The sequence below is a fragment of the Chelonia mydas genome, chromosome 23 (genome assembly GCF_015237465.2).
Source record: "Chelonia mydas isolate rCheMyd1 chromosome 23, rCheMyd1.pri.v2, whole genome shotgun sequence".
Classification (NCBI taxonomy): domain Eukaryota; kingdom Metazoa; phylum Chordata; order Testudines; family Cheloniidae; genus Chelonia; species Chelonia mydas.
The window spans coordinates 1,281,776-1,553,230 of NC_051263.2; the positions used below are offsets into that span (position 1 = coordinate 1,281,776).

The window sequence follows — 271,455 nt, forward strand, 5'->3', positions numbered from 1 at the left end:
ACCGGCCCCCGCACCCCGGAGCCGCCAGCGTCGGAGCCTCCCCCCCCCGGGCGCCGCGTGCCGGGGTCAACGCGAGGCCCCTGCCACGCCCCGGCTGCGGGGGGCAACGATCCCGAGCGTCGGGGTCGAGACGGGCGAGCTGGCACGTGGGCGACTTGAGGGGCATCCCACGGGACGCCCTGCCCCCCGCCGGCCTCCCCTGCCCGCCCAGCCAGGTTCACCAGCCGGCGGCCGCTGAGCTACATCACGCGCGGATCCGGGGTGTGGAGGGTCGCTCAGCTCAGCCCCAGCGGTGGAGGGAAACCACGGGTGAACAGCAGTCACGGCCCACCCCAGAGGTGGCTGCATCTCGGTGCTGGGCAGGCGATCCCTGTTTAAACAGCTGCTCCCCGCCAACCCCAAGGCAGCTGCAGTTCCCCCCTAGGTAAGTGCGGCCTGGGCCCTGTCGCTGAACAGCCGCTGAAGAGCTGCCACGTTCCACCCCAGAGGTGGCTGCATTGCAGTGGCTGAGAAAAGCGCTGTGTATTGTATGACTGCTTCTGGGTATGACAGTAGCACCCAGAGGTCCCGACCGGGCTGGGGGCGCCCCGGTTGTGCTGGTCGCGGCACAGGGTGAGAGACGGCCCCTGCCCTGAACAGCTCGGTGCGTCGGTATCCTCTGTGCCGGAGGAACGAGCCCAGGGCAGATTTTCTGGTGTCTTAGCAACAACGAGGCAGAGCAACGTGCTGATTACAGGATTATTGTTCTCGGCACACGGAGGTTACCGCAGCCGCAAGCGTAGAGGCCAGAGGGCCTCCCGGGTCCTGCCATCCTGCCCCCCAATCTGTTCCCAGCCCACTTGCGGCAGAGCCGAGGAGAGCTTGCTGGTCCCCGTCTCCCTGGCCCCCCAGCGATACCGCTGGCTTTCCCGCGGCCTTGTCCGGAGGAAGCAGGCACTGGGCACGCTGTGGCACCAGCTCCTGCTTTCCCTGGCCTGGGGACGCCCGCGGGAAGGGCAGCTCGCTGAGCCCAGAGGTGTGGGAGGCTGGCCGGGCACTGGGCCGGAACCCAGGAGACCTGGGGCTGGTCCTGGCTCTGCTACGGCTCTGACCGAGAGCGGGGCCTAGCGTTGGGCAGGGCGCCACGCAGAGCGTGGGGGAGGGGGACTGGAGCCGTCCAGAGTCCCACGGGGTGTCAGCCGTGGAACCAGGGATGGATCCCAGGCGTCCTGAATCCCAGGCCTCCCCTTGTTCCACCTGGCAGCACTTTGGGGCAGGGCCTGGGCCCCCTGGCACATCCTAGCTGGGGCTACCCCAACCCACGGGTGTCCCAGAGGGAGGTCTCACCGCCAGGGCTGCCCTCTGGGGCTGGGGGCACCCGAGACAGGTCACTGCGGGGGCCCCGGGCGCACGGCAGGCAGGCGTGACTCTGGAGCGGTCCCTGGCGGGGCTGCTCCCACCCAACCCCCCTCTGGCTGTTTCCCTGTCAGCCACCACCCGTGGCAAACCAGCCTGACGGGTCCGGCAGCCGGCTCCAGCCCGCTGGGTCCCAGCACCCAGCAGCGGGGGTCAGGCTGCTCCCAGCGGTGGCACTGTGAGGGCAGAAGCTATGGACGGGGGCGGGGGTGGCTAGGGAAGCAATAGGGCAGCAACTGGGGTGTCTGGGGATGGAGGGACAGACATAGGGGAGCCCAGACACACACAATGGGGTGGGCTAGGGAAGGAATCAGCTTCCTGCCCGGGGGCTCCACCTGCCCCCCGGGGGGAGTGGGTGGGACAGCCGTGCTGAGCCATGTGGGGCTGCTGATGGGACCTTGCCGGGTGGGTGGGGGAATCCGTGCTGAGTTGGGGCCCCAGGCCGGCCACACCCACAGCCACCCCCCAGGCCAGAGCCAGCGATCCAGCCTCAATATTCAAAGAAGGATCCAGGGAGAAAATTCTTCTTTCTGCCCATCCTTCCCCGGAGTCCAGCCAGCCTGTCACCCCTCGCCAGTGTCCATCCATAGAGCCTGGGCAGCTCCAGCCGTGGGCCTCTGCCTCTGGGCACCGCCAGCCTCCCGGCCCGAGTACCCACACCCAGAAGAGCGGGGTGCTGTCGATGCCACAGCCACCCCCTCCCCCCGTTCCTGGCTGCGGGAGGCAGCTGATCCACGCGGGCAGGGCACCCGACGTATCGAACAGGAGAGTCAAACAGCAGCAGCGTCTCCTGGGGCCGTGACGTGGCACCAGCTTTATTACAGACTTGGCTCCGGACGCAGGGGAGGGGCGGCTGGAGCTGGCCCTCCGGGCAGGGATCGGAGCCACCTTGCGCCGCAGGGTCCCCTGGGCCCCTCTGGGCCTGGCCCTGCTGGGGTGGCGCCGGGGGAGCAGCGCTGGGCTGGCACTGAAGACAGAGCCGCTGGCTCACCAGACAGGCTCTGCCGCGGATCAGAGCCCTGCCCTTCCAGCCCCTCATCCCACCCCCACGTGCAGCTGGGGCTGCTGGCCCGGGCCGGCCTGCGGCGCCCCCCTCCAGGCCAGGGCCACGCTCCCGAACCGGGCCTGCCCCCGCGGCTGCAGGCTGTGCACGTTGTTCTGGTGGCTCAGGGGGATGACGCCGCGGAAGCTGGGCGGCTCGGGCGGGTGCCGGGGGGCCCGGTGCAGGATCTGGTAGAGGACTCGCTGGCCCAGGGTGGCCTCGTTCTGCCCCTGCGTGACCTGGGCCACGCCTGGCAGGGACTTGCCGCTGTGCCGGTCGGCGGCCCCCAGCTGCCGGATCAAGGCGCGGCTCAGGGGCCGCTGGAGGCTGTAGAGGTCGGTGAGCCGGTGGAACTGCTCCCACCAGGCCGGGGAGAAGGGCCCGTGGCGCTGCTGGAGGGCGAGCAGCACCCGGTAGAGCGCCAGGAACTTGTCCTCGCCCGGCAGTCGACGCTCTCCCACCGCGGTCCCGCTGGCGCCGGCGGCCGGCGGCCGGTCCGGCAGGTACAAGTCGACCTTCTCCCACTGGCTGTCCACGGGCACCGCCTCCTCCTGCTCCCGGGGCCTGCCGGGCCCGGGCTCACGCTGCTGGAGCCTCTGGTGCCGGGCCTGGGCTCTGCCCAGCTGCAAGGCCGGGGGCTGCGTCTTCCGCCAGGCCTCCTCGCCCTCCCTGGGCGCGGCCAGCTCCAGGCTGGACTGCCCCGGCCGGGCCACCTGCTCCCACCAGGCCCACTCCTGCCCCATCCTCTCGGCGCTGGCCTGCAGCCGGGCCTGGGCGGACGCCAGCAGCTCCTTGGCCAGGCCGGGCTCGGGGCCAGGCTGGGCCTGGAGCAGCTTCGTGGACACGGTGGCCTTGGGCAGCTGCTGCCCGGGAATGGCCAGGAGGGCGCAGAGTGACACTGCCCTGCCCAGGTCGTCATCCTCCTCTCCCAGCACCTGGGCTGCCATGGCCAGCGTGGACTCCAGCGCCACCCTGTGCTCCACGGACGGGCACTGCCCGAGGGCTTGGAGCCGGCCCAGCAACTCGGCCAGGTCGGTGCTCTCCAGCCTGGCCGGGTCGGCCAGGGTCTCCAGCAACGGCTGGATTCTCTCCCAGACCTGCCCCTCGGCCCCCCCAGCGACCGCCCCCGGGCTGCCCCGGGCCAGCTCTTCCTGCTGCACTGCTGGGGCCTCGCACGCCCTGCCGCCCGGCACCTGCTCTGCCCCCTCGGCCAGGCCCCCCTCGGCTGGGGCCCCCTTGGCCAGGCCCCCTTCAGCCCTTTCGGCCCAGGCCCCCTCGGCCTCCTGGGCCAGGTGCGTGCCCAGCCTGGCCACCAGCTCCTGGGCAGCCGAGGAGCTGTCAGGCAGGTCCCAGAAGACGGAGCTGCTGGACTCGCCGAGGCCCCAGGAGCTGCGGCGCTGGCCCAGGGCCAGGCGGGCGGACGCCAGCAGCTCCTCCAGGGCCCTGCGGTCGTCGGCCGACGGGGCGACGCGCAGAGTGAGCAGCTTGCAGAGGTCGTCGCGCCAGCGGGCGCTGTCGGGGCCGTACTGGCGACTGGGGTCGATGAGGAAGGGGTCGGAGGACTCGGGGCGCATGGCCTGGGCCAAGGGCTGGCTCGGCTGCCAGGACAGGGGCTCGCCCGGCTGCTGCTTCTGCAGCATCTGCCTCTTGAGTGTCTCCTGGTAGAGCTTGGTGCGCGGGTCCTGGCGCGGGCCCAGGGGAGCCTGCCTCACCCTGGGCAGCTTGACCGTGGGCACCTTGGGGGACAGGCCGCCCGGGGTGCCGGTTGGGGGCTGCTGTCTCTCCGCCTTGCCGCCGGGGCCCAGCTCCTCGCCGCCGGGGCCCAGCCCCTCGCCGCCGGGGCCCAGCCCCTCGCCGCCAGAGCCCAGCCCCTCACCGCTCGGCACCATAATGGGGGCCGTGAGCCGCTGGGCCCTGGGCTGGATCTGGGGCAGCTTGTCCTGTGGCGGGCTCTGCTTCTTCGTGCCAGGGGCGTCTGTGGCTGCACCTGGGCAGGGTGGAGACGGGGTCAGACTGGCAGTGAGGGGGGGGACCCTGACACTCAGCCCTCCCCCCCGATGGCGGGGGTGCCCCCCTGGCAAGGCCGGGCCTGCACACACGCCCTGCTCTGGGGAACAGCGCGCCCCTCGGGCTGCTGGTGAGTGTGAGGGAGTGTCCCTTTGCCCCTCCGGGGCTCCAGTCGGGGGAGAGAGGGGAGTTGGCCCCCCTGGCTCCAGCTGGACGTACCAGAGCTCCTGGGCAGCTGGGTCTGCTCAAAGAGCTGCAGCCTCTTGGCCTGGCCCTGGGATGGCTCCACACCACCTGCCTCTGCGGCCAGCAGCTCTGACGCCTTGAGCCATTGGATGCCAGGTCCCTGGCCCCTGGCCCTGGGCTCCGGGCACTCGTCCGCCAGGTGCAGGTTGTCTGTCAGCCTGGTCTCCACTTGAACCAGGAGGATCTCCAGTTCTGTGACGCTGAGCGGGGCTGGCGCCCACCCCAGCCCCTCTGCCTCAGGCCCTGGTGGCTCCAGCCCGTACGGCACATACACCCCGCTGATAGTGACGGGCCTAGGGCAGGCAGAGCGGAGAAAGCGGGGTGAGGGGCATGGCGGGGGGAGCCCAGCGCCAGCCTGCATCTGATGTCACTCGAGGGTGGGTCTAGCCTGCTGGGACCCCATCCCCTGTCCGGGTCAGTGCGGAGTCCCAGTCGCTGACAGCGGGAGTGGGGCTAGGAAAGCCAACCTGTCCTTGCACAGTCTGGTGGAGTCGCTCAGCTGCTTTAACGGGCCCAGGCACCGACCTGCAGCAGCCGTTGGCTCCCCTCGCCCTGCACGTGGGGTTACGGTGACTTTCTGCTCCATTTCTGCTTCCCATCTTCCTGGTCCTGTCCTGTCCCCTGGGCACTAAGAGCAGCCTCAGGGCTGCTCTAACTCACATTCACCCCAGGGGTCCTGGGGGGGGTGGGGCAGAGACTCGCCACAGTGCAGCGTGACCCAGCTATGGCCCTGATCCACCCCTATGAGCCCGGGGAGGGGAGACAAAGAATAGCCACAGTGCAGCACCCTCCAGCCACGCTCCCGCCCCGCCCCACCGCCTCCACTGGGGGCTGGGAGCAGGGCCCTCATGCCAGCCCCACACCGCCTGGGGAGGCTTGTCAGCAGGGGGATTCCCACAGGGCCGGTCCCACCAGCGCTTGGCACAGAGGGGCCTGAGTGTGACCGTGAACCGGGGGGCGGAGAGGGAAGGACGGGCCCCAGGGGCACTCACGGCTGCTCCTTGGCGGGCATGGCCTGCCCCTTGATCGCCTTCCGGAGGACGAACTTGTCGGGGATGCCGGCAACGGTGGTGATGAGCGAGTGGGCCTGGTCCCGGACCTGCCTGTCCGGGTCCAGCAGGGCCTGGGCCAGCGGCACCACGTCCCTGCGGCTCAGCAGCTCCATCTCGCCCAGGGTCTCCCAGGCCGCCCGCCGCATCTGCCCGTTCTCGCTGGAGGTGCCCTGGTAGAGGCGGGCGGCGGCCTCGGCCTGCAGCAGGGGGGGCAGCACGTAGGCCTGGCTGATCTGCACCAGGGCGGCCGTGCACAGGCGGTAGCCGGAGAGCGGCACGTCGTCCAGCTGGCCCAGCACGGCCCGCAGGACGGCCGCCAGCGTCAGCTCGCTGGGCTTGTGCCTCAGCCAGTTCTTGGCCGCGATCTCGGCCAGCACGTCCTGGGGCAGCTCTGTGTCCACGAAGGACGTGGGCTGGTCCTGCAGCTTCTGCTCGGCCTTCCCCTTCTCTGCCGGCTCCTCCCGCCACCGGGACGCCGCCGGCTCCTGGACTGGGGCTGGCTTCCGCGGCGGCAGCCGCCGGCGCGGGGTCACCTTGAGGGAGCACTGGAGGTGCGGGGGCGTGCCCAGCGGCCAGAGCCAGGCCCTGATGACGGAGTTGGAGACGTAGCCATCCGGCCTGATGGGCCCTGGCCCCTCTGGCAGGAAATGCCTCTGGAGCTGCAGCGCTGGCTTCCTGGGCGCCTGGGGCTCCTCGCTGCCGGGTGGCTCCACCGGAGAGGGCAGGGGCCTCTTGGTGCATGTCCGAGCGGGCCGGAAATTGGGAGCGAGCTCCGGCGCCCTGGCGGGGGCCTCTGAGCCAGGAGAGGCACCTCTCTCTGTCTTCGCACTGGCCACCACCCTGGCCACGCTCTTGACCACCGTGACCTCCCGGTGGCTGGTGAGGGCCTCCATGCCTTCGTAGCACTTGGTCTTCTCACCCGCCCAGAGGTACCTGGGCACAAAGACCGTGTCGAAGGACAGGAGGAAGTTGGGGAGGAAGGGCAGGGGGTCCTCGACTACGTCGTCCCCCACCCTCCGGGCAGCCAGCGCCTTGAGGTGCCTGTGGGGCAGGTACTCCAGGCAGGAGACGAAGTAGATGTTGGTGCCGCAGCCCTCCAGCAGGTCACCCCGCAGGCTGGCGAAGCAAACACAGCTGAACTTCAGGCTGGTGTCGAAGTCCACCAGCAGGACGCCCGTCAGGGACCATACCCGCACCGAGCCGTCCGCGGCCCCCGTCAGCAGCAGCCGCAGCGGGTGGCAGTAGTCCAAGGAGGTGATGGCACAGGAGTGCAGGGGGCAGGTCTCCAGCCAGTAAGGGTTGATCTTCCTGGGCACCAGGGCGGCCTGTCTCCAGAGCCTGAGCCGGTTCTGCTCGGTCAGGGCGCAGAGGTAGCCTGGCAGCAGCAGAAGCCTCTGGATCCGGCAGTCGGTGCTGGGGATGACGACCAGGGGCCGGAGCGCCAGCTCGCTGCCCGTCAGGCCCACGTTGGACAGCACGATCCGCTCGTCCGCGCCGTAGGAGCAGAGGAAGTTGGACTCCGGGGAGCAGTAGGACATGTCCGCGCAGGCCGAGAGGCTACACAGGGCGCCCACCGCCCCTTTGTGGATCTGCTGCTCCGCCAGGTGGTGGGCGTGCTGGGAGACCAGGCGCACGTGCCCGCTCTGGTGCCCGCTGAACACGAAGCCAGCGGGCTGGGTGCCCAGGCCCAGACGGCAGAAGGCCAAGCACAGCACCTTGTCGTCTCTGTTCTCCGTGGTGCGCAGGATGTACTTGGCCGGGCAGGGACAGGTGGTGGTGTCCAGGACGTAGACGTCGGCCGTCCCCACGGTCACCACCAGCTCCTCCCGCTCCGGGTCGTAGGCGTAGTCCAGGGCCTTCTCCAGCCGGTGGAAGGGCCAGGTGAGGAGGAGCAGCTCCCCGGTGACGGGCGAGAGGAAGCGGGTCACCCCATCCTCAGTGGTGGCCAGGATGCGGGCTCTGCCGGGGCCACAGGTTACCCGGGCCAGCCTGCGCAGGCCGGAGCCGGCGGCATTGAAGAGCCGGTAGAAGCTGTGCAGGGCGTGGAGGGAGAAGCTGAACTGCGACCGGCAGTAGAGAACGCTCTCGGTGACCAAGCCCAGCTGGAAGACAGGCTCGCCCCAGGCCAGCCGGCGCAGCAGCTCGCAGGTGCCCAGGCCCCACTCCTTGAGCAGCCCGTCCAGCGACGCCGTCAGCAGGGTGTGCGCGGCCGGGCGGCACACCACGCTGGTCACGGCGCTCAGGTGGGCCTTGAACTGCCGCTCCTGGCACCCCGTCTCCAGGCTCCACAGCCTGACCTGCCCGGCCAGGTCGCCCACGTACAGGTGGCCCTGGGGCCCGTGGGCGGAGCAGCAGGTGAGGGAGACGCCCTGGCTGAGCTGGAAGGCCCGGGTCTCGGCCCGGCGCTGGCAGTCGTAGAGCCGGATGGTGCTCTCGCAGAGGGCCACCAGCGCCCGCGCGTCCCGCTCCACGCTCAGGCAGTGCACGAACTCTCCACCGGCCACTCTCACCGCCCACGAGATGCTCAGGCCTGGCACAGGCCCCGGGCTGAAGGCCCAGAAGCTGATGGCGCCGATGGCCCCCGTGACCAGCTCGCCCGTCTCCGGGTTGTAGCACATGCTGGTGACGGAGTGCGGGCAGCGGACGGCCGCGAGGAGCCGCAGGCCCTGGCTGTGGTCCCCGAAGAGCCGCAGGTGCAGGTCATCGCAGTAGGTGACCAGCAGGCGCAGGCTGGGCACGTGGGAGACCTGCAGCACCTTCACCCGCTGGGCCATGGGGACGTCCTTCTCCACCACCGCGCTCTCGTCTGCCATGTGCTGCAGCCAGACCCGGGCCTGCGGGGGCGTGCATCATCAGGGCAGGGGAGCAGAGCAGGTAGGCCGTGCGTGCGTGCATGTACAGCACCTTGCACGACAGGGCTCTGCCTGCGTTCACAGCACCTTGCACGACAGGGCCTTATGGATGTGTATGTGTGTGTACAGCGCCTTGCACGACAGGGCCCTATGTGTGTGTACCCCTATGGATGTGTATGTGTGTGTACAGCGCCTTGCACGCCAGGGCCCTATGTGTGTGTACAGTGCCTCAGACAACAGGGCCCTACGTGTGTACATGTGTGTACAGCACCTTGCACGACAGGGCCCTGCGTGTGTACGTGTGTGTACAGTGCCTTGCACGACAGGGCCGAGCATGTGTGTGTGCAAAGGAGGGGCCCTAACCCTGCCCCAAGGCCCAAGCATGGCTGTCATAATTGATCATCAACCATCGGCGATCAGTGAGGGGCTCTCCACCCCCAGCCGGCGCCCAGCCAGCGATGAGCAGCGCCCGCGGAAATGCCGTCTGTGCTGGCCGATGGGCGCGAGCCAGCAATCGGTGCCCAGCCATTGCCAATCGCCTGGCCATAAGCGCGGGTGGCAGCTGCTGATCCGTTCTCAGCGCTGAGTCACTGGCCCTCGGCAGCTGGGTGCAATCGCTGGCGAGCGCCGGCCGAGGCTCGGTGCGTGGCCCCCGTTGGGAATCCCCGTCCCTAGTCAAGGCTTGGCGGTTTAGTGTCAATAGTCGATGGAGCCGCTCGAACGTCTCCACCCGAAGGTTTAGGGTTTTTAACCAAATCAGCTTTTTTCCAAACGTGAAACTTGGGGGTGAGTTGTGGGGGAATGATCGGGGGTTGGTGACATTTGCCCTTTTTTGCACCGTTTCCTGCATTTATTTTTCCCCCCCTTGCCATCGGCAGTGACAGTGTCTCGGTGTAGTGCACCCCACCCTGTTCGTACTGGAGCAGGGGCCGTTTCTGCGAAGGAAACGTTTCGAAAATGGTTTGGGGTGAGCAAGGCAGGCAGAGGTTGGATGGAAAATGTGCCTTATTCGAAACGGTTCCTGCTTCTCCAGCAGCTCCCCTCTCAGAGTCAGAGCCGGGGACGTGAGAGACAAGTGATGCAGCTGCTCCTCTGAGGACAGGACTGGTGGGGAAACCGAGGCACGGGGGAAGTGCCTTCCTGACAGTCAGAGGCCGGTTGTCTGACTCCCAGTGTGGGCTGAGCGGGGAGGCAGGGACTCCTGGGTTCTGCGCCGAGCTGGGGGCGGGGAGAGGAGTCAGTGGGGTTAGAACAGGGGGCTGGGAGCAGAGGGCCCTGATCACAGCATTTCAGGCTCCCCCAGCCGCTTTCCCTGGGGCAAGGGCAAGAGGTGGAGGACGCAGCCCCCCATGCGGCAGATCGTGGTGGAGGGCATGAGGGGCACCAATCCCCCGGGCGCAGCTCGGGTGGGGGTCTCACCTGGTCCTGTTTCACCCCCGGGCCCCCCCAGGAGAAGCAGACGAAGATGTTGGCGGTGGCAGTCGGGTAGAAGCAGATGCGGGGCATGAGGTGAGGGTGGCGGCTGGCCCGGTACACGAGGGAGGGTCTGTCGCTCAGCAGCACCGGCGTCCCGGGCGCCGCCTTGGGCAGCTCCTGCGTAGGAAGGAGGGACAGTGAGGGCGATTTGCCCTGGTGCCTGTGACCGCAGGTGCTGCCGGCTCCGGCCAGCATGGGGCTGCCACCTTGGGGGCTGAGGGGGTGCAGGTTATTGCCAGCGATGGAACCCCAGAGGAGGGTGGAGCAGGACCCCCCGCCCCGGCCATGGCACCTCTCCCCTCCAGCTCCCTGGAGAACCTGGCGACGTCTGTCACGCTCAGGGCAGCTCTCCCTTCTCCGAGCGACAGGCTCAGGCTCTCTGCAGACCCAGGCAGCGTTGTTGGAACCAAGGCCCAAATCTCGCTGGAAGGGGGGTGCGGCGTCTGTACATCAGCCGGCTGCTGGGGTGTCTGCCTGGTTCTATGGGTGCATCGCTACAGGAAAGGAGCAGTGTGGAGCAGTAAATGGCCCCCCGCTTCTCCCAGCCCTCACCCCGTTACCTTTGGCATCTGCAGCTTTTGGGAGATCTGAGATTTCAGGTTCTTCCATGTGGGGATGATCCTGGCAGCTCCCAACATGGCAGCGCTGGTGTGGGGCGGCTTATCCCGCGCGACTGCAGAAGCCAGGAGGTGACGTCGGGGAGAAGCAGCAGCTCAGAGCAGCCTGGCAACCGGTGCGAATTCCCTGCTGGGATTCTCTAGCTGGAGAGCAGGTGCTGCCCGGAGAGCTTCCATGGTCAGTACGCCCTAGTGGGGTCAGGCCCCGAGCCCCATTCCCTGCCCCCTCCCCAGCCCCGAGCCACCCAGTCCCCGCCCTGGGGCTGGTCCGGGGCTGGCACCCCCTAGTGCGGACAGTCCCCGTGCCCCATTTCCTGTCCCCCCCACTCCGAGCCAGCCAGTCCCCGCCCTGGGGCTGGTCCGGGACTGGCGCCCCCTAGTGGGGTCAGGCCCCGAGCCCCATTCCCTGCCCCCTCCCCAGCCCCGAGCCACCCAGTCCCCGCCCTGGGGCTGGTCCAGGACTGGCGCTCCCTAGTGGGGTCAGGCCCCGTGCCCCATTCCCTGCCCCCTCCCCAGCCCCAAGCCACCCAGTCCCCGCCCTGGGGCTGGTCCGGGGCTAGCGCCCCCTAGTGGGGTCAGGCCCCGTGCCCCATTCCCTGCCCCCTCCCCAGCCCCGAGCCAGCCAGTCCCCGCCCTGGGGCTGGTCCGGGACTGGCGCCCCCTAGTGGGGTCAGGCCCCGAGCCCCATTCCCTGCCCCCTCCCCAGCCCCGAGCCACCCAGTCCCCGCCCTGGGGCTGGTCCAGGACTGGCGCTCCCTAGTGGGGTCAGGCCCCGTGCCCCATTCCCTGCCCCCTCCCCAGCCCCAAGCCACCCAGTCCCCGCCCTGGGGCTGGTCCGGGGCTAGCGCCCCCTAGTGGGGTCAGGCCCCGTGCCCCATTCCCTGCCCCCTCCCCAGCCCCGAGCCAGCCAGTCCCCGCCCTGGGGCTGGTCCGGGACTGGCGCCCCCTAGTGGGGTCAGGCCCCGTGCCCCATTCCCTGCCCCCTCCCCAGCCCCGAGCCAGCCAGTCCCCGCCCTGGGGCTGGTCCGGGACTGGCGCCCCCTAGTGGGGTCAGGCCCCGTGCCCCATTCCCTGCCTCCTCCCCCCCGCCCCGAGCCAGCCAGTCCCCGCCCTGGGGCTAGACAGGCGCCAGCACCCCCCAGAGGGGACAGGCCCCATGCCCCATGCCCCGCCCCCCCTGAACCAGCCAGTCCCTGCCCTAGGGCCAGATGGGAGACGGCGCCCCCCAGAGGGAACAGGCCCCGTGCCCCATTCCCCGCCCCCCTGAGCCAGCCAGTCCCTGCCCTAGGGCCGGATGGGAGCCGGCGCCCACTAGAGGGGACAGGCCCCTGCCCCATTCCCCACCCCCCTGAACCAGCCAGTCCCTGCCCTAGGGCCGGATGGGAGCCGGCGCCCCCCAGAGGGGACAGGCCCCTGCCCCATTCCCCACCCCCCTGAGCCAGCCAGTCCCTGCCCTAGGGCCGGATGGGAGCCGGCGCCCCCCAGAGGGGACAGGCCCCTGCCCCATTCCCCACCCCCCTGAGCCAGCCAGTCCCTGCCCTAGGGCCGGATGGGAGCCGGCGCCCCCCAGAGGGGACAGGCCCCGTGCCCCATTCCCCGCCCCCCTGAACCAGCCAGTCCCCGCCCTGGGGCCGGATGGGAGCCGGCGCCCCCTAACGGGGACAGGCCCCGTGCCCCATTCCCTGCCCCCCTGAGCCAGCCAGTCCCTGCCCTAGGGCCGGATGGGAGCCGGCGCCCCACAGAGGGGACAGGCCCCGTGCCCCATTCCCTGCCCCCCTGAGCCCGCCAGTCCCTGCCCTAGGGCCAGATGGGAGCCGGCGCCCCACAGAGGGGACAGGCCCCGTGCCCCATTCCCCGCCCCCCTGAGCCCGCCAGTCCCTGCCCTAGGGCCAGATGGGAGCCGGCGCCCCCCAGAGGGGACAGGCCCCTGCCCCATTCCCCGCCCCCCTGAACCAGCCAGTCCCTGCCCTAGGGCCGGATGGGAGCCGGCGCCCCCCAGAGGGGACAGGCCCCTGCCCCATTCCCCGCCCCCCTGAGCCAGCCAGTCCCTGCCCTAGGCCGGATGGGAGCCGGCGCCCCCCAGAGGGGACAGGCCCCTGCCCCATTCCCCACCCCCCTGAGCCAGCCAGTCCCTGCCCTAGGGCCGGATGGGAGCCGGCGCCCCCCAGAGGGGACAGGCCCCGTGCCCCGCCCCCCTGAGCCAGCCGGCGCCCTGTTCGCTCTCAGCGTGAGACGTTTATTCTGGTCTCTCAGGCGCACAGAGATCTTTGTGGGTGATGCCGTTGGGCCGGGGGGGTGCGGGGTGAAAGCCCCTCCCAGCAGAAGAGGACAGCACACACTAGGGGGGTCAGCGGCATCTGCCCCCTGGCTTGTGACCTTGGGGGTCAGGTTCCCGCGCGGCCTGGGGCAGCCCGCCTGGCGCCCCCCTTTTCCGCTGGCCGCGAAGGGGCCCCGGCCTCACTCAGCCCAGCACCGCCGGTGTACGGGCAGCCTCGTCCCGGCCCCCGGCCCCCCGGGGCACCATGGGCGGCCGCGCCAGGGGAGCCCTGGTTCGGGGGGCACCAGCTTCACCTGCCCGCGCGGCTGCAGCCCCGTGGCCGGCACCGCAGCATTGTGACATCACCCAGCTCCGACCAAAGCACCCCTGGCCGTGGAGGTATCCATCCACAAGAGAAAATAGTCCCTCTTCCCTCCCCCGCCTGCCAGAAACCAGGGAACATCATCATGTAATGCAAAAGCAAGGATCACCCTGTACTAATTAGCACGTAGTTAGGGTCATTAGGCAAGGGCTAGATTGTCAGTTTCCTGGTGTGTGTCTGTCCAGCACCTGGCGCAGTGGGGGGCCTGGCCCTGGGCTGGGGTGGTGCTACCGTAATACACCTAATAGCAAGAGAAATGTACAGCGCCTGGCGCAGTGCGGGGCGGGGGGGGGGCTGGACCTGGGCTGGGGTGGTGCTACCGTAATACACCTAATAGCAATAGAAATGCACAGCGCCTGGCGCAGTGTGGAGGGGCTGGACCTGGGCTGGGGTGGTGCTACTGTAATACACCTAATAGCAATAGAAATGCACAGCGCCTGGCCCAGTGGGGGGCCTGGGATTCCTAGGCACCAAGATACTCTGCCTATTAATTATTAATAATTAATGTAGTTCTGTGTTAAGTACAATAGTTTATGGGCCTGTCCGGTCCCAACTAGCCCCTCCCCCCGCAGCTCCCCATTCCTGCCAGCGCCAGGACGGAGCCTCCGGTTCATTTCCTGGCGCCCGGGTCTCCCCACCCTCGCTCTGCAGTGATGGACATGGCCCTGCATGGGGCAGGGCAGCCGATGCTCCGCCCAGCCTGGCCTTGCACACACCCTGTTAGCCCTGGGGCTGCCCCCTCCACCGGGGGTCGTGTCCCGTAGCTGGCCCCTTGCCACTAGGATACCTGGCCTGATGGATCGATTGGGATTCAGATGTTGACATCACGTTCTTGCCCCCAATTCCCGATCCCGCCCCATCTCTGGGCCCCACCCCCCAGCAAGTCTCCCCCCCAGGCTCCTTTGCACCCCAGACAGATCTGCTCACTGAGCAGACCGGCATCTCCCGGCCGGGCATCTCCCCGGCAACAGCAAAGGGACGGCCCAACTGTGGGTACCGCTGGTTGCCCAGTGCACCCTGTGATAAAGCAGATTAACAGCAGGGGGCGCTGCACCCCCCCTCAGCCACAGCCAGGCCCCTGGGGTAGCTGCAGGGGCAAGAATCCAGGACCTACCTCCCCTGGGGTTTGAGCTGGCGGTGGTGCCAAGCCCTCGTATAGGCACAGTTTGCACCAGGGCACGGTGATTGGCACTGTCACAGTTTACACAGCCATGATTTATACCTGTGCAAAGTGAGGTGGGGAGCTGGGAGCCAGGACTCCTGGGTTCTCTCCCCGGCTCTGGGAGGGGAGTGGGGACTAGTGGTTAGAGCAGGGGGGCTGGGAGCCAGGACTCCTGGGTTCTCTCCCCAGCTCTGGGAGGGGAGTGGGGTCTCATGGTTAGAGCAGGGGGGGCTGGGGGAATAGAGACATTTCTTGAACTCCAGTAGCTGCTGTTGCGTTTGGGGGCGTGGGGCGGGTGGGGAAGAAAGCATGAACACGGCCAGGCAGAGGGAGGCACTGAACCCAGCCCCCTTTGTCTCCTATGCTGTTCTGGCATTCCCCCTGGGCACTCGCTCCATGCCACGCCTGCCAGCTCGTGCTGCAGGCCATCCGACAGGAGAGCCGGGCACGGGTCCATCCTGCTCCGCCCTGTTTGGCCTCCCAGGGGTTCCCCCCACCCCTGCCCACACTTTCGTGTAAATTAGGGATTTTTCTCCCGGTGGGTAGATTACTGCTGGGCAGCCCCCAGATGGCTCCTTCCTTCCGCTAATTACTAATTAGGCTCAGGGTAAAAGCATGAGAGGGAGGGGAGGGCGGGCAGGACTGTGTGCAGGGACTGAGCTGTCTGAGCTGTTTGTCTCTGCTAGCCTGGGGGAGTTGGGGGGGGCACCAAAATCTCTCCTTGGGCTGGATCCGACCAGAGCAGCCAAACTCCCCCCCGGCCCCCATCGGCCTCTGGCACCACGGGGAGGGGGAGCAGGGCGCCGCATGCTGCCCCAGACGGCCGGATGAGCCAGGCGCAGATTAGCCGGGTCATGCCGATTCCCAACGGCACAGACTTCCCTCTGCAATCCTTTAATGGGGGGATCCATCAGCCTGTCAGCGCCGGAGCTGAGCGGCTGGGGCGGTGCGGCAGGACCCCGCTGGGGGCTGGTCACTGGCCCAAAGCTCTGCTGTGATGCTCGGGCCCTGGCCCCTGGCTTGCACCATCGGTTAATAATGGGTTGCATGGCTGCAAAGCACGGGACAAACGCTTCCTGGGCAGCCAAAGGGAGTTCGGTGCTGAGGATGGTCCATGGGCTTTGGGTGCATCGTCCCCTTCATCCACTTAGACAAACCCCAGCCCGGGTCACTAGCTGTAGTTTGCCCTTTTACTTCATTTGATGAATGGACTTTTCACACTCGGGGGAGGGGGACAGAGCATTTTTGCTGAAACCTTGTGTTAATTTACTTATTAATCCAGTAGGATGGCAACACCCCCCCCCCCCCCGATCAGGACCCCCATTGTGCCAGGCGCTGCACAGACCCTGACTGCAATCTGGGCCCTCACTGTGCCAGGGGCCGCCCAGACACAGGCCTGGCGCCAAAGAGCTCGCAAATTCATCACGTATCTTAAACCTGCTTTAAAAGAGGGCAATCCCCTGCCCGCTGTCCGAGCTCATGCGAACGCTGCTACGCGTGTCTCCCGGCTTGTCCCAAGAGCAGAACCAGGGCAGCTGAGGCAGGCACCTCAAAACCCTTTCCAGGCTCTCCCCCCTCCTCCAGAGGATGCGCAGAGATTTTCAACCGTGTCTTTCTGTAGGAGGTGTGAACCGGTGACAGGACCTAGTTTGCAGCAGTGTCATTGCTGGATCTGTGCTTAGCAGAGTGTCGCCAGGTCACGGAGCGAGCCTCTTTACACGCCCCGGGTCAGAGCATTGCTACTGGTTTATTAGACTGAGTGAAATCGCTGCTCCCGCATTTAACAAGCCAGGTGTGCCGAGAGGCCTAGGCAGGGGAGCTGGGGTGTGTGCGGGTGAGCGTGTCTGGGTACTGAATGAATGGTAACCAAATCTCTGTCCCCTGTCTGCTTTGCTGGGTATGTCACCGGTGCACTCATTTTTCCAGGACAGCCCCCTCCCAGATTTGGGGAACCAGTGCTCTGCAGTCGGACTTGTTATCTTTCTCCAGTGAGGGGCGGTCAGTCGCCCTGCAGCTGTTAGAAGACCCAGGAGGGTTACCAAAGAATCGCTGGGTCATAACTAGCCACTCATTTGTGGCAGCTGGTTATGACCTGCATCCCAGGTCCTTCCAGGACTGGCCACATTCACCTCATGATGTGCATAAAATCTCCTCTTTCCCCCCGATTTCACCAACATTTGTCCCTGTCCAATCGCTTGCTGGTGTCTCACCCTGGGGGTATTTTTTGAGGTTCACCAGAGGGGGCGAGGGACAATTTTCAAACCGCTCGAGCCAAAGGACGCGGGTGGTGACAGTTGAGCAGGAGGCTGTGGCCAGAGGGACGGCTGGTTATGGGGAAACTCTTCCCTTGGCATTAAGTGAGGTGCAGGAAAATCCAGGGGATGCTGGTGATGTTGGTAGCCCCAAGGAGGCAGCGGCCATGCCGCTCAGACAGCATGAAGTGGCCTGGACCATCCACCAGAGACTCCCTGGCCATGGGCCCTGCAGCCACTTTGGGCTGCCCCCTCTGAGGTACAAAAGCCTGGGGTGAGCATTGAGCCCACCCACCTGGCAGCTAGCAGTGTGCACTGGGCACCCCAACAGGTTCCCAGGACAGCTGCCTCCACCTGGGGGCGATCCTAGGAAAACCTGGACAGCCAGCAGCCATGCTCCCGGGGGCTGGGGCAGATCAGGGTGTGGTGGGGGCATGCCGTGCTCTCATCCTTCTCCCATTCCCAGGACCCACAGAGGGCCGAGCTGGAGTTAGAGCAGCCTAGGCGCTGCTCTAATTTACACCGGGGGCCAGGCAGGCCCCGGGCCACCCCCAAAGTCAGGGGGAGGGAGCGCAAAGGTAAGATCAAGGAAGGATTGTCACCTTCATCCGACAGAGGAGGGATGGGGCTCAGCAAACTGGCGGGTCAGCGCCAGGAACTGGAGCTGGTCTCCTGAGCCCCACTCCTGAGCCAGTCTCCTGAGCCCCGCTCCAGGCCAGCCCTGGGGGGATCATGTCTCAGAAGGGGTGAGGAGTGGGTTCATAGACACAGGGGGCTGCCAGGCAGCCCCCGCAGGCTCCTGCGGCAGACAAGACACCAGACTGGCTCTAATAACAGCAGGCCCTGGCCCTGCAGCACGGGAGCCGTGCCGGGGAGCCAGGTGCCGGCCAGCTGTTAATCCTCAGGGCGCAAAGCGATTTGCAGTTACCACAGAGATGAACGGCTTTGCTCAGTCGAAATGCTAGGTGCTTTTACCGCAGCCCCCGCCCTGGTAGCGGAATCATTCCTTCTAGCAGCAGGCTGCTCCTTGGACAACCCGTCCTCTCGGCTTGGGGAGGCAGCGTGGTCTCGTGGATGGGACACTGGGCCTCAGGACACCTGGGGTCTATTCCTGCCACTGTCCCTGTGTAACTTTGGGCAAGTCCCTGTCTCTCTCTGGGCCTCAGTTTCCCCTTTGTCCGTTCCGGCCGTGAGTTCTTCAGGGCAGGGACTGCTTCTGGCTCTGTGTGTGTGCAGTGCCTTCACAATGGGGCCCTGATCTCGGTCAGGGTCTTTGCAGCGCCTGGCACAATGGGGGTCCCAGTAATACCAACATTGCCAACCCCAGCAGGACTCAAGTGGTACCCTGGGCCCTGTGTCAGTCCCTGTGCCTGGGGTCAGCAGAACCCCACATCGCAGATCCCTTCCTAGGGGGCAGTGTCCCTGCACATGCTTGCCAGGTTCAAACCGCAGCCCGGACGCCTGGCTCCTGTCTACAGTAAATCCCGTTGGACGGGTTCCGCAAACGCTTTCCCGCTGCTGAAGGAGAGCGGCAGGGAGCGGAGAGCTGAGCAGATCGGCCTGAACCCAGAAAACCAAACCACGGTTCTAAGTAAAACTGTATGGGTCGGGTTTTCTCCCCAGGACCAAGAAAAGTCTGTTGGCTCAAACCCAATGTTTTGTTCAAGCTGTCATTTTTCTCCAGTTCTCACTTTGGGTCGGCTTTGGGTGTTTCCCACTTTCTTTTTTCCAAACAGCTGAATTGCAAAATGCAAAGCTGTTGAAAAGTCGGGGCGTTTCTTTGCAAAATGGCTGAACTGAAGCATTTTGACTTTTTAGAATTTTTCTCTCATATTTTTAATTTCTCGCTATTTGCCGAATTCAGCTCAAATTCGTGAAGTTTCAGAGACACAAAAATACAATTTCCACAATTTATTATTCGCCAAAAAGGTGTTGCCCGACTCTGCCTTGCCAGCAGCTGCAGCTCTGTCGTTTTCCCCGGAGCTGCTGACGAGGCAGCCAGGGTCCGGCTCACCCGGGAACCGGTTCTCAGCCGAGGCACTGGGCCTGTGGACCCACAGCGATGGCTCGGTTGGGATTTGGTCACCTCAGGTCCCCCTGGAACTGGATCAGAATGGCCCGTTTCCTGCCTCCTTTGCACTGGAGTGTGACCGCAGGTGTGTGTTAACCCCTCCCCCGCTCGCCCCGCGAAACAACGGGGGGTTAACCCCTCCCCCACTCGCCCCACAGACCCAATGGGGGTTAACCCCTCCCCCGCTCGCCCCACGTACCCAGCGGGGGTTAACCCCTCCCCCACTCGCCCCACAGACCCAATGGGGGTTAACCCCTCCCCCGCTCGCCCCACGTACCCAGCGGGGGTTAACCCCCAGGGATTACCTGGAGCAAGTCGGGGAGGGGTTAACCCCCGCTGGGTACGTGGGGTGACTGAGGGAGGGGTTATCCCCCATTGGCTATATGGGGCGAGTGGAGGGGGTTAACCCCCAGTGATTACCTGGAGCAAGTCGGGGAGGGGTTAACCCCCTCCACTCGCCCCATATACCCAATGGGGGATAACCCCTCCCCCGCTCGCCCCATGTACCCAATGGGGGTTAACCCCTCCCCCAGTCACCCCACGTACCCAATGGGGGTTAACCCCTCCCCCGCTCACCCCATATACCCAGTGGGGTTGCCCACCCTGCGCTGTGGGGCGGAGGCTCAATGGGGTGCGTGGCCCTTTAAGGCCTGAGAGGGGCGGGGCCAGCTCCCTCCGGTCGGGCAGCTCCCTCTAGCGGTGGGAGGTGCTGGGGGGGCGGAGCCCGTCCCTCCCTTCAGCCCCGCCCACTCCCCGCCCGGCCCCGCCCACGCGGCGGGTGAGAGCACCTCCCCCGCCGCCTGTGCCCCTCCCCCGCCGTGTCCTCGCGCCCGGCCGGCTCAGGTCCGGGGTGTCCGCGCGCCGCTGCCCCGCTCCCATTGGCCTCTGGCCGCGCGCCGCTGCTGACCGGTGAGTGCCCGCGCCGCGGCCGTTGGGCTTCCGCTCCGCGCGCGGCCGGCGTCTGAGCGGAGGGGGCGCTGCCCCCGGTGCGGGGTGGGGGGGCGGCCCCGTGTGTCCATCGCGGGGGGGGGGCGCTCACCGCTCCCCACCGGGCGCTGCTCCGAGCCGCTTCCTGAACCCCCCGCGGGCAGCTGCGGAGCGGCGCGGGGGCTGCTGGGAGCTGTAGTTTCCGGGCGCCCGGGCGGCCGTAGCGAAAGGCGGGGGTGGGCGGCCGCGCGGACTACAGCTCCCAGCAGTCCCCGCGCGGCCAGCGGCTGCCCCGCGGGAGGGGGTCGTTCGGGGGCTCCGGCTGTCCCGTGCGAGAGGGGTAAGGTGGGGGGGCCTCCGGCTGCCCAGGGCTGTGGGGGGGCCATCAGGCCGGGGGGGGGTCATTGCACTCTGCTTGAGGAGCCTTTGGGGGGGCCGGGATGGTGGGGGGCTCCTGCGCCCCGTGAGGGGGGGTCATTGCACTCTGCTTGAGGAGCCTTTGGGGGGGGCGGGATGGTGGGGGGCTCCTGCGCCCCGTGAGGGGGTCATTGCACTCTGCTTGAGGAGCCTTTGGGGGGGGCGGGATGGTGGGGGGCTCCTGCGCCCCGTGAGGGGGTCATTGCACTCTGCTTGAGGGGCCTTTGAGGGGGGCCGGGATGGTGGGGAGCTCCGGCTGACCCGTGGGGGGTCATTGCACTCTGCTTGAGGGGCCTTTGGGGGGGGGCCAGGATGGTGGGGAGCTCTGGCTGACCCGTGCTGGGGGTCATTGCACTCTGCTTGAGGGGCCTTTGGGGGGGGGCCAGGATGGTGGGGAGCTCTGGCTGACCTGTGGTGGGGGTCATTGCACTCTGCTGGAGGAGCCTTGGGAGGGGCGGGATGGTGGGGGTCATTGCACTCTGCTGGAGGAGCCTTGGGGGGGCCGGGATGGTGGGGGGCTCCTGCGCCCCATGGGGGGGTCATTGCACTCTGCTTGAGGAGCCTTTGGGGGGGCGGTATGGCGGGGGGCTCCTGCGCCCCATGAGGGGGTCATTGCACTCTGCTTGAGGAGCCTTTGGGGGGGCGGGATGGTGGGGGGCGTCATTGCTCTCTGCTTGAGGAGCCTTTGGGGGGGGCCGGGATGGTGGGAGGCGTCATTGCACTCTGCTTGAGGAGCCTTTGGGGGGGGCGGGATGGTGGGAGGCGTCATTGCACTCTGCTTGAGGAGCCTTTGGGGGGGGCGGGATGGTGGGAGGCGTCATTGCACTCTGCTTGAGGAGCCTTTGGGGGGGGCCGGGATGGTGGGGGGCTCCTGCGCCCCATGGGGGGGGTCATTGCACGCAGCTCACGTCCCTGGGCTGCAGACGGGGATCTGAGCACAGGGCAGCGCAGCGTTTGCCCAAGTCACGCAGACAGAGCCTGCAGCCAAGGCAGCCCCCTCCTCGCTGGGCCCTGCTGAGCTGGCGGGTTCACCCTTCGGGATTGCGGGGGCTGGGGCACGGGACCGTTTCAGCCGGTCACAAGCCGGTCACATTCACAAGCCGGAGGTGGCAAATGTAAAGGTAGGTCGAGTAAAGCGGTGAGAGTGTCCAGTTTGTGACACAGCGCCCTCACCCCCCCCAGCTGCAATGTTTGCCCAATTCATTAGTAGCCTCTGCAGGAGTCCTTGGACCTAACTCAGATTTGTGGCGACAATCGACTATTCAGCTAGTGGGGATGTTGCCTGTGAAAACAGTCAGGTCTTTGGTGGTTTGTGCTTTTTAAACCCAGCCCTGATGCCAGAGGGGAAAGACTGGGGTGCACAGTGCTACGCCTTGCACTAAATGCAAATGGTCGTTGCGCTCCTGTATTGTGTTACAGGCATGCAGAGTGGGGAGGCAGACACACAAATGGTTAGCTGTGGTATAGACTTCCCAAGACTTGGCTTTGCTTCCAGGCTATGGCAAGTTATTTGAATTAACTTCTCCCCTGAAATTAAAGTGTTTTCCTATTTCACATCAGTTTTGCCTGAGCCTTGCTGTATAAAATTAGTGCTGTGCAGAGCTCGGGTTAAAGCTTGAAAGAGCTGGTGGTAGCTCAACCCTGTGATGTGAATAACACTGAATGGCTCAATAAGTCAGTGGGGTATAATATCAGTGGGCCAAAGCACCATGAATGTATTTCACATTAACAAGTGCTTTATTCAGGCCTGTCCGAATGAGGGTGCGTATTAGATGCTTACCTTCCAGATGACGTTAGAGTTTCATCTCCTGACTTTCTGTGGATGGGGGGTGTATTTGGTCTTGCTAGACATTCTTTTAAAAACGGCTCTGCCTGTGCAACTGAAATAATTTTCCACGTGTGACAGGAATCAAAGGGCCAGTGTTGTAAGAGGAGCTGAATCAGCTAAATGGAAGCAGAACAGACAAAATGACATTAAATAGGAAGATGTTAAACTTGCTAGCTTTGCCTGGAGGTATTGGCTCCATTATGCTGTATAAGTAACAGCTGCAATATGAATAAAAGCGGGGAGGGGGATCAGACAGCATAAGCCAGCAGCAGGATTTATGGTATTAGGGGCAGGGGGCTGTCAGATGCAGGCTTAATATCACCCTTTTGTTTTTACAGACATGTCCATGCCCTCCAGACTCTCACAAGGGGGAGTTAAGTGGCTCTCCCAGTGCTGTGATAGCATGGAGCTGGGGATTAAATGAGATCTGAAGGTAGCCTGCGGTTCCAAGGAACTGCACGGATAGAGTGCTGCTTGCAGCCATGCAAGGCAGAGATCCTGAAAGACATTCATGTGTTTATGGAAACTATATAGATCAAAGAGTACTAGAGATGAAATTGCTGTCCAGTCTTTATAGACTTGAAGTAGGAAGCAGCATGCCCAGTAAGTGTCCTCATGATTGGGCCCCTACTTTGCAACTTCTTGCAGCAGAAATCAAATCTTGTACATGTGTTGTCTGCTTAGTACGTCCAGATCTGAACTGGCTTTCATTGATGTCAATGGAAATACTCTCACTGCATCAAGATCAGATCCTCTATGCCTAAGTAATACAAAGTTTCTCAGTTTCTGCAAACAGAATTTATAGCAGAAGCCATCCCTCCCATTTGAACATCAGACAGTGCATTTCACTTCCTTTGTGGTGGAAACTTTCAATCTTACCCATCCTGATACTCAGACACCTGTGTGGTTCTTCTAAAGCTTCCTGGAGTAGTAGTGAAGGTGTCAGAAGTGCAGATAATGCTAGAAAGGCAGCAATGTTGTTTTCCCAGGAAACGATTGTTCAGATATATACATGAAAATGAAAGGGCTATAGAGGATAGCCAGGAACTGGAATTACATCTTGCATTTCTGAGTTGCAAAACGGGAGTAGTCTGTTCTCCAACTGATGGCTGGTGGATTTACATATACAGTTCTCATTAACATTAATGGGAACAGCTGTACATCAATGTCTCATTTATTCATTTTATTAAGTGTCCTGTCAAATCAGATCATCCCCCAAATTACCTTTAAAAAAAATTGGCTTTCAGAAAAATCCAGAGACCAATGGAAGTGTAGTACATCATATTTTTAAAAATCCTCCCAGCGCTTCCAGCAGTTGTTTTCAAACAAACATCCCTGCAGACCAAACACTGCAGCCCTGAGCGCTTCAAAGTGAAACCTACATCTTTGTTTTCTATTGTCCAAAGCAATCAGTAAATAGAACTTAATCTTTGTATTCTAGTAATCTGGAGCAGTGGGAGCAATTTAGGTAGGAAAGTGTGTCCCTTTCAATGAAATATGGCTGCCTCTAAGGATTTATTCTGGGGTAACATAAAACCACTTGATGAAAACCACAACAAGAAAAGGAGGACTTGTGGCACCTTAGAGACTAACCAATTTATTTGAGCATAAGCTTTCGTGAGCTACAGCTCACTTCATCGGATGCATTCCACGTAGTGAGCTGTAGCTCAGGAAAGCTTATGCTCAAATAAATTGGTTAGTCTCTAAGGTGCCACAAGTCCTCCTTTTCTTTTTGGGGATACAGACTAACACGGCTGCTACTCTGAAACTTGATGAAAACCGTTTCTGGAAATACATTCTCCTTGGATGCAGTCACCTTTGTTAGTGGAAGTGTATCTTTACACTGAACTTGGCTCTAGTGGAAAAGTGCCCGGCTCGCGAGTGAATCCTCTCTCTCCATAGATCAGGTACCATGTAGGCAGAGCCAGGGTGACATTCTGAACCATGCTGCTCTCATGCCAGCATGCTTGTGCCTCATTCTGGCTGGAAGAGCCATCCTTTGGGATGAAAGGGCAAATCATATTGGTGTCTTAATGCCGTGCTGAGTCTGACAAACATTGCATGGCGGTTTTGGTGACATGGTCACAAACCTGCTGGGAATTGGGTTAGGACCTCCTCCAACTCGTTTCGCACAGCCATCGGATGATGGATGACTTCTGGTTGTTAATTCTGCTTGGCTGGATCTGAATCAGTGACCTGGAGACTGTGGGAGTGGTGCTCAACAGCCTGTTTTGGTAATGAGCGAATTGCTTTAATATGACACTTTTTTGGAAGAGGATATATGTGCTGCTTTAAATTCTAGAATCCTGCAGAACGTGAGCTTAGTGCTGGAGTCTGAATGTCCCCTTGCGAATCAGGCTGAGCTGAAATAATAATGGTGCAGCTGGTGCCATACTCCTAGCCGCGTTTTGGAGTAATCTGACCTGCGGCAGCTAATGTGCTGTGGCACTGTTTGTTTAGTCCTGACAGCTTTCACACTTGTCTCCCAATTTTGAACATTGGGCTGATACTTGTTTTCACACATGCCATTCAGCCCTCCTGCCTTATCCCCTTTTCTCTGCAGGGCTGTGTTTCAACAGGCTGCATCAGAAACCCCTCCAGAGGCGCACTGTTGTGGTGCCGACTTGTTTTCAATTCCATAACAACACTTGCCTCGTCCGCTGACCTATTTGTGCAGGCACCAAAAGAACAGTGAGCACGGCTGTTTACTAACTAATACTGTTACAGATGGTGGGGGCTGAGAATGTGCGGAGGGGTTTTGTTCTTGGCAGTAAAAAGGCTCCTATCTTTGTTACGGTTATACGAAAGGGGAAAAGAAAGCTGAGCCATTTGAATGAACTCTGCCTCTGTAGTACTGAAATGCTGATGGAGGTTGGTTATCGCTCTGCCATCAGTTATACGCCTGCCCGTTGACTTCATGGGTGTGTGGAGGATCCCAGTTCTGCCTTCACTCTGGCAGCACAGACGTTATCCTTAGTCTATACTTTCCACTAGTCCTCATTTTTCTGCTGCAGTAGTGCCTTGATCAGAGTCCTGGTGTGCAAGGCACAGTGCACACACCCAGGCCTGCTCTACAATAGCTATTTTGAACTGGTATAGCTATTTTGGTGAGGGGGTGGATTTCTTTATCAATGTAGTTACACTGGTACATCCCACAGTGTGGGTGCAGTTCTATCAGGATAAAGGTACCTTACACTGCTATCACTTATTCCCCTTCCCGTCAGAGAATAAACTATTCTGGTATAAGCACTTTTGTACGGATAGAACTGCGTCCATAGGTGTAGTTTGACTTTTCTGTTGGGGAAGGGCTTAATACTATTTATAATAGGTATAGCTCTAATTTCTGGATTTACCAATTGTTAGTGGTACTTAAATTACAGTGTACTTGAAATCACAAATACCGTGTACGTTCATTATTTAATCACCTTAGTTTTTGTTTTAACTTAATTATTCGCCATGTTTACTAGCTACCATTTAAAAATCAACATTGGCATAAAAACAAATTCTTAAATAAACAGAACCAAGCACTTTCATGTAACTATGAATCACGCCTCCCTGGTTTGAGAGATACACAAACTTGTGATGCACACACCAAACCAATCCATCGCTAAAACCTGTCCCCTTTGCCCCGTGCCTAAGCATGCTCCACTCCCATTCAACCTTCCCTGGTCAGTCAATGCTCAACGCTGCCCAGCGCTTGGGACGCACCTCAGAGCTTGTACTCGCTTGCTACAATGTTACCGGTGCTGATTAGAAAGTGGCCCCTATGTCTAGACAACTGTGTTTCTGGGGCAAGTCTCTTATTTTATATGCTACTAAAACTGAAACGACCCGAAGCTGGAGCTCTGCTGTGAGGGTCAGGAGCTGCTCTTAGGCAGCCCATGTGGGGAAACTGATCTGGACACACAGCGCCTGGCATTGCTGCTCACCCCCGAACGTTCCTCTGTAGAGAGGAAGCAGGGCCAAATAGAAGGGAGAAATCTGGCCCCTTCCCATGCATCACCTCTGTGATGTATCCAGTTTGGGGGGGGGAGCAATGCCCCCCATAGCTCCTGTCAGTGTAGGTAATCCACCTCCCTGAGAGGTGGTCGCTGTGTTGGTGGGAGAAGCTCTCTCTCCTTGACCTAGTGCTGTCTACACGAGTGGTTATGTTGATATAACTATGTCACTTGGGGTGGGTTTTTCACACCCTTCCCTTCTCTGTGCCTCAGGGTTTGGCTACACTACAAAAAAAAACCAAAAACCCTGAGGCAGCATGTCTCAGAGCCTGGCTCAAATGACCGGGGCTTGCAGGGCTTGTGCTGTGGGGCTAAAAATAGTAGTGTAGACATTCTTGCTCAGGCTGGATCCTGGGCTCAGGAAACGCCCCCCACCCCTTGCTGGGTTCCAGAGCCTGGGCTTGGGTGGGAATGTCTACACTACTATCTTTAGCCCTGTTGTGTAAGCCCGAGTCAGTTGACCTGGTTCTGAGATTTCCTGCTATAGGGTGTTTTTTGTTGGGTGTTTTTTTGCGGTGTAGATGTACTCTCAGTTTTCCTGCCTGTTACATGGGGAGCAGGACCCACCTCGGCAGCAGTTGGGAGGCCAAACTCTTTCTGTATGCAGTGCTTTGGCATCCTTGAATGGTTGATGCTGTTGCATGTTGGGTAGATGGGGTTACTTAACCATTCCCAAACTCTGTGATATTTCTAGAGCCCCTTTTCATGTTGTTACCCTAAAATTAACTGGCCCATATCTTTTCCCATCGCCATGGACTTATGTTTTGTTTTTATTTTTCTTTGAATTCAGAGTTTCCTCAAGTTTTGACCCAGCAGACGATGGCACTCCTGCACCTATAGGATATTCATTTAGTGAGCATTTTAGGAAACCCCTTTTGTGAGCTGGCTGATGCAGTAAAATGCCCATCAACTGAGTCTACGTAGCTTCTTACCAAGTGTACGCTGCATTGAGAAATTCTTGCTTTTTGCTTGGGCTCTGAGCCTCAATTTTATTTCAGATGTTTTCTAATGATGGGGGGGTCAGTGATTTCCAAACCCTGTTAAAAAGTGGTTTCCCTGTTGTGGGAAATCTAGAATATTCTGCATTTCATTCTGACACAGAACACTTTTTTGGTAGAATTTTGGAGTTTCCCATGGAGATCACAGTCTAGCCAGAATCTAGCCAGTTACTGTGCCACAGGGGAAACCCTGGATGTGTAGGTCTGTATGTAGTCAATTCCACGGAAGGAAGTGCAGTCCAAACGCTTTGGCCTTGGCCCCTTGGTAATGCAGAGGTGAAAGGCTCTCTTTGCTGACGTTCTCTAGTTTAGTTTCCAGGCCGTGCTCTTCCCACCAGTGTGACGTGTGATAGCCCAGCACACCTACCAGGAAAAGCCATTGTTGCCTGGTAAGCTCTTCTCTGGAATGTTCGGCCTGTTCAGACTTTCAGACGCTGATCCCTGCCGAATAGTCACAAACTCAACAGGAACTGTTACTTGGGATTACCACCAGGATTCTAATCCAGTCACTTTACACTGTTCCTTTGGAAATAGCTGCCTTTTGAAACCTGTTTTTGGGGTTCCCTCTGTGTTCTGTTGATCGGAATTGGTTACAGACTTACGGTATGTCGTCCATCCAGAGAGCCCACATGTTAACAAATGCCCTGTTGAGACTGGTGCTGCCAGGCGTTGCACTGCCTGGGTAGCAAAAACACTTCTCTCATGTACTTGGGAGCTTATTGCTTGCTGTTCCTTTGAGGTTTTTTCTGACTCTATCGTACAGGCTTCTTTCTAAAACATAAAAATGAAACCTTGCTAGTTCGCTTTGTGAAGAAGCTGCTGTTCAAACAAAGTCTGTTTTCCTTAATGTACCTATTGCACAATACGAATGCGTTAGGATAATGGATCGGCTAGTCTTACCAGCCTCTAACACCACATACCTGCTATAACAACAGAAGTCTCAGTATATTTGTATAGTGGCTTAGTATACAGGAGGTGAAGTCTCAAATGTAATTGGTCCCTGCTCTGAAGAGCTTGCCTTCTGTAAGCACACCATGCTGACAGGCAGGGCACGGGGAGTCAGGAGACCTAGGTTCTCGTCCCAGCTCTGTTAAATGATCCACGGGGCGCCCTTGGGCATGTCCCTTAACCACGCTGAGTCTCAGCTCTCCATCTGTAAAATGAAGATAACAATTCTTCCTTTGACTTGTCTGTTTATACTGTAAGATCTCTGAGGCAGGGACTGTCTCTTACTTTGTATACACATGATGCCTAGCATAATGGGGCCCCGATCCCATCTGGGGCCTGTAGGTGGTACTTTAATACAAATAATAAGATATTGGAACAGGCTCCCACTCACTTGTATGTGTGCCTGTTCCATTCATCTACTGCTATCTTATGTGCCTGCACGCCTCTTTGAGACCAGATTGGCAATTCAGTCGGCACTGCCTTGTCACGTGGGAGGGCTCCTAAGAAATGAGGGGTATGAGGTAGCTGTAATAAACATAACCTTAAATCAAGAAAACCTTGCACTCCATCCTTCACTAGCCCCATTGTGCACGTTGCAGCTCATGCTGTTTGCTGAGCCAGAGATTCTCCTTGCTTTCTTGAAACTCTGCGATACCTCTATGAAATATCTCTGCATGCGCTCTACCTTCCATGGTGTTCAGTTTAATGTAGACTAATGCAGTTGGCTGACTGTCTTTTTTCCTATGTGTTGTGTGTGGGGGAGGGAGTGGATATCAGCCTCTCTCTCTCTCAATTGGTATTCTGTTAGTGGAAGTACACTCGGGAACGTAGGCATTAGCAGGCAGCCCATGGCTCAGAGTTCCCTGACAATTTAATAGGCAATATTTCTTATCCTGGAGATGGACAGATTTTAATTAAATGGCGAACTAGAGGAACAAGGTTATTTAATAGATGACATTTCCTCATCTGCTTCTGTCTTCTGCCATCATCGGTTGACTCCAATAAGAAAAAATATCTAAGGGAAGGTTTCCCCTGGCTTTAACAAGGCGAGGTCAGCGTGCCCCTCTCACGCCTCCGAAACAGTGTGGCTGAGAGTTTCCAGATGGGTCTAACTCCCCCTGAACTTCATATTTCTAAAATATCTGCTCCAGCTCACCTTCAAGGTATGGGCAGGTTGCAAGAATCAGTGAATGTAGGTCTCTGGTCTGGGTTATGCAGGAGCCCAGGCTAGGTGGTCATAATGGTCCCTTTTGGCTTTCAAAATCTATGCAACTCAGGCCAAAGCCTATTGAGCATCTAGATGAGTTGCTGCATTTCCTCCTCCAGGGCCAGGAGCTGCTGCTGTTCAAGGAATCTTAAAATTACAGTAATTGGATATTCCAGTTGATCTGCCTCCAGAATTGGACAAGTATGAATCTGCCCATAGTTACAAACCAGTTGATATATGTTGTTTTTAATTTAGTTTGACACCCAACATGAATGCTGGGTTATCTCCAATTACACTGTCTCCATCAGATAAATAGATGGAGGTCTAGTTTTCTAATCCCAGGCTCAGTTTGGAGAAGAAATATGAATGAATAGCCTCTGGGCTGTGTTGTGCCTCTCTGCGGAGTGGGTGCGATGTCCTTTCCCAGTGTTCTGCTGATGGGCCTGAATTATGGCTTTCTTCCCTATTGTAGCTCTGATGTTTGACCATCTGTTTGATGTATTTTCTTTTATAAGAAGAAAATTAATGGCATCCTGATTGCTCAGCAGTGGGGATTATTTGGCTTTAACCAACCCTAATTAATCTCAAAATCATGAACCTTTTAGTTTAATTACCTTGCTAATTCTCTGTTTGGAGGCTGCAGTGTTAGCTGTTGACTGTGGTTTTTATTCTGGGTTGGCTTTTACCTGCATCTGACTTTTGCCAGCTGGTGCACCGCCCCCCTCACCCCCTTTGTGTCTGTATGCAAAGCTCAGGTCAGACTTCAGGCAGCAGCATTCATACCCAGAAAAATTAAAGGCATATAAAAGAGCTTTGTCAGGCAGATTTCCTTCTTGGCGTGTCTGGTCTGCGTTGCCCCAGGTACTCCGGCTCTGGGTGAAACCAGGACATGGCTGAGCTGGTGAGGGAGTGAATGGGAGCTCTGCGGCAGACAAAACAGGGCTGGGATTCGGGCCACCGGAGTTCTTAGTCTCTTCACTCCCCTTTTAAAATGAGGCGAGAACCATGTCAGAGTCAGTTGTGTAGCTTCATTGAGAAGCACTTTGAGATTCAAGGATGAAAAGTCTTTATGTTCCTATAAAGTCTTTACACTAGTGTTTAAGGCAGGAGTAAATCTGTGCCTTTTAAATCTGACAGGCACATCTTACTTCCTTGGATTTAACAGTTTCAAAAGATCCTACAAGAACCTGCCCTTTGGTGCTTCATGGATATTCTAGTAATTTTTACTGTCAGCTGCAAATTTGCTCTGTTTTTATGGACTCTGAAATATAGTTATAAGCATCCACCCCATCTGCTGGGTGCCCATCCCATGGCTAAAATACCCCATAATACAAAAAGACCCTAAGGACTCTGGTCGCTGAGCTTCGGTACCAGTAGGAGCAGCTTCAAGCTGCGTCTGCATCAGGAACAGCGGTACTGTCAACAGGGCACCTAGTGCTGGCACTGACCTCAATACCTACACCTTCGGCACCTCTTACTCCAACAGGCTGTGACGGGGTGCGACTCACCACTCCAGTTCCTCCTGCTGGCTGTCACAGGGATTAGCTTTTCTTGCCAGTGCGCCCTCTTCTGGCAGTGCCTTGCCGCCGTCACTTCTGCTCTGGGACCCATGTCACTCCCAGGACCTCTTCAGTGACACAGCCCTCCAGCCATGTGACGCTCTGGGTTTCCCGCTTCTGGGGGCTCTGCAATATCTGTCCGGCCACTTCTGCAGGGGGATGGGGGGGACCCGGGCCACCCACTACTCTGGATCTCAGCTCAGGGACCCTGTAGATGGCCACCACTTGCTGCGTCCCCTCCGAGTCCTCTGTAGATCTCCCTGGGCCACTTCCCTGCAGCCCCAGCACCCTCTTTGCCCTTGTCTCAGGGCCTCAGCCTGCAGATCTCTGCAGCCCACCAGGAGCTGCCTTTAGCTCCCTGGGTCTCTGCCAGCAGCACTGCTCTGTCCAGGGAGTTTGCTGCCTTCAGTCTGCAAGACAGCCAGTCCTCCCTCCTCAAGCTCCAGGGAGTGACTGACTGAAGCTGCTCTGCAGCCCTTCTTATATGGGCCAGCCCAGCCCTGATTGGCTGCTCCTCACAGCCCCTCTCTGATTGGCTGCCTCCTGCGCAGCCTCCCAAGGGCTCTATTAACCCCTTAGAGCCCAATGTGGGGCAAGTGCCCCATCACACAGGCCATTCGTAGTAACGACCTTCTTGGTACTGAGTGCCTTCAAGGCGTTGGTGCTTCCTGAGAGGCTGCTATTAACACCTGCAGTGAGGGTTCGCCCTTTGATAGCAGCTGCTGGCTGGACACTGGTGCTGAGTGGTTCTGAAGCACAGGTAAGGGAGCTCCCTATAACACATCCAGCAACCCCTACAGAAACTCAAAGATAACGTCTTCCACTCCACTTCTGAGGGTAGTAGGAGAGCTGCTCCTGGATGCTGTCCAGGATCCCATTCTGCTTATGGCTCCATCTCATCTGAGAGGGATTCTAGGTCCTTTTACTCTTGCAAGCAAAGGGTGTTGGAGGGAGACAATCCCTTTGGTACCCCACAGTGGCACCCTGCTCCTATCTCCTAAAGCTCTCAACCCTGGGCAGATTGGATCTTGTAGGGGTTATACCTGACAGAGACCCTTCTCCATGGCTCCTTCAAGAGTAACTCCAGTAAGATCCCGTAGGGTGCAGCATCATCATCAGCCCCAAAGACCTTGCGGCAAGTCTGAGCAACTGCCACCATCAGCTGGCAGAACTCATTCCAGTTGCTCTCTCTCCTTCATGGCCCAGTGAAGTCATGGCTCCCTTCTGACAAATAGAAAACTCTTCAAGACTTGACTCGAAGGCTGGCAGATGCTCTGGAAATCCCTGTTGAAATCCCATAAGCTTCTGGATATTCTCCACTCCTTGATGCCAGAGAGGTTGGCAATGCCAATCAGTTGGGGGTTTGCTGGCCAAGCACAACACCTGTGGCTGATGCCAGCATCAGCTTCTTGTACATTCAGGAAAGCTGACAAATGGCATCAGGTACCTTCATCTAGTTTTGAATGTTTTTACACACGTCCAGTGCTTGGTTCGCTGGTTGCAACAGCTACACAAGTAGGATCTAGACAACGGGGAGCCAAGACAGTGCCTACGGAGAGAGAACTTAAACGTCTGGACTTGTTCTGGAGAAAGGATTACTCCTGCCAGACTCCAGCTCAGAATTGCCAGCTACCAGGCATTATTGTCTAGGTATGACTACCTTCACTGGCATAAGGTGAGCGAGTTTGCGAACAAGCACCATCAGGAATCTAGAGATGAGCATAAATGCCTAGGAGCAGCTAGTGGCACGAACCTCCCTCCAGGCAGCGATTGATGCCTCCGATATCGCTGCAAGGTCTGTGGCAACTTCTGTTGTAATGAGAGAGGTCACCGTGTCTACAATCTTTGGGAATCCCCAGGGAGGTGCAGAACACAACTGGTGGTACTGAGCTGTTCAGCAATAAAACAAAGGAGGGGGTGTTCCTTGAAGGACTCCTGGGCCTCTGTGTTCTCTAGGTATTTAGACTCCACAGCCTAGAAGAAGACTGGGTAGATAGCAGACACGTTATAGGCAGGTTCCTCAACAGCTCTTGGAATTTCATAGAAACAGTAGTTTCATAAACGAAGCCCCTCAGCTTCTTCCTCGCCAGTTGGACAGTGTGGTTGAGGACCACATGACTCACTTCTGAATCCACCCTTTTTCTACCTCATTTGGAGACCGGTTATTTTATTGTCTGGGCCACTGGGTGCGGGAAATAATTGAGGTGGGACATTGGCTCCAGTTCCAGAGTCCCCCAACCCTCTTCCCTGACCTCCTGCAAGTCCACTCTCACGAGAGCCTATCACAACAGGAAGTGGACTCACTTCTGTCTCTTGGGGTGACAGAAGAGTTTCTGCCTCCATTCAGGGGTAAGGGTTTTTCGTCTCATTTTCTAATTCTCCAGAAAGAAAGGAGAGCGATGCCCAGTTCTTCCTTCATTCGTCTGAGAGCCAGGGCTTCCCCCACTTCTGGAGCAGCAGTTCTGCTGCTTTCTGTGTTTTGTTTCAGTGGCAAGTATGTCATGGCAGGCCCCACCATCCGTTGTCTTCCATAGAACAAAGTTACCGTACGGGCCTATCCGATATTTTTACCTAATGGGATCTTTGACTTCCCTCTAAAAGAGATGGAACATTTACCAGTGTTCTTCTGTAAACCACACACCAGTCAAGGGGAGTCAGGCTTCAGACCTTAGATGCACTCAGGGCTCTCTCCTTTTACCTTGGTAGAATCAAACAATTCAAGGTTGTTTATTACTTTGCGGATAGGGTAAGGGGTCAAGCTTTTCATTCCCAAGGCTTTCCAAATGGGCCTCTGACTGACTGCACTAAACTTATCAGCTAGCTTGTCTAGACTGCTAGGCAGGCTCTCGGCTCATGCAACTAGAGCCCCGGCACCATCCGTGTGGCCATCTCTGAAGTTTGTAGGGCAGCTACCTGGGGATTGGTACACACACTTACAAAATACTCTTCCCTCTAGAGGCCTCTAGGTCTGATGACTGCCTTCTGATCACTGTCTGATTTACTTGTGTGCCCACCTCATACCTGTCAGGTTACAGTTTGAGTCACTAAGAGTGGACCCACCTTCCTTCCCTGCTACTTTGGCCTCTGATAACACCTGGATTTTGTGTTGATGAAGGAACTGAGGGGTGATTGGGCTTGCTTCACCCTTTGTACTCAGGGAGTGGGGGTACGAGGGTGGCGTAGGCGCAGCCCCAGTGGACAAAAGGTTCTGGTCATGAGCACCTGGGTTCACATGGAGCGAGAGTGGAATATGAATAGAAACCCCGCTTGAAGAGCCATGCTTATGCTAAGGTTGGTAACCGTTCTTTAGGGCTAAATCCAGCACCTTTCATTCCACTTGGAAGCTTATTGGAAGCCGATGCATATCACAAAGCGCTTGTCTAACGTGGTCCGGATGTGCAACTCTGTGCAGCATTCTGCCTCAGGTATGGTATGTGCATGGCGCCATGGAGAACGTTACAGCAGTCCGATCTCTTGGTCTGAATCAGAATGTCCATCAGCACTGAGTGAGTTTCTCTCAGCCCCCAAATAACCCTTCTCTTACATGCACAGGCCACCCACTGACATCAGCCTCATTGTGATGCAGTGGGTCCCTTTTAGTGCATACCTGCCAGAAACAAGAATTCCATGTGTCAAACATGTGAGGTGCTTCCTCTTCAGTACGATGAGCACAGCAATATGAACGTACAGCTGCTGTGCCCCACGAGATGATGATTAACCCAAACAGCTACTGTTTCGTTTTTTCTGGATTCCCCTCGATTGCAGTCACCTCATGCTTATTTACAGCAATTGGGAGGCTTCCTCGCTTTACCAAGTAATGGCGAATTAGAGGCAAGATATATATTATTTTTAAATGCTCGGCCTTTATGCCAAAGCTGCGTAAAGGAGCCACTGAGCTAGCAAACGTTGCAGGAGGAAACGCAGAGTGAGGCAGAAAATCAAACTGTGTAATAGGCTGTCTTGTCATGAGCTTCCATCTCCTGAAAATGCAGATAATTTTCAATCTGTAATTAGTCTCGTGAGCCAGCCAGTTAGAGGCACCCTCCTTCAAGAAAATATCCATGGCGCTTTTGCAAATGCTTTAGATTGGACTCTAAGTTTCAGCAAGTGTTTGCTAGCAAAGGTAGCAAATGGCGTAGCTCTTTAACTCTTGATCCCGCAATGTACTCTGCCTTTGCGTTAATGGACATCACTGTGGGATGAGGTCCTTACTCAGCAGCTGTCTCCAGCAACCCAGCCGACATCTCGTCATTCCCCTGGGTAATACGGGGTGTGTGGGTGGGGTGAAAAGCATATGGCGCAATTTAAAGGTGATGCCCATTAGCCAGGTAGCATGTGCTTTAATCACGTTATGTCCTGTGGTGCAGGGGAGGGCAGCGGACAGGTAACTGGTGAATTGCTTCCCATGGCAGCATGGTTCAGCGATTAAAGCATTGGACTGGAGTCAGGGCACCTCGGTTCTGTTTCTGGCTCTGCCACTGATGTGTGAACAGTGTTTGTCTTCCCATTGCATGACCCCTCTTCCTTTCTAAAGCCTCTGGTGAAACCTTTCTTTCTCACTGAGACTTTTGGGGCTTCGCTAAGGAAATCTGCCATTCGCCTGCAGCAAACATCGTTATATGTTTGTATGTATATCGTTATATGTACATGTTATAGCATCCACTTAACATTGGCTGGCCTTCGTTGTTCGTTGCATGTTGTTCTTATTCTTGCCTAAATTAAAACAGATGTTGCCATTGGCCTTTTCCTTTCTCAGTTGCTCTCGTGACAAACTAAGCTTGAATCACATGTGTCAGGGCATTAGATTTGTAAACTGGTCTCCAGAGAGCTGTGTGTGTGTGTATGAGAGAGAGAGAATACGTTGCATAGGTTTGTTTTTTGTGTAATGATATGTAATGGGTTTGAAGTAACCTTTATACAGGGCATGAGCGGTAGCCCACAAATGGGGGAAGCCATGGATGAATTGGGGATTGCTTCCACTTTTGGAGCGGGATGAAATGTGGTGTTCTGGATTGGTCTTCTGATTCTGTCTTTGGGAGGAGAGGACCAAGGAATTGACAAGGTTTAGAACGGACCATTTGACTCAGCCTGTCTTGTAGCACAGCAGCATTTGATACTTTGCAGCTCCATTTGCAGTTCTCCTGCTAGGCAACCTGCAGGCTGGCAGCACTCTTCAGACTCTTCAGTAGTGAACTGTCAATCCTAAGAGCTGTCCAGAGCTAGCCGGCTGTGACTCAGAGGAGTCTAAGAAGGCTTATTTTATCTCCATAGAAATAGCCAGCCACTGCATTGTCACATTGATGGCAGAAGTGTCTTTCTGGTCAGCGACGGGACTAGACTGTTGGAGAGCTTGGCTGCCACTTAAGGAGCGTTGGATAAATGACCAGGGAGGAGTATAAAAATATTGCTCAGGCATGCAGGAGTGAAATCAGGAAGGCCAAATCACACCTGGAGTTGCAGCTAGCAAGGGATGTTAAGAGTAACAAGAAGGGTTTCTACAGGTTTGTTAGCAACAAGAAGAAGGTCAGGGAAAGTGTGGGCCCCTTATTGAATGGGGGAGGCAACCTAATGACAGAGGATGTGGAAAAAGCTAATGTACTCATTGCTTTTTTCACCTCTGTCTTCACAAACAAGGTCAGCTCCCAGACTACTGCACTGGGCAGCAAAGTATGGGGAGGAGGTGACCAGCCCTCTGTGGAGAAAGAAGTGGTTCGGGACTATTTAGAAAAGCTGGACGAGCACTAGTCCATGGGGCTGGATGCGTTGCATCCGAGAGTGCTAAAGGAGTTGGCGGATGTGATTGCAGAGCCATTGGCCATTATCTTTGAAAACTCATGGCTATCAGGGGAGCCATCCCGGATGACTGGAAAAAGGCTAATGTAGTGCCCATCTTTAAAAAAGGGAAGGAGGAGGATCCTGGGAACTACAGGCCAGTCAGCCTCACCTCAGTCCCTGGAAAAATCATGGAGCAGGTCCTCAAGGAATCAATTTTGAAGCACTTTGAGGAGAGGAAAGTGATCAGGAACAGTCAGCATGGATTCACCAAGGGCAAGTCATGCCTGACTAACCTAATTGCCTTCTATGACGAGATAACTGGCTTTGTGAATGAGGGGAAAGCAGTGGACATGTTATTCCTTGACTTTAGCAAAGCTTTTGATATGGTTTCCCACAGTATTCTTGCCAGCAAGTTAAAGAAGTATGGGCTGGATGAATGGACTATAAGGTGGATAGAAAGCTGGCTAGATCATCAGGCTTAACGGGTAGTGATCAATGGCTCCATGTCTAGTTGGCAGCCGGTATCAAGCAGAGTGCCCCAAGGGTCGATCCTGGGACTGGTTTTGTTCAATATCTTCATTAATGATCTGGAGGATGGCATGGATTGCGCCCTCAGCAAGTTTGCAGATGACACTAAACTGGGTGGAGTGGTAGATACACTGGAGGGTAGGGATAGGATATGGAGGGACCTAGACAAATTAGAGGATTGGGCCAAAAGAAATCTGATGAGGTTCAACAAGGACAAGTGCAGAGTTCTGCACTTAGGACGGAAGAATCCCATGCACCGCTACAGACTAGAGATTGAGTGGCTCGGCAGCAGTTCTGCAGAAAAGGACCTAGGGGTTACGATGGACAAGAAGCTGAATATGAGTCAGCAGTGTTTCCTTGTTGCCAAGAAGGCTAACGGCATTTTGGGCTGTATAAGTAGGAGTATTGCCAGCAGATTGAGGGATGTGACCATTCCCCTCTGTTCGACATTGGTGAGGCCTCATCTGGAGTATTGTGTCCAGTTTTTGGGCCCCACGCTACAAGAAGGAGGTGGAAAAATTGAAAAGAGTCCAGCACAGGGCAACAAAAATGATTAGGGGGCTGGAGCACATGACTTATGAGGAGAGGCTGAGGGAACTGGGATTATTTAGTCTGCAGAAGAGAAGAATGAGGTGGGATTTGATAGCTGCTTTCAACTACCTGAAGGGGGGTTCCAAAGAGGATGGATCTAGACTGTTCTCAGTGGTGGCAGATGACAGAACAAGGAGTAATGGTCTCAAGTTGCAGTGGGGGAGGTTTAGGTTGGATAGTAGGAAGAACTTTTTCACTAGGAGGGTGGTGAAGCACTGGAATGGGTTACCTAGGGAGGTGGTGGAATCTCTTTCCTTAGAGGTTTTTAAGATCAGGCTTGACAAAGCCCTGGCTGGCATGATTTAATTGGGGATTAGATCCTGCTTTGAGCAGGGGATTGGACTAGATGACCTCCTGAGGTCCCTTCCAACCCTGATGTTCTATGATTCTATGACTTCTGGCAACAGCTGATAGAATATCACAAAACTGTCTTGAATGAAAATGGGGTTCCTGAAAACCATGGAGAAATTATTTGTATTCCGGTAGCACCGAGAGACCCCGATGGGAGATTGGGGCCATGTTGTGCTGAGGGCTGCACAGACACAGACTAAGAGATGGTCCTGGCTCGAGGAGCCTGCAATCTAAATAGCAGAACAGAACTGACGGTGGGAGAAAAGTAAGGATCATTACCCCCATTTTACAGAAGGGAGACTGAGGCCTAGAGAGAGGCAGTTACTTTCCCAGGGTGACACAGTCTGTGATGGAGCTGGGAATTGAACCCACGTCTCCTAATATTACTGAAGTGAAGATCCCCTCCTCCTCTTTGACTGATTTATTGATTTATTTTTAGGGTTATGGGACATATTGACTAGTGCTTTAGGAGCCTATGTGGTGTGGGCCTGAAAATCTGTTTGCTTAAGAAAATCTGCCATGATGTAGCTAGCTATCCATATCTGTCTGAGAGTCAAAGCAGAGCTAAGTGTCTCTGACCTTGTGGCCGCAAATGAAGTGGCTGTGCTCACAAACGCAATTACGTTCTTTCCTCTAAACTCGATCAAGTCCTGAGAGCAGTGAGCTAGATAAGTATTGCTCTTTATTATGCCAGAACCTAGCTCTCTCGAGTTTTCTGAAATAGAAGCTGCAATCAAATTAGATGTAAAATTATCAGCATTAGAGTCTCTATGGGTGGATCTGCTGACCTTGTGACCGTTTCATGGCATCTCTTTCCTTCTCTGGAGACAGTGCTCCAAGAGAAGCATGTTGTAGATTTGCAGTGTGGAGTGACAGAATGAGGAACTGCGCTTTGCAGGCTTTCCTTTCCCAGTCCGACAAAAACTGCTTCCTTCCTTCAAATCAGAAAGCTGCTACCTTGAGTTGGGAGGAGGCTGGCACTAGGGATGTTAAAATGTTAACTGGTTAACCAGTAAGCGTTAGTCTTACTGATTAGCCTGCCTTAATCGTTAACCCCCTGGCCCAGCCCCATCCCAAGCCATGCTGGCTGGCGGGATCAGCCCCAGCTGCTTAATCGGTTGACCATTTAAACGAAATATTTTTTAATCTTTGAAATGGTATTTACATCCCTAGCTGGCACATCAGTATCATAAATAACCTTTACACTCAGGAAAGATAAGACTTTAGACTATGAACGCCTCTTCTCCTGGCCTCCCCACCCTGATTGCATCAAGGATATTATTTGCAGCAACAACTTGGAATGCAGAAACTCTTTTTCCTCCTCTGAACTGCAGTAAAAGTGCCTGTTCTGAGTTGTTCTTTTGCACAGGGGCATAGGAACTCCCTTCCTCCCTGTATAAACTGCACATGAAGGTGCTTTCTGAGGAAAGACAATAGTGAGAAATAAATGAACCAAGGGCTTGTGGGATAAACGTGAAATGTGCTTGCTCTCATCTTGGGCTTGTGAGGATGTATAAAGAGCCTATTCATCCCTGTATCCAGAGCAGAGGTTAAGCACTTCCGTTCAATATGCCGTTATGAACACTAAGTCTTTAATAGGAGAGGAGTGGTACAGACATTCCTACGCTGCAAGTTAACTTAGCCTTTAAACTAAAATTAAAGTAGGAGCTCTTGTGACAAGGGCCAGGGAGAGACGCAAAGGGCAATTGGTCAAACTGTTTTGAAACATCCACCCTTGATGTAGGAAATTGCATAATGTTATCAGGCCAAGGGCTAGTCCTTTAGAGTAGCTGGGAATAGTTTTGTTGCGCTAAGATTGTGTGAGGTGCTCTCTTACCACTGCCTTGACACATGGCTTTATCACAGGTTTAAAATATTTCTCTGGGCACAGGCTGACGATTATGAAGCCTCAATATGGGAGCAAACTTCTTAAAGACTTAAGAAACAAAATGGTTTCTTATGCCAATGTTGTGGTTAAAAAAAAAAAAAGATAAGTCCTACTAGCTGAAAAATAAAGGGCAAAACAGTTGACAAATTTAAGTGATTATTCTGTAATCTGATTTCTGCCGGATGGCTGAGGCTTATCTATCATAGATTTCCAAAGTGGGCGCGGGGGCTGCTTTTCATAAAGATAGGTGCTGTACATATCAGTTTTTACTTTAAAAACTGTCCCAGTGCTTACTCCAAAGGAGGTACATTTTCAGCCAGAATTTCCTAGATGATCTGATTTGTCTTTTGTGTAGTTAGAAACATATGTGTATACCTGCACACATGGATTTGATATTCTCATGCACCAGGGGTTGGTTGCTGTTATCAAAGTGTGTTTGGCATGTCTTTAAGGCGGAACTGTGCCCCTGAAATGTTGCCACTCACCCAATTTGCAAATGCTTGTCAGGTTTGACATGGAGCACTTATTTGGGAAGTCTGCTGCTGTGCGTCAGTATGGTGACCTTGCAGTAAATGGGCATGAGATCCTCAGGGGACACAGATGAAACATGTCACTTTCATGTTGCCCACTCACACTGCAATTTGTCCTGGATTCCAGTTGTGCAAATCAATTCCAGAGATGTTCTGTGGATGAAAAAGGAGGGCATTTCTTTGTAATATATTATGAGCTGTTACTAAGAACACCTGAGATTGCTGAAAGGTTTTAGAATTTAAACAATCTTGTTTTCTTTTCCCCATTCATACTCTCTTTACTTCTTGCACTTCACCTGCCTTGGGCAGTGAAAACCAGGTCACAGCATTCAGGTTCTCATGACCCAGCAATGTCCGGGTTGCAAAGGCTACAAAGGATATGTTTCAATTAAAACAAACTGCTTTAACTGGAATTACAACATAATGAAGCACAAAGTGTCAGATTCTTTGTCATCCTGCACCTGTGCAAATTGAGTGTGAAACAAGACCAAATCAGAATGCCATTGTTTGTATCCATTTTGCATAAGTGAAAATGAGGGCGATGGAGAATCAGAGGCAACCCTTAAAAAACAAATCCAAAAAACCCCCACAAGCTAAAAAACCTCCTCTTTTTAACCAAACTGAATACTTGTATTTGTTTAGCCCCAACCTACCTGAATTGAGGAGACACTGGTTCAGTCATGTGTAACTTTCTCCTGTCTCCAATACTCACACACTCACTTTCTCTTGCTGCCACAGTCCAAACCTGCTGCTCTTCTGGAAAGCATTGGCATGGCTTGCAGTACAGATGCCCTCTCATCACAGCTGCATGATAGACTAGTTTGATGTGTACCCTGATGCCATGACAATCCCTGAACTCTGGCCAACTGCTCCTTTGGCAGGCAGGGGCAGAGATGCATGCACATTCTCTGTTGACTGAGAGAAGAGTGTTTCATGGCACGCTACCATGTCAACAAAATCTCCTGGACTGTGCATTTTTCTCTTAACTTTCCCACCACTGCCTAAGTGCCGGTGGGAGTACTAGCAAAGAGCAGGCCACTGGTGCTGTAGCCGCTGTGCTGGCTGGGTCTGCCCAGAACAGGTCTGGATGACATGGCTTACAACACGAGTAGCTACCAGTGTCCTGTCTACACTAACAATAATGAGGAATGCTTGTGCAGAAGTGACCTTGCAGTGCCCTAGCTGGTGGGCTCTGACTTCCCTTAGAGCTGCGGGGTCACACACTGCCTTGCCCATCCCATCTCGGTAGAAGAAATGAAGGTCCCAGCTAGATGTGGAAAAGGTTGAGAGCCATTTTATTGAAGCATTGTGAAGTGGAAGGTTGTGAACGTACTCCATTCCACCCCTCCTCCACCTGTAGCCAAATGTGAGTGACAAACCCTTGATTTCAGTCTCCAGCCGAGGAGTGCATCTGCAGAGCTTTGGTCTTGGATCTGCTTCTGAAAATGGTGTAACCATGTCAGTGCATGGATTCACGAAATGCAACAATTTACCCTGGGCCTAGGGTAAAAGCTGACTGAAGTGTAGCTCCTGCTGCAGTACCTGTGGGGTTGCTGGCTGTATTGGTGCACTTGCCTCAGTCTCTACAATTTTTATATTTTTTGGCCTAATTGTACTGATCTAGCACAGAATTCTCTTCTCTAAGGTCTTTAGTGCCAGGCAATGTATTTAAACCTCAGAGTGAGCGAAGAGCACAGAGAGTAGGGGGGAATGCTTATTAATTAACTAGCTCTTCACTTACGTTGATGCTTTGCATAAATGCTCTTTGGAAAACAGGAAGGACAAAAAGGTCAGGTGTGTTTGCAAGGTTGGCGCGTGATTGTTTGCTAGTGGCAGTGCAAACCTGCCAAAAGCCCTTTGCCCTCTGTCTTGGGGAAAACACAGCTGGGCCTGATTCTCTCTTGTCCTGCGCTTTGTATGAGTCATTTTCCCCGTTACAAAGCCCTGCCTTCTGATTTGCGGGTGTGTTATGCTTGCTTTGCCACTGGTGTGAAAGCACAGTAGATTTTTTGGTGTGTTCAAGGTCACACTCATGCTGTAAATATATTTTAGAGATTGGTTCATTGGAGCTGACTAAAAGGAGGGAAATGGCTGTTTGATTTAGAATAAGGGGGGTGTGTGAATTCACTAAGTTGGCACTAGTGGCTGTCCTGTGGCTGCCATCACGACTTACAAGTTTATTGCAACCTAGCCTCTAAGTGCCATAGAATTCCGGATGCCCTGATTAAGAGGAAGGATGGCCCAGTGGTTAGAGCACTAGCCTGGGACTTGAGACATGGGTTCGAGTCCCCTGCTCCGCCACAGACTCCCCTTGTGACAGTGGGCAGCTCACTTAGCCTCTCTGTGTCTTGGTCCCCCATCTGTACAATGGGGATACTGCCTGACGTGAGTATGAGGATAAGTATATTACAGTCTATGCGGCGCTCAGTTATTACGGTACTGGGGCCAGAGACGGACTCAGACGAACAGACTAGGAATATCTTGCAGATGTTCCTAGGTAGAGAACTTCAAAGCAAAGCTGAAGGTGCAGGAGAGACCTGCTCAGCTTTCCTGTAAACATAACACACACGTTTTATAAGGCTTTTTGCAATAATGTATTCAGAATTTGGGTCTTAGTGAAATTAGAAACCCTTCCCCTTGCAGAACAGCTGTTCTCCTTTGCTGAGTTTCTGCTGTGGAATAATTTCATCCTAGAAGAAGCAATTATCGCAGCCTGGGCCTTGTCTGTAAAACCAACTGTGTTCTTTCCATACGTGGTGATATCTGAGGGCTTGTCTTTGCAAGTATGCTAAGCAGAGGCACCTCTTTCTATTCCTTGGCAATGAAACAGGACAGTTGTAGTTTGTCTGCAGCTGTCTGCCTTGTGGAACTTTTGGAGAACTTACCCAGAAGCCATTTGTTGCCCCAGTAAAGTGATGTCCCATCAGAACTAGACATCTTGGGCTCCAGAGGGCTCTGGCACAGCGTTCAGATTGTTTGGTCGTTCACAAACAATAGATTTGAGGGGCACAGGTCAGATCCTCACCTGGTACACGTGGGCACACCTTAAGTCAATGAAGCAGGGCCCATTTCCCTCACCTAAGGATCTGGCCCTCGATGGGATGTTGTGGGTACTGAGAATCTCCATGTGTAACCTGTCATTTTAAAAAATGAAATCTCTCCTCTTCCCAAGCCAAGGCTGCAGCAGTATCTAAAACGCCAGCAACCTCTTCTCCTGCACTTCCCCCCCCCCCAGGGATAGGTCTTGGTTGCCATCGCAGATTGAACCCTCCCTCCTGCCTCTCGTGGCAAAATTGATCCCACTTTGCTGTCTGCTGAAACTCTTGGGAATTTCAATCGCCTGGTTGCTCAGAAGGGAAGAGGGAGCCTTCTGATCAGAGCAATGGGTTACAGGCACCAACAGGGGCCAACATGAAGTTGGCAGGTCTAATTTTAAGCTCGCTAGCCCTGACATTGTCCCTGTAAATGCTCTTGAAATATTCAAAAGGGTACATGGTTCATATCTGTGCTCTCTTGCCCCAGCTAGGCTAGCTGCAGTTTACTTTACAAACAGGGTATGAAAACAAACCTCTGGGATATATTTTCATGGGCTGCTGAGGCTAATTCCAACAGTAGCTCTATCATAAGGAAGGCATCCTGAGGCTTGTGACAATTGAATGAATCCCTGTGGGGCTGAATGAATTGTTAAACTGAGATGCAGTAGTCTGTAATAATCTGAATTCCCTGTTGATAGGGGTTGGCCTTCTGTGGCCAGATTAGGTTTTCCACGTGACTGATACTTCAAACAGGGCTGTATTTTCTTTCTACAACACTGATTTTTACAATTCATATTTGATAAAAGCTGTTCTTTGTGAGACTGGATCACTTTGATCCACATCCATACTGGTTTTTCTTTTATCGAGATAATTTATGTCACAAAAAAAGAAATAATACATTTGTTTCATTCCTAGATAAGGGTTTCTCCTTCCCCCTTTTCGTTTAAAAAGGAAGAAGGCTTGACTCTATTTTTCTTTCAGTTTGGACTACAAACACTTTTCCACTGAGGGCTAAAGGAAGGTTAAAAATATATTCTGCATGTGCTCTGTAGAGCTTTCTGTTAGAGGCATAAAAATTCTAGTGCTGTTTATCAAAAGGTCTGTGGTTAATAATTAAAATGTTTCCCCCCAAACTAGAAGAGTTTTTGAAGTGCACATGTCAGTGCCTGGGTATCTTGCCGAAATATCTGCTGTGTCTGCTTGCTGTTGCACTCAGAGTACTCCCTCCCCCTGCTCAAGGCTTTTTACCAATTTAACTCAGTGCATTTTTAGTTACTACTTTACCTAGAAAGGGCTCGATCCTGATTTCAGATTTGAAGTTGCAGCTGCCACCAACTCCGGAGCAAATGGCAGGACACATTTCTCATGGACTACGTTCTTTATTTTCTCCTCTTAACCTTACTGGGAATCCTATCTGTATAGGATAGGGACACAGGTCCATGCTCAAGAGGGGACACAGGTCCATGTTTCCTAGTGAGAAATTGGAATACACAAATGAGTGAGTGTGGGAGAAGGAAGATTGGGTGGGGTTTACTCCTAGTTCTGTGCTGAAAGGAGGGGAGTGCCTTGGCTGCCAACTTCCTTAAGCAGATAAAGCAATACAATTTAATAAACAGCCTTTTCAGAGAAGGTGATCTCATTGAGGAGTTGTTAAATTCTGGGAGACCTAATCTGGTAGCTTTTGAAGTCTGGGATCTTTCAGAGCTTTCTGGAGCAGGCTGGTTCTGCGCTGAGTGAGATCCATAATCACAATGAATTTATACATCTTAGTTTCATTTTGAGCTCTTTAAAACGATTGAATCAAGTTTTCCATAAACCTAAGGGAAAACACCCTCCACTGCGCATTTTGTAGGAAATGAAAACTCCACTTTCTTTTTGTGCTCCTTGTGTTAATGCAACCTACAAACTAACTTGGTGTTTCTCATTGGTCAGTATATTTCAGGGGGTGATCAGAGTGTTAAAAAGGCATAGGTTAAAATGCAGGGGTGGGTTATGTGTATCTCTTTGTGTGCTTGTCCACACAGGTTTGCTGTTGCACAGATGTCACTGCAAGGGTGCGAAAAGGACCAGCACAAATCAGTTTTTACGCCAGTGCAGCACACCAGCCTAGCTACCGCTGCGCAAAACAACTCTTGAGCAGACAAGTCTTGTTAACATCTCATTGTAAAAAAATGTCTGCAGACCAATCAAATGTCCTCGCTAAACAGTGGGCCTGAGTCTCTGCTGCCCTGCACTATGTGCAGGCATTTACACCAGCACAAAGTAGGAGTAATAAGCTGTCACATCGGAATACCGCACTTTGCATCGAGGTGCAAGGCAGAGGAGAGTCAGGCCCACTGGCTTCTAAAGAGTTGCTCTTAGTAGGTTAGAGCCCAGTGTCCTGTCTGTACGCAAACCTACACCAGTTTAGTTTAAACCTGTGCAAAGCCCCGTCTGGAGACTCTGATTTCAGTTAAGAACGGCTTGTTTAGGGTTAGTCTAACTTTCTTCCTAATTGATTTCAGCTAAACCAAACTAAGCCTGGTTTAAACTGAAATCAGAGTGTCCACTCAGCCTCCTGCACCAGATTAACCAAGCTGGTTTAAAAGTTGACTGTGAACCAATGCAGCTGTGTGGGTAGAGAAGCTCCAAGCCAGTGGGAGCCAACATGGCTGCTGTGTCATCGACTCGTCCGTTGCTTTGCTAAAGTTCCAGAGGTGGTTCCCCCTCCCTTTGCTCTACCCCGTCCACCCTTGACTTCCGTGCAGCACTCTTCCCCGACGTCCTTCCACAGAGGCAGGGAAACTGACCTGTGGGTGGTGAGCCTCCAGCCATTGTTCCACCCGCACTGCCAGTGTCGGCCTAATGGCAGCAGCGGCTAAATACTCACTCGCTTGTTTTTAATGCGAGCTGACAAAACCCCGTCTCCTCGCCCTCACCAGATGAGGTGGTGATGCCACCGCCACCGCTTCCGGCTGATGACTTTAAACAATTTCAGCAGCTCACTCAATGGATCTCACATTGGCTAAATACATGGTTCCTGGCAGAAGCATCTTTCTAAGTACCTGCTGTGCTAAGGGATCTGTTGTTAATAGTTTGTTAAAGTAGCACCCGGACCTCCAACCAGGATTGGGATCCCATTGTGCTAGGCTCTGCACATATTCATACAGACCCTGCCCAAAAGTGCTGTCATGAGTGCTAGACCAGATGGAAGAGTGGGGAAGAGAAACTGAGGCCCAGAGAAATGATATGACTTGCCCAAGATCACACAGCAAGCCAGTGGCAGAGCTGGGAATAGAAGCCCAGTGTCATATCTACTAGACTGTACTGCCTCCAATGGATACTTAAAAAAACACTACTGCACAAAGAACAGGAGGACTTGTGGCACCTTAGAGACTAACCAATTTATTTGAGCATGAGCTTTCGTGAGCTACTGTCACTACTGCACACGTTTCAGAGGAGCAGCCGTGTTCGTCTGTATTCGCAAAAAGAAAAGGAGGACTTGTGTGCTCAAATAAATTGGTTAGTCTCTAAGGTGCCACAAGTCCTCCTTTTCTTTTTGCGACTACTGGACAAGACTTTGTTAGGTATGCTATGGCTTACTGTTTGGCGTGGGACAACGAGGTGGCTGGTTCTGAGCTAATTTCTGCACTGACTTGAACCCCTCTGCCAGTCCCATTGATTGCAGAGTTTGGCCTATTGTGCATTCACCTACAACAGGGGAGCATAGCTGCTGTTGTTTTACATGGACACGTCGTGGCGAGGCCGCTATTCAGATCCCTTCAGAATTCCCGAGAGGCTTTTCCAGTCTCTCCAGCACACATATGAATGTATCACTACCAAATGAATAATTAATGCTGCTGTAAATCTTTTATGCTCGCTCCAGTTTACCTAGGAGTGTCTGTGGGAGAGTGTTTAAAGCTGCTCTGTGTTTTTCTGCCGCTGTTCATTAAACGTGTAGGAAGTGTTCTCGCTTGTAATAAAGTCATCTGGCTGGGAATGAGGCCGGGGGGGTGTCCTTGCCAAGCTGGGCTCCTGAGTTCTCTTGAAGCCAAGACATAAGAGTTGACAGGACTGCTGGAAAAGGCTCCTTCCATCTCACCAGTCATGATGCAGGCCGGTGGATAGTGAGTTTTGGTACGGGTTAGGGTGGTGTGGGTGGAGAGAGGGACATTTTAAAAATATTAACATGTTTGGCTGGAGTTTCCCTGTTTACCTTGTCGGGGACTGAGTGTAGATGAGCCTGAGAGAGGGGAGGATCTGGGGAAGTGGGAGAAATGGAGCAGCACCAGGGCAGGTTGGTTGGCTGGGTGTGTGTGCTGTTCCCTCATGTGTTCTAAGCCCTTTAGCGGCCACTTCGTGGTTTAGTAACGATATTTGTGTGCGCATCCCAGTAAAGCTTTCTCTGGCAGTGGGATAGTTGTCTTTAGTGATAAAGGGGTTCTACTGTATTCCAACTGCAGCTGTAATTACCTTCACTGTAAGTAAAGGTACAGTGAAGTAAATACCTTCACTGTAGCAGCATCTTAGACATGCTGTTGTTTTCTAAAGGTGGAATTGTGATGGCAGGGGGGGCGGATGTGTGTGGCTTTATTTACACATGTAGGGAGGTACACACCCACCTCCAGGTTGTAGTTTGCCCGCAACAGAATCTGAGATTTGGTGCTGAAAGGAACACCTGTTCTTCTTGGTGATCTCGTTGCTGTAGGTGGACAAATATAACTATTTATAAAAAGAAAAGGAGGACTTGTGGCACCTTAGAGACGAACCAATTTATTTGAGCATAAGCTCAAATAAATTGGTTCGTCTCTAAGGTGCCACAAGTCCTCCTTTTCTTTTTGTGAATACAGACTAACACGGCTGTTACTCTGATAACTATTTATGTCTTTCCAAAGACAGGCTCGTGAGCTTGTGCTGTCGATCCAGGGATGCCTTTCAGAAGGCAGCTTTCACTTTTCACCTGATAAACAATGTATTTTGGGTTAAAAATGTTTTGTTTCCTAAATATACACTCAGGGAAGATGTGTGTGAACTGTAACATAGAACTTTGACAGTTTTCAGAGTAGCAGCCGTCTTAGTCTGCATTCGCAAAAAGAACAGGAGGACTTGTGGCACCTTAGAGATTAACAAATTTATCTGAGCATAAGCTTTCGTGAGCTACAGCTCACTTCATCAGATGCATGCAGTGGAAAACTGAGTTTTCCACTGAATGCATCCGATGAAGTGAGCTGTAGCTCACGAAAGCTCATGCTCAAATAAATTTGATAGAACTTTGGAATATAAGGCTTGAAAAATACCAAGCTGCTCAGCAATAAGATATTTTAAAAAACTATGGGGAAGTCTCTTGAAAATCAAATCGAAGGGAGGCTGCGATACGTTTGCTGGTATCTCTTGCTAACCAAATTAATTGTTCCCCAGGCTGCTGAGCTGCAACTCATAAGTGATCAAACAAGAAACCTGACTCTGAATAAACAGGGAATGAAATTTGAATTAAACGTGTTCAATTCAGGTTATATGCCACGTTAAATAGTTTCCAAGTTAATCTTGCAGCTGTATTATAGTCTTAAAAAAAAAAAAAAAGGCCGCACACTTGTGCATTGTCATCATAGACTTTTAACACTAGGTATTTTTGACAAGTTTAGCGCTTCTATTAGTGCTAGCAGAACAACTTCCTGGTTTTCTAAAGTAATGAGACCATTGCAGTTAGGCAGAACGTTAATCTACTGTGTACGTCTTCAGCTTGACAGACAGACAAACACTGCACAGGGCATGGCCAGCATTCCAGCCTTTATTATCTATTTAGTTTTGTTTGCTTTCTCACAGCTGTAACACTACTTACACAGACTTTGTGTACAATGTGTATTAATCATTTGACGTGGAGAGCTTCCCAACGTAGGGTCTCAACACCAGAGAGGGACCTCGGACAGGGCTGTTCCCATTTTGCACAAAGCTGAAGAGGCTTTCCCAAGTGCACATGGGAAAGCTATGGAAGAAAAGATCTTAGTTTAATATCTGGTTTTTACCCAAAAGCCCTTTGACAGAGCCAACCAGGAAGTGCATCAGACTTGCCTGCAAGATCTCATGGGGCTGGTAGATTTGCTTTAGTTAATTTGTTCCTCTCCGATGGATGCCAGTGGTCACGGTGAACAGTTGCTCCATGTCCACTTTCATGTCTACGCGGGTCCTGCGGGGCCTGCTGCCATAATAGCAGGAGCAGGATTAAAGAACTGTCCCTTGCAGGGCTCTATTCTAGAGTATGTGCAGAAAGATCTCTAGGAAGTAGGTCTAGGAGAAATTTTGGTGGTGCGGGAACTCACCTAGTCTATCTAACGGCTCTTGGGTGAAATGAGTGATCACCTTTTTCTGTCTGTAATGAGAAAATATTTTGATTGCGTGTTTTCCTCCACTCATGTGGTCAGACATTTGCTATTTATCAATCAATGTTTGTCATTCTGGTAGCATAAAGCACAATAAAAGTCTAGAGGTGAAGAAAAGGAACAAATGTTCTGATGAATTTTAGGTTTGATTGAAGGGATGCACTTATCTAATAGAGCAGCTTTGAAATAAAGATGTTGCCAGTGCTAGGTTTCATCTGCTGCTGTTTTGCTGGCTGGTCAAGTGCACTGAAGAATATCACTCCGGTGTTCCAGGTCCGTTACAGAGAGGCTGATCGGGTTTTCCCCTCTTTGCTGGTTTAGTTCTCTTCTGTTCATTAATCCCTTTGCAGCAGTTATTCTTGTAAGTTATTGATTTTTGACTAACAGGTTTTTTTATACATGATGGAAACTAAACTGTGTTGGATCACCTGGTTGGTGAGGTTCTCCAAAGTATCCCCCCACCATTCATGTTTCATTTGATGCATGAAATCTGGGTAAATAGAATTGTTTGGTTTCACTTCTATTCAAGACAGAATTCCTGACTCCTGGCTCTCTGAAAGGTTTGCACAGGATACACTATTCTGACAATCTAAATGGCACGAGAGCATTCTCAGAAAGAACGAAACAATTTAGTGTCTGAAATGGCTGTGCATTTCACACACGCACCAGAGTTACCTTGACCAACATTCAGATCCCTTTTTAGAAGAAATATAGCCATTAAAGAAGTTTGTTTCACAATCCAGATTGTGGTTATGGAGGCTTTGGTGGCAACTGTGACTGCGTTAAAGGTGCAATAAGATTAAAGTCTTCTAGTTCTGGTCTTGAATATTTCTTGAAAAAGGTACTTGGCATTATAAATCTCTGCATGGTTTTATTTCCTAAGGTGCTTCTGGGTTGATATGTGATGTAGTTCTTAAATTAGTATGTCTTCTAAAAAAAATCACTTTTTCAGATGGCAAGTCAGTTAACTAAAAAGGGTTAAAAATGCAGCATATGTAAAAAGGATACTGTACTCCTGAGACATTTAAACAGAGGAAGCAGTTGCAGTTCTTATTTCCAGGAATGCTGCTGTTTGCAGTTCAGGGGGTTCGGCCACGGAGCTAGTCGATTCCAGCTGATCTTTCAGCTGTATATACAGGAGTGTGTGTTTATCATCTTGGAATACTAGCACTGACCTTTCCTCCTCGGTGTGTGAACCAAGATGTGGGAGTCAGTAATTATGAGGAATTAGTGTTGAAAATTGGACCTGTTTATACATAATCATTAATAGATCTTCAGGCCTCACCCTAAGGTTAATACATTTTGGGCTGCATTTAAGTACATTGCGTTGTAATAGGGTTACTACCTCTGATAGGAATCCTAGTCAGTTCTCTAAAACAGCAAAAGCAGCTCACTTTAACTCCTCTCTTTACGATGCCATTTGTCTTGTTTCTTTCAACTGAAAGCAGGTCTTCACTGGGCGTCTGGCCCCGGGGGCGAGGGTGTTCAGAAGCTCCTTGTTGAAAGGATTAGTTACAAGCTGCAGTGTACGTTCCTTTCTGTCAGGTTCCTGCACACTCCATCCTTGTGTACACAGCCTGGGCGGCTGTTTGAGTTGGCTGGGCCTCCATGCCGTAGGTACTAGCACCCTGCGCACCAGGGGGATGCTGGGTCACTCACGTTGCGACGTGGAGACTTGAATGGCTCAGAATGAAGTGCTGGCGGTGACCAGCAAGAGGAAAGTGTTAGCTCTGTGTATCAGAGGGGTAGCCGTGTTAGTGTGTATCCACAAAAACAGCGAGGAGTCTGGTGGAACCTTTAATTGTGGATGTCTGCACTCTGTGTGGATGTCTGCGCTTGTCGTGAAGCTCGGAGTTGTCCTGTTAGCAGTAAGGCCTAGGGAGCGAAGCCCGTGATACGCTTCCTTGGGTAACTTGCTCACACAGTTTACAAACAATGAGGCTACTTCTGAAAGTAGCTCCAGCGTAGATATTCACAGCCCAATCCTCTGAAGGCCGTCAGAGCATCATGCAAGAGCAGGTCCTAAGTCTTTTAGCCTCTAGTTTACACACAATCCATCTTTCTCTTTCAGAAGCTTGCCATGGCTCATCTTCTCCTGAGATAGCCTGAGTTACAGAGACCACGCTCCTGAGGCCGGAGGGAATGACATGCTACAGCAAGCCATATATTGTATGTACCTGCGAAGGCCCTTTCTGTCAGTATTATGGTATAAACTCTAGTATCTGCAGAGGTAAAATCTCCACCCTTCTGCATCTCATGAGACTAAAAAATGGAATGCAGGTCTCTTCAACTGCATGTAGTGAAAGACATTATAATCCTCCATAATTAGGCAACATAGTTGAGGTAACTGTTGCATCTTAAGTTTTCAGCAAGTTTATGTAATGCTTCCGTGGATTCTGAACCTGAGCCACGGGTATGGGCCACGCTCTGCCCTCAAATGCCTGAAGGATTCCAACCCCTGCCGCTCTGACTCTGTTGAGGGGAGTTGTTTTGTTGGGCTTGCAGCCAAATGTTTTAGGAGGTTAATACAAATGAGTCTGTCTTACAATGAGGAGAAATGTAAAGCTTCATACTAAAATATTTAAACATGACGCTAATGTGGGGAATGATGATGATGATCATTTTTAACTAACTTTGTTAGTAATTGACAGGTTGTTCATAGCCCAGTAGGAGTTAATATTTCCCTCTGGAGTTTTAACTGCTGTTCCAATAAACAGGAGTAAAATTGGAAGATGTTAAAAGATGGTTATAATAAATTCAGTGTATGCTTATACTTGGCTCTCAGTCTAAGGGGGCAGCATAGACCAGAGTGCTGGAAACTCCTGGCTACATCGCTGGCTATTTTGCTGACTCACTTCAGGAACTTGGGCCAGCTACTTTGACCCATATTTTCAAAGTGGCCTGTGATTTTTTTGGGTCCCCAACTTGACACCTTGGCTTTGAATTTTTTCAGAAGTGGCGAGTATCCTACATCTCCAGCTGATGTCCATGGTTGTGCAGCAGTGCTGCATGGGCATTCTGTGATAGACAGAAAAATGAAATTAACCAGTGCAGGTAAAATCCCAGTGAGCGTAGGCTTAGTTATAGCTAAGTATTCTGCACTGAAATTCGCACATGAAGAGCCGAGAACTCCGCACCAAAACATCTGCACTCCAGGCCCGACAGAGATGCAGCATGCAAAGCATGCTGTCTCCAGGCAGCAGACTTGCCTTTGTGTCTAATTGGTAATGTTTCCCTGTGAGCCTTTAATTTGGTTTTGATTTGGGTTTGCTCATTGAGTTGACTGGTGTCCTTGTTTTGCTGCGTTCAGGAGTGCCCCACTGATCAGTGACAAACGGGGCTCTTCTTTGTGTATTGTCTGGCTGTTTTCAGCAGAAGCCCAGCATTGTGCTTTTGGCTCACAATGTGGGAATTGTGAAGGAACGCTGTTCCTGACTGTCCTGGCTCCCACACAGTGCTGCCCAGGAGAGAGTGCAAGGGGATGGCACTTGTTTCCAGGCTTGGGAATCAGACCTGCACGGAACATGTTCGCTGACCTTTCACAACGGGCAGAAAGGTAGGTGTTTTGAATTTTAGCTGACAGGAGCCAGCCACGTTACTACAGGCATCTGCCTTGTTTCAGTTTTGTCCTTGTTGTAAGTTGCTTTCTTTACTTTTGTGTTAAGCTGCATACAGTTCAGCAAAGGGGTTACTGCTTACATTTCAAATGTGTTCATTTTCCAGCTCTTCTGTTTTAAGCCAAACTCTGCCTTGTCCCTTTCCCTGGGAGGACTTCGTCTAGTGGAAAATGACCTGTACTGGTTGTGCTGCAGTCTCTAGACACAATGGGCTACATTTCACGCCCAGCTCCGAATTTCTGGCTCAGCTGCACTCATGGCTGTTGTGGGCTGTTGGTGTGTGAATTTTGTAGTGCGGGTGTGACTAGGGGAAAGCCAGTAGAATGTGGCATTACTGAGCGGGACACAAAGGCTTTCCTCTCAATGCCCTTTTTTAGTGAGTCAAGGTGTGTTATTTGTGTGACAGTTAGCACTGGAGTGCCCAGCCCAGGTCAGAGCCGAACAGGCACACAGTGAGGGACAGCGCCTGCCAGAAGAGCACACCATCGAAACAGACAAGACAAACGAAGGATTGCTGTCCCCATTTCGCAGGGGGGCGGCGAGCACGGAGAGAGTCAGTGACTTTCCTAAGGGGAAAGAGAACATTAAGTGGTAGTGTTGGGCTGTGTTAGTGTTCTCTGTGAAATCAGAAGACGTGTATTGCAGAAAGCAGGTGGTTTTCTTGGGTTAATCAAAAGATTTTTTCTTTTCCCCCTAACCTTAGTATAACCATAATTTAATAAATTTGTATTACAGTAACATCCAGAGGCTACAGCTGGGAGCAGGGCCCCATTGTGCTAGGCACTGTATGTACACAGAGTTTGCAGATGCTGAGGTTTTATGGTACTGGGGCTTGGAAGGGTTTGCATGCCAATTTCTCCCCAGTTTTACAGGGTTTAATGGCTGGTCCCTGGTAGTTCTGAGAGAACCAAGCCCAGTGACCAGCACCAGGAGTCCAATATCGGCTCCCATTTCACTGCACTCGCCTCATCTTCCCACTTCCTTAGTACTGTTTTAATCCAGCATTATCGACATAATTTCCTGTACCAGGCAGTTAATCCACAGACTTCAGCAGCTGTGTAAGGAGCTCTGCCTCTCCTGGCTAAGGAAACTGCTGTTTCCATCTCTTGCCTTGACTGTTTAAAAACCCCCCAACATCTTGGCAAGGGTTTCTCGTCCATGTGAACTGGAGCAGGGAGATGCAGCAGCTGCCCTTCTGAATCCGACTCCAAAGCCACAGCGGGTTTGGCTTGGTCTTTTAGGTAGATAGGCTGTTCTGGAGACAAACAAATGGGTCCGAGACTCTAAAATGGAGGGAGAGAAAATGTTACAAACCTCCCGGTAACATGCCCTGCAACAAACCAAGCAGCTTAATCAGAGGCATGTTGCCTGAGTGCTGATGGAATTTTACAGATTTGCTCCCGGGATGCTTCATGTGCAGATAAATGTATTACAGAATCGTAGCCTTACTCCCCTGTCCAGTCACACTGCACGTCTGAGAGAGTTCATTGCCAGGGCTGTCTGTCGTATCCCTCAGCCTCCCTCCTTTATGCATCTTAGCTGGGATTTTTCAAAGGCACTCAAAGGAGTTAGGCACCCACTGCATAAATTTTAAGGGCAGAAGGGACTGCTCTGATCATTTAGCCTGGCTCCTGGATAGCACAGGCCAGAGAAATGGAAATACACCCAGCGATTCCTGCAATGGAGAGAATTACTCCCCCCTCATGGCTTGTGTCCGAGTGAAGAGCATTTCTTAGTTTGGGTGGGGCTCTGATTGGTCCTGGCCGGTCCAGGTTATCTAAAAGCACTGATGGTTTATCTTTGGTACTCAAGGACCTGCATACCCTGCTGGTAGGATTGGGGGCCTCTGAACTGGTACAAGATGAGGTCTCGGCCCACATTTAGGAATGGAACTACAGCCCCGGCAATGCAGCGGAGTGGCTGTTTGCTTGTATGGGTGTGGCGCTCAGAGGCCCACGGTCAGGAATCAGAGCCCGTCCCGGGGGCTGCAGGGAGATAGTGCCTTAGAAATCGCACAGCAGTGATAGGAGTAAAAACTGCCCCCTCCCCCCAGTGAGAGCAGCTCGCTGGGCAATGGCCAGCAGGGAGCCAGTGGCCCTCTTGCCTTGTTGTGTTCGGTGAGGCTGCTCTGACATGACATGGAAAGTGGTGCTGTAATGGGGAACAATTATTGCCTTCGCACACTTGCACCTTTCTCTGCCTCTTCAAACAAAGGCTTGAAGTATCTGTTGACACCACTGGTGGCTTTGTTACTCTGGCCTCCAATCCAACTAAAAATATCCCATGCTGCCTGGCCCTGGGGCATGAGTGGGACAAGAGATGTGGGTGCACAGCAGGTGACCTGTAGTGGGGAACGTAATATACCCTGGACAAGACCAAAGAGCCAAAACAAAAGCTCTCCGGCCAGCAGCTCTGAAAGGAGCTTCCCGTGCACTGCAGTTTCTTATGCAACTGGAATCCTGTGGCTCCAGCGGGGTCCGTGGGCATGCCTCTGGGTGTGTGCACAGGGCAGGGAATGGGATCCTGGGAACTACCATCCTGGAGCAGACCCATGCTATCCCGTCTTCCAGCTGGCGCAGGAGAGGGGAGACTTCCGGTTCCTCAGAGGTCTCTGAGCCAGTGACTGATGTGAAAAACTGAGCTCTGAGTGTAGGGTGTCATGACAGCACCTAGCTGGAGATTCCCAGCCCCTTTTCCTCCCTGGTAAAGGGCCAGCAGGCTGGGCTTTGCCCATGGCCTTGGCTAGTCAGTGTCCGTTCTAGATGTGTGCTCCCTGGACTAATCTGTGTCAGTGTCCATTGCAGGGCTTCCTGCACCTTCCTCCAATGCAGCCGGTACTGGCCACTCTTGGAGATGGGATATGAGACTAGATGAGCCTGCTGGATGGAGCTAGCCCGGCAGCTCCATGTTTGGAAGAGAACTGCCCAGACCGCGTAGCTGGGGTTGGACCTGGCTCCCCGCTCCTCACTGCACCCCATAGGGAGCTGGTTTTACTTCCAGGAATGTTCTTTATATACTGGTTACATTTCATTGCCTAGAGACGCTCTTTTGCCGGCCTTCCTTGGATAACAGTCACTGGAGGTTTTCAAAAGGAGGCTGGATAGCCATCTATCTTGGATGGTTTAGACACAACAAATCCTGCATCTTGGCAAGGGGTTAGACTAGCTGACCTTTGTGGTCCCTTCTAACCCTCTGATTCTGTGTCTAGCTTTGTAATTATGCAGCTGTTGGGGGAGACACCTGCAACCTCCCACCTGCTTTTGGGGGATGATTTTATGCGAAAAAGAGCAAAATTTGAACTGGCTTATCATTCGTAATGGCCAAATATTGACTTTGCTCTTGCTAATCCTCAGTGCACATAAAGGTGGCTACTCTGAGTTTGCTTAGCTGGAAAGAGACTGAAACTTGCATTTGAAGAAGTGTCTACGAACTCCTGTTTCCCGGTTTCTCCCAGGGCTTGTCTGCTCGGTGCACTTAGGTCTGTATTTCAACACTAGTCTGCCTGCCATTGTTGTTTCAAGTGTGGGAATCTCAACTTTATAACCACCCTTAGAGTAGGAAGATTTGACTTTGGGGAAGACTTTCTAAAGTGCACCCAGACACCGAACTCTTATTGATGTTCGTTGGGAGTCAGGCACTGAACTGCCATTTGTACCTTTGAAAACCCGCCTCTGTAGCTGGCAGGCCACGGTTAGGTTCCTAAATCTGCATTTAGACACCTAAATAAATGGCTTGGCTTTTTGTGACTGTGTTGAGCACTCATTGGGTCCCATTGATTTCAGCCTCCACTGACTATTATGGTGCCCAAAAATGACCTTGGAAGCCTGGCTTTGGGAATCTTGGCCAAGGTGTTTTCCTTTGTGCTGGAGCTTGAAAGGAAAGGTCTTTCCTCCCATGATAGTAACGAGAGCTTGAAGGATGTGTAGAAGATAGATGAATGATCTTAATAACTACACCGGAGGTAGTCTGTGATGAATAATTCTTTGGTAACTCTTGGTCATATGCCTGCTGCATTATTCCAATAACAGCTGTTATAAAGACCTAGTCAGCGTAGAGATGTTCAGTGTATTCCCTGGTGGGGAAACTGAGCAGAATCTGCTGACCTTTGTTATCTTCAGAGGCTCATTGTTTAGGAACGTTACTTAGGGGATGCTGCATCATCGCTCAGATAGTTCTGACCGTCTGGGCTGTCCAGCGCTTTCACTCTTACTGATGATTTCTCATGTCCTGGAGGAAATGCTGTTGCAGAGAGAATTGTGAGTAATCGAGAAATGACGCGCTGCGAGTTTCCTTCGCTTTGCAACCTCAGTGCCTAGAAGACATGTGAATGTGGAGATGGGAAAGGAAAAGATTACTCAGAGGAAATCTGGGGCTTTCTTCTTCAGCAGGAGTCACAGCTTAGTCAAGAGTTCAGGAGTCAAGCTCGTCCCATTGCCATTGGGTGAACCATCTTGGGGGTGAATTTGGCCCAGGAATCTAGAACTGCACACTTCAGTGGGATGAACTGCTGGTCCTAGAAGCACAAGCCTCAAAGCCTGAGAATTTCCTTATTTGTAATGTGGCAATAAAGGAAGAAAAGCCACCTGATTATCTCTAGGTGCATTGTTTACTTCTGTCTCTAAAAGGGCTCCTGGGAGGGATAAAGGTTTATTCCGGTGCTTCCTGGAGATGCTTCCAATTGACATTGCAATTACTTGAGGTAAATATAGATTATACAAGTGTTTTGTTTTGCTTTGAATGAACTCCTACCAAGGCTTTCCTTTGGAAGTCCAGACTGGGATGGCATGCGGATGAGGAACTCCTTTGGAATTTAACCCTCTGGAGCTTGTTCATGCAGCATGCTCCGACTGGATCAGACAGCATGTTGCATCTTGGGTTACTTGCTTCTGCTTCAGTTTGATTTTGTTCTGCTTTTGTGACAGTTACCAAAATGTGCAGATTAGATTTTGGAACTTGATACCCATTTTGTACTGGGCTCCAATAGGCATGTGAACGGCTTTACCCCTAGGATCCAAAGAAAACATGCATGGCATTGAATTTATTGGTGCAATACATGACTTGAAAGAGCTAAGGAGGGGGTAGGAGAAGCTAAAGATGTAGGTGACGCAGGTGGTGAGAAGTGGGTTTGTAGCCCGGGAGCCTGCCACCTTTGCCTCTGCAGAATTGTTTTCTTGGTTGAATAGTCTATCAGAATGGAAAAGAAATATTTGTGTCCCTTTGAAATGCTTAAGCATGTCGCTACATAACGCTGTGTGGAATGTACATGGAATTAATTATCCATGGATTGTGAAGTACATTTGAATAAATCAAAGGAGGTGCTTTCTGCTACGACTCCTCCAAATGAAATTAACGTTTAGATGCTTGGTCTGTGAATCATTTGGCATGGGGACAGGGTGACTTTCAGGTAATTGCTTTTAATAGCTGAAGTCTATATTTAAAAGCAGGTAATTCTGACTGACAATTTGACCCTTCAGATTGTTTTTCCCTTCACACTTGGATTGAGAGGGAGGGTATAACTTTGTAGCTGCTTTGTTGGTTTAAACATGTGTAGTTCTGTTGGGATGGATTTGGCCCTCTCTCTACTCAGGCTTTGAATATATTTGTACTGCAAAGGGTCACTGCTACGTGGCCGTTAGAAAGCCGGAAGTGTTGGGTTGAAGGGAGTGCCCTGGGGAAGTGGAGGGATAGATTGTCAGTATATCCTGATTAATGGCTAGTTTATTGGTATAATTTAGAGAAGCTCTTGTGGTTAAGACTCTGGAATGGACTTGGGAGATCTGGGTTCAGTTTCGGCTCTCCCACAGACTCGCTGTATGACCTTTGCTCTGCCCAGAGGTCACTTCCCCAGCTGTAACACGGGGTGCTCAGCCTGCCTTTCTTCTCCCACTCTTTGCATCTTGACTATTTAGGCCCCAATCCTGCGACCGCTTATTCCAGTGCTTAGCTTTACCACTGTAAATGGATTTCAGATCAGTGGCACTACCCAGTAGTTAAGCACGTGCATAATTGTTTGCAGAATTGGGGCCTCAAATTGTGAGCACTTGGAGTTGAGGACTAGCTTTCTAGGCTTATGTACAGCAGGGCCCTCATGGTGGTGCAGGCCTGTGGGCATTGCAGTAATAAAAACACACAAAGAGGGTGTTCCTGTTTCTAAAGCACTAGGGACTTCCTCAAAAGAGGCAGAGAGGGTTTCCCTGTTGATACGTTGGTGCATACTTTTGTACTTACGCTTAAAATGATCAGTTACATGTAATGAAATCTTCTAAGCCCTGTCAGATCAGAGTAGCTCTCCTCCTGCCTTCGAGTTACTGCACAGTTCAGAGTGCGAGATGTGCCCAATTTATTTTTATTTTAAAAACCTCTTTAAAAATTAGACTGGGAATTAATTAGATCCGAGCAGTCACTTGAATTCTAAAATCACACACCAACTGTTCATGCAACTTTTATCATGTTGCAGGAGGCAGAATACCTTTTCCTCATCACATTTACTTCAGTTGCCGTCCTCTCCCACCGTGTTGGCCTGGCAGCCCCAAAGAGCATCGCCTATATCAATAGTATGCATAATTTATGCTAATATCTACCAAGCCATCTGTTGCTCGCTTTTTATTGACTGACTGAATGGCTCTTATTCAGTGTAATTATTCCACTGTAAACATCCCTTTTATCCTGAAAAAATGAAGTCAGTCTTTCAAGCACTCTCACTTTTCTCCGCTTTCTTCAACAAGTCTGTCTGTACGTGCGCGCGCATGTGTATTTTTAACATTGGAATCAAAGCCTTCTGCATGGATTTTCTCCGAAGCGGAAATGCTGCTCGGTTTATGCAAATACAGAGTTTACAGTTTCTTTTAGTACTAAATCTAAGCAAAGCTGCTGTAATGAAATTGAGCACTGCTCAACGATTCCCAGTGTGTCTGTGCCCTTGGAATCCAATTGTACGTGAAAGCTGGCTATCTCGTGAATTGCTTGAGCTGCTTCTTCGTGTTTAGGAGGCATTTCTTTGGACTTTTCGTTCTTTCCAGGCTGATTTCTGTTGTTGGCCTCAGTACTTCACTCAGTCACAGTTGTAAATCGTGAATCTGTAAATAATTACGGCTGGTGGCCAATTAAAACACTCTCTGTTTGTTTGTTTTCCCTGAACTGTGGCAGAAGGAGGTGAGTTGCATTTCCCGTGACCCATGCAGCAAAACATAGCTTTTGTTTAACTGGAGGTGGGTCAGCCTTTCACAGGAGCAGAAGATAGCAATATTGTCCCGCACTTCAGACTTAAGGAGTGCATGATGATGGAGAAGTCAGAATGCATCTCTGATGGCCTTATGTGGCAGACATTTGTCTTTGTGATCAATTTCAGGGTTTCTAGTGTCCTGGAGCAGCTTCTGAGCATTGCTGGTGAAATATTTTGCCCTCTTTCAGACTGAGTCATAAAGTAAACAAAATATTGTATCCGTTTTAACGAAGTGCAAGAATCCAGGAACTGTTACCTAGGGGAAAATCTCATTAGGGTGCTCTGCCTGTTTGTTCTCACTGCTGTTAACGATGGAATTGCCAACAATATCAGCAAACGCCTCTGAAAGTTCTTACTGGCCATAAACTTACTGTGTCTTAAATCCATGGCCAGCAATGAGTTCTGGGGTTGCATGTGTCTGCATGGCAGGTGGCTGCTCTGAGTGAAGAGGTATTCCACCAGGATGAATCTGGCCCCAGGATTTCCAGTAAAGATTTTTATGGCTGGGATTTCAAAGGAGCCTGTAGGAGTTAAGTGCCCAACTCCCTTATGCCACTTGGAAATCTGACCCTAGATCTGCTATAACTCTTTCATAAAGAAAGCGGAGTGAGATTTTCACTTAGGAGAGTTAGGAGCACAAGTCCCAGCGAAAGTCGGGGCATCTTGTGCTCCTGATTTCTTTAGGTGCTTTTGAAGTCCCCCTTTCTAAAGCCTGGACCTGATGCTAATTGGGGTTGCAGAGTCACTTGCTCTGCTGTAAAGCTGGTATGAGACCAAAATCGGGCTCCCTTTTCTTTATCTATTTCTCTTTTGGCCCCGTTTCGTTAGCTTCCGCTCCGTGAGTTGTCATGGCGAACAGCCCTCCAACCTGCTTGCGTGTCTGATGCTGGAGACCAAATGGTCATCTGGCCTCTCTCTGACCAAACAGCCTGCCCTTTGGTCCGACAGCCATCTGGTCAAGGGGACAGTGCAGGCTAGAGCACATCTTTTCTTTTCCCTTTGACAGCTCAACTGAACGCTGAACATCAATGGTTTCTCTTGGGAACCTGGCTGCCTGGTTTCATGCATCTGGCACGGATGCACTATAGGAAAACCTGTTGCTTAGGGTTCTCAGCTGAGTAATTATTGGTGTGACAACGTGCAGGTAGTATCTCTTAGTCTGGGATAGGTTGCTCTGAGCTTAGTGGGCTTCTACATGGCGCCCGTCTCATCTTTCCCAGTGATGACAAAGCTGCTGCTTCTTGGGTTTCCACTGTGCCTTTGATTTCTTTTAAGTTTGAGGAAAACTGCTCTGTGTTAATTCCAAAAGTATATAATTAACTGAGCATCGTGCTCCGAAGTCACTTACTTTGTTTTACACAGTCCCTCCCTGTGTGTATTTCCCAGGAGTGTGGCTGTCTGAGACTGGTTTCTGTGCAAGTTTCTCTACCTGCTGTGGTTTTATGTTAAATCTTTTCTTCTCGGGGCACTATGCTGCCTTCTCAGAGCTCTGTCTAGTGGCCTAAGTGTTGTTTAGGGCCACTTGTGCCTTGTTAGTATTGCTAGAGAGACCAGGTGGGTGAGGTGTTACCTTTGGTTGGTTCTCTTGGTGAGAGAGACAAGCCTTGCCACTTTCACAGAGCTCTTCTTCGGGGTTGTGGAGAACTAGGAGTGATTCTCTGTAGAAGCAACGTGTGTCTCTCACATTTATTTCTGGCCTTCTGTTTAACGTTCGGGGAATGCCTGTTTTAATTGGGATGGTACCAGCATTGAGGGATAGTGCATAGGTATATGACTAGAATATGAAATATTATATATATAAAATAGCAGAAGCAATCATGTTGGGGTTGCCACCATCATACCTGATGTTTAGGAGATTTTCTATGTTGGGAGTTTACTGGGTGGGACAAGATGCCAAGGGGGAGTTAAAGGGGTTGAACTATGCTGTTGAATCGTTTAGTGGGAGTTTTGTTGGGAGTGGGCAGGAATTAATTGTGGTCCAAGGAGCCTGCCCTGGTGGCCCAGAGAATGAAGTATTTGAAGCTTATTTTATTGGGTTATAGGAGTGCCTAGGGGGCTTTAGGCTGTGGGGGCCTTGCTTGCCAGGGTGCGGTATGGATATGCAGCAGCCAGGAGTGTGGTACAGACCCTGCACTGAAGAGTTTACAACCCAGACAAGACAGAGTAAAGTGGGTGGGGAGAAAAGATTGTATCTCCATCTGACCGATGAGAGATGGGAACAGGCATCTTCCCTACAGAGACAGCTATTGAATTGATAGGTTGGAGAGCCACTGGTGCAGCAAAGTGGGTTTGAGATCCTGACTTGACTGGCTTTTCTGCAGTTTATCGTCTTGCGTAGGGGGCTGTGTAGTCGGATTTTTGAGACAGTGTAATAGTACTTAGGTTCAGAACTAATCACGAAACGGATCAGCTGCCGGATCCGTCTGCCATGCCGAATTGTCCATAGGAGCCTGGCAGCAGTGTGTGTGTGTGTGTGTGCGTGTGTGTGTGCGTGCGTGCGTGCCCACCTACAAGCCCAATTTGGGAGAGAATTATTCCCTTACATTCTTTGAGTGGCTGCACATGTCCATTCTGCTGCCAGTGTGTGCTTGCCTCGTGCACGGTTGTCAGAGAATTTTTTCCCCTCAGCAGTACCTGATGGGGTGGCCCAAGTGCCCTCTGTGGACACGTACCCCGCGTGCTGGTATGGGAGGCTGGAGCTGCCCCTGGCCCTGCCTTAGTTCCTTCTTACCACCAGTGAGGGTTGTCGGAGCAATTGCAGACCTGTTGTGACAAGTGCTTCCCTCCCTGCTTTGTATACATATCCGGCTATTGTTTGTTAGTTGGGTTTAGTGTAGCTAGATTTTAGTTGTAGGTTTTGGTTTGGGTCACTCTCTCGTTCAGTACCAGGATCGGTACTGGAACAATGCTCCGCTCACAGGTTAAGTCCTGCCAGACGTGCGCTAAGCCTACGCTGGTCAGCGACCCACACCCACGTGGTTTGAAATGTTTGGGAGAACCCAACTGTGCCAAGAAGTAATTTGCCTCTGGGGCTTTAGCATAACCAGCTCAATTCGTGGCAGGGCTGCTTACCTTCCAGGGAAACGTTAGCGGATCAGCTGAGCAGGTCCTTCTCCAATCACCACGAGTGGTCATTACACCCAAACCTGGCCAGATCCATCTTCTAGCTTGAGGGGCTCTCCAAGTGGACCTATTTGAAACAAAGACCATCAGAAAATGCCATCAGTTTTGTTCCTGGGAGGTCTCGGCCCAGGCTCTCTAACAGATGCTCTTCTCCTGTCCGGGAAGAATCCCCTCCTTGTACGCCTTCCATCCGATTCCGTTGCTGCCGACGATCTTGTGCAAAGTCCAACAAAACCATCCTTGTCTCATCCTTATAGCCCTGATTTGGCCTCATCAGCACTGGGACTCTACTGACCTTGTCAATTGAGCCTCCACAGTCTCTCCCAGCACCACGGTCACCTCCTCCGTCCCAGCATGGATGCTTCCTGGCTAACACCCTTTGAAAGATCCTGTTTTAGGGACATTCACAAAGTGCCTCTGAATAGCAGAAAGCCCTCAACGAGGAGCACGTACCTGGCTAAGTGGAAACCCTTCTCCATTTGGTCCCATCAGAAAGGTGCATCTCCAGAGCAGGCTTCCTTGGACCTGCTACTGGACTATCTTCTCTATCCAAAAGAGAGTTTGGCTGTTAGCTTTGAAAGGGTGCATCTGACAGCTATTTTGACCTTCCATGTCTCGGTGGCTAGCAGATCCCTTTTTTCCAACCCCACCATCACCAGATTCCTAAAGATCGTATCCACACGTGCAAGATCCCATCCCTCCCTCGGATCAGAACGTGTGCCTAGCAAAATATGCAGTAATCTAATAAGACTTAAGGAGAGTGACTTGGATTTACATCAGTAATTGAGAGCAAAATTTGGCCCCTTCTCTATTATATCTCTTACGGTGGTGCGGACAGGCTCCAGCGGAGATGGTGGCACCGAGCCGTCATTGTGTTTGTACAGCACCCGACGCAGAGTGACTTTCCAGGGGATCAGAGACAGGAAGAGAACCCAGGCATCCTTACTCCCAGTCCTGTGCCCTACTGCCTGGGCCGTGCCGTCCCACGCTGCAGATGTTTCCTCAGCGCGGCAGGGATGGGCAGGGCTTGGGCAAGGGGCTAGAAGGGAGTGTGAAGGGGCGGCAGGGATTGATCTTTGAGGCAGGCTAAGGAGGAGAGGCTGGCTGCAGGCTGCGTGTTCCTGGAGTGCGCCATAACACCGCTTTGACAAGCACTGCTCATTTCGTTATTTAGAACGTGGGGTACTGCCTGATCTCCATTGACGCTGCCTCGGGCTGCTCTGCAAGGGCGTCAGTGAGGCTAGCGGAGACTGGTCATGAATCGGAAATGTGGTATCCATCTTTGAGAGCATCTCCTCGGAGCCTCACTGCGAAGGGTATCTGGTGCCGCAGGAGCTGTGCCGTCCAGCTCCCGCTCTCCAGCCAAGGTGGCAGGGCTTCTGCAAGCTGGGGAGGGCGGTAAACCTGCAGTGGGGACTCCTGGGATGAGTGCATAGAAACGCCTCTAAAGAGAGAGAAGGGGTGTGGAAAAGCTGGTGGAGTTCAGTCAGCTCCCAAAAGTCATCGACAGCCTGGTCTCAATCCAGAGCTGCACCACTTTAACTAGGAGTGACTTGAAACCGATTCAGTTAAACTGGTGCAATATGTTGTTTAAGCCAAGCTAGTTTGTTTTGTTTACCACTTAGGAACAGACTTGAGACAAACTGAATTAAGCTGTGTCACGGAGTCCCTGGGTGATGCTCTGGAACTGCTCCCCATGAAGCCAGTCAGGACTCTGGGGAAGTCTCCTTTCTGTGAGCAAGACTGTCTTCAGGACACACAGCTCACACAGCTTCCACCTTCCTGGGTCTGACCTCGGAGCATTCAGCATCCTCTGCCCCTCCGTGCGCTTCCCACAGCGAGTCCGCCCAGGTGGGGTCCTGGGGAAGCCAGAGGGTCCTGCCCCCCAACTCCGCAGTCAGACGGGACTCTCAGCCAGCCGGGAAAACAGAGGTTTATTAGACGACAGGAACATGGTCTAACACAGAGCTTGTAGGCGCAGAGAACCGGACCCCTCAGCCGGGTCCATTTTGGGGGCAGTGAGCCAGACAACCACGTCTGCACTTCACTCCATGTCTCCAGCCAGCCCCAAACTGAAACTCTCTCCAGTCCCTCCTCCTCTGGGCTTTGTCCCTTTCCCAGGCCAGGAGGTCACCTGATTCCTTTGTTCTCCAGCCCTTTAGCTCTCACCTTGCAGGGGGGAAGGGCCCAGGCCATTAGTTTTCCTGCCCAGGAAACAGGGTGTCGGCCATTCTCTGTGTCCAGACCCCTGCACACACCTGCCCTCTAGGGCTCTGCAATGATCACACACCCTTACCCCACCACCTAGATACTTAAGATCTGCATAGGGGAAACTGAGGCACCCCCACACTATTCAGAGGAAACATTAAGAATAGTCCCACTTCATCACAAGCTGCTCTTAACCCGAAATCAGTGAGTATACCCCTGTGGGAGCTAGTTTAAATAAACTGGAGCAAGTTCAGGTGTAGACAAGGGCTAAGAGGCTTATTGCATTAAATGGGGTGTTTGAAGTAGCAGCCTGCTGTTCTGTATTCATTCTACAGACCAAGATCCTCTGCATCCAGAGCCTCACTTAGCTGCATTCCTGCAAGCAGAACCCTTGGACTAGCTATGGAATAGCTCTGGGCTGGCTCTGGGTTAGCTCTGGTATCCCCAGGCAAGAGATGCTGTCTGGGCCCGATTCGCTGTCGCCTGTTGCCTTGTGCAGTCACATACACCTGTGCAAAGTGGAAGTGAAATGTGACCATCACAACAGCCGCATTGTGCACCTGTGAGACACAGCGCAGGGCAGCAGGGGCCTGGGCCCTCCATTTAACCGAGGGGCATCCCAGGGATTAAGGGGAGATCAGACGCCAGACTGACTCAAACTGAGAGCTCTGACGTCTCGGACAAGTCCGCATCTTACTGCCGTGCTGCAAGGACCGCAGCTCAGCGTCCGCAGCTCCCATTGGCTTCAGCAGGCGCTCCGAGTGCTCCGCCCTTCTGAAAACCAGGCCTTGACCTCCAGATGTCCTCTCCTCGGGAAGGAGGACTCGGCCCCTACATCCTGCTCCCCTCTCCACTGAGAGTCCTAAGCATCTGTCTGCACTGACGCTAATCACTTTCCTGTCACCCCTTTGTGTTGTGACAAATGAGAGATTTTGACTTCAGGTGGGGAATGAGCAGCAGCAGGCACAGATGGGCTCTCGGGAAACAAAGGATCTGGTTCCCTCACAAAGGTTCATGGTAATGGAGCATCGGGCGAGGATATGGGGAATGTACAATACACCAGCAGGGCTGTATCTATATCAGTGGGTTTCAAACTTTTTTTTCTGGGGACCCAGTTGAAGAAAATTGTTGCTGCCTGCAACCCAGAGGAGTGGGGATGAGGGGTTTGGGCAGTGGGAGGGGCTCAGGGCTGGGGCAGAGGGTTGGGGTGCAGAGGTGAGGGCTGTGGGGTGGGGCCAGGAATGAGGGGTTCAGGATGTGGGTGGGGGCTCTGGGCTGGGGCAGGGGGTTGTGATGCGGGGGTGAGGCCGGGAATGAGGGGTTCAGGGTGTGGGAGGGAGGTCTGGGCTGGGGCTTGGGGTGCGAGAGGGGGTGCAGGCTCTGGGGTGGGGCCGGGGATGAGAGGTTTGGGGTGCAGGAAGGGGCTCCCGGTCAGCGGTGCAGCGGGGGTGCTAAGGGAGGTGTCCTGGCACCGCAGACCACGCTGCGCCCTGGAAGTGGCCACCAGGAGGTCTGGCTCCTACGCGGAGGGCTCCATGCAGCTCTCGCCTGCAGGACCGCCCCCCCAGCTCCCATTGGCTGGGAACCGGCCAATGGAAGTGCAGAGCTGGTGCTTGGGGCAGGAGCAGCAGGTGAAGTCCCGTGTCCGCCCCGCCTAGGAGCTGGACCTGCTGCTGGCCGCTTCCAGGGGCACAGCACGGTGTCAGAACAGGTAGGGACTAGCCTGCCTTAGCCGGGCAGCACTGCCCACGGGATTTTAATGGCCTGTAACGACCCAGTGCCTTACATTCCACGACCCAGTACGGGGTTGCGACCCGCAGTTTGAAAACCACTGATCTAAATAGCTTGTCTTTACTACCTTGGAGCCCTTTGGGACGTCGAATCTCCTACAGATGTGTTAGCGTTGCCTGTATGAATAAAGCTGCAATACTTCGAGCCCATCTAGAGGTGTGCTTGGTGCAGGACAGTAGGCAGTACGCCATGGCTCCCATGTCAAAGTACCTGCTTTAGATATGGGGACAGGAACTCCGGCTCTGATCCTACCTGTGCAGGGGGGAGATTTCTCAAAGGCCCCAAGGGTAGCTAGGCAGTGTAGGGTAGGATTCCCAAAAGCACCTTGCTCCTTAGTCACCCAGGGGAATTGTGAGAAGGGATTGCAGGACCGTGGCTCTCCAGTGTTATCGCAGAGCTAACCTGTGCCCAGAGTGGGCACTAGCCGCTACCTCAAAGGTGATGTCTCTCAACTCGAGCCACGTGCGGGGACGAGTACTCCTGCTGGGCTCCTGCCAATCCGCAGGCCAGGAGCTGGGCTGGCAACTCCCAGGGCTGGTCTGTGAGCCTCCCAGGAGAAACAGGAGCTCAGTCTGCCCAATGTCCCCTCCTGATCATGGTGACACTCCACAGGCCTTCGCCTGCTCCAGCCCTGTTCTGCACTCCTGAGTCTGGTTCTGACCCCAGTTCTGACCCCAGCTCCGACCCCTCCCTGTCAGTTTCTGAGGGTAGCCCCCGCCCATGCCAGCCAACTCATGTTACTGGCACCACTGCACATGAGGGAGTAGTTAGTGTGGGGCAGGCGTCAGTGTGAACACTTGAGCTGTAACAGACGGGAAGATAAGCCCTTAGGCACATGTGAAAATCCCTGCCTGAGCCCATGGGAGTTGGGTGCCTGACTCCCATCTGTGCCTTCCCCAATAGCACACGCTTAATGTGAAGCACATAAGCTGTCATAGCTGCCTAAAACTAAACAGCATGAGAGCTGGCAGGCTGGGGCCTGGAGAACCTGGGGGGACTGTCCTGACCTGTATGCTCTGCGCCGTGTTCTTCAGTCTGTAGCCAGAGGCAGGGACTCCCGCAGACTCAGTGACACTTGGGCTGAGCTTTGTGTAAGGGAGGGAATAGTCCCGCTCTTGTGGGGAATTTTCCTGGCTTCTGCACGACCCCGGTGAAGTGGGCTAGCGAAAGGATCTGAGTCCTCACTCCCACTTCCTTTACCCAGTGGCCTCCCTGCCCTTGAGGACTCCCCTTCCACTCTCCTGTCTGGCAGAGTCCTCGTAACCCCAACAAGGCTGGGCCCAGGATTCCTGGGGGGCTCGACCCCCAACCCTGCTGTGGTCACCTAGGACAGGGGCTAGGGTGTCCCCACTCCGGGGGGCTCTCTCTGCACTGGGCACTTCTCTGACCCACTGACCATTACATACAAGTTAAAGCAAATGCAAGTTATTTAATCAACAATTAATTTTAAAAAGAATAAGGGAAAATGGGAAAGGTTAAAGGAAACACATCACCCCACTCTGTGGCTGGGAACATCACAAACAGTGTCTCTGGAACGTCAGGGCAGTTCACAGTCTGCTCCTTCTAAGTCCCAGGCCCCTTCTCAGGCCCTGGCTGTGCTGCAGGATGCTGGGGGTTGGACACTTGCTCTGGTGGCGGCCACACGCTCTCAGGCTCTAAGTGGTAGGACCCTTCTGCCCAGTGTCGCCCCGGCCCTGTCGGGGTTACAATCCAAGCCTGGCCTGCAAAGCCTCTTGGCTGAGGTGTCTCCCTGTGCTGGGCCCGCTGCCCAGGGTCCCCCTCGCTCTCCCCAGCTGCTCACCGCACCCAGCTCCGGACTGCTCCAGCCCCAGCTCCACCACTCGGTCTCTGCACGGCTGCTGCTGCTCTGCCTCCAGCTCCCTGGGCTGCTTCTCTGGCCCCTCTGGCTCTGGTTGCTGCAGCTCTGCTCCCAGGACAGGTCTGCTCTGCAGGCTGCTTCTGTGACTCTGCTCCCAGCACTGACCTGCTTCCTGGGCTGCTTTTCTGGCCCCTCTGGCTCTGGTTGCTGCAGCTCTGCTCCCAGGACAAGTCTGCTCTCTCTGGGCTGTGCCTCTGGCTTTGGGGCTGCAGCTCTGATCCCAAGACAGGGTCTGTTCTCCCTGGGCTGCTTTTCTGGACCCTCTGGATCTGGCCCAGCTCTGCTCCCCGGCTCAGCTCAGGCCCCTGCTTTCTCCTTAGCTCGGCCCCACTCTGTCTGACCCAGGCTATTCCAGCTCACACGGAGGACGGGACCTCCCTGGCCTCCTGACTCCCTGATTAGCCTGCCCACCCTGTCATTCAGGCTGACCTGCAGCATTGGCCTCTCCCCATTGTTCCTGGGGACTATCAGTCTCAGGGTCCTGATTCCCCATCGACCCTTCCCCTTTTAGTACTGGGAGCTAGCCAGCCAAAACACCCCCACTGAATGTTAATAAGGAGGCAACAGTCCCCTTACATTTGGGTGAATTTCTGTCTTCAACGTGACCAGCATCTAACCCCCTGTTCATCCTGCCCAGTGGTGATGGTCTCTTCAGGAACTACCACCACCATGCGCTGCTTCTAACAAGACAACGTGGGCATGGCCCCTTCTCAATATGTCATTGTCTGAAAGGAAGGATTAACACTCAGTCACATGCTGCTGGAATTAGCTGCCCCAGACTCCAGGAGAGAACCTAATTTCAGTCTCGGTGCAAACTCTTGCAGCCCTTCCCCAGCGCGCTGGAATAAATCCTTGCTTTGTGCAGACACTTTGGTAGATTAATCAAAGCCCTTACATTTCTAGATAATACAGGGATTTCAAATCATCAGATTGCACCAGTTTGAAGGCTTCCATGAGGCCGCCCTGTCGTCATGGTAACCTGCTGTTCGGATTAGGGATCTATTTTAGAGGGTTGGACTCCCAGATCCACTTCAGAGTTCTTCCTCCTTCAGAAAAACGTTCCTGACTCTGTGGGAATTCCAGCCAGGAGCTCCATAATGTACACATCAGTGAAATGACAATGCTCAGAGCCCTTCATGCTACAGAGTACATAAAAATGAAGGTAGATCAAAGGTGCATGTGGCTTTTCAGTCTCACTTTATACTTATCAGCCATTTATACATGGCTTATAAAGGGTTAAAAAGTGATGCCTCTGGAAGATCCTTCGCGTCAACTTGCCGCACTGATGCCAACATCCTTGCTGACGCCAATGTCACCAGCATGGAAGCCATGATCTTCATGAACCAGCTGCAGATGTGTGCAGATGCCAGACTCTCGCCTCCCAGAACAAGTTCTCTACTCTCAGCTCACCCATGGTCAGAGATCCTGGGGTGGCCAGAGGAAACGCTACAAAGACACACTGGAAAGCGTATCTTAAGAAAACTGATGTGGACATCCCAAGCTGGGAGGAGCAAGCCACCGACCAACCCAAATGGCACCATATCCTCCATCAGGCAGCGGCCCGCTTCGAGAAGTGCCTTGCCTTTGAAGCTGAAAAGAGAGAGAGAAGGAGGGGAAAAAAAAAAAACTTTCTCCTAGCAGGCAGCTGACCTGCCAGGAAATGTCTGTACCTACCGCGGGCGCATTTACGGTTCCAAGATCGGACTCCTGAGTCGTCTCAGGACCCATATGTAAATCCGTGGTAGAGATCATCTTCGAATCGAGGGATCACCAATCCATCAATAAAGAGTTAAGAAAGGATTATTCGCTATTACTAGCCTGTCATAAACATGACTAACATGTTCTAGGTGGTTACAAGTGTCACAGTAGGAGGGGTTCTGGTTGGTTATAACCAACCTCTGGACTTGTTGGACTCTGACAATCTCTAGTAATTGCACAACCATCTATTAAAACATCTATTATTAACCCTTAACAAAATGTGTGTGATGACTTTACCCACGTTTCCGCATGCCCTTGGGTGGGAAGCACAGAGCCTGTGAGCTGTAAAAGAGGGGAGACCTATATCTCGCTGTCATCATTATTTTTCCTGACTAGATCCAAGGGCTTGTCCTGATCATCTCTTGCCAAATTAGTGGCCAGTGGGCATTTCCAACTTTCTGGTGGCCTGGACCTGCTAGAAAAAGGTCTATAAAATCCTGACTGGTGTAGAAAAAGGTACTAGAGAAGTGGTATTGATCTTTTCACAGAACACAAAAACCAGGGGTCATGCAATGAAACGAGTGGGCAGCAGATTTAATACAAACAAGAGGAAGTACTTTTTAGCACAGCCAGCCAGGAACTCATTGCCAGGGCATGTTCTGATGGCCAAAAGTATACCTGGGTTCAAAAAACAACTGGATAAGTTCAGGGAGGATGGGTCTGTCAATGGCTATTAGCCAAGATGGTCAGGGACCCTACCTCGTGCTTGGAGTGACCCTAAACCTCTGAAGCCAGAAGTGAAAGACAGGTGGCTCACTCCATAATTGCCCTGTTCTGGACACCCCCCAAGTCTCTGGTCCTGGCAGCTGTTGGAGACAGGCTACTGGGCAAGATGAGCAGCCTGGCAGCTCTCATGTTCCTCAAGCCAACACGAAGGAGTGCAAGTAAAACCACCCTGAGCCCAAACTGTGCTAACTAGTACAGGGGAACGCCATAACTTGGAGCTAAAATAAAATGACCAACCCCTAAGTGTCTAATACAGGTCTCCCCTCTAATCTCTTCTGCAGCTGAGTGTAGAAGTGCCGGGAGTCAGGCTGAATGAGGCTCCCGGGGGAGGTGAGACTGTCCTGAGCTAAATGGAGACGCTCCATCTCTGTAACCGGGGAATCCAGCTACCTCCACAGTGCAGATCTGTTTTCCTCTTCCTTCAAGTGTATTGCTGCACGGAAGAGAAGCAGTTCAGCATGAATAAATCACTCCATCAGTCTGAGAATAGGCATGCAGCTCAAGTGCTCATGCATCGTTTGTTTCCCTGAAGGGACGTAAGCAGCATTCCGAGCAGCATTTGTGTTTGGAAACGCCGGTCCAGCCTATCTGAGTTCATCCTGTTTAACCTGGGAGTCTGAGTCCCACATAAATGGATCAAAGCGCCACGCGTGGATCGCATGGCAAAGGGACAATAGATACAAAATCCCATTCACATCCATAACCTTCTGTCCCGGTCAGAGCAAGCAGCGACTTCGTTCGAGCTGACAGAGGAGACGGTGAGCCAGATACTCAAAAGACATCCAGCAGCTCCCATGGCTTTCAGCATGGCGAGATTCTGCTCTGTGCTCAGTGAGAGCTGTTGGGTGCTTGAGAATCCTGCTTAGAGCCTTTTTGTTCAAAGGGCAGTTTTCTCTGGTCCCCCGGCTAAGGCCTTTAGCGGGCAGGAACGCATTTCAATTTGGTGGCTGCATGATCAGAGAAATGAGCTGACCCGGTGCTGAGTTGTGTTTCCCTGCCAGAGAGATTATAAGAACCCACACTGAATTGTACACCTTTCTGAACAGGAAGTAGTATTGATGCAATATGCAGGGGCCTTAAATACCTAAAAATGCTGCCCCTGGTCCTGTTTCATGATTAAATGCTGCAACAATGCATGCAGATCTCCCAAACGCTGTATCTCAGGAGAGTCAGAGGAGGTCTCCAGCGCCTGGCTTTGTGATGCTTTCGAAATATGGCCCTCTCTCTCTCTCTCTCTTTTTGTTTTTTTTATTGGAGTTTAAACAATCCCGGGAAGAAATATGGAGAAATTAAAACTTGACCGTGTACCTGCCGCTGGGTATAATGGATGAAGCCTGCCAGCCTTTAAAAAGAATTTTTAGCCGACTTTTTGCATGCCTCTTTAAAGTGAAGTGTCTGGCCTCCAGATCTCTGGGTGCGGAATTGAGTGGCCCCACCCTGCTGTTCAGTGAGCATTCCATGGAGCATGTGACTCTTTTATTGTACAAAAGTGGTATCGGTTTGCTGTTTACCCAAGACAAAAGTGCCAGCATACTTCTCGTGCTTCGTGCCCGACGTCTGCACCACCTGCAGCTTTGTTTGAGTCCGTGCTGCTGTTACTTTGCACCATGCTGAACTGCCCTGTATCTGGAACCTACGTGTTCCTTCCGCTTACCAGCTGTAGTTGTCTCGCTTGGGTGCCAACGACCGTTAACGCCCTAACGAGCAGCAGGCTGCAGGAGTGGCTGCCCAGGCACAGAGAACTAGGGGCCGTGTGCCCAGCGGGGCAGTGCAGTAGATCAGCTGTGTGAGTGGTCAAGTGGCAGGTGCCCACCGTAGCAAAGCGTATTGCTGGCCTGCTGGGTAACCTTGGACAAGTCAGCTCTGCTCGCTGCCGCTCGCTTCCTCCCTGAACACTGGGGATCTCTGGAAAAAGGCATTGCAGTTCATTCCCAAGTTCCTGGGCTCCATGCTCTGATGTTGTGGCCTCTTGTGGAAGTCTGTAAAGAGCAGAGGAAGTACATCCAGTGCCAAGCTGTTTAGGCAGTGAACTCTCTCTCACTGGCTTCCTGCAGTATTTTTTTCACAGGCCAAGCCCTGCCAGTCGGTTTCTCGTCTCTGCAGGAGGTGGCAGGACAGCCGAGGCTTTCATCCAGGTTGGGTGTTGTGCCCAGCCCGAGCGCGTGGGAAATGCCAAAAGCTGCACCTCGGATGCTGTCTGTGGGTGATGGTTTCTAAGGCCAGAACGGGCCATTGCGCTCTTCTAATCCGACCACCTCCTGGGTAGGGCGGCTGGGACAAAGCCCACGTAAGAGTTGCATCAGGCAGCCCTGTGCTAGGTGACTTGACACCCGTTTGTCAAGCAGATCATTACTCAGCCCTGCCTGTCCCTACTCTGGGCAGCTAATGCTTAGAAGCCACTCAGCAGGTAAGACAAGAGTCCTCTTCTTTCAGCCCCACCTTCTGTTCATCCCCTCCTCTATGGCTCCCCCCACCCCCAAAAATACCGTGGAAACCGGTTCCCGAGTGCTGAGCCGCTGCCAGCCCTTAATACTGCAGGTCTTTCCACCCTCCTGCCATGGACATCAGCTCTCGACTCACTAACTCAGCCAACAACCCTGCCTTGTTAACTCGTCCCTGCTGGCATGCGGGGGTTGGCTTTGTCTCCGTTATGGTGCAGATGTCCAGGACTAGAATGTTGTTAATCTGAGGCTAAATTTTGAGCAGACGTGCCACAAAATTAAGAAGACTGTCTCGAAGGAAGGTTAGAATTCTTCCTCTTGCTTGGTGGTTTTCTCATTGGTGCCAACCTGTGAGTTGAGGGCAGGGCATGCCTCATGGCTAATTAGACAAAAGTTAACTATTTTACTACTTCTGGGCACCTCTGACGGCCAGGATGACAATTGCACAGTGCAAAGGTCTGGGCACACTGAGTGCAGCAAGGTTGTTCCAGCACGTCTGTGTTTAGGATACCCAGAGGGGGAGCGCTGAACTGTCAGGTCATGTGCATCACATTTCCTGCTTTTAATGATCTCATTGTATTTTTTTCCGCACACCAAGGAACAATCGAGTTCTCTGTGCCATTCTTTCTCATCAATACGGAGACATTTCTGCTATGCCTGATTAGTTCCGTCTGGTTGTACCTAGCACAGCAAACTGAGCTGCACCGTATGCTCATCTTGCTTAGGCTTCCCATTAGCCATCTGATGCACGCACCGACGTGGGGAGGGAGTAGGCTATTGCGGAAGAAGAGTTTCTTTGGCTTGTGTGTTTCCCCAGGAATTTATTTATTACTAGAGAGGTCAAAAGAGGAAAAGACAAAGGGAAAGGTGGCAAATTCAAAACTGATCAAGGGAAATACTTTTTCACACAAAGGATAGCCAGGCTTTGGAAATCATTCAGGCCAAGAATTTAGCACAATTCAAAAAGGGATTGGACATTTATATGCATAACAAGACTATCCAGAGTTGTTATAGTTAATGCTAACAACATTTGGAAGGGATATTAACTTCCTGCTACCAGGTTTATGTTGATCTCTAGCTATTAGACCTAAGGTTGGGGGACAGATTACCCCACAACTGCTACTGTGAGGTTCTTGCACCTTCCTCTGAAACGTCTGTTTCTGGCCACTGTCTGAGACAGGACCCTGGGTTAGATGGGCCTCCAATCTAATCCAGTCAGGACACTGCTGTGTTGCTGAAACTTACAATGTTGTGAGTTAGCTCCATTTTTCTCCTTTCCCCTTCCCACCTCTGTACCTGTGTGACCAAAAAAAAAAATAAAAAATCCTTGACTCTCAGGGTCTCAGGATGGGGTTGCAAATAGGTGTGGCTGTCAACTTGCCCATCTCATATTGCTAAATGGAAAGAGGGTACCTGTTCGGAAAAGGTTGTAAAACCTCTGCCTTAAATGTTTGATGCTTTTGGAGAAAGGTTGTAGTGGGATCTGGTAATCTCTGAGTGAGGGCTGCATTTGCATCTTTGGCTCTAGAGGAAGCTGATCACTCTATCTTTTGTTCATTTGTTAAAAAGCACTCACTAAATTTAGTGCTGGGACTTCCCTCTCCCATGAAAACGGTGTCATTACAGAGGTAGTATTAGGAGGGGAAGTTTCAGAGTAACAGCCGTGTTAGTCTGTATTCGTAAAAAGAAAAGGAGTACTTGTGGCACCTTAGAGACTAACCAGTTTATTTGAGCATGAGCTTTCGTGAGCTACAGCTCACTTCATCGGATGCATAGCTATAGTATAGCATAGTTGCTATGCATCCGATGAAGTGAGCTGTAGCTCACGAAAGCTCATGCTCAAATAAACTGGTTAGTCTCTAAGGTGCCACAAGTCCTCCTTTTCTTTTTAGGAGGGGAAGGTAGATGAATTTTCTAAGTCTACAGTTTGACTCCATGTAGTTTCCCCTGAAGATGCACACGACAGTGAACACCAGCACAAACACACATTGGAACCGTAGAGAGAGTTTGCGATTGCGGTGACTTTTTTGATCAGAACGGTGTTGATCCATCACACACAGGAGAACAGGCGGTCAACGTTTTCATACCCAGGTCAGGAGCTGGGCTGAGATGCGGACTCTGTGGGAACAGCTGCGTGCACAGCACTTCTGCGCCATTGGGTTACTTCCCAGAGGGGTGGCTTCAGCACAAGTGATGACGTCTCAGGACCCATATGTAAATCCGTGGTAGAGATGATCCTCGAATCGAGGGATCACCAATCCATCAATAAAGACTCCAGGAGCTCACTCTCTTTAGCTTAGCAAAGAGAAGGTTCAGGTGTTTAGATCTCAGTCTCTAAGGAGCAATGCAGGGAACAGATATGTAGGCTCTTTGGTGGAGCAGAAAAAGGTCTAATGAGACCCAATGGCTGAAAATTGAAGCTAGAGAATTCAGACAGGCAACGGGCAGAGATTTTTAACAGGGAGGGTAATTAACCAGTGGAACAATTTCGCAAGGGGTGTGGTGGATTCTCCACCACTGGCCATTTTTAAATCAAGATGAGGTGTTTTTCGAAAAGCTCTGCTCTAGTTCAGACAGGAATTAACTCAAGCGAGTCCTGTGGCCTGTTACACAGGAGGTCGGCTTTATGATCTGTGAATCTGTGCCTAACCAAGAATGGTGGGGTCTAACCTGAGGGCCCTAGGTTTGTTCACAAGAAGTCTTGGGCCTGCCTGTCAGCAGTTGGGGTCGCATTTTAAAGAGCTCTGGGTGCTCCTGTCTCACGAGAGCCATAATTCTGCCGTCCCCAGAGTGTATTCGTGATCTTGCTGAGTAAATGGATCCATTGAGGAGAGGACTTCAGATTCCCAGCACCACTCGGTGCTGCCAGATGGGTAATTCTGAAGCACTTAGAGGAGAGGAAAGTGATCAGGAACAGTCAGCATGGATTCACCAAGGGCAAGTCATGCCTGACTAATCTAATTGCCTTCTATGACGAGATAACTGGCTCTGTGGATGAAGGGAAAGCAGTGGACGTGTCGTTCCTTGACTTTAGCAAAGCTTTTGACACGGTCTCCCACAGTATTCTTGCCAGTAAGTTAAAGTAGTATGGGCTGGATGAATGGACAATAAGGTGGATAGAAAGTTGGCTAGATTGTCGGGCTCAACGGGTAGTGATCAATGGCTCCATGTCTGGTTGGCAGCCGGTATCAAGTGGAGTGCCCCAAGGGTTGGTCTTCGGGCCGGTTTTGTTCAATATCTTCATAAATGATCTGGAGGATGGTGTGGATTGCACCCTCAGCAAGTTTGCAGATGACACTAAACTGGGAGGAGAGGTAGATACGCTGGAGGGTAGGGATAGGATATGGAGGGACCTAGACAAATTAGAGGATTGGGCCAAAAGAAATCTGATGAGGTTCAACAAGGACAAGTGCAGAGTCCTGCACTTAAGACGGAAGAATCCAATGCACCGCTACAGACTAGGGATCGAGTGGCTTGGCAGCAGTTCTGCAGAAAAGGACTTAGGGGTTACAGTGGATGAGAAGCTGGATATGAGTCAACAGTGTGCCCTTGTTGCCAAGAAGGCCAATGGCATTTTGGGATGTATAAGTAGGGGCATTGCCAGCAGATCGAGGGACATGATCGTTCCCCTCTATTCGACATTGGTGAGGCCTCATTTGGAGTACTGTGTTTAGTTTTGGGCCCCACACTACAAGAAGGATGTGGAAAAATTGGAAAACATCCAGCGGAGGGCAACAAAAATGATTAGGGGACTGGAACACATGAGTTATGAGGAGAGGCTGAGGGAACTGGTGATGTTTAGTCTGCAGAAGAGAAGAATGAGGGGGGATTTGATAGCTGCTTTCAACTACCTGAAAGTGGGTTCCAAAGAGGATGGATCTAGACTGTTCTCGGTGGTAGCAGATGACAGAACGAGGAGGAATGGTCTCATGTTGCAGTGGGGTAGGTTTAGGTTGGATATTAGGAAAAACTTTTTCACTAGGAGGGTGGTGAAACACTGGACTGCGTTACCTAGGGAGGTGGTGGAATCTCCTTCCTTGGAAGTTTTTAAGGTCAGGCTTGACAAAGCCCTGGCTGGGATGATTTAGTTGGGGATTGGTCCTGCTTTGAGAAGGGGGTTGGACTAGATGACCTCCTGAGGTCCCTTCCAACCCTGATATTCTATGATTCTATGTAACACTGAAGCCGTGATAAAATCACTGGTTGTTCCCAGCCCCCAGGTTGCTGAGGGAAGCCTGTTAGCGATTGGAAATTCATTCTCTGACATGCTCCTTCACAAAGGTCAGAGATGCGAATCAACGTGTATTGAATTTCCTTCGCTGTGAAGTATGTCAGCCAAGCTGACAGGACTCCCAACACCTGGCTGCAAACAGCCCCAAGAATTGGCTTCCTTCCCCCAGCTTTTCCCAGCTTGTGTACTTGGAAGCTATTTCCAGCGTTCCTGAGAAAAGCACAGCTCCCTGCCAGCTGCCGGAAGGTTCACCAAGCAGCTCTCGCAGTTGGGATAACAGGCGTATTACAGTGGGAAGTAGTGTCATAGATGAGACGTGGGATTTTCCTTCCCTAAAGGTAGGGCTCTGATTTAAAATGTTAAATGTCCAGACTAAACCCACAGTGATCCATAATCCGGTTAGGATTTAGTGATTCTGCAGCTGGAGACAGTGCTTGGGTTTGATCAGTTACTGCCTGCCGGGTAGCACTGCCGGACTGCTTGGATGCTGCTGGAGGAGGAAGGTGTCGTGCCTTCAGGTCTGGAAGACCTGGGTGTTCTGGGACCAGAGCTGGCCAAAGGAGTGGTTGGTCACCCTCCCTAATCAGTCAGCTAGCTGCTTGCTGTGTCTTAATGTTGGACGATTCAGCTCAGTGCACCACCCTGAGCTCCTCTGCAAGGCCTCTCTTCTCCTGCTCAGGTGTGTCTCTAACCTCTTTCTGCCACGCTGCCTGGATCTGTATAGACCATCCTGTTTGTGGTTCCCCTTCTGGGACCTCTGCCCACCCTTTGACTCCAAGCTCCTCAAGGCAGGAGCCATCTCTTCCTGTATGTCTGGAAAACACCTAGTCCCTTTTGGGCACCCCCACCAAACGACACTGAGTGACTTGGCTCCATTTTTATGATGTTTGGAGCAGGTGATGCACACCTCAGTTATCGTGGGGGGACGTTGTTCTCCCTCTGGGGCAGGAGGTGGCCTGTCAACGTATTTGCCATTGCTCTTCACAGCGGAGTTGCAGAAGGCTTTTGTTTTGAATGGAATTCGTTGTCGGCAAGCTCCAAACTTTTCCACTTGGATTTTAGAGACAGTCTTCTTTCCTTGCAGTTCTTTGGGACTCTTTGTACTTTGCCATGGGATCACTGCTTTGCCCTCTAATGATCAGGAGCCACAGATTCCTTTGACTATTAGTTTGAGTCCCAAATTAAATGCGACACTGTGATTTCCTTACTTACGATGTAGCAAATAGGTCAGTGCAATGTTAGATGATTTTGCATGAAGGTTGTCATCTCTAATTATCTCTGTAACACTTCACCCACTTCTGCAGTCTCAGATCCCTGCAGTTAAGATCATTTTCCAGGGTGCTGCTTGCTTTCTTTGAGGGTTCTTTGGCACATTTCCAGGGGACCTGTCAGTTGACTTTAGTGATTGTACAGAAGTATTTAATAAAGGCTGCACAGAACAGATAACATCCAGCTTGAACCTGGGGCGACTGAGCTAATTCATCTGCTTGGAAACAAACGGCCAGTTGAAAGGGAGATTCCCCCAGGGAATACTCAAGCCTGGCTGAGTTTTCCCTTATCCCTAATCCTGCTATTCTCATGCTAGGCCTGAGTCTCTGCCAACGGTGCTTCCTGCGCTGACACGGCCAGTCAGCCACCAGAATTCTTTTCTGTCTGCAGCTTCCTAAAGGGGGCTCTGCCATTTGTGTTCAATGAATTGGTCAGTTTCTATTAATAATGCAACACAGGGCTCTCTCTAGGGTGCCCTCTCCTCTGGGCGTCTGACGTTCTGCCTCCTGCCTTATGCAGGGGGGCTGACTGCCTTACGCAGTTTGGTCTCCCCCTTCTCCCGGTGCCCGATGCTGCTTTCTGAGCCTCTGATTCATTAGTAAGATGCAAAAAGAACAGGAGGACTTGTGGCACCTTAGACACTAACAAATTTATTTGAGCATGAGCTTTCGTGAGCTACAGCTCACTTTATTGGATGCTTATGCTCAAATAAATTTGTTAGTCTCTAAGGTGCCACAAGTACTCCTTTTTGCGGATACAGACTAACACGGCTGCTACTCTGAAACCTGTTAGAAAGATGCATTGCTCTTCCTCCACAACCCCGAGAGGCAATAGCCCCACCTTACAGTGGTCTGACTTGAGAAGGTGCTTCTGCTTTTTTAGGGTCAGGTAGCTCATAGAACTCTCTGGGTGAAATCCTGGACTCACTGAATTCAGTGGAAAAACTTCCATTGACTCTGAAATCCAGATTTCGCTCCTAGATCTCATCTCTTAGGTACTTTACGTTGCCCCGGTGACCCTAGCAGCTGAGCCCCGCACCGTCATTACTATGTTCATCTTCCCAGCCCCCGGTGAGGGAGTGCAGGGCTGTTATCCCGTGTCACAGAGGGGAAATGAAGCACAGAGACTAAGTGACTAGCCAAGGGTCACCCAGGGCATCTGTGGCAGAGCAGGGAATTGAACCATTTCTTGTTTTCTGTTGAGCTTCCCCTTACAAGGGATCTGATTGTCTTGTTACTGGATATCTGTGTTGCTGCTTTTCAACAGTTGTCAGAAGTTCCTTACAGCTGTGACTCAAGTGCTGAGGATGTGGCATGCAAATGCAATGCAGTGACTGCTGAAAATATGTCACAAAGAATTGTTCAGCTAAACCGATCTGCCCGTAGGCTTGCTTGCGAAGGACGGCTAGTGAGCTCATGGCAGCAGTGTTCCTGCCGCTGTTCTACATTTTTTCTCCCTGTGTTTTCATAATCCTGAAGGACAGCTCCTGGGGCGTCCGATGGAATAAGTTTGGATGGAGGTTCATGCTGCTGCTTCCTGTGTAATATCCTCGAGGTAACATGAGTGGTGGTGCAGCCCAGCTGCGTGGTAAGGCGTCTGGAATCAGAAAGGCCTGAGGCCACGTGGAGCAGATAATAGATGGAGGATTAAGAGCCTGGCAATCCATGTTTTAAGGGTTTTCTTTATGAAACATGTTTGTTTGGGGTTAATTTTGCTCTTGGCTTTTTCCATGTTTGCTTGTTTGTCTGCACTGATCACAGCAGGAAGAGTCCCAGAACTCCCAACTGCATTAAATAAAAAATGAGAGATGAGCAATCCCTGTTTAAATTTAAAAGAGCTCAGAAAAATCTGGGCCCAAGATATAGATAGATGTAAATATCTGTCTGTCTCGCCTTGCTACACTCCGATTCACCCAGCGAGGCCTGGTCTACCCCCAGTTGCACCAGTTTAACTAAAGGTGTGTTTTGTAAATGGATTTAAAGTGGTGCAAGCCTTGTGCAGATACTCTTCAGTCCCTTTACACCTGACTGTCAGTTCCTTGCAGATGTAGGCTGAATGGCTAGAAGTCAGGGTTAAATAGAGCAGAAAGCCCACGCAGGACACAAACCCCCAGTTTTAATTAAACCCATGCAATCTTTGTGCGAAGACCAGAGATGCACCACCAATTCCAGCACTGTGCTGTGCTCTGTGATTTCAGAGCGGTGCGCTCTGGGATGTGTTCATTGACCTTGGAGGATTTCTTAGCTGTGCAAACAAGCAGGCTTCTGCTCTGCAGGCACCATCTGGCCAGTTAGCGGGCTGGTGGGGCTTTTCCGTGGCAGCTGGACCTTGCCTAGATTGGGATGCAGGGTGTGGCTGGAACACGTTAGTCAGCACAGCTCTGAAAGTCCAGTGTAAGCATGCCAGCCAACCCCTCTTCCCCTAGTGTAGGCAAGGCCTGGGCCCAGCACGGTGAGTGGCAGGGCCCATCTCCGCATCGGGTCCCTTCCTTTGGCTAGGTGTTGTGCTTTTAAGGGGCTCCCTCCCGCAGACGTCCTAGGCTCATTGGGAGCTGCTCCGGGCTGACCGGCCTCGTCCTGGGAACGGAGCATTGGGGTGGGCAGAGCTGTGCCATGGTGAAGCAGCGTGTTTGCTGTGCAAAGGAATATTTGAATAGCAGGTAGAGGTGATTGACAGAAGGGAGCAGAGTTGGACTGCACCCACCCTGCAGCAGAGCCTGCCACCACATCCCAGCACTTAGCACCCCCGTCAACCACTGCAGCTAGAGGCCCGTGGCTGTGGGCAAGGGGCAGGGCAGTGCCCGTGTGACAGGGGACAACCCGTACAAGTGCCTGACGGTGCTCCAACCCGGGCTGGATCTGGGCCATTGGTCATCTCTGCTTGCGTTCAGATTCCTGTTCACAGTAGTGGAAGGCACACCGGTCTGGTTTCCAGTGGGCATGCGAAATGGCAGGGGTGTGTGTGGTGGGGGGAGGGATGGACAGTGGCAAACAAGGAGGGTGCGAGATGAGCCTGAGGCATTGCACCCATCTGTACCCGCTGTGCACTGCAGACCTGCAGAAAGAGGCTGTCGGGCAGCAGGTGTGATCCAGGGAGATGCTGAGCACCTTGCACCCACTGAAGTCAGTGGGAGTTGAAGGCACCCACCCTGGCAGGGCCAGCCCAGAGGACGGGGCACGCAGAGTGCTGGGTGAGCCAGGAGCCAGAGCTGTGCCACCTCGTGCTGAGAGAAAAGCTGCTAAAACTCACCCCTCCCATCTCCCTGGGCAGGAGAGAGACTCCAGAGCTGCAGCATCACCTGTGGGAGGGCTGGGCTGGACAGGGGCAGCGCACAGTCGGTATAACGGGGGCGGTTGGACAGCCTCTCCCCTACCCCACACATGGTGTGTGCTGGCTTCGTGGAATGAGTAGTTGGCTGAGGCCAGGTAGAAAGTGGTCACTTCTTGGGGGTCCGGTCAGCCCTTAGGGGCCATCAGCTGGAGTCCACGTGGCCCTGCACCTCGTGCAGCCATGCGCGTGACTGCAAGGGGGCAATCGGCCCTGCTTGGGTCGTGTCACGTCTCGCTGTGGGGGGTGTGGCTGGCCAGGGTGCAGGGCAGCAGACCAAGGCCTGGGACTCTGAAATCTGTACAGATGCTGTCAGGCAGAACTAGCTGCCGCGTTCTGTCCCTGCTCTCACAACACCTCCCTGCCTTCATTAGCCCACTGCAAAATTGGGACCATAAAGTGACTTCCCCTGGGGCTGAAGGTCAGTTCGTGCTGCACAGTGCTCTGAAGCTGGCAAGTGCTACGTGAATGCTAAACAGGAACTTGGCTCTGCACCGTAATCGAGTGTGCAGCGTCAGCATGCTGCTCTGGAGCTGGGACACCTGCTCAGCACTGCTCTAAGGGACTGCACCGAGTACAGGCCGAGGGGGGTCAGGCCCCAGCCAGCTTGAGGCATTTCTAAGCGCGTCTGTCTGCTGGTTTAATAATTGTTCCCCTTGAACCACGCTGCCACCTCTTGTGATTTTAGCACTAGTCTCAAGAGGCATCTGTGGCACGTGGGGGAACGTGTCTGGGCGCCTGGAACCCCGTCGTCCCCCGCACAGCTACAGAGAACCACCCACGCTGGGTGTCTACCTTAAAGCCCCAGCTCCTGGAGTCATATGAATGTGAGAATCTCAGCTTGCGTTTCAAGGAAAAGTAAGTTTCTAGTCCTCCTGGATGTGGTGAAAAGAATGCAAATGGGACCGCTGCAGGCTAAAAGCCAGGAGGCAAATAAAAAGAACCCCCCAGGTATAGATCCTTGTTATCGATCAGGATTGTAGGGCCTGACTCCCTGCGAACACTTTGAGGCTGGCAACACCACCATAATGCTGTGTCCCCTTCCTGCGTGCTGCGCAGGGTCCTGCAGGGCCTGGGGGCTTGCACCTCTTCCAGTGGTTGGCTAGGAGGACCCCTTGGCCAGCGGCTATCTCCCCAGTGAGCCGGCAGAGCACGCAGGAGTCAGCAGGTGCAGAGCGTAGCACTCCTGACCCCGTGGGTACATCTGCATTGCAGCCGGGGCTGGGATTGGCAGCACGTGTGAGGTACCCGCACTAGCTGTGCGCTGGCTCGTGTGTGGTGGGGGCAACCGTGCGTGCCGGGGCGGGCTCAGACGGCTTGTGCCGCCCATGCCGCAGCCTCATGTCTGTTCTAGCGAGGCAGGCCGTGCAGGTACGTCTACACGAGCTGCCAGTCGCACCCCTGACTGCTGTGCAGACGTTCCCGAAGTGAACCCATCTCAGGGCGCCGCTGCTGGGGGCCCTGCTTTCCCCAAGGCCTGCTCCACCTCTGCATCCTGGGACCCCTGCCAGGGCCTGGCTGCTCCTTCACACCTCACCCTCTGCACCTGGATGCACTCCCCTTTGCTGGGAAACCGGCGGGATCCTGGGTGCAGTCACACCCCTGCTCACCTGTGATCCAGGAATTGTGTGTGTTACCTCCCCACCGCTGTCGCACCTGCTGCCAGCCGCCATGGGCCATCTCTGGTCACTTGGGAGCTGCATTATGCCTTGTCCCTTCCCTGGTGAGGTGCCTTTCCTCGGTCATTGGCCTCAGGGCTTCAGTTTGGTTATTGGACTGCGAGCTAGTGTTCTCCTGCACCTCTCCTGCCTCCCTCGCGCAGCCTTGGAGGGCAGCGAGACCCCCAGCTCCCAGGGTGGGGTGTGACAGTGCGAGGACGGAGCATGCCTGGTCTGCTAAAACTGAAGACAGTGACTGCTGGCTTTGAGCACCTGAGAGCAGCTAACTGGGGCCTTGGGCCTGTGGGCCGTTCCAAGCTCACAGTCTGCTTTGATCTTGCGCTAGCGCTGCTCTGGGAATGACTCCCTGGATTCGGTACCAGCAGCTGCAGGCATGGCAGCCTTGCCTCCAATTTCCTCCCTGCTGCTCCAGCTGCTGAGAAGGACACGCCAGGATTCCTAGGCTAAACAGATGTGGTTGTTGAGACGGTGTAGAATTTGAAAATATAGTGCACCAAAATGGAGACTCTTTCAGTGAACTCCCTGTTTGCACTGACCGCAGCCGCCTTCCGTGCTGACGGGGAGAGTCAAACGTTGTTATTTGGTGGGTAGAAATCTCGCCGCTCTATCAGACAGATCCAGGTTGCTCTGGAAAATGAAGCAATCAACTCTGAAGACTTTACAGCCTTCATTGCACAGCAGCGTGTCGCTGTTAGAACATTGTGTGCCTGTGGGGCTGATTGCACGTGTGCAAGGAGCCGGTTTGCCAACAAACCTAGCTCACGAAAGCTTATGCTCCAATACGTTTGTTAGTTTCTAAGGTGCCACAAGTCCTCCTGTTCTTTTTGCGAATACAGACTAACACGGCTGCTACTCTGAAACCTAGCAAAGGGGCTTTGTAAAGCTCCCAGCTCTGAAGCACAGCCCTGAGGTGGAGGATAAGCCCACAGCTGCTAGTGCAGAGCTCTCTCTGATTCTCAGCTCTCTGGTTACTAGATTAAATAATGTCTGTTCCCTCCTTGCAGCGTGGACGGGAGTACGTTTTGATTCAGGTGAGGTTTGGGGCAGCTGTCTCGTCATGAAAGCAGCTCGCTGGATGTCTTGTCACCCTGGTGAATGGACTCTTTCCTCTGCCTCCCCTTCAGAAGGGAGATTCTAGCGTTAACAGCCTATCTCTGGATGGCTCTGAGGAACAGGTTCCTTGCACTGCCTGTAAACAACATGCCGGATGTGCCCGCGGTAACTTGACTTGGATGGTTTCTCTAAGGACTGCCCCCTTAACAAATATGCCAGTTGGGAAAACGCCTTGGGGGCATTGAAAGCTGGCTCCATGCTGCTGCCGTGGGTCCTGCTGTGTCGGGCGAAATCTCCATTGACTTACCCCACTGACTGAGTTCTGAGCATCTGCGCCAACAACTCCCCACCCTCCCCAGTCTCGTGTTTGCCAACTGCAGCCAACAGTCGTTATTGTGTTCGTTTGGGTCCTGTTGCGTGTGCAATCTGGGAAGCACTAACCATAAGCAAAGGGACAGATTCTGCCTTGGGCAAGGCCCCTGGGACTCCAGGGCAAGTCAACGAGGCATGTCTTCTGTCGCAGGTGTGGGGGAGGAGGTAAAGCCCAGAATAAAGACTGGCCAGGTTCTCCGAGAACACATGGGGCTTGGTTCACCTGCAGCCAGGGCAGAATGGCTGCGAAATGCTGCCAGGTCAGCATGGTGGGTTTGTACTTGCTGTGCGCAAGGTGCAGGACAGTAGCAAGCCCTTGGCCCCTGTTGGGACCTTAGGCTGAAATTTTCCAAGAGGACTAAAGGACTCCATTGGAGTTCAGTTGGGCCCTGAGGGTCTGATCCAAACCCCATTGAAATCAATGGGGCTCTGCCATCAGCTGGATCTGGATCAGGCCCGGTTCCCATATTCTCCCTTGCCCGAATCAGCCGAGTTGTGGCGGTGTGCAGTTCACGCTTGTCAATGACCTCTTTCGGCTGCAGCACTTCAGGGAGCTCTGTTGGCACGCTGGGCTGGGGACGGGGGTCTAGTCCACAGTGCATGCTGTAGCTAGCCACTGGGTTTCACTTGCCTGTGTGCTGGGGCTTTCTGTGCCTGAACACAGCGCCCAGGGGCTGTCGTGACTCCGGGCGGGGACACGCACCGCAGGGGCAGGTGAGGAGCCCTCCATGAGGGGCATGCGCTTTGCAGCGTGCGTGCGGGGGAAGAACTGGCAAACCTTGGCAACGCTGCTGTGTGAGCTTTCTCTGTGTTCTGGGTTTGCACAGTGCCTAGCACCGTAGGGTCCTGGTCTGTGACGGAGACTCCCGAGGGCTCCTGCAATGTCGCGTGGAACCTCTGGGAATTCTAAGACTGACCCGCTGTGCCACGCTGGACCAAGCTGGGTGAGAGCAGCCAGCCTGCAAGTCTCTCCACTTCTGCTGCCCCAAAAGCCTCCGTCCCCTCTACTCCAAGAAATACTGCAGCTGAGTGTTGGAGCCAGCAAGGGCTTGGAACAGCTCCCTGGTGCAGAGCTGCAGAGAACTGGCTGCAGCTGAGCCGGTGCGGAGATGTTTGTAACCAAGGAGCCGACCGGTGAGGGGCCCTCGGAGGGTGACCCGAGAGCAAGTGTGAAAAATCGGGACTTTTCTGGGGGGGATTGTGGTGGTACAGTTACCTATATAAGACACAACCCCTAATATCAGGAGGGTCCCAATAATATCGGGACATCTAGTCACCTCAATGCAGGGGCTGCAGCATGCTGGGGTTTCTTGCTAACATCTGGGTACTCTTTCTTCTCTCCCCCTCCCCCCCTGTCCCCCCCCCCACAATGCTACCCAGCCATAGTGTCTGCCGGGCCCGGGAATGTGTCCGATGCATCCCCCCGCGTAGCGCTGTCCGTGTCTGGGCAGCCATACAAACAGCAAAGCTAAAGCCCCATCTTTCTCGTGCTGCATTCAGTTCCTCTTTCCTGCTCATCTCCCCTGAGCAGCTCCTTGCTTTGCCAACTCCAGCCTTTGCTTTGTGAACAAGGTAACCCTCCCGCCTTCTGTCTTGTTGCCCCTTTCCCAGATTTAGGGGCGTGTGCAGAGTGGCAGCAACTGCCGCGCCCTCCGGCAGGAGGTAGGCGGGTAGGAAAGCAGGTGTGATGCTGTGCTTCCTTTTTCAACGTCCTCCCGTTCTGCAAACAGAGCTGTTGTCTCCTCCCCCTCTTCCCGCAAAAAGGCATCCTGAACAAAGAGGCTTTGTAAAACCCACTGACTCTGCTGGCCTGGATTGGCGTCTTCCCAGCCCCTTCGTCCAGACAGGTGAAGGCAGACCCAAAAAGCTTTCCCTCCACAGTGTTTACATGAGTAAAGCTGGAGTGGTTTAGGCGGGTTTTGGGTCAGCTGACATGCTCTCTAACTCTGGGGAATGTTTGTTTGAAATACTAGAGCGTGATCTGCTTTGCGGGCGGCTGGCCATAGACACCCTTCAGCAGAATGGCTTCGTTCAATCGCGTGGCGCTGGGGGAAACGGTCTTTACTAGGGTGGTTCTCTGGCTCTCGACAGTTCAGTCGTGTTCTTCCTTTATAAAAAATACTTCCCTCTGCTGCAGGGAGGCAGGCAGTTTCCAGCATCTACCTTGCGTCATGGAACAATGGCAAAGGGTTTGAATGATAGGGGAATGTGTCTAGCGGTTAGAGCAGGAGGGGCTAGGAAGCAAGGCTCCTGGGTTCTTTCTCAGCCCTGGAAGGAGAGTGGGCTCTAGTGGTGGGAGCAGGGAGTCAGGGCTCCTGGGATCTAGTTCTGACTTGTGGTGGCTTTGTGCAAGTCCTTTCACCTTGCTGTGCCGCCTGCTGTGTGTTTGGGAAGTGACTGGCACGCTGGGCCTCGGGGGCGGAAGGGGGGTGTTCTGGAGCTTCAGGAGTGGCCTGGAGCGTCTCAGCTGGAAGATGCCCCAGCAGGGCAGCGTGGCTCCCCGCCCAGCATCGTTAATGGCGGAAGAATGGTGGTACGGTAGCTCTCCGTAGGCCGCCTGACGCTGCTGGTTCCTGCCTCCCCGCAGCTACCGTGTCATGCTGGCCTGGCACAGAACAAACCACCTGGCATCCCTCAGCTGGAGAAAAGCGCATGGGAAAGTTGATGTCAAATAGCAAGGGTGACCGAAGAGAGAACTTGATTCTGCCTGAAGTGAGTTCTTTCCTCTTCTGCTGGGTGATGTGAGCAAACTCCTCCAGAGCCTGGCTTTCCCCGGGGCTGGGGGAGGCCCAGCCAGGCTGGAGTGCCGTTTGGGGGAGCTGTGCGACGCGGCTCTGCACTTCCATTTAGATTGCACTGGCAGGGCATAGATGCTGTTAAGAAGTGAGACTTTTTTGGTCCCCGCCTGCTGTCTTCTGCAAAGCAGAACAGCGGGATTGCTGACCCCGACACTTGACAAATGAAACCTGTGGGCAGCGCTTCCGTCCCATGCTGAGACTTGGTAAAGAGCAGCGGAGCTCAGGTTTATGCAAATTGGGACTTTGGGAGCTGAGAGAATCCTGCTTGTGCAGGATTAGTCTCTAAGGTGCCACAAGTACTCCTTTTCTCATAGCTTCTCTGCTTGTCTCTGGCCTCCTCTACACTAGGGATCCCAGCCACCAAGTGGGGACGGGCAGAGTTGCTCTGGGCTGCACTTCGTACCAGTTCAGTTTACCCCTGGTTAAACCTGAGACGATTTAGCTCAGTGCAAATAGTGGCTTTGCCCATCTGTTGTAGAGGTTTTCTCTGATGCACTAATGGAAAAACAGAGCAAATCCCCGGTGTAAAGGTCTAACTCAGTCCGTGACTAGACTATGGAACTCATTGCTGCTGAGGAGCTGGCCATATTCAATACTGGCCATCTTCAAAGAGAGACTGGAGGTTTCTGGATAACAGAACTGTCCAGAGTTGTTGGGGTCAATGGTCAGTAAAATACTTTGGGAAGGCTCGAGAACCCCCGGCTTTGGGGGCTGAAACCAGTTTCTGTTAAGTGGTAGAAGGGGGCCGACAATCTCACATTTGCCTGCCTGATTCTTGCACCTTCCTCAGAACATCTGGTGCTGGCCGCCGTGGGAGGCAGGATGTGGTCTATGTGGCCCTGGGTGAGTCGGTGAGTCTGGCTGTCTCACAGTATTACTGACTTCCCCGGGGCCCCTCCGCGGACGCCAGCCACAGCTCCAACCAGTTATTTTTATGAATGTGGCAAGAAATGTATGTGCCACCGCTGGGAACTCGGCAGCGAAAATGTGGGGATAGCAGAGACGTTCCTTCCCCTGTTTACATGCCTCCGACAGCGCAGACAGTGCAGACCGAGCGCTCCTCTCACTTCCCCCTGGAGCCTGGAATAGAGACTTGTGAAAATGTCAGAGAGTGTTTTGACTTTTCTGTACTGGCCCGTTTCTATCGCTCCATTCTAAACATTACAGCGAGCACTTCCATGGCCACTCCAGAGCAGGACAGTCCCGGGGGCGATCCCCAGGCGCTGCGATGGAGCACAAGGTGAGCGCCCTCCCTTCCCCAGCCCCAGCTGCCTCTCTCACCGCTGGGCTTGCAGATGGATTCTGCAGTGAGCCTCCTGGCATGGCAACTCCTGGGCTCCTGCTGAGAATCTGCCGACCGTGGGGCAAGGGGAGGGTAGCTCAGCGTTCAGTGTCTGCAGCAGATGCCCTCGTTAGGATTCTTTGGCTTACATTTAATTAAGACGTTCAGATATTGATTTAATATCCATTCTCAACAGATGTGGTCTTAGTGGGCTTCTCTTATAATTGGTTTAGATTGGTGTAGAGGTCCAGGATTGTGTGCATGCTTTATGCAGGGGCTGCAGTGGAATTAGGAGAGAGGCAGACAGTGTTCTTACCCCAGAGACCTGGCAGCAGGAACACACAGGCGTACTAATCCTTCAATCACTGTATTAGTCTGTTCCAGGGCCCTGTCAAGCAGGAGGGAAAGTGCCCGTGTGCCTTAGTAGTTGTCTATACTTCAGCAGTGTCTGCAGGGCAGCTGAGATCAGAGCCCCCATTGTGCTGGGCACGTAGCCAGTCCCTGCCCTGGCCCAAGGTGGTGCAGGAAGTCCATGGCGGAGCTGGGAATTGAGCCCTGTCAATGCCATACCCACAGGCTGCTCTTCCTCTGTGGAGTGCAAAGCCCTTCTGCTTGGTGAAAGGATGCAGCAGCTCATCACTCATCTGGGTGCTACTTCCAGAGGGCCAGGGCGGCTAGGAGGGCAGGGATCTGCCACGTGCTCACTGTGCATGCACTGTTGTCCCCAGGAGCACAGGAATCTACTTGAGGGGGTGAAATGCACAGCTCACAATCCCTGAGCTGCCTGGTGCCACATTCCTGCTTTGATCGCCTCTTCGCCCAGGCCTCCCCTTGTCTCAGAGAGGTGTGGAGCAACCAGCCCAGTTTGGGAAACATGGTCCTCTTAGACGAGCAGGCACTTAGGTATGTCTACACTGCAACTCGGCTGGTGGAGCTGCTTCATTCCAGTGTAGAGGCTGGGACTGGAGCCCCTGGGACCCTCCCACCTCGCAGGGTCCTAGAGCCTGGCCTCCAGCACAAGCCAGAACGTCTACTCTGCAAATAAACAGCACTTAGCCCGAGTCGGGTGGCGCGGGCCAGCTGCGGGTTTGTAATTGCAGTGTAGACCCACTTGTACAGACCCGATCCCTGCTAAGGGGTCGCTGAGACACCGAGAAATAGCCACTTTTACCAAAGAAAGGGAGAGTGCCGCCATTTCAGTGCTGAGAAACTGACAACTTGGGCACTCCAGTTCATTGCAGTGGTGCGCGCTTCCCCATGGCTGCCTGAGCCATCGCTCACCTGGAGCCCCCCTGGGACCCCCGTGCCGGGCAATGCTCTGAGATGCACCATCAATCTTCTTTCACTTGGGGTCCTTCAAGAGGCTCCGTCGAGCTGCCGTCCTGCCCCTAGAGATCCTTTCTTGGTCCTGCTCATTCTCGGCCTTCCTGGGCTTGGAGAAGTTATGAGGTGGAGGAGATCTACCCGTATTTCTCCATGTTCTTCTCCTTCTGGGTTCTGTCCATGTTGCTGCAGCAAAGCGTGCCTGGGAGTGAATTGTGATCGTCCGGTCGTCTCTAGGAATGCTGGAGCACTTCCCAAGGGGCGCGGAGACTTGAAATCTCTCTGTCTCAGCCGCTAGTTCTCGGGCTGGATGGGGCATCTCTGGCTTGCCCTGTGCAGAAGGTCAGACTATGTTACTGTAATGCTCCCGGTCTGGCTTGAAACTCTGTGGGCCTGATTCCCTCTAGTCCTGCACCGTGAGCACTTGCTTGTGCCTGCTTTGCGCTCGCCTGGTTCCGCTTTGCAATCCCTTCACACTGGTGTAAACGACAGCACCAGGTGTAGGACAAGGGAGAAGTGGCGCCTAAGAAACTGTACTGTGTGCTGTATGGTGCCTAGCCCAATGGCCATGATCCCTGATTGAGGCCCCTGGTGCCACTGGGGGTGAGGGTGTGTGTGCGGGGGGAGGGGGAGGGGGTTGGACAGTGACTCTGCCACCTTCTGTCTGATCAAATCTGTACATCAGAGCACTCTCCTCACCTTATCTGGGTACTTGCATTCACTGCCACTTCCTTACCCAGCGCCTGCTTTCAGGCTTCAGTACGAAAAACCTCTCCGTGGAGGTTAACAGCTCTCCAGTCTTAGTCTCCAGCAGAGCCCGGCAGTCTGTTTGGCATCTGATTTCCATTGCCGAGGGTGGTTTAGTGTCTCCTGCCCTTCTGTGTATCTAAGTGGCTGACCTATTTCTTCCTTTCTATCAGAGAAGGCTGAAAGGCAGGTTCTCTGCTCTTTTCTTGAAGCTGCTGACGGAAAAGAGAAGCATCCAGGAACTTGTAAGATGCCAAGCAGCTGCCCTGGCCCCTGAAATAGATGTCTCCTCTCTCCCAGCTGCGTGAAAGTGAAACCGAGACACTTTTCCTGTGCTTTGTGGTGAAGGGAGAGGAAGGGAGGCTGGAGCTGTTTAAAGCGTCGGTTCCTGGGGCATCCTTCCTCCAGGGTTTCTGTGGTTGGCAGAGTGGCTTCTTTGCTCAGCGGCTCTGCAGATGATTCTGGGAGGTTGATAAAGCAAGAATTTCCTCCGGTAGTATATCCTGTCTCCAGCCTCCCATCTACCTTGTCGATCCAGTCTGCAGCCTCCAGCTCTTTTACAGTTGTGGGGGGCCAGCCCCATGGTAACTGAGTGGGGCAGGGTTTGTAAGGGAAAGGGACGGGCGGCAGTGGTATCTAAAAGGACTTTTGTGCAAAGAGCCTGTCACGGAGTCCCTGGGCGATGCTCTGGAACTGCTCCCATGAAGCCAGTCAGGACTCTGGGGAAGTCTCCTTTCTGTGAGCAGCCTGTCTGCAGGACACACAGCTCATGCAGCTTCCACCTTCCTCGGAGCATTCAGCATCCTCTGCCCCTCCGTGCGCTTCCCACAGCGAGTCCGCCCAGGCGGGGTCTTAAGGAAGCCAGAGGGTCCTGCCCCCCAACTCCGCAGTCAGACGGGACTCTCAGCCAGCCAGTAAAACAGAAGGTTTATTAGACGACAGGAACATGGTCTAACACAGAGCTTGTAGGTGCAGAGAACAGGACCCCTCAGCCGGGTCCATTTTGGGGGGCAGTGAGCCAGACAACCACGTCTGCCCTTCACTCCATGTCCCAGCCAGCCCCAAACTGAAACTCCCTCCAGCCCCTCCTTCTCTGGGCTTTGTCCCTTTCCCGGGCCAGGAGGTCACCGGATTCCTTTGTTCTCCAACCCTTTAGCTCTCACCTTACAGGGGGGAAGGGCCCAGGCCATCAGTTGACAGGAAACAGGGTGTCGCCCATTGTCTGTGTCCAGACCCCTGCACACACCTGCCCTCTAGGGCTCTGCAATGATCATACACCCTTACCCCATCACCTAGATACTTAAGAACTGCCTAGGGGAAATTGAGGCACCCCCACACTATTCAGAGGAAACATTAAGAACAGTTTCAGAGTAACAGCCGTGTTAGTCTGTATTCGTAAAAAGAAAAGGAGTACTTGTGGCACCTTAGAGACTAACCAGTTTATTTGAGCATGAGCTTTCGTGAGCTACAGCTCACTTCATCGGATGCATAGCATATCGTGGAAACTGCAGAAGACATTATATATACATTATATATACAGTTGCCCACATATCTATTCAGGGGACACCATCACAGGGCCTAACAACATCAGCCACACTATCAGAGGCTCGTTCACCTGCACATCCACCAATGTGATATATGCCATCATGTGCCAGCAATGCCCCTCTGCCATGTACATTGGTCAAACTGGACAGTCTCTACGTAAAAGAATAAATGGACACAAATCAGATGTCAAGAATTATAACATTCATAAACCAGTCGGAGAACACTTCAATCTCTCTGGTCACGCAATCACAGACATGAGGGTCGCTATCTTAAAGCAAAAAAACTTCAAATCCAGACTCCAGCGAGAAACTGCTGAATTGGAATTCATTTGCAAATTGGATACTATTAATTTGGGCTTGAATAGAGACTGGGAGTGGCTAAGTCATTATGCAAGGTAGCCTGTCTCCCCTTGTTTTTTTCCTGCAAACCCCCCCCCCCCAAGACGTTCTGGTTAAACTTGGATTATTGCTGTGCACATTGTAAGATGAGCTGTTGCCAGCAGGAGAATGAGTTTGTGTGTGTGGTTTTTGGAAGGGGGGGGGGTGGGGGGGGGTGAGAAAACCTGGATTAGTGCTGGAGGTGACCCACCTTGATTATCATGCGCATTATAAAGAGGGGTTTCAAAGCGGGATGGGCTGTTGCCAGCAGGAGAGTGAGTTTGTATGTGTGTGGGGGGGGGGGGGGGGGGGGGGGGGAAAGGGTGAGAAAACCTGGATTTGTGCTGGAAATGGCTCTACTTGATGATCACTTTAGATAAGCTGTTACCAGCAGGGGAGTGGGGTGGGAGGAAGTTTTGTTTCATGGTCTCTGTGTGTATATAATGTCTTCTGCAGTTTCCACGATATGCTATGCATCCGATGAAGTGAGCTGTAGCTCACGAAAGCTCATGCTCAAATAAACTGGTTAGTCTCTAAGGTGCCACAAGTACTCCTTTTCTTATTAAGAACAGTCCTGCTTTGTCACAGAGCCTGTTTGGAACCAGTGGGCCGGGGACGACTTCTCCTAGCCTGGCTAAAATCACCACTGGGGTTTCTGGTGTTCCTCTCCTCGGATTTATACACAGCCCCAGCACGGTGCCCACTCAGTAACGCTCTCGCTCCCAGGCCCCCGGGTTTGAGTCTGTTCTGGTTAGGTTATTACCCCTGCCCTGCACAGCACCCGGATAATTGCTCAATGCTTACTGGGAGGAGGCAGCGTGGGTTCTGCTCCCAGCTAGGTGACCTTTGGCAAGTTACTCCCCCTCTCTGCAGCTCTGTGTGGAGGGGAAGTGTCTTGTCTGTGAGCTCTTCAGGGCAGGGCCTGCCTCTCTTTGTGGCTGTACAGTGGCTATCACAACGGGGCGGCACCACACAGCACCCTGCTCTGGCGCCGTGGGACTGCTGTGTGCCACCATAGGACAGGCAAGAGATTCTCGGCAAATCACTTGGTGTCGAAGAAGGGCCAGTTGGGAACGGTGCTGTGCTATATTTTTGTTATACAGAAAAATGTCCACGTTCAGTGGCCTTGCTCTGCAAACACTGACGGAGCTGACTGGTTGAAATCCTCTGCTCTGCTTGAGCTGAGAATGGACGTGTCATGCGATCCCTGGAGCATCCCTTTGTCTTGTTCGGTTGGAGGTCTGTACGGTGCTAGGTAGCCGAAGGCCCACCACGTTATGGGAGGCACCAGCAATCCAATGGGCCGCACTCTGCAGCTGTAGACAGAAGATCCAACTGGTATTTCAGAAAACATTCGGGGGGTGGGGAGAAAAAGACAGGGCCACTGAGAATTCACGTTCACAGTCCTCGGTTGTTTTCTAGCCAGCGAGATCCTTTGCCCACCTTCCACAGACGTGGGAGCTGTTCCAGCTGCAGTATTAGATGCATTTACTAGTCATCTTAAATGTTGTTGCTATATAAAAATGGGTCAAATGATTGATTTCACTGTCCGGATAACAGCCTGATCCAAACGCAGTGAAAATTCTGAACACAATTCTCAGACACACAGCTGAACCCGATAGGTCAGGGAAGAGTCAGCCCGGCTTTTATAAAGGGAAATCCCGCCTCACCAACGTGTTCGAATTCTTTCAGGGAATCCGCAAGCATGTGGCCAAGGTGGGATCCAGTGGCTCGTGTTCTTGGCCTTTCCGAAAGCCTGACAAGGTCCCTCACCAAAGGCTCTTAGGGAAACTAAACAGTCATGGGGGAAGAGGGAAGTCCTCTCATGTTTAGTTTGCTCCGTGGTCTCTGTTTGGCTCGGGCTGGCCGGGCCAACAGCGGCCTCCTTTCCCTTTTGGTGCCTGGGCACATTCAGTCTGAACTCGGGGCTCTCCTTGCTTTTGTGGGTTTAAATCCATTTCATGCTGCAGCTGTCACTCAGTTTCCTATGGCTTAGATGATACTTGCAGCACTACCCAGTCAAGATGTTTTAACCCTGGGGAAAGGTCTGAACGGCTTTTACCTGAGGAGGGAAGGTTGTTTGGGGGAAATGTGACAGGTGGAGCCGGAGTGGGAAGTGAACTGTTATCGGTCAGCCAAGTGGGCAAAGCAACCTTCCTGGAACTCACGGGGAATCTCCAGTTAGCTGTTATCAGTTCAGAGCATGTGATACACAGGTGTGCATTTCAGTGGCGCTCGTTCTTTGCAGCCTCAGGACAGTCACCACCTCTGCATCTCACATGAGTTACGCTTGGTGCACTGCTTTAAATACACAAACTTCCGATCAGGACGAAACTAGGAACTCAACCTGCAACGATTTTACGTGCAGCCTAAGAAACCGGTGCCTGCAACTACTGCCTGGTCTAGCGGCCGTCAGTCCTACGCCTGGCCGGCACGTCTGCTTTGTCCCCAAACCCGCACCCGCGTCGCTCCCTGTGGCAGTCACACAGAAGGGGGCTGGACTTGGAATTAAAGCTCGAGCCGGTCAGAATGCAGGGTTCCAGTTTGTGGGAAATTGGCAGAGGTGGGGGTTAATTGGGTTTTATTCCAAATTGAAAGACCTGGGTGTCAGGCCGCTGGGCAGCGTGCAAGGCAGGCTGCCCCAGACCCTGGAAAACCCAGCCCCCTAGCAACCCAGGGAACGTAAGGCACTGGTTGTGGGTTCAATCCCCACTTCTGCTGCAGACTCCCTGGATGACCTTGGGCAAGTTCCTGGCCCTCAGATCTCCCCTGTGAAATGGGGAGGAGTCGGCCGCTGTCTGCCTGATGGGGCTCTGGGCGGTACCATGAATAGTAGCGGAGGCGTAGAGAAGCAAGGCCATTTGTAGAGCTGCTGTGAGTAGCATTGCAAAGAACTCTCAAGCTCAATCCTTCTCCATCGTTTTGCTAATGTTTCCCTTTACTCTCCCTGCTTTAGGAGGCCTGGGAAATGGTACTGCACCCGCCTGGCCTGCGTCTGGAACGGTCGTCCCCGGAGCAGCACCAGCTGGGAGCAAGGGCTGAGCAGTGACTTTCCCCTCGGACCAGATCCAATCTGTTGCCTCCCGATAAAAGGCTGCAGGCTCCTGGGGAGCGAGGATGGCAGCATGGGACGAGCAGGCAGAAAGTCCTAACGCTGGCTCTGGCAAGCCCTTGCCTTTCCATTCTGCCCTGGCTGCACCCAGCAATGGCTGAGGGGCCGGTCTCACACCGGAGATGAGTGGACCTTTCCCCCTGGAAGTAGGGTTTAGCGCTGACTTTGGACTATGACATCCTATCGACCCATTCCACATGCAAGTGTGGATGTTGGCGGACCAGCGCTGAAGGGGAGTGACGGTCTGGCTGGCACGCGGGGGGATTACTTCTCGCCAGGCTTCTGGGCGCAGAATGGTGGCACCTCGCAGCCAGCTGGGGACAGTCTGCCTGGGCCGCGGCCCACCGCCACCACGCCTGCCATGCCAAAGATGGGCGTGCGCGCCAGGATTGCCGACTGGCCCCCAAAGAGAGAGACACTGAAGGATCCGGCCGCTCCAAGCCCCACGAGGGACATGGAAGCTTCGACGGGCATCAGCAGGACTTTTCTTTCACCCAAGGGCTTTCAGAATGGGCAGCAGCCGCCTCCCACCAGCCTGGGCTCCTCAGGGCTCAGGGGCTTGCACCGGCTCTCCAGGAGGAGATCCAAGGACGTGGAGTTCCAGGAGGGTTGGCCCCGATCGCCTGGCAGGGCTTTCGTCCCGCTGCGCAACAGGAGTAACAGCGAGATCACCCTCGGCGAGTGTGATTTGGAAGAGGCCCTCGAGCCCCGTGGGGCCAAGCTGGGGAGCGGCCTGCCCCTCTTCCGCGAGTACGGCAGCACCTCCTCCATCGACGTGCAGGGCGTCTCGGAACAGAGCTTGTTCGACATGCTCAGTGAGCTCCGCGGCCAGAAGCCGGCCCAGCGACGCCTGCCGCCCGAGAAGCCGAGCGACCTGCTGCTGGCCAACACCAGCACAGCCTCCAGCCTGCAAGCGGCTGGCAGCGCCCAGGCGGACGTGAGGAACGGCCTGGGGCTCCCCCCTGAGGACTCCCCCACTCCTCCGAAGGAGAAGCCCCGCAAGAAGGGCCCCAAGGGGGAGGCAGGAGGCGACTCCATCTTCAAGAAGCTGCGGAGCAGCCGGAGCGATGGGGAGCCCGGGCGGGCCTTGGCGGAGCCGGAGGAGGGTGGCAAGGCCTGGGTCTGCCAGAAGAGCTTCGCTCACTACGACGTGCAGAGCCTGCTCTTCAACCTCAGCCAGGTGGCAGCCACCCGAGTGGTGGTGGCGCAGCGGCGGAATACCACGACGGGCGCCTCAGCCGCCTCTGCCGTCTCGGCTGCCCTCTCCCGGGCCTACGGCCTGGGGGAGCTGGACCCGGCCTTCGCCAGCACCGAAGACCTCAACGACAAGGAGAGCCTGGAGCACGACCTCGGGGATAACAACAGCAACGACCTGCTGCTCAGCTGCCCCCACTTCCGCAACGAGGTGGGCGGCATGTGCGAGCGCACCGTCAGCTTCTCCAGGGCGTCGGCTGGCTCCCCCGGCGGGGCTGCGGGCGAGGGGGGCTTCCTGGAGCCCTCCCTCAACGCCTACTGCACCAATGCCAGCATCTCCGTGCTGGAGGTCCCCAGGGAGCTGCAGAGGAGCCCCAGCAGGCTCGCACGCTACAACGTGGAGCACGTCGACCTGGGGGCCCGCTACTACCAGCTCTATTTCCATGGCAAAGGTAACGCTCGGGCAGTCGCCTCCAGCCCTGCAAAGCTGCGGTGTCCTGCCGCTCGTCCCAGCCACTGTAGTTCGGCTCCCCCAGGTCAGGTATCGTCTGCGTTACCAGACTGGCTCTGGCCAGCCCAGCCTCTTGTCTCCCAACAGAGGCCAGCACCAACGGGAAGTGCTAGAGACCCCATAGTGATGGGATTGCCTTCCTTCCGAACCCTCACTAGTTAAAGGCTTGTCTGTGTCCCAAAGCAAGAGGGTTTAATACCCTCTCCCAGGCCTGGGCTGCTAAAGCCTTGCTCTGGGCAGTCTTTGTAACTATATTGATACCCAAGCCGGAGCCCTGCTACATTTTTTGGTCTCAGTGATACATGTGGCAATGAGTTCCGCATGCTAATTGTGTAGAGAAAGTCACTTCCTGTATCAGTGTTCTGCCTCGTGTTGTCACACACGAGGGGTGAACAGCGCTGTCTGATCACCCTGGGGCTGAAATGTTGCCGGGTTTGTCGTTGTGACTCTGTGCCCGCAGCCTGGCTTATTATTGTAGGGTGGCTCCCAAGGGGTCTGTTGGCGTGTCTAATGTGGGGCTGGGCTGATGGAATTTTGTTTAGTGGGGGGCTGGTGGTTTGGGGCTTTTATAACAATAACCCTGCAGGGACGGATGGGTGTGTGCATATCTCCTAGGGTAGCTCATGGTCAGGGCAGATTTTGGTTCTACTGAGTTTGCCGGTGCCAGCGCTGAGCATTGCACCAGAACTAGGATGTCCCTCGTGGCACGTACAAAGGTTTATATTCCTGAGTGCTCCAAAACTAGCTTCCATACACGAGTGCGCAGTGCCAGGGCTCCGTAACAACTAGCTCCACTCTGACGGGCCCATTGCTCTCTGCCGAGGGCACGTCAGTGACTCGTGTCTCCAGGATGCCATTCACTCGACCAGCCCCTCTGCCCGGTGCCTGCTTCTGTTCTCTGGCAAGGCACCTCCTTGCTTTTTCAGAGCATTCCAACTACTTTGGCGTGGATGAGAAGCTAGGACCAGTGGCTGTGAGCATCAGGAGAGAGAAGTTGGAGGATCATAAAGACCACGGGCCCCAGTACCAGTACAGGATTATCTTCCGGACCAGCGAGGTACGTCATCTCGTCCGGGGCGGCCACGGCTGCCGTCCTCCTCCAGAGAGTGCCTGCGTGTCTGTATTCTGGATCTAGGGGGACTTTGGAAACCACCTCTGTCCGAGGGCCCCCCCAGCCTCGGCCTGTGGGGCACAAGCAGGGTTCTGGTACGCTGTGGCGCTGACCTTCCCAGTCAGGTTCAATCAGCTGTCAGGAGTGTGGCTCCAGGTCCCTCCCTGCAGGGGTTGGGCAGGCAGCAGGGCTTGAACCGGGGACCCTGCTCTGAGCTAGAGGACCGGGCCTGGACTCAGCAGAGCAGGTCTACAAGCTGCGTGAGTGCTTGGCTGCAGGTGGGCTAGGGAGCTGCCTGCTGGTGCCCTGCAGGGCGGGCAGGGAGGTTTTCCCCCGAGCACTGTGGTCCTAGGGCTAGAGTGGGGGCGCTCGGACTCTGGGACCTGGTTACTGCAGTGTGCATGCCAGAGCCCTGGGTTCGAGCCCGGGTTGGAAAACCCTGGGCTTACATGCCCTTAGAGAGACTTTAGAACAGCCCTTGAAATCCGATTGGCCCCCAGCAGAGGGCGCCGTGGCTTGCCATCGGCGTGCCAAGCAGCCTGCTGGCAGCGGCAGCCGGAACAGGCCACAAGTTTCAGCGCTCTCCGGCATCCCCGCGAGCCTGGTGACCCGCCCTGCTCCTGCCGGGGCGGGCGTCGGCGCCACGAGCCGGGGTCTCAGTGCTGACGCTGGGGGCTCCTGTTCCTGGTGCTCTCCTGGTCTGGCCTCTGCAAGAGCAGCGGCTGAGGGCCCCGCAGCAGGCAAAGGGGCTGGCCCGGTGACTCGTCCCAGGCCAGGTGTGTGGCTCGAATGAAGAGCCAGGTACACCTGCAGTCGGTGCAAGGGACAGGGCGGTTCCAGAGATTCACCACCTTTCCGCCAGGCAGGCAGAGTGCTGGAGGAGATCCCGAAGAAGGGTTGCACTGTTTTATCTGTACTTGTAAAAGAAGGGGGGCTCCATGGTGAAGGGGTTTGGCTGGAACCCAGGAGAGACACCCCGTCTGACCTCGGGCACGACTCGATCTCTGTGGACCTGTTTCCCCCAGTCTGCGAGATGGGAGTGAGGATCCTTCCTTTCTCCCAGTTTGTGCCTGTTTCGTCTATTCAGACTGGGAGCTCTCTGAGTCGGGGACTGCCTCGGTCAGGGGCTGTACAGTGCCCAGTGCGACAGGGCCCCGGCCTTGGTTGGGGTCTGGGCAGCGCCTGGCGCAGTTGGGGGCTTACAGGTTGGGGGCTTACCTCTGTACAAGTCTGCCGAATGCTGACACTTGGCTTTATTTTTACATTGGCTTGTATGTTTGGAGACCTTACCATTGCCCTGGTTACTGAGTCTAGAAAGCACAGTGTGTTTTCCTAGGAGAAGCTCATCCCTGCAGGTTTGCGAAGACCCTCGCTGGTGTGCCCGACCTCCCTAAGCAAAGCCATCTCATTCTTAGTTCTCTAAGCAGGATTTCCATGGCAAGCTCGTGGCTGAAGTGGATGACGTCCTGCGCCAGGAGGTCTGCCCGGAGACATGCCGGTTCCCAGAGAACAGGATTGTAACTCCTCTCCCCACTTCTGTGTGTTTGGTGCAGCTCGTGACCCTGCGAGGCTCCATCCTGGAGGACGCGACTCCCACCACCACCAAGCATGGGACGGTGCGTGGCCTCCCCCTGAAGGACGTGCTGGAGTATGTGGTCCCCGAGCTGAACATCCACTGTCTGCGGCTTGCCATGAACACACCGAAAGTCACAGAGCAGCTCCTGAAACTCGACGAGCAGGGGGTGAGTCGCGTGCAGCAGATGGGCAGTGCTGAGCTGTGCTTCGTGCCCTCTGGGGGTCCTGCTGTCAGCTGTGGGAGACCTGCTGCAAATCTGGGAACGGGGATGGGGGGCTGGCTCGGGGATCGGCATTGAGCTCGCCTAGAAGAGGGGCATAGCTTGCGGCCATTCGCAGCCAGTCTGCAAAGGCAGAAAGCTGATCTCAGAGCAGAGCTAGGCACTGGGGTTCCATCCTCTTTGTGATGGGACTCATGCTTCTAAGTCACCTAGGCCCCTTGGAGCGCTCCATCCTCTGGGCTGGGCTGCGCTCGGCCAGGCGTGGCACCCTGCTGGTGGGAGATTGGTGACAGAGCAGGCAGCATCTCACGCCCCTTCCCACTCGCGCAGCTCTGCAGGAAGCACAAGGTGGGGATCCTGTACTGCAAAGCACGCCAGAGCTCAGAGGAGGAGATGTACAATAATGAGGAGGCCGGGCCAGCCTTCGAAGAGTTCCTCTCCCTCATCGGGGAGAGGGTCTGTCTGAAAGCCTTCAGCAAGTACGCTGCCCAGTTGGACACAAAGAGTAAGTCCCAGTGCGTGCGGCAAGGGGTCTGCGGGCAGGGGGCATCGGTGCCCGTGGCCGCAGAGCGTGTGCGGAGCTTGCCGGCACAGCGTACCTCTGCGCGTGTGCTGTGTCAGCACGCCGAGCGCGTCCGCTAGCTCTCCCCTCACGGAGTCTCTTCTCTTACTCTGCTTCGCAGCCGACTCCACCGGCACCCACTCTCTGTACACCACGTATCAGGACTACGAGATCATGTTCCACGTCTCCACCATGCTCCCCTACACACTCAACAACCGGCAGCAGGTAAACGGCCCTGCAGCTGGCAGAGCCCAGGGTACTGGAGAGCCTGCGGGGCTCTGGCGTGCCGCACAATGGCTGGAGGTGGCGCTGTTCTGACGACCAGTGTCAGCATTCCCCTCACTTCCTAGGCAAATGTGTTTTCAGACTTCCCGGGTTCGGCTGTCAGGCAGCGTGGGATGTCCAGGGTGGTCTGGGTGCGGGTCCTGTAGATGAGTAAGGAAGGAGAAAGTGTCCGTGCTCTGTTGCACACACTCCAGTGGATTCATCCTCTCACGCTTCGGGAGGGAAGCAGTGCTGTCGTCTCCACTGGACGCACTGCTGGGAGCTGACGCACAGCCAGACTGAATGACTTGGCCACGGTCATAGTCCGTGGCAGAGCTGGGAAGAGAACCTGGGTCTCCTGCCCACTGGCCCATCCCTCTGGGCTGGGCTGGGCTGCGAGCAAATAGCAGCTGGGCTCCTGACAATCTGGGTTTGTAATCGGAGCTAGACGCCAGACTGCCGGGAACTGGCCTGAGAGTCTCAATACCCTTCCCCGTCTGCAAAGGAGCCGTGCCATGGGCACAGAGAGCTGAGATGGAGAGCAGTCTGCTGGGCTCCCCACAAAGCTAGCAGTGATTGTGGCTCTGTCCCATCACTGACTGGCATTGCAGAGTCCTTCCACGTGCTCTGGCGGGAAGAACACAGCAATGTGGTGCCCGCTGGTTTGGGAGGTGAAGGGTGATCCCACTCTCCATGCAGCTGCCAGCAGCCCAGGCTCTCCAAATAGGATTCGCTTTAACATTTCAAATCTTGTGGCTACGTCTCTGTGCTGGGTCAGGCCCGGTTTTCCTGCCCGCTTCTCCTCTCGCCATCTGACCGGACGGCGAGGTCCCCCGGAGCCTTTGTCATCTGCCTCGCCCGTGTTTGCTCGTTAATGCTGTCTTTATGCGGCACCCGGGGCACTAACACGTGTGTGTGTTCTTACCTTGGTAGCTACTCAGGAAGCGGCACATAGGAAACGACATAGTCACAATCATCTTCCAGGAGCCTGGAGCGTTGCCTTTCACCCCCCAGAATATCCGCTCACACTTCCAGCATGTCTTTATTATTGTCAGAGTCCACAGCCCTTGCACTGATAACGTTTGCTATAGGTAAGCCTCACCTGCTGCTAACCCACCGTTAGCTTTTAGACACCTGGCTCTCAGCTGCCAGCTCGGGTTCTGTGTCACCGCCCGCGCCCCTTGGCTTTCTGCACCGGGATGGTGCTGTCTGCTCTTCCGCTCAACTGGCCGCAGGGGCTGGGGTGGAAGGATGCCTGTTTGCACTGGCGAGGCTCTGACCCGAGGTCTCAGGCTATGTTGGCGCTGTGTGGGAGCGAACATGACTGAATGCTCCAGGCAGTCACTGGGTGGGGGAGGTGTGGGTGGCTGGAGTTAATGTTTCTCCTGCCGTTCTGCTCTGGGAACAGAGGCTTTCTGATGCCAGCTCCGTGAATCGCTCGAAGAAGACTGGGGCTACGGGAGCTGGTGCCTTACTTGGAGGCGCCTTTCAGGGGCCTGAGTTTCAGCTGGGGTTGAGCACCTGCCCTCCGAAAGGCGCCTTCCTTCGGGCGCACAGAAACCCCTAGCCAGTTTTGCACAGCTAGCCCTATCCGGGAAGACACACGATGTGTCCTGAAGCTGCTGCGCTAGCAGGAGACAGCTCTTCTAAGTGGTTTTTCTCCTCCCCTTCGTTTCCTAAGCGTGGCTGTGACCAGATCCAAAGATGCTCCCCCTTTTGGCCCCCCCATCCCCAGCGGCGTCACCTTCCGCAAGTCTGACATCTTTAGAGACTTCTTACTGGCCAAGGTGATCAATGCTGAGAATGCCGCACACAAGTCTGACAAGTTCCACACCATGGCGACGCGCACCAGGCAGGAGTACCTGAAGGACCTGGCAGAGAACTGCGTCACTAACACGCCCATCGACTCCACGGGGAAATTCAACTTGATCTCCCTGACTTCCAAGAAGAAGGAGAAGATGAAGGCGCGTGTGGGGGCGGAGCAGTACAGTAGCGGGGCCATCGCCTGGCGCGTCTCAGCCCAGGACTTTGCTCAGGGGGTGGAGATCGAGTGCATCTTGGCCATCTCCAACGAGTTCATCGTCCTGCTGGACCTCGCCACCAAGGAGGTGGTGTTCAACTGCTTCTGCAGGGATGTGATCGGCTGGACTCCTGACCCCAGCACCCTCCGGATCTTCTACGGCAGAGGGGACCATGTCTCCATCCAGGCCGCGGACAGCAGCCCTGAGGACATCAAGGAGATAGTGCAGCGACTCAAGGTAGGAGCAAAGCTGGCTGGTGTATTAGTGTCACGCCCGGGGGCCCCATTGCACAGAGAGCCTCCGCTCTTAATAGATGAGACCGACGAAGGGAGTGAGAGGGGAGGTAGGCTGTCCAAGTTGACACACACCAGATCAGTGGCACAGCTGGGGAGAGAACCCAGGAGTCCTGGCTCCCAGCCCCCCTGCTCTTACCCACCAGACCCCACTCCCCTCCTAGAGCCGGGGATGGAACCCAGGCGTCCCGGCTGCCTGCTAGTCAAACTGCCTCCTCAGTGGTGTGGGCAGAATGTTTCCAGCTGCCAGTGGGTGTGGTGGGGTCACACATGGGCCCATGTCGCTGCGGGATTCCAAGTGACTGTCTCGGGCCCCTGTCTCCTCGTTCGTATTCATTCGCCCACTGTGTGCAGACCCCGTTTCCTGGGCAGTGAGCAGCAGCTGATCCAGGCACAGTCAGCCCAGGGTCAGGCCATCTGCCTGGGACTTCATCTCCATGGGCCCGATTCCTCTCTCCAAAATCTTGGGGTGCGAGGGGGAGCCCAGCAGGCCCCCTGCTGGCAGGCAGAGGTGAAATGAACAGGAGCTCAGCATAGGGGAGTGCCCTGTGCACAGAATGCTGGCTGCGAGCGCTGCAGGACATGGGTTTGCACACGCCGTGTTAGAGGGGCTGCCCACAACCAGCTGATCTCCATGGAGCAGCCGGCAGCAAAGGGGCGGCCTGGTTCCCAGGGGTGCTAGCTGTTAGCTCTCTGTTGAGTCTGGGGACTGGGAGGAAGGTAAAGGGCAGCATTCAGTGAAAAACATCAGTGCAAATGCACGCGTATTGTGGCAGAGGAGCATGAGCAGGGTGCAGAGCCTGTCGGTGAAACCTGGACCTCCACACTGGGCACGCGGTCAGACTGCCCCATGGCGCTCAGCTCGAGAGGGTGGCAGCATCCGAGCGGGTTCCCTGCTGTGCCAAGCCAAGCACGAGCCCCTGAGCTCTTGTGAGCAGTGTCGGGGGCAGTGGGGTGAAGCCGGCACCAAAGGAGAGGCTGAGGCTGCAGGCTAGTTTGTCAGGCAGCTTTGGCTGAAACAGACGGCCCCAGTGGGGGCCATTTGCTGGTCTGGTGATGCTGGGATTGCTGCTCCATGTGCCCTCCGCAGGTCATGACCTCGGGCTGCGAGACAGTCGACATGACCCTCAGGAGGAACGGACTGGGCCAGCTCGGCTTCCACGTGAAGTATGACGGGACGGTGGCCGAGGTGGAGGACTACGGGTTTGCGTGGCAGGCGGGGCTCCGGCAGGGCAGCCGGCTGGTGGAGATCTGTAAAGTTGCCGTGGTGACGCTGTCCCACGACCAGATGATCGACTTGTTGCGGACCTCGGTCACAGTGAAAGTGGTCATCATCCCGCCCCACGAGGACGGCGTCCCTCGCAGGTACTGCCCCCTCTTCCCCAAGGGGCTGACACGCGTTTCCCGGCATGCCTTAGTGCTACCGAAGTGCAGCGCCGGGGGCCGGGCTTTGCAAGGCGCTGTGGTGCCATGGCGTCCAGGTTCGGCTCGCTTCCCTGGGCCCTCCGCTCCGCCGCGGCATGGGGGAAGCTGAGCTGCTGTTAGCTTTCATTAAAAAGGAAAGTATACTGATGGGAGTGCAAACAGCGGGGGCCCAAAGCCATCCGGCTCCGCCCCCGGGGCAATGGCTGGCAGGACACTGGGCCAGGGGAAGATGGGGCCATGAGCCTGGCTAACCCTGACGTGTGAGAGCCAACTGGCCTTGCCTGGCAAGGCCAGGACTGTCTGTGCTGTAGTCGCTCAGCACGACAAGCTGAGTTACTGGGGGGGGCTTGCTCAGAGTTCTCTGGCTTTGATAGGGTTAAGTTGGGCCCATTTATGAACAGATTTGCATGTGGCCCCTGCAGCTTTCTCTGTGCTTTGACTTCTAAGCCACGCCTGCTCTGCGGCATTGCAGGACAAGTTCAGACAGTGATAAACTTGTAGGCAGCGTCTCCTCCCAAATCAAAACCCAAACCCGGCCGTGGACCGAGCTCTGCTCGTGAATGGTGGCTCCTGGAGTGGTCGCGTGTTGCAGGGATGGGAGCCATGTTTTCTGCTCGGGAGCCAGACGGCTGATGTCTTAGAGCAGGGAGCAGGTACCGTAATGGCCACAGCTAAAGGGGAGTTGTGCTAAGTTGTCGTTTTGCATGTGAAGTTAGTTCCTGCGCTAGGAGGAAGGAGCGAGAGGCTGGCTCGTGCGCTGACTTGCCAGCCCAGGGCTGTGCTATGACCTCACTGTGTGGCAGGCCGCAGTTAGCAGCAGGGCTGAGAAACCGTTTCATAGCATCAGGGCTTGTTTCTCAGTTGGTCTCTGGATTGCAGCTAAAGGGCTGCCAGCAGCAAACTGCCCCGGGAGATGGGCAGCATGGAGCACCCTCCTGCCCTTCTTGTGCCTTGGCTGGGTGGGTGGGATGAGGCTCTTAGGGCCGGGTCACGCTGGGCAGGCAGACGTGCTAAGGACAGCAGCGCGGGCTCTCAAGCCCATCCAAACCCCCCGGCTCCACATGTCCGCGCTGCTGTTTAGCGCCTCCCAGGAGAGAGTCCCAGCGTAGCACGCATGGAGAGCGGGCGTGGCCCTGCCGTGCTCACCTGAGTGTCAACCCCTGGGCTTCCTCGGGGCGCGGGTGCAGCACTCGTTTCTGCTAGTGCTGAGAGGGATGTTGCCCAGCAAGCCGAGGGGTCCAACTAAAGTGCAGTGGAATTTTCCATCCGCCAAGGTGCCCGCTCTCGCTCCTGGCCATTGGTTACTTACTTTGGCAGGGATCGTCTGTAACCTCGGCTTTTAACGGCAGCAGCAGAATTAGGACCGTTGGGCTTTACAGTTGGATTCCTCCAGACCTGTTGCCATTTCCCGTCGGCCCAACTCTTCCCATGGCGGGTGCGAAGTCCATAGACCAACAGCCCCGTCAGTGGGCAGGGCGGTTGCTGCTCACATCTGAAAATCAAGCCAGGTGTCCAGGAGCCTAAACATGGCTCTTGTTGCCTGTCAATAGGCAGCCAATCCCCAAGCCGTTGTCCTTCAGGGCTTCCCCCCATGGCTGTTTTGAACAAAAAGCTCCCAGTAACGCGAAGCAATCTGGAGAACTCTCTTGCTCCAGCTCATTTCCCTGCCCCGAACCGAACCGAGGAGGTTTGCGCTGGCGAGGCCAGGCGGTGCTGCTGTCTCGCTGCCCATAATGAAATGAAGCAATGAGGGGGCCAGTGCAGGCTCCCTTCCACCAGGCTGAGCCGTTGCCAGCTGCTGAGGGCCCCGCTCCAGCCTCTGGCAGCCTGCGGCTGGAGCCGAGCTAGTGCAGGGGCAGGAATTGCTCCAGACACGGTTTTTCCCCTTTGCAGCAAATGGGATGTGTAGGAGGGTTTCGAAGCAGAGCCGTGGGCTAGTGCAGCGTCTCTGTTAGCAGAGTAAGCTGGTGCAGCGAGACGATGAACCACGGAGGCCGGGGCCGCGAGCACTGAGACGGCTGTAAATCAGACTCAGCGGGGTGGTCTCTGGCATTCCAGCCTGGGGGCGTTTGGTGCCTTTCCCGCGCAGAGGGAGCTGTGGGTGGGTGGGTGGGAGGGGCGCAGCACACTCCCCTCCAAGGGCCCCGAGGGACCCTGGCCTGAGAAGCCCGCAGCGGGCAGGGTTTTGTCCGTCCGTCTTTAGGCTCCTGCGTCCTGGTTTTCCCCACGTGTGGCTAAGTAGGTCACCTCCTCCGTTCCAGCTGCCTGTGCGTCGTCCTGGCAAGTAGCAGGGAGATGCTGCCGTTGGCACAGTGCTGTGCGGTTAGACACAGTGCTGAGCTGGGGAAGGCAGCACAACCTCCAAGGAGCAGCGCCTCTTCCCTCTGCGGCTGCATGGGCGGCCCCTCGGCAGGGGAAGAGGCGGCATTAGCTGCCCGCCCGGGCTCACATGCAGAGAGTCTCGCGTGCCCGCAGCAACGAGTGCTGTTTGCTTTTCAGGGGATGGGCCGAGTCCTTCGAAATGAGCAGCATGGAGCACAAGGCAGAGCTGGAGAGCGTGCCCACGGGGCACCGCCCGCCGTACCGCAGCAACTCGGCATGGCAGTGGAGCGGCCCTGCCTCGCACAACTCCTCGCAGGCAGCCAAATGGGCAGACCCCCCGCCCCTCAGCCATGCCCAGTCCCTCACAAGGCCCCCCAAACAGGCCTCCGTCGTCCCGTACCGCGAGCCACAGCCCTTGCCCAGCAAGAGGTAAGGCGGGGGGTGGGGCTGAGGTGCAGGGGCCGAGGGGCAGTCCGTGGGGTGACCTGCGGGTGGGGACTGAGTGGTGCGGCGCACAAGTGAGTGCGAGCCGTGGTGCACGAGCCTGACGCTGAGGTCAGTACGTGAGGCTTTCGGAAATGGCTCGTGTGTACAACTGAGCACTGCGGTGTCCCCCAGCTGTGTGGCCTTGACTGAGGTTCACCCTCCTGCCTGGGCCAGGGTCCTGCGGTGGGTGGAGCAGGCTGTGAAAATGGGGCCTAGCAGGTGGCACACCCAATTTACTGTAAACATTGCCACAGATGGTGGAAATCTGCCTCTTCCAAGCTGGTTACCCCAGGGTGTGGGGGGCTCCTGTTTGAACGGCCCTTTCATACCTTCCTGAACACTGGGATTCCAGCTTTTGGGGGCAGATTGAACTGGCAGCCTTTGATCTCGCTCCCTGTTGAGAGCCTGGTCTGCAGTCCCCAGCCTGCGTTAGCCGCGCCCAGCCAGTGGTGGTCCAGGCTGCTCAAGGCAATCGGCCTTTTGCATTCCAACTCCCTTCCGGCGAGGGAGGGGCTGGTCAGTACGAACTCCTGAGAACCCTAGCAGCATTGCGCCAGCCCTTTAATGCACGTCAGGGCCTCCCTTTGCATTAGTGTCTCCTTCTCTCCAGCTGAGAACGGGAAGCAGAAAGGGTGAATGTGGTGAGACGGGGTGGCTAGCAGCGCAGGGAGGGGCTGAGCTGGGACAGCCCCAGCAGTAGCATCCAGTGCAACTGCGTGTCACTTGCCAGGGACTCTTGCATGCAGTGATGTGTTACGGCTGGGGGGAAGTGTCACCTGCCATTCACCAAGGAGTGAACGTCCACACACCTGTGCAGACACACGTCCCGGTGACCGCTCTCTGCACTGTCCATGTTCTCCAGCTCCACTGGCCATCACACTCGCTCACTACTTGCCTTGCTCTTGTTCTTTTGGGCCCGAGTCTTGGTACTTTCTGGGGCTCTCCAGCTGGTTGCTGCAGGAGGAAGTGCACAGAGCTGGGCTGGGTTTCTGGGGGATTTCTGGCTCGGGATGTTTGAATCTTTAGGGCAGACCAAGCACTGAAAGCCTTTCTTTCTCTGTGTGCGTCTCTTTGAACCAGGCCGGTTAGCTTCCCTGAGACGCCACATGCCTCCACCGCCTCCTCCCCAGCAGGGGCAGAGAGAGCCCAGCCCTATCGGCAGCCGTCAGGCAGCTTCTCAACTCCAGGCTCGGGAGGAACCGCTTACACCCGCTATAAGCCATCCCCAGAAAGGTAGGCTAAGGAACAGGGGAAAGGTGCTAACCTCTCCACCCCGCTGCGCGAGTCTGATAGCCCGTCTAGCTGCCGGCAAGCCTGGAGCGATGTCGGGGGGAGTGCCCATTTCACTGTGTCCCGAGTGCCCATTGCACAGAGGGGATCTTCCATTGCCAGCAATTAACACATCCACCCTCCCCCTCGTGAGAAGATGCTCTGAGCCCTGGCCAGAACGGCGTACGCCGGGCCAAGGGAGCCGGGAAGTGGCAACTCTGCTTCACCAGGAGGGGGGCGACGCGTCTTTCTCACGGCCAGTTACTGCAGCTTTTACTCTGCCCTGGCTCAGCAGAACTCCTCCCCATTGACAATCCAGGGTCCTGTCCAGTGCTGGGTGAGCAGGAGTCCACTCGGCACGCTGTAGTCCAGCGGCCGGGACAGGAGCCACGTACGGTGCCGATCCCCTTTCTGTAGAATACTGAGCACATGGGAAGATGGGAGCAGCAGCCCCAGAGGTGACTGTCATGCACTGGCCTGTTACAGGAGTTACTCTTCCTTTCTGGGCTGATCCCATCCCTCTGCCCGCCTGGTGAGCCCCAGCAGCCTTTACCTGAGCTCTGAAACCAGAGCCGAGTGCCCCTGGATCTGGCGAAGAGCAGTGTGCGTTTATAATGGGGTCTGGCCAGCTGCTTTCACCTGCACGGAGCACGGCCACAGGACGTGCAGGGATCCACTCACCAGCCACCTCACTGGTAGCATTCGCTTGGGGGAGCTGTGCTCAGTAGCCATGATCCAGCTGGGGAAACGCCCTGGACACCCCCCAACTGAGATCAGAGCCCCATCAGGCCAGGCACTGCACAGACACCCCCTGACCGAGAGCGGGGGGCCCCGTTGGGCTGGGCGATGCACGGACGCCCCCTGACCAAGAGCAGAGGGGCCCGCTGGGCTGGGCGATGCACGGACACATAGTGAGACCCAGCTCCTGCCCCAGAGAGCTCCCAGTGGGAACAGCCAGGTTCTGGCGCCGGTGAGGGAAATGGAGCCGTCGAGCGCCGGCTGAGCAGACTGCTAATGAACCGGCTCCAGTGCAGGAGCCACCGCAGCACGTGACTCCCGGGGCGTGGGCATGTGGTGGAGAAAGGCCCAGCTGTACCCTGCTCCTCAGAGAGCTCTGGGGGGTCTCTCCCCAGCAACGAGCTGTTCTCTGTGCCCCGCATTGTGGTTTGTGTTTGCTCAGACAGGGTCTTCGGCTGTCCGTTGCCTGACGCATACCGCGCTGGCTTATTCCTGCACGCAGCCCCCAGGCAATGTCGGGTTTACTGTAGCCCTGGTGAGTTCGGATGGCTGCTCCCCTAGCCTGCAATTCCAGGCTCCGTGCTGTGTCCCTCCAGCTCATCCGTTATTTTCGGGGTCTGCCTGGTGCCTGTGTTCAGCGGCAAGATTTCCCAAGGGTTTTCATTGCACACTCTGCCTTACTCAGCTCTCAGCTTTTCCCCTTCCCCTCCCCCGCCTGGGCCTGCATCCTGGCTTTTAAAAACCTGCTAATGAGAACACAGGATTATTTTAACAGCCTGAGTTTGCCGGCTTCATCTGTCACACCTCCCGTTCCCTTCGCAGATATGCAGCCTCTCAACGTCCTTTGCTGCCGTTGGAACAGCACTATAGCCCCGAAGTGACCTCGAGCGGCGATTCCTCATCCGGGGGGCTCCCCAGTCAGGAGAGCACCATGGAGAGACACAAGCCGGGTAAGGCTCCCTCACACCGGCGCAGTTACCAGTGCACTCGCCTTGGGGTTTGAAGCATTTGAACACAGCAAATGCCAAACGACTTGGGCACGTAGGCTCCATTATGATTCCCCGAGGGTTTTCCTTGCTTTCAAGCCGGAATGGAGCCTGTGGCATGATGCAGTCTCCGCAGCAGCTGTGTCTTCTCTTGATTTGGGAGCCAAACTCCCCAGCCACCTCTTTGGTCTGTGCACCCTAGACTGACATGTTGAACCCTGCCCAGCTGGTGTGGGGGCCGGGGAGGTGGCCCTGCCTCCTATGCCACTGGCTGTCCCTGCTCGGTCTGGGGCAGGCCGGCAGCCCCGCCGCTGAGGGTCAGGCTGGGCGTGGTGGGGGGAAGGGGTCGTTAGGGTTGAGGCAGATGGGGGGAGGGGAAACTGAGACACATAATTGCCCATGGTCATGTGGCAAGACAGTGGCAGAACTGGGAATAGAACCCAGGTCTCCAGACTCCCAGGCCGATGCTGTGTCCACTCTGCTGTCCTGACAAATCTTTACTGAGCTCCTGGCCTTGGTAATAGCCTGCAGCGGTGAGTCCCACGGATCAGGTCTGCCATCAGCTCCGCAGGAGGGTTCCATGCCTTTCTCCTCTCCACTCTCAATTGGCTGTTTTCGAGAGGGGGAGAAATCAATGAATAGAAACATGCTGAAAAGCAGACTCTGGATTTCTCCTGGTGTTTCTCTGCTGATCTGGCCCCAGCCCCTCAATGGGTCAGTGATTGCTAGTTTGCTTTTGTTCCGCCAGCCAAGTGGGAGACTTTTTATTTATAGATCCTGTGTCCAGCAGGCTCTGACGGGGTTGCTCTGAGGTGAGAGCCCCGCAGGTGGGGCGTTGATACAACAGCCTTCAGAAGCTAACCAGGCTGATCCTGTCTCCCAGCACCCGCTGTGGGAGCTGCACGCCTACGGACTCTGGGAGCGGCTGCCTCACGATGGCAGAAACTCGAAGCTATTAGAGACGGGATGTTAAAATTCCCAGCCGGTGTACTTTGGGGCCTGGCTTTGTCCAGCCCCATCTTCCCTAGAAGAGCCTCAGTGCGCTGAAAGTTTATTGCTCAAACACAAAGATCCCAAGAAATTAAAACGAGCATTTAGAGTGAAACCGAACTCGAGTTATACCAGATAAACTTCAGCAAAACCTATTTAAGCCTCTCTCCTTTTGGAGGCAAAATATTGGCATCTCCCCTTTTCATTACCAACCTTGCATTGGTGCAGAGGAGAGAGGTAATTTTACTCAGTGCTGAAGTATGTGAAGGGTATTTGCTGCTCTTGTTTGTAACAGACAGACCCGATGTGGAGGAGGGGACGGATAGCAAAGGGGGGAAAGGCGGCTTTGGGTGATGTCTCTGGGACACTGGACTGCTGGTCAGTTACGAATGGATGCTTTGGCTGGCAGGTCCTCCGGGGCAGCTGGTGCTTGGACCCCGGTTCCCATTCTGCTCAGGGACATCGTCCTCGGGCAGGGCAGTGGCCGTCTCATCTGGCTGTGCTGAGGCTGTCCAGCTGGTTTCAGGCTTTGATTAGAAGCTGAGAGAGTGAGAGACAGGACAGGAGGAAAGAAATCGAGGGGAAGAGTGTAACACAGCAGGGACGGGGAATGGAAGAGGCTCGGCTCTGGTGGCAATGAGCTGTCCCCACCATGGGCTGAGGTGAACACACAGCTCCTTAAACGGGAGTGAGGCCTGCTGGCCACCCTCTCGTGATGGAAACCCTTCGGTCTGCTCGGCTCCCTCAGCCTCGGGAGGTGAGACCGGAGCTGCTGAGATTCTCAGTCTCTTTTTAAGAACCCCTGAAAGGGGAAAATCCGGTGGCATAGTTCGTCCCTCGTTATTCCGGCCGACCATTAGGCCTAATATCCCACGCACCAATTTTGGTGCATTAATTTCTGGCTCCACATGGTCTGTTTTTAGAAGCGTGATGTTAACCCGGTCCATGAGTCACTCATGCTGGTGGTGGTTTGGACTGGCTCAGCCTCTGTCGGGTTTTCTTGCCCTTGTTCATAACATTTGTTACTGAAACCAACTTGACCTATTTTCCATCGTTCATTCCCCAGCAGGCCAAAAGTTCGAGGTTTTGGGATCTCTTGTGAACTTTCACATGCTTCTTACAGTTGAGCTCCCAATGCATGTGTAGGCCCAGTTACCACCAGCGGCCAGGGCCTCTGTTGTGCCGGGCGCTGCCTCACACAGCGGGAGGAGAACAGAGGCCCATAGAGGCAGCTTCCCCAAGGCAGGTCATGGGCTGAGCTGGGAGTAGAGACCAGGTGTCCTGTCTGCCTGGTGCACCTTGGTCCTCCCCAGAGTCAGACACCCAGAACCCACTGGATCCAGCCAGACTCAGCAGCTGTTCTGGCTGGCAGGAAAGCTGCCCCCGAGGGACTGGAGCTGTTAAAGTTCTCCAGGTCCCTGTCATTAACAGGGGATTAGAACTGGATTGGTTCCCGCTTTGGTGAATGGTTTACCCCTTGCTGAACCATCCTTTGCTTGCTTCTCTTTGCAGTGGTATCCGGGGAGGCGCTGGGCTGGCACTTGACGTGCCTCAGGCTTGCTGGGCACAGGTGGTTTGGGGACCAGGTGGAGGTGCCAATCTCTGCCTTGTGTACAGTGGGCCCCTTTGAGGTGTCTCAGATTGGCCAGTCAGCCCTGAGTCAAGGTATGCCTCAATCTCTCTGGGGCACATTTTCCAACCGCCTAGGTGACTTAGGCTCCTCCATGCCTGTTTTGGAAATGGGACTTAGGTGGCTAAGTCACCTGGGTACTATGAAAATGTTCCGTTCTCTGTGTCTCCGCTCTTCCTGCCCTCAGGTGGTGAGCCAATGAGCAGGTTAATGTTCGTGAGGCTGGGGGGTTGCAGGAACAGGGCCCGAGCCCCACTCAGCAGGAAGGGGTGGCCGAGACAAGCTCTTAGAACAGACACCGGGGGTCAGCTGCACACAGCTGGTCTGTGTCAGCAATGGGAGAGCAAGCGGGGAGATTTCCTTTGGTGGGATTATGAGCAAAGCAAAATCCCTCTGACCAGCTAGGGCAGCACAGCTGCGTGGGCACCAGCTTGGCGTGTCCGCCAGCAGGCTCTGCCGCGGCCCTGGCGGACTCACTCCTTGGGAGGGTCCCCTCCAGCGGTCTGGCTTAGGGTGCGGCTCGGCGGGGATTTCTCTGGAAATCCCTGTGTGCGGCTGGGAGGTAGCGTCGGTGTTGAGCGGGAGGTGCTCTTCCTTCTGGGAGAGGCCAGTGCTGCGTTAATGGGGGCTGGGCTGGGCTGGGCAAGGGAGGAGCAGTGTCCTGTTCCCTAGTGGCTCCCGTTGCAGGGGCCGATGTTCTAGCCGTGGCTAATTACCAGCTCCCTAAAGCTGTCCCCTCCCTGCCCTGTGCACTGCACTCCGGTTACAGGCTGGCGCCTTCTGCCCCAGAGGAGGCTGCCGGTGCAGTCTGACATGCCGCAGGCCGTTGGTGGGTGCGCTGGGATCCACGGGGCCTGCGGTGCATGTCATTCCTGATGTGGCGTGGTGGTGGATTGTTGCAGAGCCCCTGTGGCACGTGCCGGTGCAGTCCCGGCTCCCTGCTGCGACGGGGAGCAGCATGACCAAGCGGCCCAGCAGACAGGAGCTGGCAGGAAAGGATTCTCCCAACCGGCCTTCCAAAGTGAGTGGAGCTTCTCCCTGAATCCGGCCCCAGGCTACTCACTGCGTTCTCCGGGGTGCGAGTGTCCTGCCTGGGTCACGTGGGCTGCAGCACATGGTGCATGGGAGCTGTTACAGCAGGCAGGCCCCTCTGCCCTGCTCCTGCCCCAGCCCCAGCGAGCCACAGGGATGTCCTGGCTCTCCCCTGGTGAGAAACAGCCAGCTCGGCTCGTAGGGTTTCTCTCGTGCAGAGGCCTAGTGAAAAGGTCTGGCCCTGGGGGAGGCGACCATACCGGGGCAGATACCCCAGGGAAGCTGAGCCCCGCATCAGCGTCTGCCCCCAGTTGAAGGGGAGCTGAGTCTAGGAGCTGTTGTTCTGGGAGTGGGGGCCAGGCAGGAAACGCTGCCCCGGATTGTGTGGTCAGCATGGTTCCCAGCACGGTGTGCTTTAGGAAGGGCCGGGCTATATCCTGAGAGCAACACCCACCGGAGCGAATCTCCAGGAGCGTCCGGAGCCGGTCGCTGGCCCAGGTAGACCCATTTGTCAGCAGGGGAGGCCGCTGCAGGCACCGCGGCTGAGCAATGGAGCCGCTCGGCGTCTGTCCCGGCTTTGCAGTGCAGCACAAGAGCCTCTGCTGCTTCGCATCCCCAAAGCAGGCCGGCCTCCCTCGGGCTGTCTTCGCAGCGGGCTGTAGCGTGGTCTGGGCATGGCTGTCGTCTAACCCGCCGGGCACAGCGATCCTGCTGCGGGTGATGCTTCTGAGTGCCCCAGCCCATCAGAACTGGGGCTGCCAGTACGCCCTCCCCGGCCTGCCTGGGGACGCTGCGCCGTCCCCACGATCTCCCCAGGGAGCGCACCGCTGCCTAGTCTGTGTGCAAGGGAACTCAGACGTGGGCCCAGCCCTGGGCTCTTACTGACGCCCCGGACTGCACCCGCCTTCCCCAGACCCAGCAATCTGAGCATCTCAGAAAGAAGCCCCTGAAAGGGCCCCAGCCCTGCCGAGGTTCCTGGAGCCCTCCGGAGGTGTGAGGTTCAATCCCCAGGGGGTCCCTGGCGGAGAAGGCTGGACAGGGCTCAGACCCCCGTGGTGGGCGCGCAGCAGGAGTCCCGTTGGCCGCTCTCCAGTGACCCGCGGCGGGCCTGTCTTTGCAGGGCGAGGCTCCGTACTCCAGCCACTCCAGCAGCAACACGCTGTCCAGCAACGCCTCCAGCAGCCACAGCGACGAGCGCTGGTTTGACACGCCCGACCCTGCCGAGGGGGAGCCAGACCCCGTCTCCAAGGGGGGCTCCAGCGACAGCGGCATTGACACCACGCTCTACCCCAAGCCCCCCCGCCTGGGGCCACAGAGAGACCAGCTGCCCAAAGCCCTGCCGGGCTCTGCCCACTACGCCAGCCTGCACGAGACTGGGGGGCGGCCCGGGAACAAGAGGAGGGAGCCTTCTCCTGCTGTCAGCGTGGGCAGCCAGAGCCGAGGCTACTGGCCGAAGATGTACGCAGCAGGGGCCAGTGTGGCCGGGCCTGCCGCAGCCCCCGACCATGGCAGTGAGCTCTTCAAGCAGCCAAGGTAACCTGGCCTGTGCAGCGCAGAGTGCTTGGTGGGGGATGGGTGGGAAGCAGGGGGAACCCCCCCCCCACCACCACCTGTGATGGGAAGGCTCCAGGGTCTGCTTGAGCTCTTGCTGGGAGGCTGACAGAGGAGGAAACTGGGGAAGAGCTAGTCTCCTGGCCAGCCACTTCCTCCCTCCGCCAGTGCTTGGAGCTGGGCAGTGTCTCCGGTCATGGGCTGTGCCAGTCTGGGTGAGAGACACTGGCCGGGGAGGTCTGAGCACACAGCGAAATACCCAGGAACCCCCGAGAGGTAGGTGGGGGAAAGGCTGAGGCCTTGTGTAAACATAGCTCAGATCTGATGGGTCATGTCCCCTGCAAAGACACTGCTTTCGTGCAGAGTCTGAGGCTCTGAGCTGCAGACAGGGGATCTGTGTCCTCCGGTCACCGCAGCGTCTGTATCTGCTAGCACTCTCCATGGCCCAGCTTGGGGGAGGCATTACATCTGGCAGCCGTGAACAGCCGGCGGAGCTCCCCCCTACTGTGGAGCTGGAGGGCAAAGCTCCAAACAGGTTCCTGGCCTGCAGTAATGCCCTAGTCAGTGTCCTCCAGGTAACAGCCAGCACAGCTGAGCCCTCCTGCTGCTCAGTATGCAGCACCTGGCGGTGGAACGGAAGCCCAGGTAGCTTTGGAAGGCGTTAAGTCTGTGCTGGAGAAATACAATCCCCAGCTGGGGTAAATCTGCCCTAACTCCGACAAAGCCAGCGGGCCAAGCCGATTTGCTCCCCCGGAACCTGAATGTTCTGGTGCTGGGATGGGCCTGGACGAATCGTCTCTTGGGAGAGGCAGGGAAGGGCGTTCACAGAAAACCTCTTCCCCTCCAGGATGTGAAATGCCCGTTAGTGAATGTGACGAAGTGGGACTGTTCTTAATGTTTTCTCTGTATATTGTGGGGATGCCTCAGTTTCTCCTAGGCAGTTCTTATCTAGGTGGTGGGGTAAGGGTGTATGATCCTTGCAGAGCCCTAGAGGGCAGGTGTGTGCAGGGGTCTGGACACAGAGAATGGCCGACACCCTGTTTCCTGGCCACTGATGGCCTGGCCCTTCCCCCCTGCAAGGTGAGAGCTAAAGGGTTGGAGAACAAAGGAATCCGGTGACCTCCTGGCCTGGGAAAGGGACAAAGCCCAGAGGAGGAGGGGCTGGAGGGAGTTTCAGTTTGGGTCTGGCTGGGGACGAGGAGTGAAGGGCAGACGAGGTTGTCTGGCTCACTGCCCCCCAAAATGGACCCGGCTGAGGGGTCCTGTTCTCTGCACCTACAAGCTCTGTGTTAGACCATGTTCCTGTCGTCTAATAAACCTTCTGTTTCCCTGGCTGGCTGAGAGTCCCGTCTGACTGCGGAGTTGGGGGGCAGGACGCTCTCGCTTCCTCAGGATCCCACCTGGACGGACTCGCTGTGGGAAGCGCACGGAGGGGCAGAGGGTGCTGAATGCTCTGAGGTCAGACCCAGGAAGGTGGAAGATGTGTAAGCTGTTTGCCCTGCAGACAGTCTGCTCCCAGTGTCCTGCCTGGCTTCATAGGGAGCAGTTCCAGAGCATCGCCCGGGGACTCGGTGACAACTGCCTGCTTCTTATCTCTGGAGGGACTTTGCTACACTGAAGCTTTGAACGAAGGACTGAATGACCCATCCCAGTTAGGGATGTTCTCCAGAGACTTGATTTGAACCTCAGTTTATTCTATCACTGCTACAAGCCTGAGCCAAGAACTGTGCCATGACTGTGTGTCATTGATTCCATCTAACCCATTCTAGCTCTCATCTCTATCTTTTTCGTTTTATGAATAAACCTTTAGATTTTAGATTCTAAAGGTTTGGAACAGCATGATTTGTGGATAAGGTCTGACTTGTATATTGACCTGGGTCTGGGGCTTGGTCCTTTGGGATCGAGAGAACCTTTGTTCTTTTACTGGGGTATTGGTTTTCATAACCCTTTGACCCCATAACGAGTGGCACTGGTGGGGATACTGGGAAACTGGGGTGTCTAAGGGAATAGCTTGTGTGACTTGTGGTTAGCCAGTGGGGTGAGACCAAAGTCCTCTCTGTCTGGCTGGTTTGGTTTGCCTTGGTGTGCACAGAAACCCCAGCCTGGGGCTGTAACTGCCCTGCTTGAAGCAGTTTGTCTTGAATCGGCACCTCTCCGTTGTGTCCCACCAGAACCAGCCTCGTTACAGTGGCGAAGTCATGCTAGGATCCACAGAACCAGGTCAATTAAGCTTTGGGTCAGAACCCCACGCTGTCCAAATCTGAATTTTGGTATCGAGAGTTTGGTTGGTTAAAAAGCAGCTGCAATGGGTGAGTGACGAGCATAGGAGGGCCTTGGCAAAAAAGCCCTGGAAGGTTTGTGTTCAGAAAAGGGGATAAGCTTTAGAAAGAAAGCTACAAATCAAGAACTGAGAGATCTGTTAATGGGCTGTGATCAGGAGGCAGGAGCACAGCCCTTGCCTGAGGCTACAGACGCTGCAGAAACAATGAAACTGCAAGCCCTGAGCGACGGCCTGCAGGTGGAACATGAACAAAAACTGGCAGAAATTCGAATGCAGGTGGAACATGAACAAAAACTGGCAGAAATTCGAATGAGAAAGAAGCAAGCCTTGGCCCAGCTGGAAAAACAAGCTTCTGAAAGACGGAAGGAAAGGCTGGCTGCTAAGGAGAGTGTCCACCAGATGCAACAAAAAGCTGACAGACTTCAGCTCCAGTCAAAAAAGCAATGGAAGAACAGCAGAAATTGTATCCTCTTGAAAGTCCGGTATATAACAATGTTGGAATGTTGTATAACTCTGAGCCGTTGTCTGAGTGTAACCAAATGTATCCCACAACTGCCACCAGTTGTCACCGAGTCCCCAGGCGATGCTCTGGAACTGCTCCCTACGAAGCCAGGCAGGACTCTGGGGGAGTCTCCTCTCTGGGAGCAGCCTGTCTGCAGGACACGCAGCTCACCTGGCTCCCACCTTCCTGGGTCTGACCCCGGAGCATTCAGCATCCTCTGCTCCTCCGTGCGCTTCCCAGGCGGGGTCCTGGGGAAGCCAGAGGGTCCTGCCCCCCAACTCCACAGTCAGATGGGACTCTCAGCCAGCCAGTAAAACAGAAGGTTTATTAGACGACAGGAACATTGTTTAACAACCACGTCTGCACTTCACTCCATGTCCCAGCCAGCCCCAAACTGAAACTCCCTCCAGCCCCTCCTCCTCTGGGCTTCGTCCCTTTCCCGGGCCTGGAGGTCACCGGATTCCTTTGTTCTCCAGCCGTTTAGCTCTCACCTTGCAGGGGGGAAGGGCCCAGGCCATCAGTTGCCAGGAAACAGGGTGTCGGCCATTCTCTGTGTCCAGACCCCTGCACACACCTGCCCTCTAGGGCTCTGCAATGATCATACACCCTTACCCCACCCCCTAGAGACTTAAGATCTGCCTAGGGGAAACTGAGGCACCCCCTCAATATTCAGAGGAAACATTAAGAACAGTCCGGCTTCGTCACAGTGAACCACGAAGAGAGAGCAGGTTCCTGGCACCCCTCTGGAGCTCGGGCTAAAAGCCCTGCCCTGTACTGCCCCGGGAGGCGTGCGTTTGGTTGGTGACACTGTTCTTGCTCTTGCTGTATTGCCAGTCCCAAGGGTTCAGAACTAATGAGCCCAGCCCCCTGAATCATGGGATTTCCAAACTGCTCGCCGCTGGGCTCGGTATTTGCTGTCTGGTTGGGGAGCTCCTGGGATGTCACTTTCAGGCCTTTCTCTGTAACCACCGAGGCACAGAACCCCCTACTCACATGACTGCAGCAGCTGGGCCCTAACGGAAAAACACCCCAAATCTCATGAGTTGGCAACACCAGGCTGTTCAGTAAACACCCTGCTTGTTAGCTAGTGCTCGTCTCCCCCCCATCACGTTTCAGCTGTGTTTAGGGCACCCCAGATCTGTTCCACTGAAACAGTGAAAAGCAGCTACAGCTCCTGCCCCAGCCCCTGGCTCCCCCACCAAGTTCTGGGGTTTTGCAGCCCCTGTGTTTGCTTGATTTCCTCTCCCCATCAAGGCACCGGGCTGTAGAGGGGCAGCCGGGAAAGCGATTCTCTTCAAAGCTCCGCTACCTTCCCAGAATCACAAACTGGAAACTGAGCCAAATAGACTTTACACACGAACTTCTGGGGGTCAAGATTCCCCCAGTGAGAAGTGATTTGGGGGTTCCCAACTTGAGGTGCCTGTCCGGGGTCCCCATGGTCACAAGTCGGGGTTTCCGCCCCAGCCGAATCCCGGCCCTTTACAGAGTCTCAAGTCCCGCATCCAAGTCCCTGCTCACACCTGCAAATCTTGCCCCATTGTAAAACCAGCAGGTCAAATGTTATCAGACAGGGCTGGTTTGTAAAGTTCCAGTGTCGCTTTAAATGCTCAGACACGCCAAAGCCCAGGAGACTGGGCCACGTGCTAGTCTCTGGCCCAAACCCAGCGCTACCGTGGAGCAGCAGAGTTTTAATCCCAACCCAGAAACCGCCCGGGTTTTGTAGCGGTTGCATTGTTTTAAAAGGGTGATGAAAGGCTCCCCGTGGGTCATCCCAGAGTGGCTTGTTCCCAGCCAGGGGGCACTGGTGCTGGGGGTGAAATCGGATTTCCGCCTGACCTGGAATTGATTTGCTTTCATTTTTTTTTGTTTTACTTTGTAGTAATTTCAGTTTGCGACAAGGCCGTCCGTCTCAGGGTTACAAAACGCCCGTGGCTGAGAATCCCAGGCCCCCACACATGTCCCAGTCCAGTTCCTTCCAGCTGTCTGCCTCTGTCCCCAAATCCTTCTTTTCCAAACAGACCAGCAGGAGCAAGCCTGCATCGGGGTGGAAGAGAGCCGAGGAGACCCCCACAAGACCTGTGGCCTTCATAGACCCAAAGAAGTAAGTGCTTCTCATTGAGCGGCCGGCTGGTGGGATGGGGCTGAGCAGAGCACCAGGCGTGTGTGCTCTCTGCCATGGGGAGAACGTTCCGGGGAATGGTACTCGAGCGATAGCCTTCAATAGCTTGCTGTTGTTATACAGACAAAACTGCACAGGATCGTTTCAGGGGACAAGACAAGATGTCACGTTTATTATAATAACACAATTTGATTTAAGACCAATAACTAATGTCTAATACCTTCGCACATAGACACACACACCATATCAAATGTTCTGCAGCTGCTAGATAGTTCCCAGTCCTGAACGTAGCTCGAGTTCGCGGCTCGTGGCGGCGAACTGGCCAGGAAAGCCGGGCACAAGGAAGGGCTGGGTCTCTGTCGGGCGTGCACCGATGCCCTTCCATGTTGGCAGCAGAATGTTACCCTCCAAAGTCTTCCATCTCACCCACCCTTTTTGCAGGCTTTAGTTTGAATCCAGAGTCTATAGGTCTTGCTGTGTCAGGCTGCCTCTGGGTCCGGTGTGATTGATCACCCGTCAATTGCAGACGTGACTTTCAGCCTGGGACCTGGCTTTGATGTTTCTTCAGTTGTACTTTTGTTCTTTTCTTTTGAGGGTGGACTCTTCTTACTTTGTCAGGGCTGTTGTCTGCATCTTCAGCCCTTGGTGTTTACACTTTATTTTATCAGGACCGGCTGGGGCTGGAGGTTGAGTCCATCATCCATCCATCCCTCATTCCCACATTGAAACTACACTCATCAGATTACAGCTGGGTTTAGCGAAAATGAAGTGAGCGTTATACAGTGGAGTTTGGGAGAAGTTACAATGGAGTTTGGGTTACACCATGGACACGTGTAAGGAACGGCAAACAGGGAGCAGAAGTTCCCATGTTGAGGCCGTGCAAGTTTCAGTGATTTAAGCAGCAATTGGATTGAAAGTGAAGCTCAATTAGCCAGTTCTTGGGGTACCTGGTTTTATGAATGAATGTAGTTTCATTCATAAAACTTTACTTATGAAGTTATATTAATAAAGTGAACAATTAAAAACAATTTCATGGATCAGTTCTACACCATGAGTTCTGAGCCGAGCCCGTCTGCATGTGGGAGCCGCGCTCACTCCCAGGCGAATGCTGCGGCTGTGCCAGCCAGTGCCCACTACCTCATTCCACCCTGTGCCCCCAGCCTGGGCAGTTCTTGCTTGGCACCTGAGGAGATGGGCATGGGCGGCCCCCCGTGCGCACCAGTGCAGGTCTGGAGCTGCGGCTAGCACATGGGCCTGAGTGCAGGGTAGGAGGAGCTGGAACAAGGGGTCTGAGTCTCCCCCCCCACACTCTCTCAGGGCATAGAGAAAGGCTCTGGCACCTCTGCATGGGTAGCTGTGCCCACAAGGATGCATGGCAAACCTGGCTGGTGCCAGCCCTCTCCAGCACAACAGGGTTAAGCCAAAGGTCGGAGAGGATGGCGGCCATGTGCCTGTCTCAGACTACTCTTGCCTGGCTGTGGCGCTGGTGCGAGTAGCAGCTGCTTCCCAACGCCTGGCGCTGGGGCTTGGAGCCGGAGAGATGGGCACCTGCCTGCCCTGTCCACCCAGCGCCAGGATCCCTCCTGCAGCAAACAGACACCCTCTCAGGGCCCTGCACACCAGGGAGACGTGTGCAGCAGTGCCCCCGAGCAGTGTGGCCGCAGGAGCGGCTGCCTGGGGGCTGCGCCCCTGATGCTCCGCCTGGAGCTCCCAGCTCCCCATGGGGCCAGGCAGGTCAGTGCTAATTCTACAGGGACGCTCTGTACTCCTGGCCCTGGCTTCCAATTGTCTCCTGCCAGCTACTGGGGCCACAGAGACGCCCAGCTGGACCCAGGGCCGTTGACTGGTTCATGGAGCCAGCGTCTTGCCAGGGGTCGAAGGAGCAAGAGCAGAGGGGCCAGTGGTAGCATTCCCGCCAGAGAGGGGCCGAAGCCGGCCTGGCGAGAGCCAAGCCCTTTGCGTTCCCGTCGGCCCCGCTCGGGCACCGGCTGTTTGTTAGCTGCATGGCGAGATGCGCTGTGGGCCTGTCATTGCCGCAGTCCTGCAGTCCAGCTCAGCAAGAGGCCGCTGGGAGCCACGGCTCCTGGCCTTTCAGCTCGCAAGGCTGGTGGATGAAAAGGAGACCGAAGCTGTGGCTCCATTCCTGGGGTTTAGGGCCTCCTCTTCTCACTCGTGGGGTCCAGGTGGTTCCCCTGCCTCCTACAAAGGCTAATAAACGGAGCAGCCGCTGGCGTCACCTGGCCCCACTGGATCTGTTGCTGCTCCTGCGCTGGCCAGGGCACAAAAACCACCCCAGGAAAGCCAGAATTGGGCCAGCCGCTGCCTGGGCAGTTCAGAGCTTTTCCTGCCCATCTCTGCTGGGCATCAGGAGGGGCCTGCCCCAGCTCGGGCTGTCGAGTCACACCACCCATGAATCTCTCCTAATCAGACATGCCCAGTGGGGAGGGAACTGGGCAGGGGGTCAGGACTCCTGGGTTCTAGCCCCACATCTCACTTGCTCTGTTCCTCAGTTTCCCTGCCTGTCTCTGTGTTTGTCCAGACAGTGTGCTCTTTGGAGCAGGGACTGTCTCACTGGGCCTGGACAGCGCCTAGCGCGTCGGGGCCTGTGCAGCGCCCGGCACGACCCAGCGGGGCCCCCATCTCGGTCGGGGCCTGTGCAGCGCCCGGCACGACCCAGCGGGGCCCCCATCTCGGTCGGGGGCACAGCTGTCCTACAAATAACTTGCACCAGGCAGAAGTTTGTGAGGAAAATGATTGTTTCCATCGCTCCTGCATGGGCTCGACGCTTTACAAATGGAGTCCTGGCCCAGAGAGATGACGAGTGAAGCCCAAATCCACCCTGAGCACTGGGGGAGACAGAGTTTTCCGCAGGATTCAGATGAGCAGGGGGTGGGGGCTCTCCTGACTGCTAGAAGGGCTGTAAACACCCAGGAGCCTTGGGAGGCAGATGCTCCTCTTGCCTCAGGGCACCTGGTTCGGGTGGCCCCGTGCCTGCAGGGCAATGACCATCGGGCCTGCCATGCTCTTGGCTAACGGGGGCTGCTCCTGGAGCCAGTCTCTAATCAGCTCCCCCCCACGCTGCTCTAGGCAAATTGACGTGAACACCAAGAACGTCTTTGGGCAGCCCAGGCTGCGGGCGTCGCTCCGGGACCTGCGCTCCCCGCGCAAGAACTACAAGTCCACCATTGAGGACGACCTGAAGAAGCTCATCATTATGGACGGCTTGGGCCCGGAGCAGGAGAGAGCCATGGTGGGTGCAGGCTGACGGGGCGGGCCCCACAAACAAGGGGGACTCTGTTCCCCTCCATCCATCTAATGGCAGTCAGGCGCTGGAAGGGGGTGTTGTTTGTGCTCCAGTGGGCAGGACTCCTCGGTTCTGTTCCCATTTCTAGGCAGGGAGTGGGGGCTGGGGAACCAGGACTCCTGGGTTCCATCCCCAGCTCTGTCACTTATCTAGTGTGTGACCTTGGGCGAATCCCTTCCCCGCTCTGTGCCTCAGTTTCCCCTCCCACACTGTACTGTGAGGTCTTTGGAACAAGGACAGTCTCTCACCCTGGTTCTGTGCAGTCCCCATCCCCGATGAGGCTTCTCGGTGCTACTGTGACACTCCCAGTAGTAACCCCTGGGTGCTACCGGAAAGTAACTGTGTTTCTGCGACAGTCTCCGCAGAAGACTCTCCAGCGGACGTTATCTGATGAGAGCCTGTGCAGCGGGAGGAGAGACGCCAGCTACGCCAACGCCGCCTGCTTCGAACAGTCCCTGGCCAGCGACGTCCTCTTCACCAGCACCTATCCCTCCAACACGCTGCCCATCCGGCGGCAGCACCCGCAGCCGGGCAACGGGGGCCTCCCCGAGAAGAAATGTGAGTATGGCACGGGTCTGGGTTAGAGCCAGGGGCTGGCAGCCAGGACTCCTGGGTTCTGTCCCTGGCTCTGGAAGGGGAGTGGGGACTGGTGGTTAGAGCAGGGGCCCGGGAACCAGGACTCTTGGGTTCTTTCCCCAGCTCTGCCGCTGGCCTGCTGTGCGTCACCTCCCCTTGCCGTGAAAGGGGACGGGGATGTCCCGTGGTTGGGAGTCCCTAGGTGACGAATGTGAGAGATGCAGGGCGGCGTGTGACGTGGGTGCTGCCGTGGTCCCGGTTCGTCAGGGAGCACACACAGCGCCCTGCCTGGCGGAGAGATGCCGTGCGTTGCACGTGTGCTTGGTAGTAGACGAGAGCTGGGTCTCCCCATGGGCAGGCGCAGCTCCCCTCTGGGAAGAGCCAGGGCGTCTCCACCCAGCACCAGGCGGGTCTCCTTGGACCGTCACGGGACCAGTCCCTTCCCTCCCTCCCTCTCCCATGTGCCTCTGCCCAGACGTGTCATTGCACCTCAGTCCCTCCTCCCAGTGCTGGGCCCATTCCTGTGAGTGGCAGTGAGGCGAGGCCCCGCCGGCAGGTCTCCCCAGGCTCCTGGGGAAGGGCGGGGGTGGGGTGTGCGGGGCTGGTCCGAGCACAGCCCTAGTGTCCGTTCCAGGAGCCGGGGCAGGGCTGGATCCAAGGGCTGGAGCATGTGGATTCTGCAGACCAGCCCCGTGGTGCTAGCGGGGATGATTCGTTGGCCTACAAGCTGGGGGTGCTCATCCCTGGGCTACACTTGGCCCCGGCGTAACCACAGGGCAGTGGGTGGGGGGCTGGCAGCAGGGCAGAGCGCTGCTCCAGGGGGGTGCTGGGCTTGCTTCCCGGTACTCCGAGCATCCTCTGACCCCTCTGCTCTCCCCAAAGCCACCATCTCTGCCTCGGAGCTGTCACTGAGCGACGTACGGGACAAGCCCACGAGACGCCTCGACCCGGGGCTGATGCCCCTGCCCGACACGGCAGCTGGCCTGGAATGGTCCAGCCTGGTCAATGCTGCGAAGGCCTATGAAGGTAGGAGCGCCCTGGCATCTGCAGAACGCTCGCTCCCCCGGGCCAGGGAGCTGCGCCCTGCCACACTGGAGGTGGTGCTGCTGGCTGCCAAGCCACGTTAGCCAAGCCATGCCCAGACAGCTGCGGCGTCGGGAAATTATTGCCCAGTTAATGGCAGTGAGAGGGAAACCGAGGCACGACCTCCCTTTGCAGGAGGCGACGGTGATTAATACTGACCATGGCATCGTTGGCCGTAGAGCTCTGAGATCAGAGCCGGGCAGAGGGCAGCAGGGTGGGGAGAAGGGCTGGGCAAGGTGCTGGAACTAGGGGTACGGGGCATGCTGCAGCACCCCCTGGCTTGAAGTGGTTTCCATCATGTCCAGGGTTTACAGTTCAGTTCAGTGGCTCTCAGCCCCCACTGTATGCTTTGTTCCAGCACCCTGGGGCTGGGGGCAGCAGGGTGGGACGTGATATGGGGGTTGCTGGGACAGTGACGGGAAGTGGGTATGAATTGGGGGTTTCAAAGGCAAGTGGCTAACGTGCGTCATCTGTGGACCGTCCCTGTGAGCCTCTGTCCCTCCGCTCCATCTCTGCCTCCCTCAGCTCCGACTCGGAGCCAGAGAGCCCAAGGCCAGCGGGACCAGCGGAGTCCCTCCACGCTGTCCCCTGCCAGCTCAGCACTTGGTCAGTGTCCTCCAGAGGGAGGGGTGGGCCCCCAGGTTCAGAGCCGTCCTGTGATTTGCGGGGCTTGGCTCAAGCCCCCAGAGCGGGAGCAGATTCCAGGGGGCGAGTGTCCCGGTCGGGTCTCTTCGCAGGGAGGGGCTCTCGGCTGCGGGGTGTCTGTAGGGTGGTGCTGGGCGTGCGAGGAGGCCCCAGCTCTTCGGAGTCGCCGTAAGGAGACAGTCTGCACTGGGTGGGTTCCCTGCGCTGCGGGAGCTTGGAGCAGCTGGTCACAACAGTCCCTCCGCTCATTGCTCGGATTCCCTCGTTCCCTCCCCCTAGAGCTGCCCTGCCAAGTGATGTCTTTACTGCTGCCCAGCCCCTCGTGTGGATGCCTCCCCTCCCTGGCCAGCCCCACGCGGCCGGCCACGCCCAGTGCGCTGGAGCCACAGGCTGGGAAGCAAAAGTGTCCGGACCTGTCGACTCTCCTGTCCATGCGTCATGCTCACGTGGCCGGGAGCCCCACCCCGGGGTTCTGGCAGGGCCGGGAGACGCACGGGAGCCCCTGTCGTGCGGCTCAGGGAGAAATACGGGCGCTCCCAGCGCCCTCCCGTGACCGAGACCCCTCCCCAGGTAGGAGGCTGTTCCCTGGCTCTGTGCCAGCACCAAGGCCCCGCTGCTGCGGTGAGTGTTTGGGACCCCGTGGTCCTGACTTGGCCAGCACGGTTAGTGGTTAGAGCACAGAGCTGAGCACCAGGAAGCCCCAAATTCTGTCCTCTGGAGTGCAATGGGGCCTGGTCTGGGGGAGGAGGAGTGGGGGGTGGGTCTAGTGCTGAGCATTGGCTGCACCCCATCGGCGTAGGTGGGGAGCAGGGCCCCCTGTATCCCATCAGCTCACGCAGCCCTTCTGCGTTGCTGCCTCTCCCTACTTCCAGCATCTTGGGGGTGGGGGGTGGGGTCTGCTGGTGGGGTGCATCCCCCTGCTGTAGCTCCCGCGCCAGTTCTCGCGGGCTGTGCAGAGCTCAGTCTCCAGAGTAGCCTGAAAAGCAGCTTAGGTCCCTCCCCTGCCCTTGGGTCCCCTTGCGTTGTGGGGTGAGCCGCCCCTCTGCTCTTCTCCGTACCCGGCTGCCGACTCTAAAGAAAGCTGGGTCCTCCACGTCATCGCGCCTGTGACTTCCGCTGCCGCTCGCAACCCCAGGGAACCATGGCCTCGCCAGCCTCCTAGCTGACATGGCAAAATAAACAGACCCTGTTGGGACAAGGCTGCTAGCCTGGCGGAGAGGAGCTGTGTGCCATGGGAGGCCAGCGCTGGGAGCGCAGGCATGGCCCGTGCCTTAGCAGGGAGAACTGAGCCCCCGCAGATTCTCACCGCCCTGTCTCTTCCCATCCCCCCATTGAAATGTACCTATCGGGGGGGGTGGGCAGCTGCTTCAGCCCCACACAAATACTGCCCCCCCATTCCTAACCGTGTCCGTTCCCAGTGAAAGGGAAATTTCAACCCCCGAATTTCTGCTTGGAAGAGAAAGGCGTGTAGCCAGAGTGAGCGGCAGGGCAGCACAGCGAGGGTTAACCCTGGAAGGTGCTGCAGGTGTGCGGGGAGGGGAGGGGACGGGACTTCACCCGGCATCCCAGCCGGTCCAGGGGCTAGGCCTGTGCCCGGTGGGGTGTCCTGCGAGTGCTCGGCATACCGGTGCTGCAAGGGAACCCCGTGGAGACTGGCGCCCCGTAGGCCAGAGTTGCCGGGGCTTGTGCCATTGGGTTTCCTCCTGGGTGCATTTGATGTGGTTCACATTTGGCCGTGGCACGTCACCCGTGGCACGCATGGCCCTGCCTGGGAGCCTGTCCTGGACCAGCCGTGCAGGAGTCACACTGGCCGTTCCCAGGAGGGGCAGAGAGCCCAGCCAGCCCTTAGCCCGGTCTCTGGCCACCTGTGCTGCAGGACAGGGGCTCCCCTCAGCCTGAGAAAAGCCCCGATTGCAGCCTGGGTCTCCCCCGCCCCGAGGCCCACGGAGGGCCGGGCGTGAGTCAAGCCGGGGGCGCTGCCTGGTAACTGGGCTCTGGGAGGAGCTCCTCTCCAGCACACAGCTCTGCAAACAGCTTCCGGCGAGGGCTGACGCGGGCAGCGCTCGGGCCCAGGGAGTGCGGGTGCCCTCCAGGCAGGGCCGAGCTGCCTAGGCAGCATGGGCGCGGCAAAGCAAACCCTCTCCTTTGCCTTGCAGTGCAGAGAGCCGTCTCCCTCTTCTCCCTCAACGACTCGGTGCTGAGCCCCGCCGCCCCGCCAGCGCACAGCCCGGGCCCCACGCCCCGCACCACGCCCACCATGAGGTAAGCGGGGGCGCCTGGTTCTGTGCCCGGGTAAGCCCCGGCCCCTCTCTGTAACAGGGCAGACACCGCTGGGTGGGCTGGGCAGGTGGCTGGCGGGACAGGTGTGTCTAGCAGCAGTCGGGGCAGCGAGCGCCCTCCAGGCCTGGGCTGTGGGCGAGGGCAAGCCAGTCGCAGGAACCCAGCCGACCTCACATGGTCGGCGTGTCATGGAGCCACCGCCTGGCGCTGCAGCCAGAGCGCCACGGGGCAGGGCGCCGTAGGAGCAGTCTACTAGCTATAGGGGAGCGGGGGGCAGACACTGCAGCCTCAGCCGGCCTGCCTGGGGGGAGCCCCCCATCAAGGCTGCGTCCTCACGCCCCTGGTTCTGTGTGTGTCTGTAGGGTGGTGCTAGCGTTTCATCCATCCCCATCTCACACCCACGGCCTGGCCAAGGAGACTGTTCCCCCACCCCGAGGCTGCCCTGGCCTGTGCTCCCGGGGCTCCCTGCGCCAGCGGGTTAAGCCAGGAGGCTGCCCGGCACGCCCAGGGGCTGCAGCAGGTCTCCACAGCCCTGCCAGCTCCTCTTGTCTGCGCTGGGTCCCCATTGCCGTGGCGAGATGCACTGACCCATGTTTTCCCCTCCCCAGCGAGGAGCTGCCCCTGGACCTGACGGGGAAGGTGTGTCAGCTGGAGGCCATGCTGAAGCAGCTACACAGTGACCTGCAGAAAGTAAGGGGCTCGCACCAGGGCTGCCCCCCTCCCCTTCTGACGGCCCCACAGGGCGCCCCCTTCTCTCTGCCGCTGGGCAGCCTCTCGGAAAGCTCCTTCGGGTGGGCGTGCCTGTGCCCGGGGGCTGGGGTGCCTAGCGGGTTTGAGGCAGGCGGGCTGGGAGTCGGGACTCCTGGGTTCACTCCTTGCTCCTGAGCCGTCAGCAGGCTGGTAGCCCGGCTGGGGGTGGGGCTGCCTGCAGCTGGGAGCTCTCCAAACACCCCCTCTCTCCTCAGGAGAAGCAGGACAAGGTGATGCTGCAGGCAGAGGTGGCCAGTCTGCGTCAGAACAACCAGCGGCTGCAGGAGGAATCGCAGACGGCCAACGAGCAGCTGCGCAAGTTCGCCGAGATCTTCTCCAGCCCCGTGGATAAGGAGCTGTGAGCTGCCCCTCTCGGGCGCCGGGTGCCAGGCACACCCAGCGCTCTACTGAGATCTTCTCCAGCCCTGTGGATAAGGAGCTGGGAGCTGCCCCTCTCGGGCGCCGGGTGCCAGGCACACCCAGCGCTCTACTGAGATTTTCTCCAGCCCCGTGGATAAGGAGCTGGGAGCTGCCCCTCTCGGGCGCCAGGTGCCAGGCACACCCAGCGCTCTACTGAGATCTTCTCCAGCCCCGTGGATAAGGAGCTGGGAGCTGCCCCTCTCGGGCGCCGGGTGCCAGGCACACCCAGCGCTCTACTGAGATCTTCTCCAGCCCCGTGGATAAGGAGCTGGGAGCTGCCCCTCTCGGGCGCCGGGTGCCAGGCACACCCAGCGCTGTACCCCCAGGCTGCCGGCTGGGTGGGGGCAACAGTGACCTGGGAGGCGCAGGGCACTGGGGAAGCTTCTGATGTGCTGGAAGGGGCCTGTCCTTGGAAGGAGCATTGCCGGCCCTTCCACGCCTGCACCATGCCCCTGGCAATATGTGGCTAAACACGGGGATTTGCTGCTCCGTCTCCCTCCACCCGGTGCTGTGTGTCAAGGCAGGGATCCGTGTCTGTTCTCTGCCACGCCACCAGGATGTTCTTGGGGCACCGGTGCCAGACGTTAAACCTCATGCAAAGAGCGCTGCTGAGCACCGGGCCGGGACAGCGACTTCCTCACCCTGGAGGGGATCTGACCCGTTGGGGGGCAGGGGAGATCTTGGGGACACATCGTCCAGGGCGACTATCTCCTGGGCGTGAACCTTTACTAATCTAGGAAATATCCCTGTGAAATGACTTGATTCCAGCCGTGGGCACTGGAATAGCCCTTCTGCACTACGTTACACAGCCTGCATCTTCTGGCCAGGTCCCCCAGCTGTCTGCCACGGACATAGCACTAAGGGGCTGGACGGGGTCGGTCGCTGTCACGGCCGCTGGGAGGGGGGGGCAGGGTTTCGGGTGTAAAATAATTATAATGGGACGGGACCCATACCTGGGAGAGAATATAAAAATCACCCCTGCCTCTGGCGAGCACCCCTCAGCGCTAAGTTATTTTCCAGAGAAGGCACTGCTGAGCGCGGGTCAGGCCCTGCAGGCGGCTTGCCATGTAAATGTTCTTTATAAAACACTATATTTGTATAAAGGAGACGCTTTGTAAGGCTCTTTCCATGCGATTTCTGTACATGGCGCCAGGCGGCGGGGAGCATTTGCAGCGGCCGCGAGGTAAAAGCAAGGAGCAGCGTGTGCCGGGGAATGAACCTGCGGTTACTGCGCTTGGTGGGTAACCGTAAGCTCCGCGGGGCGTGCGATGGGAGAGACGTCTGTCACCCAGAGCGGCTCCTGGGCAGCTAGATCAGCGCGTGGCCGGTGGGGTGACCCCCCAGAGCGCCCCCCCAATTCCCTTTTATAGCTGCCTCCAGAGTCCAAGCCCAGCGCTAACGGCGGGGCTCCGGGCAGCTGCCTGGGGAGGCTTTCCTGGCGGCTCGCCCGGATACGGCCCGTTGCTGCTTTACTTCTTTGGCCGCGCGGTCACGGGGCAGCAAGGTGCTAATTTCATGTTGGTGCATGAAACCTCTGGTGCCCCAGCCAGCGGGCACGGGCCAGGTCCCCGGCGGTGCTGCGCATCGCTTCCAATCAGCTTGACCCTGCTGGGCGAGGGGGCAGCGCCCCGCCCCACCTGTCCTTGGGCTGGGGCAGGGAAGACCCTGGGCTGCAGAAACTGCCCGAGCCCGCGGCTGCTGCCTGTCCCGTCTCGGCGTGTCAGCTGCAGCTGGTGTGGCCAGTGCACCGTGTCCCCGTGCCCAGGTCAGGAGCCCCCGCCGCGGGCTGCCATCTGCTCAGCCATGAATTCAGCCTGAGGGGAGGGGTGAAAATCCCCTTTATCCTGAGCACCGTGACCCCAGCAGGGGCCTCCTACCAGAACATCACTCCCCCCTCTGGGAGCAGCCCCCCCGGAGTGCAAAGATTAACCCGGCAGCTTGGGGTATAATCCGGGTAGAAAGTAGGTCACACCTGAAGGCTGCACCTAGCAGCCCCCACACATACCACACGGGGGGCTGGGTACGCCGGTTGCTGTGATGCCCAGGGCCAGGGGGTGCTGGCCAAACTCCCTGTGTGCACCCCATCTCTGGGGGTGGGGGGGGCTGGGAGCCCAGACTCCTGGGTTCTCTCGCCAGCTCGGGGAGGGGAGTGGGGTCTTGGGGTTAGAGCGGGGGCGGTGGGAGCCTGGACTCCTGGGTTCTCTCGCCAGCTCTGGGGGCGGGGGTGGGTCTAGAGGTTAAAGAAGGGGGGGCTGGGAGCCCGGACTCCTGGGTTCTCTCGCCAGCTCTGGGGGCGGGGGTGGGTCTAGAGGTTAAAGAAGGGGGGGCTGGGAGCCCGGACTCCTGGGTTCTCTCGCCAGCTCCGGGGAGAAAAGACGCCAAGGCCGGGCCATGGACCATGGTTTAATGCACAGACAATCCAAGCACATTGCAGACAGCAGCACCAGCACGACACCATGAACCGGGGCGGGGGGGGCCGGGCTGGTGGCGGGAATTGCCCCCGGGCTGGCCACTGCTCATGCCCCCGCCGCCCCCTTTTTTACACCCCCCCCCCTTTTTTTTGAACCAGGAACAACAGAAAATAAACACCCACATCAAACAGCTTTAGTGAGGGGCACTGCCCCCCCCCGCGGTTCCTCTTGCACTAAAATAAATATGCCCCCGCTGGCTGGGGGGGGCCCCATGAGATGCAGCACCGGGGCCTGTGCCAGGGAATGGGGGAGCAGCAGTGAATGCATGAATCCCCCCACCCCAGCACTAAGGGCCTGGAACAGCTGGGGGGGGCAGTGCTCCCCCCCCCCCCCCGCACTGATGGTCCCCACCCAGCCCTGGGAAAAGGAAAACAAACAATTCTATTTCCACATCATGCAAAAGCCCCTTCCTTGCATCCCCCCAGCCAGTCGGGGGGGGGTCTCTGGGGAGCAGCCCCCCCCGGAGCACCCAGGCCCAGCACGCCCCGCCCCCCCACCTGGAGTTATGGCTTTGAGGAGGATTTTGGCTGGGGGGGGCATAGGAGCCCCCCTGGGTGCAGGGTTTGAGGGTGCTGGAGTCTGGGGGCGCATGGCCGGGGGGGTCCTCCCACTCACTCTGGTCGCGGTGCCCCCCCAGGGAGCCCTCTCGGGGGGGCAGCGGCTCTAGGTGAGTGTGATGTAAGCCGAGGCCTTGTCCTTCAGCAGCCGCAGGCACAGGTCACAGCTCCAGCTCCCTGTGGGCGGGGGGAGAGCGTCAGCCTGGCCCCCCGCCGGCCCCCAGCCGAACCCGCAGCCCCTCCCTGCAGGGGAGGCCCCGGCCCATCGGTCCCCCCAGCCAGCCGCGAGGGATTGGGGGAGCAGGGGGCTCACCTTCGGGGGGCTCTGCCATGGGGGGGCTCAAGCAGTACATGTGGTAGCCGCGGTCGCAGTCGTCACAGAACAGCAGCTGGTCCTGCCGGGCAGGGGGGGGAAAGGCAGGTCAGTGGGGGGGCAGTGACACCAGCCCTCCCCTGCGGGGCGCCGGGACCCACTCCCAGGAGGGGCAGGGGGAGGGGTGCAGGGAGTGGGCGGTCAGGGCCTGGCAGGTTCGGGGGGGGAGGGGCTGGCGCGTGCAGGGAACGGGGGGCTGCAGGGTGCTGGGAGTGGGGGGCCGCGGGGGCGGGGGCGGCTCACGTCGTTCTCCGAGGTGCCGCAGAGGCTGCAGGATTTGCACTCGATGCACTGCCAGCGATAGGTGCGCACGGCCGCCGTCATGTTCACGGTGAACTGCAGGCACGAGGGGTGACCTGCGGGGGCACAGAGCGGGGAGAGTCGGGGGTGGCCCAGAGCAAGCGACTCCCCCCACTGCTTCCCCGCTACCACCTGCCAAGCCTGGGAATCTGCCCCCGCCAGGGCAGGGTGAGGCCAGGCTGAGACCCAGCACATTCAGGACACCAGCCGCAGCCGCAACGAGCCCCCCAGCCGGGGGCGTCCCAGGCCTGCTCCCGCCCCCCCCAGCAGGGGAGCGAAATGCAGAACAGCTCAGCCCGGCCTCATTTGCCCCCGGGCTGGGGGGGGGGAACGGAGGGGGGGACGACACCTCGTCCTCCGCACACGCCCAGAGCAGGGCTCACCCCCTCCAGCAGGGGCAGCGCGACCAGCCGCGCCCGGCTCTGTCCCCTGCCAGCTCCCCCCGTCACACCCGCGCCCCCGGCTGCCCCGGCCTGGCCGGGGGTCGTTACCGGAGCGCCCGCAGTCCGCGCAGGAGATGAGATCCTCGGGGCAGCCGGTTTTCTTGGCGCCGCCGAGACAGAAATCACAGTACCCGTTGGGAATGACCGAGCCGTCCGGAGCTTTCTTAGCTGGAAAACAGCGAGCAGGGGCGGAGATGAAGGGGGTGCAACAGGCTCGGCCCCATGCAGCCCCCCCACTAACACTGCCCCCACCTCCACCCCTGGCCCTGGGGCACCCGACACAGCCCGGTACCAATGTGGAATCCCTGGGTGACGCAACAAGCCAACCCTCCCCCCCCTGCAACCTCCCCCTGCTGCGAGCTTCCTCCGCACAGTGCCCTGGCAGACTGACGCTGCCCCCAGCTGCCCACCCGCGGTCTTCCAGGGCCCTGCAGACCCCGCTCCGGGGGGGAGCCAGGAGCCAGCGGGTTTTTGTGTTTTTCTCCCTTTTCTGGCTGGGAAGAGTCAGCCCAGCCTTGGCCCCGGGGCCACCTGGGCAGCTCCCAGGGAGGAATCTCACTCAGAGCGTTTTCCTCCCAGGGGCCGGGCGCAGTCGGGGTGAGATCCGGGAGAGCTGCTCCGGCCCAGCCCCCGGCGCCGGGCACGGACACACGCCGAGCTCTCGGGCCGGATGGTCCCCGGGCCTGAAACTGCACCAATCTGAGTCCTCCGAACCTCTCCCAGCAAACGGGCTTTGGCTCCCTCCTGTCTGAGATCACAGCCCCATGGGGCACTAGGGGGCGCTGGGTGGCACTAGGGGGCACTGGGCTGCAGGACGGGGGGCTCGGCGGGGGGCCTCTCCCCTGGCAGGCAGGGCTGGCCCTGCTGCCCCAGTCAGTCACTTTCCTCCTTTCCAGGTCCCCTTCAAGGCCTCAAACTGGGGCCGGGGCACTGGGCCACGTGTCGGGCCTGAGAGCCGGGTTGGGGGCCCTGCCCCCCCGGGGTGTGGGGGGGTTACCTGTGTGTCTGCGCTGGTTCTCGGGGACCCAATTCAATTCTTTGTAAAACTCTGATGGGAACAGCAAAAACCAGACAGAATGAGGTTAAAGCCAGCTGCCCCCCCCAAGTCCAGCTCCCCAACAGACGGAGATTGGGGGGAGTCACCCACCCAGACACCCCTGACTAGAGCGTGGGCCCTGGGGGGAGGAGCCCAGTCCTGTGAGCCCCCAGGGCTCCCTGGCACCCCCCAGAGCAAAGGGACCTCCGGTGGGGGGCTGGACATGGAGCAGGAGGTAGAATGGGGCCAGGCTGGTTCCCCCCAAAACTACCCCCCCACTGAACAATTAGAAACCAGGCAGCACCCCCCCCCAACAGTGACCCCAAGAGTGACCCCAGCAGTGGGGTGCTGCAGGGCCCCTCCCCCCCCCGCCAACAGTCACCCGGCTGTGGGGCGCTGCAGGGCCCCTCCCCCCCCCAACAGTCACCCGGCTGTGGGGCGCTGCAGGGCCCCCCCCCGCCCACCAACAGTCACCCGGCTGTGGGGCGCTGCAGGGCCCTTGCCCCCCCCCCAGCAGTCACCCGGCTGTGGGGCGCTGCAGGGCCCTTGCCCCCCCCGCCCACCAACAGTCACCCGGCTGTGGGGCGCTGCAGGGCCCTTCCCCCCCCCCCCGCCAACAGTCACCCGGCTGTGGGGCGCTGCAGGGCCCCTCCCCCCCCCCAACAGTCACCCGGCTGTGGGGCGCTGCAGGGCCCCCCCCCGCCCACCAACAGTCACCCGGCTGTGGGGCGCTGCAGGGCCCTTGCCCCCCCCCCCAGCAGTCACCCGGCTGTGGGGCGCTGCAGGGCCCTTGCCCCCCCTGCCCACCAACAGTCACCCGGCTGTGGGGCGCTGCAGGGCCCTTGCCCCCCCCGCCCACCAACAGTCACCCGGCTGTGGGGCGCTGCAGGGCCCTTCCCCCCCCCCCCCGCCAACAGTCACCCGGCTGTGGGGCGCTGCAGGGCCCCCCCCCCCAACAGTCACCCGGCTGTGGGGCGCTGCAGGGCCCCCCCCCCAGCAGTCACCCGGCTGTGGGGCGCTGCAGGGCCCCGCGGGGTCCCCGGGGCTCACGCTTGTGGTTGTTCTTGCGGGGCGGGGGCAGGGGGTGTCGCTCCGCGTTCTCCTCGCCCTCCTCCTCCGCCAGGTGGGTGTGGGTGTAGTGATAACTCAGCCCCGGCCGGTTCTTGTAGCGCTTCCCGCAGGCTGGAGGGAGGGCAGGGTCAGACCCCCAAACCAGCCCCCTCCTCGCCAGCCCCCCTCCTCTCCAGCCCCCCGCTGGGAATCCCGCGGGCTGGAGGGAGGGCAGGGTCAGACCCCCAAACCAGCCCCCCGCCTCGCCAGCCCCCCTCCTCTCCAGCCCCCCACTGGGAATCCCGCAGGCTGGGAGCTGAGGGGGTGCGCCCTGCCTTGCCGCCCCGGACGCCTGGGTCCCATCCACACCCCAGAGCCGGGGGCTGTAGGGCCCCCTAGTGGCGAGTGCCCTGCGTTGCCGTCCCGGACGCCTGGGTCCCATCCACACCCCAGAGCTGGGGGTTGTAGGGCCCCCTAGTGCCCTACATTGCCGCCCCGGACGCCTGGGTCCCATCCACACCCCAGAGCCGGGGGTTGTAGGGCCCCCTAGTGGCGAGTGCACTACATTGCCGCCCCGGACGCCTGGGTCCCATCCACATCCCAGAGCCGGGGGTTGTAGGACTCCCTAGTGGCGAGTGTCCTGCCTTGCCGTCCCGGACGCCTGGGTCCCATTGCCACACACTCACTGTCGCAGACGTAAGGCTTGTCACGGTCCTCCAGTGAGGGGGCGTCCTGCCTCTTCCGCATGCCCCCGATCCCGTAGGCCTGGGGGGCCGGGAATGGGGTGAGATGCAGCTGGACAGCACCCCCCCGGCTCCCACCCCAGGGCCAGCACAGAGCCAACAAGGGTGGGGATGCCCCGGGGGGCTGGGCTCCCACCAGCTCCCCCTCCCCCATACACCTCCCCATCCCCTTCTCCCCAGCTCCCCGCCCCCACAGACCCCCCCCGCCCCCTTCACCCCAGCTCCCCACCCCCATACACCCCCCCTTCCCCCATCATCCCAGCTCCCCCTCCCCCACAGACCCCCCCGCTCCACCTTGCCCTTGGCCTTGTTCTTGCGCCGGGGGATGTCGTCCTCCAGGTCGTCGCCCTCCAGGTCGTGGGGGAACTCGCCTGCCTGCTGCTTCTGCCACAGATGGGGGGGGGGGTCAGAGCCGGGGGGGGGGTCAGAGCCCTGCCCCCCCACAGCACCGCCACGCCAGGGAGCCCCCCAGGGATGGGCTGGGGGCAGGGACCGAACGCAAGGGGGGCTCACCCCTGGGAGGGATCGGGGGGCCCTTGGGGGGAGATTGGTGCCCCAAGGGGGGGTCGCGGGGGGGGGTCCTCACCTGACAGTCCAGCACCAGCTCCTCCTCCTTCAGCTCCGTTTTCTTGTCCCCAGTCTCGGCGCAGAGCAGGGCCTCCAGCACCGGCCCCTCCGGGAGCCCCCCCTCCTTCTTCAGGGGGGCCTCGCAGTCTGGGGGGGCATCACGTCAGAGCGGCTGGGCAGGGCCCCCAAATACAGACCCCCCCCCAGGTGCTCCGACACCTTCGGAGAGACCCCCCGGTAACGCCCCACGGCTGCAATTCACCTAAATGCCGGCCAGACGACCTCCCGCCACGCACCGCGGTCACGTGGGGCTGTAATTAGGGGGTGCCCCCCACCCCTAGGCTCTGATCTCCCTCAGCGTTACCATGGAAACCAACTGAGCCCCCCAACGGCCCCCCTCCTCCCAACCGCAGCCTCGCCTGCCCCCCCCAAAGCCCCTGGTGCGGGGGGCTGAGAGCACCAGGATCAGAATCTCCCCCCTTCCCTCATGCCCCCCCCCGATCGCCCCCCCATCCCCGCCCCCCCGGTTCCTTACCGATCTTGAACTCACAAGGCCTCAGCCGCGGGTCCTCCAGGATGTTCAGCCGCCGTTTCTTGCGCCAGCAGCGGGCCGGGTACGTGTAGATCTGCCCCGGGGCCAGGCCTGGGGGGGGCACATGAAATGAGCCCCTAGAGTCCCCCCCCCATCCCCAGTCTTCATAGCCCCACAGCTCGGCTGCAGGGGCTGCGGGTGGCGACGGGGGGGGCATCGGCCGGGCTGGGGGGGCCCAGGGCGAGACTGAGGGTCGGGAGTGGGGGGCACCGGCAAGGCTGTGGGTCAGGGCGGTGCCGGCAGGTCAGGGGGGGCTGCAGGTCGGGGGGGGGGCACTGGCTAGGCTGGGGGGGCTGCGGGTCGGGAGAGGGGGGCACTGGCAGGGCTGGGCTGGGCGGGGGCTGCGGGTCGGGAGTGAGGGGCACCGGCAGGGCTGGGCTGGGCTGGGGGGCTGCGGGTCGGGAGTGAGGGGCACCGGCAGGGCTGGGCTGGGCTGGGGGGCTGCGGGTCGGGAGTGAGGGGCACCGGCAGGGCTGCGGGTCGGGGGCTGCGGGTCGGGAGTGGGGGGCACCGGCAGGGCTGGGGGTCGGGGGCTGCGGGTCTGGGGTGAGGGGCACCGGCAGGGCTGGGCTGGGCTGGGGGGCTGCGGGTCGGGAGTGAGGGGCACCGGCAGGGCTGGGCTGGGCTGGGGGGCTGCGGGTCGGGAGTGAGGGGCACCGGCAGGGCTGGGCTGGGCTGGGAGGCTGCGGGTCGGGAGTGGGGGGCACCGGCAGGGCTGCGGGTCGGGGGTGGGGGGCACCGGCAGGGCTGGGCTGGGTTGGGGGGCTGCAGGTCGGGAGTGAGGGTCACCGGCAGGGCTGGGCTGGGCTGGGGGGCTGCAGGTCGGGAGTGAGGGGCACCGGCACGGCTGCGGGTCGGGGGCTGCGGGTCGGGAGTGGGGGGCACCGGCAGGGCTGCGGGTCGGGGGTGAGGGGCACCGGCAGGGCTGGGCTGGGTTGGGGGGCTGCAGGTCGGGAGTGAGGGTCACCGGCAGGGCTGGGCTGGGCTGGGGGGCTGCAGGTCGGGAGTGAGGGGCACGGGCAGGGCTGCGGGTCGGGGGCTGCGGGTCGGGAGTGGGGGGCACCGGCAGGGCTGCGGGTCGGGGGTGAGGGGCACCGGCAGGGCTGGGCTGGGTTGGGGGGCTGCGGGTCGGGGGTGAGGGGCACCGGCAGGGCTGGGCTGGGCTGGGGGGCTGCGGGTCGGGAGTGAGGGGCACCGGCAGGGCTGGGCTGGGCTGGGAGGCTGCGGGTCGGGAGTGGGGGGCACCGGCAGGGCTGCGGGTCGGGAGTGAGGGGCACCGGCAGGGCTGGGCTGGGCTGGGGGGCTGCGGGTCGGGAGTGGGGGGCACCGGCAGGGCTGCGGGTCGGGGGTGAGGGGCACCGGCAGGGCTGGGCTGGGTTGGGGGGCTGCGGGTCGGGAGTGGGGGGCACCGGCAGGGCTGCGGGTCGGGGGCTGCGGGTCGGGAGTGGGGGGCACCGGCAGGGCTGGGCTGGGCTGGGCTGGGAGGCTGCGGGTCGGGAGTGAGGGGCACCGGCAGGGCTGGGCTGGGCTGGGGGGCTGCAGGTCGGGAGTGAGGGGCACCGGCAGGGCTGCGGGTCGGGGGCTGCGGGTCGGGAGTGAGGGGCACTGGCAGGGCTGGGCTGGGCGGGGGCTGCGGGTCGGGAGTGAGGGGCACCGGCAGGGCTGCGGGTCGGGAGTGAGGGGCACCGGCAGGGCTGGGCTGGGCTGGGGGGCTGCGGGTCGGGAGTGAGGGGCACCGGCAGGGCTGGGCTGGGCTGGGGGGCTGCGGGTCGGGAGTGGGGGGCACCGGCAGGCCTGGGGGGCTCACCTGGCCCCCGGTGGGTCTTCTCCATCCAGATGTAGCAGTTGTTCTGGGCCACGCCGGTCTGCGAGTCGAGGAAGGGCAGGCGCAGGCTGCGCTCGGCGCAGAGCCGGGCATTGTAGCTGCGACAGTGCTCGATGGCCTCGCGGTAGAACTCCTCCCCCAGGCTGGCGAGACGGGGGGTCAGGGGGGCTGGCCCGGCCCGGCCCCCCGACCCCCCAGAGCCTCTGAGCTCTCCCCCCACCCCCCACGTCCCGGCATCACCCCCAGCCCCACGGCCCGCACCCGCCACGCGGCCCCCCAGCCACACCCGGGGGCTGCCCGGCCCCACGCCCCCCAGCCAGGGAGTCTGGTGGGCAGGCGGGAAGGTCTGGGAGAGCCCGGCTGGGGTGTCTGGGGCAGCCAGAGGGGGCAGGTTGGGGGAAGACACGGGGGGGGGGTCCTATGGGACAAGCTGGGGGTGAAGGTTGGGAGGGTACGGGGTCAGGCTGGGGGATGTGGGGGGGTTGGGGGTGGAGGTTGGGGGGTCCGGGGGAGGTCTGGGGGGGGAGGTTGGGGGGTCCAGGGGAGGTCTGGGGGCAGGCTGAGGGGGTCGGGGGAGGCTGGGGGGGGAGGTTGGGGGGTCCAGGGGAGGGCTGGGGGGGAGGTTGGGGGGTCCGGGGGAGGGCTGGGGGCCAGGCTGGGGGGGGAGGTTGAGGGGTCCGGGGCAGGTCTGGGGGGCAGGCTGGGGGGGGAGGTTGGGGGGTCCGGGGGAGGTCTGGGGGGAAGGCTGGGGGGGAGGTTGGGGGGTCCGGGGCAGGTCTGGGGGGCAGGCTGGGGGGGGAGGTTGGGGGGTCCGGGGCAGGTCTGGGGGGCAGGCTGGGGGGGGGGGTTGAGGGGTCCGGGGGAGGTCTGGGGGGAAGGCTGGGGGGGGGGGTTGAGGGGTCCGGGGGAGGTCTGGGGGGGAGGCTGGGGGGGTTGAGGGGTCTGGGGGAGGTCTGGGGGGCAGGCTGGGGGGGGAGGTTGGGGGGTCCGGGGGAGGTCTGGGGGGGAGGCTGGGGGGGGGAGGTTGGGGGGGTCCGGGGGAGGTCTGGGGGGGGAGGTGGGGGGGAGGTTGAGGGGTCCGGGGGAGGGCTGGGGGGGGAAGTTGGGGGGTCCAGGGGAGGTCGGGGGGGGAGGTTGAGGGGTCCGGGGGAGGGCTGGGGGGGGAGTTGGGGGGTACAGGGAGGTCGGGGGGGGAGGTTGAGGGGTCCGGGGGAGGGCTGGGGGGAGGCTGGGGGGGAAGTTGGGGGGTCCAGGGGAGGCCTGGGGGGGGAGGGAGGTTGGGGGGTCCGGGGGAGGGAGGGGGGGGAGGTTGGGGGGTCCAGGGGAGGTCGGGGAGGGAGGTTGGGGGGCCCGGGGGGGCCCGGCTCTCACTCACCCCTGGAGCGGCTCCTGCCCGGCTGAGCCCATCCCGCGCCCGCCCCGGGCTCCGGCCCGGTTTCATTCATTCCCCAGCCGGGGGGAGCCCATCGCCCCCCCGCCGCGCCCCGGTGCACGCCGGGAGATGCTGCCCCCCCCCGCACCCCCCCTTGGCTGCGGTCCTGCCCCGGGCCCGTCCCGGGCTGCGCGAGGAGGCGCTGGGTGCAATGGCGGGGGGGGCACGGGGGGGTCACAGCTGGAAGCGGGCAGGGACTACAGCTCCCAGCATGCCCCGCGCTTGACAGCTGGCAGGCCCGCCTCCCGAGGGGGCGGATTGGCTGGGCCTGGGGGGGGTCACTCAGCGAGGGAGGGACCTGGGGGGCTCAGGGAAGGTGCAAACGGAAGGGGGGGCGGACCGGAGTCACAGCCCCCCTCTGCTCCCCTTGCATCCCAGCCCCGCCCCCCTTTACCCCCCCCCTTTGTATCCCGCCCCGGCCCCCCTCAGTGTCAGGGGAGATGGGGGTGGGGGTTGTGAGTGGAGCCCCCTCCCTGCACCATCACCCCCTTGCAACTGGGATCAGGGCGGGGCCCTGCCGTGGGGATGGGGCCAGAGGGGTGGGGGGCCCAGCTTACAGTGGGGGGGCTCAGCTGATCCAAGCACGACCCTTTCCCCAGGAAGTTAAAATGAATCTGATCTGACCACCCCCCCACTCGGAGTAGGGGGCGGGGTCCCCAAGGTCCAGGACAGACCCCACCTCTGACCTCCCACCCCCTTGTAGCATCTGGAGTCTCCGGTGCGGGGGCTCCTTTACTGGACTGCAGGGGGTCGGGGGGGACAGCAGGCCCTGACCTAACTCATTGGCCAGTCGCTCCTGGGAACGGAACCCAGGAGTCCTGGCTCCCAGCCCCCCTGCTCTGACCACTAGACCCCGCCCCCCAGCTGGGGAGAGAACCCAGGAGTCCTGGCTCCCAGCCCCCCTGCTCTGACCACTAGACCCCCCCCCCCAGCTGGGGAGAGAACCCAGGAGTCCTGGCCCCCAGCCCCCCTGCTCTGACCACTAGACCCCCCACCCCTCTCCCAGAGCTGGGGAGAGAACCCAGGCGTCCTGGCCCCCAGACCCCTGCTCTGACCACTAGACCCCCCACCCCTCTCCCAGAGCGGGGGGGAGAACCCAGGCGTCCCGGCTCCCATCCGTCCTGGCTCCCAGCCCCCTGCTCTGACCACTAGACCCCCCACTCCCCTCCCAGAGCTGGGAGAGAACCCAGGCGTCCTGCCCCCCGGGTGACCTTGGGCCTCGGTTTTCCACCTGTGACATGGGGCTAATGGCCCTGCCCTTGTCTCTTCAAGCTGCGAGCTCGGGACCGTCTCTCGCGGCTGGGGCAGCGCCCGGCCGGGCTCCGGGCAGGCACCTCCCGTGGCCCGGGGACCCCCCGCAGCCAGGGGCCCGGGGAGGGCGGGGCGGGGATAATGAGATGCTAATGAGGGCCCTGCTGCCTGCGTGATGAGGCACCATTCGCTCCCTCGCGAGGGGTTAACCCTTCGGCCTCCGGCGGGGAGCTCTAACCACTAGACCCCCCCCCAGCTGGGGAGAGAACCCAGGAGTCCTGGCCCCCAGCCCCCTGCTCTGACCACTAGACCACCCCCCCAGCCCCCAGATCTGGGGGGAGAACCCAGGAGTCCTGGCCCCCAGCCCCCTGCTCTCATGACCACTAGACACACCACCCCCCAAGCCTGGGGAGAGGAACCCAGGAGTCCTGGCCCCCAGGCCCCCTGCTGCTAACCACTAGACCACCCCCCCCAGGCTGGGGGCAAGAACCCAGGAGTCCTGGCCCCCAGGGGCCCCCCCTGCTCTTGACCACTAGACCACCCCCCCCAGCTGGGGGGAAGAACCCCAGGAGTCCCTGGCCCCCAGCCCCCTGGCTCTAAACCACTAGACCACCCCCCCAGCTGGGGGAGAGAACCCAGGATAGCCTGGCCCCCAGCCCCTGCTCTAACCCTAGACCACCACCCCCCAGCTGGGGGGAGAACCCAGGAGTCCTGGGGCCCCCAGCCCCCCTGCTGTAACCACTAGACCACCCCCCCCAGCTGGGGAGAGAACCCAGGAGTCCTGGCCCCCAGCCCCCTGCTCTAACCACTAGACCACCACCCCCAGCTGGGGAGAGAACCCAGGAGTCCTGGCCCCCAGCCCCCTGCTCTAACCACTAGACCACACACACCCCCAACCTGGGGAGAGAACCCAGGAATCCTGGCCCCCAGCCCCCTGCTCTAACCACTAGACCACCCCCCCAGCTGGGGAGAGAACCCAGGAGTCCTGGCCCCCAACCCCCTGCTCTAACCACTAGACCACCCCCCCAGCTGGGGAGAGAACCCAGGAGTCCTGGCCCCCAGCCCCCTGCTCTAACCACTAGACCACACACACCCCCAAGCTGGGGAGAGAACCCAGGAGTCCTGGCCCCCAACCCCCTGCTCTAACCACTAGACCACCCCCCCCCAGCTGGGGGGAGAACCCAGGAGTCCTGGCCCCCAGCCCCCTGCTGTAACCACTAGACCACCCCCCCCCAGCTGGGGAGAGAACCCAGGAGTCCTGGCTCCCAGCCCCCTGCTCTAACCACTAGACCACCCCCCCAGCTGGGGAGAGAACCCAGGAGTCCTGGCTAACCAGTTTTAGCCCTGGCACTGGGAGGGGGTCTAATGGTAGCGCAGGGGGGACTGGCAGTCGGGACTAGTCCCAGCTCTGCTACAGACCTTTAGCGAATCCCTTCCCCACTCCATGCCTCAGTTTCCCCCGACCCAGGAGCCGAGTGTCATTAAACACGTCACGGGGGTGCTTAGGACAGAACCATCTCAGGCCAGGCGGGGAGGGGCTGCGGCTGCACCCCTCAGCCCCCCACATGCGGCAGCAGCAGCAGCGACCCCCCCGCTGGGTGGAAGACACCTGCCTAGACCCACGGCCCCTGTCCAGAGCGGGCGGAGGTGTGGGGCCAGAGGTGATGGGCGTTTCTGGGGATGGACAGACAGAAGGGGCTGTACGGGGGGGGGGGGGGGGGGGATGGCTCTGGACGGGGACAGATCGAGGGGGGTGGGGCTGGCGATGGACCCAGGGATCTGGGTGGGGATGGGGCTGGACCTGTGTGGGCGCGTGGGGCTGGAGGGACAGATGGGGCTGGGTCAGGGGCTGGCTGGCTCAGAAGGATGTGTGGGGCTGGTCGGGGGGTGGGGTGGCCGGGGGGGAAGGTGGGGCTGGCTCTGGCCCAGGCCCCTGACCCCCCCAAGGAACTTTGTCCCCCTGGCACCGCGACAGCCGCCCCCCTGCCCGCGGTAACTGGGCCGGGGGGCTCGGCCCCGCCCCCCGCCGACCGGCCTGAATCCGGACCCCCCGGCCCGCCGCACAATGGAATCTGCCGCCCCCCCGTGCGCCCCCCCCCCGGGGGAGCCGGCGCCGGCACAGCGCGAGCCCCCCGGGAGGGGATTCAAGCGGTGCGGGGGGGGGGCGGGGCTTGGGGGGGGCATCAGCTGCACAATGGAGGCGCCCCCCGCTCGGCGCCCCCGGCCCGGTACTCACGACTTGAGCGGGTTGTGCACCGCCGCGGCCATCCCCGCAGCCCGGCTCCGCGCCCGGCTCGCCGCAGCCCGCTGCAGCTTCATTCATTCCCCGGGGCTGCCGTGGGGCAGGGGCAGCCAATCGGGGGCCTCCCAAAACTCCAGCTGCATCCTGGGAAACGTAGTCCTGCCCCCCCCCCCCGGTAAGGCAGGCCGGGGCCGTGCACGCAGGGGGAGGTGCCCCCCCCCCCCGCCCGCAGGGAGGGGCAATTCCACCTTCCTCTGGTTCCCAATGGCCGGGGGCTTCACTGCGGGGGGGGTCCCCAGAGCACCGGCTGGGGGTGGCTCATGTGACAGGGCAGAGGGCACAGGTGTGTGGGGGGGGGTCATGGCAGATGGGGAGGGTCTGTGTGTGAAAACCTTCAGCTCCGCTTATCTGACCCCCCTCCCCTCCGTCGGTTCTGTCTAGAGATGGGGGGGGCTGTGAGCTCGGGGGGGGCCTGAGCAAATGCCAGACGGGCAGCAGCCTGAGGGGGAGGATCCCCCCCGCAGTCATGGCAGCATCTAGACTGAGGCTCCAGCCCAAAGCACAGACCCAGGTCCCCGCCCCAGATCAGGGCCCTGTCGCCTGGGTCCCAGCCAATGTCCAGCCCCCCGGCCAGCCCCACCCTGACACCAAACCCCCTCCCACAGGCTCTGCCTGGGCTGGAACGCACGGGTCACGGCTGGCACCGGCGCACGCCCCACATGTGGGGGTCACGCAAGGGAATTGTCACCTGCTGGCCCTTTCTGTGTGCCCACGGACACAGCTTGAAACAGAACCCAGGAGTCCTGGCTTCCCGCCCCCTGCTCCAGCCACCAGCCCCCACTCCTCTCCCAGGGCTGGGGAGAGAACCCAGGAGCCCTGGTGCCCAGCCCCCCCTGCTCTAAACACCAGCCCCCACGCCCCTCCCAGAGCTGGGGCGAGAACCCAGGAGTCCTGGCTTCCAGCCCCCCTGCTCTAGCCACCAGCCCCCACTCCCCACCCAGAGCTGGGGCGAGAACCCAGGAGTCCTGGTGCCCAGCCCCCCTGCTCTAGCCACCAGCCCCCACTCCCCTCGCAGAGCTGGGGAGAGAACCCAGGAGTCCTGGTGCCCAGCCCCATGCCCCCGTATGGAGCTGACACGTGCTACACTAGTGCCAGCTGTTGTGACTGGAGCCATGTCCCGAGATGGTCTGAGGCCTGGCGGGGCCCAGGCTGGCGTGGGGGGGGGGGTTTCTCCTGCCAGCTGGGGGGTTCGCTGGGGGCATCCCAGGAGCTGGAAATTCCCCAACCTTCCTTTGCTGCAGCGGCTTCCCCTGGGCGGGGAGGGCAGGCTTGGCAGAGAGCCCATCCCAGCGACCCCAGCTCCACCCAGCGAGAGCAGCCCGCATGGCCCCGGCCTTTGTCCAGCCCCCCACTGCCCTTCCGAGCCGAGCTGGCCGCCTGCTTCCCCTGCGCCCAGGGACCGCCCATGCCAGCCAACGGGAACCTGCCTCTGCCAGGCCACCAGCCTCGCTGGGATTGCAGCAGTGCCCAGCTGGGACTGGGGGCCCCGTCCAGACCCCGACCGGCCGGGGGCTGCACAGACCCAAAGGGAGACACACCCTGCCCCCAAGGGCTCACAGGTAGGATTTTTATCACCATTTTGCCCCTTGGGAAGCTGAGGCAAGGACAGATGCGGGGACTTGGCCATGGTCACATAGGGAGTCCATGGCAAAGGTGGGAATTGAACCCTGATCTCCTGGGTCCCAGTCCAGTGCCTGCCCCCTGTGATACATGGCGGGGCTCCACATTAAACAGCTGCCCCCCCCCCCCCAAGGCACGTCTCCTTTAAGAGCCGGTGAGCATCTCTGGCTGCTGGTTACCGTAGCAACCACAAGTGATCCATTTCCTTATTCGAGATAAGGCAAATATATATATCTATCTATATCTGTCTCCCCTCCCCCGCTGCAGCCGTCGCAGCTCCGGGGGATGATGGGAAATCTGCGGGGGGGGGGTGGGGGGCGGCATCTCCTGTGCACTGGTTTGCACCCACCGGCAACCCTGGAGTGGGAGGATGGGCTGGGTGATGGAGCCCCCATGGGGCACTGACCTGCTGCCCTGCCCATATCCCACTGCTGACACCAATGTCACCCCCTACTGAGCAGGAGCGGGCATCTGGGCCCTGGAAGGGCGGATCCTGGCGGTAGGGGACTCAGGGAGGCGAAAGCTGGGTGAGCACAGGGTGTTATGTGTTTGTTTCCACTCTGTAGCCCAGTCCAGTCCAGGAAGCCCCCCAGGGAGCCCAGCCAGCAGATCACGCCGAGCGGCTCGAACCATCGAGCGGCTGGTCTCCCCAAGAGTCGAAACTTGCTTGTACACTGGGAAAATTCCCTCGGACGGCAGGGACAGACAGTACCCCCAGGGTGCCGGTCGCGCCCAACTGCTGGCTTCTCTGCGATGAGTTCAGTCAGGCCTCAGCCCAGCTGGCAGGAATCACCCCACACGCCCCCCATGTCTGGCAGGGGGAGGAGCTGGAACTGGATGAGCCAGGGGGTGGGGGGGCGCTGAGACTTCAGGGCAGTGCCAAGGCTCTGGCAGAAGTGTGGGGTGGGGGGTTCTCCGCAGCTGCCAGGACTGTACCCCCGCACGGGGTGGATTTGACATTGGTTGGGCTCCTTCTATTGGCCAGTGACCCTCTGGATTTCAGGGCACTGGAGCCCAGGGCTGGGCTAGCAGGGGCTCCAGGTCGGGAGTGAGGGGCACCAGCAGACCTGGGGGGGGAGCCCAGGGCTGGGCTGGCAGGGGCTGCGGGTCGGGAGTGAGGGGCACCAGCAGACCTGGGGGGGGAGCCCAGGGCTGGGCTGGCAGGGGCTGCGGGTCGGGAGTGAGGGGCACCGGCAGAGCTGGGGGGGGGCAGGTGGCTGCAGGTTGGGAGTGAGGGGCACCAGCAGACCTCGGGGGGGGGGAGCCCAGGGCTGGGCTGGCAGGGGCTGCGGGTCGGGAGTGAGGGGCACCGGCAGAGCTGGGGGGGGGGAGCAGGGGGCTGCGGGTCGGGAGTGAGGGGCACCGGCAGAGCTGCGGGGGGGAGCAGGGGGCTGCGGGTCGGGAGTGAGGGGCACCGGCAGAGCTGCGGGGGGGAGCAGGGGGCTGCGGGTCGGGAGTGAGGGGCACCGGCAGGGCTGGGGGGGGAAGCAGGGGGCTGCGGGTCGGGAGTGAGGGGCACCGGCAGAGCTGGGGGGGGAGCAGGGGGCTGCGGGTCGGGAGTGAGGGGCACCGGCAGAGCTGGGGGGGGAGCAGGGGGCTGCGGGTCGGGAGTGAGGGGCACCGGCAGAGCTGGGGGGGGGAGCAGGGGGCTGCGGGTCGGGAGTGAGGGGCACCGGCAGAGCTGGGGGGGGGAGCAGGGGGCTGCGGGTCGGGAGTGAGGGGCACCGGCAGAGCTGGGGGGGGGAGCAGGGGGCTGCGGGTCGGGAGTGAGGGGCACCGGCAGAGCTGGGGGGGGGGAGCAGGGGGCTGCGGGTCGGGAGTGAGGGGCACCGGCAGAGCTGGGGGGGGGGGAGAAGCAGGGGGCTGCGGGTCGGGAGTGAGGGGCACCGGCAGAGCTGGGGGGGGGGGAGAAGCAGGGGGCTGCGGGTCGGGAGTGGGGGGCACCGGCAGAGCTGGGGGGGGGAGCAGGGGGCTGCGGGTCGGGAGTGAGGGGCACCGGCAGAGCTGGGGGGGGGAGCAGGGGGCTGCGGGTCGGGAGTGAGGGGCACCGGCAGAGCTGGGGGGGGAGAAGCAGGGGGCTGCGGGTTGGGAGTGAGGGGCACCGGCAGAGCTGGGGGGGGAGAAGCAGGGGGCGGCGGGTCGGGAGTGAGGGGCACCGGCAGAGCTGGGGGGGGAGCAGGGGGCTGCGGGTCGGGAGTGAGGGGCACCGGCAGAGCTGGGGGGGGGAGCAGGGGGCTGCGGGTCGGGAGTGAGGGGCACCGGCAGAGCTGGGGGGGGGGGGAGAAGCAGGGGGCTGCGGGTCGGGAGTGAGGGGCACCGGCAGAGCTGGGGGGGGGGGAGAAGCAGGGGGCTGCGGGTCGGGAGTGAGGGGCACCGGCAGAGCTGGGGGGGGGAGCAGGGGGCTGCGGGTCGGGAGTGAGGGGCACCGGCAGAGCTGGGGGGGGAAGCAGGGGGCTGCGGGTCGGGAGTGAGGGGCACCGGCAGAGCTGGGGGGGGAGAAGCAGGGGGCTGCGGGTCGGGAGTGAGGGGCACCGGCAGAGCTGGGGGGGGAGCAGGGGGCTGCGGGTCGGGAGTGAGGGGCACCGGCAGAGCTGGGGGTCCCCTGGCCTGGCGGGGGAGTTGGGAGGGTGCCTTGTGGAGGCGGTGGTGGGAGCTGTATCCAGGTTGGGGGCCAGGCTGGGGGAGGGGTAAGTGGGGCGTTTCCTGTTGCCGGATGAGAACTAGGTGCGGCAGCTGCATCCCCCCCCCCAGCCCCCTGGAGTCCCCCCTTCTCCCAACACAGACCCCCACCGCCACCCCCAGTGTGACAGACCCGCTCCCTTCTCTTCCCCCCAACCGTCTCTCCGCCCCCATATCCACCCCCCACCCTTCCCCTCTAGGGGGTTCCGGGGGGCCCAGGGCAGAGGCTGGCAGGGCCGGGGGGGCAGGGAATGGGGCACAGGGCCCTGCCCCCTAGGGAGCACTGGCGGGGGGCCCAGGGCAGAGGCTGGCTGGGTCAGGGTGGCAGGGAATGGGGCACAGGACCTTGCCCCTTAGGGAGCGCTGGGGGGGCCCCAGGGCAGAGGCTGGCTTGGTCGGGGGGGCAGGGAATGGGGCACAGGGCCTTGCCCCCTAGGAGGCCCCAAGGGGTCCAGGGCAGGGGCTGGCTCAGGGGTGCAGGGTGGTGTGGGACCCCCCGTCTGCCCCCCCTTGCAGCCTCCTTTCTCTAACCCCCATATCTCCTGCAGAGCTGCCCCGAAGCCGGCTGCGACCCCTGGGCCATTGCTCCCCCCGACAGTTCCCCTGGGCAGGGGAAGGCCCCCCAGTGGGGTCCCAAACCACTCGCTGGGGGGCAGTTACCATATCAGCATTCCCACACCCCCAGCAGAGCACCCCCCTCGTCGGGGGGCACGGCCAGCGCCTCGGGGGGGCTGGATGGGCCATGCCTGGGGGGTGTGGGGGCGACGGAGCCCGCAGGGGCCGTGTGCCGTGCCAAGGCAGCATGGCCTGTGCCCGCCTGGCACCATCCACATCCCACGAGCCCCACGGCACCCGGCCTGGTACGTGGCCGGGCGCGACCCAGTCGCTGGTTCTGGTGCAGGAACCGGGGCCCCCAGGGCTCCGTGGGGCAGCCGGAGATTTGGCACGTCTGCCCTGGGGTGGGGCGGGCACAGGCAAGGGGGGTCCTGCCAGGGGGAGGAGGGGGGTCCCAGGAGAGGGGTGACCTGAGGGATGCAGATGGGGGTGGCGGGCAGGGTGCGAGTGGGGGGACTCGGGGGGTGTTTCATCATCCAGCCAGATCAGGCCCGTGCCCGAGCCACGTGGGGCTGCAGGGCCTGCTCCCAGGCCCGGCCAGGTGAGGGCGCCGTGGGGAGATCCATAGGGCTGGACTCCGGTCCCCCTGGCCTCATCACTGCGGGCTGAGACCCAGCAGAATCATCACACCCAATGGCCGGCGCCCCCTGGAGGGGACAGACCCTGCCCCATTCCCCGCCCCCCTGAGCCAGCCAGTCCCTGCCCTGGGGCCGAGGGGGAGCCGGCGCCCCCTGGAGGGGACAGGCCCGGGGGCCAGTCCCCCCAGCAGGTGAATGGGAGGTGCTGGAGGGGGCAGTGTTCCCCATGAGCTGGGGCAGGGGCAGGTGCCTCCAACCCCGGGCTGCCCTAGCTCCCCCCAGAGGAACAGCTCCCTGCCCCATGGGGGGTCCTGTGGGGGCTACGCAGGGTGGGGCTGCTTACAGGGGCCCCTCTTCCTGGTGCTGAGATGCTGGGGTGAAGCGTGGGGGGGGGGCGTTATACGGCCCCTGCTTGCCCAGTATGGAGATGCAGCCACCTCTGGGGTGGGGCAGGGCGGGGGGGGATCCTGCAGCTGGACCCAGGGCAATTCCAGCTGTGGCGCCCCCACCCCCAGGGGCTGGGACACCTGACGCCATCCCGATCCGCTGCTGGGGGGGTCTTAGCTGAACGGCCCCCGCCCGGCGCAGGGCACCAGCCGGCGGCAGAGGGTAGCTTTATTGGCAGTTATTTCTGTCATACAAACGCGGGGGGGGGGGATTTTAGATACAAAATGTGTGGAAATAAAGATAGAAAATCTCCTCTCCCCCCCACCCCCCCCCCGGGGCCAGTGTCGCCTCCTGGGGGTCGGTGCAGGGCCCGTGCCAGCCGGAGGGCTGGGGGGGGGGGCAGGACAGCAGCTGCCTCCCCCTCCCCACACCCCAGCACCTGCCCCAGGGCTCTGTGCACCTACAACGTGGCACTGCCCCCCCGCCCCAGGGCGCCCCCCCCATGCGGCAGCTCCCCCCTGCCCCAGCGGTGGGGCACGGCCAGCCTGCACCCACGGTGTGGCCTCCACTGAGCCGGGCGACGTGGCATCACCCCCCCCCCCCGCCGCCCCAGCCCCCCGGGGCCCACGAAGCACCTCCGGGTGGTGCCCATGGGGGGGGCGAATCCAGGCTGCGCTGCTCAGGCAGTGGGGCGGATGAGAGGCCTCAGGTGCCCCCCCGGGGGTCTGGCCCTGCCCTTGACCCCACACAGCCTGTGGGAGGGGTGTCTGGTCCCCCCACTCCAGACCCCCCCCAGTTCCCACACTATCCCCCCTACATCACCCCAGCAGGTGGGGGACAAGCTGCCACTTCAATGCACCCCCCCCCATGGGCTTTGACTTGTGGCAGGATCAGGGCAGACAGCTGGGGGGGGGCATCTGGGGCAATGCGCGCCCGTCTGTCTGTCCATCCCACCCTGGCCTGAGCCCCTCCCCCATCTTCACCAGGATCCCCCCCCCATCCCTGCTCCCGAACTAAAAATCGAAGACAATAAATTAGAGCCAGGAACAACCCCCCCGCCCCGCTTGGCCAGGGGCCCCTGAGACCCCCCCAGGCCAGGCCCAGCCAGGGGTCTGGGCAGGAAAAGCTCCAGCTCTGGGTGTTTTTTTCCTATGGGGGGGAAGCTCCCCGCAGAAGATTTAGGGTTAGCATCACCCCTGCTTTGCCCCTCCCTCCAGACTCCCCATCTGGGCCACGCTGGGGGACCTGGGGGGGCCACAGCACCCCCCAGTAGGTGATGCTGGTGCATCGTGATCCCCCCCCACTGCTGCAGCAGAGGCCTACGGGGGCGGAAAGGCCAGAACCAGTCCCCCCGCCCCCGAGGCAGCTCCCTGCAGGGGAGGCCAATCCCCCCCCCCCCAGGACCCCATTTTCCCTCTGCTCAGCCCCCCACCCCTGCCCCCAGGCCCGGGGCTGCAGGGCCTCATCTCTGCAGGTCTGACCATTAGACTCGGGGGGGGGGGGGTTAGCCCTGATCACCCCTGGATCTGGGGGGTGCTCCCCGGTCCAGACCCCCAAAACGTACAGCCCAGGGTCCCTCCCCTTTTGCAGCCAGCCATCTAGGGACCTGTTAACCATTTCATCACCGGGGGAGGGGGAGAGGCTCCTCACCCCCACGTTCCCCCCCTCACTTCAGCAGACCCCAGCCCCACCTCCAGGGACTGGGACCCACGCTCAGCCCCGCATTGGCCCCCCGGCAAAGCCCCCAGCAGCAAAGCTGGTGCGGGTGGGCAGGCGGGGGGAGCAGTCCTGGGGGCCCCTCCCCAGGCTGCCCCCCATTTGACAAGGAGCTGGTGACCCAGGTTCCGCTGGGGTGGGGGGGTCTCCGTACATCCCCCACCTCTACCTGGCCCCATAGTCAGTTCCACAGTGGGGGGCTCGGGGACCCTGGTAGCCCCCCCCCAGCTCACAGCTCAATCTCAAAGGTTTTCTGCAGGTCTCCGGCGAAGGGGTTGACTGGGTCGGCCCCCCCGGGGGGCTTGGCCCCCAGCGCCGCCCACTGAGCCTCAAAGGGGTCCGGCTTGGGCCCGGGGGGTGCGGGCGGGGGGGCCGTGGCCCCCGGCTGGCCCGGCTCCGGGGGCCAGGGGGCGGCGCCGCCGGACTTGGGCCGGGCCTGGGGGGGAGGGGGCAGCACGGGGCCCCGCAGTGCAGGGGGGAAGGGGCCGGCCTTGCCCCCCGAGTTCGAGGGCGGCAGCTGGGCAGTGGAGCAGAAGACGTTGGCCACCATCTGGGAGGGGGTGATGCCCACCACGGGCACGCTGGGCGCCCCGTAGGGCCCGGCCAGCGGGTAGGCCCCCGCGGGCACGTGGGCCGGCTGCATGTGGGGCGGCCGGAAGATGCCCACGGGGGCGGGCGCGGCGGCGTAGCTCACGGGGTACGGGGGCAGCGTGGCGGGCAGGGCCGCGGGCACGGGCGCCGCGGAAGGGGCCAGCTGCTGAGCTTTGACCGTCTGGGCCACCTCCTCCAGCCAGCGCTCGGCCTCCGACGGGGTCCGCTTGTGTCCGGGCTGGAACGGGGGGGCCGGCGAGGGGGCCCCCGCCCCGGGCTCGCCCCAGGCGGCCGGCCCTGCGGGCGAGGAGAAAAACCCACGTCAGGAGCGAGCTGCATGCCAATGCCGGGGCGGGGCGACGGGGGGCTGGCTCCCCAGGGACCCCTCACCCTGCGCTGAGACCGGCTTTCTCTGGGGTGGGGGGCAGGGGCTGGGTATATAGGGGTTTTCCCTCGGGGGGACAGCTTGTCCCTGTGCCCTTGGCACAGTGGGGGTATGGGGCATCCCCGGGCGGGATCCCCAGGAGAGTGGTGCGGCAGAAGGGGCCTGGCACCCCCAGGGGGCTCGGCATAGTTGGGGGGGACCCCGCGGGGCACACCACAGCATACGTGGGGGGGCGTGGCACAGGGGGTGGGGCACAGTGGGGAGGGCCGTACCTTGGGGGAGCCCCGTGGGGGGGGAGGCGGTGCCGTCGGCGGCCGTGGGGCTGAAGGGGTCGGCGGGCGGGCGGGTGAAGGAGGCATCGATCTGGCTGCAGAGGGCACTGATCCCGTCGCTGTCGCCGGGCGGGGTCGACTCCAGCTCCAGCACTGGGGGGGGTGCGGGGAGCAGAGTTGGGGGGGGGCCAGCTCGGAGCAAACCACCCCCCCTTCCAGTATGGCCCCCTCCCTCTGGGGCTCCCCACACCCCCCATCTCTTAAAGGGCCAGAAACCAAGATACCACCCCTAGGGTCCAAGTACCCGCACCCAGCCCCATGCCCGGATCCCCTGCCCCCAGCTCCCCCCCGCCCCCCGCACCCAGCTCCTCAGCTCCCCCTCAGCACCCCGCGCCCGGCTCCCCCGCCCCCGGCGCCCCTCCTGCCCCCCGGGCCCGGCTCCCCCGCCCCCCAGCTCCCCCCCGCCCCCCGTGCCCGGCTCCCCAGCTCCCCCCATGCCCGGCTCCCCTGCCCCCCAGCTCTCCCCCAACCCCCTGCCCCCGGCTCCCCCCCCCCCGCACCCAGCTCCTCAGCTCCCCCTCAGCACCCCGCGCCCGGCTCCCCCGCCCCCGGCGCCCCTCCTGCCCCCCGGGCCCGGCTCCCCCGCCCCCCGGCTCCCCCCCCGGCTCACCGGCGCCCCGGGCCGGGAAGCCCCCCGTGCGCTGCAGGGTGGAGGGCAGGTCGCTGAGCCGCAGCGAGAGCTGGCGTTTGAAGGGCGAGTTCCTCTGGCTGAGGGCGGGGAAGCCGCGGAAGGAGCCCTGCCGCACCAGCTGCTCCAGGGGCGCGTGGCGGCGCGGGATGGCGTGCTGGGGGCCCCCCTCCCCCTTCTCCGCCGGCGAGGGGGCCCCCTGCGGCGGGGAGACGCTGCCCGGCTGGGCGGGGCCGGGGGGCGCCGAGGGGGCGGCGGCGGGGGCGGCCTCCGCTGGCGGACAGAGTCGGGGTGAGACCCCCCGTGGACCCCGCACCACGCCCCCCCGGTGCCCTCGGCTCCTCCCCCCACGACGGCCCCCTCCCCCATGAACCTCCCTCCACACATATAAGTCCCCCCACCTGAGACCAAGAGTGGCCCCCGCCCAGCATGCAAAGGGGGGGCTGGGCGGGACTCAGAGTGGGGCGGCTACCTGGGGGCGGGGGGGTTTAGAGCTGGGCAGGGATGGGGGGGCGGAGATGGTCAGAAGCTTGGGGTATTGGGGGGGCAGGTACTCAGAGGGGTGGGGGGAGAGGGGGCAGAGATGGTCAGGAGCTGAGGGTATTGGGGGGTGGGGGAGAGTTGGGCGGGACAGGAACCCGGAGGGTACTGGGGGGTCGGGGGACATGGGGGGTGGAGCTGAGGGCGCAGGGGGCGGAGCTGAGGGGACGGGAGACACGGGGGGCGGAGCTGGTCAGGAGCTGAGGGTGCGGGGGGGGAGGGGGGCGGAGCTGAGGGGACGGGGGACGGGAGACACGGGGGGCGGAGCTGGGGGGCAGAGCCGGTCAGGAGTTGAGGGCGCGGGGGGCACGAGGGGCGCGGGGGGCGGAGCTGAGGGGACGGGGGACGGGAGACACGGGGGGCGGAGCTGGGGGGCGGAGCCGGTCAGGAGCTGAGGGCACGGGGGGCATGGGGGGCGCGGGGCCCCGGTCACCTTTCTGGCTGTCCGGCGGCGGGCGGGCGGCCGGGGCGCGGAAGGAGCCCTGGCGGGCGAAGCTGGCGCGGTTGGCGCCGAAGGAGGCCGTCACCCCGCACTCCTGCTCCCGCTTCTGCTTGCGCTCCAGGCAGGCGGCGAAGGCGCAGCCCACGGCGTGACTCAGCCGCTCGCCCTGCGGCAGGGGGCAGAGCCCAGTCAGGGGGGGCAGCGCCTGGTCGGGGGGGGCAGCGCCCGGTCGGGGGGGGCAGCGCCCGGTCGGGGGGGGGGTACGAGAGGGCGCAGCGGCACGTCAGCGGGCACGGGGGCATGTGCGAGACCCAGCAAGCGCGGGTGTTACGGGCGTGCCGGGGCGGGGCATGCCGGGATGGGGGGGTGCGTGCTGGGGGCTGCAGGCGGGCATGCAGGGGCAGGGCATGCCAGGGCAGGGGAGGGGGCGCCGGGGCGGGGCGTGCCGGGGCAGGGCGTGCCGGGGTGGGGGGGGCGTGCCAGGGCGGGGGTGTGTGTGCCGGGGCGGGGGGGTGTGTGCCGGGGCGGGGGCTGCGGGCAGGCGTGCCAGGGCAGGGCGTGCCAGGGCGGGGGGGGGTTGCGCCGGGGCAGGGCGTGCAGGGGGCGTGCTGGGGCAGGGCGTGCCGGGGGCGTGCCGGGGCGGGGGGGCGTGTAGGGGGCTGCGGGCGGGCGTGCCATGGGGCGTGCCGAGGCAGGGCATGCCTGGGGGGCGTGCTGGGGCGGGGGGGGCGCGTCGGGGCGGGGGGGGCATGCAGGGGGCTGCGGGCAGGTGTGCCGGGGGCGTGCCGAGGCAGGGCATGCCTGGGGGGGGCAGGCGTGCAGGGGGCATGCTGAGGCAGGGCGTGCCTGGGGGGGCGGGCGTGCCGGGGCCGGGGGGGCGTGCCGGGGGCGTGCCGAGGCGGGGCGTGCCTGGGGGGGCGTGCCGGGGGGGGTGCGCCGGGGCAGGCGGGGTGTGCCGGGGCAGGGGGGGTTGCGCCGGGGCGCGGTGGGAGCTGCGTGCCGGCGTGCCGGGGGCGTGCTGGGTCGGGGTGTGCCGGAGGAGGCGTGCCGGGGCGGGGGGGGGCGTGCCGGGGGCTGCGGGCAGGTGTGCCGGGGGCGTGCCGAGGCAGGGCGTGCCTGGGGGGGCGGGCGTGCCGGGGCGGCGTGCCGGGGGCGTGCCGAGGCAGGGCGTGCCTGGGGGGGCGGGCGTGCCGAGGCAGGGCGTGCCTGGGGGGGGCGTGCTGGGGCGGGGGGGGGCGCGTCGGGGCGGGGGGGGCATGCAGGGGGCTGCGGGCAGGTGTGCCGGGGGCGTGCCGAGGCAGGGCATGCCTGGGGGGGGCAGGCGTGCAGGGGGGCATGCTGAGGCAGGGCGTGCCTGGGGGGGGCGGGCGTGCCGGGGCCGGGGGGGCGTGCCGGGGGCGTGCCGAGGCGGGGCGTGCCTGGGGGGGCGTGCCGGGGGGGGTGCGCCGGGGCAGGGGGGGTGTGCCGGGGCAGGGGGGGTTGCGCCGGGGCAGGGCGCGGCGGGGCGCGGTGGGAGCTGCGTGCCGGCGTGCCGGGGGCGTGCTGGGTCGGGGTGTGCCGGGGGAGGCGTGCCGGGGCTGCGGGCAGGTGTGCCGGGGGCGTGCCGAGGCAGGGCGTGCCTGGGGGGGCGGGCGTGCCGGGGCGGCGTGCTGGGGGCGTGCCGAGGCAGGGCGTGCCTGGGGGGGCGTGCCAGGACGGGGGGGACGTGCCGGGGGGGGTGCGCCGGGGGGGCGTGCCGGGGCGCACCGGGGGCCACGCACCGAGTCCTTGAGGGCCAGGAAGCAGTGGCAGATCCAGCGGCGGGTGGTGCCGTCGCGGCAGATGTAGGAAAAGGCCTTGTCGAAGTTGCGGTCGGGGGCGCAGAACGAAACCTTCTCAATGGTCTGGTCGACGATGAGATCCTGGGGGGGGGGGGGGGGGCATGAGATGGGGGCAGCTCATCCCCCTCCCCTGCTTCAGCCCAGGGGAGACACTGCGCGTCCCCGGGGCTCCCACTGAGTCCATGGGGGCTGGGGGGTGGCAGGACCCCCCCACGGCTCCCAACTGCCCCATAACCCCCCCAGCCGTGCCCCCCACAATCCCCAGTCCCTCCCCCCACCCCTGTACCTTTGTTTTGTCGTCCACGACCCGCAGCCCGTCGGCCGACACCCACAGAACCGACTTCACCGACTTGCGCCCGCTCTGCAACCGGGGGGGGGGGGGGTGTCAGTGGGGGGACACTAGAAACCCCCCCAGCCCATCCCTCGCTCCTGAGCCCTCTGCCCCATGGGGGGGGGGGGCAGAGTTCCAGGCTGGGGGGAACCACTTCAAAGAATGGAGAAATCCATTAGTGCCCTCAAGGCTGGGGGGGGGATTAATGGGATGATGATGATGGGTGGCCGGGGGGTGCTGGTTAACTTGGTGGGGGCTGAAGGGGGTGCTGGTGAACTCAGGGGGGCCGGGAGTTGAAGGGGGCGCTGGGAAACTCAGGATGGAGAGGGGGGTTGAAGGAGGTGGTGGGGGCCCCGGTGGGGGCATCTGGCCTAGATCTGCCCCCCCGGCCCCCCGCACTCACTGTTTTCAGCTTCTTCACGGCCTCTTCACACACGTGCATCCCACGGGACTCCTCCACCTCCGCGTGGCCCAGGTACTGTGGGGGGCAGAGGTCAGAGCCAGGCCACCCCCCAAGGCAAGACCCAAGTGCCCCATCACCACCATGCCCAGCGCCACCCCCGGGTTCCCCGCAGGGAGGGGGAGGAGCGGAGCAGGCCCATGTGTGCGAGACGGGGGTGTGCAAATCCGGGGCACACGCGTGTGCCTCCCAGGGGAGCTCCTGCGAACAGAGGCGTGCAAGCCAAGCGTGCAACCCCCCAGCCTGTGCATATCCACTGGCCCACGTGTGCTGGGTGTGCGAGCCGAGCGTGCGACCCCCCAGCCTGTGCCTCTCCACTGGCCCACATGTGCTGGGCGTGCGAGCAGAGCGTGCAACCCCCCGGACCTGTGTGCGCCCTGCTGGGCACGCGTGTGTGCAAGCCGCTGGCACCCAGGAGTGCAGACGGCTGCGAGCGGAGGGCGTGCGAGGGCCCCGCCCGGCGGACTCACCCGCACAGGGAAGCTGCACTTGCCCCGGCGCACGGCCTCCTCGTCTGCCTGCCACTGGTGCGGCCGGCTGGCCTCGGGCACGTAGCCCGGCTTCTTCCGCCGCAGGCTCTGCCGGAGCTTGTTCATCGCGCCACCGCCGGGCCTGGGGAGACGGGCGTGAGCCGGGGCCCCACTGCAGACACGCCCGGGGCCAGGACGCCTGGGTTCTCTCCCGGCTCGGGGGGGCTAGTGCTTAGAGCAGGGGGGCAGGGAGCCAGGACGCCTGGGTTCTGTCCCCAGCTCTGGGAGGGGAGTGGGGGCTAGTGGTTAGAGCAGGGGGGGCTGGGAGCCAGGACGCCTGGGTTCTGTCCCCAGCTCTGGGAGGGGAGTGGGGGCTAGTGGTTAGAGCAGGGGGGGGGTGGCAGCCAGGATGCCTGGGTTCTGTCCCCAGCTGTGGCGGGGGGGCTAGTGGTGAGAGCAGGACGGCTGGCAGCCAGGACACCTGGGTTCTCTCCCAGCTCTGGGAGGGGAGTGGGGGCTAGTGGTTAGAGCGGGGGGGGGGCTGGGAGCCAGGACGCCTGGGTTCTCTCCCCAGTTCTGGGAGGGGAGTGGGGGCTGGTGGTTAGAGCAGGGGGGCAGGGAGCCAGGACTGCCCTCAGGAGCTGCCAATGTGGACAGACACAAGGATCACTCTGGGAATGTGCACCCCATCTCCGGGGGTCCCCCCCAGTTCAAATGAGCTGCCTCTTCACCCCTGGGAGACACTCAGCCCCTCCCTCCCCGAGCTGGGCTCCCCCCACTCGTCAGCCCCTGGTGCCCCGAAATGCAGGAAGGTTCAGGGTGTGCCCGAAACACGAACGGCACGGGGGGGGGAGGGGGGGCTGCGGGGCCCTGGCAGGGCGGGGTGGTGCTACGGACCTATATAACCCCTTCCCCCCCTGCCCCCCTCACAGAGGGCATCTGCTGTGGGCCCCTCTGTGCTGAGCTGGCCTGTGCCCCACACGATGCCCCCCCAGCTCCTAACAAGGGGCACAAAAGGGGCCACACGATGCCCCCCCGGAGCCAACACACCTAGAGACCCTACAATAACAGCCCAGGCCCCGGAGCCGCAGCCCCCCGGAGACCCTACAATAACAGACCAGACCTCGGAGCCAACACGCATAGAGACCCTACAATAACAGCCCAGCCCCCGGAGCCACAGCCCCCAGAGACCCTACAATAACAGACCAGACCCCGGAGCCAACACACCTAGAGACCCTACAATAACAGCCCAGGCCCCGGAGCCGCAGCCCCCCGGAGACCCTACAATAACAGACCAGACCTCGGAGCCAACACGCATAGAGACCCTACAATAACAGCCCAGCCCCCGGAGCCACAGCCCCCAGAGACCCTACAATAACAGACCAGACCCCGGAGCCAACACGCATAGAGACCCTACAATAACAGCCCAGCCCCCGGAGCCACAGCCCCCAGAGACCCTACAATAACAGACCAGCCCCCGGAGCCAACACGCATAGAGACCCTACAATAACAGCCCAGCCCCCGGAGCCGCAGCCCCCCGGAGACCCTACAATAACACACCAGCCCCCAGAGCCCCGACAGTAACAGCCCAGCCTGCCCGCCCCCTGAAGATAAATATTCGCCATTCACGCCCCCCACCCATGGGGCTGGCGCTGCCCAGCTCCCAGCCCTGCAGGAAGCGGGGGAGGAGCCGGGGGAGGAGCCGGGGGGACCCCTCAAACCGACTCGGCCTGAACCCCCCCAAAGCAGATTGTCGGGGCTGGAGACGGGGGGGCTGTGGCTGGTAGTGGGAGGTGGGCAGGTTGGGCTGGGGGGACTCCGGGGGGGACAGGGAGGGGGCGGGCTGGGGGGTGGGACAGGGCTGGTGAGGGTCTTTGGGGGCTGTGGGAGGGGCAGTGGGGTGATGGGGCCAAGGGGAGGCAAGGCCTGCGTTGGAGGGGGAATGGGGAAGATGGGGAAGGAAGGGCAGGGGCCAGGCCTGTGTTTTAGGGGGGTAAAGTGCTGGGGGGAGGGGCCAGGACTGCAATGGGGGGGGAAGGGGTGGGGGAGAGGGGCCAGGCCCGCATTGGGGTCTTGATTTAAATTCAGCCCCAGAGAACCGAGCACGGCCAGAACAAAAGGCCGCAGTGGGGGGCCAGCCCCATGGTAACCCCCCCTCCCCCGAGGGAGGCAGCTGGGCTCCGGACAGCTGTCCTCCCCCCCGCCCCCCCCAACACCAGCTGGAGCCGTGCGGGGAGGTCGGGGCCGGGCAAACATTTGGCCAAGGGGGTTTGTTTCCTCAGCTGCTTCCCCGCCCCCCCTCCCCTGCCCAGCCCTCCACCCCCCTGCACACCCGGTCTCCTGAACACCCCCCACCTGCTCCCCCTAAATACCCCCGCCCCCTCGAGCGTGGGGTGTCCGGCCACGGGGAGCTGGGGTGTTGAGCCCTTGGGGGAGGGGGAAAAGAGGCCCCCCCAGAAGGCTAAGGGAATGTGGGGTGTCTTCCCACAGAATGGGGGGCAAGTCCCCCCACCCCCGTCAGCAGCAGCCTGGGCGAAATCAAGCGCAGGGCGAGTTCTCCTGGCGGGGGCGGGGTCCTGGCTCAGACAAATCAGACCAGGCTGGACAGTGTCGGGGCCGGGGCGGGGGGGAAGCGGGGGCAGGACGGACTGGAATTCAAAGTGAAACTAGCGAGAATCAAAACAATACCGGACCAACTGCAGCCCCCCGAGACCCTACAAAAACAGATCAGACCCCGGAGCCGCAGCCCCCTGGAGACCCTACAATAACACACCAGCCCCCGGAGCCGCAGCCCCCCGGAGACCCTACAATAACACACCAGCCCCCGGAGCCAACACACCTAGAGACCCTACAATAACAGCCCAGGCCCCGGAGCCGCAGCCCCCCGGAGACCCTACAATAACAGACCAGACCTCGGAGCCAACACGCATAGAGACCCTACAATAACAGCCCAGCCCCCGGAGCCACAGCCCCCAGAGACCCTACAATAACAGACCAGACCCCGGAGCCAACACGCATAGAGACCCTACAATAACAGCCCAGCCCCCGGAGCCACAGCCCCCAGAGACCCTACAATAACAGACCAGCCCCCGGAGCCAACACGCATAGAGACCCTACAATAACAGCCCAGCCCCCGGAGCCGCAGCCCCCCGGAGACCCTACAATAACACACCAGCCCCCAGAGCCCCGACAGTAACAGCCCAGCCTGCCCGCCCCCTGAAGATAAATATTCGCCATTCACGCCCCCCACCCATGGGGCTGGCGCTGCCCAGCTCCCAGCCCTGCAGGAAGCGGGGGAGGAGCCGGGGGGACCCGGTCCAGACCGTGCCCATGGAGCAGAGCCAAGCGGACGCCTCGCCCAGGGATCCGTGCCGCACAGCCGCTGGAGTCGTCTGCCCCCGTCCACAGCTCTGGGGGCTCGGCTCCACTCCGGGGACACCAGGAGACCCCCCCGCCGTGCCAGTCGCCTGCCAGTGCTGTTGCCCCTCCCCCTGGCAGGGACCCCAGAGCAGAGCCGAGCTCGGGGGCCTGCTCCGGCCTGGGACACAGCCCTGCCCGCGGGGGCAGCTCCGGGGGGCTCCGAGGCCGGCCCCCGTCCTTGATCGGCTCCAGATGAGGCCACGCAGGGTGGGCTGGGCGGAGCTGCATTTCTGTGGGTACCTGGCAGGGCACCAACCCCCTCCCCAAGGCAACTTCGGCCAAAGCTCCTGACCCCATTTGGTGGATCAATCCAGCCCCACAAGCTCCTTGGGAGGGAGCTATGCTGGTCACAGGGAAACTGAGTCCCGGGACATGACCTACCCCAGTGACTTATTGACAGCCTGGAATAGAACCCAGGAGTCCTGACTCTCTCCTCCCAAAACCAATAGACCCCGCTCTCCTCCCAGACCTCCCCTCGCTCTACCCACTAGACCCCACTCCCCTTCCAGAGCTGGGGGGAGAACCCAGGAGTCCTGGCTCCCTGACCCCCCCCGGCTCTAACCACTAGCCCCCACTCCCCTTCCAGAGCTGGGAGGGGGACCAGGGGTCCTAGTGTTCCCCTTTGGCTGGAGGCTCCAGCAGCAGCTGGCCTCCGATGTGGCTCTAACGGATGCTAATAATTCCAGATCGTTTCCCAACTTCCTGCCGGCTCCCGGCTGGCGTCTGGGACCCCTTGAACCCAGCCGCCCCCCCCGCTCCTTGAGCTCAGCCAGGCCGGCCCTGGGGATCTCTGCGGTTGTCTCTGCCAGGGGCCGGGGAATGGGAGCCCTTCCTGTACGCTCCCCCGTGGCAAGTGCCCCCCACCCTGCCCCATCAGCCCGGCTGCCAACCGTCCGCTCCAGGCCCCGGTCCCCGCTCTCCACCCCGGCTGGGCTCTGGGATCCACGGGGAGGACGACCCAGCAGAGAGCTAGGGATTCACACCCCATTTGCACAGGGAAACTAAGGCACAGAGCAATCACAGTGGGGAGAGAGAATACAGAAGGGAGGAGATCTGAGAAACAGGCCACATCCCTACTGAAGTAGTGTGATCAAGCAGGTAGGGACTAGGGCTGGGAGCCAGGACTCCTGGGTTCTATCCTCAGGTCTTGGCGGGGAGGGGGGTCTAGTGGTTAGAGCGGGGGGTGTGGGGGAGCTGGGAGCCAGGACTCCTGGGTTCTATCCACAGCTCTTGGTGGGGAGGGGGGTCTAGTGGTTAGAGCGGGGGTGTGGGGGAGCTGGGAGCCAGGACTCCCCTGAGAGCTCCCAGCATAAGGTGGGGAAAGGGAGGTGCAGGGAGCCACTGGCAGAGCTGAGAATTGAACCCAGGAGTCCTGGCTCCTGGCCCAGTGTCTTCCCCACGAATGGCCCCGCTGTCCCCTCCAGCTGAGCTGCGGAAGATCCGGGCCTAGCCCGAGTTCAGCGCCAGAGCCCGACGGCCCCTGGCGAGATCCCAGCCTCCGTACAGACTAGACAGGATGAACCGCAGCCGTCTCTGGGGTGGGGTGTGGGGGCCGGTTATCCAGGGACCCCCTTGCACGGTACCAAGATGCAGCCATCTCTGGGGTGGAGTGCGGGGGCCGGTATCCAGGGAGCCGGCGCTGAGATGCATCCGTCTCTGGGGTGGGGTGCAGGGGCCGGTTATCCAGGGACCCCTCGCCCGGCGCCAAGATGCAGCCGACTCTGGGGCGGGGCAGTTGTTTATGCAGGGAGCTCTCCCCTGCTGTTCCAGGCGTGGCCTGGACCAAGCTCCAGTGTGTTCGGACTGTGCAGAAATACGACGCTTCTAACACCCCTCAAGGCACTTCCCAGACGTCACCCCTGCTCCGCGACTGGAGAACGGCGAGCCAGAGAGCTGGGAACCACTTCATCCCTGAGCCCCTTCGTGTGGAGCACCAGGGAGCGAACCCAGGAGTCCGGACGCCTGGACCCCGCCTCGCTGGGGAGCGAACCCAGGAGTCCGGACGCCTGGGTCCCCTGCCCAGAGCTGAGGTAGAACCCCAGAGCCCCAGTCCCCACTGCTCCCCCTCGTGCTGGCCCCTGCACCCAGCCAGACGCAGACACCCGGGGTCCGGGCAGCCAGGCCTGGGCGCGGCGGGGGAATAATCCGTACCGCGACAAGGCCTCCCAGGAGCAGCCGGGAAAATAAAGACCCATCCACTCCCCTGCCCCCCTCCACCGGCTCCTGAGTCACCGAGCATCCAGGGGCCGCATGATTAAGGCAAGCGGCTGGGGGGGGGGGTGGTGTCTTTTGATCATTGCCTGGGATACGCCACATCCTCGCTTCCCCAGCAAAACTGTCACATCCCCAGGCCGGCTGCAGCCGCCACCTGTTCCCAGCGCAAACACGCCCCAGCCTGGGAATTGCGGGGCAAGGAGCCAGAGATCAGAGGGGTCAGGGAAGGGGGGGGTTGCACTGGGGAAAGCCCCCTTGGTTTGGGTGTGACAAATGTCTCCTCCTCCCCTGCCGGGACAGGCACATCCCGCAAAAGATCGGTCACCCCCAGACGTGGAGGCACCCCCCCCGAACTAGCTGTTTTCAGGAGAGGGCATGTCGGCCCCTTCCCCATCCACGCACTCCACCGACTGGCCCGCAGAAGCAGCTCCCCCGTGCGCCGGGCTCCCCTGGCTGTTCTGGGGTGGCCTGAGCTCCCCCGGAGGGTCCACACCCCCGGTCTCCCGTGTCTGAAAGAAACCGCCCCGGGCGGGTAACCGGCACCGGCCTCGGGTGGTTTCTTTGCAGCAGAAGTGGGCACCAGGGCATGGCCGTGGGGAGACCCTAAATCCGGTCTCCCGGGCGCCAGCTCCGCTTCCGTCCGCACCCCGTCGAGACGCGCGAACTTGCAAGAGTTTATCGCCCCCCCGCTGGACAGCAGCACCCCTCGCTGGATAGCAGCACCCCTCGCCCTCCGATTCCGATCCAAAACCGGTGCCTGACCCACCGGCGTCAAGCGCGCCAGGCGGGGCGCTGTGCAAATGGGGCCCCCCAGTTCCACGGCGCCCTGGGGCGATTGATCGCGCCCGCGTGGCTTGGATCGATCGCCCAGCCTGCGCCATCTGCCAGCGCTCAGCCCCCCCCTCGGCGGCTGCCTCTGGTTTCCAAGGCCCCGAACCACAGTCCTGCCAGATCTGCAAAACGCTAGAAAAATAAATGACACATTTCTCCCCGGCGCGGCTCCCTCCTTTTGGGGGGGCGGAGGGGGAATGTCCCTTTTTCCAGCACTGACGCCCCCCCCGCTCCAACTCTGCAAAAAACAATCAAATTCCCCACCCGGACCCGAGGCCCAGACCCCCCCAGTTTCTGCAGGCCTAGGGAAGGGAGCGACCCAAAAGCCACGCGTCCCTGGGAGGGGGGGACACAGACCCCTCTCTCGTTTATGTGGCTTTGGAGAAAATAATCGGGGGGGGTGGGGGAGGGCAAAGCCAGGCCCACAGCCCAGCCTTGGCATCTCAGCTGCTCTCCCCGCCCGGACCCAGCACCAGGGGTGGGGGGGCCCCCCCAGAACCCCCCCCCCAGCATGCTGCAGACCGCAGGCTAATAAACCCATCCGGTCGGATGACCCCCCCTCCCCAGATGGGATCTGTAATAAATGCAGGGAGGGGAGAGGATGGGGGGGTCCCACTTTGCTAGAGCCCCCCCGTGCAGCCGCCACTGGGGGAGGGGGCGGCCCCGAGGCGGGCAGGATTTTCGGAGCTGAGCCCCCCCCTTTCCGAGACTGATTATGGCGGGGGGGGGCAGCTGCACCCCGGGGGGGCAGATGCGACGTGCACAAGGCGCGGGGGGGGATCAGAGCCCAGGACCCCCCCCCCCGGCCAGTCCTTACCCGGGCGCTGGCTCCGCAGGCACCGAGCGGCCCCCCCGGCCGCCCCCGGCTCCGGCTCCGGCTCCGGCCCCGGCCCCGGCCCCCGGTTACAGTGTCGCACGCACGCGCCGCCCTCCCCGCCCCGGGAGCATTCCAGCCGCTGGCCACGCCCCCCGCCTCATCAATATGCCAATGAGCCCCACGCTCCGCCACGCCCTCCTCTGCGCGAGGTCTCACGGCCCCCGCCCCCACACTGGCCACGCCTTTCCCAGCGCCTCTCCGCTCCCCGCCCATTGGCTGTGGGATCATGCATATGCAAATGAACTCTGCATTGACCGCAACCCCCTCCTTCCCTCCCGTTATTTACAAACGGCCTCAGCCACCGCCCCGGCTCTTCCCATTGGCCGCTGGGCTCATTAATATGCAAATAAGCCTTCCTTGACCTACCCCCCCCCTTTTTTTGGTGCAAGAGTCCCTCAGCCTGCTCCCATTGGCCCCCAGGCTCATGCATATGCAAATAGCCCTCCCCACCCTGTGATAGGCACAAGGGTTGCCCCCAGACCGGGCCCGGTGCTCAGAGGCAAGGGTGTGTGGGGGGGACGGGTGGCCCCTTTGCCTCTTGGCCACCTTCCTCCGAACAACGGACCCCCAGAGCGGATCCATCGCCGCCCCCCCAACACACACCTGTCTCACCCCAACCAACTAGAACCCCTGCCCAGAGCAAGTAAGAGATGGGACCCCCCCCCCTTCAATCAATTGGGAGTGGGGCACCGTTGTGTGTGTGGACGCCCTTAAATCGGTTCAGACCTGACAGAGGGTGGCTGAGCACGGGCTGGATGGAGCCACGTGCAGCCGCCGTTGTTCTGGCTGAGGACCCCCAGTGCCAGGGGTTAGACTCCGTGGCCCCCTTTCCCGCCCCCCCAGGCCCAGGCCCAGCCCCGTGCCCAGCCCGGGCCTGCAGCTGCTCCCGCCCTGCCAGAGCATCGATCCAACCCACCGAGCAACACCCTATACAGGGCAGGACTCCTGGGTTCTGTCCCCGGCTCTGGGCGTGGGGTCTGGTGGTTAGAACAGGGGGACCAGGAATCTGGACTCGGGGGGGTCGTGCCCATCTGTCAAACAGGTGACAACAGGTTGGGGGCTGCAATAAATGAAGGGGGCCCGGGGGGTTGGGCTACGAATGAGCCGCCGCGCGGCCGGGGAGGTTCGCCGTGGCCCTGGGATGAATGTGCCATGCTGGGGTAGGATCCGAGAGTCCTGGCTCCCAGCCCCCCCAGCGCTGGGACCCACTACCAACAGAGACCAGTGAACAACCCCATGGCCAGGAAGCAGCTGCCAGGGCCCAGCCTCACCGCCAGATGCGTCACTCGGCCACCCCCAGCCCCACGGTGCCGCCCCGCCAGCCCGGCCGCGTTCGGCTCGGTGAGGGAGGGGACAGTGGGGATGTGACGCCACCTTGCAGCCCATCTTGCTGGCCCAGTCAAGGGAAGCGAGCCGGGCGCTGGTGGGGACACACTCAGGAGAGCTGAGTTCCACGCCCAGGCGACGTGGGCATGTTGGCTCTCTGGGCCTCAGTTTCCCCATCTGAAAAATTGAGATAATCCTTCTTTGGTTAGACGGTGAGCTCTTTGGGGCAAGGCTTGTCCCACCCCGTGTCTGGGCAGCACCCGGCCCGACAGGCCCCTGACCTCGGGGTCTGGGCAGAGCCCGGCCCTGATCTCGGTCGGGGTCTATCATTGGGACCGTGACCCAAGGGATTCTGTCAGCATGAGACAGTCAGGTCCGGCCGTGGCCGCCCGGGCGGAGCTGCGGAAAGCGAACCATCTGGAGCTGGGTTCTGCACGTCCTTGTGGTGGGAAAATCTGCCGTGTTCTCGGGAGCTGCCGTGACGTTAGCCGGAAACGAACGCTCAGATTAAAACCAGCTGCCTGCTCCTGAGGAATGGGCCACGGGGCCTTTTCCCTCTAGGGGGCGCTGGCTCCGATCCAACCCCAGCGGGGGACGGGCTGGCTCAGGGGGGCAGGGAATGGGGCACGGGCCTGTCCCCTCTAGTCTGCCTGGGGCCCGGCAGGGCGAAGTGCCAGCTCCCGCAGTTGGCAGAGACGGCAGCTGGAGCTGGCTTCCCGGGGGGGCAGCGGGCACACGGCCGGGAACTCGTCTCCATCAGGCCAGGCTCCCCGGGGATTTGGCTGTGAAGGGAGGATCCCCGGCAGTTCCCGGAATCGGCTCCCTCATGACCTGGCCCCATTCGCTCCCTGCTCTGGGGCTGGATTGTCCCCAGTCCTGCCCGCCCAGCCGGGGAAGCTGCAGCGGCGGGGTGGGGGCGGGGGGGGGCTGAAGACGCGAGATCAAAGCCTTGGAAAGAGACCAAAAGCTCCTGCCGCTGTCACGGGGCCTGAATGTGGGACACCGGGATGGTGCAGAGCTGGGGGGGAGGCTGGCCCTGCTGCAGGGGAGGAGCTGCAAAGATGGGGGGCCCAATGGGGGGGGGACCCTAAAATGGGAATTGCATCCATGTCTTCGCCTGGCTCTGCAGGAACCAGCTGGGGGCAGCAGGACTGCCCCCCAAATGCCCCCTAACCAACTGGGCCACCCTGTCTCCCTCCAGCTGGGCCAGCCTCTGCCCCCTGCAGCTCTCTCTGGGGGGAGCAGCAGTAGCGGGGGGGGGAGGAGGGGGGCGTGGAATCGGGACCTGACTCGGGGATGGGGGAGTGGCGGGGAAGAAACTGACGAGGCCCAGCCCAGGTGCCAGGATTTAATGGGCACAGAGCGGCGACAGGACCGCGACGCTCGCGGGCACGGCATGGCAGGGCCGCGGGCGCAGCCGGCGCCCGGAGCTCGGCCCACAGCTCCCAGCCCACGGCAGCGAGGGCTCCGGTCTCTCCGGTCAGCCAGGGTCTGGGTGCAGGGAGGTCCTGTTTGGGGTCCCAGGCCCTGCCCCGGCACTAGGCGCCCCGCTCCCGGGCCCAGTACTGCCCGTAGAGCTCCTGGAAGAGGCCGTGGCAGGGGACGCGGGCGCGCAGCCGGGCGCAGAGCAGGAAGCAGCCGGCCAGCTTGCGGTGCAGGGCGTAGCTCTCCTCGGGGGGCGGCGTCAGACGGTGGCGCAGCATGACGGGGATCAGGGCCTGCACGCGCCGCGTGGTGCTCTGGGCCCCGAAGTCAAAGAGCCCCGGGGCGGAGAAAGCCTCCCCCAGGATCATCACCGTGTCCACGTGCGCCTCCTCGAACTCCTGGGCACGGGGGGGGGCAGGGTCAGCTACTGGACCAGCCAAACCCCTGCACAGAACCCCCCAGCCCTGCCGGTGCCCCTCACCCCCGACCCGCGGCCCCCTGCTAGCCCGGCCCTGCCCCCCACCCAGCTCTGCCAGTGCCCCTCACTCCCGACCCGCGGCCCCCTGCTAGCCCGGCCCTGCCCCCCACCCAGCTCTGCCAGTGCCCCTCACTCCCAACCCATGGCCCCCTGCTAGCCCAGCCCTGCCCCCCACCCAGCTCTGCCGGTGCCCCTCATTCCTGACCCACAGCCTCTGCTAGCCCGGCCCTGGGCCCCCCAAGTCCTGCCGGTGCCCCTCACTCCTGACCCGCAGCCCCTGCTAGCCCGGCCCAGCCTGGCCCCCCAGCGCCCCTGACTCTCCACCCACAGAGTCCCTGCTTGGCCGCCAGCACACACCCAGCCCAACTGCTCACCTTGGTCTCGAAGCCCGTCATGAACTTCAGGTCTTTGGATTTCTGGAGCACCTTGGCCCTGTCCCCCTCGGCTGCAGCTTTCATCACCTGCGGCAGGGAGGGGCCAGGTGAGAACAAGCTGCAGGGCGCCCCCTAGTGCCGCCCTAGGGTCAGCCCTGACTGCCAGCCCCGACTGCCAGCCCCCGCCCCCTGCTGGCCCCTGCCCCCTGCAGCACAGCGCCCCCTTGTGCCGCTCGCCAGCACCGACTGCCAGGGGAGAGCACCCCCCGTCGCATCGGGCGCAGCACAGACCCCAACCGAGATCAGGGCCCCTTAGCACCAGGCACCGCACAGAGAGTGAGAGACGGTCCCTGCCCCAAAGAGCTCCCAGTCTGAACAGACACAGGGTGGGAGGAGAAACTGAGGCACGGGGCGGGGCGCTAACTTGCCCAGAGCTGGGAAGGGAATCCAGGTGTCCCATCAACGCAGCGCCCTAGCCCCCTGCCCCCTCTGCCTCTAACCCCGCGGGCTCTGAGGCAGCAGCCGGGACGTCCCCAGTACAGACAGGCAGGCTCCTGCGGGGTGGGCGGCCAGGCAAACGCGCCCATACCTCGATGTAGTGATGGGTGAACTCTCTGCTGAAGGGCCGGCTTGCTCCGAAATCCAGCAAGGTCACCTGGAACGAACGACAGCAGCGGCTCAGAGCCCCGGGCAGCTTCTTAGGGGGCTGCCTGCATTGGGCTGCGGCTCAGGCCTGCTCCGGGCACGGGCACCACACCAGGAAATGTCAGGATCGCCTGATTTCGAGCAGGGCCCCACCCGGCACACCTGTGGAACTCGCTGCTGCTGGGCCATGAGAATGCTCTGTACTCAGCTGGCCTTCGCCGGCGGCTGGGGCTCTGCCTGGCGCTCGGCCAGAGGGGTTTTTAGCTGATGTATTTTTTATTGCCCGGGCCACGGAGCGGATCTGCGAGCTCCTCGCTGGAGAGAGGACCCGATGAATAATTCAGCCGCAGAGCACTGGGTGGATTGGGATCGATGCGCCCCATGGGATGGAGGGGGAACTACTATGCGTATTAGGGTAGCCATAGAGGCCAGGGGGGTGATTACTATGTATATTACAGTACCCCTAAAGGCCAGAGTTGGGGGGGGGCAACTATTACATGTATTAGGGTAGCTCCTAGAGGCCAGGGTCCTGGGGGGCAATTACTATGTGTATCACAGTAGCCCCTGGGTTGGGAGGCCCTGGGGGGCAATTACTATGTGTATTACGGTAACCCCACCTCCCAGGGGGGCCCTGGCGTGACTCTTGCTCCCAGCAGAGACCCCGGAGCCAGCAGCCCCGCGAGGGGCAGAACGGTGGAAAGGGGGCCGGGGGGCTCCCCCCACCCCCGGGAGGCTGGCATGGGCTCACCCGCTCTCCTGCAGCCCCCCTGGCTCCGGTGCTGCCCTGCAGAGCGTGCCCCCCCCATGGTTCCCCTCCCCCGGCCGGGGCCCACACCCCACCTGGTGCTTGCGCGCGTCGTAGAAGAAGTTGGCCCAGTTGGGGTCCGTCTGCATGAAGCGGAACTGGAAGAGCTCCCGCAGACAGAGGCGCAGGACATTGTGACAGATCTGGGGGGGCAGCGGGGGAGGGGAATCACCGGCAGGCCGGGCCCCGGGATCGCAGTTATGGTAGCTTCGATCGGGGGCCCTGCCGCGCCAGGCGCTGCACAGGCATGGAGCCAGCCAGGGCCTGCCCCACAGGGTCACAATCCCCACGCTGCCAACCCGGAGACGCGGGGACTGGCTCCAGGGCACACAGCAGCTTAGAGGCAGAGCTGGGATAGAACCCAGGTGTCCTGGCTCCCAGCCCCCTGCTCTCACCACTAGCCCCCACTCCCCTCCCAGAGCCGGGGATGGGACCCAGGAGTCCTGGCTCCCAGCCCCCCCTGCTCTCACCACTAGACCCCACTCCCCTCCCAGAGCTGGGGAGAGAACCCAGGTGTCCAGGCTCCCAGCCCCCCTGCTCTCACCACTAGACCTCACTCCCCTCCCAGAGCCAGGGACAGAACCCAGGCGTCCTGGCTCCCAGCCCCCCTGCTCTCACCACTAGACCCCACTCCCCTCCCAGAGCTGGGGAGAGAACCCAGGAGTCCTGGCTCCCTGCCCCCCCGCTCTCACCACTAGACCCCACTCCCCTCCCAGAGCTGGGGAGAGAACCCAGGTGTCCTGGCTCCCTGCCCCCCCGCTCTCACCACTAGACCCCACTCCCCTCCCAGAGCTGGGGAGAGAACCCAGGTGTCCTGGCTCCCTGCCCCCCCGCTCTCACCACTAGACCCCACTCCCCTCCCAGAGCTGGGGAGAGAACCCAGGTGTCCTGGCTCCCAGCCCCCCTGCTCTCACCACTAGACCCCACTCCCCTCCCAGAGCTGGGATAGAACCCAGGTGTCCTAGTTCCCAGCCCCCTGCTCTCACCAAAAGCCCCCATCCCCCCGGGGGGGCAGCCCGGCTGTCGTGTTCGTCAGACCAGCTCACCTCGTTCCGGATGTCCTGGGGCAGCTCCAGGCACTGATCCAGGGGGACGCCGCTCCCCAGCTCCATGGTCAGCACCCGCCGCGTCGTCAGCTCGCCCACCACCCTGGGCACCTCGAAGAAAGGGTCGCCGGCCAGGAGCTGCCTGGGGGGTCAGCAGGATGCCGCTGGCTACCCCCGCTTTGCCAGCCAGGAGCCCCCAGCCCCTACCCCCAGGGGCAGGAAGCCACCAGGCCCCCACCTCTGAGCTGGCAGGACACTGCTTCTAGGGGGCCGGGCAGCCCTGCTAGAAGGGGGCCAAGGAGTAGCCCACAGGTGGCTTAGCTCAGTTGGAGCCGTGCGTGCCGGGACACGGAGTCCCCGGGGGCCGCCCCGCTAACGCCGGAGCCGTGCGTGCCGGGACACGGAGTCCCCGGGGGCCGCCCCGCTAACGCCGGAGCCGTGCGTGCCGGGACACGGAGTCCCCGGGGGCTGCCCCGCTAACGCCGGAGCCGTGCATGCTGCCCTGAGTGTGGGCTGGGGGGCCAGGATCCTGCCCGGGGGCCCCGCGGTCGGTACCTGAAGCTCCGGGCACAATCGGCCTCGCGCCGGTAGTCACACTCCCACTCCAGCTCTCTCTGCAGCACCTGCAGCGTGTTGTTGGCGAAGAGGCCTGGGGAGGGCGGGGGGGGGGGGTGAGGCTGCGGGCTCGGGGGGGCTCCCCTCTGCCTGCAGCAGGCGATGCAGCCCCCGAGGGAAGGGGGCACCTCGTGCCCAGGCTGGCGGGGTCAGGAAGGAAGCCCCGGGACAGCAGGACACGCCCAGGGAAGGGGGCAGGCGAGACGCTGGGTAACGCCCCCCCCCCCCCCCCCCCGGGCCCGGCGCAGACCCTTACCCGCCGGGAGCACCACGGTGAGCCTCAGCAGGGCCACCAGGTTCTCCACGTCGCTCCGGATGCTCTGGGCTATGCCCGGGTACTGCGGGGAGGGAGAGAGAGGCGCTGGCTCGGAGAACGGAGCGGGGAGCGCCAGGCCCCCCCCAGCTCGGAGCCCTTCCCAACCCTGCCCGGGGATCAACCAGGGCCACTGCCCCACTCAGCAGAAACTGGGGTACCCATGAGGGAAGGGAGCTGATTCAGGTCACAAAGCAAGGCAGCAGCAGAACTAGGAATAGAACCCAGGCGTCCTGGCTCCCAGCCCCCCCTGCTCTAACCACTAGACCCCACTCCCCTCCCACAGCCACGGAGAGAACCCAGGAGTCCTGGCTCCCAGCCCTCCTGCTCTAACCACTAGCCCCCACTCCCCTCCCACAGCCAGGGAGAGAACCCAGGAGTCCTGGCTCCCAGCCCCCTGCTCTAACCCCTCCCTGATGCTCCCTCTATAATTGGCCCTGGCTACCCTGAGGCTGCCACCCATGGGTGCTGGGGGGCACAGGCTGCTCACCTGGATCTTCATGGCCACCTCCGTCCCGTCGCGCAGCACCCCGAGGTGCACCTGGCCGATGGAAGCTGCTGCGAAGGGTGTCTCCTCAAAGGAGGCCACCTTCTCCCGCCAGTCCGGCCCCAGCTCCTCTGCCAGCACCCTCTGAAACGCCAGAGGGGGGGAGAGACAGGCTCAGCCGGCGCCCTGCCCCGGGCCAGCCCAGCCACCCCCCGGGGGCATCTCATCTCTTGGGCACCGGCTCCACGGGCCTGGGGGATCTCAGTCCCGTCGCCAGCAGGACGCTGCAGCAGCAGCCGGGCTGTGCCTGGCCCCCCCGGGATACCCGCCGTGGGGCGGCCCTCACTCACCCTGGTCTGCCAGGCCGGCATGAAGTCCGCGCTCTGCCGCACCCGCGCGAAGATCCGCTGTAGCTGCGGGCTGAGGAAGCTGTTATCTGCGGGGAGAAGCCGGCCGGTCAGCGGGGTGCTCCCGGGCCCAGACGCGCCCCCCACACCCTGCCAGACTCAGCCCCCGGGAGAGGCAGCCAGGCTCAGACTAGAGCCTCCCTGTGCAGCCCAACCCAGAGAGCCTGGCTCCCTGCCCCCCATCCCTGCCCTGGGGGTTACAGCTCTAACCCCCCCGCTCTGTACCCTGGGCCCCTATGTCAGCTAGAGCAGCCTGCGGGCCCCGAGCGTCACTGACACCCAGCCCGTGACATTCGTGTGCCCGGCGTGCGGGGTGGGGGGCTTCCTGTGCACACCCGCCCCCTCCAGGGACGGGCCCTCCTCCCAAGACTGAGGGGCCAGGGCCAAGGGGGGGCCAGGCGGGTAGGCGCCTACCTTGGATACTCAGCATCTGCCCGATTTTGAGGGCGGCGCCCCGCACCCTGCACAGCGTGTCCACGATCCGCGCCGCGTTGGCCTCCGACAGGAAGGGGCTGGAGCCCGGGACGGGGCTGCTGCCGTCTGTGCAAAGGGGGCAGGGAGTGAGGTGGGGGGTGCGGGGGACCTAGGGCTAGTTCCTTGGGGGACTGACACCCACATCTCAGCAGCCACCGGCCCCCATGGGAGATCAATGGGCCAGCAACCCAGTCCCCTCTGACCCCTGTCCCAGCTCCCCCCACCCCCTCCCCAGCCCCCACCACCCCCTAGAGGTATATGGGCCACGGGGATCCAGTCTCCAGGGCTCCCCCTTTGAGAGCCAGGCAGGAGCCAGCCCCACAACTTACCCCTTGGCTTCTTCTCCCCATTGAGCGAGTTCTTGGCCACCTCTGCCAGGGCCCCGATGCCCAGACCCACCGCCAGACCTGGGGAGAGAGGCACAGGTCAGAGGGCTGCTCCTTGGGGGGCTGGGCAGAGGGGGAACCCGCTGGGGGGCTGAGGGGGCGAGGCCGGGGATCCCGCACAGGGCGAGCCATTGGCCAGGCTGAGACGTGGGGCGCGCCAGCCCCTTGCTGGCAGAGGGTGTTGGCCAGTCCCCAGGAGGGTCACATTCTGCATTCGGAAAGGGGCTGCGAGGGGGGGGCAGGAGGCCCCCCCGGTACACACACATAGCAACACGCTCCTCACGCGCTAGTGATCTCACCCACTGGTGATACAACACGCACAGAGAGAGCAGGGCCCATCCCGTCCAGCAGGGGGCAGTAGGGAGGCAGACAGACAGACCCCCCCACTCCCTCCCCAGGGCAGGGACACGGACACCCCCCCTCAGCCCCGGGCTCTCACGGACTCTACCTCCGAAGCTGGCGAGCCGACCGACGCGCGATGCGGGCACCGTCCGCTCCCGGGCTCTCTCGCTCAGCTGGCGGGAAGAGAAGAGGGGCAGGGCTGGGGGGCCAGCGTGTCCAGCGGGGGAGGGGGCAGGTCTGTGACGTGGGGGCTCCGTTCCCACGCTCCACCTCTGCCCCTGCCCGGTGACCCTGGGGACGTCCCTGCCCCGCCTCGTGCCTCGGTTTCCCCTCTCCCTGTGTCGGTCTGCGCACTCCTTGGAACGCCCAGGACTTCAGTACGTGCTGAGGCCCCTTTCAGGTGTCCCAAGCAACCCCCGCCCCAGCCCCTTTTGCCTGTCCTGGACCAAGAGTCCGATTAAAAGACACCCCCCCAGCCCCCTTTCCCCAGACAGCACTCCCCCCCTGCATGCCAAGGCCTGGCTGTGCCTGCGCCCCCCTCCCCCCAGCGTCTCCCACTGACCCCTCCTCACCTTCTGCCTAGGAGCCCGAGCCGGCTCCTCCGGGCCCATCTTCCGCCTGGCCTCCCGGGCTCTGCGGATGTCGTCGGCCGCCAGGGCTCCCAGGGCCGCGTCTCGGTGGAAGAGCCGGCCGGGGCCAAGACCGGGGCACCCGGAGCCCCTGGTGCCGGCGCGTGCCGTGGGCAGGGGGGGAGGAGCCGACCGGCCAGAAGCCCTGGGAGCTGTGGGGGGTCTCGCTAACAGAGACAAGCCTGGGGGCTGCTGGGGGGCCCCGTTTGGACCCCATGTGCCACTTCTCTCTCTTGGGACGAGGTCCTGGTGCCCCCAGATTCCTGCCTGGAACAGGAAAATCAGAGAATGTGTCTGTGCGTGCCCATGCGCGAGTGTGTGTCCGTGCGTGTGTGAGTCCATGCAAGTGTGTGTGTGTGACTGTGTGTGTGCGTCCGTGCGTGTGCAAGTGTGTGTCCGTGCACGTGCGTCCCTGCACAAGTGTGAGAGGAGCTTGCCCTGAATTCCCTTCACACGCCCCCACGGCACCCGGCAGGTCACGGGCACTGCCTGGACCAACCCACCCCGCCCTTTCCCCTGCGGAAGCTTGGTGGGCGACGGGGAAGAGCCAGCGTCCAACTGCAGCCTCCGTGGGGCCGTCAGGGTGGAAACACTAGTGGCTTCTCACCCACCTGGGCAGGGAGGAGAACCGGCTACTGGGCCAGCCCTCACAGGGTCTGGATGGGCCCAAGAGGATACAGCACCGAGCGCGGGACCGGAGAGTCAGAGAAGTACGAGCAGAGAGAGACACGGAGATGGGAGGACGGAAGGATACACACCGGGAAGAGAGGGACGGATAGACGGGGGTTGGAATGGGAGGACGGATGGATACACACGGCGGTGGAAGAGAGGGACGGATGGACGGGGGGTGGGATGGCTGGAGATGGGGTGGAGGGATGGATACACACCGGGAAGAGAGGGACAGATGGATGAGGTGGAGATGGGAGGATGGATGGATACACACCGTGAAGAGAGGGAGGGATGGACGGGGGGTGGGATGGCTGGAGATGGGAGGACGGATGGATACACACCGGGAAGAGAGGGAGGGATGGACGGGGTGGAGACGGAAGGAGGGATGGATACACACGGCGGTGGAAGAGAGGGACGGATGGACGGGGGGTGGGATGGCTGGAGATGGGGTGGAGGGATGGATACACACCGGGAAGAGAGGGACAGATGGATGAGGTGGAGATGGGAGGATGGATGGATACACACCGTGAAGAGAGGGAGGGATGGACGGGGGGTGGGATGGCTGGAGATGGGAGGACGGATGGATACACACCGGGAAGAGAGGGAGGGATGGACGGGGTGGAGACGGAAGGAGGGATGGATACACACGGCGGTGGAAGAGAGGGACGGATGGACGGGGGGTGGGATGGCTGGAGATGAGGTGGAGGGATGGATATACACCGGGAAGAGAGGGACGGATGGGTGGGGTGGAGATGGGAGGACGGATGGATACACACCGGGAAGAGAGGGAGGGACGGATGGACGCGGTGGAGATGGGAGGACGGATGGATACACACCGGGAAGAGAGGGACGGATGGGTGGGGTGGAGATGGGAGGACGGATGGATACACACGGCGGTGGAAGAGAGGGACGGATGGACGGGAGGTGGGATGGCTGGAGATGGGGCAGAGGGATGGATACACACCGGGAAGAGAGGGACGGATGGGTGGGGTGGAGACGGGAGGAGGGATGGATACACACGGCGGTGGAAGAGAGGGACGGATGGACGGGGGGTGGGATGGCTGGAGATGGGGCGGAGGGATGGATACACACCGGGAAGAGAGGGACGGATGGGTGGGGTGGAGACGGGAGGAGGGATGGATACACACGGCGGTGGAAGAGAGGGAGGGATGGACGGGGGGAGGGATGGACGGGGGGTGGGGCGGAGGGATGGATACACACCGGGAAGAGAGGGACGGATGGGTGGGGTGGAGATGGGAGGACGGATGGATACACACGGTAGTGGAAGAGAGGGACGGATGGACGGGGGGTGGGATGGACGGAGATGGGGCAGAGGGATGGATACACACCGGGAAGAGAGGGATGGATGGACGGGGGGTGGGATGGCTGGAGATGGGGCAGAGGGATGGATACACACCGGGAAGAGAGGGACGGATGGGTGGGGTGGAGACGGGAGGAGGGATGGATACACACGGCGGTGGAAGAGAGGGAGGGATGGACGGGGGGTGGGATGGCTGGAGATGGGGCGGAGGGATGGATACACACCGGGAAGAGAGGGACGGATGGACGCGGTGGAGACGGGAGGAGGGATGGATACACACGGCGGTGGAAGAGAGGGACGGATGGACGGGGGGTGGGATGGCTGGAGATGGGGCAGAGGGATGGATACACACCGGGAAGAGAGGGACGGATGGACGCGGTGGAGACGGGAGGACGGACGGATACACACGGTGGTGGAAGAGAGGGACGGATGGACGGGGGGGTGGGATGGACGGAGATGGAGATCGGAGAGAGGGGCAGCTACGCACGGCGATGGACGGAGGGAAGAACAGAGACGGGACGGAGCTGAGAGAGGCGGGTGGCCCTGCTGCAAAGGGACGGACGCCCAGGGCGAGGGGAGAGGTGGACGGACGGATACGCACAGAGACGGAGTGGCCGGGCGGTTGAAGAGGGACGGGATGGAGACAGGGCGGACGGAAGGACGGACAGGCGCAGATGGACGGGGGGACGGACGGGTGCAGGGGTGCGGAGATGGGGTGGGTGGATAGACGGAGGCGGGACGGAGGGACGGATGGGGGCACAGACGGACGGACGGGGATGGGACGGACGGGGGGACAGGTGCAGATGGACGGAGACGGGACAGAAGGACGGTGACGGATGGACGGGGGGACGGACAGGTGCGGGGGGGGACGGGGGGGCTGCATTTGGTGACAGGCCGACGGGCCCCGCAGCCCCTGACCCACCCGCCCGCCCCACGTGTGCCCGGCCGGGGTCACTCACCCTGCGTCCGGCCAGTGCCCAGGTCCGGGGCAGCCCCCGCGGGGCCCCCCCCAGCACCTCGCCCAGGGCGCCCCGCAGCGCCCCCCGCAGCTCCGGCCACATGCTGCACCTGGGGGGGGCAAAGGTCACTGGCCCCGCCTACCCCCCACCCAGGAACGGCCCCGCCCCCCACGGCTCCTCCCCCAACCGGGGGGGGGGGCGCCCCTCCCCCGGCCCCTCCCCCACCCGCGGGGGTCGCCCCGCCCCCCACGGACCCTGCCCCGCCCCCGGCGCCTCCCCCACCCGCGGGGGTCGCCCCGCCCCCCCCGGCCCCTGCCCCGCCCCCCCCACCCGCGGGGGTCGCCCCGCCCCCCGGCCCCTCCCCCACCCGCGGGGGTCGCCCCTCCCCCCACGGCCCCTCCCCCACCCGCGGGGGTCGCCCCTCCCCCCACGGCCCCTCCCCCACCCGCGGGGGTCGCTCCTCCCCCCACGGCCCCTCCCCCACCCGCGGGGGTCGCCCCTCCCCCCACGGCCCCTCCCCCACCCGCGGGGGTCGCTCCTCCCCCCGCGGGGGTCGCTCCTCCCCCCACGGCCCCTCCCCCACCCGTGGGGGTCGCCCCGCCCCCCACGGTCCCTCCCCCACCGGCGGGGGTCGATCCCGGTTCTCACCCGGGTCCGCCGCCCCGCGCCGGCTCCTGCTGCCGCCTCCGCTTCCAGGTTCTGCGGGGCCCCGCCCCTCCGGCCGAGAGGAGCCAATCAGGGCCTTGGCCGCGTGACTGCCGGCCGGGACAGCCAATGGGAGGAACTAGAAAGGGGCGAGGCCCCGCCTCCTGCTGGGGTCTGGGAGCGCTCACGTGTGTTGGGGCGGGGCAATGCCCGCGCATTTGCACACTCGCCAACCCCTTGCACTATCATTGCACACTCGTCACAGACTCGATGGCTCCTTCCACACTCACTGCCACAGGGTGTCATCATTGCACACGTGCTGCCCCATTGCACACTGATCGCACACTCCCCGGTTCATTGCACACTTGCCGGCCGGTTGAACACTGATTGCACACTCCCTAGTTCATTGCACACTCACTGCCCCATTGCACACTGATCGCACACTCCCCAGTTCATTGCACGCTCGCTGGCCAGTTGGACACTGATTGCACACTCCCCAGTTCATTGCACACTCGCTGGCCAGTTGGACACTAATTGCACACTCCCCAGTTCACTGCACACTCGCTGCCCCATTGCACACTGATCGCACACTCCCCGGTTCATTGCACGCTTGCCGGCCGGTTGGACACTGATCGCACACTCCCCAGTTCACTGCACACTCGCTGCCCCATTGCACACTGATCGCACACTCCCCAGTTCATTGCACGCTCGCTGGCCAGTTGGACACTGATTGCACACTCCCCAGTTCATTGCACACTCGCTGGCCAGTTGGACACTAATCGCACACTCCCCAGTTCATTGCACACTCGCTGGCCAGTTGGACACTAATCGCACACTCCCCAGTTCACTGCACACTCGCTGCCCCATTGCACACTGGTTGCACACTCCCCAGTTCATTGCACACTCACTGGCTGGTTGGACACTAATCGCACACTCCCCAGTTCATTGCACGCTCGCTGGCCGGTTGGACACTGATTGCACACTCCCCAGTTCATTGCACACTCACTGCCCCATTGCACACTGATCGCACACTCCCCAGTTCATTGCACGCTCGCTGCCCCATTGCACACTGATTACACACTCCCCAGTTCATTGCACGCTCGCTGGCTGGTTGGACACTAATCGCACACTCCCCAGTTCACTGCACACTCGCTGCCCCATTGCACACTGATTGCACACTCCCCAGTTCATTGCACACTTGCTGGCTGGTTGCACACTTGTCCAGCTCCTTGTTCACTCCATGATGCTGCCCATGGATTCCTGGTCCGCCTTGAGGCCAGTGGCTGGATTCGGGCCTGTGCAGAGCTGGGATTTGGCTGTTCCCGTCCCTGGGATGCCTTCCTCCCCCCCAGCACGGTTTGGGCTGAAAGGTTAAAAGCTACAATAATCTTGTCACAGCACCTGGGGGTGAAAGGGTGAGTGGGGAGACCCCGGCTCTGCCCCCAAGAGACAAAAGCCCCCCAGGCCCCAGCTCCCTGCACGTGTGACCTTTGCAGAGTCTGTGTGTTACGCTGCAGCAAAGCCGGGGCCACGCTGTCATGGGGCCACACACGAAGGCTGCTCCGAACTCCAGGGCAGGGAGGACTCAGAGGAGGCGAGAACCCAGCCCCAAAAGTCCAGCCCCATCCCTGGCCACCTGAGCAAAAGGAGAATCCCCATTAGCTGTTAGCAGTACAGGGCTCATGACACTAGATAAGGTCCATCAATGGCTATTAGCCAGGGTGGACAGGGACAGTGTCCCTAGCCTCTGTTTGCCAGAAGCTGGGAATGGGCGATAGGGGATGCATCACTCGGTGATTCCCTGTTCTCTTCATTGCCTCTGGGGCCCCTGGCACTGGCCACTGCCGGAGGACAGGACACTGGGCTAGACGGACCTTTGGGCTGACCTGGTCCGGCTGCTCTTGTGTTCACAGAGGAGCATTTAGGATTGCATCCAGAACAGGGCAACACACACAGAGCAGGGCTCAGTCCCTCCAGCAGGGGGCAGCAGGAACACACCCACACACAAACACACCCACACACGCAGAGCAGGGATCAGCCCCTCCAGCAGGGGGCAGCAGGGACACACACACACAAACACACAAACACACCCACACACGCAGAGCAGGGATCAGCCCCTCCAGCAGGGGGCAGCAGGAACACACCCACACACAAACACACCCACACACGCAGAGCAGGGATCAGCCCCTCCAGCAGGGGGCAGCAGGGACACACACACACACAAACACACCCACACACGCAGAGCAGGGCTCAGCCCCTCCAGCAGGGGGCAGCAGGGACACACACACACAAACACACCCACACACACAGAGCAGGGCTCAGCCCCTCCAGCAGGGGGCAGCAGGGACACACCCACACACAAACACACCCACACACGCAGAGCAGGGCTCAGCCCCTCCAGCAGGGGGCAGCAGGGACACACACACACAAACACACAAACACACAAACACACCCACACACACAGAGCAGGGCTCAGCCCCTCCAGCAGGGGGCAGCAGGGACACACACACACCCACCCCACACACAAACACACCCACACACGCAGAGCAGGGCTCAGCCTCTCCAGCAGGGGGCAGCAGGGACACACACACACAAACACACAAACACACAAACACACCCACACACGCAGAGCAGGGCTCAGCCCCTCCAGCAGGGGGCAGCAGGAACACACCCACACACAAACACACCCACACACGCAGAGCAGGGCTCAGCCCCTCCAGCAGGGGGCAGCAGGGACACACACACACACAAACACACCCACACACGCAGAGCAGGGCTCAGCCCCTCCAGCAGGGGGCAGCAGGGACACACACACACACAAACACACCCACACACGCAGAGCAGGGCTCAGCCCCTCCAGCAGGGGGCAGCAGGGACACACACACACACAAACACACCCACACACGCAGAGCAGGGCTCAGCCCCTCCAGCAGGGGGCAGCAGGGACACACACACACACACAAACACACAGGCACAGAGACCGGGGTGGGGGGGGGGAGACACACACAGACAGCGCCACCTGTCTCATCTGAGGACCTCCAAGCAAGACAAGGACCCAAGAAGAGACAAAACAATCTCCCGTCACCCTTGTGCGAGCCCGAGTGAGCCAGACACCGCGAGCGAGCGCTCGCTCTGCCCCAGCAAGTCCCCTGGGGTGGGACTGGAGACCTTGCCTTGGAGCTGAATTCAATTTGGTTGAAAGAAGCAACTTAGTACAGAGTGTGCGTGTGCGTGCGTGTGTGTCCCTGCTGCCCCCTACTGGAGGGGCTGAGCCCTGCTCTGTGTGTGTGAGAGGAGAGCTGACACCAGAGTTATTGGATCCTGCACAGGGAGGAACAGCTGGACGGCAATCTGAGGCAAAGACCGTGATTTATTCACTCCTTTCGTTCCAGATGGGTGGAATTAGGACATAATTCCCCCTCCCCCAACCTTTCCTCCTAGTGAAAACAAGGCCTAAGGCTTTTGGACAGAACCAGGAACACTCCTCCCCGCTCTAACCACCAGCCCCCACGCCCCTCCCAGAGCCAGGGAGAGAACCCAGGAGTCCTGGCTCCCAGCCCCCCTGCTCTAACCACCAGCCCCCACGCCCCTCCCAGAGCCAGGGAGAGAACCCAGGAGACATGCCAAGAAATGCATGACCCACACAAAGCATGAGATTTTTGTTTTTAATAATATATTTTGGAATCATCTCATTTGTGGTTCTGGTTTTGGAGCCCGGAGCCTGCAGACGCTTCCTGTTTACGAGCTGTTCGCCAGGCCCAGCAGGGCTAGCAACTTTCTGTTTATTAAAAATAAAAATTAACGCCTAGCGTCTCAGGGATTGCCCCGTGACTCCAGGCGCTGGGGCTTTACGAGAGACCCCAAATAGCAGAAGATTAGTGTCAAAATTGCAAGAGCTGGCCGCTCTGTGACGGAGCAGGCAGATGAGTCAAAGACAGTGTGACCAACTCCTGGGATTTTGTCACAAGTCTTGTGAGATTTGGGGGTTTCCTTGGATTCCCGGCTCCAGGCGTCAGGGGCTATGTGACAATCTCCGTTCCGGAAGGGTTAGAACCTGCCCCTTCGGAGGCAGCGGGAGTTTTGTCACTGATTTCAGCAGGGTCAGGAGTCCCAGCCTGCTTCTAGCACTCACAGCGGCAGGAAAGGGCTTTGAAATGGGACTTAAGTGGTACCCAAAGGCTGGGAAACCAGCAGGCAAATCACCAGCACCCCCCATAATAACAAACAGTCATTGTAAAAATGATGATTGGAAAGCCCATCTCATGAGATTTGGGAGCCTGGCGCGTGGTTAAAAACCCCTCAGGATTTTGGGTGTGTGATTTGTGAAACAAAATCTCAGGATTTTAAACAGAATCTTGTGATTTTGGGTGCCCCAGCCCGTGAATTTGGAGCACTCAGGGGTGGGGATGCTGGAAAGACCAGGGTGTAAGTGACGTGGGCCCCGCGGTGCCGGGGTGCGCTTATCCCGAGGTGTTGGGAAATTGATGGTGGAGCAACCCCATCCCGCCCTCATCTGCGGGGTGGGAACTTTGTTGTAGCTTCAGGGTTGTGGCCTGGTTTGCCATCTCACACACATGCTTTGCTAGGGAAACATTTAGTCTCCCACCCCGGGGTTTGTCAGGACCCACACAGCTGCTCTTGTTTGTTGTGTCTGGTCCCGTGGCTGGGCTAGCCGGGATATCGGATATCTGCCCGTCTCTGTGTATGGGTTGTGTCTGTGTCTCCAGGTGTGCATGGCTCTATGTGGTGTCTGTGTGTTGTGTCTGTGTTTGTGTGTTGTGTCTGAGCGTCATCTGTGTGTCTGCACGTTGTGTGTGTCTGTGTTTGTGTTGTCTCTGTGTCTGGGTTGTGTGTCTGCATGTCTCTGTGTTGTCTCTGTCTCGTCTCTGTGTATTGTGTTTGTGTTATCTGTATGTTGTCTTTGTGTCCGTCTGTGTTTGTGTGTTGCGTCTGGGTGTCGACTCTGTCTCTGTGTTTGTGTGATCTCTGTCTCTGTGTCTGTGTTGCGTGTCTCTATGTTGTGTCTGCCTGTGTTTGTGTTATCTCTGTGTCTGTGTGTTGTGTGTGTATCCGCCTGTGTTGTGTCCCTGGCCCGCTTGGGACATGCATCCCCGTTCAATCCCCTCAACCCTGATCATTCTTTCCCAAGCAGCCGGGGCCCCGGCCCATCTCTGCCCTGACCCTGCGGCCGGGGCCCCGGCCCAGCTCTGCCCTGACCCTGCGGCCGGGGCCCAATGTCGCACTGACTTCGGGGGGCCCAGCTCCACCTGTGCCCTTGGGGGGGTGTCAGATCCCCTAGCGCCCGCTCTGAGCTGGGCCCGACCCCGCGCGCACTGCAGGGACATGACACACAAGTGAGAAGCAAACGAGCCGGGCGGCCGGGGAAGGGGGAAAGGAGCCGACGGTCCAGACGGGCCCAGTGGTGCGGGCTGGGCTGGGCGATTCCCAGCTAGCTGCCTCCATCCCTTTGCTCTGGAGCGATGGGCAGGGGATATTGGCCAAGCCAAGCCTGGGGTCTGAGCCACCACGGCAGGGGGCTGGGAGCCAGCGGCCTGCTCTGGCCGGAGGGGCAGCCGGACACTGGGCTGGTGCCGGCGGAGAATCGGGAACGCGTCAGGCCCCTGCAGCCGAGGAAAATCCCAGCCAAGTTGCTTCCCGTTTCCCTGCTCCAGAGTGGGCTCAAGGGGAGGGGGAGGGAGAGGGGGATGGGGATGTGGATGGGATGCGATGGGATGGGGGGCCAGGTAGCCAGGACTCCTGGGTTCTCTCCCAGCTCTGGGAGGGGAGCAGGGTCCAGTAGTAAGAGCAGGAGGGGGCTGGGCGCCAGGACTCCTGGGTTCCTGGCTTTGCCACTGACTCCCTGGTTGCCCATGGGCAAGTCCTTGCCCCCTCTCTTTGTGTCAGTTTCCTGCTCTGTCACAGGGGCGAGGCCAGGGATTTGAGCGACGCCCAGGCCCCAGCGCTGGGTGCGATGAGGCAAAGGGCGATTGCGTAACCTCCCGGGATGGCGTTTCCTGGACATGGGGACATTCCCGGCCACAGGACGGTGCGTGCCGAGCAGCGGGGCCGGGCACAGGACGTGCCGTGCAGCCAGCAGGACAGCCCCGGGGGGCGTGGCGGGGACTGGACCCAGCCAGGGGGCCAGGAGACTCCGCCAGGGCCCACCTAGCCCAGCGTCCGGGCTCCCGGTGGTACCGAGCGGTGTCCACCCCCTGGGACCCCTGGGCATTTTTCTTTGTTCTTCCCCTGTCCCCAGGCTTCCCCCGCCCCGATCCTCTCCTGCCCTCTGGCCTTTAAACTGGAGAGTGGGTCAGGCTAAAAATAACCGACAACTAAGAGTTAAAACTCAGCTCCAAGCCCCCTGGCCAGTTTCTGTGGTTTGCCGATGCCACTTGGTGGCTGGTTTTAACGACACGCTGCGCTTCCCCCACGAAAGACCCAGACAAACACTGGAAAGTGACTAATCGCGCCGTCAGCTTCACTCCTTCCCCCGTGTAATGAAAGTGCACAAAATAAAACACACCTGTACCCGAAACCCTCCTGGCGGGCTTTCCCCTCCTCTCTCTCGCGCTAGGAAGCTCTGGTTTTACACGTGACGACAGCAGGTTTTTAAACAATCAGACACGGGTTTCTCTAGCCAATGGCGTCCCATGTGGGACGCTTCGGGCTTTTCAACACACACAGGTTGTCCCGCTTGAACTGTCCCTGGCAGTTAAAGATCGTAAGATCCCAGGGTTGTCTGTCTGTCTGGGTGTCGCTCTGAAGCCTGGATGTTGGAGACAGGTAGTCCCCGGTGCAGCTGCTTTCTCCCCTCCCAGCAGGGCTTTCCGAGAGACAGGAGCTGGTTTATGGAAGAAATCTTCCATCGACCTCACCGTGTCTACGCTGGGTCGGCTTCACAGCAGCGCTCACGGGCATGGATTTCTCACAGCCCTGGGCGACGTAGCTAGGTCGAGCTAAGTGCAGACCAGGCCTTGATCAGTTAAAAAACCAGCCAACCCACCCCTCCCACTGGCACGGGACACAAACCGCACGAGCGTGGGGAAGGCCCAGGTCGGAGACAGAAGCAGCTGCTGACTGCAGCTGACGGCTGGAACTTCGCATTTCCTGGCTCCTGCTGCCCTGATTTCAGACCCGCCACACTCGGGACTTCGCGGGAGGAAGTCCTGGCCAGGGCCCGGCTCCTCCTGACATGAGAGATGGAAAAAACCGGCATTGGTGTGCCCAGAGTTTTGGGTCTGGAAATTGCATCAGTCCAGAGCCTCTGGCCGCGTTTGCCGAGGACCCAGGCCGCTGGCGAGGGTGGGGAGCGGCTTGCTGCCAAACCCGCCCCCCCCAGCCACTCGACATGGAGAAGAAGCGACGCTGTCCCATGTGAATCGCTCGGGGTGTCGGCTCCAGGCTGGAGTGTGCGGACACCGCTGGTGGACGTACTGACATGGGCAGCTGTGAAAGGGGCCTGCCGGGCGGCGTTCATCTCGATGTGGCCGTGTCCCGTGTGCCACGCCTGACCCACTGCTTGGTGACTAACGTGCCCCATGCAGCTCTCCTTTGCCAGTGCGGTAACTCCTGGAGAGCATCCGCAGCCCAGCGTGGGTCCCCGCCCGTCTCCTTCTCCCGCGGGCCCTCTGCCAGCCACTGCGAGGCGGCCGAGGTGTCGCTGGGTTGAGTCAATTGACACCTGGTGCCAGCTGCACCCTCCTTGCCCGGCGGACGTGGGCTGGGCGATTCAGTCCTCAACCCGACCGATGCCTGTCCAGGGGTCTCCCTTTCCTCGGCAGCTGCTGGGAAGAGTTTTTCCTGAATTCCCCATGGAAGAGTCAGGAGACGAGACTGACCAGGGCTCGTTGCTTGCTGGGAAGTGAACCACGGGCCCGTAGCCATCACTGGCCGGCTGCTGGTGCAGAGATACTTGTGCTGGGACGGATTTTCCTTAGGAATGGCGGGGCCGGGTTCAGCCTCAAACAGCGCCGCTCGCTCGTCCCGTGCGGTGGGGGGAAACCAGGCAGTGTCCGGAGCCTGGGGCTGGTGCTCATGGAGAGTGTGACGGGTTCGGTCACAGAAACCCCCTTGGGACTGTCACCTGACATGCTGGAATTACCTCTGAGCCCGTTTTCTCTGCCAGTTTGGGCCTCCAGAACCCTGCCTTGTCGAGCCAGACACGCCAGCCTGCTGCAACACAGACCCAGGGTCCGACCACGCGCCCCAAAGCTGCAGACTTAACTGAAAACGGCTTAGCAAGTGCTCCTGTCTCCAGCACCCAGACACCCAGCTCCCAATGGGATCCAAACCCCAAATAAATCCATTTTACTCTGCATAAAGCTTACACAGGGTAAACGAATAAATTGTCCACACTCATAGAGAGATATGCCCAGCTGTTTGCCCCCACAGGTATTAATCACTTACTTAGGGTCAATTAATAAGCAAAAGTGATTTTATTAAGTGTAACAAGTAGGATTTAAGTGGTTCCAAGTAATAACAGACAGAACAAAGTAAGTGACCAAGCAAAATAAAACAAAACAGGCAAGTCTAAAAGTCTAATACGTTTAAGAAACTGAATACAGGTAAATCTCACCCTTGGAGATGTTCCAATACGCTTCTTTCACAGACTGGACTCCTTCCTTTCCCCTGGTACAGTCCTTCTTCCAGCTCAGGTGGTAACTAGGGGATTTCTCATGATTGCAGCCCCCTTTGTTCTGTTCCACCCCCTTTTATGGCTTTGGCCCAAAGCGGGAATCCTTTGTCTCTCTGGGTTCTTCCCCCTCCCCTTCTTCTCACTGGAAAAGCACCAGGTTTAAGATGGATTCCAGTACCAGGTGACATGGTCACGTGTCCTGTGAGACCCCCCCAAGCCTTCATTCTTCCTGGCCTGACTCACAGGAAGGCTTCCAAGTCAACAGAGCCATTTACACCCAACTGTCCTGGTCAATGGGAGCCATCAAGATTCCAAGCCACCATTAATGGCCCACACTTTGCATAATTACAACAGGCCCTCAGAATTATATTTCATATTCCTAGTTTCAGATACAAGAGTGATACATTTATACAAATAGGATGCCCACACTCAGGAGATTATAAGCTTTGTAACGATACCTTCCAAGAGACCTTTTGCATGAAGCATATTCCAGTTACGTCATATTCACACTCCTCAGCATATTTTCATAAAATCATACGGAGTGCAACGTCACAGAGAAATGGGGGGATTATTTATGTTTGGCCACGGCCCAGGGCCGCATGGCGCTAGGCACTGTACTAAAACCAGGGCTGGTTCCCTCAGCGTCAGATGAGATGAGAGGTGAAAACAGACAGAAGTCAACAAGTCATAGAAATTGAAAAGGTAGCAAGGGGCTATTTCCCGCCAGGGGGGTTTGCAGGGCTGGGGAGTCAGTGTATTTGGGTTACAGGCAATAACTGTCTAATTCGCTCCCTGGGTCAGGTTAAGGGAGCCGGTGACTTGAGGCCCTGAGTTTAGCCTGAAGGGATCTGAGGGCAGGATCTGGGCCTAGGGGAAGGAAGCCGGGGCTTCTCTTGGAATCTGGCAGGAGCCAGGAGAACTGAACTCGGCTCTGTGCCGTTAAAACGACTTCCCAGCTGGTTTTGAAAAGAGGTTAGATGGGGCGGTGTAGTGGTTAGAGCTGGGGGGGTCTGGGAGCCAGGACTCCTGGGTTCTCTCCCAGCTCTGGGAAGGACCGCGGGGTCATGATTAGAGCAGGAGACTGTGGGTCAGGATTCTGCTCTCAGCTGTACCATGCTAAGCCCTGGGACCGCCCCAGCCATGGAGCAGGGCCACAGACCCGGCGCCCCCCTCGCAAGGATTCCTTTCCCCCGCGTTCCAAGATCTGCCGAGAGCGAAGCGGGACGCCGGCAGCTGGAAATCGAGCCCATGTGAACTTCCACATTTCACTCCCCCCGCCACGTCTGGTGCTTTTACACCTCCAGCTTCCTTTTTCAAAGGGGGTTTCTCCCCCCCGCCCCGTTGCTGCCTGAGAGACCCACACAAAACAGCGAGGGCAGCGGTGAAACTGACACACAGCGCAGGCAAAATCCCCCCCTCCCGCTGGAAAAAGAGGGGATTCCCCCACTCACCCCCCCACCCCACCCCCGTGTGTGTCAGTTACAGGAATCCCGGGAGGGTCGCTTGCAGCAGTGGAAAGGAAAAATCCTTCATGCAATGCTGCGCTGAGCCCCCTCCGCCCGGCCGGGTAAACCGGGACATCCCCCTCGGGCAGCTTGGCCGGGAGATCGCAGGAGCCCCCAGGACGGGTCCCGTCGCCGGCGGGGCTGGAGGGTGCAGTCGAGTGGTTAGAGCACTGCCTCCGGCATCCGGACGCCTGGGGTCTCTTCTCCGCTCAGCAGGGGAGGTGTCTCATGGTGAGTGCAGAGAACTGGCTGTCAGGACTCCTGGGTTCCGCTCCCAGCTCGGGGCAGGGCGGGGTGGGGGTCCAGTGGTGAGAGCAGGGGGCCAGGAGCAGGACTCCTGGGTTCCATTCCAGGCACTGGGAGGGGAGTGGGGTCCAGTGGTGAGAGCAGGGGGCCAGGAGCAGGACTCCTGGGTTCCGTTCCAGGCACTGGGAGGGGAGTGGGGTCCAGTGGCGAGAGCAGGGGGCTGGGAGCAGGACTCCTGGGTTCCGTTCCAGGCACTGGGAGGGGAGCGGGGTCCAGTGGTGAGAGCAGGGGGCTGGGAGCAGGACTCCTGGGTTCCGTTCCAGGCACTGGGAGGGGAGTGGGGTCCAGTGGTGAGAGCAGGGGGCTGGGAGCCAGGACTCCTGGGTTCCGTTCCAGGCACTGGGAGGGGAGTGGGGTCCAGTGGTGAGAGCAGGGGGCTGGGAGCAGGACTCCTGGGTTCCGTTCCAGGCACTGGGAGGGGAGTGGGGTCCAGTGGTGAGAGCAGGGGGCTGGGAGCAGGACTCCTGGGTTCCGTTCCAGGCACTGGGAGGGGAGTGGGGTCCAGTGGTGAGAGCAGGGGGCTGGGAGCAGGACTCCTGGGTTCCGTTCCAGGCACTGGGAGGGGAGTGGGGTTCAGTGGTGAGAGCAGGGGGCTGGGAGCAGGACTCCTGGGTTCCGTTCCAGGCACTGGGAGGGGAGTGGGGTCCAGTGGTGAGAGCAGGGGGCTGGGAGCAGGACTCCTGGGTTCCGTTCCGGGCACTGGGAGGGGAGTGGGGTCCAGTGGTGAGAGCAGGGGGCTGGGAGCAGGACTCCTGGGTTCCGTTCCAGGCACTGGGAGGGGAGTGGGGTCCAGTGGTGAGAGCAGGGGGCTGGGAGCAGGACTCCTGGGTTCCGTTCCAGGCACTGGGAGGGGAGTGGGGTCCAGTGGTGAGAGCAGGGGGCCGGGAGCAGGACTCCTGGGTTCCGTTCCAGGCACTGGGAGGGGAGTGGGGTCCAGTGGTGAGAGCAGGGGGCTGGGAGCAGGACTCCTGGGTTCCGTTCCAGGCACTGGGAGGGGAGTGGGGTCCAGTGGTGAGAGCAGGGGCCTGGGAGCAGGACTCCTGGGTTCCGTTCCGGGCACTGGGAGGGGAGTGGGGTCCAGTGGTGAGAGCAGGGGGCTGGGAGCAGGACTCCTGGGTTCCGTTCCGGGCACTGGGAGGGGAGCGGGGTCCAGTGGTGAGAGCAGGGGGCTCGGAGCAGGACTCCTGGGTTCCGTTCCAGGCACTGGGAGGGGAGTGGGGTCCAGTGGTGAGAGCAGGGGGCCGGGAGCAGGACTCCTGGGTTCCGTTCCAGGCACTGGGAGGGGAGTGGGGTCCAGTGGTGAGAGCAGGGGGCTGGGAGCAGGACTCCTGGCTTGCAGCCGGCTGTCTCACACCTCCCGAGGAGGACAGTCTGTCTCGCTGGTATTTCCCGCGCTGGCCTTGGTCTGGGGACAGCCAGGCCATGTTTGTGTTCTTGTCTCCCGGGCGGATGCAGGACAGCGTGTGCCTGTCGGGGAGAGGCTGCGGGCACCTGCTCTCCCTTCCCCAGAGCCTGGGCGCGGAGGAACCCTGCCCTTTGGGCCCGGGAACGGGGGAAACGCCCTGTGTTGGCCGGGTCTGCTGTTTGCCCCGGGGCAGAGGGGAGCTCACTGGGGTGCGGGGGGGCACGACAGGTGAAGTAACCAGCCCCCCCCCCCATACTCCAACAGGAACCCACAGCCGCTGGCACCCACGTGTGGGCTTTAAAAATACACTGCAGCAAAAATCCCCACGGGGTGGACGGGGGCAATGAACCCTGCCCCCACACTGGGGCATTTAAACAGAGCTCTGGGAGGTCGGTCCCCGTGGGGCTGGGCGCTGCACAGGCCCCAGTGGAGATCAGCCTCCCCACCCCACAACGGACACAGCCAGACAGTCCCTGTCCCGAAGGGCCCCCACTCTGACCAGACATTAGATGGGGAAACTGAGTCTGGCCGCAGGAACTGGCCCGAGGTCACACAGCTGGTCCGGGGCCGAGCCAGGACTTAAACCCCGGTGTCCCGTATCCCAGCCCTGCCCCTTCCCCACTAGCTCCTCCCCCCCACTCCCCAATGGGGTGGGCTTAGCACCCCGGGGGGCTGCCTCCTGCCTGCGCCAGGGCCTGTCTCCTGCTGCTGTCATGGAAAATTCTTTGCCAGCTGGCCTGGTTGCTTGGCAACCCCCTGGCATCGTCACCCCCCCGCCCCCCCGCCGAGGTTTGGATGCCAGCCAGCGGGGAGGGCTCAGGCAGCATCAGAAAGACGGAGCTGGCGCAAAGGGGAAGCGTGGAGCCGTGGGGCTGGCGGGGCCATGAAGCAGCGGGACAGGAGCCCCTATCGGGTAAGTACCCGCGGGGCGCCCGGGGCAGGGGTGACAAAGCGGGACACTTTGGGGTTTTTTTTCGGGAGGGGGGAAGAGGTATCTGTATAAGACAAAGCCCCGAATAGCAGGATGTGGGGTTACACGAGGTGGGTCCAGGGCTTGGCCCTCGGGGTGTCAGTCCCCAGCTGCCGGGGGCAGGAAGGGGGATCCCGTGGGGTTCCGTGCCTCAGCTTCCCCAGGTGGGCATGAGGGGGGCTGACCCAGCTCCCGGGGGCTCCGGGACGCGGAGAGGTTACTGGGCACCTCAACCGCCAGCCCGGGGACCCAGAACAAACCTCGCTCCAGGGACACCCCCCAAGCAAGACAGTCTGTCCTCGCCCGGCAGTCACAGAACCCAGGCGTCCGGGCTCCCTGCTCGAACCACTAACTCCCGCCGCCCCTCCCCCTGGTAGGGATAGAACCCAGGCGTCCGGGCTCCCAGCCCCACTCTCCCCTCCCAGTGGGGGGGGGAGAACCCAGCCGTCTGGCCCTTTTATCCAGAGGACAATGGTTCCCCGGCATGTTGTCATGGTGACTTGTCCCGGGCGCTGGGCTTTGTCTAGCCATGGGGCAGGGGGGACTCCAGAGCCCCCCCACATTGGCTACCTGCCCAGGGCCCAGGCGGGGGGGGGCTGTTTGCGGGTGCCCATGGCGGCTCAGCTCTGCCCCCTGCCCGACGGCTCCACAGCACGGCCGGGGACCCCCCCAGCAATGACTGCCCCATTGCCCCTCCCCAGCGAGCTGGGGGGGCTCTGCCCCACAGAGGCAGAGAGAGGGATCGCGCCAGGTATTCAGTGCAGAGCCAGGAGAGCCCCCCTGCTCTAACCACTAGACCCCCAATCCCCTCCCAGAGCTGGGAGAGAACCCAGGAGTCCTGGCTCCCAGCCCTCCTGCTCTAACCACTAGACCTCACTCCCCAAGCTGGGGAGTGAACCCAGGTGTCCTGGCTCCCAGCCCCCCATGCTCTAATCACAAGACCCCACTCCCCTCCCAGAGCTGGGATAGAACCCAGGAGTCCTGACTCCCAGCCCCCCTGCTCTAACCACTAGACCCCACTCCCCAAGCTTGGGAGAGATCCCAGGTGTCCTGGGTCCTGGGATGAGCAGAAGTTCTCGAGCGCTGTTACCCTGTGGTGCCCTTTGCCCGTGTGTGGTCTCTGGCCCCGGCTCGCTTGCAGCCCCCGGGGGGACGTGTGAGCTGAAAGCTGCCAACTGGTCACCACGAGCCAGGGCCCCCGAGCCCTGCCCAGCACCCGGCCCGACTCCCAGCCTTTGGGGTGAGGGTGGCGGGAGCCCACAGGCCCTTCGTGGTGCAAATGCACCTGCAGTTCATGGCAAATCCGCCCCCCAGCCGCTGGCTGGTTAAACCCTCTCGTTTCCCTTGGGATGGTGGGCGCTGCAGTGCGGGGGGTGGGGGTCGCTGGGCCACGGGGGAGCTGGGAGCAGATGGGGTTGGCCCCTCTAGCCCTCTGTGCTCTGCCAGTGTGGGATAAATACCCCCCCACTGCCCCTAAGTGTGGCCACTGCCCCGGCCAGGCGCGTACCCCTGGAGGGCTGCCCCATGGCCTGTGTGCCGAGCCCCCAGGGCCCTGGCTGTCGGGTGTGAGCCGCGGTTTTCCGTGCCTGAAAGGGGCTCTCGGAACTGCCTGGAAACGGGCGTCTCAGGTCGGGTGTGATTGGGGAAGGAGCCTGGGGCCTAGCGGTTCAGAGCCGGACTCCCGGGTTCTGTTCCCACACCCTTCGGGGGCCTCGGCCGCCCCTCGGAGCCTCGCAGACGTCCCGGCATCCACCCTTGCGCCGTCGCTCTGAGGCAGGCTGATGCTGGTGCCAGGGTGTTGTTTGCAGCTTGCTAATTAGCAGATGGGGAAACTGAGTCATAGGGCGGCAGTGACTTGCCCAAAGTCATGCAGGACGACAGGGCAGACCCAGATCTCCTGGGTTCCAGCCCGGGGCTTCCACAAGGCCGGCCTCCCTGGGCCACGAGTTCAGCCTACGGCTGCTTGTGGAAGGTTGGCCCTGCTCTGTGCCTCAGTGTCCCCCCCCACCCCCCCAGCACCTGGCCGATGCTCCCTGTGGGGCGGGGGGCTTTACGGGGTTTTGGAAGGGGAACAGGAAATGGGCCGAGATGCTGAGTGTTGATCGCACCTCCCCGCCCCGGCCCCCGGCAGTCATGTGCAGAGCTGACAAACCTGTCGGGATGGAAACCGTGACCTGCCCCAGCCTCCGCTTTCCCATGACAAATCTCTGACTCCCTGCCCTGCCCCCCGACGCCACCCAGACGCGGGGCGGGACGGGGCAGGTAGACGCTGCTGCGGCTGGGGTTGTAGAGTTACCGGATGGGGCAGCTCGGGATGGGGATTTGAGATCCAGCGAAAACCAGCTTCCCGAGAGGGGGATCCTCTAAAAACTGCTTTCCTGGGTAAGTGAGACCCAGCCGTGGAGCTGTGAGCGCGGGAGTGAGGGGAAGGGAGAACCTCAATGTCCTGTACAAGATGGGGCCCTGTCGTGCGGGGCGCTGCCCAGACCCCAGCCGAGATCAGGGCCCTGTCGTGCGGGGCGCTGCCCAGACCCCTGCCGAGATCAGGGCCCTGTCGTGCAGGGCGCTGCCCAGACCCTGGCCAAGATCAGGCCCCGTCGGGCTGGGCACCGCCCAGATCTCCACTGAGATCAGGCCCTGTCGTGCCAGGCGCTGCCCAGACCCCGGCCGAGATCAGGGCCCCGTCGTGCCGGGCGCTGCCCAGACCCCGGCCGAGATCAGGGCCCCGTCGTGCCGGGCGCTGCCCAGACCCTGGCCGAGATCAGGGCCCCGTCGGGCTGGGCGGCGCCCAGACCCCCACTGAGATCAGGGTCCCGTCGCACCCACCCAGAGCAACAAAGGGCAGGTTGTTCTCCTCAGGTCACTGCTGGGGGAGATGCAGGGAGTTGCCCAGGACCGCCCCATACATCAGTGGCAGAGCCAGGAGTCCTGACTCCAGTCCCATGCTCTCGCCGCTGGCCCAGGCTCCCCCATGGGCTGCAGCCAGGCCGACCTGTTACAAATCTTTGGCTCCCCCCCCCCCCCCCCCGGCTCTGTTGTGGCTCAGCCCTGATCACGCCAGCAGGTTTCTGCTCGTCGCTCACAGCCTCCTCGCGCAGAGTCAGCAAGAAACCGCGAGGCGCTTGTGATGGAAAATGTGTGTCAGGCCAGGGCTGGAGCGGGGGGGGAAGTTCTCTGGGTGAAACGCTGAGCGGGGGGAGTTTCTGCTGAAAGGGTGAAACTGGTGCAGCCGGGAGCTGGTTTGTTGACAATGGCTGAGGCTCGTGGCTGTGTTGTGTTCTTGAAACCCCTAGAACCCAGGAGTCCTGGCTCCCAGCTCTCCCTAACCACTAGCCTCCACTCCCCTCCCAGAGCTGGGGACCGAACCCAGGAGTCCTGGCTCCCAGCTCCCCCTAACCACTAGCCCCCACTCCCCTCCCAGAGCTGGGGACCGAACCCAGGAGTCCGGGCTCCCAGCCCCCCCCAACCACTAGCCCCCACTCCCCTCCCAGAGCTGGGGACAGAACCCAGGAGTCCGGGCTCCCAGCCCCCCCTAACCACTAGCCCCCACTCCCCTCCCAGATCCAGGGATAGAACCCAGGAGTTCTGGCTCCCAGACACGAGGCCTGCATGGGCTTGTCCCTCAGAGGGACCCGGAGCTGCCGGTGACTGAGCCCCCTCTGCGGGGGCCATAGGGGTGGGGGGGGTGGCCTTGGCCTGGCCCTCCCGACTCCTGTCCCTGATCAGAGGGGACAGCCCGGGAGCCATTCCCAGCAGCCCCATAACGAGCTGGTGCCAGCAGGTGATAGGGATTCTCCCCCCCCGTGTAATTAACGCGGGCGCGACCTGTGCCCTGGGTGAAAGTCCAGGCGGGGGGCGGGAACGGGGACTCTGCTCCGTGCCAGGCGGAGGTGACATGCCAGCGTCTCGGCGTGGGGCAGCGCCCGCATGCAGCTGCTGTCCTCGGCGGCCCCCAGCCCCGCCCGCCACCGGCTCCGGGCACCCGGCGGTGAGCAGGGAGCCGACACCAGCTGCACCGGGCCGATGCGGGATGGGGCAGTGCCGCAGGTGGGAGGGGAGCTGCCCCGGGGTGGGGGAGGGCGCGTGTGTGTCTGGGGGAGGCGCCGAGGGCCCAGGCGAGCTTCCGAACCAGCTGCATAGATGGAGTCAGATTGGCCCCCCCTTGTAGGGCATGTGGTGTGGGGGCTGGGAGCCAGGACTCCTGGGTTCTCTCCCAGCTCTGGGAGGGGAGTGGGGGCTGGTGGTTAGAGCCGGGCAGCTGGGAGCCTGGACTCCTGGGTCCTGTCCTGGCTCTGGGAGGGGAGTCTAGTGGTTAGAGCAGGGGTTGGGAGAGGAGTCACTCCCTTTTCGTTCTCTTCCCAAATCTGCCGCTGACACTCTGGGGGACCTTGGACAAGTCAGGCCTCAGTTTCCCCGTCTGTAACATGGGGAGAACAATCCTTCCCATGTGCTGTGCGGGGCAGGGACTGTCTGTCCCTCGGGGCTGGGCAGCGCCCGGCCTGACGGGGCCCTGATCTCGGCCGAATGGCTGGAAAGCGCCGGTCACACGTTGGGGGCCTTGATCACGCGCGGTCTGTGCAGCACCTGGCACGGGGGGGCAGGGGGGCGATCTCAGTTGGGTCCGCTAGCGGGGACCCTCCTACAGTGGGGGGGGCACCGCCGGGTCCCCTGCCGCGGGCGCCCGGGCACTGACTCCCTCCCTGCCTTTCTCTCTAGAACAAGCCGTGGAAGAAACTCAAGAGCATGGTCCACTGGTCGCCTTTCGTCGTGTCCTTCAAGAAGCGCTACCCCTGGGTGCAGCTGGCCGGCCATGCGGGTGAGAGGAGCCGCGGGAACAGGGCCATGCGGGGAGGGGCCGTGGCTCTGCTGGGGGGTGCAGCCAGCCCCGAGGGTGGCAGGGCGAAGGCAGCGCCCTGTGCCCAGCGGGCACGGGCCGGGCGTGTCTGGGCTCCCCTGACACCAGCCGTCCCCTCCCTCCCCGGCAGGGAATTTCAAAGCCGGCGACTACGGGCGGATCCTGAAGAAGTTCTGCCCGTGTGAGCAGCAAAGCCTGGAGCGCCTCATGCGGGACTCGCTGCGCCCCCACGTGCCCGCCTACTTCGGGCTGGTGCAGCGGGACGGCGAGTGCTACAACCAGATGGAGGATCTGCTGGCCGGCTTCGAGACGCCCTCCCTCATGGACTGCAAGATGGGGGTCAGGTGAGAGCCCAGAGGGGGCACAGGCAAGCCGGCTCAGCGAGGGGCAGCAGGGAGAGAACCCAGGAGTCCTGGCTCCCAGCCCTCTCCACTCTAACCACCAGCCCCCACTCCCCTCCCAGAGCCAGGGGTGGAACCCAGGAGTCCTGGCTCCCAGCCCCCTCCACTCTAACCACCAGCCCCCACTCCCCTCCCAGAGCCAGGGATGGAACCCAGGAGTCCTGGCTCCCAGCCCCTGGCTCTCACCACCAGCCCCCACCGCCGGGGTGGAACCCAGGAGCCCTGCGCTGGGAGTGCCAGACCCCAGTAGCCCCGGGCCGGCCGAGGCCATGGGGTGAGCGCCCCCAGCTGATCCCTGCTCTGCCCCCCGCAGGACGTACCTGGAGGAGGAGTTGGAGCAGGCCCGGCAGCGGCCCCGGCTGCGCCGCGACATGTACGAGAAGATGGTGGCGGTGGAGCCGGGGGCGCCCACGCCCGAGGAGCACGCCCAGCGCGCCGTGCTCAAGCCCCGTTACATGCAGTGGAGGGAGTCGCTCAGCTCCACCGCCACGCTGGGCTTCCGCATCGAGGGCATCAAGGTGGGGCCACGGGCCGGGGCGGAGCAGGCCTGGCGGGGGGGCCACATCTGGCTGGGGCGGAGCAGGCCTGGCGGGGGGGTCACATCTGGCGGGGGGGTCACATCTGGCTGGGGTGGAGCGGGCCTGGCTGGGGAGGGGCACATCTGGCTGGGGCGGGGCAGGCCTGGCTGGGGCGGGGCAGACCTGGCTGGGGGCCACATCTGGCTGGGGGGTCACATCCGGCTGGGGCGGAGCAGGCCTGGTTGGGTGGGGGCACATCTGGCTGGGACGGAGCAGGCCTGGCTGGGGGGGCACATCTGGCTGGGGCAGAGCGGGCCTGGCGGGGGGGGGCACATCTGGCTGGAGCGGAGCGGGCCTGGCGGGGGGGGCACATCTGGCTGGGGCGGAGCAGGCCTGGCTGGAGGGGGCCACATCTGGCTGGGGGGGAGCAGGCCTGGCTGCAGCGGGGAAGGGGGGTCATGTCTGCCTCTGGGAGGGGAAGCTGGAGCAGGGGCGTGTGGCTCCGGGGAGGGGAGATCACGTCTGGCTGGGGCAGGGCTGGCTCTGTGGGGAGTGGGTCTGAGTGGGCAGGTGTGTCCCGCGCAGCCTCCCAGGCCCCGGGCTGACGGGTCCCTGTGTCCCCAGAAAGCCGACGGCACCTGCAGCACCAACTTCAAGAAGACGCGGCTGCCCGAGCAGGTGGTGCAGGCGCTGGGCGACTTTGTGGACGGCGACAGAACCATCCTGGTGAGGGGCTGGGCTCCCCGTGGGTGCCGCATGGCCCAGAGCTTGGGCTTTTCGCTGCCAGAATGCAGCCACCTCTGGGGCACGACACAGCGGCTGGCTGAGATCTGCGTGGCTTTTGTTTCAACTGCGGGCGGCAGCACAGCGCCCCCTAGGGCCAGCTCTGATTGCCTGGGGAGACCCCACCCCGCTCCCTGCCCCACAACCCCCGCCAGGGCCAGCCCTGCCTGCCAGGGGAGCACGCCCCCTGCTGAGCCCCCAGCCCCACAGCACCCCCTAGCGCCACCCTGGGGCCAGCCCTGCCTGCCAGGGGAGCACGCCCCCTGCTGAGCCCTCAGCCCCACAGTGCCCCCTAGCGCCACCCTGGGGCCATCCCTGCCTGCCAGGGGAGCACGCCCCCTGCTGAGCCCCCAGCCCCACAGCGCCCCCTAGTGCGCCCATGGGGCCATCCCTGCCTGCTGGGGAGCACGCCCCCTGCTGAGCCCTGAGCCCCACAGCGCCCCCTAGTGCGCCCCTGGGGCCAGCCCTGCCTGCTGGGGAGGGCGCCCCCTGTTGAATTGCCGGTGCCAGTCCTTGCCGATCGGGCCAGCCCCGTTCCCCTCCCTGCTGGGGCCCAGACTGGCTGCATCTGGCTGGCGCTCGGGGCAGCTGGGTGGATCCCCTGGCGCCCTCGGCCTCACCTGCCCACCCCCCTCTTCCTCCCCAGGCCACCTACCTGGGCCGCTTGGAGGAGCTGCGGGCGGCGCTGGAGCAGTCCGAGGTCTTCAGGACCCACGAGGTAGGTTCTGGCTGGGTGGGGGGCCGCGGGGGAGACGCTCCCTGCCGAGCGGGTGGCCCAGCCAGTGGCCCTCGCCCTGTGGGTCTGGGCACACGCGCCAGGGTGCAGGGTCTGTTCGCCTGCCCACTGGCAACCCCAGGTCCATAGGAAGCGACACTTGTTTGCCTCTCCTCTGGCCCCGCCTGGATGCGCTGGGTTCTGTAGCAGCCTCCTCCTGTGGCTCCCAGAGCAATGAATGGACCCAGGAGTCCTGGCTCCCAGACCCCCCTGCTCTAACCACTAGACCCCACTCCCCTCCCAGAGCTGGGAGAGAACCCAGGAGTCCTGGCTCCCAGCCCCACTGCTCTAACCATTAGACCCCACTCCTCTCCCAGAACCAGGGAGAGAACCCAGGAGTCCTGGCTCCCAGCCCCCCGGCTCTAACCACGAGACCCCGCTCCCCTCCCATAGCCAGGGAGAGAACCAAGGAGTCCTGGCTCCCAGCCCCACTGCTCTAACCCACTAGCCCCCACTCCCTTCCCAGAGCTGGAAGAGAACCCAGGAGTCCTGGCTCCCAGCCCCACTGCTCTAACCACTAGACCCCACTCCTCTCCCAGAACCAGGGAGAGAACCCTGGAGTCCTGGCTCCCAGCCCCCCCGCTCTAACCCACTAGCCCCCACTCCTCTCCCAGAGCCAGGGAGAGAACGCAGGAGTCCCGGTTCCCAGCTCTGCTCTAACCACTCCCCTTCTAGAGCCGGGGAAGGAACCCAGGAGTCCTGGCTCCCAGTCCCCTTGCTCACTGAGCTCTGTGTTTGCCCCCGGACAGGTGGTGGGGAGCTCTCTGCTTTTCGTCCATGACCGGACGGGGCTGGCCAAGGTCTGGATGATCGACTTCGGAAAGATGGTGCCGCTGGCCGGGGGGCAGACGCTGACGCACCGGCTGCCGTGGGTGGAGGGGAACCGGGAGGACGGCTACCTCTGGGGGCTGGACAATCTCATCGCCATCTTCAGCACCATGGTGCAGAACTGAGCCGGGCGCCGGCAGGGCCTGGGCCGGCGCACTGGGGACACCCAGCACCGGCTCTGTGCAATAGACGGGCACTGCCGTGCGGTGCCCTCCCTGCCTCTTATTTATACAGCCAGATATGCTACAGCCCCGCTCGGAGCTGGGGCCCGTCGCGCCCCGTCTGCCTGGGCCCGCTTCCATGGGCTGACGGCCCCGCGCCGGGGAGGGCACCCGCAGGGCCTGGCCCGTCGCACAGACGCGATGGGACCTGTTTTACAGCAGCCAGCGGGAAGGGCCGAGCCCTGGTCCCGTCTCGGAGCGGAGCCCTTTCCCGCTCAGCGGCTCGTTCCGCGGCCCAGGGAACCCTGGGAAGGCCGAGGCTGAGACGGGAGACACCAGCGTTTCGGCGGGCACGGGGGCAGCGATCCTGCACTCTGGGCGACGCCGGCCGAAGCGGAACCGAACCAAAGGGGGCTCGGATCGTCTGGGCCCCTCCTGTTCACGGCCCATTTTCCTGCAGCCCTGCTTAATTTCGCAGCTGGGTCCGGTTCCCGCCCCTGCTGGTATCAGACCCTGCCCCACCACTGGGCGGCTCCACGGGACCTGATCTGCAGGGAGCTGCCCATTAATGTTGTGTTAAATTCAAGACACTTTAAAAGACTTTTTGGCAACTCGGGGGTTGAAGCATAGTGACTGGGCTCTGAGACGACCCCCCAGCTGCGGCTGCGGGGTTCTCACCCCTTCCCCTGAAGCATTTGTGGCCCTGCTGGAGGGTCGGAACTGGCTGGCCATTTCCACCCCCGGCGCTTTGCTCTTACCGGCCCGTCCGTTTGGCTGTGCAAAGGAGCCTCGCGCTGGCCCCTCTGGCCTGGGAACAGGCCGGCTGGGAACTGAGAACGCGGACTTACTGCCAAGCTTGTGCCACGCCCACCGGGAGCTCAGGGGGCCTGTGGCTGAGTCTGGCCTAGCCCGGGGCGGTTTTCCTGGAGGCTGGAGAGTTGTGTGGCTCTGTGCTGGGGTGAGCCTGGCTGGAAAGCTCAGTCCGGCTTTACAGGGGTCTCGGCCGTTTGAGAACCAGCTGGGACGCTGCCTCCTCTGCCAGCTTTGTGTGGTTCTCCTAGACCAGCCTTGGGCTTGCCACGGGCTCTTGCCCTTCGTGCAGGGCGCTGGCACGGCCAGCCGCGGGCCAGCTCTCCGCCAGGCTCCCGGCTCGGCTCGCACATCTGCAGAGGCGGATGCACAAGGGCCCGAGTGAGGCACCTGGTTTCCTCTGGCTCTGCCGCTCCCTCGGTGCCTCGTTTCCTGTGTGCTCGCCGCACATCTGCGTGAGCATCTCACGGGCAGAGCCAACCCCTGAAACACGGAGGGGGCCAGGGAGTCGCAACCTGCACCAGCTTCAAGCCTGGCCAGTCTGGGGAGCGTTTTCCAAGGCCCCAGCGACGAGTGGATTCGGGAGCCCGGGCTTCACGAGGCCCGACCCTACTGGAAGAGACGATCCGTCTCTGGCTTCTGTGCCAAGGGCACGGCCAGTAGCTGCCTGAGCCGTGGCCGCTCTGCAGGGAGCTGCTCAGACCTCCAGCCCCTGCCGGTGGTGGGGAAGCGTCACTGGGTTCAGCTCTGGCTGTGAGCACGGATTCACTGAACCCTGGAGCTTATGGGGGCAGGCGGCGCGGTTCATGGGACCGTCCTGCTCCCCGCTGGCTCGGGCTCAGGAACGCAGCGTGTAGCCAGCCGGGCATTCGCTCCAGTCCCTTGAGTGCTGCCCAGTAACCAGGGCCCCTCAGGATCCCTCCCAGAGCGTTGTCCCTGGCCCAGGCCTCTGCGTGGGGCTCTGCCACCCCTCTGGAGACGGGAACGGGGTGCTGGGGCCAAGGGACAATGGCCAGGCCTCTGGGACCGGAACCTGTCACAATAAACAGAACCTGCCGGTGGTGGAAACCAAACAGACTTTGTCTTTAATGCAGGTTTGCTGGGCGTGGTTCAGAGTTCCCAAGTTAGGTGTATGACAGCAGCTCTAGAGAGCTGAGACCATCAGGCCGGACGCTGCCCAGACCCCGGCCGAGATCAGGGCCCCGTCGGGCCGGGCGCTGCCCAGACCCCGGCCGAGATCGGGGCCCCGTCGGGCCGGGTGCTGCACCAGCCCCGACTGAGAGCCAGTCCCTGCTCTCAAGAGCTAACAGTGGTGGGTGGCAGACAGGAAGCGTTAAGTTATTTTCAGAGCCGGCCACAAGTACCTGCCGTTTCCTGGCGCCATGGCCCCAAACCAGAAATCTGGGACATTCTGAGAAGCTCACTGGGGGAAGAGCAGCAGCTCCTCTGGAGAGGGCCTGAAATAGCTGCTCCTCCCCCATGGCCGCAGCCCGGCGGGCATCGGCGCTTCCTGCGGCATAGGGAAAAGGGGCCGGGGCCACACCCGGCACTTTAACCCCAGCGGCTCTCTCCTCGGTGCGTCTGACTATTATACGCCCTGCCCCTCCCCGTGCACCGCTCTGCAAAGGAGGGCAGGAACATCAGCCCCATTTTGCAGAGGGGAAACTGAGGCACGGAGAGGGGAAGCGCGCCAGAGTCCCAGATCAGTGCTCCACCCACTAGGCCCTGCTGTCCCTCGTAGCATGGGTGGGCCCAAGGGATGCAGGGAGTTTGCAGCAGGCGGGGGCTGTGCCGTCTCCTCCGCCCGGTGCTCCCGTGGCTCCTAGCGCTCGGCAGCAGGGGGTGGCCCGGCTGGCTGGGGCAGGGTGCTCTGTGTGGTCCTTGGGTGCAGCAGCACCGTCTTGCCGCAGAGCCCCGCCCTGACGCCGCCCGCGGGCACCACGTAGACCTTGCCGTCGCCCGCCCGCTTGGGGCAGAAGTCCATCAGCTGGGCGTTGCTCTCGTGTGCCTGCCGGTAATTCCACAGCTGGGGGCGCCAGCTCTTGCCCTGCTTGGAGAGGAGGTAGATCTCCAGCACGTCCTCCGGGGCGGGCGGGGGGCAGGCTGGGCCGGGGCGGAAGAGGCCGGGGATCTGCTCGTCCTCCTGGCAGGCCGGGCCGAGGGCGCCGTCCCGGAGGCCCAGCAGGAGTCCTGCAGGGGGAGAGGAGCTAGCCAGTCTCCCCAGGGCAGTCCTGTGCTGGGAATCGCAGCCGCAGGGTCCTGTCTGAGCAGCCTCGCCACGCCCCTGGGATCACTGGGCCAGTGCCGGGGGCAGCCCCTGTTGGCACAGCTCTGCAGGCTGGCCCCATGTCTGGCCAGCTGCCGCCCCCTTGGGGCGAGTCTTGGAAATGCAGCCAGGCCAACTCACCCTCCTGGTTTCTTTCTCCCTGTGCCCAGGTGTGGGCGCAGGAAGCCCGGCTCTGATCGGGGCTGTCCCCACGCCCCAGCCTTAGGAGCCTGTTTTTCCCCACGGCGGCTGGGCAGCCCCAGCTCCAGATGCTGGAAGCCCCAGGCCCTCCCATGGGGGAAGTTTGGGGGTGGACCGGGGCGGGGCGCTGCGGCCGCAGGGATAAGCTCACTCCCCACCCCGGGAGCTGCCCGGGAACAGGGCAAAGGGCCTGAGCAGGACGGGTCCGAGCCCCGTTCGCCGCAGCCCCAGAAGCCGCCCCCGCCCGTGCAGCCGGGACATACCTGAGACGACGGCCCAGTGGGCTTTGTAGCCGCGTCTCCTGCAGGGCTCGTGGTTGGAGTCCTCGTCGTAGCTGGGGTGCCCATTAAGGTTTGCCAAGGGGGCTGTGGCAGGCCGGCTGGCGAGGAAGGGGCACGTGGGGCAAGCAGGCTGCCCCAGCTCTGGGCACCCGGCTCCTGCCCCTGGAGAAGTGCCCTCCCCAGCAGGCACTGACTGGGCACACATGGGGTGGCTAAACCCCTCCAACCAGAGAGGGGCTGGAGCTTTAAATCTGCTGCTGACTGAACCTGCGGGCTCTAGACACCACCCCAATGGCTGCCTCGAAAGGGCGGGGCATGGGGGAGGTAGGTGTGGGGGGGCATTTAACCACTGGGAGGGAGAAGGCACCTGCCCCACATTCATCCCCCGCCCCCGCTGCAGCCGGGAAGAGGAGACGCGAGAGTTGGTGGCCACATCCCACCCCAGAAGTGGCCGCATCTGCCTCTAAAATGACACCACCAGACCTGCTCTACAGGGGTATCAGAACTGCGCCAGCCCTGCCCATGCGTAGAGGCTGCAGTGCGGAGCCCAGCACGGACGGGACACCTCAAGGGGTCGCTGAGCATGCGAAGGATACGGCAGTAGCAGGGGGCAGCCAGCGGTCAGATGGCGAAGGATCCTGCCCCGGTTCTCTCCCTCCAGACCTCCCGAAAGCAGCTCGGCCCGGCACTGGAACACCTCCTCGGCCAGCTGGGCCATGTCAGCCGCTGGGATGGGCAGAGACGGGATTAGAGCTGCCCCGAGGCCCACCCCCGGCAGCGCAGCCTGCGCTCGGAGCGTGCCCCTGGCTTCCTGCCCCCCCCCGAGCAGCGCTCCGATGGTACGCGGGGGAACCACACTGCCGGGGGCACGCGACCCGACAGGGGGACAACCAAGGGCTCTGCAACCTAGCAAAGGTCTAACATGACCCAGTGGCTGGAAGGCGAAGCTAGACAAATTCCGACAGGAAATGGGCACAGATCTGTAACGGGGAGGGGAATGAACTATTGGAACAATTTCCCGCGGGCCGTGGCGGGCTCTCCATCAGGGGGGCGGTTTAAATCAAGATGGGCTGTTTTTCAGGAAGCTCCTGTTCACACAGGAGCCAATTCAGGGAAGGCCCGTGGCCCCTGTTCTACAGGCAGTCGAACCAGCTGCTCTCAATGGTCTCTGCCAGCCTGAGACTCGATGGATCGGCGAGAACACACAGCGCCGGCCCCACGGCATTTATACAGGCCGGGCTCACTGTGGCCTGCACTCAGGATTTTATCAGCAGCCGGACGATAGCCGCTGCTTTTCCTCACAAACCCCAGCTCCCGGAGTCCCGGGATTCCACAAAGTCCTCAGCTTTCCCTGCTGGCTGTGGAGAAGAGCTGGGAAGTATGAGCCTGAAAGGCTCCAAAAGTGAATCCCCAGCCCAGCTGCTCAGTACATGCTCATGATCTCGGACCACTCAGGGCCGGCATTAGCGAGGCTCCCGCTGCCTGCCCCGGCTCCCAGAGGATCCTCGTGCCTTGGACAGAAACCTCCAAGTGCTCGCTCCTCGTGGGAAATTAACAGCCCGGCTGTGGGGTTCTTTCCCTAAATCAAGGAGCTTGCAAGTTTTCAAGAAAACTCATCCCGCTGGGGGGACAGAGGTGGGAGCTGAGGCTGTGCAGAGACCAGGGTTCAGCGAATAAGGCTGGAAGGGACAATGAGACCATCTAGTCTGACCTCCCGTGCAGCACGGGCTGTTCCACATCACCCAGCTCCCCCTGCATCGAGCCCTTCCAGGAAGGCGTCCAGTCCCCAGCAACGCTCTAGGGGCCAGAGACTGAACTCCGGCAAGGCAGGAGCAAGGCCCTCATGCCCTGCACTATGTACCGCCTCTGGGCACTTCCTCACGCAGTCACAACCCAGACTGGCCTTTGGAGGGTCCCACCAGCACCCAGCCCAGCTCCTATGGCCTAGTGCAGGGAGGGAGTTTTTAACCCCCACCGCAACCAGTCACCGACCTGAGAACATTTCTCCTTGGGCAGTGTAGCCTCTCTCCAATGCCACCTGCACGATCCTCTCCAGGGAGACGTCCTGGGACAGACTGAGGAGGGAGCCTGCCATCCACAGCGCCACCAGCCCGCACCTACAGGGGCAGAGACAAGAGACAATGCAGGGAGCCTGGGTCCCACGGGCTGAGCTCGGCCAGTCCCCCTGCCAGGGTGCCGGGTTCAGAGACGGGTATTTCTCCGCGAGCCTTGGAACGCTTCCCTGGGTTCCTGTGTCCTTTGGCCTCTTCCCCCTCGGCGTTCCCAGCCTCCCTACGGTTTTCGCCTCCCCTTGCAGCCTGGGGCGCGTGCCACCGCCTGGGCTCATCTGGGCACGTCTCACTGAGTCGATTCCCTGCCCTCACAGCGGCCTGGGGCAGCCGTGGCACCTCGGTGGCTCCTGTTCCTGCCTGGGCTCACTGGAGCTTAGCCCCTGAGGACTGAAATGTTTTGCTCTAACTCAACTCTCCGGGCTCAGCACATCGGTAACCAGCTGAGACTGAAGGGCCTGGGCCACCCAGGAGATCAGGCGACAGGAGCGAACGGGCCGTCTGGCCACAGACGCTAGCTCCAGCGAGGCCTTCGCTCCTCCAGGGGAGTGGGGTACGGCTCACTGAGGTGCGGCTCACCCCCAGGCTGGGGTTCGGGGGAGCAGCCTGGGGGCACCTGTTTAAGATGGCAAAGGCCAGGCGTGGGGGTTTTAAAGGCAGATCCTGAGTCGGACGTTAGGTTTAGACCAACTCGTCCGACCTTGTGCTACCTCCTCACCATCCTTTTCCCTCCGACGTGGCGAGTAACGCTCCCCAGGCCCTTTGCGCTCTCACCCGCCGCTCGGGCGGAGCTCCCCGTAAACATCCGCCCGGCTCCCTCCTCGGCCTCCTGCACCCGCCGGGAAACGCTCCTTTGCCGGGACGCCTCCAACAGACTTCACAGCGGTTAGGCTGCTGGTGGGAGGAGATCCCTGCCCACCATGCCGAGTGGTACGGCCTCCTTGTTCCCGGTGCTCCCTGTCCGTCTCCACTGGCTGGCTTGTCTCTTAGACCTAGATTGCAGGTCTCTGGGGCGGGGACTGTCTTTTGGGAGGTTTATACAGCACCAAGCACGATGGGGGCCGGGTCCACGGCTGGGCTTCCCAGGCGCGACCGTAATACAGCCGCTGGCTCCCTGCTCAGCGCCAGGCTGGCCGCCCCTATGCTCCCTCCAATGCACATGGACAAAAGAGCTCTTGGCAACTCCTTGGGAGGGACCAAGCAGGGGAAGCTGTAGATCCATGGGACTGAGACCCCTGCCCCAGGCCCCTGGGTGGGTCCAGCCCCCGGGTAGAGCCACCCCCTCCCCATCACACTCAGCTGCCAGAGAGATAGCGCTCGCAATACTCACTGGGGCCCCTCTTGGATTAAGGAAGGCACCGCCCTGTTGTAGACGAGCCACTTGAAACACCCGCTGAAGCTGGAAGACAGAACCAAAGAAACACTCACTGGCCCTTCGCCGTCCAGCGCCCGCTCGCCAGCACGTTCTTCTCTGCATAATTAATGAGACGATCTCGTCTCCTCCCAGAGCGCTTTGGGGAACGGACTTCAGCTGCTGCTGGGACTGCGGCTACCTCTGGGCTGGGATGCGGCTGCTGTCTGATGGCCAGGTGGCAAGGCCCCACTGAGGGACAGGAAGTGGCCCAAGGTCCTGGACCCAGCGGGCGCTGCAGAGGGAATTTAGGGAGGCAAAAGGAACTCAGCTCAGCTGGGGCCGGGCCAGGACACCGGGGTTCACCGCACCTGGACTTCGGGGCGAAGAGCAGAGCCTAGGTGTTACGTCTCATTTGAATTACGGGCACCTCCAGCACCACAGAGACCTGGGCTGCCACCCTGGGGGTTAGGGTCGGGGCTGACTGTGAGGGGAGAGCGCCCCCTGCTGAGCCCCCGCCCCACAGCGCCCCCTAGCACCCCACGGGGCCAGCACTGCCTGCCCGGGGACAGCGCCCCCTGCTCAGCCCCCCTGCCCTGCTCCCCACCCCACAGGGCCAAATCCCCCGTCCCGCTCCCTGCCCCACAGCGCCTCCTAGCGCCCCATGGGGCCAGCCCCGCCTGCCTGGGGACAGCGCCCCCTGCTCAGCCCCCCCGCCCCGCTCCCTGCCCCACAACGCCCCCTAGTGCCCCATGGGGCCAGCCCCGCCTGCCTGGGGACAGCGCCCCCTGCCGAGCCCCCCACCCCGCTCCCTGCCCCACAACGCCCCCTAGTGCCCCATGGGGCCAGCCCTGCCTGCCCGGGGACAGCGCCCCCTGCTGAGCCCCCCACCCCGCTCCCTGCCCCACAGCGCCCCCTAGCGCCCCACGGGGCCAGCCCTGCCTGCCCGGGGAGAGCGCCCCCTGCTGAGCCCCCCGCCCCGCTCCCTGCCCCACAGCGCCCCCTAGCGCCCCACAGGGCCAGCCCTGCCCGCCGGGGGAGAGCGCCCCCTGCTGAGCCCCCCGCCCCGCTCCCTGCCCCACAGCGCCCCCTAGCGCCCCACGGGGCCAGCCCTGCCCGCCGGGGGAGAGCGCCCCCTGCTCAGCCCCCCTGCCCTGCTCCCTGCCCCACAGCGCCCCCTAGCGCCCCACGGGGCCAGCCCTGCCTGCCCGGGGACAGCGCCCCCTGCTGAGCCCCCCGCCCCGCTCCCTGCCCCACAGCGCCCCCTAGTGCCCCATGGGGCCAGCCCTGCCTGCCCGGGGACAGCGCCCCCTGCTGAGCCCCCCACCCCGCTCCCTGCCCCACAGCGCCCCCTAGCGCCCCACAGGGCCAGCCCTGCCTGCCCGGGGAGAGCGCCCCCTGCTGAGCCCCCCGCCCCGCTCCCTGCCCCACAGCGCCCCCTAGCGCCCCACAGGGCCAGCCCTGCCCGCCGGGGGAGAGCGCCCCCTGCTGAGCCCCCCGCCCCGCTCCCTGCCCCACAGCGCCCCCTAGCGCCCCACGGGGCCAGCCCTGCCTGCCCGGGGACAGCGCCCCCTGCTCAGCCCCCCGCCCCGCTCCCTGCCCCACAGCGCCCCCTAGTGCCCCATGGGGCCAGCCCTGCCTGCCCGGGGACAGCGCCCCCTGCTGAGCCCCCCGCCCCGCTCCCTGCCCCACAGCGCCCCCTAGCGCCCCACAGGGCCAGCCCTGCCTGCCCGGGGACAGCGCCCCCTGCTGAGCCCCCCGCCCCACAGCGCCCCCTAGGGCCCCACGGGGCCAGCCCCGCCTGCCGGGGGAGAGCGCCCCCCGCTGAGCCCCCCGCCCCGCTCCCTGCCCCACAGCGCCCCCTGGCGCCCCCTGGGTTCTCCCGGCGCCGGCGCGGGCCCGACCTGGGTTTCCGGCGGCTCAGCAGCTCCCGGAGCTCGTCCCCGCTGCGCGGCGCCGGGGCCGCCTGGAGGAACTTGGCCCCGTGGGGGGGCGGCGGCCTGGGGGGGGGCGGCGGGGGAGGAGGAGGGGGAGGGGCAGGGCCCTGCTGGGGGGCGGGAGGGGGAGGGGGCAGCCCCCCCCTGTGGGCCATTCCCACCCTGGCTCGGGGGGGGGGCAGCAGGGGGTCAAAGGGCGCAGACTAGAACCAAGGTCACTGGGGCATGGGTGAGAGGTCAGGGGTCAGGTCGCGGGGGGTCGGGGGTCACCGCGGGGTCGTGGCGCGTGGCCTGGCGGGGTCGGAGGTCATGGTGCCAGGGGCGCCTCTGGGGCGGTCGCAGGGCCCCGCCCGCTTCGCGAGCCGCTCCTGCCCCTCCTAAAATGGCGGCCGCCGGCCGCGGCTGGGTGAGTCTGGTCACGTGATCGGATACCAGGCACCGCTACCCGCCTCTCTGCCCCCCCTCCGGGTCGCGTGACAAAGGCCACCAATCAAATGTGATAACGGCGATTACTGACAGCTGCTCTCAGCCACTGGCCGACTCTTGTGAGGAAGGCGGGAACTGCCGAGCTGAACACCCAATCCGAATGCGAATTGCCCTAGGGGGCGGGATAAAGACAGAGCACCACCTTCTGATTGGTCATTTTAGAAGCCATGACATGGTTTTGATTGGCCTCCCGGGCACGAGGCCGTAGCCCTTTCATTGGCCGGGGCAGGCGAGAAGCCCTTGGGTAGGCTCATGAGGCCGAGGCTGCTTCGTCGAGATTGGCTCGCGCGGCCAGTGGGCGTGGTCGTCTCTCTCGGCGGGCTCCTGTGGCGGCGGGCGGCGCTGGGAGGCCTGGGCCTGCGGACTCCATCGGTGAGGGGCCGCGGCGGGGCGGCGCCATCGGGCCGCGGGGCCGGGGGGGATCGGGCCGGGGGGTCGGGCCCGCCCTGTGTGACCCAGTATGGCCGGGGTCTGGGCGGCGGGGCCGGGCCGCAGCGATCGGGGCCTTCTGGGGGGCGGGGCTTATCGGGCCCCTCCCCCCGGAGCCCCACATCCGGGTCTTACCGGGGGGGGTTGCAGGGCTGCAGCCTTTATTCCCCCCTCCCCCCGGTGTGGGCGGGGCCTGGGGCCCCGTGAGCGCTCCCCTGGGGGTGGGGAGGGGGCCCGTTCTCTGCCCCCCGGTGGGGGGGGGTCTTTGTTGGGGGGGCCCCCGTGGGGAGGCGCTGTGGCCAGGCCTGGCGCCCGTGGCAGGACTTGGTGGCCCTGGCAGCTGCCGGGAGCCAGGCTGGTGGGGTGCCTGGTGCTGCGTTGTGGGGGGTCCGTGCCCTAGAGCCCAGGCTGTGCCCCCCCCCGCCCATTAAGGTCTTGGCCCCAGACCCTTGTCACAACCTGTCTCCGCTGAACATGGCGCCGGCGGCCTCGGCTCTGCTGGCGCCTGGGCCCGCTCCTCCTGCGGGCGCTGTGGGGTGGGCGTAACCCCTGCGCCTGGACGAGCCTGGAGCTCGTGGGGTCGCTGCCTCCCGCCCCTCGTGCTCGTCTCTCCCTGGCCCTCGCCCTGGAAGCGCACGCTGGGGGTCGCGCGGCCGCTGCGGCACTGGGAGCCTCGCAGCCGGTGGCGCCACTGAACGGTCGCCTCGGTTTACCGTCTCTTCTCCTTAGACCCCGCCGTTGCGAAGGGCCGACGAAGATGGCCGTCCCGGAAACCCGCCCCAATCACACCATCTACATCAACAACCTCAATGAGAAGATCAAGAAGGATGGTGAGCCAGCTCCCAGGGGAGGGAGCTCCTGTCTGCAGCTGGTGACGTGGGCGGCTGGGCTGAGGGGCTAGCACCAGAGCCCAGCGCTTTGGGGGGTCTGGAGGACCCGCTGTCCCTGCCCCGCTCCTGCTCTCCTCTTGCTGCCTGGCTGAGGAGGACTGGGTGCTGTGGGCTCCCTCTCTCTGACGCGGGGGGTGAGAGCCTCTGTCCGAGGCCACAGGAGTCGCCCGGTCTGCGTCCAGCTCCTCGTCGCGGCAGAGCTCCGTCCCCGTCTGGTCTGTGTGCCTAACGCTCCGGTTCTCTCCCCTAGAGCTGAAGAAATCCCTCTACGCCATCTTCTCCCAATTCGGCCAGATCCTGGATATCCTGGTGTCTCGGAGCCTCAAGATGCGGGGTCAAGCCTTCGTCATCTTCAAGGAAATCAGCAGCGCCACCAACGCCTTGAGGTCCATGCAGGGGTTCCCCTTCTACGACAAGCCGATGGTAAGTGCCGCCCTGGGCCGGGGGCGGCCGTCTGGCGGGTGCCGTGGGAACTGCCCGGTCGGCCGGGCTCCCCCTGACGAGCTCTCTCCGCCCCCAGAGGATCCAGTACGCCAAGTCGGACTCCGACATCATCTCGAAAATGAAAGGCACCTACGTGGAGCGCGACCGCAAGCGGGAGAAGAGGAAGCCTAAAGGCCCGGAGACGCCCGTGGTCAAGAAACAAATGCCTGGGGCCGCCGCTCCGGTGGCAGGCGCCGTGCAAGGAGCCGTCCCCGTGAGTAACGTGAGCTGCGCCTCTGACGGACGCTGCCCCAGGGCAGTGGCCGGTTGGCAGCCGGCGCGAGGGGCGTGGGGCAGTCAGCATGGTCTGTCCCGGGCTGCTCTCGGGAGTCGGGCTGGGTCTGCTGTTTGGCTTCTGTGACTGCCAGGCTTCTGCGGCCCGCGGTGGACTCTGGTGTGAATGCCAGGACTGTGCCCACGCAGCCCCGCGCCCAGGATCTTGCTGTGAAGCTGGGCGCTCGCTCTCTCTCCCATAGGGGATGCCGCCAATGAACCAGGCCCCTCGCATGATGCACCACATGGCAGGCCAGCCTCCATACATGCCCCCTCCGGGTATGATCCCCCCACCCGGTATGACTCCAGGAGGAATCGCGCCAGGGGCCATGCCTCCTCAGCAGATGATGCCTGGCCAGATGCCGCCTACCCAGCCGGTGAGTATGACAGAGCTTGGCCTGGCTCCTGCTCCTTTCGGGCAGCAATGGCCATGTCACATCGGATTCAGTGGTGTGGGGCAAACCTCCGGCTGGGGTTGGGGCTTGGGGGTAACAGGCCCTTTCCCCTTCAAGGTACTGGCTCCAGAGGGGAGCGGAAGAGAACTCGCAGGCTTGTGTGGGACCCCTCAGGGAGGGGTAAGTCGTCCCCACTGGCTCGTTGCTCGCCTCAGCCGGGAAGCCAGAGATGCTGAGTCCCGGGGGACTCCTGTGCATGGAAAGCGGGGGGCCCTTGCCCTGGCAGGGGGAGGGTGGCCTTGCCTGGGCACCGCCCCTGCTGTGTGCGTCCGGCTGGAGCCACCCTGCAGGGTTCTCGGCCCTCCCCTCTGGGCGCCGCTCGCAGCGTCGGGGCTCCTGGCCTGACCCCTGCTCTCTCCCTCGCAGCTCTCTGAGAACCCACCCAATCACATCCTCTTCCTCACCAACCTGCCCGAGGAGACCAACGAGCTGATGCTGTCCATGCTCTTCAATCAGTGAGTGTGGGGCCCTCTGAGGGTGCCGGGAGCGCTGAGCGGGGGGCTGATGGGCCAAGGCAGGGGGTGCCAAACCTTGGTGGAAGTGGGTGGCCCGAAGGAGGCGGGGAGCACGGGGATTGGGAGGCCCAGGGAGCGGGGGTGGGCGCCAGAGCGATCCGGGGGCCTGTCCCCTTTAACAGCCGGATCCTGCCCCTCAGGTTCCCGGGGTTCAAGGAGGTGCGCCTGGTGCCCGGGCGGCACGACATCGCTTTCGTGGAGTTCGATAACGAGGTGCAGGCCGGAGCCGCCCGCGACGCCCTCCAGGGCTTCAAGATCACACAGAGCAACGCCATGAAGATTTCCTTTGCCAAGAAGTGAAGACCCCACCCCGGGCCCAGAACTGTCCCTCAGGCCCAGAACTGCCCCTTCCCACTCCCCCCAGTTAGTGTCTGATTGAGCCAGGCCCCCCCCTGTTTTTTTACCAGTTCCCTGGAAGGTAAGTCTGTCCTCAGGGCCGGCCGGATTTCCAGCCCCAAACTGCCCCCTTCCCCAGAGCCTTGTGAACTGACAGCGGGGAGTGTCTGACTTGCGTCCCCCCCCCTGCACGCCGCGCTGCCTGGCTGCTCGGAGTGGGTAAGTGACTCTGGAGCGCCGCCAGCTGGTGATCCCCGTGTCTGCGATGAGCCTGGAGCTGGTTCGTGGCGGGATGGTTGGTACAGGGGGTGGGGGCGGGGGCGGCTAGAGGCAGCGAAAACCCTCCGGAAGCATTGTACCCAGAGTCTGCTGCTCAGACATTGCACCTGGCGCTCTCTGTTCTGTAATAAAAACTTTGTGACCTCCCTGTGACGCGGCTGGGCCGTTCCTGGATGGGCTCCCGGGGGGGCGGGGTGAAATCGCCCGGGCGGATTCTCCACCTGGGAGTCTGATTCCCTTAACCCAGTGTCCTGAGAGGTGGCTCTGAGCCAAGCCCCCTGGCAGGGACGGGGCATTGGCGGGAGCTGACGGGAATTATTACCAACCCGGTGATTGTGAAAGTGGTGAATTCTGGGTTTGCCCCACCAATATCCCAGGAGCCTTTTGGGGTGGCTTGGGTCTGGTCTGAGCAGATTGTCCCTGCCTTCTTTAACACAGAGCCTAGAGATCCCAGCATGCACTGCTGGATGGAGCATTGCATGCTGGGAAGAGGGTGCCTGGGCGGGGGAGCTGGCCTCTGCCCTGCCAGTCGTGCTCCCAGTGTGGCAGAGGGATCACCGGTGGCCGGGGTTTGACTACCGAGGTCGCCCCCAGAAGTGGCTGCCTGCCTCCCTCATTGGCTTCAGAGCTAGCCTGTTCACCCCCTCACTGGCCAAGAGGAGCCCGGCAGTTGCTGGGGGTCAGACACTTCCCAGCAGCCCCCCATGGGTGAGACCCGGCCCCTGGCAGGGGTGGGTCTGACGTGTGGAGTCAGAGCATAAGCTCAGAGTACAGGAAACTGGCGGCTGGCAGGAGCTAGTACTGGTGCCACCTGGCTTGAAGTGGGATCCCACCGCTGACACAAGGAGCTTCTGACCTGGGGGGGGGCATTAGGGGGCTCCCCTCCTGGCTTCCCCTCTGACACGGGGGAGAGGGGGTTGGACAGTGCCCCTCACTCTCCTCCCCTTCTCTGGGATCCTGGTGGTACTGCCCCTTCTATGGGCCTCAGCTGTGGGGAGCCGGGCTGGGGACAATGGGCCCAGTATGTTACCCGAGAGCCAGCCCCCTGGCCCCTGCGTCAGCAGCCGGCCCCACTCGCCCTCGCTCCCAGCTTGAGTTTGTGGCACTGGATTGTTTAAGAAGCGAAGCGGACGGGGGAGAGAATTTGAGCCTGGTGACTTGGCTGTGCCCGCTGCCCAGGGGTGGGTCTCTGTCTCCCCTCCTCCCGCTCTGAGCGGCCTGGCCAGTTGACACGAAGACTCCTTGTCTGTTGTGGACATGCAGCCCCCTCTGGGGTGGACCAAAGCAGCCGTGCTACGCAGTCGGCGGTGACCAGCCCTATCCTGGGAGCGCCACGAGGCCAGAACATGGCAGTGCCCCGGCTGGTGTCCAGGATGGGCGTCCCCGAGGACCGGGGGAGCTGGAATTGTCAGAAGGACGCAGGGGCGATGTTCTATCCAAAACCTGGTGCCTGCCGCAGCACAGTCCCCCCCACAGCTGCGTGTGCGTCAGGGCTGCCTTGTAAGTCCCCTACAGCAGCATGGCCCCCCAATGCTGCCCGGGGGTCAGTCTCGACTCTGGGAAGGGGACCTCCTAGTGCCAGGCAAAGCTTGGCACTGCCAAGGGGGCCCCTGCCGAATGAGTGGGCGCTGCTCCGTCCAGTGGGGTGGCTGCTCCGGGATTTCCGAAAAGGGCTCAGGGCGGCGACTAGAAACGCAGCCAGGGCGGGCTGGGCTGGCGCCGGGCCTCCCTGTGGGGACAGTCTGAGCCTGGGGCGGCTGCATCTTTCCTACCATGGCTAACGCCCGGCTCTGGGCCCGGGCCGCTCTGCTGTGGGCCCTGCTGGGGCTGGCGCAGGGGGGCCGGCAGCTGGGCAAGCTGGCTGAGAAGAAGCTGTGTGCGGATGCCGACTGCAGCCGTAAGTGTGGGGGGGGGAGGCTGGGGCAGTGCCAAGGCTGAGGGGCTGCAGATGGGCCGGTGCTGGGGGCACGGGGCTGTGCCCTGAGGTGTGGCAGGCACTGGGGTTGAGGCCGTGGCGCTGGGATGGGGCAGGGCGGGGCCGTGCCATGCTCTGGGGCTGGGGGCAGTGGTGCAGAGACAGGGTGGGGGGCTGGTGGAGGTGCAGTGTCCAGGCCCAGGGATTGACCCCTATCTGTCGTGTCCCCCCCAGATCCGATCTCCATTGCGGTGGCCGTGCAGGATTACATCGCCCCTGACTGCCGCTTCATGCCCATCCAGCGCGGGCAGGTCGTCTACGTCTTCTCCAAGCTGAAGGGCCGCGGCCGGCTGTTCTGGGGCGGCAGCGTGAGTGGCTGGAGGCGCGCGGGGGATTTCTTTGGGCGCTGGCCGGCCGGGTGGGGCAAGCGAGAGCTCAGAAACGGGCTCCCTCGGCTCCGCTGGGGCATCAGCCCCTGGTGGAGCAGGAGCCAGGGCCACGCAGAAGGCTGGGCCTGACCCCTGCATCCCCAAATCACCAGGCCAAGCCAGTCAGCCCCCCAGCACCGGTTCCCATCTCAGCCCAGTGCCCCTCTGCAGGCTGGTGGGCTCCTGTGTGATGTTTGCTGGGGGGCTGGTCCCTGCAGGGCTGGGGGGCTTCATGGGGTGGGGGAGTTTGCCCTGCCCAGGCTGCAGCTCTGTGGTGGAGGGCTGGTGTCGGGGGTGTTTTGGCACCCCAGGCTAAGCTCCCCGCCAATCTCCTCCCCGCAGGTGCAGGGGGATTATTACGGGGAGCACCCCGCCCGCCTGGGCTTCTTCCCCAGCAGCGTGGTCCAGGAGAGCCAGTACCTGAAGCCGGGGAAGGTGGAGGTCAAAACCGATGTGAGTACCCGAACCCGCAGCAGGTGGGCACCCAGATACTGCTGGGGGGGGGGGCTACCCACATCATGGGGGCTGCCACCATCTGGAGACCACGGCATGTGAGGCGGCTGGCATCTTCGCTCCACCCATAGGGCACTGAGCCCCTGAGTTGGGGAGAGGCTGCAGGGGTGGCAGATCTGGGGATAGAACCCAGGAATCCTGGCTCCCCCAGCTCTACCCACTAGTCCCTTCTCCCCTCCCAGAGCCGGGGATAGAACCCAGGTGTCCTGGCTCCTAGCCGCCGCCTCCTCTCTCCTCCGTGGTCTAGGACTCCCTCCGCTTGTCTCCCACAGTGGCCAGTGTCTGATCTCTGCACTCTCTTCCCTTCCAGCAATGGGATTTCTCCTGCCAGTGAGTCCTGCCTTGGCCCCAGCTCCCGGCGCTCGCTTGGATCCCAGCACAGCTGCTTGGGCGCCGCAGCTCCAGCGCTGGGCCCAGGGCCTGGGGCTGAAGTGAATTTCCTTTGCTGTAGCAATAATTCCCCCCGCCCCCGCTGGGTGCTCTGGTCCTGGGGCAGCTCCCTGTAGCTTCACCCTTACTGCCCCCCACCTGTGGCCAGTCCTAAATAAACTCCCATGCAGCAAACCTGCTGGCCCCCGTCTTTCCCTGGGGAGGAAGCAGGAGCAGCGGCTCTCCTAGATGGGGCGAGGTGGGGGGGGTGTTTGCAGCCTCGCCCCAGCTGCCTGGCTTCTTGCTGGCGCAGGCCAGCTGGGCACCTGACTGGCTTGAAAAGTGAGACCCTTCTGGCTCGGGGGGGCAGCACCTAGGGGTGCCCTGGGGGTGAAGGGGAGGTTTCCCCAGTGTCCAGCTGGGTTGGGGCACTTGGGAATGTTCCTGCCCCCCTTGGATGGGGGGGGGCTGCCGCAGAGCTGCTGCCGCAGAGTTGGTGCTGGCAGCGCTGTCCCTCTGGAGCAGCGGGCTGGAAATAGAAATCTCATTCGTACACCCTGCCCCAGATTCTCTGCCGCCCTGCCCTGCTTGTGCCACGCACCGTGGCCTTCCCCCCATGGAGCTAGGGCTGGGGGCTCGCCGAAGGGGCTGGGCATGGCTTGGTGAGGGGCATTTCTGATCCCTGCTCCCCCCAGGGAGGAGGGGTGGGGCTGTGGGACAAGTGCCAACTAGTTTATCACCTGCCTTCTCAAAGTGAAAGCACAAGAGAGTGGCCCCCCCAGGGGTCTGGGGGGAGGCTTTGTTACAGCCAGCAGGCTCAGCAGAGGTGGGGCGTGAAGGAGACAGGGAGGCAGGGTCCTCTCTAGCTCATGGCAGGGGGATTGCTGCAGGGGGGCATGTGGGGGTCTCCTTTGGGCTGCCCTGGCGCTGGGGACAGAGGGTGTCACCCCCTGCACTGCTAATTCACTGTGGGGGTTAGCTAACACTGCAGCCCAGGGTCACTGGGGCCTTTCAGGCAGCCGCTCGGGCGGATGCCAGGAGCTCCTGCCCTGGAGTGAAAGGGGGTTATTTGCAACCTGCAGCAAAGCCGTGGGATCCCGGCTTCGGCTCTTGGCAGGTGGGCTGAGAGCAGGCTGGAGAACTGGGGGGGGGGGAGGGGCTTCCCTTTAGCTGGCACCTTTCCTCTGTCCCCTGGCTAGCGGGGCTTTGGCCGGGCGAGCGCATGGGTCTCACCTTGCAAAATCTGGAAGGCATCCAAAAAACGGGGATGGGTGGGGTGTAGATTTATGGTGTGTATGACGATAGCACCAAGGAACTTGACCAGCAGCCAGGGCCCTGGGTGCTGCATGGATCCTACCCCAAAATCAGCACCCTGTTGTCCCAGCTGCCCTGACCGAGACCAGAGCCCTGTTGGGCTGGATGCTGAGCCCTACCCCCCCGTCTCCGGTTTTCGAGCTCTCTGGCGGCTGATTGCCAGGGGGGTTTGTGGGAACTGCAGGGCTGTGGTTCCCATAAGCAGCTCTCTGAAGCCAGGGCCCTGCCTGGAGCCCTTTTGACCCGGCCCTGGGATCGCCCCGGCACCGTGTCCTGTTTCCAAACATAGGTGACGCGCTCTGCACACGCACCGGGCTTCTTCCTGTTTTTGCTCCTGGTGCATGGGGGAGGCGTGAAGCCCCTGCAGATGTGCTGCGGTGTCCAAAACACCCGGGGGGGGGACTCGTGGCAGAGAGGGACTGTTCTCTATTAATGCACAACAGGGGGGTGGGTGTATCGGGCTGGGCAGCATTGACAAATGGTCACACCCAGCGGAGGGGCAGGCCCCAGACCCCGGAGGGAGGGGGTGGGAGTAGTGGGGCTCAGGCCCCAGCCCTGTGGGGGAGGGGTGGGAAGTAGCAGGGCTCAGGCCGAGGCCCCACCAGGTCCCCCGTGCCCAGTAAGGGCCCAGCTCAGCCAGGGTCCCTGGAGCCGCTGGGCAGGGGGAGCTGGATTCCCGAGGTCTGGGCAAGGACCCCCCCCCCGTTAGTACATCTCCCCTCCCCCCTTCTTTTGCCCCATCTCCTCCAGCATGCAGGGCGTGTCCCCCGCTTAGTCCCCGCCCCCTGGGGGCGGGGCGATGGAGATGGGCCGGGGTATAAACCCCCGCGCTGGGCGGCGCGCCGCGGCTTGGAGCGCAGGGCGCACGGGGGCGCAGCCGGCTCTGGAGACCCCCCGCGGCTCCCGCCTCCGCCCCTTTGCCCTCCCCGCCAGGGGCCCGGGCCGGACCATGGCCCCGCAGGAGCTGCTGCCCGAGTACCCGCCTGCGCCCCCGGTGCCCCCGCACCGGCCCCCGCCCCGGCTGGAGCTGCAGTGCGTCCTGCTGGGGGACGGCGCCGTGGGCAAGACCAGCCTGGCGGTGAGCTACAGCGCCAACGGGTACCCGGCCCGCTACGTGCCCACGGCGCTGGACCGCTTCTCGGGTAGGTCCCGCGGGGGGCCCCCGCCTCCGCCCGGCCTCTCCAGCCGCGACCCCGCTTCCAGCCCCCGGGGGACCTGCCAAGGGGTTTCCCACCCCCTGGAGCGCACGGTCCTTCCCCCCGTCCCCTCGGTGCTCTGCCCGCCCCACTGCCCAGAATGGGACCCCCCCCCGGGACTCCTGGGTTCTGTCCCAGCTCTGGGAGGGGAGTGGGAGCTGGTGGTTAGAGCGGGGGGGCTGGAAGCCAGGACTCCTGGGTTCTTTCCCCAGCTCTGGGAGGGGAGTGGGAGTTGGTGGTTAGAGCGGGGGGGCTGAAAGCCAGGACTCCTGGGTTCTCTCCCCAGTTCTGGGAGGGGAGTGGGAGCTGGTGGTTAGAGCAGGGGGGGCTGGAAGCCAGGACTCCTGGGTTCTCTCCCCAGCTCTGGGAGGGGAGTGGGGGCTGGTGGTTAGAGCAGGGGGGTCTGGAAGCCAGGACTCCTGGGTTCTCTCCCCAGCTCTGGGAGGGGAGTGGGGGCTAGTGGTCAGAGCGGGGGGGTTGGGAGCCAGGACTCCTGGGTTCTCTCCCCAGCTCTGGGAGGAGAGTGGGGGCTAGTGGTTAGAGCGGGGGGGGCTGGGAGCCAGGACTCCTGGGTTCTATCCCAGCACCGGGGGAACGGGGTAGCGGTTAGAGCAGCGGAGGTGGGTTCTCTCCCAGCTTTGCCACTGACCTGTTTTTGAGAAGCGTAAGGTCCCTGGGGCTGGAGGGGGGGTGGTTGTTGGTGGTCCGCGGAGCGTCTGGCTCCAGGGGTAACGGGTCTCTTCCCCTTGCAGCTGTGGTGCAGGTGGACAGCGCCCCTGTGAGGCTGCATCTCTGTGACACGGCGGGGCAGGTAAGAGCCCAGCTGGGAGCTCCCTTTAACCCATTCCCAGCAGCTGGTCAACCCCCGGCGCGTCTGAGCAGGTCAGCTCGGGGCGTGCTGGGGAAGGTGACGAACCTGCCCTGCTCCCCCTCTGTGGCTCTCTGCCAGCCTCCTGCGCACCGGGGTTCTGTCCCTGCTCTGGGAGGGGAGTGGGGGCTAGTGGTGAGAGCAGGGGGGCTGGGAGCCAGGACTCCTGGGTTCTGTCCCTGGCTCAGGGACAGGGCAGGGGGGCTGGGACCCAGGAGGCCTGAGTTCTATTTCCAGATCCACCTCTGACTCAGTGTGTGGCCTTGAGGAAGTTGGTTCTCTCCCTGGGCCCCAGCCCGCACATCAGGGACACTGGGGTGGGGGCTGGGTGGGTCCGTGGGGCTGGCTGGAGGCACTCACTCCCTCCCCTCCCCCCCCAGGACGAGTTTGACACGCTGCGGCGGCTTTGTTACCCCAAGGCGGACGTCTTCCTCCTCTGCTTCAGCGTGGTGGCCCCCACCTCCTTCCAGAACGTGGGGGAGAAGTGGGTGCCGGAGCTGTGCCGGCTCCGCCCCACTGCCCCCCTGCTGCTGGTGGGCACCCAGTGCGACCTGCGCCAGGACGTCCAGGTGCTCATCCAGCTGGCCCGGCGCCGGGAAAAGCCGGTGGCCGAGCCGGCGGCCCGGGCGCTGGCCCAGAAAGTGGGGGCCGTGGGCTACGTGGAGTGCTCGGCGCTGACCCAGCAGAACCTCAAGGAGGTGTTCGACACGGCCATCCTTGCGGGGCTGCGGCATGCCGAGGCCCGGGGCCGGCGGGCGCGGAGCACGGCCAGCAAGGTGCGGGCGCTCTCCAAGGCCTGGTGGAAGAAGTACGTCTGTGTGCGGTAGCCGGTGCTCTCCCCCGGGCCACCCTCCCGCTGAGGACAGACAACTCGATCCAGGTGTGGATTCAAGAGCCTCCGGGCTGCTGCTGAACTGGGTGTTTGCCAGCAGGATGGAGACGGGCCCCATGCCGTGCGGGTGGCTGTGCCGGGCTCCAGACGCCCCCACCCCGCTCCATGTGGGTTGTGGTCCTGGGCTGCCGATCTGCATGGCCCCCCCAATCCGGGGCAGGGTTCTGGCTCCACAAAGGCCTGCAGGGTCCGAATTCAAAGCAGGGGCTGGTTCCTTGCTGTGGGGGGAGCCAGAATCTCATCCCTCAAGCTGCCCCCCTGCAGGACAGTCTGTCTTGGGGAGCCCTGGGGCTTTGACCCCTGCCTGGGCCAGGGGTGGGGGAGAATCCCTCCCAGCACAGCCCCTTTTGCAGAGGATTTTGGTTTGCACGGGGCAGGGAGTGAACCGCTGCAGGAGGGTCGCCCCACTGGACTGGGGAGGCGCAGAACCCCCCCAACTGCCCTGGTCCGGCCCCACAGCTGGGTTTAAATCCTTCCCCCTTGCTGGGCACTTTGTGGAAGGGAACGGCCGGGGCACGGGGGGTGCAATGCACCGTGGCCGCCCTGCCCATATTGCGGGGGGCTCAGCCGGGCCCTCCCTCCCCCCAGCGGCCTCTCCAGCCAGGACCCTGGCTCTGGCCAGCTGCAGCCGTGGACCGGAGCTTCCCGTGTGTGCAGCAGGCTGAGGGGCCCGTCTCTGGGGGTCTGCGCCCGCTCCGGGACCCTCCCCTGCCCGCTGCTATCTTTGCACTAGTATAAAAACATCCCTGGCCGAAAGGGAGTTTTCCCCAGGGTCCCCTCCCACCCCATGGCACGGGGACCCCAGGAGAAATCCCCCTTTCGCCCCCTCCCGAGGCCTTAACCCCTTCTGTGCCAGCCATGCCCTTGGGTGTCCTGTGCCCTCCCACTGGGAGCAGGGTGGGGGGCTGTGGGCTGTACGAGGGGACTGGCTTCAGGCAGCCGGCAAAGGGCAAATGGGTGATTTTAACCTCTTCAGGGGGTGCAGGAACCTGGTTTCCCTGTGTGGAGGGGGGGCTGAGATCTCTTTCCCCCCCCTCCGGCAGCAGCATTGTCCCCCCAGTTGGCTGGGGGGGCAGGGGGTGTGCTGCTGAACTGCCCCTTACCCCCCATAACTGCCCCTAGCTCTGCCCCAGGGCTGCTGGTTTCTGATCCCAGATGGGGGTGGGTGTCAGCTGCTGTTGTGATAACCCTGGGCAAAGCCAGGGGTTTGTCTGTCCGTCCATCCGTCTGCTCTTTCTTTTTTTAAAATGTCTTGACCCAATAAAGTTTCTTTCCCCGTTGCAAACGCTGGGGGAGCTCCCACAGGAGCTGCTGTGTGGGGGGAGCCGAGCGCCGGGGGGGTCGATCAGGACTTTGAACGGGGGATTACAGTACAGTCTGCAAGGGCCCCTCCCCCGTGACCTGAGCCTAGTGCCCCCATGACACTGGGCACTGCCCAGACCCAGGGAGATCTCAGCACCCCCGTCACACCGGGCGCTGTCCAGACCCCGACCGAGATCAGGGCCCCGTCATGCCGGGTGCTGCCCAGATCCCGACCGAGATCAGGGCCCTGTCGTGCAACATTTGGCAAAGATGCCCAGGGAGCTCCCCGGTGCAGACCTCAGGGACTGGGCCAAGCTGGCCCTGCCAGCCTGGATTAGAGCTGGAAGTTGACCCGCGCCACCCGCCCTGAGTCCCAGCCCTGCTGGCGGAAGGGACCCCCTGGCTCTAGCTGGGCACCGTGGGCAGAGGGCTGCTCGTGCCCTGGGCTGGGGAACCACTGCTGCCCTATGCGGTGCGGGTGCTGGCCCAAAGAGCTGGGGGCGCCAGGGCTCTCTGCGCCACCTGCTGCCCCTCCCCTGGGGAAGGCCCCTTGGGGCGTCCCTGTGGGTGAGAGCCGGCAGGTCCCTGATAACCAGCCGCCCGTGTTTTCCCAGGGTGGGTGACCGGTTAGACCAGGAAGGGAGGGCAGCGCCCCGGGGTGGGGGGTGGGGAAGCAGCTCTTGTGCTCCAGGGTTGGAGGGAGCCAATGACTTCAGGGCCAGGAAGGGAGAGAACCCAGGCGTCCTGGCTCCCCCTCTCCCCGTCTCACCACTGCCAGATGCCTCTCTCAGTTCACTTCTGTTCCCTTGAGCCCGTAGCCAGGGGGACCCGGGGCCCAGCCCCGGGCTGAGCAGGACCAGCCAGCGGGTGCCAGCCTGCCGGGGTTCCCTGATGGGGAGAGACCGAGCTCTGTATCGGGGCTCCAGGGGACCATGACTGTCAGTCCACACCTAGTACCAGCAGCCCCTTGGGGAGGAGGGCCAGGACTAATGGTTAGAGCTGGGGGCTGGGAGCCAGGACTCCTGGGTTCCTTCTGTTCGAGCTCTGGGAGGGGGGTGGGGTCCACTGGTTAGAGCGGGGGGCTGGGAGCCAGGACTGCTGGGTTCTGCCCCAGCTCTGGGTGTGGGGTGGGGTACACAGTGCAGGGCAGAGGCTGCCCCCTGGGGGTGGGGAGGGGGTGTTGGTCACGTTCCTATTGCTGCCCTTCCCCGCTGTGGTCCCTGCTCGAAGCTGGTGACTGCAGCTGGCTCTTATCAGCGGCTCCCGCCCTGCCATAAAGCTCAGGGGGGGAGCAGACCTGACAGCACCAGAGCCTGGACAAAGGGCGCTGGGGCCTCTTCTGCCCCAAGGACGGGGCGCGGGGCTGCACTTTGCCTGACGTGCCCCACCCCAGAGCTGGCTGCATCCCTCTGCCAGGGCCGCTTCAGACCCTGGAAGTGGGGGAGAGAGACCGTGCGGCGGCTGAGGTCTCTGGGGGGCCTGCTGGGGATTCATGGCAGTCGGGGGCATGTGGGGGGGGGGAGAAATCAGAAATCTGCCCCATCTCTGCCCCCTTGCTCAGCACCCCCCTCCCCCACCCCACGGCTGTCGGGCCTGGGCGGACTTTCCTGGAACCCGGACGATTTGATTCCTCTGGGCAAACCCCACTTCCCTTGCGGAAAACAGGAATCTGGGATGCAGCGCTGGAAAACCCCGCCTGACGGGAACCCGGCCGGCTGGGGGGGGCAGCTGGGTTAGGGGCCGGGATCTCAATGGAGCAGGTCCAGCAGCCCCTAGCCAGGGATCTGGCCCCAGACCCTTAACCAACAGCATCAACTGTGGGAAAAGCCCAGGGCCTGGCTCTCACCCTCCCTGGTTCTAACCACTAGACCCCACTCCCCTCCCAGTGCACGGGAGAGAACCCAGGAGTCCTGGCTCCCAGCCCCCCAGCTCTAACCACTAGACCCCACTCCTCTCCCAGAACTGGGAGAGAACCCAGGAGTCCGGGCTCCCAGACCCCACTGCTCTATCAGGCAACTTGGATGCCCCCTGGTTTTTATTTCCTGGGCTGGAGGGAGGCGGTATGGGGGTTTGGTGGGGGTGCTGGGAGCCTCCATTTCTTCATCCCCATTAACCGCCCCCCCAATCTGAGCCCCCCCCCCCCCAGCAGCTGTTCCAGGAACTGGCTGGCAGAGGTGAGGTTGCCCCACGGGCACGGGGAGGGCGTGTTCGCTTGGCAGGTACAGGGAGTCCATGGTACAGCCTCCCGCTGACTTGCCACACCCAGCCGGCCTGCGTCCCCCCCGCCCTGGGTCAGGGCTTGCTGGGGCCTGTGGATGCGAGCACAGGGCTCTGGGGCGCGTCTCAGCGCTGTGCCCACGCAGTGCCGGGGGGGCAGCGAGGGGCAGCGGGGAAACAGGATGCCTGGGTCCAATCCCTGGCTCTGGGGGGAGTGGGGCCCAGTGGTTAGAGTGGGGGGGAGGGGTCTGGACAGCAGGACTCCTGGGTTCCGTCCCTGGCTCTGGGGACAGTGGGGTCTAGTGGGTTAGAGCTGCGGGGGCTGGGAGCCAGGACTCCTGGGTTCTCTCCCAGCTTGAGGCTAAGCTTATCTCTCTCTGGGGGAGGGCCTGGGGGCCCCCTCCTAGGAACCCAACCTGCCAGCCCCCCCCAGCCCACTAGGCCCCACTCAACTCCCAGAGTACAACATGGCAGGGGGCTGCCGGTGAGGGGCATCGCCAGAGCTGGGGGGAGACCAGGGCTGCTTAGATCCAGCTTCTGACACCTTGGGGGAAGCGGCCCACACAGCTGCCCCCCGCCGTGCTCCTGGGGCTCTTAGCTCCCCAACCCCGCCTTCCCTCGGCAGCAAATCCGGGGTGGGGAGGGACGCTCCCCGGGTGGAATCGCTGGGCGCAGGGCACCCCTCGCACTCGCAGCCTCGGCGCAGGCCTTGGGTGTGTGGGGTCATTCCCGTCACACGGACACCGGCCTCCGCAGGCAGATTTCAGGCCTGGGCACGTGCCCCACCTGCCCCCACCACGGGGCCACCTGCCCCATGCACCACTGCGACATGCCCCCACCACGGTGCAACCCGGCCCTGCAGCGAGTTCCCCTGCCCCCGGGCTGACGGCGCTGGGGGGGCCGATTTTGCCCCCCGAGGGTGAGCCCCAGGCTGGGCTGAGCTCCATGGGGGGTGGGACTGGAAAACAGCCGTGAGTAACGGGGAGTGGCAGGGGGCAGAGCAGTCAAGGCTGTGGGGAGGTGTCGGGGATCTGAGCCAGGCCTGCCTGGGGGCCCCCCAGGTGCCCGGTGATGGGACACAGGAGGTGCCGGGGCTCTAAGGCGGGTGCAACGGGTGAAATGAAAGAGCCGTGGGCAGCCAGCCCTGGTGGCAGAGAAGCTGCATGTGGCCCGGCAGGGTGCGGGGTGGGGGGTTGTGGGGGACCGATGGGCCTCAGAATTGAGCCACCCCCTCTCCTGATGCCATGGGGGTCGGGGGTGTGGGTGGGGGGCTTGAATTCTGGGGACACAAACAAGCCACCTACTGGGGGAAGCGGCGTGACACCGACACGCTGCCCCCCCTTCCCCCAGCAGCCCCCCAGCCCCGGGCACAGGTTACACTCACTGCCCCCCAGCGTGACCCCCAGCTGCCCCAATCCCAAACCCCCACCCCGAGCCACCAGAGAACCCAGGAGTCCTGGCTCCCAGCCCCCCCCCCCCCCCCGCTCTAACCACTAGACCCCACTCCCCTCCCAGAGCTACCAGAGAACCCAGGAGTCCTGGCTCCCAGCCCCCCCCCCGCTCTAACCACTAGACCCCACTCCCCTCCCAGAGCCACCAGAGAACCCAGGAGTCCCGGCTCCCAGCCCCGCCCACCCCTCAGCCTTTCCCTCTAAGCCCCGCCCCTGCCCCCCGCCTCCCGGTGACGTCAGACGCACGCCGGCGTGGGCGCGCACGGACCCGGAAGCGCCTCCCCCAGCCGGGTCCGCGGGCGCCGCCATATTGGCGGATCCTGGGCGCCGCCATATCGCGCCCGCTGCGCTCGGTTCTGCCCGGTGCCGCCGCCCCAGCCCCAGCCATGTCCGAGAGCTACGGTCAGCGGCGGGGGGAGCTGTGAGCATGGGGTGGGGGCTGGAGGGTGCGGGGGTGGTGGGGGGAGCTGTGAGCATGGGGTGGGGGCTGGAGGGTGCGGTGGGGGGAGGGGGGAGCTGTGTGCGGGGGGGGCGGGGGCTGGAGGGTGCGGGGGGGGGAGGGGGGAACTGTGAGCATGGGGTGGGGGCTGGAGGGTGCGGGGGTGGTGGGGGGAGCTGTGAGCATGGGGTGGGGGCTGGAGGGTGCGGGGGGGGGAGGGGGGAGCTGTGAGCATGGGGTGCGGGGGCTGGAGGGTGCGGGGGGGGAGGGGGGAGCTGTGAGCATGGGGTGCGGGGGCTGGAGGGTGCGGGGGGGGGAGGGGGGAGCTGTGAGCATGGGGTGCGGGGGCTGGAGGGTGCGGGGGGGGAGGGGGGAGCTGTGAGCATGGGGTGCGGGGGCTGGAGGGTGCGGGGGGGGAGGGGGGAGCTGTGAGCATGGGGTGCGGGGGCTGGAGGGTGCGGGGGGGGGAGGGGGGAGCTGTGAGCATGGGGTGGGGGCTGGAGGGTGCGGGGGGGGGGAGGGGGGAGCTGTGAGCATGGGGTGGGGGCTGGAGGGTGCGGGGGGGGAGCTGTGAGCATGGGGTGCGGGCTGGAGGGTGCGGGGGGGGAGGGGGGAGAGGAAATGAAGCGCGTCCCCCGAACGCGGGGGGTGTGGGGAAGATGAGGGGTGGTGAATTTCTGCCCCGGGGGAGCCTGCCCGGGTTTATTCAATGCCATCTGCTCTTGGGCTGCCCACCGCCCTCTCTGGCTTGCATGAGCTGAAATTGGGGATGGCAAATGGGGGTGTCTTGGCCTTTTAACCATTCAGATTCAAACTTCTTCCCCCTCCCCCAGTGCACAAACAAGCCCTGGGCGTGCCAGGTTCAAACCCTCATGCGATGGATTCATCCTTCCCTGGTGGGTTCATGGCGCACGGGCTGCTGAGCAAATGGGAGGTCTTTTCTTCCCCACTCCAGGGACTGTGTTTCAGTGGCCCTGTGTGCACCCGGGGGTGCTCCGGGACAGCAGGCTGGGTGCTAATGGAGGAACAGAGACGTGACTTTTCCACCGCCTCTGCCCGTGCGAAAAGCCCGACCATTGGGCTTCCTCGGGTTGTCTGCACGGGGAGTTCTTGCCCCGTAGTGCCACGTGTGGGCGTTCTTATTCCGCACGAAGTTTCTGGTTCTGAATTAGGCTAAGGTGCTTTGGAGGAAGGCCTGGGCTGCACTGAAAAGTTGTCAATGGAGCTATGCCGATGCCACCTTCCAGTGCAGCCCAGGCCCGCGCGGGAGTCAGCCGCCCCTAGGAACACGTCACGTGCCATGGGTGCCTGTCTCTCTCATCGAGGCTGAGAAATAAAGCCCGGGGCCTTGTCCGTACAGACAACTGGCAGCTCTAGCGATCCCGGGAGAGCGAAAGCGGCGAGTTAACGCCGAACCAGCCTGTTAGTGTTGGCGCAGCTATTCCAGCCTGGCAAAGGGCGTTCGTTCTACAGGTATAACGGGGAGTCTACACTGCAAAGTTAGATCAGCTTCGCTACATCCCCCAGGGGTGTGCAAAATTCACAATCCTCAGAGGAGCTGACTAGGCCCTGGTGCAGACGCCACTCGGTCAGTGGAAGAATTTTTCCACCAGCCTCGCTACCGCCTGGCGGAGCGGTGGGTTAACGGCGGGGGGAGGAACACCCTCCGTTGTGGTAGTTGGTGTCTACACGACAGCAGCACAGCTGCACCCCAGAGTGACCTGTGTCCACACTGGGGCTTGGGCTGGTGTCACTCTGCCAGTGAAATAAACCGAAAATCACGCCAGCCAACACGATCGGAAAGCTGGGTAGACTCCACCGCTGACTTTCGCTACTGGGCCGCTCGAAAGGATGAAGAGTTTGTTTAAAACCACCTCTGTCGGAAGTCTTGCTGGCTGTTCTTCCGGCCTGACTCACGGGGAGAGCAGGGGAATCTCTTCACTTGGTTTTCTTTGTGCCTCGGCCAGCACTTTGCATATCCTCCGTTCCGCTGTTCGGGCGGTTTCCTCAGTACCTGCGCTGGTGTTTGTGTTGCATTCCGCAAGAGCACAGACTGGGCCACCTGAAAAATGTGATCATAAGACCGCAGTTGGCAGAGAGGCAGGTGCAGTGGCTGAAACGACTTTGAACTCGCTCAGCCTAGATATCAAGATAACTGAGTTCCCTTTAAACCTGGCAAAGGCTTTCTGGTTGCTGGGCCCAGGTTTGTCTTTCAGGCGGAGTCCTGGGGTTTTAAGATAGGGAGATAGCATCCAGTGCTTGAGGTTTCTCTTTCTGGGAAAACAGCATCCCAAATATTTCCCTTGTAAACAAGGTAATAATGGGACCTAAATAACTGAAGGGAGGTGATTTTGCTTAATGGGAGAAGCCTTTCTCTCAGAGCTAGCATTGATTTTTAGCGTAGGATTCTCCATCACTGGCCATTTTAAAATCACGCTGGGATCTTTTTCTAAAAGACCTGCTCTGGTTCACGGAGGAATTACTGATGCAGGGAAGTGCTGTGGTCTGGGTCAGACGAGATTACTTAGCCCGGCCTCAGACTAGATGACTAACTGAGATCTCTTCTAGTCCGGTGGTTCTGTGATTGCAATGGTTCCTGCTGGCCGTGGATTCGCTGAACTAGTGAAGGGGAACCAGGGAGAACACTTCTGCTTTTGTTGTGAGGGCGTTTGTGGTTCAAACACTGCGAGGTTCTGCCGAACACTAGACACTTCTATGGGTAAGGTAGATAGGTTTGGTAGGCTGACACCACGGCTCATCATGACCTGTATTGTCTCGTTATTTCCTGATGTCTCCCCCTGGCTGTACCTGCCTGTTGTCTCTTGGCCCCGCAACTGGGGTCCTGTGCACTCGGCAGCCTCCGCAGGGTCAGTGGCAGGATGCTCTTCTTAGAAAGGATTGTAAATCAGGGCTTTTCAAGGAGCATCTCTTTCCCCCCCACACCCCCGTACGTTATTCCATCATTGTTGCCTGCGGGGTTTCTTGCACCTTCCTCTGAGCTGTCAGGAGCTGGCCTTTGTTGGACACAGGTGATGGGCGTGGCTGGAGGCCTGGTCAGAGCTGATGTGGCTGTGCCCAGCGCTTCTATGCCAGAGAGGGAATGGGGCATGAAACCTCCTGCTGAGCTGAGGCTAAACAAACAGCCTGACTTGGGAACAGTGACAAGAGGGAGGGACACAGACTCCCGCTGTGACCTTGAGCGAGCCCCTGCCTCAGTTTCCCCACTTGTAAAATGCTTTCCTACCAATGGGTGAGTGTTAAAGATTGAGGTGCTCAGATAACACTGTCACGGGGCCATACATGTACCGATGCCTTCCCCCCCTCAATGTGTTCTTAATGGAGCGGTTACCCAGGTGAGGAGTAAAATTGTGGTCCCCAGGTCCAAATGGTGTGAATACCTGGGTAGGTGGTAATTTGGCGCGGGAGTCTTCACAAGCAGGGAATGCTCCGTGTGTCGTGTGGAGTGGTGTTCGTCAGCCTGCTCTGCTTGGCAACCCCTCGTCTGACGCCAAAAATGTGCCAATGAGAATAAGTCTCTGTAATTCTCTGGGTGAAGACTTGCCGTGGAAAGGGAAAGGTGTATTGTGGCTTTGATTGGACCAGAATTGTCACTGCCTTATGCCCCCCGGTTGCCTTTGGTTGTGACCCACCAGTCGAGTAGCACTGATATGGGCTTCGATGCAATGCCTCTTGCTTGCAAATTCTTCCAAACGTGCCTCTGTTAAATGAAAGGAGACGTTAGATTCATAAACAAAGTGCCGGTGTGTGGGACTTAAAACCAGCATGCACACACAGGGGTCTGCAGGCTGGTCTACGCTGGGCGCGTACGTCGGCGTCGTGTGGAAAATCCACCCCCTGAGAGACGGAGTTACGCCGACCTGACCCCGTGCAGACAGGGAGAACCCCTCCCGTCGGCATGGTGCTCTTAGTGGCTTAAGTGTAGATGTGCCTGGCAAGTCAGAAAATCGACCTCCCGCCCTTTCTGTGGCGCTCATCCCCACCAAATAAAGGCCCGTTCGCTGTTTGGCTTCTTCCTCTGCATGGGGACAAGGCCTTTCTCTGTCTGTGGGGCACCCCGCAGAAGGGGGGGGGTCTCTAGGCTTTACTGTCATGCCACCGGGATGGGTTGGAATCCGAGCCGGAGATCGCGCCTCGCGCCGCACCAGAAGGAACCGGCTCTGGCCGGTGGTTGGGGGGAGCGTCCGGGACTTCAGCCCAAGAGATCTCTGGAGGCTGCTGTAATGGGAGGCTTTCGGAGGCGGCGGGGAATACGGTACGTTCTGTCCGGTGCCCACCTGCGGGGGGGGACACGCTGCGGCGCACTCTGGGAAGTCTGTTGGTCTCATTCGAACGCGTGCTTTGTTTCTATGCTTCCCCTCTGCCCCTGAGGTCTTTGCACAGTGCGTTTAGCCCTGGGGAACGGCCGAGGGCTTGGCTTCCCCTGCCTGCTGCTGTGCAGGGATCCAACCCGCGGTGCTGGGCAGCCTGGCTCCAGCTGGGCACAGCAGCGGCTTACGGAGGAGCTGCTGGGCTGGAGCAGCCCTGAGCCTGTCTCGGCCTGCGTTCCGGCTCTGACAGTGGTTGGTGCTAGATGCTTCAAGGACAGCAGCAGCCATGGGATAATCTGCCCCCATGTTATGTCCTATGCTGGTTTCTAACAGTTTGCTTGCTTAAGCCCTGAAGTAGGAGGAGGGTTAATGACCCTTCTAAAACTGTTCATTAACTAGAACGATTCTGGTTCTTCTTGTTATGCATATAAATGTCCAGATGGTTTTTACCTTCCTAAGTTCTTGGCCTCAACAGCTTCATGTGGCAATGAGTTCCATAGTCCAACCGTGGTCTGTCCTTTGGCCAGCTGTGCATTTCCCACCATTGAATCACACTGGAGTCCCGTTGTTCTTGAGTTACCGGCCAATGAGAAGGGAGACCAGGAGCTACCGTTCTCGAGACCCGGCCAATTTATCACACCCCCCTGGCTTGTCTCCTTTCTAAGATAACCAGTCCCACTGTCTTCACAGGACTGTTGGTCCAAGCCTTTGATTGTTCTGACTGGCCTCCTGTGAATGCCTTCTAATTCTGTAATAGCCTCACCTCCTGCCAGTAAGACTTGTAGGGGATTTGAACCTGTGACCTCACATGCTCTACATTGCAGTGGAACCTGGCAGGCTCCAGCCTCTAACCCCTGGGGGCCACTCTCTGGGCTGAGCGATGTCCTGTCTCTGCTCTCAGGCTGCTCCTGAGTCGTCATAATTGTGTGCACTCCTGGCTGCTGGCGATCACTGCAGCGTGCCGATCGGGTATTCCTGCCCCAGCGTGAACAGAAGGGAGCTGGCTAATGCTGAATGGGGTGCAAATAATGCTTTAGTAAGCTAACAGCAGTGCCAAAAGACGCCAAGCTGAGATCAGGCCCCCTTTGCGCCGGGCGCTGTATGTACACCTAGGACGAGACTGTCTCTACCTCAGCGTGCTTAGTCTAATGAGACAAAGATGGGCCAAAGGAAGCGTCACTATCCCTTTTACTGCGGCCCGGGAAATGAGGTGACGTGCCAAAGTCACACGGGGAGTTTGACGCCGGGGAGCACTGCACGTAATGTTTCTCGGTGTATGTTTCTAAAGACTGGTCGAGAAGATGCTCTGCTTTTTGTAAACCTCCCCAGCCCCCTTCCTCACGCGCGAGGGTCACAATCGTGCTTATTTTGTTCTTCAGATTTCCTCTTCAAGTTCCTTGTGATAGGAAGTGCCGGTACTGGGAAGTCCTGTCTCCTGCATCAGTTTATAGAGAATAAATGTAAGTAGCCCTGTTCCTGTTGCCAATGTCGTTGTTTAGATGAACTGATTTCTCTTTTGCTCCGGTGTGTTTCCTAAGATCCGAGACCCTCTGGAGCTGGTCCAAAAGGGAAGATTCCGCTGTACAATTGTTGCCAGAAAGACAATTGAATTTGCATTCCGGTCTGTCCTTCAGCTCCCCAAACTTGCCTTTTACCAAAGAAACTCTGATGAAAGAGTGGGGGTTTCCACATCCAAACGTGTGAAACTTCAAAGCTGTGATGGAGTTTTTTTTATTATGACATTTTTAAACTTCAGCCTTCTTGAAAACCCGCTTCCTATTTTAACATTTTTTTCTGAATGGGAAAGTGGAAATGGCTCGACTAGCCTAACGAAATCAAAGGTGAAACCCCTCCTGCTTTGTGGTTTTCATCGCAGATGTCTTTGCACAGCCCTGGCTTCCTCCGTGTGTTCAGCAAATTACAAAATTGTATTCCAAAGGGGCTTCCTATGTTGGTAAAGAATCCGTCTGGTGCTTGATTTTCACACACTGTTGTGTACTAGCTTAACCGTGCCAAGGAAACGAAAAGGGCGCGTTATGGCGCGCGCAGACACACCCCAACGCCAACCGGTTAGTTGTTGACACATCATCTCTGCTGCTTCGTTAGCCCCGTGTGAGCAGGTTTGTGCTGGGTTACGCCAGCTGCCTGCATTAGATTTGAAGCTCCCGCGGTAGGGTGCTGTGGTGTCCGTGTTTCGTTAGGGACGCTTTCTGCTGCGGTGACATGACTTGCGTGGGGCTTGGCACAGGCTGGGAGATTGCATGGCAGCTCTGGATCAGAACTCTTCTGCCGCCGCGCCTAAAGCCCTGTTTTCACGGGCTGTACCAAAACCGCAAAATTGGCTCAGTCCGGCACATTTTCCAGCAGTGGGGAGGCAAAAGCAGGCCTCTCTGTGTGCCGGCCTCCTCTCGGGACAGCAGGGTATTGGACCAGCAGGTTTGGGGGGGCGGCTGGTTTTATGGCAGGCGCAGTAGCCGGCACCGCCGCTGCATGGAGTGCGCTGCAAGCCCCTCTGAGCAGGAGACCGACGTGGGGCTGCCTGCTTCCACCTGCTGCTGGAGAAGTCGCAGCAGGCGGGGGGGGGCCGGGGATGCTCCACTAAATCCTCTCCTTTGCCTCTGGCGCTGCCTTAAACAACAACAGAAAAGATGCAGTTTTCTTTGTGCCTTAGGCTGCTGTGTGCGCTTAAGGGCAGGAGCCCAGGGCTGGGCCCGCAGGGGGCTGCGGATTGGGAGTGAGGGGCACCGGCAGAGCTGGGGGGAGCCCAGGGCTGGGCCCGCAGGGGGGGTGCAGGTCGGGAGTGAGGGGCACTGGCAGAGCTGTGGGGGGGAGGGGGGAAGCCCAGGGCCGGGCTAGCAGGGGGCTGCGGGTGGGGAGTGAGGGGCACCGGCAGAGCTGGGGGGGAGCCCAGGGCTGGGCCTGCAGGGGGCTATGGGTCAGGAGTGAGGGGCACCGGCAGAGCTGTGGGGGGGGAAGCCCAGGGCCGGTGTAGCAGGGGCTGCAGGTGGGGAGTGAGGGGCACCGGCATGTCGCTCCGCAACACCTGGAGTCTCCAGTCTGCGCAGGAATCAGAGTGAAGCAATTGCAGGTCGCTTGGGGCTCTCGGGTATCAGCACTTGGACTGGAAGCTCCTGGTTCCGGAGCGGCTACGCGTTGTAGCTGATCCCTAACTGACCAGGGGCCTTCTCGGTAAGTCACTGATTTGGGATCTCTCCCTTCTTCAGTCAAGCAGGATTCCAACCACACGATCGGAGTGGAGTTTGGGTCGAAGGTGGCTAATGTCGGTGGGAAAACGGTGAAACTGCAGATCTGGGATACGGCAGGACAAGAACGGTTTAGGTAAAAAACCATCCATCCAGCGAATGACCATCTGAAAGGTCTGTGGGGTAACATCCACGGAAGGTGTGCCGTAGCAGCCAGCTTTCCAGGCTACATCTGGAGACTGGGTAAAATATTGCTTGATGTCCCAGAAGCCTGCAAAAGGAGTGTCTTGCATGTGTAAAAGCAGCTGCGGGCGTTAAGCGGAATCAGAGATTTACAAGGATCGCTTTTCCCGCACCCATGGAGGTGCAGCCACCTCTGGGGTGGGACATAGCAGATGGTTACCAGCACAGCACAACGCTCCACACCAGTGTAACACAGGACATGGAGAGGCCTGTGGGCGGACAGAGAGATGCTGTACTTAGCTTTAGTCCTGGAGCCGTGACCATATTTCAGCTCTGGCATTACTGCAGCCCTTAAAGGACCCCGACTGAGATTGGGGACCTCCGTTGTGCCCGGTGTTGCACAGCGAGAGACGGTCCCTGCCCTGCAGAGGTTACGGGACAAACAGGCAAGACCCAGACAGGGTGGGGGGACACTGAGGCACAGAGGAGTGGGGACTTGTCCAAGGTTACATGGCAGGTCAATGGCAGAGCTGGGACTGAACCAAGGTGTCCTGACTCCCAGCCCAGTGTCCTGCCCAATAGGCCGTGCTGCCACCCCGCCACCTAACTCTTGGCTGCTTGTATCTTTCCGTGAGTGATTTTAAAAGCCCTGAGTCCCGGAGTCAAATTGATCTTGGGGCTGCGGCTCGGGCCCAGGGGTGCGGCAGCAGGGTTTCTGCTTCTCTGGAGTCTCCCCAGGGTATGAGGGGTTCGGACGATGGCATCTCTGATAGGGGACCCCCCCCCCTTCCCAAGTGCAGCTGGAGACAGCCTTTCCATTGGTCTTGGGGTGTGGGGCCTTTCCCGGTCGGATGCTGGGTCCCGGAATGCAGGACTTTCCCCTCTGGGGACACCGGCTCTGACCTGTCCTTGGTGTGAGGGGCTGGCGGGCCCAAGGGGCCTTTCCCCTCTAGGCGGCACTGGCAGGCTCAGGGAATGGGACCCCCTCAGCCAGGGGTGATGGACGGCTGCTCCAGTCTGAGATGGATCCATGGGGCAGGTTGGCCAGCCTCTAAGAGGAGCCAGCCACGCTGGCCCTGTCCGTGCTGGGGTGGCCGCCAGACTCCCGCCTCGTACCGTGCTTGTCCCTTCGGCTCCTCCATTACCCAGCTGCCCGACGCCTTCCCCCGCCCCCTGTCCCACAGGCCTGTTCTCCCAGCATGTCCCAGGCTGGCCTCATGCAGAGCTGACCCGAAATAGCCCCGCGGTTCCCAGTGGGCTCCTGGCCCTGCTGATCGCTCGGTCTCTCTCCTCGCCCTCTAGGTCGGTGACTCGGAGCTACTACCGCGGTGCTGCCGGGGCCCTGCTGGTGTACGACATCACCAGGTGGGTGTCCTTGGCGGCTCCTCGCCGCTGGGGGAGACTCTCCCGGCTGGCGTTCGGAGCGATGCCCTGGGGACCCCTCCTCTCCTGGGGCTCCCAGGAACGGGGCGAGCTCCCTGGGCAGGTTTCCAGACAGAACTAGACTAAAGCCTGCGAAATGGAAACAGAACAAGCCCCCCTTGTTCCGGCCTGAGCATCCGCCCCAGGGAGCTGGTCCGGTCCCATCATGGCGGCTGAGCTGAATCGGTTCTGTTCTGCCCCTCGACTTCGCCACGTAGGAACACCCTCCGGGTCTGTTCAGCCCACGGCCGAGGTCCGTGCCAGCAGCGGGCACCGCACAGGGAGTGCCCTGCTCGGCCAACCCCTCTGGCAGGCGTCAAGCAACTCCCTGTGGTGGGGAGATGGACACGAGTCTTATAAACGGGTTGAGAAGAGCAGGGCCTAGGCCTGGAGGGCAGCCCCTAATCTGGGATTTGCGAGAAGTGCCCGGTTGCCGGATGCCCCCTGCTGCCCCCTCTGTCCTGTGTTGCAGCCGGGAGACCTACAATGCGCTGACCAACTGGCTGACGGACGCCCGGACCCTCGCCAGCCCCAGCATCGTCATCATCCTCTGCGGGAACAAGAAGGACCTGGATGCAGACCGGGAAGTGACCTTCCTGGAAGCCTCCCGCTTCGCACAAGAGAACGGTACCAAGCTGGGGCCCGGGGAGGGGCTGCTCTGGGGGCTCATTAGTTTTGACTATCACATGGTCCTGCCTTGCCCTTTCCATGTGGGGTGGGGGGGGTGTTCCTTGGGGATGTTCCTGTCCCCTACCTGCTTTGCCATGGCACCAGGGCTTAGTGGTGTGAAAGCGTCCCGCAGCCAGGCCGGGTCCAGCAGGGTAAGGAACTATGGAAGTGGGGTGGGGGCAGGCAGGGCTGGCCCCAGGGCAGTGCTAGGCGCAGGGCGCTCTCCCCTGGCAGTCTGGGCTGGCCCCAGAGTGGGTGCTGGTGGGTGCGGTGTTGCTACCAGGAGCTGTCTTTCCCATGAGTGGTAACACTGCAGTCCTTGCCATGCCAGCATTAAAATCCCGTGGCCACCAAAAGGGGTCATCAGCCCTGGGGTACTGCCCCAATCCCGTCCTGCCTCCTTAAACATCCCTTGGAGGCAGGGCGCTCCTTTGTTGCTGAGCGCTGCTGGGCGAGGGTGGCAGCTGTGTTTGGACCCCCGGGGCGGGCGACTGAGCTCCGCAGAGCCCGGGGGCCAAGGGCGCTAGATGAAAAGCGCGGAAGAGCTGCTGGAATGGCTCCCCGGCACTGGTGCTGTTTGGCCAGGAGGGGGCGCTTGGACTCCGTGGTTAGAGCACGGTGTCAGACTGGAAGCACCGGATTTCGTGTGTTCAGTGGTGCCGCTGGATCGGGCCCCACTCCACCCAGGCTGCCCAGGGTATGAGAGGTGAGGACGGACCGTGCCCTGCAGGTCCCGCTGCAGAGCGAACTGCTCTCTTCTGTGTGTTGGCGGGGCTGGATCCCGAGCGAGGAGTTGCGTTGTCTCGGGATACCCAGCTGGGGATGTCCCGTGCTTAGCGTGTGGGCCGAGGCGAATCGTGCTGTGAGCCGCACCCCGGTTACCTTCCTGCCGTTTCTCTCTTCGCCTCGGCAGAACTCATGTTCCTGGAGACCAGCGCGCTGACCGGGGAGAACGTAGAAGAAGCTTTCTTAAAATGTGCCAGGACCATACTAAACAAAATTGAATCAGGTACGAAGGCTGGAGATGGCAGGGGGCACCGAGGGGCGTGACACAGCCCAACGCTTCTCCGTTGAGCATTTCCAGCCTGAACATCTCGACCAGGAAAGGAAACCAGTTTCCAGTAATAATTAATAATGAGTGATAAAGACAGATTATGGTCCGGGCTCTGGCTGAGACCAGGGGCCCCCAGTCATGTCCTGACGTAGGGCAGGAGATGTGGGTATGGCCCAGTTCTCCAGGGGTGCTCAGTTGCCCCATGCCCTCTGCAGTCCGGGGCAGGGTTTGTCTGGCGCCCCCAGGGTGTTTGCTCTCCCAGCTCGCCATGGATCGATCTCCTTGATGGTAGTTAGTCTGGAGTCTGTTGTTAAGTGACTATACCCAGGAGTTGCCCGGCTGGGCGTACCCACGGCTGGCCTAGAAGGGTCTGGGTAAAGATTCCTCCCTCCCAGCCCCACGCAATCTGGGGGAGCGAGGGGAGGTGGCGGAGGGGGAGGGGACGGTTGTGTCCCCCCGCGCTGAGTGCTGCTGTCTGGCTAGGCGAGCTGGACCCCGAGAGGATGGGCTCAGGAATCCAGTACGGAGATGCCTCCTTGCGCCACCTGAGACAGCCCCGCGGGGCCCAAACCCAGAACAAGCAGCCGTGCAGCTGCTAAGGGCGAAGGCTCCCAGGAATCTGTCTGCAAGTAAGCTGGTGCGGGGTGCGGGGGAGCTGAGAAGCCACCATGCGTGCTGGCTCAGCTGTGGTGTCCTGGGGGGGCCGGGTTGTCCAGAGCCGAAGGGCTGGCGATCTGTGGAGCGAACCCCCTCCACAGCCCCCTGGCAGTGGGGCAGGCCTGGAGCACGCGGTGCTGTGGGGGTGGAGAGGCTGGGGCGCGTCTCTCTCTGCCCTACTTCAGGGGTCAGCCGCTGCCCCACCTCCCAGGCAGCTGTCAAATCCCCTAAGCCCCCCGGGACCTGGCCATGCACCTCGGCCGCCGAGACTGACTTCTCTCCTCCTGTCTCCCCAGCGCTGGACCGTGGCCAGTCGGACCCTCCGGGGCTCAAGCACTTTCTCTTCTCTTCCCAGGACCACGTGCCTCGCTCGCTGAGCCCCCTGCTTCCCGAGCCGCGCGCCCTCTCCGAGCAGTGCGCTGCCCGCCCCTTCGGCCCACGAGCCCTGGGACTCTGGCAAACTGCCCGGTTGACTGTATGCAGCCACGGTGTCTTCTGTCGACGCTCCCTGCCCTCTGCGCGTCCCCCCAAACCTGAGGCTGTCACGGGCCCGTCTCAGTAACGACTTTCAAAGGATGAAGTAACGGGGCCCCGGCCAGCCTCCCGTAGCTAATTGCTGCTCTGGGTAGGAGAGTCCCTCTTCGTTAACACCAGGACGAGGGGGGAGCGGGTTCTCCTTGTGAAACGGTTCATTTGGGGTTGACTCCTGCTACCCCGTTGCTGGGAGCGGGGCTGGGGCTTTGCCCTGGGTAGGTGGGGGGTGTCTCTTAGCCTGGGGGACAGCGTGGAGATGGGGTTTGCCTGTCACAAACCAAAGGGCACTTGTCACGCAGGGGAGCTCGTGAGCGGTTCCCCGCAGCGAGCGGCTTGCCGGGCGGTCGAGGCTGGGCTTGGATTTCTGTTACACTGGTTTTGCTTTGGAAGCTGGGGTCTGTCTCCGCCATGTCCCGGGCTCCACCTTGTCTCGCTGCTTTTCCGCCAGCCAGCCGTCGCGCTCCCGAGCACTGTGCTTGTGAACTCTCCCCTGCCCCGGGCGCCGTGACGTTCTGGTGTAACAGACAGTCGGGGCTGGGTGGACGGCGCGTCCCCTTTGAAATACTGTAAGCTTAATACTGGACCATTGAAGTGTCCGTGGCAGGAGCCGGCTCTGCCACTGGGTTTAGTCCCAGCTCCTGCGGGAGGTTCCCTCGGGCTCCGCGGCTCGTGCGCTGAATCCCTTGGGTGGGCGTGGGCATCTGGGGTTTAAAACCCCACGGCAGCCGTAATGGCAGATCCGCATCTCAAACCAAGCACGTACCGGGCAGGAAAGTCCAGGCTGGCTGAGCCACAACCAGAGCCGGGATAACGTGCCAACAGCAGCTTCCCCTCGAGGGGGCCGGTTCGAATCCGGCCCCGCTGGGTCCAGACCAAGGGTCAAATTTTCAAGAGTGCCGAAGCAACAAGCTCCAAAGGCCTGTTGAAAGCCAATAGGATCTGGGCTCCTAAATCACCTAGTGTTCTGAATGTTAACCGCCTCTGGTTCTTGTCTGGCCCCTTTGGGGCTCCTGTCCACTGCTGGCACTAATGGCCCTCAGCGGGCTGAGAGGGGCTCGCCCTGGACAGAATCTGTCTAGCTGGAGCAATTGGCAGCCATCGCTGACTCCGGCCCACGGCTGCAGGGTTGGATTTGAAGGTGGTGACAGTGGCATAAAGACTCCTTGAGCAGCCAGAGCCGTCTGCTTTGTCCTCGTGCCGCCCCCGGCCTGCACCCCTTCCCCATCCCTCTCGCCTCCTCTGGCAACAGTGATCCCTGGCCCCCGCGTACAGCCGCTGGGCTGCGGCCCCGGTCTCTCTCTCCTAATCTTGGCCCAAAACATTGCATGACCCACGCGGCCCTCCTGCTGTAACTGCCAAACCAGTGATACTCAATAGGCGGCCCGCAGGCCAAATGTGGCCCCCCAGCTCACCTTACAAAAAGTGTGTAATTAAATTCACAATCCGTGATGCGCTGCCTTAGCAAGTGACTTACCGGCCTGACGTTCTGGCGAGAGTGTCCGCTAAACAGCGCACGGCCGCAGCCCGGTTTCTCGTTAGCGATGGAAACGGAGCCACAAACGAATGCGGCTGGGTGTAAATGTCACCAGGTCGGCAGGGGAAACCGAGCTTTGAACCCCAACCGAACGGGGGGGTTTTCTCTTTATTACGCCGGCTCGTCTAAAGCCCAAACCTGTGTGTTTAACACACCGAACTGCTGTATCTGTCCGGAAGGTCGCCACATTGAATCAGGGTAATGTGGACGTGGCCTGTCCTTCCGGCCGTGTTGTAAGACGTGAGAAAATGGAAAAATCTGCAGGCTTTGGATTGCACTTCAAATGTCCTCCTCGCCCCATCAGCAACTGCAGGGAAAAGCAGCAGCTGCTTCTCTTCAGAGAACGTGGGAACTCGCACAAAAGAAAAGGCCTTTCCTGGCTGCCGAGCTTGGGCAGTGCACGCTGGACATAGGGGGGAGCCTTGTGCTGGAGGTGAAAACACAGGTGGCCTTGTGAACCGTATGAAGCGGGTTCCCCTGTCTGAGGCCACGGCAGTGCGAAGACGGGGGGTAATTTGAGGGTTGTTTGTCAGCACTGCTTTCCGATTTACAAAATGCCAAACACCCGTCTCTGGCTGTGGATGAACTGAGCGATTGAAGTGACGCTGCCCGGCTATCGCTGTTTGCTGGAATTTACGATGGGGAAATTTTCAAGGAAGAATTTTTGTGCTGAAACCTACCCCACAGGAGAGAGCATTTTTGAAAAGGTAAAAGGCTTTTTTGGGAGGGAAAAAACCCAACTTTCTGCAGAGCTAAACCAAACTGTCTTGTACAGACAGAGGGCCCTCCGTGACAGAGAGAGAGACGGGCGTTGCCCCATGTTTCACAGCGATACGCCTTTCTTTAAATACACTTCACTGCATCGTTCACCAGACTGTCCTATGCGGTGAGTTTTGTGGGGACTTGGAAAAACCAAGTTACAGCAGAACCTCAGAGTTACTAACTGACCAGTCAGCCGCACGCCTCAGGGGAACCGGAACTACGCAATCAGGCAGCGCCCCCCCCTCCCCCCACGCAAATACAGGACAGTGCTGGGTTAAAAGTAAACCCCTAAAACAATCCAGGGAAGCAGCGTTTTTCTCCTGCACAGTGACTTTTCAAAGCTCTCTTAAGTCGATGTCCAGCTGTAAATTTTTGAAAGAACCGTAACTATTTGTTCAGCGTCGGGGTTTGAAACGAGAGTCTACTGTACCGTGATGAGCTCAGCGACCTCCATACGCTCAGCTTCTGGCTTGCAGCATTGTCTTTCCCAAGCTGTCTTACCAGTCCTTTCAGCCGAATATGGAGACCTTTTGCAGCCCGGCGGCATTCGCTCGCGAATAGAAGGCGCATGGGAGAGAGGTTTTGTGCCCTTTAGGAAGAAATAATGGACTTTCTTTCCAACCACAAGCCCAAGCTTGTGAGGCCCTGGAATTTACGAACGCTGTCCCAGGTAGCGTCTCTGTATGATATGACTGGTCACTCGAATTCCCTCAGCGGGCTGCCCCAAGGCCGTGCAAGCCAGGCCGGGGAGCTCTTTGAAGAAGCCTGTGCCTTTCTGAGCGACTTAAAAGGATGTTTCACTTCCCCACATTGTGTGTTGTTGCGACCGGTGACAGTCAGATGAAGACGAGGCAAGAATTCCTACATCACCTGAGCGAGAATTAAAATCCCAGAGCATTTGCTTTTATTCACCATCCATTTGTCTGTGCCCGAGGGACCTCGCCCTTCTCAAGCAAAGAACATTCTTGAGTCAGTTGACGATTGTAAGGCTCCAGCGCTCAGATGTCTTGGCAAATTCAGAGCAGTGGGTCTTGGTGATAGCAGAAGGATGGCCAGACCGGGTCAGACCAAAGGTCCGTCTAGCCCAGTGTCCTGTCCTCCGGCAGCGGTAACTGCCGGAGAGTGCCCCAGAGGGAACGAACAGAACAGGGAATCACCAAGTGATCCATTCCCTGTCTTCCATTCCCAGCTTTCTGAGCTTAATACGCTGACCAGGTTCGGGGTGGATGGCTAGATTCAGGCAATCTTTTAACTATGTTCGGACCAACATCCCTCTGCCAACCTGGGTTTTCCACCAGGAACATTGCGAAAAACCCAACATCCCAATTGCCTGCCGGGTGAGCATCTTCACCAGGGCGTCCGCCTTGCCCTGACCGCTCACAAAGCTTGCCCAAGATCACTGCTGTCCCCTCTCCTGTTCGAGAGTGACACACCTGGGGGCTAATGTCCATTTACAAACTTCGTCAGACAATAGAAATGCTCCTCCTTCCCTTGTCAACCAAGGCCTGTATTTACATTTTTCTTTCATTTTATGTGGTCAGCCATGCGTGCCTACGGCCCGTCTCTGGTCCTGAAATTCTCAGATCAGCCCGTGGATAGAGAGAGTTGGGTATCACTGGTGAGGCCCCTCCAGTGTCCTGCGTGGGCTGGGGCTAGTGCTGTGCGTGGTGGGGGGGACGGGGAGCCCAGCACATCCATCTTGAGCCAGTCACCTTCACCCCCCTTCGTGTGTCTCCAGAGAGCCCTGGGGTATCTCTGTCCCTTTGAAAGGCTCCTGTCTGAGCGGGGAGGGGAGCACAGATCGGGCCGCTGTTCGGAGGGGTGGGGCGACCCCCGGCTGGGTGGCTGCGTGAGCCCCGGCCCAACCAGGCGAGGGGGCGGGCTGGGTTCGTCTGTTGTGTTCTTCCGCTTAAGCTGCTGTTATTTATTAGGTGGGGGAGGACAGGAGGCTGCTGCCTTTGTGGCTTGCCTCGCACTCGGCTCTTGCCTGGCCCGTCCCCGGGCACGGGCGGGAGGACGCAAGCGGGGCTCCGTCCGATTCCTCCTGAAGCTGGGGCAGGGTGGGGAGAAATGGTTGGATCCAAACCGGTTTATAATTCACACCCTGTGAAATTTCTTCTCTTTAAAAGAAAAATCCCTCCGACTTCAGGCTGTGACAATGTGACTCGTACATAAAGTATTAACGTTTTCCACCTCCGTCCTCCTGGCGTCTGATTGCGGCTAACCAGGGTCCTGGCCACGGTCCGCATCTCCCTTGGCGCCAGGCGCTGTACGTAGCCCTCACGGCAACGAGCTGACAGTCCAGATCGCAGTGTGGCAGAGCTGGGTAGGGGGAGGCACAGAGACAGCCAGGGCTTGGCCTGTGATCCCACAGCCCGTGAGAGAGAGAGCTGGGAATTGCACCCAGGTCTCCTCAGGCTCAGCCCGGCATCTTTTAAGGTTTGCCAAGCTACGGTGTGCCCAGAGCTGGCCAGCCCGGCCCAGGCAGCCGCCCGTCCATCTCCCAAGCAGAGGGGCTGGCCCCCACCTCCTGTGGCTGGCTGGGGGAAGAGGGGCTGCGACCCATCCCTGTGGGGCTGGGACCCCGAGGGGAGGTTCCCTGGGAGAAATGTCTGGCCTTCGGTTGGGGGGCGGGGGGGGTCTTCTTACCTCTTGTGGCACCAAGTTCCAACGTCTCCGTCCGTTTCAAATCCCGACTTCCCCCCAGCGTTCGAATCAGGCCCTGATTCACCCCAGCCCGTGTTTTAAGCCAGCGGATTTCCAGGGGTGTTGAGCATGGGGGGGGGAACCCCGGGAGCTGTAACCTCGCTGCAGCCAGTCCTCGCCCGGGCGCCGCACCGCGGGGGACACAGCTTCTCTTTCCAAGCGTGTCGTAAAGCCAAGGCCACGGTGGCGGGTGACTGGGGGAGGCCGACCTGGCCAGGGATTGCTCAGACAGCTACACTAGCCCTGGGCCCTGCTCTTGGGGGAGCAGATTTCTCCCCCCCCTCCCCCAGGTGCCCCCATGCTCCCCTCCCCATGCTAGAGTAGCTGGGCTCGAAAACCTCCCTCTTGTCACACGAGGGAGTCCTTCAGCGGGCTGGAGGGGCTAGTGGCTCCCTGAGCTGGGCTCACGGGGGTCTCACACCCCTTGTCCTGCACCCTTCCCACTGGCCGTGGGGCCGAGGCTCTTTCCCCGGCTCCCACTTGCCAGTTTGAGCTCTGTTTCCCAGGCTCACGAGGCTGCCGGCTCCCCCCGCGCCTCGGCTTCCCTGGGCCACCTCGGGCCTGAAGCTGGCTGCGTGGGCCACTCAGCAGGAAGGGACAGCTGGAATCCTTCCCCCAGGCCAGGAAAAGGGGGGCTGCCCCACTGTGGAGCAGGCTGCCGGTCCCATGGCAGGGACCCTGTCACCCACCCCGTGGGAGAGGCCCAGGGAGGGAGCCCAGGGCTGCTTGGCTCATGGCGTAGGGGATACAGGAGGCCCGGCCAGGCGCTGTTAGAGTGGAAACTACCCCCTTGTGGGCGCAGGGGGTCAGGCCTGCCCCGAGGGCAGAGCGCAAGGAATGGGGGCTGGTGCCTGGTCTGATCTCAGGCTCTTCACAGGTACAGCTGAACTGCAAGTGCAGACGAGCGGGCCAGGGACCTGTTCTGGGGAGGCAGCGTGGCCTGGGGGCTAGTGCTGGCTGGGGACGCGGGAGCCCCGTGTTCTGTTCCTGGCTCTGCCAGGGGCTGGCTGGCTGACCTCATGCAAGTCCTGTCTATCTGTGCCTCAGTTTCCCCATGTGCAAAGGGGTAACGCTCCGGCCCCGCTGTGACGTGCTCTGAGATAAGGCGTATCGGCACTAGTCACCCTCGCACGCAAAGCGAGGGCCCGGGTGCTGTGAGGGGAAAGGAAACGTTTAAACTGGATTCAAGGGAAGGCCGTGTCTGGGGAACTCACTGCCACAGGATCTTACCTGCCTGAGAGCTCAGCAGGATTCCCACAGGGGGTGGAGAGGAACGTCCCAGGTATAAGCCCTGCAGGTGCAGCCCCACTGAGGCAGGGGGGTGGGGAGGGGAGGGCCTGGGGCATGTTCTCCACTCACTGCACCTTGGTCCTTGTGGGGGCCCGTGCCCTGCAGCTGGGCCATGTTCTTACAGGATCAGCCCCCTTCCCCCCAGTCCATTTCCCATAAGAGCAGAAGGTTTCCCTGGCTCCATCTGCCCCCCCAGCTCTGTGGCTGGGGGTTGCAGGTCAGGACTGAGCTGCCCCGTTCTGCTCTGCACGGCTGCCCCCCTCCCCAGCAATGGCTGCAGTTTGCTGGCACTCCGGGCAGCGGCTGGCAGGGGGGCTCCCATCTGGAAAGCTTCCCCCCCCCCCTCGGAGGAGGCAGCTGGGGCAGGTGAGGGGCGAGTGGCCCAAGGGGCTGCGGCCACCCCAGGTGCCCCCCACCCACTGCGTGTTTTCCGGGAAGAGGGAGCTGCTGCCGACATCCCGGCTACTTATAACCCCGGGGGGAGCCGGCCCCGGGATTTTCCTTCTGTCCGAACCCGGCCTCTGCTCAGACAACTGGTGATTTCTCAGCACCCCCGGGCGGGGACCCCCAGGGGCTGGCTTCCTCCAGCTGCCCCCGGGGCAGCTCCCCCTGCCACGTGGTTGGGTTGTTTCCCTGCCCCCCCCAGCTGTTCGCTGCCCTTGGGGTGTTTGTCTGGGGGGGTTGCGAGGTGTTGGGGGTCGGGTGGGGCTGATACTTTAAAAGGGGGTGCCTGGGTCCCCTCAGCAGGACCTGGGGGGGTCTGTCTTGTTGGAAAGGGCTGAAAGCACCTGCGGGTTGGGATCTGGGGCTCAGTGTCCCCCCGCATCCCCCATCCGCCTTGGGGGGGGGGGTAGGAGGGGGAGGGTTGGAGACTGGGCAGCCAGAATGCAGTTTGGATACTGCAGCCCCCCCCCCCCCTTCCCTGCCTTGACTCCCCCCAGCTCCCTCTTCCCAGCCTTACCCCTGCTGTCTTTGCAGATTTCCCCCCTTACCCCCCTGCAGGGACCCCGGTGACTCCCCCACCCCGATCCCCGGCCTGAACCCTGCTGTCTTTGCAGAAGATTCCCCCCCCTGCCCCGGTGACCCCCCGATCCCAGGCCCGGGGGCAGCCACCGCTTGGCACCATGGACGTGACCCAGCTGCCGTGCATAAGCCGCATCGCCCACCACCCCTAGAGCCTCGGTGCCCAGGGCCGAGCCGGCCCGCCATGGGGGGCTTCCCGGAGAGCTCGTTGGGCCCCGGCCTCCCCCACGGCTTGGCCCCCCCAGCCTGGCCCGGCGCGGCCCGCCCGGGGAGCTGTGCCCGCTGCAGAGCGAGGGGGCCGCCGTCCTGCTGGCCAAGCGGCTGCCGGAGGGGGACGCCGGGGGCTGGCTGCTCGGGGCGCCCAAGTGGAGGCGGCTGGAGATCAGGGACTCGGCGGTGGGCGAGCCGGCCCGGTGGCGCCAGGGGGCCGGGGTGGGGCCGGGCGGGCGGCTGGCGCTGGGTGACGGTGCCCTGCCTGAGTGACTACGGGATCTGCGTGAGGGACGGGTTCCTGGGCGAGGGGCCGGGCACCCGGGCGCTGGCCGAGGTGCAGGGGCTGGGCCGCAGGGGGAAGTTCCAGGACGGGCAGCTGGCGAGCCAGTGTCCGTGGGCCCCAGGTCGCCTGGGTGCAGGGGCACGAGCCCGGCTGCCAGGCTGTCCGGGCCCTCATGGGCAGCATCGACCAGCTGATCCTGCAGTGTGCCGGGCACCTGGGCGGGAACCTGGTCAACGGCAGGACTAAGGTGAGCCCCGCGCCGGCCGCTTGGACTCCTGGGTTCTCTCCCCGGCTCTGGGAGGGGAGTGGGGGCCGGTGGTTAGAGGAGCGGGGGAGCCAGGACTCCTGGGTTCTCTCCCCAGCTTTCTCACAGACCCATTGCAAGTCTCTGCTGGGTGCTGCCTCAGTTTCCCTATCTCAACCGGATGCTGGCAGTGGGCTGCGTGGGCGGCAGGGCTGTGAGTGGGGAGCAGCCGGGGCACAGATTGACCCCCTGGTCAGCGATCCCCCTGCCCTCTGGCTGGCAGAACACCGCCCCCTCTGCACAGGGCGGGCTAAGAATGGGGCAGCCCTGGGCAGGGGGTGGGGACGTGGCTCAGGACGGGGGTCTGGGGTCTGGCTGTTGCCAGCCCCTCCGTGTCTGTGGCTCACACGCTGTCTTCAGTACTTTCTCCGGGCGGGTGGGGGCAGCATAATGCCACCTTGCGGGGCTTCGGGAGCCAGCGGGCTGGGCAAACTCGGGTCTGAACTCGGGTCTCCTCTGGCCCAGACCCTTGGGCCCAGCTCCTGAAAGGTGTTCGGGCACCTAACACCAAGTGGGAGTTAACTGGCTCCCAGCCCCCCTTTTATCTAGCCACTAGCCCCCCTCCCCTGCCAGAGCCGGGGGGAGAACCCAGGAGTCCTGGTCCTTCTCTGGCCTCACCCCAGAAGTGGCTGCATTGGCAGGGCTGCCGGGCGCTGGTCTAGGAGCAGGGAGGCTGGGGGGCGGGGGGGGCGGGTCTGCCAGCGTCAGCTTAACCCCTGTCCGCACGGTAGGGTTTGCCCCGGCGGGAGCCGAGCATGGCCCGGGGGGCGCTGTGGCTCCTGGGGCTACCCCTGGCCAAGCTGCCCTCTGACGTCTCTCCCGGGGCATGTGGAAGAGCCGGTCGGCCCGGGCGGGGAGTTGTGGGAAGGTGGCCCCCTGTGCTGAGCCGGCCGGCTCCCTGGGGCGTCTAAACAGTCAGGAGAGTTCATCCCGATGGATTCGGAAAGTGGAGTAGTGAAACCGCCTTAAACCCCCCCCCCCCCCCCCCCCCCCCCCCCCCCCCCCGTGTGGACGCTCCTGTGCCAAATTTAAACAGCCTGAGCGGGACTGTGGATTCGGAGTAAGAGCGTCCCCACGGGGGTTTCATGCGGTTGAAATTTGCACCGTTTCTTCCTTCGGCTTCGCTCCTGCGTGTGCCCAGCGGGAGCCCCCCGCCCCGTGCCCGGTGTTTGAATGTGGGGGGGACTCGAGCTGGGGGCAGAGCCGGCCCCGCTCAGGGCTCCATCCTGCCCCGCGCTCGTGAATGAACCTTTCTAAAGGCGACGGCCACCCCCTGCCCCCCGGCTCTAGGGGGAGCCGGCCAACTCAGGCCTTTCGCTGCCCGACGAGACGTCTGCGCGGGTGCTGGAGACCCTGGGGGGCTGCGCTGGGCTGCGTTGTTCCCCCCCAAAACCTCGCCACTGCTGTGTCCCACCCCAGAGGTGGCTGCATTTCGGCCTGACAGCAGGTGGCTCTGGGGCATGGGAGGGACCCCTGGGCTGGGTGTGTTGGTGGGCGAGTCAGGTCCCTGGAGAAGGAATCTTCCAATGGGGTCCCTGGTGCGAATTAAGGCCCCGGCCTGGGGGCCGCACTTCCCAGCACGGGGACGGAGACACGGGACAGGGAGAAGATGTGGCCAAGGTCACAGCTTGAGTCGGTAGCAGAGGTAGGAATGGGGGGTGGGGCTGGGGTTCAGGACGCCTGGGTTCTCTCCCAGCTCTGGGAGGGGAGGGGAGGGGGAGCTAGTGGTTAGAGCAGGGTGGCTGGGAGCCAGGACTCCTGGGTTCTCTCCCCAGCTCTGGGAGGGGAGAGGGAGCTAGTGGTTAGAGCGGGGGGCTGGGAGCCAGGGGGCTAAGCTAGCTGCTCAGGACGCCTGGGTTTGCCAGAGGCCTGTGCTCCCGCCCGCCCCAGCGCTGCCTTGGCTTTGGCCTTAGGTTACCCCTGGGCTGGCTGTGAGCCGTGGGGTGGGGGGGACCCCTCCCCTGCGGGACATGCTGCGCTGGCCAAGGCCAAGCCTGCCCCACTGAGACAGCAACTCTCCAGTCCTGCGGGTGGGGGGTGGGGTCTTTAAAAGGGCAATGGCCATGGGGGGGCCCCTTAGCTGGCTCTGAGATGCAGCCGCCTCTGGGGTGGAGCACGGGGGCTCCAGGTGCAGGGCAGGAAGGGAAGAAGGATCCTGCCTGTGGCCGAAGCCCCAGAGCGGGTCTCTTGCAGGCAGCACAAGATCACCCTGCGCAGGGGTTTGGCCCAGACCTGGAAGGCGAGTCCCCCCCACTTGTGGGGAAGGGGTCCTGGGGTCTGGGAAGACTGTTTGCACCGCTGCACTGGGGTATGGGGCTATCAGCACCCCCCACTGAGCCCCCCACCCTGCCCCCTGCCGCCTGGTGTCCCCCCACTGATCCCCTCATCCTTCCTGCTTCAGCCTGGCACCCCCCACCCCAGCCCTGTACCCCCCACTGAGCCCCCCACCCTGCCCCCTGCAGCCTGGCGCCCCCTAGCGCCTCATTGGGGGGTGGGTGCTGAATTCTCATGGGGAAATCCCATCTCCCATGGTGACCCTGTGTGGGGAGGGGCTGTGTGTGTGTTAGGGGGGTGGGGGGTGGGAAAGCAGCTGCGGGTGTGTGTGTGTGTGTGTGTGTGTGAGAAGCTGTTGCGGTCCCGGCTGTGGGGCTGTTTACCCCAGTCTCTGGCCTGTTGGCCTTCCAGGAAAATCCCCTTGGGGGAGGGGAATCGGAGCCCCCTGCAGTGGGCAAGGGACTCCCTGCCCCGTGACTGCCCCCCAGCCCGGAGCCAGGGGGATGGGAGCTGGCTCCCAGCCGGGCCTGCCATCCGATCCCTGTTTACCAGGACACCTATTTCTCCCGCCCCCCGTGCCTTCCTGGAACTCCTGGGGCAGGCGGAGGCGGGGAGTGGGAGCGAGTCCATGGGGCAGGCATCGGGGCGGGAAGGAGGCACCCGCACTGTGCCTGGGGGCCTTTCTCCCACGCCTAGGCGATCTCAGGGCCCCGCATTGCTGCTGAGATGCAGCCACTTCTGGGGTGGGGCGCGGGGCAGCTGGTTCTATGGGGACCCCTCGCCCGGTGCTGAGATGCAGCTGCCTCTGGGGTGGGGTCAAGTGCATAGTAACTGAGTCATGTTCCTGAGTCTACTGTTTTAGAGTAGGGGAATTGGGAGCCAGGACTCCTGGGTTCTCTGGGAGGGGAGTGGGATTTAGTGGGTTAATGCAGCTGGGGGCTGGGAGCCGGGACACCTGGGTTCTGTCCCTGGCTCTATGGCTGACTCACTGTGTGACTTTAAGGACAGCCTGGCGTCCTGTTCCCGGAGCAAGGACACCGTGTCTCTGACGCCCGCCCGCGGGGGGGGCGGGGGCTGGTTCAGAACATTCCCCCCCCCCCCGGCTGGGGTCACTCAAGGCTACGACGGTGGCTGGCCCGGGGGGCTGGGGTTGGGGGCGCAGGAGGCTGGTTGGGGTCACCCCCCCCACTGTCCCCAGTTCTGTCTCACATCCCCTGGGTAGGGGGAAGGTGCAGCTGGTGTGGAGCTGGGGACCCTGGACTGCTGTGGGGGGGGTGAATTACCGACCCCCCCCAGGGGTGTAGTTGACAGAAGCCCCCCCCCCACTTCCCACTACGCCGGGGTGGCCTCTGAGCTCTGTCAGGCGCTGGAGCAGCCTGGAGTCCTTGGTGAGGGGTGTCTACTGCTGCCCCCCCCCCGCGGCCAGCGACAGGGAAGGGGGGGCAAAGGGGGGCTACCCCCAGCGACCCCCTGCCTGCTCGGGGGGGTGATTCCTTTGTGCCCCTCAACTCTTCCGCAGGCTGGGGGGGTCTCTCCCATGGGGCAGATGCAGCTGGTGGCTGCCCCAGGGGCTGAGGTCCAGTGCTTGGGGGGGGTGGGGGAGGGGCTGGGAGCCAGGACTCCTGGGTTCTCTCCCCCATGTTGGGGGGGGGTCTAGTGCTTGGGGGGCTGGGAGCCAGGACTCCTGGGTTCTTTTCCTGACTCTGGGAGGGGAGTAGGTCTGGTGGTTAGAGGGTGGGGAGCTGGTTCTTTTCCTGGCTCTGGGCCAACCGTGGCTTTGGGGTTCAGGCTGTGGGGGTGATGGGGGCCATTTGCTGCCCCAGGTAGAACAGCCCCACCCCCGGGGGTCTCTGTCGCAGCCCCTAACAGGCCGCCCCCGTCTGTGTGTCTCTGGGTCCATCCGCCCAGGTATGCCATCACCGTCTGGAGCCAGGAGCGTGCGGAAGCCAAAGGCAAATACCAGCCGGGTAAGTGACTTACAGCGTAGCTAGACCCTGGCCCCCCTCCCTGAGCCCCTCAAGCCAGGCCCTTGCTCTGGGGCAGATCAGGGCTGGCGCCCCCTAGAGGGGACAGACCCCGCCCCCATACCTGCCCCCCTGAGCCAGCCTGTCCCCGCCCTGGGGCGGATGGGAGCTGGTGCCCCCTAGAGGGGACAGGCCCCGCCCCCACATCTGACCCCGTGAGCCAGCCTGTCCCCCGCTGTGGGGCTGGATCAGGGCTGGCGCCCCCTACAGGGGCAGGCCCCGTGCCCCATCCCTGCCCCCTGAACCTGGGGCTGGCCCGTGCCCCGTTCCCGGAGCCCGTCTCTCTCTTTCAGCCTCGGGGCAGAAGGGGGTGCAGGTGCCCGGGCCCTAGGCGAGGGGCACCAGCCGGACGCGGAGCCGGCCGGGGGCCCTGGCCCGGAGCTACTTTGTGTTTGTGTTTGGTTTGCCCATTTCACGCCCGCTGCTGCTGCCCGCGGACTGGGGAGCTGCCCGGGGAGCCCCCCAACACCCTGCCCCCCACGCTGGGCACCGGAGGGGGGACATTGCACTGGGGGCACGCCAGGGCCCCCGGGCGGGGCTGGGGGGGTGAGTCGGGAGGGCCGGCACACTGGGGGCGTATGGGGTTCCAGGCGTGTGTGTGGGGGGTGGTGGCTGGCAGAGGGGACCCCTTGTTTTTTGGGGGGGACTGCCTCCTGCCCTGTGCTGAGAGGGGCTTGGTGAGGGGCCAGTGTGGGCAAGGGGGGACCCCAATCTTAGCCCCCCAGCCCCTCGCCTGTGCGCTGCCCGGGGGCAGCCAGGGAACCTCCCTGGCTTCGGATCGGTGTGGGGGGCCTTGGACTCTGCCAAGGACGGGGGGAGGGACTGGCCCCTCAGGGCGGATCGGGGCGGGCAGACCGCCAGCTTCCTGCTCATTTCATCCCACGCGAGAGACAGAGACTGGGGCGGGAGGAGAGCGACTCCCCCGAACTGAAATAAAGTTACCTCATGGCAGCCGCTCCCCTGCCTCCTCCATTCCCCCCCCCCCCGGCACTTGGGGGGGGGTGGAACCTGGGCACTGCTCAGCTGGCCAGCGCCCCCCCCCCCGGCGGGCACTGCACTCAGGGCAGGGGGGTCTGATGCCAGCATTGAAATGGTGGGGTCTAGTGGTTAGCGTGGGGGGCGGGGGAGGCTGGGAGCCAGGACTCCTGGGTTCTCTCCCCGGCTCTGGGAGGGGAGTGGGGTCTAGTGGTTAGAGCAGGGGGCTGGAAGCCAGGACTCCTGGGTTCTGTCCCTAGTGGCTGGGTTGCCCGGGGGCCTGGCTGCTCCTGGCTGCTGGCGGGCAGCACATGACGGGGGCGCTGGCCCCCAGCTGCAGCTGCACGGAAGTGCCGGGGAGCCGGGCGAGCTCCTTCCGCCCGCAGCGATTCGCAAGGCGCCACCATCTGCTGACGGGGACGGGGCGAGACGCTGCAGGTGACCCTGGGGTGGCACCGTTGCTCTGAGAACAGGCACGGGCAGAGGCCGTGGCTCATCCCTGGGCAGTGCCAGCTTCCCCGCTCGGCCCTGCCCTGGGGCCCTGGTGTTGGGCAAACCAGCCCAGAGACTCCCCTTACCCCCTGGGTCAAGGCACGGAGGGAAAGCGCCCCACGGCTCCGGAGCCGGATTTCTGCTCTCAGTTACAGCGGCGTCAATCCGGATCAGCCTGGCTGACTGAGTGGAGTCACTCCAGATCTACATGTAGTGCAGGATGGGGGCCGGAGCACCCTATTGCCTGGCAGATGGGAATAAAACGGGAATAAAACCACCCCGAGAGCAAAACCCGTCTGCTTCGGGGCAGGAGTCGTCTTCCCTGGGAGCAGGTTATCCCCTCGCTTCAAACTTGCTCGCACCTGGGATGCAGCAGGTGCCAGTCTCTGGGGCGATTAATGTGCTAATGACTGGGAGGTGCTCAGGTGCTGGGGGCCAGCCGAGGGCCCTGGGGGAGTCTGGTCTCGGGGGCAGGGGGCGCTCGTTGGAAGGGGGGCAGGGAATTTGCACCCCTGAGCACCTGGATTTCGCAGGCGGTAGTGAATGGGGGCCCAGCTGAGATTAGCAGCCTGCGGTCGTGTGTGTGTGTGTGTGTGTGTGTGTGTGTGTGTTTGGGGGGGGCAGAGTTAACCCCTCGGTAGCTGGAGCTCCCCTGGAAAATCCAGCATGGGAGTGATTCTCCATCACCTGCCACTGCCCCTTAGGACCAGGCCTGAGAACTGCAGGTTGATCCAGGGCAGATTAGCAGCTGTGGTCGGGGCGTTGGGCCCCTGACTGCATCTAATGGCCATGGGCTGGGTAATGAAAGTGACAGATGCCTGCAGGTGGGGTGGCGGTGGAGGGTGAGTTGGATGCCCAAATTCCTGGGTTCTTTGGCTTCAGGATCCTGAGGAACAGGTAAGGCTGGGGCATGTTTCCCAGGCCCGCTGTTTGAGGTAGTGGGGAATCTCCCTTTTTATTAGCACTAGAGGGGCTATGAAACATACCACTGAATTTTAAAAAAATCAACCTCAGCATTGCTATGATGCCTCAGTTTCAGCAGCGACTAGTTACTAGGGTACAATCGAGGGCTATAAACTCACGAGTGGTGCGGAGAAAGTGAATAAGGAAAAGTTATTTACTTGTTCCCATAAGATAAGAACTGGGGGCCACCAAATGAAATTAGTGGGCAGCAGGTTTAAAACAAATACAAGGAAGTTCTTCTTCACACAGCGCACAGTTAACCCATGGAACTCCTTGCCTGAGGAGGTTGGGAAGGCTAGGACTATAACAGGGTTTAAAAGAGAACTGGATAAACTCATGGAGGTTAAGTCCATTAATGGCTATTAGCCAGGATGGGTAAGGAAGGGTGTCCCTCGCCTCTGTCTGTCAGAGGGTGGAGATGGATGGCAGGAGAGAGATCACTGATCATTCCCTGTTCTGTTCACTCCCTCTGGGGCACCTGGCGTTGGCTACTGGGCTGGATGGACCTTTGGTCTGACCCGGTCTGGTCTTTCTTATGTTCTTAACAGTTGTCAATCCAGAGCATTTCTGTGGCTCAAGCAATGGTTAATTATTAGCTACTTATGCCTTCACCACCTGGCCGGTTAAGCCACTGTTATCTCTGCAGTGCAGGTACGGTCAGGGGCTGTTCTCAAGCCGGTAAAAGGCTGGGACAAGGAGGAGGGAGGTAAATTGTTCTCGTTAACCGCTGAGGACAGGCCAAGAAGCAACGGGCTTAAACTGCAGCCCGGGCGGCGTAGGTTGGACATTAGGAAAAGCTTCCCGTCTGTCAGGCTGGGTAAGGCCTGGAATAACTTGCCCAGAGATTGTGGAATCGGCGTCACTGGCAGGTCAGACAAAGACCTGTCAGGGATGGGCTAGGTCCCCGGCTCTCAACCTTTCCAGGCTCCTGTCCCCCTCTCCGGAGTCCGATGTGTCCCCAGGTTCACCTCTCCTGAAAACTGCTTGCTTACAAAACCAGCCGTGACCATGCCCATAGTGTCCCAGCACACTGTTACCGACACGGGGCCGATGTTCTCACTTTTCCCATGTCCTTATAACAAAGGGGGGGGGCCCGATTTTGGTTGGAGGAGGGATTCTGGGTGCCACAGGGGTTCGTGGTCTTGTGTCCTGACAGCGCCTGGCCCGGGGCTGGGGTGGTGCTGCCGTAATGCACCTGAGAGCTATAACGATGAACGGCACACAGCGCAGTGTGGGGCAAGCCCCTGGCTGGGGTTCCTCGGTGTTCCCGTTGTTGGGGGGTTGGCTGAAATGTTGTTGCTATGGGCTGGGTGTATCCTGTCCCCCCTCAGCCTTCCTGGCTCCTTCGCCTTTAAAGTGGCTTAGAAAAGCCTCAAGCACCTCGCCCAAAACCTCGCCCCCGCCTCTGACCTTGGCTGGCACTTTGCCTGCAGGAGCCGACTGGCTTTGTTTGGGGTTGATCTTCGAAGGGACGAGCTCCTGGCCCGGCCCTGCAGAGCCGCACGCCACGCAGGCCAGTGGCCCGCGAGCAGCCCCGAGTTGCTCCCCGCACTTGTAGGGAGGGGAGTTTGTCTGGAGACCCTCCCTGCTCCATCAGCAGCTGTACAGGTTCCTGCCTGCTTGGAGATAATCTCCGGGGCCTCGCCTGAATCTGTCGCAGGAGGCCGAGCTGTAACCGAAGCTCCGGTGAATCACATTCTCACAGCCCTGCCCTCCATGTGGGGAGCGTTGCCGGAGAATCGCGGCTTGAGGAGCGCTCTGCAAACATGAACGGCTTAATTCTCGTGGCGCTCCACCCTGGGAGGCAGGACAGTTTAGAATGGGGGAAACTGAGGCAGGGGAGGGACAGGGAAGTGACTTGCCCAAAGTCACTCGGCAGGTCAGAAATGGAACCCAGGAGTCCTGACTCTGTCCCCCTCCAGCACCCTAAACACTAGACCCCCTCCCAGGGCTGCAGATAGAACCCAGGAGTCCTGAAGGCCAGCTTTGTGCTCTAGCCACTAGGCCCCAGTCCTTTCCCCCAGCAAATGAGAAGTGCTTCTGCCAAATATTTCAGGGGTCCTGAAAGTCCAGCATTGCGGGGCCCCCTGGCTGTTCAGAGAGGCTGTCACCAGCTGGGGGCTTTGAACCGGGGAGATGCAGGGCTAACAGCATCTGGCTCCGCTCCTTGAGCTAAGGGATTAGCTCCCTCGGCTGGCAGCAACAGTAGACCCAGAAACTGAATCAGTGGAGCAGCCACTAAGGGGAGACGGTGGGAGATACCCGAGCACTGTGGGTTCGAATTCTGGGCAGCCCCCAGTGAGGAGGTGTGGATGCCTCCCCCTGCAGGAAAACCAGGACCCACTGAGCTGCTTCCACGGGGAGACCCTGGTGATGACCACACACAACCTGTTCTTCGGGGGGACAGAGACCGTCAGCACCACCCTGCGCTACGGATTCCTCCTCCTCATGAAGTACCCGGAGATACAGGGTGAGCGGCGGGGGCAGGGGGGACTCAAGTTATTCCTAATGCGGGGCCCCCTCTGGGCCAGGCACTCAGGCGACTGGAGGATGGTTAGCCCCCCGTGCAGAGGGGGAACTGAGATGGGGGGGGGGGTGTCAAGTGACTGTCCAAAGGTCACACAGGGAGTCTGTGTCTGAGTTGGGAACTGAAGCCAGGTTTCACCTTGATTCCACTGCAGTCAGGAGTGACTCTGGATTGGCCCCAGGGGAGCTAAGATCAGAATCTGGCCCCAACCCCACTGGAGTCAAGGGTGACGCTGGATTGACCCCAGGAGGCTGAGATCAGGATCCGGCCCTGCCCCCATTGCAGTCAGGGGTGATCCAAGCCACTGTCTATATTTTAAAAGGGCGGGTGTAGAAATCGCCAGCCAGGTCTCAGCTCCAGACTGAGCGTGTCCTTGCTGCCCCACCCAACCAGAAACCGCTTCCCATCCCGCTTGTTTCTCCGCAGAAAAGTCCACGCTGAGATCAACCAGGTGATGGGGTGGCACCGCAGCCCGTCGGTAGACGACCAGGCGCGCATGCCCCACACCGACGCCGTGATCCACGAGGTGCAGCGTACGGCGACGTGATCCCCATGGGGCTCCCCGGGACACCCGGTTCAGGGGTTTCCTGCTGCCAGAGGTAACGGGGTTTCCCTCCTCCTCACGTTCGAGCAAGAAAACATGGCTCTGCCCCCCAGGGCTGGAGTCTCCCCTCTTGTCAGCTTCCAAAGGGTGTGCGGAGAGGGAACGGCTGGAACCGTGGCTGGATAGACTGGCGGATGGGTGGGTGGATGGATGGACGGATGGCCAGAGAGAGGGGTGTGCGTTGGAATGGATAGATAGGATGGGTGGATAGACGGGTGGGTAGATAGACAAGTACACTGATAGATAGCATGGCTGGATAGGTGGAGGGATGGAAAGATAGATGGTTGGAGAGGCTGAGGGACACGTGAGTAGGTGGGTAGACAGACAAGAGACGGACAGACGGATGGATGGACAATCCAGCTGGATGGATGGGGTGGAAGGACAGAAAATGATCCAGGTGGCTAGAGGGTGGATCGTTGGATAAATGGACAGACAGACTGAGAGGACGGATGGACAGACAAGACGGACGGATGGCTGCACCAGTGCCAGACAGAAGAACGAGGCAATGGATGGGCAGACAGACAGATGTGTGGACAGCTCGGTGAGTGGGTGGAGAAGCCAGATGGATGTAGAATCACAGAACCAGAGGGTTGAGAGGGACCACAAGGGACAATTTGTCTAACCCCCTGCCGAGGGGCAGTGTTTGGTGGGTCTAAACCACCCAAGACAGACTCTATCCAGCCGTGCTTGGGCAGAGATGGACGGACTGTCAAGATGGATAGGATGGGTGGATAGACAGAAAGACAGATGGATGGATTAAAAGATAGATGGACATCAAGATGGCTGGATAAGCAGGGGATGGATGGGCGGAGAGATCCTCTGGATGCATGCGCTGGAGCTGTGCGTTTCCCCTGCCCAGGGCACCAACGTCATCCTGCTACCGTTCTCCGTTCACAACGACCCCGCCCAGTCCAAAGACCCGGCCACGTTCGGCCCTGCCCATTTCCTGGACCCGAGAGGAGGTTTCCGAAAGCATGACGCCTTCATGGCCTTCTCCACGGGTACGTGTGGCCTGCCCGGTCCGGGGCTGAGGAGCGGGAGTGGGACAGGTTGAGTCTCCACTAACACGTCTACTCCAGCCCCGGCCTCGGATGGAGTAACAGCCTAGCTCCACGGCCTTGGGGTCACTGCGAGGAGAGATCAGGCCCCTCTGTGCCGCTGTGGGGCTGAAATGACCCCCTGAGAGTCCAGGGGCCACCCCAGTGGTAGGCTGGCCAGCCCCAGCCTGAGCCAAGGCAGAGCACCGGGAAGTGCAGCAGGGGCCCTCCTGGGGGCGGAGAGTGGGTAGGGCCATGCTAGGCTGTTTGGGGAAACACAGCCTCCCCCAGCCTGTGATACCCACCACCCATGCTGCGGTGGCTATTCTCTGCCCCCAGGACCCATAGGGGGCGAACTGGGGTTGTGGCCGGAGTGCACTGCGCTGTGGCTATTCTCTGCCCCCCCAGGGCCCATAAAGGGGATGGAGCATGAGTTAGAGCAGCCCCAAGGCTGCTGTAACTGACACTGGGGGCCGGTCCCCAGAATACAGGGAACATGAAAGGGGTCTTAAAGGTGCCTGAGCCACAAGTGCAGGGAGAGGGTAACCGAGACTTGGGGCGCGATGGATCCTGAAATGCCTCTCACCCCCGTGCACGGCCCGGACGTCACCGTGTTTCTTTCCCCCCAGGGAAGAGGATCTGCCTGGGCGAGGGCCTGGCCCGCATGGAGCTCTTCCTCTTCTTCACCGCTGTCCTGCAGAGCTTCGCCCTCACACCCCTCGCCCGCCCAGAGGAAATCGACATCTCGCCCTTGATGAGTGGCCTGAGGAACGTGCCAGGTCCCTACGAGTTCCGGGCTGTCCCTCGCTGAGCGAGCCGCTGCCCCATCCCGCCGGGTTCCCCCTTTCACAGCCTCGTGTCCCGCAGCCTTTGAACACGTGAGACGAGCTCGCCGGCCTCGTCGCTTGCAGTGTCTAATCAGGACGGTGGTCTTCTCTCTTTTCAAAGTCCTGAGCGCCGGATTTGTGAGTTTGGTTCAAGTTTTCATTAAACTCAAATACAAATAAAAATTGTCCAGCTCTGGGGGTGATAGAGAAAAGTTTACAAACTTGACTCGAGTAAAGAAACCAGAAGCAAATAAAACAAACCCAAATCTCGGCCAGTCCCGTGATTTTTTTTTGAGTCCTGATCTGCTGAACGCTCGGGGCTGGCCGGGCTGCTGTCATTAAAGGGACTAGCCAGCGGGTGTGGGTGGGGCAGAGCTGGGAGAGCTACCTCCTGTTCTGTTTCTGCATCTTGAGAGCAGAGAAAAGCCGGAACAACAATCGGAGGGTTGGAAACCTGCCGTGCTGGGAGAGGCTCACGCATCTCGCTCCGTTTGGTTCATCAAAACGATTGATCGGTGTCTTGCCCGCGGCTTATAAATACGTTCACGGGGCCTAACGGACCCATTACGCTAGAGGAGAAAGGCAGAACCAACTCCTGGAAGCTAAAGCCAGACACATTCCAATTAGAAATAAGGCACAAATTTAGGGCACAAACTCCCTGGGGGAAGTGGTGGATTCTCCACTGTTGACAACTTTTAAATCGAGACGGGATGTTTTTCTGAAAGATCTGCTCTAGGAATTATTTTGGGGCCGTTCTCTGACCGGATCATTTCATTAGACACAAGTTAGTGGGCTCCGTAAAGGTCAAATGAACTGATCGTAATAGTCATTATTGGTCTTAAAATCTATGAAGCCAAGTTTTCCTGAGACAATCCCGTTTTCCATAGGATGTCCCGGGAATTTCTTTCAGGCCACCTGAAAAGTCCAAGTTTTCCAATTCATCCATCCACAATGTTTTTAATAACTACAGAAAACTCCTCTTGCTGCATGGGGGAGAATTTGCGAATAGTTTTACCGGAAAGGAAGGTGCATTCAGGGTAACGACCAGCGTTTGGAGCGAAGAGTGTTTGGAGAGTGCATCTCTTAGAGGCTCATTTGGTGGTTGTTTCTGGCTAGGTCTGAAATTCTAGGGGCTTTCCCAAGCTTCATAGCGCATGGCCCAGGAGGGCAGCAAACCTCTCTGGTGTCTTTCACCACGAGACATGGCAGCCAGAAGGACGGTGGCGAAAACAAACATTTCTCCTGCTCTGGTTGCTCTCAAAAGGGCAGAATTTGGCCCAATTTAGCTACTGCAAAGCCAGGCTCTTTATATTTCCTCTGTGTCTTTATTTCTGCTTGAAAGGCCACCTGAACAAACTCGCCAGGGCTCCATGGAAGGAGAAGGTTTAAATTCCTCCCACCCTGCCAACATGCCCACGGTTAAGCTGATGAAAGGGGTTGTGTCCTTAACACCTTCCCTCTTGCGGTGAACTAATCTCAGGAGCGCTTAGATTGTTGAAAGACTGTTTTTGGGATGATGGACGTTTTCATCTCCCACTGAGCTACACAGCTGCCATGGAGAGCTGGTGCCGTTGCAGCTCCGGCTGGATTTTCAGAGGGTGGACGTGCCGCACTTTCCAAAAAGTCCCTTTTCTTGGGCGCTGGCGCTTTGTTACTTACTCTGAAAAACGTAGACTTCAGAGGTTAAGGGTCCCTTCTTTGGGACTCTGGTTCGCACCTGCTCAGTGTCGGCAATTCTGGGGGGTTTCATGGGGAGGCGTGTGCCGTCTTAAATCCCCAGCCGCCTGAGTCATGGGATTCTGTGAGCTCAGGTTTTGTTTTGGTTTGGGTTTTTTTAAGCACGTTTCTAGTCTTCACGATGGCAGAGAAAAATGTGACCTACAAAACCAGAAGCCAAAATATATTCTGTACACAAAGCTCATAATTGCTGTTAAGCCAACCTTGCCGTGTGTTTGTTTGTTTGTGTGGTACCAGCGTCACGCTGTTTGGACCCTTTGAGTTCAGCATGACTGGAAAAAAAGTGAGTGACAGGTGGGGCGTTGCTCCCAGGAGCTAACTGAGCCTGACCGCAACTAAACCTCTTTCCAGGTTCGAGTTTTTTTAAGCTTCTTTGGGACTCGTACGACATTTCTGTTCATGCAGCACCTAGCGCAGCGGAGTCCAACTGGGTTGGCTTGTCGGTGTTCGCACACTATAGATGTTCAACAATAATCAACAGACCTAGCGTTTATATAGTGCATGTGATCAATAGATCTCAACACACTTTACAATGGAGCTCAATAGCATTATCCCTGTTTAATAGATGGGGAAACGGAGGCAAAGAAGTGGGGGAGAGAAGCGACTGCCCACAGTCACCCAGGAAGCCAGAGGATAAAACCCAGGTCTCTTGAATCCTCCGTCAATGCTTTATCCACTAGGCAACGCTGCTACCGCCCAGAACAAAACATGTGCGCCATGCGTAGGATAGAAATAATCAGCTCCGCTAGTGCAAAGAGACAATTATATAAGTGATCTTGTAATTACACACCGATGCTTCGTTCAGCTGTTGCGTGACCCCTCTGACACAGCCAAAATGCCGAGGTACACCTGGCCCTTTTCAAATATTACTCAACATCTTGGCTGGCTCCCTGTTAAAACCGCTTAGTCTGTTTGCCTCTTTCGCTCCTTTGTCCTGCTGGCTGGTTAGCCTGGGCTGCGGGTGAGCGTTATGTGAGCTGCGTCCTGTGTTCCTAGTTAAATAAAACTGGTTTTATAATGCCAGGTAGTTTATTTTCTCCTTCACCTGTGTGGCAGAATTGCAGGCTCATGGATTTAAGGGTGGGGGGGGGGACAGGACAGGTCACCATGGGGGCAAATATAACCAGTCCGCTTCTGCAAGGTGGTAGATTGAATCGTGCACCTCCTAGTGATGCTGGTAGAGTGGTCCCATGTTTTAAACACCAGGGTTCATTCCCTGTAGAGTTACCCTGGTTGATTCATGAAGATGTGCTATGGGAGGAGAAGCCAGAGGATGTTACTGAGTCAGATAGGCTAATATTTGTGAATCACAATAGCAGACGAATGACATCTTTTTTTATACTCATTGTAAAGTTAACCTGTGGAACTCATGGCCACAGGATACTGTTGAGGTAAACGGACATTACTGGACGCTGTGCTCTTCTAGACCATTGCTGGAATAATAGTAATAACCTAGTTCTTTTCATCCATAGCTCTCAATGTCTTTTACAAAGGAGGCTGGAATCAGTAGCGCCATTGTCCATATGGGGGAACTGAGTCACAGAACAGTGAAATGATTTGTCCCAGGCAGCAGAGCCAGGACTGGAATCCATGTCTGTAGAATAACATGGTACTTTTTAAGAAGAAAGGCTAATGACAGATGTTTTTTTTGACAGGACAGTCCAACTCCTCTATTAAAAACAAATCTGGCCAATCTCCTGGCCTCATTAATACCTGGTGGGGCTGAAGCTGGGATTGATGTGCCCAGACTATGTGGGGAGAATTGGGCAGGATGTAATTTTCTCCTCCATGAATATTTTTGAGCGTTTGAAATCCCCCCCACCCTCAAATCGGGATGAAAAGTCGAAATCACCAACTAATCTTTGCAAACTGAAAAAACAAAAAACAAACAACGCCCCCAAACCCGCTGAATTGTGTGTTTTTGTTTTGGGCTGATCAAAGCAGCTTAATAATTTCAAAGCACTTTGATTTTCTGGGGTCTAATCTGCTTCAATTTGGCAAGGAAAATAAGAACCCCCTGGCTGGTTCCCATAGAAAATGTCGAAACTTTTAGCCGAGCTCAAAATCCCCCCGCTCCCAACCTTGACACTTTTATCTGAGTCGGGAAACCAGTCAGCCCCGAACCTGCTTTACCAGCTCTTTGGACCAAATGGCATTTTTCAATGGTGGGGGGCGGAAAACCAATTTGTCGAAAAAGTCCCACCCAGCTCTGCTCACTGGCGCCTCGGCTGGAAGCCCAAAGCCCTTGAGAGATCAGCGTCCCACCACACAGCCAAGGTGTGCCAGGGTGGGCAGAGATGGCCCCATAGGACTCCCTTCTTGGGTGGGGCTGGTCCATGTGCCTTCTCCCATCCCCTGGTGTAGGGGGCTGCACACAGCCTTACATCTATTCACCGCTTCCCCGAGGGCTGGCAGGCGGCAGAACGAGTTAGAACCTGGGCTGGCTGAAACTTTACCTTCTCAGCAGAGGGGGGACACCAGAGTGCATCATGGGAAATGTAGTCCTCCAGGGGAGACAGGCCTATGGAGGAGATGGGGCCCATGAGCCACCTGACCTACAACTCCCGTGAGGCACCCCTGACTCAACATATTTCTGGTTTTGATCCCCTCCTCCCCAAAATCACACTTTTCTGTGGGGAAATTTTGATGACGCATTTCACACCCTCCCCCTCCTTGTCAAATTTTCGCCAGGTGAGTGGGGAAAAACAGGCCATCTCTAGTTAGAGCAGCCCGGAGACTGCTCTGTGATACACGGGGCCCAGAATACAGGCAGCGCAAAGAAGTCTGTAATTCAGCTTTGCCCTGCCAAAGGGTTGAAAAGCTCTGAGTGACGTCCCAGGTGACTGCTTGGAAAAGGGGGAGCTTGCGGCGCTCCCAGACGAACGGCCACGTCTCCCCCTGGGAGCCTAGCTCGGTTGGACTCGCTGGGCCGAGCTCACGCCGGGAAGCAGTGGGGGCTGGAGCCCGGAGGCTCGGTCTCAGCAGTGCGGAGGCCATGTGGCCGCCCCCGAAGGGTGGGCGGGACCCCCAGAGGGGCTGGCACGGAAGGGGGATCCCCAAGGGACGGTTTCAGCGTTGGGGGCGCAGCAGCGCTCCTGTGGCCTCGCTGACGTTGGGCGCGATGGGGCTTTGCCCGGCTCAGCCCTTCAAGAAAACCCACCGAGGGGGCTGCGAGCGGGTGAAAGGCAGGTCACTTTATTGGGGCGCGAAGGTGGGGAGCAGCTGGGCTGGGGCTGGGAGGCAGGGCTCAGCGGGGAAGCAGGCAGAACTCGTAGGGCCGCGGGATGCTCCCCAAGCCGCTGGACTCGGGCGAGATGTCGATCTCCGCGGGCGCCGCCAGGGCCCGGAGGGTGAAGTTCTGCAGGATGGCGGTGAGGAAGATGAACAGCTCCATGAGGGCCAGGCTCTCGCCCAAGCAGAGCCGCTTCCCTGCGGGGGAGAGAGGCCGAGGCGCTCGTCAGACGGAGCCTGGCTTGCCCCAGCCCCAGCCGCCCACCTCCCCTTTCCTCGGCCACAGCCGCGAGCCCCGCCATGGGGGAGCGTCCACCGGGGGCGTATCGTGGGGAAACGTTCGGGGGGGGCCCCAGGATGGGGCCGCAGCCAGTCCCTGGGAGTTGCCGGGGTGACGCCGGGGTCAGCTGGGGGGGGGCGAGATCCTGCGTGGTGACAGGTGGCTGCTCCTCAGGACTACGGGAAAGGGGCTGTTTTCTACGGGTGAACAAAGTCACGGGTGGAACTGGGGAGAGAACCCAGGAGTCCTGGCTCCCAGCACCAATCCACCAGATCCCACTCCCCTCCAGAATGGGGGAAAGGACCCAGGAGTCCTGGCTCCCAGTCCCCAATGCTGTAACCACTAGACCCCACTCCCCCAAGCTGGGGAGAGGACCCAGGCGTCCTGGCTCCCAGCCCCCCCTGCTCTAATCACTAGACCCCACTCCCCTCCCAGAGCTGGGGAGAGGACCCAGGCGTCCCGGCTGGGGGGCGCACTCTGCCCACAGCAATGGGAGACGCTTCTGCTCTGCAGTGTCCCGGCGGCGCCCCCAGCCTGGATGTGCCCCAGCGGCGCTACCTGCCGAGAAGGCCATGAAGGCGTCGTTTCTCCGGAAGCGCCCGTTCTCGTCCAGGAAGTGGGTGGGGTCGAAGCAGGTGGGGTTCTTGAACTGGGTGGGGTCGGCCTGGGCCGTGCACAGCAGCGGGATGATGTTCAAGTCCTGCGGAGCCAGCAGGAGGTGCAGCCTTGAGACCCCGACATCCCGATATTATGGGGCCCGTCCCGGTATTAGGGACTTTGTCTGGGAGAGGCAACTGTCGCCCCCCCTGGCCCCCGGCCCAAACCGCCGCCAAACACAAGTGTCCAGACTTTTCACACTTGCTGGCTGATCGCTCTAGGCCGGGGCGATGGCGTGGAGACGCCAGGTGCCCTGCAATCTGGCTGTGGGGCGGGCGCCATTGCCCCCGGTCAGCTCGCGCCAGCACCCGGCGCTTGCCACCAAGCCTACTGCAGGTGGGGCGGTGAGACGGGGGGGTGTCGCTAGAAATGGGTGTGTCTGGAAAAGGGGGGTGTGGTTTCAGCAGGAAAGAGGGCGTGGCTGTGGGAAAAGGAGGTGTGGCCAGTCAGGAGGCCAGTGGTGGGGAGAAAGGGGTTGTGGCTGGAAAAGCTCGCATGAGGGGTGAGGGAAGGGGTGTGACTGGAGAAGGGGGGGCATGGTTAGTGAAAATGGGTGTGGTCTGAGAAGGAGGCGTGGCTAGTGAAAGGGGTATGGTCAGATAAGGGGCGTGGCTATTGAAAGGGGCGTGGTCGGATAAGGGGCGTGGCTAGTGAAGAGGGGTGTGGTTGGGGGAAGGGGTGGGCCTGGGATGCCCTCCCAGTCTGTGATTTCAGCCCGTGCAGCCATCCTGCCCCAGTGTAAGTCAGAGCAGCCCCCAGGCTCCCCTGGCTCGGGGCGGAGCGCCCTCCCGCGCTGGGCCCACCGACCTTGGGCAGCGTGTAGCCGCGGAACTGAATGTCCCGGGTGACGGTGTGGGGCACGCCCATGGGGACGATGTCCGTGAAGCGCTGGATCTCATGGATCACGGCGTCTGTGTAGGGCATCCGGCTCCGGTCCTCCATGCAGGGGCTGCGGTGGGGGCCGATCACCCGGTCAATCTCCTCGTGCAGCTTCTCTGGAGGGAAGGGGACAGGGTGAGGCTGGCGCAAGGGCGGCACCCGCCATAAAGCCCCCAGGGCCAGGAGCCTCGCTGGTGTTGATCCACATCCCTTCATTGCAGTCTGCAGAGATGCCAGCGGGGGACCCGGGCCTCCCCTGGACGCCAGCTCAGATCCGGCCCCATTGACTCCCATGGAGCTATGGCTGGGGAAATTTGACAAGCAGCTCTCTTTGGGTGAGTTACGAACGTGAGCCCCTCCTGCCCCCCTTCCCACCCCCGCCTACGTTGGGATAATCCCGGCATGTGGGAATTCTTCATCCCCCTGCCCCGGGGCTACCTTCGATCTCAGGGTGTCGGAGCAAGATGCGGAGCCCGTATCTCAAGGTGGAACTGACGGTCTCCGTCCCAGCAAAGAACAGGTTCACGGTGGTTTTAGACATCGTCTCGTCGTTGAAGTGTGTGTTGGGGTTGTTCTTTTCCTGCGAAGGAAGGATGCAAGAATGCTGTGTGTGTGTGTGTGTGTGTGTGCGAGACACCACCCTGTAATAGAATTCTCTCTGGGGGGGTGACCCCCGGAGAGTCGGACCGTTGTGGGAGATTTCCTACAGCTAGGTGAAACTTTTCACCTGAAACTTTTATCTGGCAAACAAGCCGCACTGAAACACCCGGCCACTTTGCGTTGATTTCGCCACGTTGGGCGTTCAAAGAACTTTGGAGGGGGAAAAGTCACAGCGTGTCATTCGTTTTGGCTTGAAACGACTTGGTTTCAAAATATCCTTTAACTTTATGAAGGAAAAAAAATTAAACCTGTTTGAGGACGGTCGAAATCCAACTGAAAGGAAAATGTTCCCGACTTTTCTGGCGTGCGGTTGGCTTAGCGGGAGGCGCTCTCCCTCGGCGTAACAGCTGACCGGCTCAGTGGCGCTGTTGACTGGATCAGTCGTAAAAACTTGACTAGAGATGGACAAGTCCCCTCCCCCCAGGCAAATAGTCGACTTTTCAGGGCACCAGAACTGTTTGCAAATTTAGGTTGAATCCAGCAAATGGTTTCAGCCAGAAACAATACGTTTTTTCCCCCCAGAAACGGTTCCTTCCAGCCTGACTCCCTTCGATTTTTCATTTCAAAATGGACTTTCATTTAAAAAAAAAAAAAAAGGCAAAAGATGTCCTGAAACTACACGAATAATAATAATAGGGACGGTGGGGGGTTGAAGGAACAATTTAAAAAATATCAGTTTTGGTTTGACCCAAACCACGTTTTTTCCCTGGGCGTTTTTGTGGTTCGGGCCCGGAACCAGCCGTCAGCTCTGCTCTTCATGGCTTGTGCTCGTGAGAGAGCAGCTGGTGTTTTCCTTGCAAGTAGTTTGCGACCACAGCGGCTTGTCAGATTCCAACTCAGGCGATTCCGTTCAGCCTGCCGCCAATCCCCAGGGGCCTGGACATTGTCTCTTTCCTCCCACCCCCCCAGATCCCCTTCTAAATCTGCCAGTTCTTTCAAATTAAGGGGGAAAGGGCCAGCCAATCCCAAAGAGTTTTTAATCCCCCACCCAGCCCACCCAAAAAACGTATGAGCATCATAACTCATCTCCCACTGCGACTCCACTAAATGAGGAAGGTCGGACAAGAAGGAACAACTAGGGACATGAGTCCCCTGCTGTCAAATTCACCTGCCTCTACTTAAATCCAACACACGGGAAACGCATCCGGGCACCCTCTTTTGGCTGACCCAGCGAGCGGGTAACGGCTTACGACTGCTGCCAAAGAACGGGATTGCCCCTGGAGCTCAAGTGGTGGAATTCTGGGCTTTGGGGCCGGGCTCAAGGTGTGTGTCTTGTTTTCCGGGAGCAGCCCCCTTTTTGCTATTTTTCGGGGGGTGGCCAGCTTGGGGGGCTCTCCTGCTGGCCAGGACGGGCTACCTGCTGGATTTTGATGAGGAAGCAGTCGATGAAATCCATCGGGTTGTTGGGATCCAGGATCTCTTTATGCATCTTCAGCTGCTCGCCGACGAAAGCGGCCAGCTTCAGGTAGTTCTTATAGATTTGCCTGTGAGGCCCGGGGACGTGTCTCATGATCTTGGGGAACGTGAACAGCAACTGGAAAGAAACGTAGGGGAGGGGGTGATAGAACTGTTAGTGGCTCAGTTCTCCCGATACAGAGCCGGGGACCGTGTTCCCCTCTGGGGACAGCAGCGGTGTCTAGATCTAAGACCGGCCGTCGGCTTCAGGACGCATGATCATGGCTGTTCTGGCCAAATCTTGATCAAGGGCTTCTGGGCAGAATGGGATGGGGTCCCTGGCTGGAGACACAGAGGAATGTCGAGTAGGGGGAGGGTGGTCGTGCGACCGTGCTATGGGGCAGGAATGAGACCAGAATCCTGTATCCAGTCTGGAGACAAGACGTCGAGAAATTGGAGAGGGGTTCAGGGGAAGACGACTCGCGGTCTGGAAAACCTGCCTCGCAGCAAGAGGAAGAGCCATCTCTGTTTAGCTTCTCCAAGAGAAGGTTAGGAGGCGACAGCTGCATGGTCCATATGTACCTCCAACGGGAGGAGATTTCGGACAGCGGAGGGGTCTCTAATCTAGCAGACAAAGACTGAGTGAGATCTAAAGGCTGGAGGCTGAAGGTAGAAAAATTCAGACAGGAAATAACGAGCAAACATTTAATTGTGAGGGCGATTAGCCACTGCAACACCTGACCTGGGGAGGGGCTGGTGTTTCTTTCATGTGGAGTCTAAAAGACATGGGCTAGCTCGCCCACCAGATATGGGCTGGAGGCAGGAATTGTCCAATGAGGTTCTCAGGGCTGTCTGATGGTCTAGGAGAGGCGGGCCCCCCCATCCCGAATCCTCTCTCACCTGCCCCCAGGTGGAACTCATGAGTTTCCAGTTGCTGTTGATCAAGTTGAGCAGGGTGAGGAATTTCTTGTCGGTGTATTCGAAACGCTTCCCGAAGACCAGGGTGCAGATGATGTTGGAGCCGGCGCAGCTCAGGAAGAAGGTGGGGTCAAAGGGTTTGCCTAGAGGGGAGAGTGAGGGCCTGCTGAAACCCCCAGGCCTTGTGCCCTCAGCCTTCCCCAGAGATCTCAAAGCACCGTACAGTAATTTAGCCACACTTTTCCCTGGCAAGCAGGGGTTCTCGCTGTCTGTCAGATGGGGAAACTGAGGCACAGAGTGGGGCACCGACCCAGCCCAGGTCACAGAATCAGTGGAATGGAATCCGGCATTCCTGACTCCCAGCTCAACCCACTAGACAACATGCTGTACCCAGACGCAGAACCCAGGAGTCCTAGGCCCCTCCCCCCTGCTCTAACCACTAGACCCCATGCCCTTCCCAGAGCCAGGATAGAACCCAGGCATCCTGGCTCCCACCTCTGCTCACCCACCAGAGAACCTAATTGGGTTTGTGCAGACTGGGGGCAGAGCCCCAGTGTTTGGATCAGGACGCAATGTTTGGATCCCAGATCTCTGGGTTTCCGGGTCACCGCCCCTCTCCTGCCCCTGCCCCCGGCTCATCCGTGAATGGAACGGAACCTTCGGTTTTCCGGAACTCGGACACCAGGACCTGGGCCTCCTCCTTGATCCGCTCCTCCATGCTCCTCTTCCCCATGCCAAAGTTCTTGAAGGTGGTGATGGCAAATCGGCGCAGCTGCCGCCACCGCTCCCCGGTGCCGTAGACGATCCCTGGGCAAAGGAAATTCAAAGCTGATCATTGCAAAAGGAACGCACAGTGGACAACATAATCCCAGCTCTCCATACACAACCATCGGGTCTCAATGAGCTGTGACCACTCAAGACAGAGATCTTGGCGTCATTGTGGATAGTTCTCTGCAAACAGCCACTCCATGGCAGTGGCCGTCAAACAGTGAACAGACTGTTGGGAACCATTAAGGAAGGGACAGATAATAGGACAGAAAATATCACGTTGCCTCTGTGTCCATCCATGGGACGCCCACAGCTTGAATCCTGCGTGCGGATGTGGTCGCCCCATCTCAAAAAAGATCGATTGGAACTGGAAAAGGTTCAGAGAAGGGCAAGAGAAATGCTTAGGGGTCTGGAACAGCTTCCGTATGAGGAGAGATGAATAAAATGGACTTTTCAGCTTGGAAAAGCGACGGCTAAGGGGAGATATGATAGAGGTCTGTAAAATCATGACTGGTGTGGAGAAAATGAGTAGGGAAGTGTTGTTTACCCCTTCACTTAACAAGAAACTGGGGTGAAATAATTAATAATCATCAAGTTTAAAACAAACAAAAGGAAGGACTTCTGCACCCAACATATCAACCTGTGGAACTCCTTGCCAGGGGATGTTGTGAAGTATTACTGGGCTCAAAAAAAGAACTAGATCAGTTCCTGGAGGATAGGTCCATCAATGGCTTTTAGCCAAGATGGGCAGGGACATAACCCCAGGCTCTGGGTGTCCCTAAACCTCTGATTGCCAGAAGCTGGGAGTGGACGACAGGGAACTGATCACTTGATAACTGCCCTGTTCTGTTCATTCCCTCTGAAGCAGCTGGCTGTCAAGGACAGGATACTATGCTAGATGGACCATTGGTCTGATCTAGCCTTTTCGTATGCACCACACACT

At 60.3% G+C, this 271,455-nt stretch overlaps 11 protein-coding genes and 1 long non-coding RNA gene across 37 annotated transcripts in view; 7 read left to right on the forward strand and 5 right to left on the reverse strand.

The window, feature by feature from the left end:
- Nucleotides 1–19,555: 19,555 nt before the first annotated feature.
- On the forward strand, nucleotides 19,556–132,890 carry SIPA1L3 (signal induced proliferation associated 1 like 3). Of its 10 annotated transcripts, XM_037884385.2 has the most exons (24): nucleotides 19,623–19,720; nucleotides 51,819–51,916; nucleotides 97,472–99,273; nucleotides 100,259–100,389; nucleotides 101,997–102,185; nucleotides 102,570–102,744; nucleotides 102,923–103,026; nucleotides 103,999–104,156; nucleotides 104,747–105,323; nucleotides 106,470–106,744; nucleotides 109,304–109,555; nucleotides 110,693–110,845; nucleotides 112,442–112,569; nucleotides 115,108–115,260; nucleotides 116,128–116,246; nucleotides 117,378–117,790; nucleotides 122,471–122,692; nucleotides 125,798–125,960; nucleotides 126,371–126,572; nucleotides 127,473–127,616; nucleotides 130,475–130,580; nucleotides 131,207–131,288; nucleotides 131,564–131,677; nucleotides 131,761–132,890. In XM_037884385.2, exons 3-24 carry the CDS (start codon nucleotides 97,800–97,802, stop codon nucleotides 131,923–131,925), a joined length of 5,499 nt encoding a protein of 1,832 aa, XP_037740313.1. In that variant the 5' UTR covers nucleotides 19,623–19,720; nucleotides 51,819–51,916; nucleotides 97,472–97,799; the 3' UTR covers nucleotides 131,926–132,890. The 10 variants fall into 10 exon arrangements, with proteins under 10 accessions (XP_043390528.1, XP_037740313.1, XP_043390521.1 ...); XM_043534586.1 differs by lacking the exon at nucleotides 115,108–115,260 and having other exon boundaries at nucleotides 19,624–19,720; nucleotides 100,202–100,389; XM_043534587.1 differs by having other exon boundaries at nucleotides 19,625–19,720; nucleotides 131,564–132,890.
- Nucleotides 132,891–134,154: 1,264 nt separating this feature from the next.
- Nucleotides 134,155–147,166, reverse strand: DPF1 (double PHD fingers 1). 4 transcript variants are annotated; one of them, XM_037884674.2, is made up of 12 exons: nucleotides 146,645–147,166; nucleotides 141,708–141,868; nucleotides 139,844–139,951; nucleotides 139,328–139,455; nucleotides 139,036–139,122; nucleotides 138,685–138,763; nucleotides 137,999–138,130; nucleotides 136,910–136,960; nucleotides 135,961–136,080; nucleotides 135,413–135,525; nucleotides 135,110–135,191; nucleotides 134,155–134,973 (listed from the first exon to the last, which is right to left on the reverse strand). In XM_037884674.2, the coding sequence occupies exons 1-12, from the start codon at nucleotides 146,725–146,727 to the stop codon at nucleotides 134,903–134,905; spliced, it is 1,215 nt and encodes a 404-aa protein (XP_037740602.1). In that variant the 5' UTR covers nucleotides 146,728–147,166; the 3' UTR covers nucleotides 134,155–134,902. The 4 variants fall into 4 exon arrangements, with proteins under 4 accessions (XP_037740602.1, XP_037740604.1, XP_037740601.1 ...); XM_037884676.2 differs by having other exon boundaries at nucleotides 139,036–139,125; nucleotides 139,859–139,951; nucleotides 146,645–147,165; XM_037884673.2 differs by having other exon boundaries at nucleotides 139,036–139,125; nucleotides 146,645–146,993.
- Nucleotides 147,167–152,762: 5,596 nt separating this feature from the next.
- Nucleotides 152,763–167,724, reverse strand: NUMBL (NUMB like endocytic adaptor protein). Of its 2 annotated transcripts, XM_037884400.2 has the most exons (9): nucleotides 167,587–167,724; nucleotides 160,305–160,446; nucleotides 159,778–159,852; nucleotides 159,330–159,404; nucleotides 158,984–159,124; nucleotides 157,215–157,389; nucleotides 156,224–156,514; nucleotides 155,554–155,706; nucleotides 152,763–155,193 (listed from the first exon to the last, which is right to left on the reverse strand). In XM_037884400.2, exons 2-9 carry the CDS (start codon nucleotides 160,428–160,430, stop codon nucleotides 154,535–154,537), a joined length of 1,695 nt encoding a protein of 564 aa, XP_037740328.1. In that variant the 5' UTR covers nucleotides 160,431–160,446; nucleotides 167,587–167,724; the 3' UTR covers nucleotides 152,763–154,534. The 2 variants fall into 2 exon arrangements, with proteins under 2 accessions (XP_037740328.1, XP_043390531.1); XM_043534596.1 differs by lacking the exon at nucleotides 159,778–159,852.
- A 2,582-nt stretch (nucleotides 167,725–170,306) lies between these two features.
- On the reverse strand, nucleotides 170,307–181,082 carry COQ8B (coenzyme Q8B). 2 transcript variants are annotated; one of them, XM_037884398.2, is made up of 15 exons: nucleotides 180,996–181,081; nucleotides 180,348–180,456; nucleotides 177,342–177,665; nucleotides 176,876–176,942; nucleotides 176,371–176,448; nucleotides 175,982–176,107; nucleotides 175,511–175,596; nucleotides 175,164–175,304; nucleotides 174,617–174,698; nucleotides 174,301–174,394; nucleotides 173,746–173,887; nucleotides 172,735–172,842; nucleotides 171,839–171,904; nucleotides 171,250–171,336; nucleotides 170,307–170,795 (listed from the first exon to the last, which is right to left on the reverse strand). In XM_037884398.2, exons 2-15 carry the CDS (start codon nucleotides 180,447–180,449, stop codon nucleotides 170,511–170,513), a joined length of 1,788 nt encoding a protein of 595 aa, XP_037740326.1. In that variant the 5' UTR covers nucleotides 180,450–180,456; nucleotides 180,996–181,081; the 3' UTR covers nucleotides 170,307–170,510. The 2 variants fall into 2 exon arrangements, with proteins under 2 accessions (XP_037740326.1, XP_037740327.1); XM_037884399.2 differs by lacking the exon at nucleotides 172,735–172,842 and having other exon boundaries at nucleotides 180,996–181,082.
- Nucleotides 181,083–193,305: 12,223 nt separating this feature from the next.
- ITPKC (inositol-trisphosphate 3-kinase C) lies at nucleotides 193,306–204,017 on the forward strand. 4 transcript variants are annotated; one of them, XM_037884410.2, is made up of 7 exons: nucleotides 193,306–193,756; nucleotides 198,530–198,629; nucleotides 198,799–199,012; nucleotides 199,383–199,587; nucleotides 200,212–200,313; nucleotides 201,017–201,088; nucleotides 201,895–204,017. In XM_037884410.2, the coding sequence occupies exons 1-7, from the start codon at nucleotides 193,727–193,729 to the stop codon at nucleotides 202,096–202,098; spliced, it is 927 nt and encodes a 308-aa protein (XP_037740338.1). In that variant the 5' UTR covers nucleotides 193,306–193,726; the 3' UTR covers nucleotides 202,099–204,017. The 4 variants fall into 4 exon arrangements, with proteins under 4 accessions (XP_037740338.1, XP_043390534.1, XP_043390532.1 ...); XM_043534599.1 differs by lacking the exon at nucleotides 193,306–193,756 and adding an exon at nucleotides 195,218–196,195; XM_043534597.1 differs by lacking the exon at nucleotides 193,306–193,756 and adding an exon at nucleotides 197,356–197,860.
- Nucleotides 204,004–211,507, reverse strand: C23H19orf54 (chromosome 23 C19orf54 homolog). Of its 4 annotated transcripts, none has more exons than XM_037884415.2 (6): nucleotides 211,017–211,507; nucleotides 209,092–209,160; nucleotides 207,685–207,809; nucleotides 206,289–206,418; nucleotides 205,675–205,745; nucleotides 204,004–205,134 (listed from the first exon to the last, which is right to left on the reverse strand). In XM_037884415.2, exons 1-6 carry the CDS (start codon nucleotides 211,202–211,204, stop codon nucleotides 204,767–204,769), a joined length of 951 nt encoding a protein of 316 aa, XP_037740343.2. In that variant the 5' UTR covers nucleotides 211,205–211,507; the 3' UTR covers nucleotides 204,004–204,766. The 4 variants fall into 4 exon arrangements, with proteins under 4 accessions (XP_037740343.2, XP_037740342.1, XP_043390535.1 ...); XM_037884414.2 differs by lacking the exon at nucleotides 209,092–209,160 and adding an exon at nucleotides 209,190–209,407 and having other exon boundaries at nucleotides 211,017–211,066; XM_043534600.1 differs by having other exon boundaries at nucleotides 209,092–209,407; nucleotides 211,017–211,065.
- A 248-nt stretch (nucleotides 211,508–211,755) lies between these two features.
- SNRPA (small nuclear ribonucleoprotein polypeptide A) lies at nucleotides 211,756–215,345 on the forward strand. The gene is made up of 7 exons (XM_037884412.1): nucleotides 211,756–211,907; nucleotides 212,694–212,794; nucleotides 213,105–213,277; nucleotides 213,375–213,551; nucleotides 213,814–213,987; nucleotides 214,432–214,520; nucleotides 214,721–215,345. The coding sequence occupies exons 2-7, from the start codon at nucleotides 212,722–212,724 to the stop codon at nucleotides 214,878–214,880; spliced, it is 846 nt and encodes a 281-aa protein (XP_037740340.1). The 5' UTR covers nucleotides 211,756–211,907; nucleotides 212,694–212,721; the 3' UTR covers nucleotides 214,881–215,345.
- A 148-nt stretch (nucleotides 215,346–215,493) lies between these two features.
- Nucleotides 215,494–218,615, forward strand: MIA (MIA SH3 domain containing). 2 transcript variants are annotated; one of them, XM_037884421.2, is made up of 4 exons: nucleotides 215,494–216,695; nucleotides 217,345–217,478; nucleotides 217,881–217,991; nucleotides 218,362–218,615. In XM_037884421.2, exons 1-4 carry the CDS (start codon nucleotides 216,542–216,544, stop codon nucleotides 218,383–218,385), a joined length of 423 nt encoding a protein of 140 aa, XP_037740349.1. In that variant the 5' UTR covers nucleotides 215,494–216,541; the 3' UTR covers nucleotides 218,386–218,615. The 2 variants fall into 2 exon arrangements, with proteins under 2 accessions (XP_037740349.1, XP_037740350.1); XM_037884422.2 differs by lacking the exon at nucleotides 215,494–216,695 and adding an exon at nucleotides 216,718–217,092.
- Nucleotides 218,616–220,516: 1,901 nt separating this feature from the next.
- On the forward strand, nucleotides 220,517–223,975 carry LOC102944929 (rho-related GTP-binding protein RhoV). Its single transcript, XM_037884411.2, has 3 exons — nucleotides 220,517–220,876; nucleotides 221,683–221,741; nucleotides 222,179–223,975. Exons 1-3 carry the CDS (start codon nucleotides 220,534–220,536, stop codon nucleotides 222,623–222,625), a joined length of 849 nt encoding a protein of 282 aa, XP_037740339.1. The 5' UTR covers nucleotides 220,517–220,533; the 3' UTR covers nucleotides 222,626–223,975.
- A 3,947-nt stretch (nucleotides 223,976–227,922) lies between these two features.
- RAB4B (RAB4B, member RAS oncogene family) lies at nucleotides 227,923–244,637 on the forward strand. 4 transcript variants are annotated; one of them, XM_037884416.2, is made up of 8 exons: nucleotides 227,923–228,062; nucleotides 233,807–233,887; nucleotides 235,652–235,766; nucleotides 237,116–237,178; nucleotides 237,708–237,862; nucleotides 238,818–238,913; nucleotides 239,442–239,587; nucleotides 239,912–244,637. In XM_037884416.2, the coding sequence occupies exons 1-7, from the start codon at nucleotides 228,047–228,049 to the stop codon at nucleotides 239,555–239,557; spliced, it is 642 nt and encodes a 213-aa protein (XP_037740344.1). In that variant the 5' UTR covers nucleotides 227,923–228,046; the 3' UTR covers nucleotides 239,558–239,587; nucleotides 239,912–244,637. The 4 variants fall into 4 exon arrangements, 2 of the variants coding, with proteins under 2 accessions (XP_037740344.1, XP_037740346.1); XM_037884418.2 differs by having other exon boundaries at nucleotides 239,971–244,637; XR_006287208.1 differs by having other exon boundaries at nucleotides 237,708–239,587.
- Nucleotides 244,638–252,295: 7,658 nt separating this feature from the next.
- Nucleotides 252,296–259,096, forward strand: LOC119564345. 2 transcript variants are annotated; one of them, XR_006287211.1, is made up of 4 exons: nucleotides 252,296–252,505; nucleotides 257,321–257,462; nucleotides 257,946–258,118; nucleotides 258,983–259,096. It is a non-coding gene; the product is annotated as an uncharacterized LOC119564345 (long non-coding RNA). The 2 variants fall into 2 exon arrangements; XR_006287210.1 differs by lacking the exon at nucleotides 252,296–252,505 and having other exon boundaries at nucleotides 255,452–257,462.
- A 5,875-nt stretch (nucleotides 259,097–264,971) lies between these two features.
- The window catches only part of LOC102943598 (cytochrome P450 2F3), a 7,842-nt gene continuing 1,358 nt past the window's right edge, over nucleotides 264,972–271,455 (reverse strand). The window contains exons 3-9 of the mRNA XM_037884409.1: nucleotides 270,402–270,551; nucleotides 269,727–269,887; nucleotides 268,789–268,965; nucleotides 267,210–267,351; nucleotides 266,700–266,887; nucleotides 265,794–265,935; nucleotides 264,972–265,153 (exon numbers count right to left, since the gene is read on the reverse strand). Of these exons, the coding sequence (XP_037740337.1) occupies nucleotides 264,972–265,153; nucleotides 265,794–265,935; nucleotides 266,700–266,887; nucleotides 267,210–267,351; nucleotides 268,789–268,965; nucleotides 269,727–269,887; nucleotides 270,402–270,551 (1,142 nt within the window). The remainder of the gene's footprint in view (nucleotides 265,154–265,793; nucleotides 265,936–266,699; nucleotides 266,888–267,209; nucleotides 267,352–268,788; nucleotides 268,966–269,726; nucleotides 269,888–270,401; nucleotides 270,552–271,455) is intronic.

Coding starts and splice junctions, on each gene's coding strand:
- SIPA1L3 (XM_037884385.2), top strand. CDS start 97,800: ATGACATCCTATCGACCCATTCCACATGCAAGTGTGGATGTTGGCGGA. Junction 104,157..104,746: donor ACTGATAACGTTTGCTATAG/GTAAGCCTCACC, acceptor TCGTTTCCTAAG/CGTGGCTGTGACCAGATCCA. Junction 110,846..112,441: donor TATAAGCCATCCCCAGAAAG/GTAGGCTAAGGA, acceptor TTCCCTTCGCAG/ATATGCAGCCTCTCAACGTC.
- DPF1 (XM_037884673.2), bottom strand. CDS start 146,727: ATGAAGCTGCAGCGGGCTGCGGCGAGCCGGGCGCGGAGCCGGGCTGCG. Junction 136,961..137,998: donor CCGCAAGAACAACCACAAGC/GTGAGCCCCGGG, acceptor TGTTCCCATCAG/AGTTTTACAAAGAATTGAAT. Junction 134,974..135,109: donor CATGGCAGAGCCCCCCGAAG/GTGAGCCCCCTG, acceptor CCCCGCCCACAG/GGAGCTGGAGCTGTGACCTG.
- NUMBL (XM_037884400.2), bottom strand. CDS start 160,430: ATGAACAAGCTCCGGCAGAGCCTGCGGCGGAAGAAGCCGGGCTACGTG. Junction 159,405..159,777: donor CCGTGAAGAAGCTGAAAACA/GTGAGTGCGGGG, acceptor CCCCGGTTGCAG/AGCGGGCGCAAGTCGGTGAA. Junction 156,515..157,214: donor GCCGCCGGACAGCCAGAAAG/GTGACCGGGGCC, acceptor TCTGTCCGCCAG/CGGAGGCCGCCCCCGCCGCC.
- COQ8B (XM_037884398.2), bottom strand. CDS start 180,449: ATGTGGCCGGAGCTGCGGGGGGCGCTGCGGGGCGCCCTGGGCGAGGTG. Junction 177,666..180,347: donor GGGCACTGGCCGGACGCAGG/GTGAGTGACCCC, acceptor TTCCTGTTCCAG/GCAGGAATCTGGGGGCACCA. Junction 176,449..176,875: donor TCGGCTCGCCAGCTTCGGAG/GTAGAGTCCGTG, acceptor CTCTCTCCCCAG/GTCTGGCGGTGGGTCTGGGC.
- ITPKC (XM_043534597.1), top strand. CDS start 197,741: ATGCAGCTGCTGTCCTCGGCGGCCCCCAGCCCCGCCCGCCACCGGCTC. Junction 198,630..198,798: donor GCAGCTGGCCGGCCATGCGG/GTGAGAGGAGCC, acceptor CCTCCCCGGCAG/GGAATTTCAAAGCCGGCGAC. Junction 199,013..199,382: donor GACTGCAAGATGGGGGTCAG/GTGAGAGCCCAG, acceptor TGCCCCCCGCAG/GACGTACCTGGAGGAGGAGT.
- C23H19orf54 (XM_037884415.2), bottom strand. CDS start 211,204: ATGGCCCACAGGGGGGGGCTGCCCCCTCCCCCTCCCGCCCCCCAGCAG. Junction 209,161..211,016: donor CTGAGCCGCCGGAAACCCAG/GTCGGGCCCGCG, acceptor TCTGTCTTCCAG/CTTCAGCGGGTGTTTCAAGT. Junction 205,135..205,674: donor CCACTGGGCCGTCGTCTCAG/GTATGTCCCGGC, acceptor CTCCCCCTGCAG/GACTCCTGCTGGGCCTCCGG.
- SNRPA (XM_037884412.1), top strand. CDS start 212,722: ATGGCCGTCCCGGAAACCCGCCCCAATCACACCATCTACATCAACAAC. Junction 213,278..213,374: donor CCTTCTACGACAAGCCGATG/GTAAGTGCCGCC, acceptor CTCCGCCCCCAG/AGGATCCAGTACGCCAAGTC. Junction 214,521..214,720: donor CTGTCCATGCTCTTCAATCA/GTGAGTGTGGGG, acceptor CCTGCCCCTCAG/GTTCCCGGGGTTCAAGGAGG.
- MIA (XM_037884421.2), top strand. CDS start 216,542: ATGGCAGTGCCCCGGCTGGTGTCCAGGATGGGCGTCCCCGAGGACCGG. Junction 216,696..217,344: donor GTGTGCGTCAGGGCTGCCTT/GTAAGTCCCCTA, acceptor TGTCCCCCCCAG/ATCCGATCTCCATTGCGGTG. Junction 217,992..218,361: donor AGGTGGAGGTCAAAACCGAT/GTGAGTACCCGA, acceptor CTTCCCTTCCAG/CAATGGGATTTCTCCTGCCA.
- LOC102944929 (XM_037884411.2), top strand. CDS start 220,534: ATGGAGATGGGCCGGGGTATAAACCCCCGCGCTGGGCGGCGCGCCGCG. Junction 220,877..221,682: donor GGCGCTGGACCGCTTCTCGG/GTAGGTCCCGCG, acceptor TTCCCCTTGCAG/CTGTGGTGCAGGTGGACAGC. Junction 221,742..222,178: donor TCTGTGACACGGCGGGGCAG/GTAAGAGCCCAG, acceptor CTCCCCCCCCAG/GACGAGTTTGACACGCTGCG.
- RAB4B (XM_037884416.2), top strand. Junction 237,179..237,707: donor CTGGTGTACGACATCACCAG/GTGGGTGTCCTT, acceptor CCTGTGTTGCAG/CCGGGAGACCTACAATGCGC. Junction 238,914..239,441: donor ACTAAACAAAATTGAATCAG/GTACGAAGGCTG, acceptor CTGTCTGGCTAG/GCGAGCTGGACCCCGAGAGG.